Source organism: Solanum verrucosum, unplaced genomic scaffold (genome assembly GCF_900185275.1).
Source record: "Solanum verrucosum unplaced genomic scaffold, falcon-dt-bn FXZP01000102.1, whole genome shotgun sequence".
NCBI classification, from domain to species: domain Eukaryota; kingdom Viridiplantae; phylum Streptophyta; class Magnoliopsida; order Solanales; family Solanaceae; genus Solanum; species Solanum verrucosum.
Genome location: NW_026019930.1, coordinates 1823479 through 2040897, shown reverse-complemented (window position 1 = coordinate 2040897; position 217419 = coordinate 1823479). Strand labels below are relative to the sequence as shown.

At 32.3% G+C, this 217419-nt stretch overlaps 23 protein-coding genes and 3 non-coding genes across 30 annotated transcripts; 17 read left to right on the top strand and 9 right to left on the bottom strand.

The window, feature by feature from the left end:
* Window positions 1-8244: 8244 nt before the first annotated feature.
* Window positions 8245-11553, top strand: LOC125829155 (mitochondrial arginine transporter BAC2). The gene is made up of 2 exons (XM_049508409.1): window positions 8245-8645; window positions 10631-11553. Exons 1-2 carry the CDS (start codon window positions 8412-8414, stop codon window positions 11342-11344), a joined length of 948 nt encoding a protein of 315 aa, XP_049364366.1. The 5' UTR covers window positions 8245-8411; the 3' UTR covers window positions 11345-11553.
* A 436-nt stretch (window positions 11554-11989) lies between these two features.
* Window positions 11990-12740, bottom strand: LOC125829166 (uncharacterized). Its single transcript, XM_049508419.1, has one exon. The coding sequence runs from the start codon at window positions 12698-12700 to the stop codon at window positions 12152-12154; it is 549 nt and encodes a 182-aa protein (XP_049364376.1). The 5' UTR covers window positions 12701-12740; the 3' UTR covers window positions 11990-12151.
* Window positions 12741-13960: 1220 nt separating this feature from the next.
* On the bottom strand, window positions 13961-18761 carry LOC125829142 (uncharacterized). The gene is made up of 9 exons (XM_049508400.1): window positions 18576-18761; window positions 17621-18256; window positions 17406-17503; window positions 16562-16915; window positions 16118-16411; window positions 15778-16029; window positions 15466-15687; window positions 14665-15235; window positions 13961-14374 (listed from the first exon to the last, which is right to left on the bottom strand). The coding sequence occupies exons 1-9, from the start codon at window positions 18697-18699 to the stop codon at window positions 14157-14159; spliced, it is 2769 nt and encodes a 922-aa protein (XP_049364357.1). The 5' UTR covers window positions 18700-18761; the 3' UTR covers window positions 13961-14156.
* A 1007-nt stretch (window positions 18762-19768) lies between these two features.
* Window positions 19769-21918, top strand: LOC125830802 (60S ribosomal protein L37-2). The gene is made up of 4 exons (XM_049509979.1): window positions 19769-19986; window positions 20234-20369; window positions 20484-20585; window positions 21680-21918. Exons 1-4 carry the CDS (start codon window positions 19984-19986, stop codon window positions 21721-21723), a joined length of 285 nt encoding a protein of 94 aa, XP_049365936.1. The 5' UTR covers window positions 19769-19983; the 3' UTR covers window positions 21724-21918.
* A 1579-nt stretch (window positions 21919-23497) lies between these two features.
* Window positions 23498-26895, top strand: LOC125829177 (rop guanine nucleotide exchange factor 12-like). Its single transcript, XM_049508430.1, has 7 exons — window positions 23498-23936; window positions 24731-24847; window positions 24933-25087; window positions 25190-25264; window positions 25355-25624; window positions 25708-26028; window positions 26171-26895. The coding sequence occupies exons 1-7, from the start codon at window positions 23852-23854 to the stop codon at window positions 26555-26557; spliced, it is 1410 nt and encodes a 469-aa protein (XP_049364387.1). The 5' UTR covers window positions 23498-23851; the 3' UTR covers window positions 26558-26895.
* Window positions 26896-26995: 100 nt separating this feature from the next.
* Window positions 26996-28781, bottom strand: LOC125829188 (photosystem I reaction center subunit VI-2, chloroplastic). Its single transcript, XM_049508441.1, has 3 exons — window positions 28541-28781; window positions 27716-27842; window positions 26996-27359 (listed from the first exon to the last, which is right to left on the bottom strand). The coding sequence occupies exons 1-3, from the start codon at window positions 28669-28671 to the stop codon at window positions 27180-27182; spliced, it is 438 nt and encodes a 145-aa protein (XP_049364398.1). The 5' UTR covers window positions 28672-28781; the 3' UTR covers window positions 26996-27179.
* A 446-nt stretch (window positions 28782-29227) lies between these two features.
* Window positions 29228-29344, top strand: LOC125832880 (U5 spliceosomal RNA). The gene has a single exon (XR_007443276.1). It is a non-coding gene; the product is annotated as a U5 spliceosomal RNA (small nuclear RNA).
* A 5302-nt stretch (window positions 29345-34646) lies between these two features.
* Window positions 34647-35765, bottom strand: LOC125829673 (long-chain-alcohol O-fatty-acyltransferase-like). The gene has a single exon (XM_049508865.1). The coding sequence runs from the start codon at window positions 35713-35715 to the stop codon at window positions 34657-34659; it is 1059 nt and encodes a 352-aa protein (XP_049364822.1). The 5' UTR covers window positions 35716-35765; the 3' UTR covers window positions 34647-34656.
* Window positions 35766-40659: 4894 nt separating this feature from the next.
* On the top strand, window positions 40660-43400 carry LOC125829041 (protein CURVATURE THYLAKOID 1C, chloroplastic). Its single transcript, XM_049508319.1, has 6 exons — window positions 40660-40927; window positions 41721-41812; window positions 42174-42260; window positions 42624-42686; window positions 42855-42892; window positions 43190-43400. The coding sequence occupies exons 1-6, from the start codon at window positions 40822-40824 to the stop codon at window positions 43242-43244; spliced, it is 441 nt and encodes a 146-aa protein (XP_049364276.1). The 5' UTR covers window positions 40660-40821; the 3' UTR covers window positions 43245-43400.
* A 4073-nt stretch (window positions 43401-47473) lies between these two features.
* Window positions 47474-64591, top strand: LOC125828035 (golgin candidate 5). 2 transcript variants are annotated; one of them, XM_049507345.1, is made up of 20 exons: window positions 47474-47626; window positions 47821-48016; window positions 50044-51137; window positions 51912-51983; window positions 52868-52942; window positions 54959-55073; window positions 57531-57592; window positions 57678-57725; window positions 59464-59748; window positions 59827-59886; window positions 59969-60052; window positions 60156-60221; window positions 60293-60391; window positions 60469-60687; window positions 61419-61530; window positions 61854-62059; window positions 62298-62357; window positions 62478-62591; window positions 64118-64192; window positions 64277-64591. In XM_049507345.1, the coding sequence occupies exons 2-20, from the start codon at window positions 47869-47871 to the stop codon at window positions 64310-64312; spliced, it is 3030 nt and encodes a 1009-aa protein (XP_049363302.1). In that variant the 5' UTR covers window positions 47474-47626; window positions 47821-47868; the 3' UTR covers window positions 64313-64591. The 2 variants fall into 2 exon arrangements, with proteins under 2 accessions (XP_049363302.1, XP_049363297.1); XM_049507340.1 differs by having other exon boundaries at window positions 61848-62059.
* A 728-nt stretch (window positions 64592-65319) lies between these two features.
* Window positions 65320-72967, top strand: LOC125829587 (probable plastidic glucose transporter 3). Of its 2 annotated transcripts, none has more exons than XM_049508799.1 (14): window positions 65320-65596; window positions 65785-65953; window positions 66440-66551; window positions 66683-66750; window positions 67105-67237; window positions 67655-67754; window positions 67819-67931; window positions 68194-68287; window positions 69664-69817; window positions 69906-70049; window positions 70140-70213; window positions 70325-70413; window positions 70812-70926; window positions 72259-72967. In XM_049508799.1, the coding sequence occupies exons 2-14, from the start codon at window positions 65857-65859 to the stop codon at window positions 72439-72441; spliced, it is 1476 nt and encodes a 491-aa protein (XP_049364756.1). In that variant the 5' UTR covers window positions 65320-65596; window positions 65785-65856; the 3' UTR covers window positions 72442-72967. The 2 variants fall into 2 exon arrangements, with proteins under 2 accessions (XP_049364756.1, XP_049364752.1); XM_049508795.1 differs by having other exon boundaries at window positions 65449-65596; window positions 65802-65953.
* Window positions 72968-74399: 1432 nt separating this feature from the next.
* On the top strand, window positions 74400-75973 carry LOC125829596 (protein PLANT CADMIUM RESISTANCE 8-like). The gene is made up of 4 exons (XM_049508804.1): window positions 74400-74677; window positions 75153-75224; window positions 75372-75584; window positions 75714-75973. The coding sequence occupies exons 1-4, from the start codon at window positions 74494-74496 to the stop codon at window positions 75794-75796; spliced, it is 552 nt and encodes a 183-aa protein (XP_049364761.1). The 5' UTR covers window positions 74400-74493; the 3' UTR covers window positions 75797-75973.
* A 4107-nt stretch (window positions 75974-80080) lies between these two features.
* On the bottom strand, window positions 80081-85073 carry LOC125829100 (transcription factor bHLH68-like). Of its 2 annotated transcripts, XM_049508370.1 has the most exons (8): window positions 84700-84995; window positions 83782-84181; window positions 83417-83491; window positions 82948-83013; window positions 82307-82372; window positions 81550-81618; window positions 80775-80819; window positions 80081-80557 (listed from the first exon to the last, which is right to left on the bottom strand). In XM_049508370.1, the coding sequence occupies exons 1-8, from the start codon at window positions 84873-84875 to the stop codon at window positions 80429-80431; spliced, it is 1026 nt and encodes a 341-aa protein (XP_049364327.1). In that variant the 5' UTR covers window positions 84876-84995; the 3' UTR covers window positions 80081-80428. The 2 variants fall into 2 exon arrangements, with proteins under 2 accessions (XP_049364327.1, XP_049364334.1); XM_049508377.1 differs by lacking the exon at window positions 80775-80819 and having other exon boundaries at window positions 84700-85073.
* A 10850-nt stretch (window positions 85074-95923) lies between these two features.
* LOC125829684 (peroxisome biogenesis protein 2) lies at window positions 95924-104494 on the bottom strand. The gene is made up of 8 exons (XM_049508873.1): window positions 104171-104494; window positions 103259-103372; window positions 103000-103153; window positions 101899-102035; window positions 98354-98454; window positions 97454-97571; window positions 96944-97110; window positions 95924-96390 (listed from the first exon to the last, which is right to left on the bottom strand). The coding sequence occupies exons 1-8, from the start codon at window positions 104309-104311 to the stop codon at window positions 96261-96263; spliced, it is 1062 nt and encodes a 353-aa protein (XP_049364830.1). The 5' UTR covers window positions 104312-104494; the 3' UTR covers window positions 95924-96260.
* A 138-nt stretch (window positions 104495-104632) lies between these two features.
* On the bottom strand, window positions 104633-104714 carry TRNAS-CGA (transfer RNA serine (anticodon CGA)). The gene has a single exon. It is a non-coding gene; the product is annotated as a tRNA-Ser (tRNA).
* Window positions 104715-106221: 1507 nt separating this feature from the next.
* On the top strand, window positions 106222-106334 carry LOC125832876 (U5 spliceosomal RNA). The gene has a single exon (XR_007443274.1). It is a non-coding gene; the product is annotated as a U5 spliceosomal RNA (small nuclear RNA).
* A 2239-nt stretch (window positions 106335-108573) lies between these two features.
* On the top strand, window positions 108574-109635 carry LOC125831678 (uncharacterized). The gene has a single exon (XM_049510860.1). The coding sequence runs from the start codon at window positions 108574-108576 to the stop codon at window positions 109633-109635; it is 1062 nt and encodes a 353-aa protein (XP_049366817.1).
* A 2777-nt stretch (window positions 109636-112412) lies between these two features.
* On the top strand, window positions 112413-113672 carry LOC125829630 (aquaporin TIP2-1-like). The gene is made up of 3 exons (XM_049508826.1): window positions 112413-112701; window positions 112885-113135; window positions 113281-113672. The coding sequence occupies exons 1-3, from the start codon at window positions 112575-112577 to the stop codon at window positions 113650-113652; spliced, it is 750 nt and encodes a 249-aa protein (XP_049364783.1). The 5' UTR covers window positions 112413-112574; the 3' UTR covers window positions 113653-113672.
* Window positions 113673-114421: 749 nt separating this feature from the next.
* Window positions 114422-120920, bottom strand: LOC125829736 (uncharacterized). 2 transcript variants are annotated; one of them, XR_007443105.1, is made up of 14 exons: window positions 120767-120904; window positions 118748-119168; window positions 118466-118557; window positions 118054-118212; window positions 117567-117903; window positions 116796-116914; window positions 116632-116704; window positions 116342-116562; window positions 116202-116258; window positions 115988-116123; window positions 115655-115777; window positions 115404-115540; window positions 114905-114964; window positions 114422-114828 (listed from the first exon to the last, which is right to left on the bottom strand). XR_007443105.1 is itself a non-coding variant. In XM_049508930.1 (14 exons), exons 1-14 carry the CDS (start codon window positions 120808-120810, stop codon window positions 114709-114711), a joined length of 2133 nt encoding a protein of 710 aa, XP_049364887.1. In that variant the 5' UTR covers window positions 120811-120920; the 3' UTR covers window positions 114422-114708. The 2 variants fall into 2 exon arrangements, 1 of the variants encoding a protein (XP_049364887.1); XM_049508930.1 differs by having other exon boundaries at window positions 115404-115574; window positions 120767-120920.
* Window positions 120921-129080: 8160 nt separating this feature from the next.
* On the top strand, window positions 129081-129803 carry LOC125829641 (dehydration-responsive element-binding protein 3-like). The gene has a single exon (XM_049508837.1). The coding sequence runs from the start codon at window positions 129094-129096 to the stop codon at window positions 129670-129672; it is 579 nt and encodes a 192-aa protein (XP_049364794.1). The 5' UTR covers window positions 129081-129093; the 3' UTR covers window positions 129673-129803.
* Window positions 129804-144528: 14725 nt separating this feature from the next.
* On the bottom strand, window positions 144529-145497 carry LOC125829605 (uncharacterized). Its single transcript, XM_049508813.1, has one exon. The coding sequence runs from the start codon at window positions 145430-145432 to the stop codon at window positions 144857-144859; it is 576 nt and encodes a 191-aa protein (XP_049364770.1). The 5' UTR covers window positions 145433-145497; the 3' UTR covers window positions 144529-144856.
* An 8643-nt stretch (window positions 145498-154140) lies between these two features.
* Window positions 154141-154707, top strand: LOC125829807 (uncharacterized). Its single transcript, XM_049509005.1, has one exon. It carries the CDS (start codon window positions 154150-154152, stop codon window positions 154705-154707), a length of 558 nt encoding a protein of 185 aa, XP_049364962.1. The 5' UTR covers window positions 154141-154149.
* A 7525-nt stretch (window positions 154708-162232) lies between these two features.
* On the top strand, window positions 162233-162906 carry LOC125830083 (uncharacterized). Its single transcript, XM_049509306.1, has one exon. It carries the CDS (start codon window positions 162242-162244, stop codon window positions 162797-162799), a length of 558 nt encoding a protein of 185 aa, XP_049365263.1. The 5' UTR covers window positions 162233-162241; the 3' UTR covers window positions 162800-162906.
* Window positions 162907-174043: 11137 nt separating this feature from the next.
* LOC125830092 (uncharacterized) lies at window positions 174044-174826 on the top strand. Its single transcript, XM_049509312.1, has one exon. It carries the CDS (start codon window positions 174072-174074, stop codon window positions 174627-174629), a length of 558 nt encoding a protein of 185 aa, XP_049365269.1. The 5' UTR covers window positions 174044-174071; the 3' UTR covers window positions 174630-174826.
* Window positions 174827-195521: 20695 nt separating this feature from the next.
* LOC125829703 (uncharacterized) lies at window positions 195522-196328 on the top strand. The gene has a single exon (XM_049508897.1). The coding sequence runs from the start codon at window positions 195616-195618 to the stop codon at window positions 196174-196176; it is 561 nt and encodes a 186-aa protein (XP_049364854.1). The 5' UTR covers window positions 195522-195615; the 3' UTR covers window positions 196177-196328.
* Window positions 196329-199673: 3345 nt separating this feature from the next.
* Window positions 199674-200533, top strand: LOC125829693 (uncharacterized). The gene has a single exon (XM_049508886.1). It carries the CDS (start codon window positions 199803-199805, stop codon window positions 200370-200372), a length of 570 nt encoding a protein of 189 aa, XP_049364843.1. The 5' UTR covers window positions 199674-199802; the 3' UTR covers window positions 200373-200533.
* Window positions 200534-217419: the final 16886 nt, after the last annotated feature.

Below are 217419 nucleotides of genomic sequence, written 5' to 3'. Positions count from 1 at the left end.
TAGACAATAATTATTACTTATGAATGAAATTAAAATAAATCTTAAATCTTTCAAGTGATCTATTCAAATTATATATTTTTAAAATCTAAAATAAGTTGCACATATAAAATTAACTTAAATAATAAATTTATATTCCTCTTATAAATAATTTGTGATGATAAAGAAATATGTGAATGATAGACAATTATTATTACTTATGAATGTAACTAAAATAAATCTTAAATCTTTCCTTTGATCTATTCAAATTATATATTTTTAAAATCTATAATAAGTTGCGCATATAAAATTACCTTAAATAATAAATTTATATTCCTCTTATAAATAATTTGCGATGATAAAGAAATATGTGAATGATAGGAAAATATTATTACTTATGGATGTAAAATATAAATTAATTTTGTTTTAATTTTTTTTTAAGTATAAAAACTTTAAATTAATCAACTTTTTATCATGTTAACAACTTTAAGGGTATTTCAGACATTTTGATAAAAAAAAAGTGTGTACCAGCACTTATTTGCCAAACACATCAATAACTTTTTTTTCAACTGCAACACTTTTATCCAAACACATAACTACTTATTTTAAAAAATAAGTTCCAGCACTTTAAAATGTTACTTTTTTAAGCCAATCCAAACGGGCTCTTATAATACTCTTTTATAGCTTATAATTTATAAATATGTATATATATTTTTAACATGCATGTTATATTTCAAAGCAAAAACTTTAGTCCAGTAAAAAAAGAAATGACTTTTATTTTCTTTTAGTTTTTTTTTTTAATTTCAACTTTCCACATGATATGTATAAGATTACAAGATTAAAAGATATTTTGATACATTGTATATTTAATTAAAAACCACATAATTCAAATGTTTTATTTATTTTCTTAAACTTCATGTCAAGTTAAAACAGGTCAAACAAATTGAAAAGATAGTATATTCTTCTAGCTCTTTGAGATATAAAGTAAAGTTGTTAATAACTTTATTATAATCGGTTTCTTCTAATAGTTCTTATTCCTTGATAATATAACCAATTTATTTTAATCTTTCTTGATAAATAGTATTCCAAATATGTCATTTTTTCTACGAAAAGTTAACTTCTTTTTAAAACGGTATTCAATATATTATTTTTAAAATAACCTATATATGACCAAATACCAATTATTGCTAAAAACAAAATAAAATAAGACCCCTCAAATATGGGGCTCAAGACTTGACTTTTTTTTCAACTCTTTAGAGCCGACACTAACTCTCCTAAGATAGGAATAAGATTGTGTATACATCATTCTCTCTTGACCTTACTTGAATATGTTAAGTTGTTGTCCACGTAAGTTTCAACAAAGAACCATGTCACAGTCCATCTACCAATATGTTACAGTTTGAATTGTATCCTTGTACTTCGAATTTATCGAAGGAATTAATTTTGCTCTTTCTTACTTACTAATTACGTAAAAATTAAAAAATATGAGCCTGAGTCCGGCCTTTGAATTATGAAGGACCATAGAAGAGTCCTAAATAAGGGAATTTCCCATCCAAAGGGAATATGTAGAGTTGATATGATTTTAATTCTACACCAGAACTGAATATATCAAAAAAGATATACAAATCGGAAAAAGTTAAAAGAGATTTGAAATCAGTTAACTAAATAAAAAAAAAAGGGTAGTTCAATGTACAAAACATTCCTAATACAATCATTAATTACAACTTTTACCGCTCATGAAGACAACTTGATTATTGCTCTAACGCTCCCCGTCAGTTAATTAAGTGAAAATGAAACTACCAAAAACATCTCAAAAAGTGAATAAGAAAACGAAACAAGTAGTTTCCACTATCAACCAAGTCATTACGAACCAGCCTGTCCAAATTGAGGTTACGAGGGAGGCGATCGCTATAGTACAACAATGTTGTCAAGGTCGAAACCGGTTGGATCATAAATGCCCTTGTCGTTCTTGCTACGGATCCAAACATCATTGTCACGATAAGCTGCAGTTAATTACAACATTTTTTTAGTTACAAAAAAGCATATATATATATATAATTTATTAGAGCTTGAAAAACTAATAAGATTCAATTTATGTATAGACATTGATGCATATAAAAATACTTTTTACATTATAAGTGTATATTAGGAGCAGGGCCGACTCAACAAGATTGGGGGCCTAAAGCGAAACTTAAGAGAGGGGCCCTAATATTTTATTTTTTGTCATCATAAATACTTTAGTTTAAAATCTACTTTTCTAGCTTTTTTAGATGCGAAGTCATTAGTTACTATTTTATAATCGATTTGTTTTAATAATTCTTTTTCAATGGATGATATAGCTAATACATTCAATCTCTCTTGAGACATTGTTGATCTTAAATAAGATTTAATCAACTTTAGTTTCGAAAAACTTCTTTCGGCCGAGGCAAGTTACATGAACTATTAACACTATTCTTTAAGTAATGTGTGTATTTTGAAAAGAATCAAGTCTTTTTATTTGATTGAATACTTTCTTTAGATCAATATCTTCTACTTGAATTATTTCTATTAACACTTTTAATTCAAAAAATAAATCTAAACCATCAATATCAGGATAACTATTATGGGTTAGAGAAAGTTTAGGGTTAAGACAATATTTTTTTGAATTCTCATCATCTAGTGATCTCAAGTTACCACTAAATAAGAAATCATAAAAAAAAAAATCATATGCTTCAATTGGTTCAAATTTATTTTGAAGTGAAAAAATAGCTTTATCTACACTATATATTCAACTCATATGCAATTTCCTTAGTAGAAAATAGAAATCATAGCACCCATAGAACATATAATTTTTTTAAAAAAAAATAAGTAATTTTTTCCTAAAAAATAGGGGCCCCAAAAAATATGGGGCCCCAAGCGATGGCTTTAGTGGCCTAGGGGTTAAGACGGCCCTGAATTTAGGAGTAATTAACTTGTTATAGCGCGTAATCTGCATTTTCAAAAGTTGTTAAATCCCATTTATCTATAATTATTAGTTAAGTAGGAGTATTCCTATCATTACAAAACGAATGATAAAATGTCTAATTTTTTTAACAATTTAACTTTAAATTTTTCATTTTTAGTTTAATGACAAAGATTTCTTAGCTAGACAAATATGTTACTAAGATATGTTCAAAAACACAAATAATTCCAAAACTTTTTAATCATACACATACGTTATGCCATATTTAATTTATAAAACATAGATTTCAAATCTTCTCCTTCTTTCTTTTTCTTAAATTCTATCTTTATTCAATCTACATCACATAAATTAAAATTGGAGGTAATACAAGAGGTTCATCTAAATTCCTTTTGTGTATAGTACTTGTTTACATTTTGAATTTTCATGATAAAATCCTGACTCTGCCAAAATGGTGACTCTACAATAATTTTTCTTACACGTTCCTTACAAAAAAGTGAACTCAAAACTAAAACCAAAACAAACAATTCAGAAAATGGAAAAGTCTCATACATAAGGCTAATGTTGAAGCAGAAGAAGAAAAAGGAGAAGAATTAAGAGTGACATACATACCATTGAATCATGCAGCTTCTTTCTTGGTTTTGGAATACTAGAAAATTGAAACTCAGAGAAAGAAATGAGTAGTTGTTATGAAATTAAATGCCACTTTGATTAGGAGCAGAGGTTTTGATTGGGTTTAATACAAACAAATACACATGCAAGTCTTGATAAAAGTGTAATTGAACTAATATGAATACCTGCCAAAAAGTTATATCGAGAAAAACAAAGATCTAGGCTAGCAAAGTGGTTTTTCTAGTCATCATAAAAAACATAGGGCGGTTACTTTGGAGATATCGACATATATTAGAAGGCCTAACCTTTTTTTCTTTTTGGTAAGCAAAGCAAAGAGGGCTTAATTGCACTTGCAATTTACTTAAAGCTTATAAGAGTTGTGGAAAGGTTTCAGATTCGAGCTCTCGATATGGAGAAAGTCATTGGAAGTGTCATCCCCAAATGGACCATGCAATACGCAATCTGAATTTAATTGAAATCTAATGAAGACTGGAAAAAAAAACTTAAAGCCTAACTTATAATACGCACGCAGAAACTATATTTATTTATGTAGGTCGGGGTTGGGTATATTCTAATTAGCCAAGAATATTTCACAAGAAAGCGAGATCAAATTCCTGCCTTTGCCTTACTGCTCAAGCATATATATTCATATACTGTGAGCACATGAAATTAGACCAAAATATAAATTTACTTTACTTGTTCAAGAGACAATCTTTTGAACAAGATGAGAGTTGTACTTCATTATTCGTTCCATTCCTTTTTAGTTGTTGTATCCTAAATATAGTTATTCGTAAATACTTGCTTGTCAATTCTAAAAATCAAGCGAGAATTGATTTTTTCCAACTTTGATCTTATTATTCATTATTCTACAATTAAGAGGCACATAAATAGATACATATTAAGGAATTAATAAAGAATATTTTAGTCCAAACTAGAATACTCCTATTATTGGATTCTGATTGATTCATGCATGTTTGTCCATTACTCTCTCGGTTTCAATTCATTTGATGTAATTTGAGTGGACACAAAATTTAAGAAATATGAAAAAATATTGCAACGTTCCAAAATCACATACATTTTTTAAAAAGAAGAATATACTTTTGTAGACCTTTTTGTGAAATAAATAGGACTTAAACATGTGTAAAATGTGGATAATATAATTAAATATTTATTGAATAAAAAAAGTTGTTCATTAAAAAAAATCTTGTCATATAATTGGAATTTTGAACATAGCCAATCAAGCCATATTTGCATGATAAATTTGGGTTCTTAAGGCTAGCCTGGAGCCCAACCTGAGGTAGCCTTGTGGCCCAAATCAAAGCCTTGGTATAAGATCAATATTCAATAGTCTTAAAATGCACATCAAGTACCTATATATAGAGAAAGAAAAATAGTAGAGAGAACTCAGAAAAGGACGGACAAATTAATCAAATTCAAGTTTCAACTACTTAATTAGTCATGAAGGGTCCATCAATTTACAAGTATCGGTACTTGTATTAGAGTCCAACTATTTTGAATTCACGTCATATGGAGCTCCATTTCAAAGGAAGCGCTCCCACCAAGGAGCTCCATTTCAAGGGAAGCACTCCCTACCAAGAATTTTTTCATACCCAAAGCTTGAATTCGAGACCTTTAATTAAGAGAGAAACAACTTCATCCACTGTACCACATCCTTGATAATGATAATCTATATTCATTCAACGGTAGGTTATTTGGAAAAAAAAGAAGAAGAAAAAACAACTAGAGAAAATGTAAAGACTAATTGTACTATTTTGGGTTCCTTATCAGCTTATCCTATATCTGATCTTTACATAAAACCAGAAATTCTTTTGGGACGACCATAATATACTACTCCCTCTGATTCAATTTATGTGACTTACTTTTCTTTTTAGTCAGTCTAAAAAAGAATGACACATTTCTATATTAAGTAACAATTTGACTATTAAATATCTATTTTACCCGTAATGAAATGATTTATAGCCACACAAATTTCTATCATTCATTTTAGTCCACAAGTTTTAAAAGTCTTCATTTCTTTCTTAAACTTCGTGCCGAATCAAACTACCTCAAATAAAATGGGACGGAGGGAATAAGTATAATTTGCAGGTAAGACTTTTAGTCAAACAACGTGTGAACAATGAAATCATAATTCTAAAAATAGAGTACCAAGTCTATTTTTTCCTAAGACATAAAAAATAGTACTTCTTCTCTGCATACTTGTTCAATTTTCCTTTTTATTTGTCTCTTTTTACTTGTTTATTTTGACAAATCAAGAAAGAACAAACTTATTTTACATATTATACATTCAATTAATTAATTTTGAAAAAGTTATAACTTCCTGAAAATTTTAAATTTTTAATTCATTCACTTAATAATTAATAAGGATAAAATGATAAATTCACTATGTCAATCATTGTTTTCATAATAGACGTGTCTAGGGGTGTTCACGGGTTGGTTTGGATCGGTTATTGATCAAAACCAAAACCAAACCAACTTAATCGGTTTTAAAATTATCAAAACCAAATCAAACCAAATATAATATACATATATCGGTTTCGGTTTGGTTTGGTTCGATTATTCGGTTATTAGGTTATTAACCATACACAAAAATAAAAGAAACAATTCATTTAAAATGTGATAAAAGTGACAACAATCCATTCAAAACGAAAAATAGGTAGAATGACTTGAATTACTGAACTTTCGATCACTAAATTTACTGTCAATAAAGCTTTAAAATTCACTATATTGGTCTAGAAGGAAGAGAAAATAACAAAATAACATTTTCAGTCCCACAAAGAATTTTCATAGACACTCATATACATGAAATCAATAAGATAAATGTTTCATCTTGGAAATTTTTGCTTTCAATAAGTAAATTATAAAGAAATTTTAATGAAATTATGTATAAGATCTTTAAAATTGTTTATAAAAACAATATATTAAGTATGTATATTAATAAAATATATGTATATAATTCATCGGTTTGGTTCGGTTCGGTTCGGTTATTTCTTCGATTTTTTTCAAATAAAATCATAACCAAATCAAATACTATCGATTTTCAAAAATCTAAAGCCAAACCAAACCCAAATAAAATCGGTTTTATTTTATCGGTTTGGTTTTATTTTTGGGTTTGGATCGGTTTTTATCCAAATCGTGAACACCCCTAGACGTGTCAATTCAAAAATGAACAAGTAATTAGGGACAAAGAGAGTATGTAAATTTGGAAATAAAGTAATGTATATATTTTCAAGTTGAAAATGCTATTTGAAAATTAGAGTTATATTTGGATATTTATACAAATTGAATTGTTTTAGAATTTTAATGTGTAATTTGAAATGATAATTATAAAAATATATTTTTGGTGTTTCTGAAAATTATTCTGAAAAAAAGAAGTGAAAATGGTTTATTTATATCTTAAAATATAATCTATGTTCTTTGAGTATTTATTATATTAATATCACTTTTTACATAATTGGGATATCTATAATTTTTAAAAGGGAAAAGGATCAAATATGTCATCGAACTTTCAGAAAAGACTCATTTATGTCATCAGTTAAAAGTTTGGCTCATCTATGTCATTACCGTTTAAGAAAAGACTCATTCATGCCATTATTTTTTAATAGTGGTTTTGCAAAACCATTTTTACACGTGACCAATTATAATTCGGCCACGTTATTAATTTTTTTATAAAAAAAATTAAAATTCTGAACAAAATTGAATTAAAATAACCCGCCCAAGTAAAAATTCACCCAAATAAAAGATCTACCCAAATTTTAAAAAGTCCTTATAACTCATCAGTAACAAGTATTAAAATTTTATTACTAGTAGTTTCAAAATTAAATGGGTCCATTGTAATGGTTGGTCCGAATATCTATGCAGCTCCACTAGACCCGATTATAACTACTGAAAATTTACAGGTTCACGTAGCAATTAGCATCATATGTGGGGCTGTGCACAACGAAGAATTTGTTGGCCGTTTCCTCGGTGGACAGAAAAAAAAAAAATCAGTTGCAGATTTTCATGATTTAGGATACGGTGGATGAGATCGTTCTTTCCTTAATTAGATGTCTTAAATTTGAGTTTGGATATAGAAAAATTCTTGGTAGAGAACTTTTTTTTCAAATGAGGCTGTAAACATTAAAATTTTGTGGGACTAAACAAGTCATGTTCAAAATTACAATGTGTATTCGATTCCAGTTAGGATTTTTGGACAATACTCAACTCTAAAGTCTAAACTCTAGTTTATGTCTATATAAATGTACTAAATTCACTCGAATATTCTGCAAATTCATAAAATATTCATAAAGAAATAAAATTCAAATCATCCTAGTTTGAGAAATGGAATCAAGGATCAATTGATATGTATTCACAATCTTGATCAATAAAATCATGTTTTTTTTTAATATATTTTATTTGTGATTATAATTTATTTTCTACCACTTTAAAATTTATTGCAAATAGGAACCTTAGGCACAACAAAAATTTGAATTAATCGAATATCAATATGAATACTGAACTGAATCAGAAGCAAATCCGAAATTTGAATTAGTTGAATTTCGATATGAATATTGAAGTAACCGAATACCAAATAAAAAACAAAATTTATGGCACTGCAGTGCACAGTTGCTCCTCTATAAGAAGCAAACAAAAAGATGCAGACTATAATCATAAAGAGTCCCAATATCAAATTTAATTTATTACTTCATCATCGTCTGCTTTTAGAAAATACAAAAAAAAGGAGAAAAATTTAATCACGTCACATTTTAGCTAGTGTTAGATAAGAGTTAGGCGAAATTACAACTGGATAATCTAATTCAGTTTCAGAGAGAAGAAACGGTTATAAAATTGAAGATTTTTTATTGGGGGAATTATTATAAATAAAAATATGGATTTCTGGCCAGAGTTTCTAGCAAGTAGTTGGGGAAAAGAATTTGTGGCTGGCGGATTGGGAGGAATTGCAGGTATCGTATCTGGTTATCCTCTTGATACCATTAGAGTCCGTCAACAGAGTTGTACGCCTGGCTCTGCTTTCAACATTCTCCGCCATGTTGCCGCCACTGAAGGTCCCCTGGCTCTCTACAGAGGCATGGCTGCTCCTCTCGCTTCCGTCACATTTCAGGTCATTCTTTGCTTTTACTCCGCAGTAATTACGGGTTCATGTGCTTCACAAATTGTGTATAGTTATTTTTTGTATATTAAATTGGATTGGTGGTAGGAATTCATAAATTTAAAATCCACACATATATGGATGTTTATTCATATATGTTAATCGGAGTTTTTCTTAGTTAGGCCTGTCATCAGAGGTGGAGCAGGTGGGTTCGATCAAACTCAGTAGATTATATTCAAATCATGTTCAGAATCCATAAAATTGAAATTCTAGCTTGGTTGCGTATCACCTGCTCTGTTTCTCGCCGAAGATGAGGAGTCAAAAAATTTCTTGCAAAAAACTGTCACAGTCACAAAAGGCAAACATCGTAAAGGATTGAGATGGGTATTACGTGGAGATAAGTGCACATGTAATGGTTATATTTTGTATACCTACCAAAACAAAGAGAGATAGAGACTTTGGGGTCCTCAAATGGAATTTTTTACGTTCACGGAACTAATACCAAATTAAGCTTGCTTAACAATAATAATGATAATAATAAAAGTAATAAATATTAGAATTTAGAGACCACGAGTCTCCTACATAAATAAATAAATAAATAAATATAATCACTTGTTTCCTATTATTAATTTGTTAATGTTTTATAGTACTAATTGTTTGTTGACTTTCATTTGTGATGGAGTCTTAGTCATCAAATATTCATGCATTGGTGATTCATAGCCGTTTGTGGAACAAAATAAGGGAATTAACTAGTAATTAGTTATTCTAGAAGGAAAAGGATAGACATTCTCAAATGGTATGAGCACTGAAACTTTATTTTATTATAAACCATTTTCCCCACATCACCCATTCTGTTTAGATGGTTATTACGTAGTGTTAATAGTGTATCGTATCGTATTGTATTGTTTGGATAAATATAATGTATGTATAGATTATATTATTTCTTGTCGTTTCATAATGTCATGCACCAACAATATGAAGGATAAACTAATTATATAAAAAAAAAATACGGAGTAAAGTTAGAAAGAGTAGGATAAAAGGTAAAATAGGACCTACAAGCTCTATGGATTCAAGAAACAGACCTACAAATATTCAACAATACTCTATCAACAACCGGGCGCAGCTAAATGGATATTCATAATAACATTAGCTATACTGAACATGCTACATACCAAGGATAGGTTAATGAACTGGGTGTCATAGATAACCAACAGTGTGTCTTATGTAGTGGGGTATTGAGTCAAGTTATCTTTCGAATGAGCATTGCAGCTGCAGTTTACTACATCTGGATGGAAAGGAATAATCGGGTCTTCCAGGCTAAGTCCAGCAATCCACACATGGTAACCAAAAGAATAGTGCAAGAGATTTTCCAAAGAGTATCTTCGAACCATAAGCTTACAAACAAACTAGTAGGACTAGATCACTATACCTAGACTTTTTCGTAGAAATGTAGTCTTTGGAGAAACGATTGTTAGTTGTGTTCACTGTTTGGTACCCACACCAATACACATTTGTACTGAATGTTAACACTTTTGGTAATAAAATAAGTTTAATTGCCAAAAAAAAGAAGGTAAAATAGGACTACTAAACAAATAATAAGAGCAAGATGAGGAGAGAAAAAGGTAACATTCGATTGCACCAAAAATAAAGTTATAATCAAAACAAACATCGTATTAAGGTAAAAATATAATATATAAGTAAAGATGGGCTGTCAACTGGAGTATTATTCACTTCTCACGAGAACATACACTATTAGGCTTAAAATTGCATTTCATGCATAATTTGATAGTATTTTATTTTTTTTGCAACTTTAGCTAATTAGCTGCTACAGTTATAGATTGGTACAAATTCGCTACATATGAACCTGAGAAAATCTTCAACTTGAGACATGTCATTCATTGTTGTTCTTGTTTGTAAGACTAATCGATATAGAGTCTAATAATCCCTGAACTTAAGTAATTTCTACAATATGTAATATAGTTTCTTTGCTATTGCAGAATGCCATGGTATTTCAGATTTATGCAATGCTATCGCGGGCATTTGACAGGAATGTTCCAGCCAGTGATCCACCCTCCTACAAAGGAGTGGCCTTAGGTGGATTTGGAACAGGAGCATTACAAAGCCTAATGCTCACTCCTGTCGAACTTGTGAAAATTCGACTGCAGTTGCAACAGAGAAACATCCTGGATAACAAAAATCAAATGACTAGTTGTAAGGGTCCAACTGATGTGGCAAGAAACATATTCAGACAAGAAGGATGGAGGGGAATTTATCGCGGATTAACAATTACAGTTCTCAGAGATGCACCAGCTCACGGCTTATATTTCTGGACATACGAGTATGTAAGAGAGCAACTTCATCCAGGGTGTCGTAAGAATGGTCAAGAGAGCTTTAGAACAATGCTTATAGCAGGTGGTCTTGCAGGAGTAGCTAGCTGGATATGCTGCTATCCGCTGGATGTTATTAAAACTCGATTCCAAGCTCAGTCACAATCTACACCATTGAGATATACTGGCATTGTTGATTGCTTCAGGAGAAGTGTGAAACACGAGGGATACAACGTGCTCTGGCGAGGTTTGGGAACTGCAATTGCCAGAGCATTTGTAGTGAATGGGGCTATATTCACTGCCTATGAAACTGCCATAAGGTGCCTTTTCATCAACAACAACAATAAAGTTCACGCGAATATTCAAACTGAAAATGCATTATAATACAGGAGTAAGTAGTCATTGAGTTGTGTTGTCTCATTTTATATTATTCATTATAGCAATTGTATGGTTTATACCTCAAACTGAAATGTAATATCAGTCTTTTCTTATCAACTGCACTTCCTGTGGACATGGTTTAACATCCAAGATTATAATATTTTGTGTCACTTTCTGTGAAATGTAGCTTTCATTTATGTAGTATACTCCAAAGGTTCAACAAAATGCTCAATTCAGGCTTCAGCCATTATAGGTGTTGAGATAGCCTTCTTGATCTCTTCAATTAGACATACGTCCGCCATGGGCCTTATTTTCTTTCTTTTTATGAAATTTAAATGCTCTTAGATGTTTATTTAGCAGCATAAAGGACAGAAATGTGTTGCAATTTCTCTTTAGGTTTGCAGATGGTAAAGATCATTAATCGCTCTGCTGTATTGACACTTCTTGAAACAAATTACAGCCAAAATATTAAGGATGAATTATACTTATAGTGTCAAATAACTTACTTGACATTGTAAAGAAACCTGCTCAAGAAATACAGATCGAATAAGGTTGATTCCTCATATGGTCATTCAATTAATAGTTGCCAACTCAGAAAGTCACTTTTCTTCTTGATTCCAATTTTCTGAGATAATAACTACTAGTTGCGTGATTAACTCAGATCTAATAAGGTTTTCTGAAAATTTTCAATATAGAAGTCCATGGCATGGCAATTAACAGACATAAAGAAGTTAGCTAAGCTCGAAAACTTTCATTAATAAGCAGACATTTTCTCTGTAGTTTCTAGAGCTTAATAGGACCAAGACTTCACATTTAACTGTTGACATTGATGAATGTCTGTGGAAGTGATAACTCATTATACATGTCCATGAAATACCTGTCAACAATGTCAAGGTAAACTGGACATTTTAGGTAAGAGTAATAGTAGAGAACTTCTTTTATGTCCATCATTTGATCCAAATCTTCCTCATCCATCATCTCTAGTTCCTTCATCTTCTGTACTAATACCTCACCTTTACTTGTGTTTCGAAGGAATGCATCTTCCATTTTTTCTTTCTGTTCTTTCATTGTGTTGTTTACTGATTCTTCGCGAATACTCTTTCTCTGTGGAACTTCGTTTTGGTTACTACATTCCCATTGTTGAGGAAAGTCTCTGTAGAAATCATCCAATTCTTGAATAATGCTGTTTGGAATTCGGTTGCTACGAGAGAAGAAGGGATTGAAGTGACAAACTTTAGGTAACTTGTGATGACTTTTAAAGAGAAATAAATTGAGATTATGTAATGTTTTGAGGAAGAGGTTCTTGGTCTTTTGAAAGGTTTTCTTAAGGAGCATTTGTGGCTTTCTGTACAACATCCCCATGTGGCTTTTATCTTTCTCTATCTTCTTATCAAGAGATAATGCAACTTGTTTCCCTCCTTAAGTTTTAGATGTCCAAATAGTTTTCAACATGTACTGATGAAAGTGATGGGGACAAGGGCATTCTCTTCTTCTTTTTTCTCTTGACTTCCTTGCTTTAATTGTGTTCCCCAATATATCTTTCCCTTTTGATATTTTGGCCAACTTGTGTGCACTTCGACTAGTGTACTCTGAGTACATGCTATGATATTTTGGCCAACTTGTGTGCTTCGACTTATGTACTCCGAGTACATGCTACCTCTCACCAACAAGATTTCGAATAACTCTCTATCTACTAAGGTTTAGATAATTAAATTAGAAGAAATCACCTGATATTTTTTCGATTTAGAAATTCGGACCCTTTGTCTCCGAGGAGCGGCCTCATCCTAATATATCTTTTCTATTTGCGTGATATTCTTTTGACTATAATGCTGCTGAAAGTGTTGCAGCATTCATTATAAAGAAAAAGGGAAAGTTGATCAGTGAGTTGGAGGATGCTTAAAGTGATTATTACCTATAATTAAGCATACCTAAATTACATTCAGTACAGTTTGAGACAACTGGGCCCCAAGTAATACATGAAATAAGGCCATAATTTCCCTTTAATCGAGTAATAAGTACTGTCTGTATCAATTGTATCAAGTGCTTTTTTTTAAATTAAAGAGCAGTCTTTTGGGACCCAATCTATAAAAGGATTGGTATAATGTTGGTTGAGTAGGATAAGAGGCCAAAACTGACGGAAAAGAGATGAGCCTCGTCTTAATACCTCTGCTGAAGGAAACCTCCTTTTTATTAATAATTGTGGCGTCCGCATCAACTTGTATGCATCTCGACTAATTCCACAAAGTACCTACTACCTCCCACTAACTAGCACATGTATGATGTATGTTAATGTGTCCACCAAGACTTGTACAAATAGAAAGAACTCCCCTGATAGTTTTTGCTTCCGCTGGAATTTTTGACCTGAGGACTGGGACCTAGTGGTTAATGAAGTGGGTGAAGGAAACCTCTTCTTCTCTGTAATCTGTTTGAGGAAAACTACAGCAGTTTTGTAAGTCATGACTACAGCTGAATCACAAAATTGCAATAATTTTACTCTGTATCTTTTGTTACACTGATAATTAGAAGGTTCACGAGTTTGGCAGTAAAGCTGCGGATATCATACAACAACAATAAGCAAAGTGCAGACCAATTTTGATCAGTGCACACGGGAATTCAGTTAAACATATATAACAATCATGAAAATGATTTGGCAGATTAATTCAATATATAATTTATCATTGCTGTACATCCCAAAATTAGTGCATCAATTTTAGTTGATACAAAAGGTTCATCCCTGTTTAAACCCACAACCTATTAACATAAACAACCAGTGCCTCAATACATTCTTCATGAGGTCTGCAGATTTGGCCATGACCTCTTACTGGTTGTCCTCTTTGCCTTTGTGGAGCTTGAAGAATTGATGCAGCAGCCTCTGGAGTTCTCCATAATTCTTTGTTCCAGAAACAAGACGACCTTTAATCCACTGGGGGAGCTTGTTGGTTGAGTGTGAGGAGCTTCTTTCAGAAGGATCATATGTATAGCGTTTATCAACTAATAGGATGGCAGCATAGTCGTTAATATGCCGAATTGCTCTACCTACAGCAGATGATTGAAAAGCACTGGAATATGAAAATCCACATAAAGCATATGAATAAGCTAAAGGACTATTGAAAGTGGTTGTTCATTATATCAAAGATTAAGTTATATTTAAGGATCAAGATATCTATATTGCAGCTAGCTGGAGGGTTTCTAGGAGTAAAGGAAAGTCTCTGAGATCTTAGTTAACAGGGGGGGAAATAGTTGAAAGAGAACCTTTTCATAATTTTTTTTTGGTTCTAGTCCATGCATAAATGTTTATCCAAAGACAAGTTGGATACAGCACTCACCAATTGATTGATTCACAGCTTTCATGCAAAGATTCTCATAATACTGCTTCCCTCTATGCTTGCAGCTTTTTAGGATGTCAAGCCCAGCTTGAGCATCTCCATTATACCAGCTCCTTTCAGCCTGAAATTTGGTGTTCTTACCACTAGAAGTATCAAATCCTTCAATATGTTTAATCCTCTCCATCAACTCGATGTCAGCAGGACTAGGATAGGGCAATCCAACCATGACTATGCATCGACCCATTCCATCGCTGAAGTTGATACCTTCTGATACTTTCCCACCCACAATAGCAAGGAGAATTGCACCATTTCTTGATTCGGGATCCCGCTTAGAACTTCTATGGGACAGTTCATCAATTGTTTCCTTGTATTCCTTCAAAACAGTTTCCACATCTGTACTTCTTCTAGGTTCTCTAAATATGCGCTTCTTTTTCATAATTCTTCCAATGATGCCCGACTCCTTCCATGCATCATAGACCTGGCCTTCGTAGTCAAATGATGAGAAGAAAAGAACCATGCCTTCAGGAACTACGTTTACCAAATTGGAGACCAAAAGCCCTAGTTCTTGTATCTGCCAATATAGGTTCATGAGTATGTCAGATTCAGTAGTGTACTTTAGGGTAATATTCTAACTGAATGTCAAAGCAACAACTTCTAATTAAGTGAAACTGGAAATCTGGAATTTGCTGGGAAAACATAAATGAATGCAGTATTCATGTAGCACATTCACAGACAATAGGAGAATTCACTTGTGGAATTCTTTACTTAAAACAGGCATATATGATGGAAGACTTTGCATACCATGACTGATGAGCTTCTGGCGCTGTAACTAAAATCAAAGGAGCGGCCAGAAGGCCCCTGAGGAACAACAATTGGTAGAATGTTTGCAGATGGGATGATATGACCACAGGAAAAGAAATGCAACTGATCCGGTGGTAACCAAGGAAACAGGCGCTCTTTTGTTTCCTCTATAGGTTGCAAAGTCCCACCAGCCAATATGACAGCATGAGCTTGATTCAAGATCTGCAAGTAGTAGTGCAGAACCAAATGGTTTTCCATAAACGCCTTTGCAAGGGAACTTTGGAATGTAAAAAGATGAAGTTTCTAGCAAACCTCAGAAAATATCTTTTCTCCTGTGAGCATGACATATTTCAAATACCCTCCTTGTTGCATTGAGCATTTTGGCCTTGGCCTTGGCCTTGATATTATTATTCTTCCATCACCATCTTTATTTGTCAGTGACAATAACATGTTAACTAATGCTTGGAAACCAGATAATGCACTTTCATCATGACTGCTTTGATTGTCATTTTTCAATCCTGAAACTTCTACTGAGAGTGCTAATTTATGTCCATATCCACATACCTGAGAGCTCAAAGGTCTTCAAAACTAAACGATATTAAAGAGGGATAGAGATAGATGAACAACTAGTAAAGAGTCAGAAATTATATACCTTGTGCATAATATTGCTTTCTTCTATATACAACAAGAGCTTATACAGATTTATGTTGTCAATATTGAGGGCAAATAGAAACTCGTTTATCGCCGTGGATGACTCAAAGCCACTTTCACTTCCCTCAGCATTACAAAGGGGGTCAAAGGTGCTTTGACAATTCTCATTACGCAAAACTTGTAGAAAAGCCCGAGTAAGGACCATCATTATTTGAATATATCTTTGGTTGCCTGGCCCTAACAGATTGCGAAAGCGTATGAAGTAACTCTCCAAGTGCGAATGCACAAGTTCCAACTGAAAATGAAGCAGATCCATTAATTGGATGTTTCTTCAATGTGAAATACTAGGAAGTAAAACACAAAGAAAAGAATATTAAAGTGCTGGGTAGTGCCAGATGGGATGGTTGTGCGTGTCTGATGGCAATGATTAGAAAATTTTCTTTACCTGTGACAGTGTAATTTTTGCGTTGTACATGCTGATGAGAGAATCAGCTAAATTATGAGCTTCATCTATGACAAGAACACTATCTTTTAAACTTAAACCAAGTGATTCACGCGATGATTTTGAAAGAAGCGATTGATAAGGAAGAACCACAAGATCTGCTGTGTGGACCATGCTTCTTGAGCCATAGTAAGGGCAAGTTTTTAAGTCATTTCCAATCTGAACAAGATCCTCAATATCCAAGGGCCCTTGTTGAGAAACCTCGCTTCGGAATTCTTTTCCTCTTTTGTGATTCCTAAGCATTGGGCATCCTAGGGAAGTCTTGGACCTTCCCGCTCTGCCACAAGCTCTGATGTTCTGCATATAAGTTAGTAAATGAAGTTAAGAGGTTCTAATTTGGAGCATAAAACTATTTATCATAAGCTCAATCTAAACAAATACATAGTCTATGACTTCCATAAAATAATAAGTCACATATTCATATAAGGATTACATCACGCTGATTCTATTAGAACGTGTTTCTGAGCAGCATTGGCATCACAATTCCCAGTGAACATCCAATTGCAGCGTAAAATTATGTCATTTTTTAAAAAAGGTTTCTAACTTCATGTTATAATCTACTAAAATGGGAAAAGTATGAGAGGAATTACATTTTGATACTAGCAGAATAGATCTCTAGTTCAGGTTATGCCAGAGATGACGTGTAAGATGTCTTGCTTAGTATACAACAGCTACCTATCAACACATTTATACACTTAGTCGGGTAATGGTTCTTTTACCATCTATATGTTAACTAGAATACTTGCATATGCCAATAGAAACTGGTTGAGAGTCCAGCTAGGCATACCTTTGTCTTTGATATTTTAGAAATTTCCTTCTTCTTACTTTTTTGAAGTTCCAAACATTTCTCATTTATCTGAGTGGAGCTGCCTAACTTCAACACATCTGAAATGGAAACCAACGGATCCCAAGATATTAGCATTAGAAATGTTTTCTGAAAAATTTCAACAAGATTGCAATTTTTTACTTACAAAAGAACAAGCTCGAGTCTATCTTGAGTACCTTTATTAATGCAGAAATTCTTCCTAGATCCTAAGCATACAACCTTTACTTCATCCACAAATTTAGTCTTCCTTAACTCCTTTACAAACTGTGAAAGCTGTGAATGTGTCCGGCTACAGAAGTAAATCTTGGGTCTAGCCTCATCCTCTTCATCTTCCATGTTATCTTCATCTTTTTCTTCCTCACTCGAGGAATTAACCAGCACCCCACCACCCTTTCTTTTCAATCGCCCTCCATTTTCATCTTCACTCTCATACTCTTCAACCAAAAACTCCTCTTCATCCATTCCCTCAACCTCATGTTTTGTCAGTAAATTCTTTACCTTTTCAGTGTCAGTAGCTTCATCCTTCCCACCCCCGTTAGTAGTTAAATCTCTCACATTGTCCCTTTTTCCTTTCCTATCAATTTTTTTGTTGAACCCCATTTGCATCTTTTCCTTCGTCTTCTTCTCAGGGGATTTGGTATCTTTATTAATGACAAAGTCCCTCATCCAATCTGGTTCATCATCAACCCCCAACTGATCTTCCTGTTTCCCACTTAAATTCGAAGAAGAATCCATCTGGGTTTTCTGATGTTGCTTTTTATCTACAAGCCATTGAAGAGCACTGCAAATTATACTAAGCGTTTTACCAGTCCCTGAATAACGGTTCAAAAAACCCAATTGAGTGAATTTAAGAGAGGCAGAGTGGAAGTCTTCCACTGATTTTAACCCAAACCATACAAAAACAACTAATAAACTTTAATCCCAAACTAGATGTGGTCGACTATGTACCCTCTATACTCATGCTACAATAGGCCCTTTCTATGTGTGGAATGGAAAAAGTTAACTAAACAACCTCTATATATAATACTTAAACAGTAACTACTCTGAATAGGATTCTAAATTAGCATCAATGTGAGTTATATATAACCATAGTTTTTTACATTTCTATAAGAAAGTGGTGAAGATATATACCAGTGGGGCTTTCGAGCATGGCAACGCCGCCTTTATTGAGGGATTGGTAAAGGGCGTTCATGAAATCAAGCTGAATGGAATAGGGTTCGTACGGAAATGCCGGAAATTCCCTTCTCTCTTCCATCTCTGAAAACAAAATTGAAGTTCAAAGGGACTAGGGTTTTCTTCTTTCTTCTGTTTCTCGCACAACTTCATAAAAGTGTGCCGGTGTTTGCAGCAGTTGTCTTTCCCGCGCTTAGTTGTGCTCCGTATGTTCTTTCTTTTTTTTCCTTTTCTCTCTTGAGGGAGGTAATTATGTTTTCTTTAGTACTTATTATTACGTAAATAAGTTTATCGACTTAAAAGAAGTATATCACATCCTTTAGTTATACATTTTAATCTTCATAAGTTGTAAAATTTCATGCATTGTTCAATTGATGATGATGTGCATAATCAAAGGAGGAGACATATTTTAAATGATTAATTAACTTGGTTACGTAAGAACGCTTATGAACATGTGCACAAACTTTTTCAAAGTATGTTGAACTTTGCCATACACAAGAGAGGAAGTTTTAAGTATCATAGGTTCATAATTCAAAAAGACAGAGAGATTGATAAAGATGTCACACGTCATTGGAGCGGGGTGTATGAAATGGTGGCTCGTCTTTGGGGTACCATGTGGTAAGAATGTGTAAGTTTAAAATGTAAGTTCTACAAAGTGTTGTATGAGGCAAAGTGTTAACCGGTCAAAAACATCCACATTTAGAAGATGAAGCTAATAGAGATAAGGATGTTCAAATGAATGTGTGACAAGAGGGATATGATTAGAAACAAAATCATACCATGCCAAGATGGGAGTGACTTCTGTTGAGTACAAGACGAGGGAAGCAAAATTGAGATGGTTTAGACATGTGAAGAGGATATAGATGAGATGTATCATTTATAGTTATGATAAATTCTTTTCTTTAATTGAGAATGGAAGACCTCATAATCGTGATAAAAAAAAAAAAATTTAATCGAAATTGAATTGGTCTTCGATCTACCCTAATGAAACCTAAAATCTCACTCCCTAACTTTGAGATGTAAGTGGTTGACTATAGTAGGGGTGGGTTTAAAGAGGTACAGGTATACCGAAAAAAGAACCAGAGTGGTGATTAAGCCAGAATGAAATTTAAAATCCCACACAAAGAGGCTATTTTTCAAAGGCAAGACCAAAATGTTGCCAGTGAATGCTAATTCTACCGAAAAGGTTGAATATATTGATTTAGTCCAATTACTTTGGGCCCAATTTAAGCCCATTATCACTGCAGGCACAACCCTAAAAGCCTTCTTCCTTCACTACCAAACTATAAGCACTGCCTAGATCGCCGCAGTTCTCAGTTGAGAAAGCTCAGGAGGAGGTCGCTAGGGTTTCTGCAACTGTAGCGTAATGGTAAGTGAAGCTAACCCTTTCATCATCTTTCCTGTTAACGTATACGTTTTCGTTTTCCTCAGCGAATTGGGACAAATCACAAATCACGAAATGGTTCGAAAATTAAAATTGAAAAGAACTACACTGAACATTGAAGAATGACCTGCACATATCAAAAAGTGGTTCTTATTATTGAAAAGTGGTGCATATGTTTTTGTAAGTTTGCAAAAGGTGATCTATAAGTGAATGTGTGGATTTTACTATATAGGGTAAGGGAACAGGAAGCTTCGGTAAGAGGAGGAACAAGACCCACACACTATGTGTGAGGTGTGGAAGACGGAGCTTCCATCTCCAGAAGAGCCGTTGCTCTGCTTGTGCTTACCCTGCTGCCCGTAAAAGGACATGTAATACTTATAATCCTTTCACTTTTGATATTATACATTATATCAGAATATCAATCCTCTGATAGGAGTTGTACTCTCTTTTTTTACATGCTCTTCTGAATGAATGATTTACAGACAACTGGAGTGTGAAGGCTATTCGCAGAAAGACAACTGGAACTGGCCGCATGAGGTATCTTCGTAACGTCCCTCGCAGGTTCAAGACCAATTTCAGAGAAGGTATACATATTATAGCTTATCTTTATTTTTGGAAGTTCTTTTGTTTCTGCATTTTAAGATTTGCTAATTTACATTTTATTTAGGATTGAGTGTGCCTTTGGTATGGTGAAAATTGTTTATAGGATTTATGTAATCATTTTTCAGTGATTGTTTACTTCTAAAATGAGAGCTTACTTCCTCTAGTTATAGACAAAAGTCATTTTACTTTACAGATATCCATATACTTGCCTAGACCAATATTTATGTTAAGTTGTTTAATTGAGCACCAAGTTTAAGAAGTTTAAAGATAGAAAGTTGTCAATTTGTTTCCTTTATAGAAAGAAAAGAGTGTCACATAACCAGGGATTGATGAGAGTAATAAATGCTATTGTTGTACATTGTCTTCCACTTTGTATGAGTGAGGTACCCTGCATTATAGTACATGCTGTGACTACCCTTTTACCTTGAATGATGTTGCATATTGCATCCTTGTTCTATAGAAAACTAAGGGGAGGTTGGGTAGTTGGTTAGAGTTATGAAGGAATTTATGTGTTATTTTATATAGGTATTTAGTTATGTATTACTTATTACGCCTTCTATCTTCCATAATATAATACATAGATTCCTTCATAACTTGTGCATATATTTGTTATGTGGATTTATAAATTTGAAACTAAACATCATATTAGTTTTAAACATGAAAACCTTACCTACTAACCAGTTACCAAACGTACTATTACTTATGCAAGATTTAATATATGTATAACTAACCTCCAAACCAGCTATCAAACAACCCCAAGTGTCTATAATTAGTTCCAAGAAACCAAAACCAAATGCTTAAAATAGTTCTAGTAAGTTAATTTTCAAGATAAAACGGTTTTCACACAATATTTTTCCCGAAAATTGTTTTATGTCATACTTAGCCAATGCTTATTGGTGTTTTAGGTTGAGTATGCATTTAGTTGAGCTTGAAAGATGCACATCTATAATTCAGTGTGATTGTTCCTTTGTTTAGCTTGACTATGTTTGTTTAGACATTGCCAATTGATGATCAAGAATATCTGGTACTAACTAGTATGAGATAAATAATAAACTTTAAACTCTTGTTCTTCCAGGTACTGAAGCAGCTCCAAGGAAGAAGGGAGTAGCTTCTGCTTGAGGCCTTTAGACAGTTACTTGAGAGGCTATTAGTGGTAGCTTCATTTTGATATTTCAAGATTTAGAGCAAGTAAAATTTTGGGACCTTCTATCTTTAGGTTTTATTGCCCTTTGAAAGATTAATGTGCTTAAAATTTTCAAAGTATGTATTCCAACTTGGCATTTTTATAAAGAAGGGATCTTGAGACTTCCATAACTTATTGGATCTGATCTGCCTGTCTAGTTTTTATGTTACCTTGTGGTTGTTCAAATTGCTCATTTTGAATCTGTTGCTGTATGAAATGATTCCATTCATTTTAGTGTTACCTTGAGGTTGTTCAACTTGCTTATTTCAAATCTGTTGCTGTATGAATAATGACACCCAATGTGCCCGTTCTTTTATTCTAATTTAACCTGATTTGGGTCTTAGTATGGTGATCTTACCAGTTAAATGTTTGCATAGATGATTAGTTCAGCTTGTAGTATGAATTCAGATGTCTGCCTCTGAAGTCTTGCGTTTCTTGGTTACTGAAACAATGAAAAGAAAAACAGTCTGGCATATTGCGCGGAAGGGATCTACATTGAATACAAAGTAGTATTGGAAATTATTCTCATGATAAAAGAAATTTCTCTCTGATCTCGTCTCCTTTATTCTTGTAAGTTTTCTTGTTTTCCAGAAAATGAAGTTACAGCGATGTGTGTTTTTGGAGTTGTAGGTGAACTGAACTAACTTTAGGCTACAGTGTGATTTGAGTTATTCACTAATTACCTCTCATGACACTTGTTTTTTTCAAATGATTTTCAGTGAAAAATGTCTATATTTCCCTCATGGTGCGAGTAAATAATTTCTACATTTGATGTTAGAAATGCACACAATCTTGCTAGTTGGTGTTGAGTGCACCGAACTGGGTTGAAGAAGGGACCGGGGCTTCTTCATTGTAAGGCATCTAGAAGCTCAATAGTCTTGTAAAATTGTTAAATGAAAGAAGTCGCAGTAGCAAAGGGGTAACGGCCAGGCCATGACATTTACCTCTACCTTGTAAAAATGAAATATTCCTCAGGCCACCTTGAGAGATACAACTTACCAACTGAACCGCGTAAATTTAATGATAAATAACTCTTCTTTTTTCTATGTAATTTATCAAGTTTATAATAATTTTAATCTTTATATAGTCAACCACAAAACATGCTTATGTGAGTACGAATCCTCTTAATGAAAATAGATGATCCTCATTAGAAGTCATAAATCATAATCAATCTCAACTAGTTTAGGATCACACATAATTAATTGATTAACAAGTAAATAGAGAAATCATGACTGAATGGGATAAGTAATTCACATTATAGCAAAAGTTCTGAGTACGATTACCGGATATCATAGCCTAGAAAATAAAGAAATAACCTCCATAGCATTAGATGATTCGTTCCAATTTTCTCGTATTTGGTTGGCTAAGAAAACTAATTCCTTAATATGAATAAAATAATTTCTTCTAAGAAAAATAAATTTTATAAGTGACAATTCACACGGATCGTTTCCTTTTCACCCTTCAACACCATAACCCCATGTCCCCATCCCTACCACCCTGGAGTGATACTTTGCGTTCACTAAGCAAACATAAATAAATAAAATCATTTTTACTTAAGTCTCCTCCTAGCGACTAAGGAACATTTTAGGAGGAATTTTTGCACACGTTTGATTTGAACTTATCTTGATCACCTTTTAATTAAGTTGGGTGGCCTGACTTTAAAAGCAAAACAGACTTATTCATTGTCTTATAACAACCAGCTAATAGCAAGCAAACAAATGTACAAACGCAATTACACAAACACATAATTGCATTTGTATAATTAGTCAAAGCAAGAGGCCAGTGACATTACATCCTGTTTCTATCATTCTTCAAAACAAACATGCACACCACGTTCTTCCAACCATTCACTTAAACTAAGAATTAAACACCAAAACATCCTCCCCACAATTATCCATCACAAAACACTTTGCTTCTATCCCTTTCTCTCTGTACCTGCAGAAACACAACCTTTTTCTTCACAAATTTTCATTCTTTTTCACCTCACAAACAAACCCCCATTTCATTAACTTTCTTGTCATAAGTTCCATTTTCTAAGACACATTTTTATAGAATGTGTGAAACATGATTCTTGAAACGAACAATAATTCAATGGCTGGATGCAAGTCACGTTTGGCCAACGATTCAACGGTCACTAGCCCTCGTTCAGGTAAGTCATCTTCTTCCCTTTTTTAGAAAATTCACAAAAAAAATTGTGTGTGTGTGTGGATGGATTCTTGATTTTGTTCATTCTCCATGAAACACAAAACTTTAGTCAATTGTTAAAGCCCTGTTGTCTCTGATAATAACTAATTTTCATAAAGATCTATATTTTCAATATTTCCTTTCTGTCACCGTGTGACAATGTCAAGATTTTCACTAAGGGTATTCAAAATACAAAGAAATACATATATGAAGAAGCCAAACGGATTCAACATCTAATATATATATACATAAAAACTAATTATGTATAGAGTCTAATTTTCGATAAAAGAGGGGACCCTAGCTCCACCATTGCTGTCACCTTTAATGCTTTACTTTTGAAAAGAAAAATTGTGCTATGCTTGAGGGTCTTAAATGATTGAACATGTCTAAAGCATTAACTAAGGTTATCTGGCCAAAGCTAACAAAATGTTCCATTTCTCCTTTAGGGGTAATTATTCAGAAAATTTTCATCTTTTGGGTGAAAAGTACTTAGTAAATGAATTGATATATAGGATCTTGATATATTGTAGTCAAAAGATGTGGTTTGCATGTTTTATGCATTCATGGGCAGAAGCAGAGGGGCACAAGGGGTTCAAATTATATTGTAATATGTATATTAATAGGGCAAAAATGATTTTTTCCGCGTATATGTAAGTTGATGAATCCCCAACATAGGATGTTTTTTTTTTTGTGAATCCCTGGCTCCGCCACTGGCATTTACCACATTGCTGAAACACTGACTCTTTTGGTCCTATTTAGATATGGAGTTGATGAAGGAAAAGTTTTCAAAGTTGCTCCTTGGTGAGGATATGTCTGGTGGAGGAAAGGGTGTCTCGTCTGCGCTGGCTTTGTCAAATGCAATCACAAATCTAGCAGGTAATCATCAGTGTATAACTAAAATTTGTTGATCTGTTACTAATCGGAGAAGTCAACTTTTCTTATCAATGTATGATATGTGCAGCTTCTGTTTTCGGAGAGAGGAAAAGATTAGAGCCAATGCCAGCTGAGAGAAAAGCAAAATGGAGAAAAGAAATTGGTTGGCTTTTATCTGTCACAGATCACATTGTTGAATTTGTTCCTTGTAGACAAGTATCAAAAACTGGAACAAACATGGAGGTACCTCTACCTCTCTCTCCTTCAAACTCTTTGTTGCATATTTCATATATCTACCGTACAACAAGAGTGATCGATCATACGTTCATTTAATTTCTCTATCAGGTTATGGTAACAAAGCAGCGATCTGATCTTCAAATGAACATTCCAGCTCTACGGAAGCTAGATGCAATGCTTATTGTAAGAGATATGAAGTTTTTTTTGTTTTTGTTTTCCTAAGTGATCTCAATTGTCCTGATTGGTGTTTATGCCTGGATTAATGACCAACAGGATTGCTTAGATGGCCTTAACGATCAAAGTGAGTTCTCGTATGTATCAAAAGATGATGAATCACAGGAAGAAACAAACAGCAGGAAAGATGACAAATGGTGGATACCTACTCCTAAGGTTCCTCCTAACGGCTTGTCTGATCCAATGAGGAAATGGCTGCAATTTCAGAAGGATTCAGTAATCCAAGTTCATAAAGCGTCCATGGCGATAAATGCTCAAGTCTTGTCAGAAATGGAGATCCCAGAAAGTTATATAGAATCCCTACCTAAGGTCTAAAAAATCATGAATCTCACTTTTAACTTACTTCAAGCTTGTGATCTTGTGTGTTAACATTTCCCTTTTACTATGTTTAGAATGGGAGAGCAAGCCTAGGAGATTCGATCTACAAAAGCATCACCGATGAATACTTTGATCCAGATTACTTCTTCACAACTATGGACATGTCTTCAGAACATAAAATTTTAGACCTCAAGGACAGGATTGAGGCTTCTGTAGTTATCTGGAAAAGAAAGATGAATGCTAAAGATGGGAAATCATCCTGGGGTTCAACTATTAGCTTTGAGAAGAGAGAAATGTTTGAAGAAAGAGCAGAAGTCATCTTGTTAATTCTTAAGCAGCGGTTCCCTGGAATTCCTCAGTCAAAACTAGACATTAGTAAAATCCAATACAACAAAGTACGAAGCATGCACATTTTGATTTACTTCCAATTTCATATTCTAGAGAATATAGACTTGTTTTCTTTGCTTCTATTGGGTGATTCAACTTCTAGAGAATATGACATGAATTAATGGAACAAGATTTTACTTGATTTTGCAGGATGTGGGGCAAGCTATTTTAGAAAGCTATTCAAGAATAATAGAAAGCAGGGCATTCACAATCATGTCACGAATTGAAGATGTTCTCCAAGCAGATGCTATTGCCCAAAATCCTTCCAATGGAGAAGTAAAGAGACCATTATCAGATAAAGAAGAAGTAGGAAAGCTTAACTCTGCTGAGAATGGAACTTCATTGACACTTTTAGACTTCATCGGTTGGACACCTGATCAAGAAGACAACAACACAAAGAAATATTTGAAGGAGGACCCAACTTATAAAGATATTAACGCGAAGATTAAATGCAACCCTTCTAGCATAGTCACCAACAAGAGGTTTTCTTACCTAGAGAACTTAGGTATGTGTAGAAGTCCAACTGCACGTCACTAATTGATTGGCACTGCAGAATTTTAGTTTACCTCACGAGGACTGCCATCAGAATTCACGGAAGTCTGAAAGCTCGTCCTCAAATGTACATATTGAGATGGATCTCACCCATTTAGGATTCAACTAAGCCATTCCTTTTGTAAGTAGGGAAAATTTAGTAGACCTATTTGGTCTGTGGCACTTCTTTTGAAGTGATTTACTGTGTACAAGATGTCACCTTGTTGAAAAAACAAAGTGAATTTTTTATTTTTTGCAAATAGTACTATATATGTTAGTTTGTATGGCCTTTGGTCTTTAGATTTATTGGAAAGGAAGTATGTAAGAGAGATTTGGTGTCCATACAGTTAAACACTACTATTCCTTTATCAGTCTACCTTTCATGTTCTTTTCCAGAGTATTGTTTACAATATCACAAAGGCATGATGAACCAGCAAGAATACATCCGAGCGAAGATGATAAAATATCATAAGCTACAAACTTAGAAAGCAATGCTTCAAACTTTCCAGAAGATTTATCTTGTTGTAACAGAGGTCTGAGGTAAGCTTCAATGTACACTTACAGGCTGTTATATAGATGATACATCAATTACAAAATTAAGGTAAAGAAATTTTGGATTGGGAAGCAATTAGATCTTGCCACGTGGACCGAGCTTTGGTGGAAGTTGGGGGCCTTTCTTGATTGGTAGGATATCCCCTGATGCAGTTGAACTGAAGTAAGCAAGAGTTGAGCCACCTCCCAATATCAAGAACTTGAGCAACAGACCTCTCTTTGTGAAAGGAGCAGCAAATGTCTCAAAGAACTTGCTCTACCAAATACAAAATAATAGGAAAAAGACAGTTATAACTCCGTAATGTTCTGGCGAATAATCGATACTGCAACTAGCTAGTAAATGAGGAGCCAACATACACAAATACAACTATTTAACACAGGCATGGCAAGTAGACGAAAAAATGGGGAGCTCGGTGCACTAACGCTTTGCGCGGAGTTTGAGGAAGGGCTGGACCACTAGGGTCTACTGTTGAACCCGTGACCTCCTGGTCACATGACAACTACTTTACCAGTTAATTCAAGGCTACCATTCTGGCATGGCAAGTTAATATGAAGCATTTTTGCAATAAAGAAATGTGGGATGCTTTCTAAGGGGAGAGAGACAAATAATACCTGAAGGGAGTTGTAGGGTGAAGGTGCATCTGATCCATACAAGTCCCACTGACCAGTTGTGTTGCCCAAATCCTCCAAGTCAAAGTATACACTCTTGTCACCATATTTTGCAACCACAGCACCAGCCCTACACAAGTTTATCATAATCAGTCGAAGCAACAAAAATAATTCTTACAAGCCCATAACTCATCTTTAATTTCTATCTTCGAAAGCTCAGATGAATATAATAACATTTCTTAACACCCTCATATAAACCATGCTGATGGGAGGTAACAGCCAACAGGTGCTCGATGGAATAAATAGAGGTGCACATAAGCTGGATGGACACCACGGTTATTAAAAAAAACTAATTCAATCTTTAGACTTTACCACTAACCAAACTAATTAAGTGCGTGTTTGACAGACAAAAAACTACCCTGTTCATAAACATAGGCGAATTCATAATTTAGAGTCTGTGGCTTCAAAAATGAGTGTTATTTTATTATATGTGTGCTTCTTTTTTTATATACATGTGCATAGTTTGTAAAAAATGTGCTTTTGTCAGAGAATTGAGTTATTTGACCAAACTTTTAGAAAAAAATAAATACTTTTTGAGTAGTAGAAGTTATTTTTCAGAACAAAAAAATAGTTTTTTCCCCCAAAAGTCTTTTGAAACCTTTGTTAAATACTATTGTTGCTCTAATATTGACAAATTGCTTTGCAAGTTGATTCGTCAAACACAAATTGCTAATCTCTAAAAGAACTTTCTAAAATTAATAAGCAGATATTGAAAGCTTGATCAAAGAGACTACTAAAATCCGAGACATTGGCCATCCAGTACCTTACCTGGATTTAGATTGCTTCAAATTGAGGCGAGATGATCTAACATTTAGTTTAGTTCCAGCAATGGAGCTTCCGGCTAGGCCCTTGACACTACTGGTGGGCTGCACTGCAGTAAGAGTTGCCATAGACGCCATTATTGGGCTCTGTTTCAGACTAGGAAATTAGTTGTGGTTCAGAAAATGATGTGATTGTGAATATGTTATGGTTTTGTTTGAATCTTTTTTTGCATGGATTTGAACATGACACGTTGGAAACTGGATATATTTCTAGAGATTTGAAGTCCCATTCGAGTGGTGACACGTGTGTCCAGGATGGATTTATCATTATCCTATCCCTTCTAATTAAATTGTAAATTTTGTCCAACTTCTCAATCAGGCAAAGAACAAAAAAGATTTTAACTTGTCTGTTTATACAATGTGGTTTACATTGACAGTCCAAAATTTGACGATAAATTTCATTTAAACACTCAAGATATTAGTAGAGACACTCTATGTGATTAATTAAAATAAAATCAGCTAGCTTTCTGTATCATTTTTCCAATGGTGAAGAGCCTACACTTAGATGCCAACAAAGTTAATAAGACGGCTGAGGAAAAGTGTCAGGCGATTCCCACATCGTTAAGGGGAGAGTAAACCGTGACTTCTGTTAAAAATATAAAATGTCAGTACAAGGGCAGTGCAAAACTCACGCACCCACGCAGTGAGCACAAAGCGAACTATTCTTTCGCCTTTTACTAAAGAATACCGTGTGCGCTCTGACCATAGTGGCATACGCTCATTTTTGGAGGGGTTCTCTTCTTTGAGTGACCCCCTACAATTCAAGTCTGAAAGTTTTGTTTATTGAATTTAACTTTTATTATAACATCAGTTAATTTTAAGCTGTCTTTTGCTTTTAGTCCCTTGAAATCCTTATTATAAATTTAGTTTGAAAATTAACTTGTCCTAACAATTGCTCATGTTCAAAAAGACTCCTTATAATAAATTTAATCTGAAAATTAACTTGTTCTAACAACTGTTCATGCTTATTTCTCAAAAAACCTCCTTATTATAAATTTAATCTGAAAATTAACTTTGTTCCAACAATTGTTCATGCTTATTTCTCAAAAAACCTTCACATTCTTGAGAAAATGATCTATCTTTTATGGGCACTTCAATTTTTTCATTTATTTTTTTGATCTTTTCAGATTTTGTAGGTATAAAAATGAAGATTTTTTAGGTGTAAAAATGAAAATCATGTATATGATAACATAAACTAATAACAAGTTTGTAAAAGATTACAAGTAGAACTTTCATCATGTTTTTGTCTTTCTCAATCATATGTACATCGCCCATATAAATAAGAACATGGTGAAAATAGTCCTTAATGTACAAAGGATGAATTATTTTGGTCTTAAGATATCTACTCCTTAGATTAAAAATAATCTCTGATATCTATGAGAAGTGTATCGTTTTGGTCCTAAGCCTTAAAAATGATAGGTAAGAGTAAATTGTTTTTATCAAGAGAGAAGTATTAAATACACCGTTGAACTTAGCGTGAATTATTAGATTCATCCCGAATTATTGACAGTCTTAAAAATACCATTTACTTGATTGACTCAACTTAAAATATACATGTGATCTGCCACATGGCATAACAAGTGGTTTCAAACTCTTGTAGGAATATGTAACTCTTAATAAAATCCAAGAGAAGGGTTGAAAACACTACCGAACTTAATGAGAATTTAGAGGTCTTTTGGTTTGAAGACAAGTTATGATGAAATAAGTTATATTGAGATTATTTTGTATTGGTTTGTCAAATATGCATGACATAATTTCTAAGAAACGTTATTTGTTTATAAAAGAGGATACTTTTGTTATTTTACATGTTTATCTCGAGATTAGTATTCCCTCCATAAATAGGGATACCTTATCTCAGTCATAATTATTAATTTTGGGATAAGTTATCCCACACTTTGTAACTAGCCAAAGAATTGAGGAGTACTAAAAACTTATTCCAGAATTATTTTTCTTTATCTGTCACACCAAACGAATCCTAGGAATATATTTCACCCATGTGAAAAAATCAGAGTTATATTCAAGTTTAGTTAATCAAGTAGATGGGTATTTTAAAGTATGTCAATAGTTTGAAAATAAAACTAAAAAATAATAATTCACACCAATTTTGAAAGTGTTTTCAATCCTTTTCTCTTTTTGTCAAACTTAACCCCTTTTTAACACATGTGCAACTCACGATCCGATTCACATGACCCGCAAAAACACTAATCACGTAATTAAAATTTGCTTAATCACCAAACTAAGTAGGTGTTTGGCCATGCGATACCATATTACGATATGGAATTGTGAGATGAAATCAACGTTTGGACATGCAATTTTACGTTGATTCCATATCATGAGATGTGATTCCATATTCTCCAAAAATCATGATGTGGGAATTCTATATCATGATTTGAGATATTTTCAGCACAAAAAATGATCCGCAAGTTTATATTTTGTTAAAACAACCCCACATTTATATCTACTAACCATTTATTTCATATGTAAATAAAATTTATAATCACACCATTACTTTTTAAAACACATATGTAGACCCTTAAACTTGTCCCTAAATTTCATTTTGACACTCCAACTCAACCTTGTTCCATTTTAACCCTTCAACTCCAATTTTTATGTTCCATTTTGGCACTTCTTAAGTCATCACCAGCAACTCAAAGTTATCCACATAATTCACTTGGACACCTTAACTATGAGATGTACCTATTGAACACTTAGGACCCGTTTGGTAGGAGGTATTAATCAAAATAGTTCATGTATTAAAATTTAGTCCAACAAAAACATTGTTTGGTTACTTTATTTAACCTAATCAATGGATTAGTTATACCTCATACAAAGTCTTATTTTATCCCTAGAAAAGGGAAGGATAACTAATCTAAGGTTTAACAATCCTTGGATAAAGACCCCTAAATGACTAAAACTATCCCCAAATCTTTTTTCCTAATTTTTTTTTTTGTAATTTAATGCTCTTTTTTATTTATATGAGAATATTTATAAATATTCTTTTAAATTCTCCAAATTTGTTCCATGTAGTTTGATGATTTCACAAATTAATATTTTTTTTTCATGTTTGATTTGTTATATTGAGTTGGTTTTTTTAGTTTTTTTTTAAAATGTAGTTCGTCGATTGACCACTTGAACTATTTTTTTTTTAAAAAAAGCTTTGTGTATTTGAACAATTTAAGTATCCTTAAATCTATGTTAAGTTTAAGGTTAATATACCATGCTATCAAGGATTTCTATGGTGGCATATCATACCTCAAAATTTAATAATAATTTTTTAAATATATTTTAGTATTTAATTTGACATATTAAATGAAATATAAAATCTGATAATAACTCAAGGGTATAATAGAAAAAAAACTTTTTCTAGAATTTTAAATCAAACATAAGATAAAATGGGAAACATGAACCAAACACTTGAGAAAAACTAATTCCTGCATTACTAAACCCTGCATTACCAATTCATGCATTAGTAATCCCTGCATTATGCATCTTTGTACCAAACGACCCCTTAAGATATTCAAAATAAGTACATATTAAACACTTTTAGCTGACATGGCATGAAAAGTGCATTTCACACATATTCAACGTGTGACCAACAATTTTTAGCTATATTTTTTTTTCTCTTTCTTCTTCTTTCTTCTTTCACCATAACCCATTTCCACCGCGTCTGCCGGCACCACCACAACCATTTCCACTGCGCCCGCTGCCGTTAATACCACCACTATCCACCCTTCTCTTTCCTTCTTATATTCAGCCACTTCACATTCTCCCTCACCACTATCATATTCATGTGGAAAGCACTACTACCTTTACAAAAATTAAAATTTTCTTCTTCACCATCCAAAACATAAACAAGATAAAAAGGAATAAAAATGAGTAATTTCTTCTGGAAAAAAAAAAACCAAAATCAAAATTAACTATGGAAGAGAAAAGTTGAAAAGGGATATAAATGAAGAAATTAAAGAAGGGTTCAATTTAAAGCTGGAAATCTCTTCACAAACAGTTCATTAATGGTTGAATTTCCTTGAAATTTCTTCTTTAATCTGAGATGAGAAAAGGAAAAAAATAAAGAAATTAAAGAAGAATATACAGTTTACTATTTCATTTTTTTTCTTTAATAAACATAGTTTGATTGATTTTTAGTTGAATTAAAACTTAAGAGACAGTGAATGGAAGAAAAGCACTTTGAATAGAAAAGGTTGCAAGGTCGACGGTGGGAGGACAGCCGGACATGCCCTTTTCCTTTCTTTTTTTTCTTTATAAATTTTTAATTATTATTTTAGCTCAAAATGCCACATGTATATCATTGATTCGTCAATCTGCCACTTCATCGCGAGTGGGGTACACACATTTTATACTTTTAGCTGATTGTCAAAAAGTGTTTAAATGGTTAAATTCGAGTTTGTAGAAGTGTTCAATAGGTATAACGTTAGGTTGAGGTGTCCAAATGAATTATGCGGACAACTTTGAGTGGCTGTGGATGTCTTAAGCCTAAAAACACATACACAATTCCTCTAACTTGTCCTCATTTTTCATTGTCATGCTAACTTAGCATTGTTCCATTTAATCCTCCAACTCTAATTTTTATAGTATCATTTAAACACAAAATACTAAATTTATGATTTCTTTATTTTTATTTATGTTCTTCATTTCCACTTTTTCATTTTAAAAATCAACGTCATATTTTATTTTATTTTAAAATATTAATGGATGAACATCATTTTTAATTTTGTACATTATTGTGTGAAAAAATAATCGACGAAAGTGTGTTGGTTTTCTTTTTTAAACAATTAATTTAATTAAATAACACCACCTTTTTTTTTTCCATATCTAGTCTATTTGGACTAACGAAAATATCAGCTTTCAAATTTTTCATCAACTAAATACGAGTAAAAAAAACTCATGCTCATTGCTAATTAATAACACTACAAAAAAATGTTGAAACTCGATAAACTTCGTTGGGTTGTCATTGATTTTCAAAAGAAAATCGACGCACTTTCATCGGTTATTTTTTCACGCAAAAATATAGGAAAACTCTTAAAAAGAAATTGTTACTTTTTAAAAAAAAAATCAATGTCATCCATCAATTTTAATTTTTTACAATAACTAACGGATGAACGCCGATTTTTAAAATGCAAAATTGCAGTTGAATAACACATATAGAAATAAAGAAATCATAAAATTAGTATTTTATGTTAAATGATACATTAAAAAAATAGAGTTGAAGTGTGATGCACACACTCTGTCACTCTTTTACTATTTTTTTGGTCTTCACTATTCACTTTCTTAGAAAAAGTGTGATGCACACACTCTATCACATCACTTATAAGTGCCAAAATGGAACATAAAAATTGGACTTGAAGGGTTAAAATGGAACAAGGTTGAGTTGGAGTGTCAAATGAAATTTAGGAACAAGTTTAAGAGTCTGCATATGTGTTTGATTATTCTCACCAACATATAATCACTTTAACTCACACCAATCGATTGTTGAGTAATAAATTTATACTCTTCATTTACTCCAACGCCTAATTTATTACTTCTACCGTTTTGTATTTAATACAACTCAACGTAACAATGTTGGTTCATCTTCTCCGTCACATGATTGAGAAATGCAAGTTCAACGTAATGAAATTATTCGTACTATATGAGAGGATTATATTAAAGACTAGTACACTACAAGTTATGTTCAATATTTTTTTATTGAATTAAAGTTTGATGAATTGAAGTTAGATGAAACAATTACTTAAGTAAAGAACAAATAATTTTGTAATAACTTATTATGCGATTTTATAATTTTTTGTTTATTTCTTAAAATTGAATAAACAATTAGGACTATTTTAATAGTTTTACAACTTATGAGATTCTTATGTTTATGAGAAATTATACAACACAAAAATTTTATATCGCATGTCCAAACAAAACTTCAATTTCATATTATGATATTATATCATGATACCATATCGCATGTCAGCCCTAAAATAATGCCAAATTTTAAGAATTACTCTACAACAGTGTAGATCTAACTCCATCCCATTACGGGTACTTACCAAGCAACAACAAAATCTAAATTCCCAAAACTGGCAGCAACCTATCTTTGACCAAATCTACCATAACGTAGTACTCGTTAATGGCTTTCTGGTCTAACCCATTCCTAATAATCTGTGGGAAAAATAGCCAATCACCAGTCCAAGCCACAAACGCCACTGTGAGGACACCGGAAACCACTCTATTCATCTGCCAGCCGCCATGAAAAAATTTCTTCACAGTAACCTCAATGCATACACAAATCCCATGTAAGACGAAGAACCAAGTCACTTCCCATGTGGGTCTCACGCGGGAGAGGTAATAATAGATCAATTCATGCATTAGCCCAGAAACTAAAAATGTAGTGAAAATTGCTGGTAAACTGGCTAATTCCTTCCCTAAAGAACTAGTTAAAATAGCCCTGACAGGGAAATACACCGCCGGGCGTAAAATCCCCGGCACCATTAAGTTCCATCTACGGCCCCAAAAGTCTTGAAGTGAGGTGGCGAGGTATGGTTCGTTGAATTGGGGCTCAATTTCTAGCCCTAGAAGAGCTCGTACTGGGACAACTGTGATTGCAAGGATAAACTCCACTGCTAAATAAATGTGTAAGCAATAGAGAACCAAAATTACATTTGAATGTAAAAGTTCTCTGTAATTGTATACCCTAATAATAGCTGCCAAAAAAATTATTTTCCCCCAAAACAAACCGGGTACTCTTTCGGTACTCTGCACCGACTGAGTTGAAATTTTGAATCCGTCTCTGATAACGTATTTGGGTTTAACCGGGAGAAGGGCGATGGAGAGGAAATGAAGAAGAGGTAAAGAAGAGTAAGAGGATAAAGGCCCTCGATCGAAACAAAAGAGGAGGATCTTGAAATTAGCGAGCCAAACGAGGTAGAAAATTGTGGGGGCACCAAGATGGAAGGAAGAGAGATCGAGAGGGAGAATAAGAAAGAAATAGACAATAGGAAGGACAAAGAGAAGCCTTAGGACGCCGCTAGGAATGCGGGTTACGCAGTAATAGCAATAGCATAAAGCTCCAATAGCAGCAAACCATACTCGGATGAAATTCTGGAGCTCGACATTTACATCCATGGCGGCCGATAGCTACTCTGTTTTTGATCTGCTTTCTCTCTCTTAGTTTTAGCAGCCACAGTGTAGGAAAAGTGGATGCTCAAAGTCTGTCTAATCTTTGGTCTTTAGGTTAATATGAGTAAAAATGCAATCAGAAATCAAAAACATTTTTTAACTAAATATAAAGCCTATTACCAGTATATAGCACTCCTTATTCCAATGATGCACATGTGACAAAAAAATAAAATCCTGCACATGTGAATTCTGGAATATCTATTTACGTGCATTAACTATACATCCAATTTTTTACCAATTAAAGTTCCACCCTATGAAATTAATGAATAATTTTATAATTAATTTTTAATTTATTTTTATTATTAATTATAGCCATTTTTTTATTATCCTTTTCAAAATATTATATTTAGTATATTCAAAGGGTGATATAAAATTATTTTTTTATTTATAATTTTTTTAAAATGTGCAAAATTAATAATGAATAAGTATTGTTGGACATGGGGAGTAACAGACAATAAAAAACTCCAATCACTTTACTTTATAATAATATTAGTTATGCGTATTCTTAAATTACAAATCAAACATCTATTAAATGTGTTGAATTTTATACATAACAAAATAATATTTTTATCCAACATAAAATTATTTATATAACATTTAAAACATGAATAAGTTACACTTCATTTGATAGCTAGTTCATAGGTGAGTTATGAATTAATATCTCAAAAGATCATTAAACTATGAGAATTTATCTAGTAAAGCCATTGAATTTTGTTTTTAATCAATAAAATCACTTGACTTAAGGTTTTTATCTCAAAAAATCACTCAACTACATTTATCATAAAAATAAATTTGACATGGAATAATAAATTATTTTATATATCATATAATTATGAACCCACAAATAAACATAATTTTAAAAAAATCATTATAGTAATTCTTTTTCTTCTTAATTTAACATTAAATATTCTAACATAACAAATAAATTATTTTGTATGGTATAAATAGAAACTCAGCTCAACATCTGTATATTTTTATAATTTATTAATGTGTTAATATTCTAATCATTGCCACCGTTTTCTTTTAGTTTGATGAGCAAAAGATCACCGTAGAACAAATTTTGCGGGTTATCTTCCTTGATGTGAAACATCTTAGTCCAGTAAGTATACATTACGTTCAACATCAAAATCATGATGCCAAAATTTTGTTATTTTCATTTCAGAATATGAAATTGCATCTTTTATATACGAGCTAAGAAATGGACAATATTTAAAATTCAGATATATTTTGATGAAAGAACAGACATTGATGATTTATGAAGATGTACACTGATATTAAGCACTAATATTTAACATATAAAAGATATATAAATGTAGAGTCGAATTTATATAACATATAAATAATTTATTCGTCGTGTCAAATAATTTTAATGGTAAATTCAAAAGAAGAAGAATTATGATGAAACTTTTAAATTATGTTTAGTTGTGGGTCCATATTTACGTGGAATATAAAATAATTTATTTTATCATAACAAATTTATTTTAGGAATTTATGTAGTTGAATGATTTTTGTAGATAAAAACCTTAAATTGAGCAGAGGCGGATCTACGTAAGTTCAAGGGATGTCACGTGACATCTTCATCGGAAAAAAATAGTAAATATACATATATAATTAAGGGCCAAAGAAGAAAAATTGAATATATTATACACAGTGATACTCCTTGACACAAAGGTATAGGTTGCATGTTTGAATCTAGAACTTAATTAAACACAATTTATGAAACGTTTAATATTATTAATTTTAAAAATTTATTTTGAATACACTTTAAAATAAAATAAAAAAACTCATGAGTTTTTTTTATAATTTTTTTAAAATATTTATTTGTAGAAAATGTATAGTAGTGAGCCCGAATGGTATTTTATTCATATATTATTCTCTCTTTTTTTTCCAAAAGAATATGATGTCACATTATTTTTTTAATTATTTTTCATTTTAAAAGGTGACACCCCTTACAAAAATCCTGCATACGCCACTAAACTTAAGTGATTTTATTGATACAAAAGAAAATTCAATGACTTTACTAGATAATTTCTCATAGTTCAATGGACCTTGAGACATTGACTCGGTGAGTTATGCATGTATTAAATTCTGTATAAATAATTACATTTGATAATTGATTAGAAGATAAAATATTTATATTTAAAATTAATAACAGTGTTTGATTTGCATATAAATTCAAATATATATATATAAAGGAGAAGCATAGAGAAGGTGATGTGGCACCTCTCTATAGCCTCAATTTCAATTTTTCTTTTTTTGTGGTTTTGTTGAGATTTTTTTAATTTAAATTAATTATGTTATTATAAAAGTAAATCACTTAATTATTACAAATTAATAATTTTATTAATAAAGAAACACTTACAACTAAGACTCTTCACATGCCAAATTATAAAAACTTTTTAGCCAACAATAGTGTTTATCTTTTTTCTCAAATTTAAATATATTTTCTCCTTTAATTTATTTAATACAATTAATTAATAAATTAATTAACCCCACGTAGTTTATCAATTAATACAATTGATATGCTATATTTATATCTTCTTTACCTATGTTTTCCCATCATATTTGCTTATATATTTTTATACTATCATAACTCATAACTCATCTACTTAATTTCCCCTATTAATAATATTTATAATTCTCATAATTTCCAACTTTTCATATTCATAATCATTAAATATTTAATGTAAAACTTAAGACACCTTATGGTATTCCTTCATTTTTTTTCTATATAAATTAAAATTTTAATTTCTTAAGATTCAATTCAAAGTTATCATTTATTTTCACTATTATATTATATTCATGCTTTTGTTTGACTTGAATAACAAAAAGAAAACTCTTGAATAGTGATAGTCTTGTGAAGTGAATAGACAAGAGCTCACAATTATGTATTGATTTCATTTTCCTTCTATTTTTTATGATTAAAGTTGTAATGATATATGTATTTTATTTTTTCTTTCTTTCCTTTCTTATGTATTACTATGATGCCTCTTAAGTTTAATTTATATAGATTTATGATTGTTGTAAGTCTATAATTTCTTTTGATTCAAATTAGTATTTTAAAATGGAGTAGATCCTGAAGAGATATTACTTTCTTATGAATTTATCTCAATTATGATTGGAATTCGACTATAAGTACTAACCATGTTTAAATTTATAATTAATTTCCTTTTGCTCAAATCAGTAACTTAATTATGTTTTAAAGTCTGCTAACTACTAATCAAGTTTTAAATTTTATAACTGATTGCGTAAAAATAAATTTTAATGATTGAAATATATTTTTCATTTGATATTTATTATGTTCAAGTTCTTTGAACTATCAAGAATTATGGCATGACATGAAAATTGATAAATATAAAGTAACGGGAGGGAGGGAGAGTGAGGTAATTCTGAAGAAATTATATGTGCACAACAAATATTATTTATATTTATTTAGAATTGAAACATAAGTGCGTAGGAGTTTTCACGGCTAAATCATTATTCTTTATTTGATGGTAATTATTACTCATTTTATATTAAAAGTATAATAATTGTCATTAACAAACTCAAAAACGTTATCCATTCTTTAATTTTCTTTTTACTTTGACAAATAGTATATTTATGTGATTTATTTTTAATTTTTTTTATACATTGTAAGAATAAATATTGTATTCTTTCACTTTAAAAAAATAATAAATACATCACATGTAATTTTCTTACTTTTTTCTTTGTGGAATCAAATTGTATGTCTGTGCACATTTATTGAAAGATATTATTATTTTATTTTATATTTTTTTTTATATAAGGAGAAATTCTTGAAAAATATTCACAAAATCCCAACTTAGATTTATATATATTAAATATAATATTAGATAAATATATTATCATATTTATAAACACCTCTTTCATATAATAATAATATTTAATAAATTATCTATTTTATATGACCGCGCAAAGCGCGGATGAATTCACTAGTAATTAATATATACATAAATTTAAGGGATCGTTTGGTGTGAAGGATAAATACATATAGTTATGGAATAAATATTTAGTGGCACTTAATTTAGTGTTTGATTGAGAAATTTGGGATAACTTATCCTAGGATTAATAAACCAGGATAAGTTATCCCTCCAAAAGGGTGGTATAATAATCCCATCACATGGTGGATAAATTTATTAAATGACAAAACTACTCTACAAATCCTTTAATTGATAATCTTTCACAAGCGCAACTTATTTTAGGTTCGATTCGACGAGCTTTTGGATCATATGGCAAATTTTACTTATATGATTTTGTGCTCTTTGGTTTCAATTATTTTTATTATAAATGTCTATAATCGTCTGCGTCTTAGACATAGTTCTTGTGTTAACTTTCTTTCAATGCTTCCTGGTTTAAGAATTTTGGCTATGGAAAATCTATTTTTGTGTCTCTTTTGTTTTCCAAAGCTGAAAGTGAGTGTGACATTTAACCTGATTGGAAAAATATGGCTTCCATATATTCAAAAGGTGCAATTGTCTTCGTGCTTTATTTTTAAGCAATCAAGATTGAGTAGTTACTGGTGGATAGGTTGGATTTAGTTTTAAAATGGGTTACGGGTGGATTTTCTATGTTGGATGGATTGAGTAGTTAAATTTGATTTTAATTAAAACTCTACCAAAAAAATATATACAAAAAACTAAATAAAAGGGTATTTTTGTAATCAAACCACTTATTTTTAGAAAGTATGTAATGATTATTATTTTTAGTACAACAAACCAAACAATCAATAAGAAATAATGACAGAATAACTAATCCCGATATAAACTAATTCCAACATAACTTATTACAATATAACTTGTATTCAAACCAAACAACCCCTAAGTTACTCATACCCGTATAATTCTGACGGATTAATTTTTGTGAAGCAGAGCCGGCCTTCTGATTCCCACATTCGGCTTTTGCTCTTATTATTGTTGTGGCGTATGTGGCTGCGTGTTCTTCACTGCCCAATCTGCTTCGAATAGCTTCAACTTCTTCGTAGATTCTCCTTAATTGTTGTTTCCATTTGACAAAACACAAAGTTGAAATTCTCAGATGGCTTCAATAGTAGTAGCTAAGCTGCATCCTCCTCCGCCCGCCATCACTGGTAGACAAACCCTTTTCGGAACTGTTCACACATCTACTCTTTTCGTACCCACCAGTAAGTTTTCTTCTTCAACATCCCCAATTACAGTTTCATTCTGCAATTAGTCTTATTGAAGTATAATTTTGAGTTATTGTGTTGCAATTTGATAGGTGAAATTTGATCAGTAGTAAAACCCGGGATTGTAACATGGATGATGCTACTTTTCACTAGTTCTTTTTTTTTAAAATAACTGTAGTGTCTGGGCCTCCATTAAATCCACGGAATACCTGCCACTTACACAATTACTAGATAACTCTATCCATGACAGTTGGCAATAAATCACCTGTTGTTTTTGCTACATTTCACTAGATAGTTTAAAGACTAGTATGGATGTTTCTCGTTTGTGTAGTGTGTTTAGTCCATAGAGAAGACTTAACAAGAAGAGTTAGAGATGCTCAATGAACGTACATCATTTACTAGCAAAAGCAATATTGTTATTCCGTATTTACTATAGATAGAAGTAACTGAGCCTGTGACAAGAAGCTATCCTGAATTTGTTATTGACTTTTGGCTACTATGGAATGGAGGTGAATGAACCCGTAAATAGAACATTCATGAAGGTTCATTTGATATATGGTTACAGAACAATTGATACTGCTAAACTAGGTAAAATTGACTTTGAAAGCTTATTGAAGTTGCCAAGTCATATTCAGATTCTGGATTCTAATAAATCATCTTGACAGTTATGAAATTTCTCCTGCTCAATTTATGTCTCGTCTCCTCCTTGGTTTGTTTTCATGCTTTCATCATATATAATAAGGAGTACTGATATTTTACAGATATCTTCTAATTGTTACTGTTTCTGTAGAAAGACAAGGTCACCTGGCCATAACAGCAAAGGCTACCAGTGAATCTGAATCCTTATCCTCCCCAAGTGTAGTTAAATCAGTAAAGAATGTTGTGAGTTCCCCTTCTTTCCCTTTTCGGCGCTCATATCTTCATTCCAAGAGTTCATTGTAGTGACACTCATATGAGAAACAGAATTAACCCACTGCTCATTTTTCTTGGCAAAAGACACCAAATGGAGTTGTCGATTAATCTTCAGTCTGTTTCGTTCATTGTTTGCACTTTTGCATTGTTGCATTTTCTGTTGATTGTACAAGGGCAAAGATTCCATGCTACGCTCCTCTTTGGCCTTCACCCACCTCCCCCTAGAAAAAAAAAAGCATGGACATTGACACTGTAAAGCAACATAGATCTTCTGACCTTACTTTTTGTGATTAGATTGGTTGAATTGCATCTTGTTTGATTGTTGAAACAGTGGGACAACCCTGAAGACCGGATTGCTGTAATTGGGTTGGGAATTGCTGCTATTGTTGGTTTCTGGGCTTCTTCGAATTTTGTCGCGGTAATTTTTGTTGCTTTATTATACATAGATGCTGGAGTTATTATATGTCCATACCACATTGAGAAGTGTACAATATGGCCTCTTTGGTGGTTGACAATATCTTTGTGACAATATCAATTAACAATACCTATCCAAGAACATATTGAGCTCCAATAACCCCTGCTGGAAATACTACTAGTGCGACATATGACCTCATACTAGTAGTCTTACATCATTTGTAGGCCCATAATGACCGTTATTCTTTCCAGTGTATCCGCGACGAGGATGTAGTGTTGCTTTAAATTATACTGTTGAGAGATTCAAAGATTTTTGTCTTTTTTTTAAGAATTGTGAATGTACTGATGTTTTTTAAGTTTTGAATAGGCAATCGACAGCCTGCCTCTCATTCCAGGTGTATTTGAATTCATCGGGATATTGTTTTCTTCTGTAAGTATTGAAGCACACTTATTTCCTCCTGTATTTATTGAGGAACAATAGAAAGATTTCTGTCTCCTTTATTGTTTCAGGTGTCAAATAGTGAGTTTAATATGTTGTTATTCTGATATCCTCGGCAATCATTGACTTAACGCATTTCCTGTTCTTTCTCTTTTGCAGTGGTTCGTATACAGATACCTCTTATTCAAGCCCAACAGGTAAAAACTCTGTCAAAGGTTGCCTTCTCTTATCTAGTGTCTCCAATCTTACCCCCTCCCGCCCTCTGCTTCGTGTCTGTTAGCTGTTATATCTGTTTTGCACATATAATAAAGTGAAAAATACCACTAACTTGCGTTATTCGTATGTCCACATTTTGTTTTCAAGCTTCTACAAATTCTTCATGCAAATGTTTGTATTGTTGGTCCAACCATACACATTGAATTGTCTGCTTCACTTCAGTCATAGTTGATATCATTGCGCTCCACCTGACATGTTCTTTATTTTTCCAATGACAGGCAAGAATTGTTTCAAGGGATCAATAAATCAATATCAGATATCTTGGGGCAGTAATCTGAAAATAATAGGATGATACAATTCATGTTGTACTTCTGTATCCAAGCATTACCAAAATGCTGAATCATTTTACAGATGAAATGATATCTTCAGAAATGAGCAACATTTTTTTTTCCTCATATACCACTTCTTACATCTATAATTTGTTAATATGCCTTTTGCCAACTGGAAGTAGAGTGCTTTCACCACCTGTCACGACCCAACCCACCGGGCCACCCACTCTTAACACCTAAGTAGGAGAACCCTCATATCCCAATAGTTAAACATGCGGAAAATTTAAAGAAAATAGAGATAAATATAATAATATGATTTTAAAAAAATAATATCCTTAGACACACTTTTGGTTAAAACTTGTAAAGTAATTTAACAACTCCCAAGGATCTAGTCTAAACAGGTACAAGAGCTACTAAGAGTACAACTGGACAAGATAAATAAAAGACACAGCTCCCACCATGTGGAAGGAAGAATATAAGCTGTTGGAGAATTTTTTCGTCTTCACCTAATGAAACATCACCAACCTATATGCAGACTATGTCAAAAGACATAACAAGAGTAGTATCAGTACAAATACACGTACTGGTAGGCATCATCGGTCAACTCGACTTCCACCGCATAATATAAGAAACCAACTAGTAAGATCATGAATTAAACCACTCGCTTCTTCACCTTTACCCTCTCTTAAAATACCTCCAAATTACACTAGCACTCTAACTATTAACCACCTTCCAATCAACCTACTTACTAGGTACTTGATCATAGCCTAACGATTCTAACACGTAGAAAAACATTCCCAAATACGATTACATACATTCCAACTAACCGTTCACTTCATATCCTTACTTCCTCGTCACAACATATACCCAGTAAGTGCAACATATACAAGTCAATACAACCATATACTCACAAGCGCATATCGAGCATATACAACATCAACAACAGTTACAAACAACCTCACGTTTCTCAGTTCACACAATTATACCACATCATTGGTCCTCTCATGGAATCCAAACCCAAACAGTTAGTGTGTCGGAATGGCAACCAATCCAAGTTAATTATGCCGGAATGTGGCAACCGATCCCATAGTTATGCCGGAACGTGACAACCGATCCAAGTTAGTTATGCCGGAACGTGACAATCGATCCAAGTTAGTTATGCCGGAACGCGACAACCATTCCATTCAACACACCACAATCACAACCACAAGTACATCCTAAAGATCATACATTTAATTTATGAATTCATGAAAATCATAATTCGTTCATCTCATTTACAACAAGTGTGATCAACAATGCATCATTCATAAACATACATGTATCATAATGAAGCAAAAACAAACATACATCACACAATCATAGAATTCCAACCTTCACCTAAGAATTACTCATCAATCTCTATCATATATGCATTAGTTTGACCATACTTAGCCCTAGTTCATCATCTAAAGCCTCTTTCTAGGATCTAATCACAATTCATCATAAATCCTAAATTCAATCACTCCAATTTATGATCTAGTATACATTCATAATTCTAGTTCCATTTATGATTTCATATCCTTATTCTTGAAACAATTCTATCCGAGATAGCAATTCTAGAATCCCTAACAAGTCATCAATTCCTCTTCTCAAGACATAAACCCAATTGCTTGATTTCTAGAAATTGCCCATGGAATTCACTTGGTGCACGAAGGTCTACACATAAATCCTACCATTGATTTACATATATTACGTAGTAAGCACATATGTAAACTACTCAATTCATAAAACCTAGCCTACCTGGGCGCCAAGCAACTGCACAGAGTTATTGACTTCGATTCCTATTTTTCGGGCTTCGTGACGGTGATTTTGGCCAAGAATCCACAAGATATCACCATCCTCATGCTAGAAATCTCTCTCTCCCTTCTTCCCAAGCTTAGAGCAACTTTTCTGAGGTTTATAGGGTGTTTTACGACTTATTTAGGTATTTTAGAAAGATGGAGAAAATAAGATTTCTTGCAATTTACGTTCTGCCTCGCCTATCCTGCTCTGGCGCCAGCTTACCCCGCTCTGGTGCCGCCACCCTAGCGGCATCTGGCCCGCTATGGCGGGACAAAGACCCAGATTTTTCCCGGATTTTTCTTTTCCTAAATAACGACGGTTTCGGGTCGTAATTACATCACCCCTCTCTCAATTTCCTTTGGTTTTGTACTGTCTGCCATAGTCATTCTGATCCAACAAAAACTCTTTAACAAGTTTGAGTTCACGTATATAAACCAAAAGTGGAATCCTAATTTGTTTATGATTTGATATTTGGTATTTATTTAATTCCTGTCTAGTTAGATTTTGTTTATCCTAGTTCATATTGAAATATGTTTTTTCAGTTCTAGTTTAATTTGATTTTTTAATATTATATAAATATAGGTGTCAGTGTTACATATTTTCGTGTAGTAACATTGAGTTATTGGGTACCCTCAAGACAAGTTGCAAAATGTAGCAGTTAAAAATCAAAAGTACTTCAAAATTACATTTAGGTGTTGGATATCCTATATTCTAGGATTGATGTATTTTCACATGCAACTTGCAATATTTTCTTTTCCGGGGTAATACTTATAACGCAACACAAATATGTATGAAGTTCTTAACCAAGTATTATTTTAAGTAATAAAAATTGTATATGACAATGTATTTTTCATTCTTAATTAACATAAATAAAGTGAGCGCATCATATTTTCGTGCAGTGACATTGAGTTATTGGTACCCTCAAGACAAGTTGCAAAAAGTAGTAGTTAAAAATTGAAAGTACATCAAAAATACATTTAGGTGTTGGATATCCTATATTTGAGGATTGGTGATGCATGTGGATTTATATCAATCATAAACAAGGATGGTAATATAAACGGTGGGTTGGCAAATGGAAATTGTTTCACTCAAATGGGTGGGTAATACTTGTAACGCAACACACATATATATGAAGCTCTTAATCAAGTATTATTTTAAATAATAACAATGGGAAACTTACTTAAATATACTATAATAAAAAAATATTTACCATTTATAGTAATATCATTTTTTTCACTTGATCACTTTTAATGAATTTATAATACAGTTTTAATACATTACAAAGAACAATTTATTATTCACATATAATACAAGTTTTATTGATGTATAATACATTTATCACACATTTTAATACACTTATAATACAATGTGTCAATTTCTTACCAAACAAGCATAATATATTTTAAAAAAACAGTTATAATACATAAATATTGCATACATAATTCACTTTTAATACATATTGCAGATTTAACATAATATTGCTATAAACGGTAATAAATAAAAAGTATCGCTAAAATCAATAATTATTTATTAAAAGGTATCCATCCAAATAATTTTTCCAATAACAATTGTATATGACAATGTATTTTTCATTCTTAATTAACATAAATAAAGTGAGCGCATCATATTTTCGTGCAATGATATTGAGTTATTGATACCCTCAAGACAAGATGCAAAAAGTAGTAGTTAAAAGTAGGAATTCAAAATTTCATTTAGGTGTTGGATATTCTATATTTTAGGATTGATGTATGTTCACATGCAATTTGTAATATTTTCTTTTTCTACATGTGAATTTATATCAATCATAAACAAGGATGGTAAAATAAACGATGATTTAAAAATGGAAGTTGGTTCACTCAAATGGATGGGTAATACGTGTAACACAACACAAATATGTATGAAGCTCTTAATGAAGTATTATTTTAAGTAATAACAATTGTATACGACAATATATTTTTCATTTCTTAATAAGCATAAATAAAGTGAGCACAAATGATGCATATACACGATACAATTTCGTTTGAACTTAGAAATAATGTCTATTTATTATTGCTATACTAAAACTAGATCTTGCGTTGATTGTTTTTTTTTTATCAAAGCAAGATTTAGTACACATTTGGATGTAAATTTGATTGAAATTTTTAAAAAAAGAAGGAATTTTGAAGTTATAAAATAATATTTGAGAATTGAAGTTATGTTTGGATAAATCAATTTAAAAAGTTGAAGCGTAAAAAATCATCTTCTTAAATTAATAAAAAAGTCAATTCAATATATATTTAATTTTTTTTAAAAGAAAAACTATTTTTATGGTCTAATCTAGTAATAGTTGATTAATCATTACAAAAAATAACCATGTACGAATACAAAAAGTTACGTACATTATTTAACGGTGAAGAGATATCGCAAGTCAAGAGTTCTAATTTATACGCCGTTAACGTTTACGAAAAAACGGAAAAAAGGAAAGAAGAAAGACGGTGACGGTGGACGCTGAAGTTCACCGTTCCTGCAGATCGATTTCTTTTTCGCCCTTCCCAAATCTTTTCTTTTTATTGCTCCGCTTCCAAGGTGTGGTATTTCCAAACTTCAATCAATCCAATTTTCAATAATTTTTTGTAACTTTCTGAATCGGCAATTATTGAATGATGGGATCTGATTGACACAGAAACATTTTTTTTTTTGGAACAAATTGATGTTATATGGATGTTGTTTATTGAAATTGAAATTCCTAGGATTTTGACAATGTATGATTCACTTGATAGGATGAAGGAGCTTGCCATGTGATTTGAGCTTTGGATCGAGTCAAAAAGATGGCGTGGTTTGGTGGAAAACTTGATTTGGCGAACTTGGATCTTGCCGGTGCCGTGAATAAGCTCAGTGAGAGTGTCAAAAACATCGAAAAGAATTTCGACACAGCACTTGGTCTCGAGGAGAAATCTGAGTCTAGTAGCAATGAAGGTATCTTTTAGATCGTTATACTTTCTCGAAATTTTATCTCATACGTTTATGTTAATCCTCAACATTAGTTGGGTTCAGCATGTCCGGACCAGCTTTGTTACCTTGACTAATTCCACGAGATACGTGCCATCTCCCACTGGATACAGATGCATATTTATTCCACTCTATTTATGAAAATTAGGATTCTTTAAAACTACAGTTTGTTTAAATTTACTCGGTGAATACCTGGTCCTAATGTAAGTGTAACCTCAAGCCGATCATAGATCCTGGAAAGAATTTCATAGTACTTATTGCCTCTATAGCATTCTTGTATACGTTACCTAAGGTCTGTGTACAATGGCGTGCTTGATGATTTAGAAGCTGCCTAAGATCTCTCAGGCGTATTATGACTTTTCTAATACTGCCCTTAGTATTTGGTTACTGCCCTTGTGAAAGTTGAATCTGGTAAGGCCAAGAATGAAATGCATATTTTAGTAAGTTTGAACTTCTTATTGCCTGCGTGTTTGGGAATCAGTAGTCTTTAACTCCTAACAGATCTCGTGTCTGCTAGAAACACTGATTAATAAATGATGGTGAGATTACACAGTTCAAGTCTTGCAATATCCGAATATGTGAATGGTTCAGTGTAAAGTTGGTCCAATGCTTTCAACCCATATTTGACCCGCTAATTAACCATAACTGACTCATTTTTATACTGTTTTAAAATAGGTTCATATTTACCCATTTTTAGTATCACTCACCCAACCCATTCAAATAAGGGCTGGTTGGTGACAAATGGGTTCATTTTGCCAGCACTAATTAGGAGTAAGCTCTGATGTGAGAGTAACAACGTCATGTCAGAGTAGGTTTGGGTGCCAACCATAGATCTTGGATTGCAAGATTAAGATAAGAGGTAATTACTGGCCTCTCGGAGCTCCAACAACAAGAAATTTAGATATGAGCGAATGAGATTATATATGGGGACAATATGGAAGTATCAGGCCATTAGTTGTCTGGGGTGATCTCAATAATAAAGTGGTGATGTGAAATCTCAATACTATATTAACGATTGAATTGAGCTCCACAGTTTAGGAATTGTGGATGTCCTCAAAAAGTTGTGACAAACCTATTAATACATAGAGAAACTTTGGAAGACATTGGTTATCACATAGGGGTTATTTTGGTAGATTGTATAAGAACAATTTTGAATAGGGTGTATTAGTAATGTTGATATTAGTTATGTTGAGATTATTTCTATGCAGTGTTTGGTTTGGTGTTATAAAAATAACATGCATTGCATATTTCTAAAATAAATTATTTACTTACAAAAATATCCTGCACAAACACAATGGAAAGGATGTCGAAAAGGTTTGGAGGGGCAATTGTGTCTTTACCCATGCTAATGCATACATTAGAATCCCTTGCATTGCTAATACAATGGTTTCCTATGTATTAGTTATGCATTGCATAATACCAAATAGAGTATAATTAATGCATTAGTTATACATAAGTTGAAAAAGTGTACCAAATAAGGTATTAATAATACATTAAGCTAATTGCATGCATTGTTTTTTCTAATGCATCTTACCAAACGACCCTATAGAGTCATAGACAATCTCTTGCATGGTGGAGAGTGCAATAGCTTGGGAATGGAGCGACACTTTCTACCTTTGATGTTAGAAGGTTCCAAGTATATGTATGGCATAAACTGATGGCATCTGTTAGTTACTTACACACTCAGACACTTGCACATTGTCAAAAAAAAAAAAACACTCAGACCCTTGCGCATGTACACACACGTATATGTATTCATGTATATTTGTGTGTGTGTTCCAACACCTTCATAAACTGATTTGAATGTCCTCCAAAAATGTTAACCAAATGTTGAATTTCTTTGCTGCTTGTCTTGCCACGTTCCATGCATTCATTTAAGCCTACTTAAGTATATTAGGTTGATGCATTTCTTAGGAAAGTCAAATTTCAGAGCTGACTGATTTATTTCAATGCTTCTCTATTTTCTTGTGGGCAATGCTTCGATTGCACACCAGCTTCAGGATTATGGCCTTCAACCACGGATAGGAGGGCCTTATTTGATCCTGTCATGTCTTTTATGGGGCAAAAAAGTGAGGATACTGCTGAAGAATCTGTAGAGAAAGCTGAGTCGTCAAAGTCCACTTTGCCCACAAGGAAAGTAGGTGAAGATTCAGCTGAGACTACAACTCGACGTGATGTGGTTCCTAAAGAACCAAAAGAAGAAACAAGGGACATTATTGAAGAAACTAAAGCGGTTCAAGAACCTGTTGAAGAAGCAAAGGATGTTGATGCGAAACCAAATCAAATGATATCTGCTGAAGAAGAAACTGAGGAGGCAAGAGCTGTTGATGTCAAACTGGACTCTGCTATGGAAACAAATTTTGATCGGGAGGAACAAAGAAGTGTTACTGGACCAGATGAAAGAAAAGCTGAAATTAATTCACTGGCAGAAGCATCGAAGGTCAATGAGCATGGTCAGGAAACATCTCCAGGAATCCTCCAAAAGAATATTCCAGAGCGAGAATCATCTGAAAACCTCGAGTTGGTTGCTTCCCAATCATCAAATGCTTTATCTCAAACTGAAGTTGGTATCCCGCTGCTTGTTGATTCACAGGAAAATACCGGTAATGATGGGGAACAGAAGAAAGAAGTCACTGAGGAATCTCCTCCCGTTCAATCACAGGATGCATCAAATTACCCTGCAGACAGGGAACAGAAGAAAGAAGTCACCGTGGAATCTCCTTCAGCTGAATCACGGGATGCATCAAGTGACCGAGCAGATAGTGGAAGACCTTCTGTTTCAGATTCTGTAACTGCCAGTGAAGGTGAAAGTTCTGAAGAGCATTCTAACAGGAGCTTTCTTGGTGACCAGCACACAGATGAAGGTCTGAAGAGGCTATCTGATACGATTATGCCTGAAAATGAGTTGGTTAGTAGACCTGTTGAGGCTACCCAGCGAGGAAATGATCATGAGACTGGTGTGAAAGAACGGTTGAGCTCTGGAAGCAACTCTTCAGATGTTACCAATTCAGTGGTTGAACTGGAGAAGCTGAAAAAGGAAATGAAAATGATGGAAACTGCATTACAAGGAGCTGCTAGACAAGCTCAGGTATGTCCATATGCTATTTTAATGGAAATTTATTCACCTGCTCCTCAGCATCAGCGAAAACACAGGATAAAATGTTGAACCCAGCAGGGCAATATCAAGTTTCTGAATCTACTGACGTTACTTGAGAATATGAATCTTTTGTTGTATGCACCTAAAGTAGGCGAGTCCAATAATTCACGTTGTATTACCTAAGATTAGCTGAATCCCACTCATCTTCAACTATTTCTCCCAACTTGTGAGGTCATGGATAAAACTTGCTTCAATGAGTTGATTTTGACTAAAAGTAGCTTCAATTAAAAAAGTTTTGATTTGAACCTTGTGTGTGTGTCATCGACACATTCCATTGATATTTTCTTGTACTTGTCAAATGACATAGTTTACCTTCTTGAGGTCTCAAATGTCTGAACACATGGATATTTTTTCCGTAGTCCGTGGATCCTTTCTGAACTTGTGGAATCCATTGACAAGGATGTTGGTATACGCCTAAGATGAGGCTTAGAGGGAAGCTTAGACCGTGTAGCTTCATACGTTCAATTGCAATTATCCCTTTATTAGTATGCAGGAAAATTATTCCAAAGCTAATAAATATATTAATGATTTTGGGTGATTGGAACTAATTTCTCCCATTATGTATGAACTTCTCAATATCCAAACTTCCTGTTATGCCACATACTTGAAAAAAAATTCAGTTGGTGTGTTAGACCCCTGATTTTCAGTTCTTGTTTATAAAATGATGAACACTCAACAAGATGACATGCCATTGTTTTTCCTCAGGCTAAAGCTGATGAAATTGCGAAGTTGATGAATGAGAACGAGCAATTGAAGGCTGTTACTGAGGATCTAAGAGTAAGTTCTCATCATTTTAAAGTTCCTTTCGAGGCTATTAACTCAATTTGTTGCTGTCCGCTAGTTTTTCAAATGGCATGAGTCAAAGACATACTATAATTTCCATTGTTTAAGGATGAATTAACCATTTCATAAATTTGATTTCTATCATTTTTCTAGTGTTGTTTTTCTGCTTGTTATTGGACAATATTTCTTTCTCTTTTGCCCTTGCTTGCAATTTTCTTCTAGATAAGTTAATCTTGCATGTGAGCCAGGTATTGTGTAAGCTTCTGTGCTTACTGGTCGAGTCATGTTAACTACCAGCTAATTTGGTAAGCACTTTTTAATGAACATCATCAATAATCAGACTTCTCTAGACTGTTGCATAATGTCACATGACTCTCATCATTGATGATTTTGATTAAATTGCTTTCACATCAATACACGTTGCATTTTCTCTTAGACAAATTTGTTAGATGACTTGTGCTTCGTATGCTCTTCTATTCTCTCAAAACTGCTAGTTTCCTGTATCAATTTAAGTACAGAAAGTTTTGGCGACAATTATCCCTGCCAAGCAATTATTCTGTTGTTCATTTTATCTTCCTTTAGTATTAATATCATATGTGTAATTGGGTCTTTATTGCTGCTGGGTGGGATCAGCATAGCACGTGCCAATGGATGTGTGTTTTGTAATGGATAATGGATCGAAACTTTAATTAAATTTTTTGTTAATTTTATTTAAACTGGGTGAGTTCCAATGCAGTTTCTAAAACTTTTTTCTAATTCCCCATCCCCACAGCTTTCCTCTTATGTGTACGTTAGATTCATCTTTCATCCCTCAAAATTCCCTTCTATGTGAAACTCCACCAAAATTATATCTCTTGCTTACACACTAATTTTTACAGAAGAAGTCCAGTGATGCAGAAATTGAATCTCTGCGAGAAGAGTACCATCAAAAAGTTTCTGCTCTTGAGAGGAAGGTATGAATGTGTTCACATGAATGTTTCAGCTTTAACTTCCATTGCTAAGTGCTTGCTTTATGGCTTGATCATCAGCCTTTTCACATCACAGCAGTAACATGAATTCTTGAAAGACAGTTTGTTTGAACTTTCGCATTGTTGCGTAGTTTTTCTACTTCATTTAGGCATCACTAAAATGTGCAGCTTCATCTTTTATGCCTATAACTTCATATTTTATGCTTTCTGGTTCTGTATAGTGCTTGTGTGTTTCTTAGACTTTTAGTTTTTCAATGGTTCTAGTAGACTCTAAGGATGCAGGATTATCTTGCTGATCTGTAATGGATCGAACCCCTTTAGTGCCAATAAGACCTCATTAACTACATACATGAATTGGGACGGGGAGCTTGGACCCTCGAAAATCCGCATACTTCCACAGGAGAACATTCTTTGGAGAAACTCCATACCCTTCTTTTAGAGTTCTTGCTCTTGTAAAAAAAAAGTAGAAGCATCTTTTTTATGCTGCACAGACATGATATTGGAAGAAGAAGTGAAACATTCTGTGTTGGCTGGTAATATTCCATCTTTTCCAAGTTAATTGATAATTTTGAAGAAATTGCACCATCCTTCCGAATCTCTATTTACTGCTGAAACCTCATGTCTACTTTCTAGAATTGCAGTTCCTCAGTTATTTTTTAAAAGAAAATCCTCCTTTACTATCAAGTTTAATCTTTGTCCATGGCAAGCTTGATGGCATCATTGTTATTTGTTCTTTTAATATAACTCGAGGACTGATTAGCATTTCTGTTTGCTATTAGATAGTTCTTTTTTTGAATACTATGCACTGTTTTCCTTATCTTATTTTATTTTTGAGATAAGGGTAAGTGTGTGTTCACAAAAGTTTCATCATCAAATAATGATGAGCATAGGTCACTTACAATCTCATCAGAGCATAACAAAACCTACCCCTAGGGAGATTACAAGTTGCCTATGAAATTAACAAAAAGTTCTATATCCCCCTTCATATCTTGGTTACACCATAAGTATAAAAGACTAAGGCAATTCATCCTTATCTTCTCTATGTTGTTACTCTTGTCCTCAAAACATCTAGCATTCCTTTCTTTCCATAAAGTCCACCAAATGCAAGCTGGTATTAACTCCCACCTGTCTTCAGTAGAATGTCTTCTTCCTATTTCCTTCCAGCTGTCTAGTATACCCTTAGTGGTCTGTGGAGTTACCCAGCATACACCAAGGATGCAGAAAAACAAGTTCCATAGGTTGGTAGCTACCTTGCAGTGGAGGAAAAAATGTCCATTGACTTCAGCATCTTGATCACACATAAAGCATCTTGAACAAATCTGTCTTCCTTTTTTCTGAAGCACTTCATGTGTTAGACATGCCCTTCTACACACCAACCAAGCAAAACATGATACCTTTAGAGGCATTTTTATCTTCCAAATTAGTCTCCAAGGCCAGATTCTATTTCTTCTTTGACCAACATTGCTACTCCAGTAGCAAGACTTTCACTGTGAACACTCCTTTCCTCTGTAATTTCCATATAGGCTTGTCAGGCTCATTGGAGGTGCCTGGGAAGGTATTTAGGATCTGAAATAGAGCAGTGATTCTCTCTATCTCCCAATCATTGAGGGCTCTTCTAAACAAGAAATTTCATCCGTGAGGGCTCCACATCTGAGAAATTGTGTCCTTGTTCTGCTGGCTGAGTATAACCAAATCTGGAAATAGAGTTGCAAGGCATTCTTCTCCAATTAGTTGTTATGTCTCCTTCATTTCCTTATTTCCTTATTTCCTTTTTCAAACAACTTTGAAATGCTTTACTTGAGCCGAGGTCTATTAGAAACAAACTCTCTTATCTCCACGAGGGGTAAGGTCTGCGTACACCCCTCTCTAGATCCCACCTCCACTGGTGGGATTACATTCACTGGGTTTGTTGTTGTCGTATTAAAAGGGGAAAATGGAATGCATCTTAACATTTTACTAAATGTGTTGCTAATGATATTTTTTTATACTCATTTATTTCAGGTTTATGCTCTCACCAAAGAAAGGGATACACTTCGCAGGGAACATAATAAGAAGAGTGATGCTGCAGCTCTTCTCAAAGAGAAGGATGAGATAATTACTCAAGTAATGGTTGAAGGTACGACAAACTCAACTCTGGCCCTGAATGTGATTTTAATACATTACACGGTCATTTTGCCTTTGTTTCACGTGAAGCTTTCGTACTATATGTGGCATATAAGATAATTATACAGTTAAGAACAAGGTACATTTTCATTAATCTTAGGTGGTATCTTTGTTTCTAACTAGATGAAAACTTAGATATCATACTTGTGCTAGAGCGTCGGTCGTACTTGCTGATCAACCAAAAGAGGGGCAGGTCATACCTGTGGCAACTATGTATGTATAGGTGGCAAATGGGGGGGTTGGACTGAATTTGGGCGCGTCAAAATAGGCTGAGTTAATAAATAGTGGGTTATTGACCCGCTCAAAGTTACTTGGGCTGAAATGGGCAAAAATGCAGGTTATAACCCAACTTGCCCAACTCTTATTAAGTTTTTATTGCTTTATTTTTGTTCTTTTTAATTTTTTAATACCTTATAAAATTATTGTTTTTCTTTTTTATGACTATATTAATATAATATATCAAATAAAATAAAATGTCCTTTCAAAAATATTTTGACAAGATTTCCAATGGATCAATTTGGGCTAGACATCAGTCCAAACTTTGATGGGCTGAAATGAGCTGAGCTAATAAATGAGCGGGTCAATAAATTTGCCATCTCTATATGTATGTAGGGTCAAACAAAGGTTTGAAACAGGAAGAAGGCTCAATGGTGATGCTGTAAGAAGTTGATGCAGTGTATTAGGAATTAGGATTGAGAAATAATCATTTTACATAATCTTGCTACATTTGCACACTTACATGTAGTGAATGGGTTGATAGTTTTGTTAGTATTTGATTGCCTTTTGAATTCTATAGTGATGTCTGATGATGCAATTTAAGACTTCCCAATATTGAATCTATAAGTTCATTTGTGTGTTTTTGCATTTCTTTCTGAAAGTTATGATCTATAGATGCCTCTTGCAATTGTTGTTTTGTTTATTTAGGCTTGTAGGTCGGTGGCATCTTTAAAGAGCACAGGACTACAAGCCACCTTAGACATTGTTATGCCACATCGAATTATCTCATAAGGTAGTACTAGAGGTGTAAACTGATTTGGAACAGTTGAAGAGTGCAGGTAGAGAAAGAAAGAGATAGTAGGCAATGTATTTCTTGGCACTCTGGTTAACTAAATTAAGGTTACTTGGAGAGGGTAGGACACTGGGCCAATACTAGACCTCAGGGTTCACCAGTCCTTAGTTAACCATGACTGTTGAAGGTGCATGCTAAAAAAGGGATGTGTAAAGACCTAAAACCACATGGAAAGAAATTGTCTCAAAAGGTGTACAATCTCGTGGAGCTTATGCAAGTTTGGCGAAGAATAAAACCCAACACAGAAAAAGATCCATATGGGTGATACCAATTAGCCAAGATTGAGGCTTGGCCATGTTGGTAATTCTACATTAGGTTCTGCGTGTGATAGTCTTTTTAATCTTGTTAGAAGTTTGTATGTTGGTAGAAAGATTTCTAATGCTCGAGAACCTAACCTTGAATACTTGAATGAAACGGGCTCAAATTGATAGCCAGAATTCGTATTGCCAACAACAACTAGCTTGGGACTGAGTCATAGTAATAGTAGCTTAGTATTTTGTTTCCACTTACAGGCTTAAAGATTCTAATACATGTATTAGAAATATAAATTCCATGTCTTCATGTCATACTTGTATCTTACATGATACTGCTCGATGGTAGATATGATACATAGTAGCTTGCTTGACAGCTTAGATGTCTGGTGGTTGGAAATGACTGAATAATCACTTAATTAGGAAAAGGCCACTGCCTAATAAGTTCATTGTAGTTGATGGCACTACTTTTTTTTCTTTTTGATAAGGTAGGTGAACTGTGCTACATTAGCTATTTGGGTTTTTTGAGTCCCCCCTTTGTGTCCTGAATCTTATCAGCCATGAGCAGTGACCATTACATGGGTTTCAACTTTCAAGAATTTACACCTATAGCTGCATCAAGCATTATAAAGCTCTTTAACTACAGGGTTATGTAGGCTCAGAGGGATTCCATCAAACTCCAATGTTATTTCATTAGGAAAATAAATTCAAGATGGGTCGAAATGCCTATTTCGGTGTGGTCTGATGATTGGACAATCTGAAAAGTAGTCATGTCCTAAAGCATGAGTTCTATGGAAGAACTCAAGTTTGTGCATGCTGGAAGTTACATCATATCAGAACTTTTGTGAGGAACTTCTACTATTTTGTGCTGCTGTGACTGAACCTTTGGCTAGAGTGTCTTTTTCTTTTTATTGGTAACCTTTGACTTGAGTCTCTTAACACAGTTTAGTCCCTGGTTGACATGTATATCAGACTATTTGGAGAAATATCTGTATTCTCTTTAAGTTTGTATAAGCTCTATATTCAATAAGATACATATTTTGGGCTCTTTTTATGCCATTTCAATGTCTAAAACCTAGTGTTTCTCCAGGTGAGCAGCTTTCTAAAAAGCAGGCTGCCCAAGAAGCTCAGATGAGAAAGTTAAGGGCACAGGTGTGGAATCAGGCATACTCATTATTCCATTTCAGAAAGCTTATTTATAAGTTTTAACAAATCTTCCATTTGTTTTGAAAGTTAGATCAGAGAGCTTGAAGAAGAGAAGAAAGGATTACATACCAAGCTTGAGGTCAGTCATTTCTAATTGATGCAATAACCTGATTGTACATATTGTGAGGGGTGACAAGAGGTGCCTGGAATACTTTCAACTCTCTCCTATTATGGTTAATGTGGTTTTTTTTTATTTTTTATGTTAAAATGTCGACTTCCTTGTTTCCATTTTCACGAAAATATTATTCTCCGAGTTTTCAGCTATAAGTTGCCCTTGGTTTTAGCATGCCTACTATAATAATTTGGGAGTAGAAATTTTCTAAAACTAACCCTAGCTGCGGTTGAAGTTCATCTGAGAAGGGGAGAAGTGTTCAAAATCTGTTTGGTGTGAAGGAAAATATTCGTGGAAGATAAATCACTTTTTGGGGTTTTGTTGACAAATAATATTTTCCATCAAAAGTGGGAAACCGTCTTCTGTTACATATGTATGGAAGTTATTTTCGTAACAGTTACTACAACTTCTAACTTCATATCACTGCTCTGACAAATATTTAGACATTATAATAAATCTTTATACTTAAAAAATTTCATCAACATACTATCCAATTTGCTAACATTATTATTAACTCTTTGATAAATGTCTTTTTTTTTTTAGAAACTATATTCTACGCACCAATGAACCACCGGGAAGCATTTTTCATAGAAGATATTTATCAGAAAATGACTTTTTCTACATCATACCAAACACATTTAATATTTTTTGATAGTTCTGCTTGAATAACTTGAGTCCCCTTTAGAAAGATATTCTTTTCACCTGGTTTTTGATTTAAGTGAGGTATCCTTTTGTCTTGGAAGTTGCCTTTTTGCTGACCGCTTGAGTAGAATCAAGCAAGATGAGCACAACTTTTGAAGGAATACCCTTGAGGAAATTTGGGTAACTTGTAATTTTGCTGCAATGTTCCCTCATTGGGTTCTTGAGTTGTTAAAGGAACTTTAGAGTTTGTAAAGAAATGAATCTTGGGTAGTGTGGAAGGAGAGGAATAGTAGGAATTTTGAAGATATATCCAATTCCATTCACAAGGTTAAATGGAATTGCACTGTACCTCTATATTTTTGGTAAAGAGATATGATTAGAGGATTCAGATCAACTTTTACAATTCTTAGGATCCTTGTAAGTATTATGCTTTTTGTTCTTTTCTGATACTCTAAAGTCCCCAACATATCCTTAATGCTGAAGAATACAATGTTACCAATTCTCAAAAAAAAAAAAAAAAATGAATCTTGGGGCTAACTCAATCCCAAATATTAGCTTAAGAGGGACAGATTACCCAAGACCATATAAGGAGACAACCCATCCCTTTTTCATCCGAGGTGGGACTCGTCAACACCCCACCTCACGCCCAGGAGTGGACATCTGGATCATGGACAATTTAATAAGGGGCCGAATATCGGGAAACAAGAGTTGGGATGGTCTGATACCATGTAAGAAATGGATCTTGAGCTTAACTCAACCCCAAAAGCTAGCTCAAGTGGGGAGGGTTTCCCAAGACCAGATAAGGAGAGATTCTTCAAGAGAACTGTTTGTATTTTTACTTCAATGTACCCTCATTGGGTTCTTGAGTTGTTAAAAGAACTTTATAGCTCTTCTTAGACAGTTTGTAAAGTCTTGTTACTTCACACGTTTTTTTTATGAAGTAAAGGTTTGTCACTTAACAAGTGTTTAGTTGGAAGTTGATTACTTTATGTTTCTTATTTATTTTTTGTGGGATTATAGTATTAAGTTATGATTTCAACTTACATGCTTATGCCTTTCCTAGGTTGAAGAGAACAAAGTAGAGAGTATAAAGAGGGACAAGGCAGCAACAGAAAAGTTGCTTCATGAAACAGTAGAAAAACATCAAGCAGAACTTGCAACTCAAAAAGAATACTATACTAATGCTTTAAATGCCGCAAAAGAAGCAGAAGCTTTATCTGAGGCACGGGCTAACAATGAAGCTAGAACTCAACTAGAGGGTCGTCTCAGAGAGGCTGAAGACCGTCAAGCAATGCTTGTTCAGGCACTTGAAGAATTAAGGCAAACACTTACCAGAACGGAGCAGCAGGTTTATATTCTTGAATAGTGTCCTATCGTGGTTCGTCAATCTAATTTTCCAGGGCCTAACGTTTTTTTCCACCTGCAGGCAGTTTTTAAAGAAGATATGCTGCGCAGAGAAATTGAGGACCTCCAGAAAAGATACCAAGTATAACTTTCCTTTTTGCAACTTTTTCTGCTTGACTACTTAATTATGTTTCCTTTACATATACTTATTCTTCTGTGTTTAGGCCAGTGAACGTCGATGTGAGGAGTTGATAACACAAGTTCCCGAATCTACCAGACCTCTTCTCAGGCAGATAGAAGCCATGCAGGTTTTACTGCAGCTGAGATATTATTTTTCATATCCTATATATGGTCATGGTATACGGACCGCTCATTTAATGTCTATGTTTTATGCTTCTTCCTTGATTACAGGAAACAAACTCCAGAAAGGCTGAAGCTTGGGCTGCTGTTGAGAGAACTTTGAATTCACGTCTTCAGGTCTTAAGAGAAACATATAGAAACTTTATTTATAGTTGAAACTCGAAGGGTTTCTTAATTTTACTTCGCAGGAAGCCGAGGCAAAAGCTGCAACTTCAGAGGAAAAGGAGCGATCTATTAATGAACGCCTTTCTCAAACCTTGTCCCGAATCAATGTTCTTGAGGCTCAGGTTCTTTCACCTATTCCTTTGACGCTGCTTCCATAGCTCTTCTCCCCAGGAATTTGCTTACAAATTTAGTATTGCAGATATCTTGTCTTAGAGCTGAGCAGACACAGCTAACAAGGTCCCTTGACAAAGAGAGACAGCGTGCTGCAGAGAATAGGCAAGAATATCTTGCTCTAAAGGAGGAAGCTGAGACTAACGAAGGTCGTGTGAATCAGCTTGAAGAGGAAATTAAAGAACTCAGAAGGAAACACAAGCAGGAATTACAAGAAGCATTAACTCATCAGGAACTCCTGCGGCAGGTAACAATATTATGTTTTACTTTCCTATTAATTTGCTGTCTCAATGCCCTTTTAGCATCGATGATGCTTGTGGTTTTACATGCAGCATAATTTAAATATGGTCAAGATGCTTCAATTGAAGAATATGCAAATCTCCTTTTGTTGATTTACTCATTTTTTAATATATCAGCCAATGGTTGGCCTTCTTGGCTTTTGAATTAGTTTATTCTCTTTTAAGGTCTCAGATCTGCTGAAATGGTCTTTTAGCACATACCTAATCAGTGGCAGTAAAGTTCCTGTCACCTGTACTTTTCCCCTACAATTGTCATTGTTCTCCTTTAATCTTGTCTTCAATAGCATCAAAATATAGACAGATAAGGAAAATTGTTTTTATATAAGCAAGGAGACAAGTTAAAATTGTATCATTTAGTGTGCCGGTTTGATTAACAACAGTCAGAGCAGCAGGTGAAGCTATTAATCCATGTATGGTAACTTTTTATATGATTCGACTCTATTTTTCTCCTATTCTGAAGTCTCTGCTTCTCAATCTTGATGGTGAGAGAAGAGAAATGTTATGTAGGATGGCAGTAGACGGACCTTTACGGGCTTTATCACATAGGTATTGGTGGAATCTATCTAGACTGGATTAATACCTGGAGACAACATAGAGTTGCTTGCGACTTTGTTGTTAATGCTTTGATTTTATTAATGAGAAGTGCATGTCTGAGTCAGTTGTCCCCAATATTTTACAGGAGTTGGAAAGGGAGAAAACTGCTCGTTTGGATCAAGAAAGGGCCGCTCGTTCTACTAATTATGTGCCTGATCAAAGCCCAATAATGAAGCAGAAATCTGGGATAGAAAATGGTAGTTAATACCAAATTTAGTTTTCAATATGATGCTTCATACATTTATGTTGTTGCTACTGTTCTCTTCTCCATCATGTTTAACATTCTCTATTATGTTTAACATGGTTGCTTCACTACTGTATTCCCCTTCCCATACTTGATTTTTCTTATGCTTTACTTGAGCTGAGGGACTGTCGGAAACAACCTCTCTACCCTTACAAGGTAAGGTAGGGGTAAGGTTGCGTACACCACCCTCCTCAGACCCCACTTGTGGGATTACACCGAGTATGTTGTTGTTGTTGCTGCTGCTGCTGATGTTGTTTAACAATCACCTAGTTGCAGGAAGTTTGACACGCAGACTTTCAAGTGCTAGCAGCTTGAGTAGTATGGAGGAAAGCTATTTTCTGCAAGCATCTTTGGACTCGTCTGACAATTTATCTGAGCGTAGAAATGCATTAGAGGGTAATATGAGTCCATACTTTATGAAGAACATGACGCCTGCATTTCGCCAGAAAGATGGGGAACTTGCGTCTTATATGTCTCGACTGGTATGGACTCCCTGACTGATTCTGTTAAACCGCGTATCATCTGAACTCATTTTATAATTTTAAAGTATTAGTTGGCCTCTTTTCACTGTGTGGTGTTAAAGTTTATTCAGTGGTAGCTTTCTTAGTAACGAACCATAGGAGCTAAAGCTTACAGTGTTCTGTTTTCATGCAGAACTATTTTCCTTTCAACTAGTTTATTCCATTTGACCTCCTAAAACTAACTTATTGATTCTTCCAGGCATCTATGGAAGCCATCCGTGACTCCCTTGCTGAGGAGTTGGTTAAAATGACTGCAGAGGTAAACTCTTTTTTCCAGATACTAAGTTCTTTTTCTTTCTCCCTTAGAGCCTTCCCTTTGTGATGTCCCTTTTTGGATAAGGAAATCATTATTAATAGAATGTCTTTTTTATTTGTTTAGTGTGAAAAGCTACGTTCGGAAGCTTCCATGCTGCCTGGCATCCGAGCAGAGCTAGATGCACTTAGGAGGAGACACTCGGCAGCTCTTGAATTGATGGGTGAACGTGATGAGGAGGTACAAACTGAGTTTTTCATGATTTTTCTCTGCCACAGCTATGTTTCTTGATGATCTCAGTTTTGGGTTTATAAGGGAACTTATCTTTGCTTCAATATTACTCATCAAAAAGCAACACCTTTATTTGGGAAATCATTATATCAGGAAGTGGAAACTCTGGAATTTTTTGAAATCCCTCAAAATGTGATATGATGTGTAAATCACGTATATGAACTGTATCAATCACCTCAACATAGTAAATTGTACATTTTTGGCCGAGTAATTTGTGCACATTCACCTTTCTACGTTTTTGAAACAATTAGTCCCCTTGTGTTTTTTGAAAGGTCTGACTCCATTTTTAATTACTTCTCCTTTTATTTTGGATGATATGTGCAAATTGCCACCTAAAATATGACTTATGGTGAAAAGAAAAAGTTATACTTCCCTTACCTTTGCCTTTAAAGTTTTCTCTACTAGAGATCTCGTTTTGCTCCGATTCTCTGGTGTACTAAAAAGATGAAGACTCAGTTGATGTAGGATCTTGTTGTCCTTTTTCTGTATCTTACTCGGTTCTGTTCTTTTTGTTGCATACATGGGTAATTTCCTTTATAATAAAGGTGTTCTTCTTTTAGATTTATATTGAATTATACCTTATAGAAAAAAATGTATATTAAATATCAATTCTGCAACTTATTTCAGTTTTTTCAAGTGCATGTTAGTGTGCAAACACAAACAATTACCTGATTTCCTTATGGGCATTGTAACAATGAGTGAATTTACCTGTTGGAGATTATTCTTTCTTCATTCTAGTTAAATGTCTGTCATTTCAGTTTCATCATTCTTTGTGGAATTATTGTATCTTCTGAACCACGTTGTAAAGAATAGACATCTTTCTTTTTCACTCAATTTTTTATTTTTTATAAAATACCTTTTTGCACCACCAAACTCCTCGAAATGTTGAAGTGCCCCCTTCTCTACGATCCACTCGTAGCATCTACTGCCATATATGCTATTTTTACTCCATTATTGTTGAAAGTGTACCTCATACACTCTCCAGGTGTTATATATTCTAGAAGTTCCTTTTTCTACTCCCTAGTAGACACGTTTGTATCTCTTCCTTTTCGCTCTTTCTCTATTTCTTGACTTGTGTTCTTCCTCCTCTAGCTAAGTGCAGCCCTCCATTGACAAACCAACACACTTAAGATATTGATGAATTCTTTAAACAATGGAGTATGATACAGATTATGGGCTTGGCTGATGTCGACTTGATCATCTTAAGTTAGGTTAATTGAATCATAATTTCTAGTTGTTAGATGTTATTCCATCGTACTTGAATTTGACACAAGACTTTGCAATAGTTGTTTGGCTTTACTGCCACGTGCAGTTGTCCAATCATGTTGGGATGCAACTGGTCAAGTGTCACTTATTTTTTTTAATTTATAGATCAACTGTCCATTTGAAATCTAATCTATGTCCACAATGAAGTATTGATCTTTCCCCATAGTGCTCTTTGAATTTCTTATTCACTGGACGTGTACTTGTGATAGTTGGAAGAACTTCGTGCTGATATTATTGATATGAAGGAGATGTACAGAGAACAAGTAAATTTGCTCGTGAATAAGGTATATTATTGCTCAATTATTTAGTTAATTTCTTTCCTTTTGTGAGTCCTGGAAATCCATGTTTTACTCTCGATATGCTTGCAGATCCAGGTGCTTAGCTCAACACTGAGTGCCACCTGACAGCTGATTTGTTGATGAGTGTTTTTTTCTGGTCTGTTTCATCATGGAGGGTGCCGCAGTGTATTTGGTGTATCACTATGTCACTGGTTTTTATTATAAATCTATAGAGAAACTACCTTTTGCAGAGGTTTGTTATTGTAATTTTGAAGTGAATTGTTGTATAGTATATTCTTTATACAGTGGCGTATTATTGGCTTTAAGCTTTGTTCCCTAGTTCAATTATTGTTATTGAAATGGTTGGCTGTGCCTTTGCTGGTTGCAGCTAACATGTTTTGCTCATGTGCTAGGAATTTACTCACCCTGACTATGAACTTCTAATTTCCAGATTAATTTTGAATCTGAAAAGAAAAAAAAAACATTACGTATATGTTTTTTTAAATTTTTTACAGTGATCTTTTGCTATGAATTCAAAGAAGAGTATTCAAACAAGAAAAAGTTTCACTGTTTCACACCCAGAACAAGAAGGGAATACACTTTTTTTTTACAATTACAAAACATTGAAAATATTGGTAACTTCTTAAATTTGTCAATAAATTTTATTCAAACACTTAAATTATGATATGTTCTAAATAAATATTTTTGTACTATATGATAAATAAATGTTCCGATTACACACTTCAGTCCAAATTTGAAAATACTCGTGTGTTATCGAGAGTTCATTACATAGTCATTGAATTTTAAAATCATATATATATATATATTAATTAAAACATACTTAAGGTTTTATGGCTCCTTGAAATTAATGCGTGTAAAAAAATTGTCTTAAATAAGTAACTTATTTATGCAATGAATAATTTATATAGAAAAGTACATGATAATCAAAAATATTTTATTACTATGTGTTTTGGTGGTCAAGAACATATTACAATTTAGGGCTACAAATAAAATTTACAAATTGTGTGACATATAAAGTATAGGAGTACTAGATTGACAACGATGACGTGTCACATCATCATAGGAAGAGAAATGAAAAGCAGAAGAAAAAAAAAGAAAACGAAAAAGCAACAAGATTGGAGCAGGTGTCCGTCTCAGAGCTCTCGTAGTTTCTAGATGCTTTCGTGTCGTCATCACTGTGTTTCTCATTCCTTCCATGGAACCACTGCAAATGCACTTGTTTGTTTGCTTACAAGTGAAAACACGTTAGCACCTTTTCTAAGATTTCTCCCTGTCCCTTCCCTTTTGCATTAACACTTTTTCCTTTTCACTTTTTCTTAATTAATTAATTCCTTCTAAAACTTTACTACCAATATGCAATAGCTAGTGCCTCACAAACCATTTCAGGAGGTAATTAACAAGTACTCACTCTGTCTTATATGTTAATGATACATAATTAAAGAATGAAATGCAAAAGATTCTACTTCTGTTTTCCATTTTTGATTTGAAAGATTATATATTTTTTTTCATTGATTGATGGTAAGAGTATTGAATTGTCGGTTACGATTTTGAAATATGGAATTTTGCCTTGACATCAGATCTGGGATTTGGGCAGGTTGGCGTATATGATTGGTATTTTTCTTACATTACCATAGATCAGATCACACAATATGAGAGGTGGTGGTCTTGCAGATGCTTACTCCATGTACAAGCGTGCATCAACTAAAGACCAGTTCACAGATTATGAAGATAGAGAAGAAAATCTAGGTACCCCTTACACTCTTTTCTTCTTATTTGCAGGATGGATCCAAGATTTAGAAGCATTGTCTCCCAATGCAGTCTATTCTAGTACAATTTTCTCGATATGTATATATCGTACGAGCAGAAAGGAACGTGTTAATTTTGCTGTCTATTCATCTGGGGTTGAAGGGGTGTGCACGAGAATGGTGTTTTTTTAATTTTTAATTTTTTTTTTTGATAAAGTTAAAGAATGGTGTTTTTTAATTTTAAATCATGCCAAGATCTATTTCTCTCTGTTGTTCCAAATGATGAAATCATTAAGTTTCAATTTTTATAAGATTTTGCCAAGAAATAATTTTGCCAACTTGGTTGAATGATGTCATCCATTTTCCAATTAACAGTATCATACTCTTCTAATGTACCATCAGCTTAGAGACAACAATAGGACATAACATAAAAGGATATAATTTTGTGTAAATTAACTTTTGATTCTTCTTCCTTGTGTCTATTTAGATCGTACCGAAAATGGTGTGTGGAAAGAAATTGGAAACCCCTCATGGAAGCGGCCGTTGCCACATATACTGGTGGCAATTATTTCATCACTCTTGTTTGGCTACCATCTTGGGTATGACTGAACTCTCAAATTTAGTTTCTTGCATAAATCCTACCTTTTTAGTTGGTTAAACATTGACCTTGTCGTCCATTTTTATTTTTTATTTTAAAACTTGGCATTTTATTTTGGTTTGGTGTATTCAGGGTGGTTAATGACACTCTAGAAAGCATGTCTTTGGACCTTGACTTCAGTGGCAGCACTTTGGCTGAAGGTACTATACGCCATTTACCTTAAAGATTCCCCTGCGCCCCAGCTCCTGCCACCTGAACTTCTGTGTGTTCGCCTCTCTAGGAAGATTCTTAATTTTGAGTTGGTGGGGGGGAGGGGGGGAGATCCACTACTCATTTGTGACAGTGCATGCTAAATTTGAATAAATATAGATGTTATTTTTTATTTTATTTTGTTTTATATACAGAGATCGAGTCCAAGGCAGTGATGTCAATCAAACCTATTGTCTAATACTTGCATCTTCCCTTGCTTCTTCAAAGAAGATTATCTTCATCTAGTTGCTTAGTTCATTGCCTACTAGGTTCATCTGATATGATAATTCTATTTTCAACTGAAGGTCTAGTTGTGAGTACATGTTTGGGAGGTGCTCTTTTGGGCTCTATATTCAGTGGTTGGATAGCAGATGGGGTTGGTTGTCGGAGAGGCTTTCAACTGTGTGCTCTACCAATGATAATAGGTGCTTCTATGAGGTAAAACCTTAATAAACTTTTTACTAGCTATATTATGGCCTTTTCAACTTTGAATGCAACCATGAACATTTACTTTGTAATACCGTCCAAATATTGTGTAGTCTTGAATCCTCTTCTATTCATTGTATAACCTGACTTGGATGAATGGATGGTTTAAAAGAAAGTGTATAATCCCCTAGGGGATGTTTAGTCTTGCTATCTTTTGCATTGGCAAACTCTCCTGCAGACTTATTTTTAAGTCTTGTAAAGGTCACTTATATGGCCGGGGGTGTTTGAGTTTTCTTTTCATGTGTAAGTTATTGAAATATATAACCTGGAGCGAATACGAGAGGGTGAAATCAGAAACTTTTAATTCAATTTTATTTCAGTACGAGTTTCCGGAAATTAACTGAAGGTTCTTCAACTGCATAAATGTAGTGCTGCAACCAGTACTCTTGGAGTTATGCTTCTTGGAAGGTTATTTGTTGGAATAGGGATGGGCCTTGGCCCTGCTGTTGCTGCTCTCTATGTTGCAGAGGTATATGATGTTATCTTTTGCTCCTAATTCTATCTTTTTAGTTACATTTAATTTGTTTGACCAGGTTTCACCAGCTTTTGTTAGAGGCACTTATGGGAGTTTCACTCAGATCGCCACATGCCTTGGGCTCCTGGGATCTCTTCTTATTGGAATTCCTGCCAAGGATACTGCTGGTTGGTAAGGATTGTGTGACCTTAATCTTCCTTTTTATTATTAGTAAAATCAATTGATAAGCCTGGTCTGATAGGAATGAAAAAAATGTACTATTCCATTTTATCCAGTCACTGTTTGGAATAAACTGTCTTTCTTCAGTTTGAGACTGCTAAACTGTTTTTTATGGGAGCATATTAATAATAAGTCAATTATCCTACATGTTTATAGCATTCCGTTAATTAATTGAGTGATGTGAACTATAACTACTTCTAAAATGACGTCACAGGTGGCGAGTTTGCTTTTGGATATCCACCATTCCTGCTGCATTACTTGCTGTTTTGATGGAATTCTGCGCTGAGAGTCCTCACTGGCTTGTTAAGGTTGGTTATTAAGCTCTTAAATCATTGGGTGTCTTGCAGTGGATAGAAGTGGCGTTAGCAAATTCAGTTTTTTTTGTGAATCTTGCAAATAGTAAAATCTGTTGACAATTCACTAGGTCATCAATTGGAAGAAGCTCTTCTTTATTTCAGTTGACAAGTGAATACCTAAAATGCATATGCAGGCAGTCCGTTTATAAACTACTGCTTGGCTCCTGTCTTGAATATATATTTTCAAATCTGTTCTATGTACTCATACTCTAAATTTTAGTACAATCCATTGAATGTTGGGCATTTTAGTATCATTTTAACCATGTTCTCGTACAAGGCAACATAGTGAAATAACTGAAGGCGATATAATCTTTACAGATTCCGACAACATTAGCCTGATTGCTATCTCTATACATTGATGGGCTTGTGAGCTTCCTGTGCACATTAACTTAGCAGGTTTAAGTGCAACTCTACTATTGAGAGAAACATTATTGGTTCACTCCTGCCACAATTTGTCTACGGTCCCTGATACTTGATGTAATTCTAGATGCAAGAACAATTAATTGAACCACAATTAAACAAGCAAGAAAAGATACAAGGATATGATTAAGAAATAGAAATGAGGGGAATTGACTTCAGAAGAAAAGAAGGGATAATCTAACAATTAAAATACATTAATCATCAGATTCAATCTAAGAGGGAAGAGAAATGAACTCATACATGGAAATCCTTACTTAGAGTATCCAAGAAAGGTTCAGTGAAGAGATACCAAGGAAATCTCCCATATACTCAGAGTATTTCTCTATCTTCAAAACTTAGCTATCCCTAATATGAAGACTAAAAACTATTTATACTAGTCTTGCAAAATGCCTAAATTAAAAGAATAACCAAATTATTAAAATAGCTACTTGAGCATGTTAGTTGCCCTGAAGTCTTCCTTACATGCTTCCTTTTAAGTCCTCCAAACTCATGATGGTTGAAAGAATGCTCCAAAATCCTTGATGACCTATATGGTTGTCATCATTTCCCTCATAAATCTATTTGAGCATGTTATGAACTTTAAAAGCTCTTTTAATGAATCTTCCATGACACTTTGCTCCTCGTGAATGATTGAAAGCTTCCACATCCAAGATAGCCCACATCCTCGTTGTTGATATCAATCCTGCTACCTCAATTTGCATCTATACTACAGTCAAGACTACACCGTATTTATACCAAAATATAGTTAGCATGTTGTAGTTATCAAAATAAAAGCTGGTATATTATTATGGTGCTTCTATGCAGGGTATTCTTGATTTAATGTCAATTGTGTGTTCTATCATTTTCAAACACTCAGCAGCTCATAGTTCTCTAATCTAACTCACATTTTATTTCTGGACCTCTCTCAGAGAGGAAGAATTGATTTAGCTGAAGAAGAGCTTGAAAAGCTTATGGGAGCATCACATGTTAAATATGCCATTGCAGAAATGTCAAAGACAGACAAAGGAGATGAGGTGGATAATGTTAGGTTTGGAGAGCTACTGTATGGTCGTCATTTTAAAGGTATAATTATTGATGATGTGTTCCCATTCTGTCAATATTTTTCTGTGTGAAAAAGTTGATGAATTTATAACTTTTGCCGTTTGGACAGTGGTTTTCATTGGATCTGCCTTATTTGCTTTGCAACAACTATCTGGAATAAATGCTGTATTTTATTTCTCTTCAACTGTTTTTAAAAAGGCTGGAGTACCTACAGACACTGCAAATACATGCGTTGGGATTGTAAACTTAACAGGTAAACATATCCCCTCACCATACAAAACGGTATAACACTCTTGAAGCTGTTAGTGATTTCTCATTTTACTGTTGCCTATAACATCTACAGGGTCTATTATTGCAATGATGTTGATGGATAGGCTTGGGAGGAAGGTGCTTCTAATTGGGAGTTTCTTGGGCATGGTAACCTAATCTTGTTTGCTCAATCCTTTGTGCTTACCATGGCCGGTCTGAGAATCGTGTCACTATATTTTGCTTTCTCATGCTTAAACTTCTGAGTTGTTTTTGGTGCAGGCAGTCGCAACGGGTCTTCAAGTAGCAGCTGCGAGTTCATTTGTACCAAGCTTTGCAGTATTATACCTATCAGTTGGCGGGACCCTACTGTGAGTAATCCACTTCAAGATTGTCGTTGTAGTTGTTAGTGCATTAAATATATTGATAGAAAGGACTAGAAATGCTCGTTATGCTGTAATGATTAGATAACTATCTGAGGCTTATAATTCCTTCCTTCTGGGAAAGTTATTTCTTTGTCCAACAAAGAGAAGTCAGTAAAAGCTAAGAGATGAAGATAAGTAGTTTCGGTACTGCTTCTGTTGATAACAGCTTTCAATTGCATTCTAGTCATTATGTACTTGGTAACTGTTGACTATGGTTAAATCAATGAAAGATGAGACAATTTTATGCTATAGGTAGCTTTCCTGACTATTAAGAAGATAACTACAAATGCACAAACGCAATGGCCGGTTGTTTTCTTTCAATAATGGGAAACTATTTATGTTAGGTATGTGTTGGCATTTTCTTTGGGTGCTGGTCCAGTTCCCAGCCTCCTGCTGTCAGAGATATTTCCTGGCCGGATTAGGGCAAAGGCAATGGCTTTATGCATGGCTGCACATTGGGTACTTTCATCCTGCTCTTGATATTTTTGTTTTTTGCAAATTATTCTCTTTGCTTTGACCTTGGATGAAGAGTAGAAGGATCTTTAGAACTTTGTGTCTGACAACTATGATCATTATATGACACTACATATTGTTCTTATGCGAACCATTCAAGTCTTAATAACTTTTCATATCAGATTCTTTTCATTTGGTCATTCTTTTGCTTCGTCTTCTTTTTTTTTTTTTCTGTTTTTTTTTTGTTTGGGTAGGTTGGGGTGGAGTGTGTGTGCTGTGGTCCAAACAGAGTAAGATGGATGTTGGGGATTCATATGGCCAACTCTTAACTAGTTTGGAGGTTGATGCACAATACTGGTTGTCGAGAGAGGAGGTTTATTCCCTTATTATTTCTGGTGGTAGCTTGGAATTACACGTTTAATAGAAACACATCTCCCATTGGGTACTATATGTTCTAGACTCCCAGTCATTTGACACAATGAGTCGCTGCTGAGATGAAAGCATTAGCCACATCCTGCTATTGGGTGCAAGTCAAATAAGATGTGCAGGTAGATTCATCCATCATGAATCACAGGTTTGAGTACTGTGCAATATTGACCCTCGGATATATATTAAAAAAAAAGAACATTATCCATCACGAGGAAGAGAGCTGTTCTGTGTGCACAATCTACTTAAGTGGTAGTAATAATGATATCTTGCACATAGCATCACAAAAGGATCTCCTTGTTGTAGCACCCCCCCTCCCCCTCCCCCTCTACCCCCCTTTTTAACTGCCAATAACCAGAAAAATGAACCATTTAAAGTGATGGGGAAATCTAGGGGTATCCTAATTCATCCCAAAACTTCTAATGCAGTATTCATTTTGTATTCTTAACTTCAAATAAGAATCTAATCTTTGCACATGACCAACCCTTTGACTCTCTGATCCGGTGTTGGATGATCAAAGTGTTTTGTGCTTAAAATAAAGTTCTCCCTGGAAGACTTTTGAGTTTTGACATCATTTAAGAGAGATCTAAACTTAGCTGGTAAACTCTATATACTGTTCTAAATACAAATTGATATGAGATAATCTTTTACATCTCAAAATGGAAAAAAAAATGAGATCAGGTGTACTACTTATGTCCTCATTCACATTTTGGTTTATGTGTGGTTCAGCTACAGCAGTAATTTAAAATTATAAAGTGTTCTCAGCACTTTGCCTTTTATTTTAATTGTTGTTGTCATAGCTTTTGTTTTATCCGAAATCTCAAGAAAACATCATAGATTTTGTTAGACTGATGGCTTAATTTCATCTTTCTTTCCCACTGTATTCTTATCGCATATTTTGCTCTTCAACAGGTCATAAATTTTTTAGTCGGCCTTCTGTTTCTGCCGATGCTTGAGCATCTTGGACCACAAATAGTGTATGCGGTCTTTGCAGGTTTTTGCTTGTTTGCAGTGGCCTTTGTGAAAAAGAATGTGGTGGAAACAAAAGGAAAAACATTACAGGAGATTGAGTTTGCCCTTCTTCCGTCTCATTAGTTTGTGACTAGATCACACTCTATATTAAGTTCAGATTGGAAAATGTTAAGGTCCTAGTGATTGAACATCCAAATTCTTTGCTATAGCTATTTCTTGATTTGTACAATTTTGGAGTGTGTTCATAGGCAGGAAAGGCAGCAACGACAAACAATCAAGATAAAGATCGTCACAAAGCAAGTTTTCATAGGGAAATTGTCACTCTGCTTATTTTTGCTGCTTTTCTGCTCACTCCACTGGTCGGTGACTATTGCCTGAGGGAGCATGAAACTGCATCTGCCTCGGCCAGTAGTAGATCACATATATACTACAGAGTACCTATTGTTGTTATTTTTGTATACCCTTTCTTTTAATTTTTACCTTGATCTGATTTTTGTAACTAGCATGGCACAGAAAGGCTACTCTGAACATTCCTTACAGAACTAATGTAACAGATTTTGAATTAGAAAGATACTGGTAGCTGCTTTGCTGTAACAAGAAATATTGGTAGTATTGTAGTACACAATTGATTAATGTAGCTGAGATTTTTTCATATTTGTCTTCAGCATTGATTCTCTTAGCTGAGATTTTTCAATATTTGTCTTCTGTTTCAGCATTGATTTTTCTAATTGGGTGTGTTTGGTATTAAGGGAAATGCTTTCTTGGAGAACAAGTGGGCTTTTTGCTTATTTTCTAGTGTTTGGCAAGTAAAATATTATCCCAAGAGCATTGATATGTTATCTAGTAAAACGCTATGGAGGTGAGATGGATGGGGAGTGGTTGAGGGGGGGAGGGGAATAGTTTAGGGTTGGGGGATCGCGTTGGTGGAAGGAAACAATTAATTTGGAATGTCACTTATGCAATTTGTTATCCTTACTTCATCAAGGAAGTCATTTTTCTCGTAAGGAATTTGTTTTCTTTGAGAATATTTTTCAGACTTTTTGACCAATCAAACATAAGAAATTTAGAAAACATTTCTTTCGTACCAAACACACCATCTTTAAAGTGTGTTTAGTATGAAGGGAAATGATCTTTTAGTATATTTTTCGTGTTGGTAAGTAGGCAAAAATTATTGTGTCAAGTATTTATATATAATCTAGACAAACACCACGTGGGTACGTAGTGGGAGCTAGAGTTGAGCCAGAAGTTCACAGGAAATTTCTCAGAAATTTTAAAAAGAGAAGAAAAATGATCGTCTTGGTTGTATCATCATCTTGTATACAGTTTGAATCTTTGATGATCATGCCATAATGCAAAACATGTACAATCGTCAATCTAGTCATATGTTTAGTATGAGATATAAACGTGTCTTGTTATATGAAATAATGGCTAATTAGTATGAGAAATTATTTATTGAATCTTCTGTTTTAATGCACTACACGTCTCTACTATTGCAAGTTGACTTTGAATAACTACCTTTCAGAATATCATTTTCTTTTTGTTCATTTTCTAAATTAACAGCAAGTCTCCTTGGGCATTTTCCTAGCATAGAGATAAGTATCGACTCTGAAGAGAATACTTGAAGAGTGAAATCAAATACGAGGATAGTATAACTAACAATACAGTAAATTAAGCAGTGTAATTTCACGGTTGCTTTCGAAAGATAATCGGTTCAACTACAACAAATCAAAAGAGGATAGTATGAATATCTACGACGAATATGAAACAACTCAAATGCAAATCAAACAAATATTATTGAAAAGGGACGTTATACTAATCCTCCTCCCAAGATGTAACTAGCTATCAAACTTGCCTAGTGGCATATGAATACATAACCAACTAGGAATAAAATGGTGTAGGAAACTTCCAATAACTTGACTATTCTATTTTAGCCCCTTAATTTTGTCTTTTTCTGTGATATTGATGATACTCTTAAAAATCGTATAATGTGAAAAAGGACACTTTTGACCATAGTTAAGCTGAATAATCTCTCAGTGATTGTTTTTTCCAAGTCAAAGATGCCATCCCCTCTGTACATGTCACACAAGAAGTCCTTTCCTACTATATATATAAAAGAACTTATTGATATATCTTCATCCTATACTAAGGGATAATTGTAAAATTTTTGGATTAACAATGGGAAGAGTTGAAGCAAACAATGAAGAAGAAACCTCTCAGGCAGAGAGTGGTACTGAACCAGCTGCCTCACAACCTCAACAGTTCCAAGGAGTACAAGGTGTATATCAGTCACCATCACACTTAACAATTGGAGCTCCTTGGAGTACTGGCTTATTTGATTGTCATCTGGACCTAACTAATGGTAAATTAAGTTTTTCTTGCTAATAGTTTATTTTAGTATCAACTACTTATTGTGTTACTATCATTGTTAGAGTCTTATTGATGTGGGATGAGTTAGTTGGTCTCTTCTTAAATGTTTTAGGGCAATCCTCACCTATTGAGTTAGCTTTTGAGGTTGAGTGAAGCCGAATGTCCATTTATTTTTCATGGTATCAAAGATAGACTCATCCCAATTCTAGGTTTACTCGATGTTTGGCATTTATGTTATATTGTTCACACTTTAGATGTCCAGTCCTGGGCGTGTGGGGTATTGGACAATCATCACCTCTTGAGCTAGGCCCAAAATTCATTGTTTTATCTCGGTAGCAGAGTCAAGCTCATCTGAATTCTTGGTTTACCATGTTGTGTGGGGTATTGGAATCCCAACATCTTTACATTTACTGACTTAAAATTCTGGATCCACTTTCTAAAAATTACTTTCTTGTTTGTTTGTGCAGCTGTTATAACGGCGTTCTTACCCTGTGTAACATTTGGACAAATAGCAGAAGTCGTTGATGCAGGACAAATGAGTAAGTTTCCTAGTCGACCCATCTTACTTTTTATTATTTTCCGTATACAGAAGTTAAACTCTTTGAATAAAAACTGTGCATATTTGTTAGCTTGTGCTATGAACTAATACCAAAGTTTGATTTTTTGTGTTTTGGTGATTAATGCAGCATGCCCTTTAGGGACTTTCATATACATGCTGATGATGCCTGCTATTTGCTCTCAGTGGATCATGGGCTCAAAATATAGAACCCATTTGAGACAAAGATATAATCTCGTGGAAGCTCCTTATTCAGACATGATTTCCCATATGTTCTGTCCATGTTGCTCTCTTTGTCAAGAATTCAGAGAGCTTCGAAACAGGGGACTTGATCCCGCTCTAGGTATGTCACACTTGGTTACAATTAATATTGTACTGTGTGTCTCGTTCATCTAAAAGCTTAAACTAATAGATGATGATGAGACTCTTAAGTCACGAATATCTTAACATTGTTCCAATAAATGTTGTGCAGGGTGGAATGGTATAGTTGCTCAGCAGCACTATGGGAACCAACAAGTGAATCAAGCTCCTCAAGTACAATCCATGTCAAAGTAAATTTCAAGATTGTGTTTCTTTATTTGTTTGATTTGAGGTTGTAGTGTGCTAGTCATTTTTTTTTGCAACAACCAGATTCTGTTCATGTTTGAAGTTGTATCCTTAAAACTCAACCATATTGTTGGCTGTGTTAATTGTTTGAACTATGTTTTTAGAACCCCATTTCGAGTTAGATTACAGTTTTAATCGAAGCAATGTCTCTTGTCTATGTGCTTGCTATACATAACAGCATCAACCCCAAAGTAATTAAAATCGATAATAAGAATCCTGTAGGATCATTATGCTCTATGTGAACACATTTTATTCCAAATAATATGACTAACAAAACAAAATATGTGTTCACTACGTAGCATTAAAAACAATCCAACAAGAACAAAAAAAAAGAAAAAGAGTTTCATACTTCCATTGCAATGGACTAATGAAGATTTAGCATCTATTGGATGGGCCGGGTTAATTTCATGCCTAATCTTATCTTTAGACAAATAGCCGCACGTTTACCTTTTTTTAAAAGGTACTATTTCTTTTTAATTTATGCGTAGGTGGACGACTATTTAGATTAATTATTGGGCAAATTACAGAAATCACATACTTTTAAGGCAAAATTACAATCTATCCCTTAAAAGTTTATAATTACAGAAATCCCTCAAACGGATACAATAATATAAGCGCTGATACATTAATCTGATGCGCGAGATACATTAATTGTTAAGTAAGATACATTACATTTTATACATGATACACTAATCTGATGCGCGAGATACAATAATATAAGCGCTGATACATTAATCTGATGCGAAAATGAGAGATTTTGGAGATTTGTAAAACTTATAGGGGATAATGATAATATGTAAACTAAAAGGTAGGATTTCTGTAATTTTTCCATAATTCTTCAATCTTATTTGTTAAGAGTTGAATTACGGAAGTACTAAGTTATTGTGAATCAAGTTGGGCCCCTAACTTGGGCCGTCTTATTTTTCTTGTCGGCCTTCTTTTACTTTATTTTTGGACCTTTATTTTTCGTCTTCAACATTGTCATTTCCTAAAATTTGTTTGTTTATAATGGATGAAAAGAAAAAGGCAAAATTCCATAAGTAGCATTATTAGCATTCATTTTTACAATATATAGTGAGATTTTAGTTTACTTTTACATAAACAGATTTATGTATATTGTATATCAGCTATTAAAATATATAATATTGCTATGTTTTGTAATTTTCTTAAAGTACCATTATATAAGTGATAAAGGCCCGCAACTGCTACATCAAGTAATTTTCTCAAAGAAAAAAAAATATAGCTGGCTATTTAGAATTTAAACTATAAAAGAGTAACAAGGAGGCCGAAAACTGTATTCATATAAAGTTAGAGAAAATTATATGAAATAACAAACTATTAGTTCAAATTAAATGTTATAGTCATAGTTTTTTTTATTTGTAATTCGCAGCAAATATTCCATGTTTTTTGCCATCCCATTTGTATATTGTACCGAAATATACAAATGTAGGACCCATTTATATATCAAAATATACAAATAGACCCAAATACATATTTTTTATGTATAAGTATACCGAAATATACATATTAATAGTCATAGCAAACACTAAATTTGCTATGGAGCGCAATTATATATACAAACTATAACATACAAATATGACTTTTATGTTTGCTAAACCTAAAATTTACCCTATCAAACTTGAATCTCCACTATAGATGGTAGATTAGTAGTATAGTCAAACATATAATTAGTTATTAGTCGGATCATTTCTCTTAATTAGTCCAATCATGATTTAGATATGTTTCATTCACTTCATTTAACCTATCTTTAATTAGTGAAATTAACCTAACCACTTACTAGTGAAATTTTGCTCAATTTTTTTTGGATATTCTAAATCACGTTTTTTTCCTCCTAATCTTTTACGATATTTCTATAATTGGGTTTCCAGCTACTGACTGACAATAGACAGGTCCATTATCATCATTATACCCCAAACAAACAAACAAAATAAGGAATAAAGTTAGAATGAATGTATTTTGTTTGATATAGTACCATAAAAGGTAGAAAAAACTAGTAGTACTTGTCTCAATTCAATACTTGTTGGGGTCTATTACATATATATATATATATATGCTATTATTAAGAGAATATGTTATAGTTAGACTTTTCTTTTATTAAGTACAAAAATCTAATGACTTCCAGGTAAGTATAAAACCTTTTACTAGTAGAAAATCATTTTTTTCTTCTTCTTAGAATTATTAGTATTCTCGCTTCTAATATCTTATGCCTTCAAGTCATGTCACAAAAAACCTTCCGTGTGTGTATATATGTAGATGCATAATTCTTTTTTCACTAAAAACCTGTCTATGTAGATATAGAACTTCAAATCAACAACAATTTGAAAGTTACTTTTCCCGACCTAGTTTCTCACCATGGTAACTGAATATTTTCAGCATCAACAATAAAACCTAGCTATGTCTCTTTGTGATCTTGCTGTACATAAAGACGACGTTTTGTTCGTTATGAACTAAAAAGTGATTGGCTGATTAGTAAACGTTAGGCCGCCTAGCCACTTGCAAATAAAAGGTTGGGGAATGGACAGGGACAGGTATATAACTTGCTAAGGGAAATTGAAATTGGCCACAACAACAAGGGCGGATTCACAATGTGTTATATGTAACATGAATCAAGTAGTTTTTGTCAAAAAAAATTATATTAATTTTAAGAAGTTTATTAAATATTTATTAGTAAATTTAATTATTATTATTATTATTATTATTATACAATAACTTCATGAAAATTCTATAGAAATTCATAAATTTAAAATCATGAATCGAGATTCAACTACCGCGCGTCCATTCTAAACTGTCACTATCTAGCTTTGAAAACGAATTCAAATATATTGTTGGTCCTTTTTAAAAAGCACAAGTAGACAACATAATGCTACTGTTTTTATTAATTTAATATTTGATTTAATATGTTTTGGCTTGATCATGAATTGATGATTGTATTGAACCAACTTTAATCATATACATTTTTTTTCTTTTCATTGTTTAATTTGTTAATCATCTTAAATAATAATATTGTCAAAGCCTCAAATCTTTTAAGCACATTTCACTTTTTTGGATGTCCCAAGACACTATTGACATTAAATAATGAATGCATAATTGCTTCTTGACTTTCTTACATAGCAATTAACACACAAGTACATATATCCCAGCACGAATCTTAATTTATTGTCAACTTTTATAAAAGGATAAAATTAAGAATTAAATAATTTAACTTTTATAAAAGGATAAAATTAAGAATTAAATAATTTCCTATCATCGTGTCATATATGTATTTTATTGAAATTTCAAACAGAAATTATTGGATAGAGAGGAACTAATAATAGTTTCTTTATTTTAAAATTGTTTACCTTTTGTTAGTGGAAAACGAAAGTGGAATGACCTAGGCAATTACAAAGTTCATTAGTCGAGGATAGATCCTTAATTCCGCCGCCCCCACAATTTATAAATTATTTAAAAAAGAAATTACTGTTAATTTCGTGGCAATTAATAATTAGTGTGTGATTTAATTTAATTAGATGATTCTTTACTATACACTGATCTAATACAAATTTAACATTCATCATTCCATTTCAACTTGTAGCCGAAGGTAGACGTTTTTCAGTGGTAGAATCTTCTAGTTCTTTTGATCGGAGGGAAATGTTTCTCGGTAGAAAAAAGGAATAACAGCTATTCCTAATTTTTTTTAATGGAAAATCTAGTAACAAGAAGATTTAATAAAAAATATCAACAAATTCTTATGGAGTCCAAAAACATAAAATTGAGCCAAAACATTTAATTAAGTCAAATCGAACAAGAAAAAAATGGAAAATATTTTCCTCTATCGAACACAACCATAATCTCATCATTTTCATCAAACTATTATTCACTTGTGGTAATTTGAGCGATCATACGTGCAATTTTGACTCAAAAGTGAAATATAATCTTGACCTAAAGTCGGAAGCTTAATTATTTACTCTCTCCGTCCATTTTTAGTTGTCATGGTTTCCTTTTTTAGAGTCAAACTATAATAATTTTGACAAATATTTTACGGTGTATTTTTTCATCAAATTGATATGCCAAAATTGCAATTTATAGTACTTTTCATATAGTTTTTAAATACATACATTTTTTTGCTTAATACTTATCTTCCTAACGATAGTCCCAAATAAATTTCTCGATCATAAAAAAAACAACAACTAAGAGTAACGAATTTAAAGATATTGCAAGAAAGATAAAATTTCTGAAACGATATGTTGATTGTACCTATGGATTTCCAAGTTACATATACAACACTTATGAACTACCTAGTAAGGTAGTATGATTATTCATGAAATTCAAGAAAATAGGACCATATTGTACATTGGACAATACCACTTTATCTTTGACCCGATTTCAAATGCAAAATAGCATCACAAACAGTCAGCTCTGATGACTTCCATACTGAGAATGACTGCTTTGTGATGTTATATCATTCATTCCATGAGGACACAGAGGCTCCGATCCGTCTTATCATCAGTTTGTTGACTCCTCGGTATTTTTATATTGTCAGTGTATATAACTTAAATCCAATCAGAATAAACACTTGTAACATCAAAATCCTCCTCCGAGAGCCGGAGCCCAGTAATCGGCGCCGGTGTCACTTCCTATATTTGCCATGCAAGAAATAGGAACCAAGCACAACCCTCTACTCCTTAAATCCATCGCTTTGTGCTGAGAATCCTATAGAGAATGAAAATTAAAATCAGGTCACTTAGCTTAAAAGATAATTAGAGGCAACTCAATTTAGTACGTAGCATTGATTAGTAACGTCGTAGAACAAATGATAAGTAACCTGCTATAACATGTTAAATTATCCTGATGGTGTAAAATTTAATATATTTGCTAATTGTGACACTAGTAATGGGGCATGCATGCATTGAATAGAATTATACCGTACCTGCTTATTTGCTGGCCTCCTTTTCAGAAAATTACCATCCAAAAACTAGATGAAAAGGAATTAGAATTGAAATCAGTATCTACGGACAAGAAAGTTATAATGGATCCAAATTCAAAACTTTATTATCCCCTTTCTTGACTATTAAGCTACTCCTTCTGTTTCTTTCTAGTCTGTTTTTAAAACGAACGTCACATTTTTATATGTAGTAAACTTTTAGTGTTAACATTTTCATCTTTACACTTAACAACACTCCCTTATAGGCATGACATCATATTTAAACCACAATTTAAAGTCTACATTTTGTAAGTTACACTTTTAATTAATTAAAGAACACATGAATTAGACGTACTCTTTATATTCTTAAACTTTGTGCTCAGTCAAACTACGTAATAGAAAACAGATCATCAGAGTTTGTTTTTAACAAACTCATATATAGTTGAAGAAGTGCAATTATTGTTGAGAAGTTCATTTCACCTTTAGGCCGGTCACTTTTTATGAACATATCACTTTGATATAACTGTTGCTTTACAAATGTAAAGCCTCACATAACTAGCTTTTGGTGAACTGCTGAGGGATCCAATAAAGTAGGCATTTGTATATCAAGCTATTTTGGCAGTAAATAATAATTTTCTTGAAATCAAGAAAAAATAAAGGTTAATCTTGATAATTAACGAATTAATCAGATATGATTAGTCAGTCGCACGTGTATAAATATGAGAAACTGATGAGCAATCTTGGTCGTGCATTGGAAAATGTGAAAAGAATAAATTCTTACATTCAGTGATTGTTGGGGAATGTGACCCATGCTTCCTGATGCATTGCCCAGGTATGGTGAGCTTAATGCCTGCATATATACGTGCACCACAGGAAAAAAAATATACATAAAGAAGTTAAAATGATAAAAATTCATGTATAATATCAATGGATATATCTTAAATATAATATATATATTCATAGTAATATAAAAGATTTTTCACATATTTATAATAAGTTAGTAACATATATAGGACGATCGATTCGTAATAAGTAAGATAAGTAATCTGAAAGATAATAAGGTGAATAGTAATATTCCTTCGTTTCAAATAGAATGATCTAATTTGACTTGACACATACTTTAAGAAAATAATTTTTTTTTTTAATCTTAGGGTCTTAAATTAAAGTTGCGTGAAATATAGTACTCCCTCTATCCCAATTTATGTGACTTACTTTCCTTTTTAATCCGTCCGAAAAAGAATGACACATTTCTATACTAAGCAACAATTTAACTACTAAATGCCTATTTTATTGTGTCACACAAATTTCTATCATTCATTTTGGACCACAAGTTATAAAAGTCTTCCTTTATTTCTTAAACTCTGTACCGAGTCAAACTACCTCACATATAATGAGATGGAGGGGGTATATATATTGCAAACATGTCAAAATCAATGAATGTTTAGATAGTGTATATGGTGACGTATATAAGTTAAACTGATGTAGTTGTAAGTTTGAAAGTCACAGCATGCTTATGAATGAAAAAAAAAAAGGAAGACCTGAATTTGAGCCTGAAGGAATCTGATGTAGCCAATAGCTTCTGATAGGACGGAGGCTGTATCAGTCTGCAAAAGAGAAACATGACATGTCTGTCTCACACACCAACACAAATTAAAGCCATATATTCTTCTTTTTCTCTTTTCCTTTTTGTGTTGAAAAACTTTATTTAATTTAGACACACCTTCATGGGTAAGATCACTAAAGCAAAAAGGAATCTAAAATGTGTTATCTACTAATTAAATTCCTAAAAAATTAATTAGTACTATTTCAATCTTATTCTTTTCAGTGATCCAGTACTGCCACCAGCATGGGAAATAGGCTAATTAATACGCACCACAAGTTATGTTTTAATTTACATGCATTGACACCATTGTAAATAATTTTAACATGTAATTGTCTGTCAGTCATACGATGGTGAATTTATCTTCGAACCTTGCGTACACTACTTGTCTAATTGGGTAGTGTCTCAATTTTAGTGTGACTGATTGATCGATGAATTTTAACTTATTATATAAAATTATTAAGTTGATTGTTATATTACTTATAGATTAATCTATAGAAGTCAACTTAATCTAATGATATGAAAAAAATAATTACACATTCCAAGTGTGAAAAGTTGCAACCTAGCTAGTAACTTTACCTTTCCAAATGGAGAAACAAGTTGGTGGAGTGATGTTACTCTATCTCCTAGCTTCTCCTTTCTTACCTGCACAGAAATTGCAAGCAAAAAAAACTGTTAACTTAATTAAGGACTTTAGTTTGCTAGGTAATTCCATAGTTTTCAGTGAAATTATGGGTGTTTGACCATATTTTATTGTGAAATTTGAAAAAAAAAAGTTTTTATTTTCAAAGTGAAATTGTGTTTGGCTATGAACACAAATTAATTAACGTTGTTTTTTACTTTTTAAGAGTGAAAAAAGTGAAACACATTTTTGTTGTTTTTCAAACTCTTGAAAATTTTGTAATTCGAGTTGAAGTTTCAGAATTTTATGACTAAACATGTTTTTCGGAGTTGAACTCCAGGAAAAAATGAAAAAAGTTCATGATCAAACGCAAGTGTGTACAAAAATTAAATAGAGAAGGAAGAGAGATATAGTAATAACAATTGCCTTTAGAGATGGTTGAGCTGAAGATTGTTGAACCCTAGCCTTCTTACTAATCCCACCACTGCTTGTGCTGTTACACTTTTAATAGATGCATAAAAAAAAGTCAATAAAGTCAACAAAAAAAAGGTAAAAATTCAAAAACTTAATGCTTTAGCTAAAATTTTCATAATGAAAATCACTAAGCATCTCTACTTTTTTGTATTGATTAAATTCCTAATACTAATCATGAATTTATTTTGGCATTTATATATAAATCACTTTCCCCTTTTTGAAATTTTAATGATGAATCCATTGACTTATAATAAGTGTAAGATGAAATGGATAAATCAACTTTTTTAATTAATTACCCCTCTTTTTTTTTTTCTTACCTCAGTTGAATTATGATCTGGATGTTGATGCTTATGTTCCCCTTTGTTGTTAGAGAAATTCAAAAGGTTATGACTTAAACCTGTTGTAATACAAGAGCTAGCTGGTGAAGACAAATCTTGTTGAGACCAATTAGAAGCAATTAAAGGTCTGGTAAAATGATCAGTATCTAATTCGAGTTTTTGTTGCAGTGATGAGGATGTTTGAAATTCGTTGTGGACATGATGATGATGATGAAAGTCGTACAATTGGGCCAATTCTGGCTTTACATCAGCAACAGGAACCCTAAAATTAGTTGTTGATGATGTTGGATGGACGGAATTCAAACTTTGGTCTTCTGAATTCCCAGCCTCATGAAAAGGACTAATACCAAACTTTTCTTCATCACCAGAAAATCCACTCCTGCAGAGAGACAAATTTGGAGAATTACAAGGAAAAAAAGTCTCACCCAGTCATGACACAAAATACAAATCTTATAACCAGAAAAGGTGGATTCTGTATGTTTAATTGAACCTATTACTTTCTGCTCGAACTATATGTAAAAGTACAAAAAAAAAAAAAAAAAAAACTCTGAAAATATATATCTTTAATAAAATCACACTAATTTTGAACCTATAGAATTAATCTAGATCTTGTATCCGTTTTTTGCTCATAGGAACAAGACTTGAAGAAATCAAATGAAAATTATTAGCTCAACCAAAAGGGAAAGTTATCAAAATTTTCTAGGTAAGGAGCTAGCATGGAGAGTATATATGAGTTAGGTCGAATTCAGTAATTTTTAACATACCCTATAATATGTGCATATAATAAACTTCGAATTCTGAATATCTTTAAACATAGAATCAAACCAAGCTAGGTAATTTAACATGACAATTAATAAAAGAGAGAGAGAGAAAGAGACTAAAGATTTGTATATTTACATAAGAAGTTGGCTCAATGAACGAGGAAAATCTTGATTTGGATTATGAGCTCCATAAAAATGTGAAGAATTAGAATTAGAAGAAGAATTATGTTGATCATGATCATGAGATAATTGTGGATGCATGTTTCCATTCATGATCATGCTCCACCAATTAGTAGGGTTTCCAGCCATCATTTGCTACTAGTACTACTGATGATTATTTTTCACCTCCTCTCTCAACACAAATTTGTGATCTTTCTTTTTCTTCTTCTCCGGTATCTCTCACTACTTTTTGCTCTTGCACATCACTATTTTTTTCCTTTTTTTTTGTGCAATAAAAGGAGACTTTCTTGAAGGGCTTTCAAGGCTGTATTATATATATCATTGTCAAGTGAGTAAACATTACTTTGTAGTAGCACTCTCTCCGTCCCATTTTATGTGACACAATTTGATTTGACACCACGTTTAAGGGGGGAAGAAAAGAAGACTTTTAAAACTTGTGATCTAAAACAATCCTTAGATATTTGTATGGTTGTAAATCATTTCGGGAATTTTAAAGTTAAATTGTTTCTAGTTACAGTAAGATGACATTCTTTTGAAGACAGATTGAAAATGATAAGGTGTTACATAAAATGAGACGGAGAGAGTAGTAGTATTTCTTACTTGTGGGGTTGAGAACCTTTGTTATTGTATTTTGTTTTCCCCCTTATTGATACCTTCTTTTATTTTTTTAATTTCTTGCTTTAATTAGCTTTATTGTAAAGTGGAGGCAGCAAAAGGCTGGTGGGTCAGGCCCAAAAACAAATGCTCGTGGAGTTATTTTAAAAAAATTTATTTTCCAACTTCATTGACTTAAGAGTGGTAACTAAAGGATTGTTCTTTTCTGTTACTAGCTATACAGCTGCATTCTCTGATCTTATCATGTGAAAAACGGAGCACGCTCTTTTATCACATCAATATATATATATATATATAGAAAGTTAGATATTCTATCGGCCATGCTTTTGTATTTCGTTATAGAAAAGTTTAATTGTATTACATAACACATGTAATCTTTTTATATTAGATGTTCAAATTATATTATGGTTATCAAAAAGATAATTAAATTGGTTCAAATCATATTATGGTTATCAAAAAGATAGTTAAAAAAATTTAGATAAGTGAAAAATAAAATAAGTACTTATAACATGTTTTACATAGTCAACATGTTAAACTATAGTGACTATGTAAAACATGTTATGTCTACTTTTTAAGTTGTATTTCAGAGAAGGGCTCTTAGTTCCATTCTTTCGAGAAAAATTCAAAAGACATTTCTTACGTCATGGACCCTCAAGATGCTGTAGTTTGAAAAATACATCTAGGGGCAATCTAGTCTGTTGCTCAATCATAATTAGTTGTGTTAAAACTAGTCCATGAAAATATGACCTGCTAACCCGCTCAAGTATGGAATTAATTATCCCATTATTAACTTAGAATTCAGTTTAATTCAAATAACTTAATATTCGCTCATTTATCAACTCAGTTTACTTTCATATTTCGTTTATTTGACATCCCTAGTCACAAACACTTGATTGTCAAGAACAAATTATAACGATCAATAGTAGTCTACTTAAGGGCGACATGAAAAACGGTATATAGATGATCAATTTGTTACGGTAAATTCAAAGGCTTTGTTATTAGAAATGAGAGAGAAGGTGATATATTTTAAGTTTATATCTCATGTCAATGCTTTTTTGTTCTCTCTTCTTTTTCAATAACGTTAGTAATCATATCAAACTTGCCTACATGTCTAATACCCTCGATTTGTCTTCTTAATAAAGTTTGGACAATCCTCAAGAAGCTACGACTAATTGGGGGCAATTTTTTTCGAAGAAAGGGAGAATGATAATTCTCAAGAGTCATCGAAGCTCAAGGAGCTTTGGAAGATTAAGTTAAGGAGACTTGAAGTTATTCATAATTGGCTTAAGTGAATATTCTAATGGGGGATTTAGAAGCGAGCCACATTGCATGTTTTAGCTGACCTTAATCTCATTCTAGCCTTACGTTCAATTATATAAGGGCTATATTTGTAATTAATAGCTATCTCCGATAATTACAAGGGTATTTGGACATAATAACTGTGAAATTTGAAGAAAAAAATAGGACAATATTTGTTTTCAAGTTGAAATGACATTAGAAATTGAGATTAATTACTATCCACTAACGGTGGACAAGAAAATTACACAATCAACTTATTTTTAGAAATACTTATTTTTCTTCTTAGTTTAATTAATATATTCTCACATTTAATGATTAATGATCTTTTTTCTTTCTTTTATTAAAACACGTTGAGGTTTATCATCTTTCTCCCTCTCTTTCCTACCTTTCTCATCTATGTCTTTGGATCTTCTTCTATCAATAATTCAATATCAAAATATTATGCTAAATTGCAGAAATAGTGTGTCTATTTTTTCAAGTGTAAGATTACTACCTTTAATTTTGGGATTTGTCCAATTTACTGAAAAGTTCTAAAAAGCATTCTCTAAAAATCATTGTTACCACAAAACATAAAATTCTTCATACATTGGAACAAGAAAAAAAATTCTTTGAAATAACATTGAAATATTTTTTATACAATCGACTTTGAGTATTTACTAATTTAGATTCTGAAAAGAAAAATAATAATGAGTAAAAAATTATCATCTTTTTATCTCAAATTGCCTCAATTTTGTATGTCAATTGCTTTAATGGTGTTGATGGAGAATGAGCATGAAAATAATAAGGATAAAGAAAGCATGAAAGAATCCTTCTTACTTTTGACAAGTCAAGTAAGAATTCTTAACAAACTCATATAATTAATTTAGAGTCCAAGTTACCATATAACACTCTTTTATTATTATTTAATAATATTAATATTATGTGATTTAAAAAAAAAATTGATATGTATTTCTAAAAATGAGATGATGGTGTAATTTTCTTTTCCACCATCTGTGGATATAAGTTACTCTCCAAAATAGTTTTTAAGTCAAAAATAAAAAATCAAAATTAAATGACTTTTAAGTCAAAATAAAAAGTAGGGGATGCCTGCTTTTGATTTTTTAACTTATTTTAAGTTATTTTTATATTTGTCAAACACTTTCTGAAGTTAAAAATTAATTTAAAAGTAGATTTGACCAACTTTTAAGTCAATTCAAATACCCTCTTAGAGTGAAATTACGAAATGACTTTTTGGAATTCATCTTGAGAAACTTATAACAATTTTATGTCCAAATAGCTTTTCGAAATAAAATTCTAAAAAGAAAAAGAAAAGAGTGAAAACTGTATGCTCTTGCAAGCAATATATACAGTTGTAGTAAGTAGCTAATGGGTGAAACTCCTTTTATTGCCTATGAACTTTGCCTAAAGATTTGCAAGAGAAATACTTTTCCTCTAGAGGATTCTATGTAGTTCATATTGTATTCGTAAGACACTTAGAACAAAAACTTTGAAGAACTTGATAAGAATAACAAAGTTTAAAAAGTATTTTCAAAACTAGAAAATTAAATTAGTAGAGAAAATAAAACCAGAAATATATTAGAAACAATATACAAAATATTTTTCTTTAAGAAGAAAATCGAGCCCACTGAATGCACAGTGTCCCCTTAAGGAAATTATTCCCCTAAAGTACCCGAGGTTAATGGAATATATCCTCCCAGGATAGAACGATCTTACTCACCGGTGTATCGATACCTAAAACCACGGTGTCAGCGAACCACTCAACGACAGTAAAGTACACTTAGAATACTAGATTTAGTAGTAGTAGAAGAAGTCAAGAAAATTCTTTTTCTTAAAATGAGAGGAAATCTCTCAATTAATAGAAAACAAATGGTAGTGTGAAAAGGTTCTTATTGTGCCTTATCGGAAATGTCACAAACCTTTGGAAAAGTCACAGTCTTTCGGAAAGGTCACAACCTTTCATAAAAGTAACAACTTTTCATAAAAGTCACAACTCTTCATAAAAGTCGCAACTCTTCATAAAAATCACAACTTTTCATAAAAGTCGCAACGCTTCATAAAAGTCACAACTCTTCATAAAAGTCGCAACTCTTCATTTTCCATTCACACCTTTTAAAACCCAACAATCCCCCGCATGAATGGGGAATGACTCAAAGACAAAGAAACGGACAAGTATGTGTACTTTACAAGCAAGAATTAATTGCATCTTGATAAGTAGGTTTCCCCTTGGACTTTCCGTAGTGAACATATGTCAGATATACTCGGTCAATCGGTAGATGCGATATCTTTGAACCGTCGAGCTTTGGTGTATACCTAGACAACCATATGTCACACAATTAATCCTTTACTGTTTATGGTTCTTATGGTTGTGTTCGTTTCAGCCATGAACACCTCCTGGTTTCATGAGTGTATAGAGAGATGGGCTTTTGACAATCATCCTCTTTGAAACGGCTTACACTTCACACTCACATAGGTGATTTCTAAACGTGTTATTGCGTAGATACACTATTTGGTCAAATCTGCCAAACTTAGCAAATCATTAAAAACTTTAAGCTTTATTAACAAGCCTTAATGTTGTATCCTTGTTCCTGAGCATTGTCTTCATCATGGGAATGAATTGAGTTGGTTGACAATGCTGAACCGTCAGTCACAACTTTATTTTTCTCCTTGAATCTAGCTCTTGGGATCTCCAGTCTGCTAGATAGAGTTACCGCCATGATGACTTGTCCTAAGCCGTAAATCCATTCCGTTAGATGATCTTTCAACCTTTTCTTTAGTTAGGCCTTTTTTATAAGTGAATCCAATACATTATCCTTTGACTTTACAAAGTCAATTGTGATAATTCCACTAGAGAGTAGTTTTCTAACGGTATCATGTGTATGTCTTATATGACAAGACTTTCCGTTATATATCATGCTCCATGCCCTACCTATTTGATGTAGATCAAAGTGACACTACTTCAAGGAGGCCTTTCACAAGGAGTCAAGCTAAGGATCTTCAAGCATTGCAAGCTTTATGGATGAAGATGGAACCTTTGGAAGGCACCAACATGGAAGACTTGAAGATATTTAATATATTAAGTGCCCTACCATTTTAATTACCTTGTAATTTTAATGAAGGGCAATTGAGTCTTTCTTCACTATTTTAGTTTTAGTATAAATAGTAGATATTAGGGTTTCATAAGTAGTTTTGGACATGTTATGCCTCTTGTGAGAGTTTGGAAGCCCTTTGTTGAACTTCAACATTTTGTCCTAGAATTTGCAAGTAAGATTATTACTTTCTTGAGGATTCTAATAGATTAGGTGCTTTTATTTCCCAATTAAGTGGTGTTTTTGGTTAGTATCACCATTACATCTCTTAGTTGTTTGAATTTAATTGTGTCTATCTCTTTTATCTAGCTTTTTTTATTTCTATTTTATTTTTATCTTCTTGTTTCACATCACTATTACATCTTGACTATCTAAGTGTATGCATACTGATGCCAATGGTTTGGGCCAAAAATAATATCTATCAAGAAATTCCGAAGTCTTTCAACTTATTCACCGACCTTATCTAGAGCACCTAGCTCACAGATCATTGTAGAGCTAGCGATACATGTCTTTTTTTTTTGGAATAGTTCCAAGAGACTGCTCATCTACCAATAGTAAATACATATCCACTCGTGGATTTTACTTCATTTGTCCGGTGATCCAATTTGTATCACTATATCCTTTCAGTACTGCTGGATATTGTTAAAATACAAGATGTGGTTTTGAGTATTTCTTAAGTACTCCAAAACTCTTTTCCTTGTCATCCAATGAGTTCGATTGGGATCACTCATAAACCGACTAATTTCATTAATAGCACATGCTATATCTGATCGCGCACACTTTGTGATATACATCATACTTCCCAATACTCTAGCACAATCCAATTGTGAGTCACTTTCGCCTTCACTCTTTTAAAAGACAAAACTCACATTTATTGGAGACTTGACAGTATTGAAATATAAACATTTGAACTAGTCAAGTACCTTTTCAATATAATGAAACCGTGACAATGCTAAATATCTTGGAGTTCTAATGATTCTTATACCTAAGATCACATCAGCAACTCCACGATCTTTCATATCAAAGTTGCTTTCTATCATATGTTTAGTAGCATTTATGTCATTAGTCTCTCTACTGATGATCAACATATCACCAATATACAAAAAAACAATGACCTTGTGATTTTAATGTAAACACATTTATCACTTCCATCATTCTCAAATCCATTTACCAACATACTTTGGTTAAATTTCTTATGTCATTGTTTGGGTGCTTGTTTTAGTCCATAAAGTGACTTAACAAGTTCACACACTTTCTTTCTTTACCAGGAACCACAAAACCCTCGGGTTGTTCCATGTAAACTTCTTCCTCCAATTCTCTATTTATGAAAATTATTTTCACATTCATTTGATGAATTTGGAGGTCATATACCGCAACTAATGCAATTAACATCCGAATGAATGTAATTCTAGTTAATAGCGAGTATGTGTCGATAAAATCAAAACCTTATTTTTGTCTACAACCTTTGACACAAGGTCTTGCTTTATATTTGTCAATAGTTCCATCGACTTTCATTTTCCTTTTGAAGATTCACTTTGAACCCAAAAGTTTATTTTCTGGAAGAAAATCAATTAACTTCCAATATGATTTCTCAAGATTGAATCAATCTCACTATTGGCACCATCTTTCCAAAAGGATGAGTCTACAGAAGACACAAGAAATGTTACAAAATCATATTCGAAGGAAGTAGATGTCCTTCGACATTTACTATGCCTCTGAATCTCTTTATTAAGTACATTCTCCTCTTTTCTTTCCATGGTCTTTTAGACCTTCACTAGACTAATCAAGTCTAATTTTATAGTCCACAATCATAGGTCCTATTTTAATCCTTTTAGGAATAGGAACTTGGACTTCGGCTAGACACCCCCACACTTTGAAATATTTCAAGTTGGATTTCCTTCCTTTTCATTTCTCATATGGAATAGTGTGTCATGAACAAACAAAACTTTTTATTGCTTTCTTTCTGAAAAGACAACTTTTTGTTGTTCCCTTTTGCTGTAAGGATAGCTTCTCCACACAAGTTTTGTGGTAAACCTGAACTTATAAGTAATGTAGTCATCATTTCCTCCAAAGTTCCAAAAAAAAATTCATTCTGCAATTCCATTAGATTGAGGTGAATAGGGCAGTAGTTTGATGGATAAATTCACTTTTCAAACATATTTCTGCAAAAGGAGATATATATTCTTCATCCCTATCACTTCTTATCTTTTCCCAACTGATTTCAATTTCAATTTTATATTGCCTAGACGTTTCTATTGCTTCATCCTTACCATCAGCAAATATACATAACTGTTTCAAATGCAATTGTCAATAAAAGTTATGAGATACTTTTTCCCACCACGAGATGGTGTTGACTTCATATCACAAATGTCAGTGTAAACCAACTCTAAGGAATTAAAATTCCTTTCAACAGATTTATAAGAATGCTTAGCATACTTAGGTTTCACACAAACTTGACATTTTTATTTATTGCACTCAAAGTTAGACAAAACTTCTAAGTTGATCAGTTTTCCTTACAAGGTTTTGTAATTGACATGTCCCAAGTGTTCATGTCACAAACAGTTTGACTCAAGCAAGTAAGAACAAATAAAAATATTGAGTTCGAAAAGCTCTCCGTGAGGTAACTTTTCCTCACAAATATTTGTTCCTCTTTTTTACAATTTTGTGTGAATACAAACATTATTTAGAGTCATCACCTTGTCAAATGTTCTTTTTGGAAGGACCTTTCCATAACTTTCAATTTGATTGTTGTAGAACTGCCCATGAACAAAGTTTCATCGGATCCAATAAAGGCAATATAATCCAAATGTTTCTTTTACAAAACATGACAAATGACTATTCACCAATTTTCATGTCTATACAAATAGTTATATATAATAGACACGTCTTTTCATGAAAAATCACAACATTTTAAGTGACACTTTTTCATAAAAGAACTCAATCATTTTGAACAAGTATACATATAATTTGGTAGGTTCATACTAGTCATACCATATACTAGTAAAGGGGAACCTCAACGACCACAATATCAAATATACTCCAAGAATTTTGTGTGTCTAAAATAATACAAAAGTATCATCAAATTTCATATCTTGTGCTCCAAATTTAAATTAGACACTAAGTTTAATTTTATTTGTCAAAAGCAAAGAACCCCCCACATTTTAAATATGATCTCAAAAATATTTTTCAAGTATTTGAAAATAGTTTTTCCACATATTTTTTTTACATGCTATCAAAGTGTCATTGTGACATTGGTAACATGAAACCTCTTTTGAAAGTATTATTTTACAAAAGAATTATAGTGCTTCAATTCCATTTGACAATTTTTACACAATGTCAAAGTTCATTCCATAGAGGCACAAAATCACAAACTCTAAGTCACTGGTATTTTTCCTCTATCACAAATAGACATATCACTTGGTATTTAAAATAATAACAATAGAGACAAAAAAGTTTGTACAATTTATTTCTATATAACAGTGAAGTTTAAAGAAAATCAAAAGTACAACATTGACTTATTATGTGAAGTTTTCATATTCTTCAAATCAATTGCATAGTCTAATTTATCCAAAGTAGAAAACTACAAAAGTTTTTAGTCTACAAAAATCAGACACAATCAAATTTCACATGGAGTACGAAAATACAATTTTTTTTTCAATCTCCAAACATAATTGAACATATTCATAGATTATCACATAGATATGCTTTTCTTTTCAAATAGCCTTCCAACTATAACATTTTTGACATACTATTTTATCAAACAAAAATGTGCATCTCTCATTCTGCAACCTAAAGAATTTTAAAGGCAACACTTTTTTTCAAGGAAAATTCATTCAAAAAACCATATGGTTTGCAGATCTTTTTCAAATACATACATGATAAATATCAAAACTGTTAACTTTTAGAAACTATTTTCCTCCTTAGATAAATAATAAGAAGGTTACCTGGTGTACTCTTTAACCGAAATACCACCAATTCTTCTAGTACATTCTCACTTCGACCTTCCTAAACAAAGCACTGAATTCTGGAGAAGTAATGCATTAATCTTCTACTTCCATGATTTGTTTCTCTCAATCAGTAGAATACAAAAAATACCAACAGTATAATAATTTTCTTAAGATTGTTGTTCATCTTGTATTCCTAAGATACTTAGAACAAAAACTTTGAAGAACTTGATAAGAAACAACGACAAAGTTTAAAGAGTATTTTCAAAACTAGAAAATTAAACTAGTAGAGAAAATAGAACTAGAAATATATTAGAAACAATATACAAAATATTTTTCTTTAAGAAGAAAATCGAACCCACTAAATGCACGGTGTCCCTTTAAGAAAATTATTCCCCTCAAGTACCCGATGTTAATGGAATATATCCTCCCATGATAGAACGATCTTACTCACCAGTGTATCGGTACCTAAAATCACGATGTCAACGAACCACTAAACGACAGTAAAGTACAGTTAGAATACTAGATTTAGTAGTAGAAGAAGTAAAGAAAATTCTTTTTCTTAAAATGAGAGGAAATCTCTCAATTTATAGAAAACAAATGGTAGTATGAAAAGGTTCTTATTGTGCCTTACCAGAAATGTCACAAACCTTTGGAAACGTCACAGTCTTTCGGAAAGGTCACAACCTTTCATAAAAGTCACAACTCTTCATAAAAGTCGCAACTCTTCATAAAAGTCGCAACTCTTCATAAAAATCGCAACTTTTCATAAAAGTCGCAACGCTTCATAAAAGTCGCAACTCTTCATAAAAATCGCAACTCTTCATTTTCCATTCACACCTTTTAAAATCTAACATTCTATTAGTCTAGGTGCCTATAATCTATATTGATTGAATTAGGTGATGATTGGGATTTATTCTAGTTATTCCCTACATACTATATTTTATCAAAATTCGTATCTGTTTTTTATTCCATCGTCCAACAATAGTTATTCACTATACTACTCCAACAATATTTGTCCACTTTATGAAATTAATGAATAATTCTACGCTTAATTCCTCGTTAATAACATGTTCTTGAATTCGAAAATTATCAATCAGGAATCCCAAGGAAATTAAATATTATGATAGCTTCACAAGAGAATGTCACTGCAAAATATTCTTGGCCATTTCAAAAGTTAACTGACACAAACCTTTTTATCTTTAGCTAATTTGCAACTTGACAACCTTAAGGAAATGAAACATTGTGCTTATTTCTTCCTTCAATAAGTAGGCTTTTGGACATAGGACTTGGACCATAATTTGAAGTTTTGATTTGAAATTAATGTTTTTCTTTGTTAAAATTTGTACAAAATTTAATTTTAGTCTCAAGTTCTTATTCCAAATTCTCCAGAAGTAGGATTTCAAATTCCATATTGTGATTTCAATATTTTTTTAATGTAAACTTGACCAATAATTATATTTTGTAAAACGATAAAAATACTAATTATTTTAAATTTTGTAAAAAAAAAACTCATGTTCGATGTGATTAGATTTACGATATCACGTGAAAAGATTATATTAGAGAATAGTTAGTTATTATTATTATTGATTTTTTTCAACCGATAAAATCTTTATGAAATTATGTGTATTTAAAAATTTATAATAGCATGTGACTATAAACATCTATTTACAAAAGAACATGAAGATATACAATTTATTATTGTGACACTTTAGAATATCTCAATACATTAAATGAACTATGATTTGCTTATTTGAGAAGATTGCGTAAGAGTTGCGGAAGTTTTGATAGTTGTCAATTTTCATTAATTGAAATAAAAAAAATTAAAAAATTCAAATTACATATCTAAATAAAATTTCAACTTTAAATAAATCTGAAATCATATGTCGAAGGTTTACAATAGATTAAAGTTGATATTTCCAATAGAGGATTTGGAATAGGAGGCCAAATTGCATGCTTAGCGGACCTTAGTTGCATTCTAGGCTTAAGTTTTAATTATGTAAGGGCTATTTTTGTATTATTCATAACTAGCTCCTATAAATAACAGAGATAAGGTTTAGTTCCTTAATAAATACTTAGTAGTGACTACGATTTATACTATTTATTGGCTATATTTTATCAATATTTGTGTCTAAGCTTTCAATCTTTCAGGTCATTGTTATTTCCCATTTCAAAAGTTAAATGACACTTTTTTTCACCTTTGCTAATTTGCAAATTGACAACCTTAAGGAAATGAAACATTATGTTTATTTTTTCCCCTCAAAAGTTGCCGTAATCAAAGTTAAAAGTACAACTTTTAGAGTCATTTCATCAAAAATTGAATCAATCGCGTGTAGACTGATCCAACATTTGAGAAAATAATCTTTCAATTAAATAAACAAATGAGATGTAAAATACAGGAAAAGGGACAACCACACTATTAAAAAATTAAAGCACTCAATAAAGCAGAACAATATGCTTTATCAAGGAATCTAGATACCTAGTTTCATTGTCAAGTTGTCTTTTGAGCAACTTTTGATCTATAGTTTAACTTAGCTTCCCTTTTTTATCATTTCAATCACTTTGCAGAACAATCACTGTTTCTGAGGAATGTTGCTGACTAAACCACCATGCCGTTGCATAGCAGCAACTAGTTCACCACATCTGGGGCAACGAAATGATGAAGATGCAGAGCACCTTGTTTGAAGACAGTAGTAACAGTACCTATAACATTGAAATACAATCACCTGAAATTTCAGAATCATTTATGCAAAGTAAACTAAAGATAGGAATGACACTGAACAGTGAACACTGTCAAATAGAAAGCATGGCAAAAGACCAAAGGAAGATAGCATCTATGTGATTTCGAGAAGCTCAATAGCTCCTAATATGAATGCCATGGTTGGCTATAGAAACTGGACACAATCTTCTTTAAGTTGCAGACGAGGTGATACAAAAAATGTAATGAAAACTTATTTTGGATGTAACCCTGAAGTAAAAGTAGTTTTAACTCTGATGTTTTGTGCCGTCAGTAATATTAGAACCATACTCAGCACAATGGTTCAAACAATTTTCGCCTAGAAAGAGCATTAATAATAATGGCTACACTAACCTAGGATTGTCTAGCAGCAATTTCCACGAATCCACATTATTCTATGATAAGGATTTCTTCAGTTAAGAAACGTAAAAGTATGTTCTTAATAAAGGCATATAAGCATATATGAGAATACTGCATTACCATTCTATCGCATAAATGAAAGCATGTAAATGTATATACCTATGCTGACAAGGGATAGCTACAAATGGAATTGATGGGGTTCCCTGGCAGATGGGGCATAAAGATTCATCTACTGAAGAATCTGAAGATTTGTCCTTTGAGAATGGACGAAGGAAACTCTTGACAGATGCTGAATTGAGAAGGGGAAGAAGCAAGAGCAGCAGTTCCTGCATATTAGAAAATTGTTTAAAATCTAAGTCCCTTCACATTGTTTGTGTACTGAGAAACCAAACATGTCAACAAGATAAAGCCAGAAACAGAAGCTGCAAAGTTTGAACTGCAAAGAAAAAAAATTTACAGCCCACCAACAAAAAGGGAAAAAAAACATGCATATGCAAGATGAAAATAGGATTCTGTTACACTCCAGCATCATGTAAAACAGCTAAAAAATATGTAAGACTCTATTGTCAATGATTCAAACTATCTAGAAATTTCTTAGTGAGTTTTTTTTAATACTTTCTGAACGGGCATACAAATAGTGTGAGATAATGCCAATGGAAGGGCAATTACCGAGAATTCATTCCACACCAACTGACGATTCATGTACTCAAAGCTCACAGCTCTGTTCATATTTGGGCTCCCATAAACAAGTCTAGCTCTTAAAGCTCTTTCAATGAGATTCCTGAACCTGCATGTAGTTGATACATGTAGAAAACCATTAATGTAAGAAGTTGTAATGTGTTAATTTATTGGCCAGATCACATGCAAGGGACATTTATTACAATCAAATGATGTTCTGTTCACATTAGGGCTCCCATATATGTTTGTAGAATCAGTAGTATCAACCATCCTAATGCGCTAAAAAGTTTATCATGCCGCATGATTCTGCACTAAGTTGGGGACCTCAGTCCCTCATACGAGGAATCACTGTCTGATTGGATGGAGATGCATGTACAAATTGATGACAGATATTATGGCCATAGCTCACTACAGTTAAATAAAAACAAAGGAACAATGAAGCTTAGATGCCATTGCTTTCAGAAGAAAAAAAATGGGGTTTTTTTTTGCAAGTTCTCCCGTATGCCCTCAACTAAAAGTGTTATTCCACGCAATGATGGTTCCCAACTCAAAAAGTTTGTAATATATCCTTTGAAACAATAGGAACTTGGTCAGTTTCTACTCATCCTGATATGACCTCTTTAATAGAACATTCTCCACAAATTTAACCTTAGAAAGGTCCCTAATTTAACCTTTTCCCATTGAAAATTTGTCATAAAGCAATACAAGCTCATATGTGTGCCTCTGATACCCATGCACCAGTGTGTTAGTTCTTACAGCACAGATTCAGGCAGTATTACTTACAGAACTATTTTGTGATCTAGATTTCTGTCATCTTCTTCTTTTATCCGGTGGTCATGTCATGCATTGAAAAAGAAATAAAAAGTAAAGTCTTTGCAGTAAGAGATATACCTTCCTGTGTAAAGAAAGAGAAGTAAATTGCTAAAAGATGCTGCTTTATAGATCCCCTCCATCCGTTGCATTAACAACCACACTCCACGTGCCAAGGACCTCTGAAGCAAATACACAGTTAAAAAGTGACGAATAAATTATATGTTGACACTAAAAAAACAGTATTATACAAGTTAGTACTCTTCATTTAACTAACACTCCCCAATCCTATTTCAAAAGACTGTTCAACTGAACAGCGATATCAACATAAGACTTTAAATTGTACTATGCAAATGTACATGGCTTCCAAACTTGGACAAACTTGTACTTTTTCTATGACATTGAACTTTCAATACTTCCTCCATCTCAGGATTCCCATCTTCATATTCCAATTGTCCTCTTCTATTACGTCAGCTTTCCTTTATATTTTAACCTGATTGTCCACCTTACTTTTGAACTAACTTTTTTCTATTTCTTCATACTTGAGAAAATATCTTGTGATCTTACATACTTCCCCCATCTAATATAAAATCAATGAATTGTTTATCTCACATCTTGATAATCCAGACCCTGAATATATTGTTTATCTCAATAACCGTGGTACCTTAAAAGTAGCATGTAGCCCCTAAATGTGACCCCATCAATTCAACTCCTCTTTCCTTTTTTGTTTTGATAAGGTCAATTGCTACTCATATTGTAATAACATGGCCAAAAAGATTAGTTTATGGATAAAACAGAACTAACTGCTAGATAGAATATCAGTATAACATTGAGTGTACATGATACCCTTCTCTGGCACAAGTATTCATGTAATGTTGCAAGTATTTTCTTTTCAAGAAAATTAAACAATTTTGGATAGGCTGAAACAAAAGGCACAAGAATACATTTGGTCATTTGGAATATAAAATACAGATGTTAGAATATGAATAGGTTTATACAATCCTATTAGAATAGAAATAGGTTTATACAATCCTATAAGAATAGGAATAGGTTTATACAATCCTATTAGAATAGGAATAGGAATAGAAATAGAAATAGGAATACTAAATAGTATCCTACTTGGTTAAGGATTGTATTCTAGGGTCTATAAATAGGGTCTCAATGTAATAATGTAGACACAACAACAATTCAATAATATTCTTTTCCTATATTTCTCACATGGTATCAGAGCCTCTACAAACTTGGTAGAGAATTAAAGAGCTTCCGCTGCCGGCGGGTGGCACCCATATATGCTGCCCGTCTGGCCAATGATTATGTTAGCAAAAGTTGGGTCACCGTGTATCTATCTGGTGACTATTTTCTCACATCTAATTTGTGTAGCACCATGCCATCATTCCGGTGACTACTTTCTTATATCTAATTTGTGTAGCACCGTGCCATCATTCCGGTGACTACTTTTTCATACTTAATTTTTGTAGCACCGTGTCATCATTTTGGTGTCTACTTTTTTGTGTAGCACTGTGCCATCATTCCAGTGACTACTTTTTCATATATAATTTGTGTAGCACCGTGACATCCTTCCGGTGACTACCTTTTTTTTGCATATCTAATTTGCGTAGCACCGTGCATCTCTCCGGACTACTTTTCATATTTAATTTGTGTAGTACCGTGGATTTTTCCGAACTATTTTCTCATATCTGAGTTGCATAGCATCATGTGTCTTTTCAGTGACTTCTCAGATTTGATTTGCATAGTTCCATTCGTCTTTCCGGTGACTCCTCAAATCTGATTTGCGTAGGGTTGTGCCATCATTCCAACCCTACCCATATTATTTCTCTTTTTCAATAGGGTTGTTCCATCAATTCGAACTATCCTATATTATTTTTATTTTCTAGTTGGGTTGTAACATCATTCTGACCCTACCCATATAATTTTATTTCTTAGATTGTGACTACTTTTAGCCATCAAATCTAATACTCCGGCATATGAGCATGTTCTGGCCAGTTTTTTCGGTGACTTGTTTAATATCGACTGTCTATTGATTCCAACATGAACCATGTACTTTATACTAGATTTTGAGCACTTACAATGTTCGCTGCATTGTGAAGAAGTCTATATGGAGCAACCACCTAATGTTGTTGCTCAGGGGGAGTTTAGTAGCCTTGTATGCTGATTACGTAAGTCACTCTATGGTCTGAAACAGTCTTTGCAAGCTTGGTTTGGGAAGTTCCAACATTGTAATTTTATCACTCTGTGTTTTATCGGCATTATGCATCAAATTCAGTATTTCATGAGAAGATCAAGCACATTGAAATTTATTGTCAATTTTGTGAAGTCGAGTGATCAACTCGCAGATGTCTTACCAAGCCCCTCATCGGTCCTCGTGTTAATTACATTTGTAACAAGCTAGGTACATGAATTGTATGCACTAGCTTGAGGGGGAGTGTTAGAATATGAATAGGTTTATACAATCCTATTAGAATAGAAATAGGTTTATACAATCCTATAAGAATAGGAATAGGTTTATACAATCCTATTAGAATAGGAATAGGAATAGAAATAGAAATAGGAATACTAAATAGTATCCTACTTGGTTAAGGATTGTATTCTAGGGTCTATAAATAGGGTCTCAATGTAATAATGTAGACACAACAACAATTCAATAATATTCTTTTCCTATATTTCTCACAACAGACAAGCTCTGCTCTAGTATTTCAAATTAACATTTATTTTTGCTAGTTATCAAGAAAATGCTTTCAAAAGTTCTTCAAGTATTATACAGCTGAAGGAAAATTATTATTCATCTGAATTTTATTTATTTTTGATACTATCTGTATTTATATGAAGATTGGGGGGGGGGAATCAAACTGAAATACTTCTTTTCTATATGTAGAATATTGCCTGCTGTGGAGATTCCATGGCATAACAAAGTTTTGTTTGGACATGTTGTTACCACAAGAATCTTGTTGTTCTTGACTACATGAAATGTTATTTGTGATCTTCAGACTAAAAGATCCTATATGAAACAATTTTGTTAATATTCTACACTATGTTTATAATAATAGTGGTATCCGGACCAACTTGCACGTAGCTTAACTACTCCATCAGCACCTACTACCTCCTGACAACATATGCATCGGGTAACTACATCTATCAAAGTTAAGACATACATGAAGAAATCACCTAAATTAATTTTGAGCTGAAATTTGGCTACTAGTTTCTCATGGTCCATGGCAACATCTTTGGATGTTTGTTAGTATTCTACTCATATCAATGATCAAGGTTTATCAGTGATAGATGTTTTTACTCATCCTAATTTGAAGTTGCACATTTCAAAGTTTCAAATCATATAAAACCTTTCAGTTTTCCTTCTTAACATTTCATATGCCTAAGCCAAAACAAAATGAAAATCGAGGGATTCTTTTGCATGGTTAGAAGTTGTTACACAAAGTCAGAATATTGGAGGACTTTATAACTAATTATTTCTAATAACAATTGAAGTCAACAAAACTGAAGAGTATTATCTATAAGAGATCGAAGACTTCTCTTAGTGATAACATATTTGTCACCAGTAAAACAGGCATGCACGCAAACATGTCGAATATGTGAGGCAGAGAGAGCAGTACCTGCTCAGAGTCGCCCCATCTCCGAAAAGCAGAAAATGATTGTAGACGAGCCCATATATATTGACCACCAACTGTTGCAACACAGTACCATATCTTTTGAGCAACAGTAAGTCCTGGTCCCTCTAATCCAGTCCTCACTATAAAATACATGGAAAAGGAAAAAGAACTACAACTGAAATTATAGCAGTTGACGCAAGAAAGAAAAAATGAAACTGCATCAAGCTGTCAACCTTCGCACTTCAAACACAAAGTAAGACAAAGGAGATTTTCCAAGACAGATTGATTATACACCCTTGCTAATTTAGACTTACCAAACTATAAGACTACAACTGAAATTAATGCAGTTAATGCAAGAAACAAGAAATGTGATTACATCAAGCTGCCAACCTTAAGCACATTTACCATATCAAAAATAATAAAAAATCAAGCTGCCAACCTCTTCATTTCAAACACAAACACAAAGTAAGACCAACGAGATTTTACAAGTCAATTCCAATGGTCCCTCAATCACAAACTGATGTTATACACATGCCAATTTTAGACTTGCTATAGCATTTGAAACTTTACAGGCTCTAGTAGCTCAGCTGATCTATTAATAATTAAAAAGACTAAGACCAAAGAGGATCATATCACTCAGAGCCAGAGATCCTATCTACAAACATAAAAAATAAAAATAAAAAGGATAAAAGGATTACTAAACAGTAATTTCGAGATTAGTTGCCAACTACTTTCAGAAAAACAATGTATTGGAGCAGACAAAGGAAGATCAATTAAAAATATGTCAATGTGAGGAGGTGACATTATTAGCACAAAAATGGCTTACTAAAGAAAGGATAAGGAGAACGAGTACAAAGTACAACCATCTTAGCTTCAGCAAAAATGCAGCTTGACGCCACAAAGCCAAACATGAATACTTACGAAGGATATCCAAACTAGTATTTTTCACATCCCTAAAGTAGAACTTAGAACCATCTCATCTATCCATAGCTTGCAACACAATATGACAAATTTAATTTCTAACATCACTGAGATACAGAAAAGGTTGGTACAAGCTACTTACAGAAAAGGAGCAACAAGATTAAGCAAAGATGTTTTTCTAACCTTTTCCTCTAATCTCACTTGCACGCTCATCTCTGTATCTCAGATTCATGAGAGCATTACCAGGAGTAGGCTTATCAACCCAAATAGAAAATCGCCAGATTAGAAACTCAAGGAAAGCATCAAGTTCTGGTTCATATTGAAATAACATTCCTGGCTAATCCCAAACAAAAGAAACAGATATCAAAACTTCTGTCAGATAACAGAATCACTGAAGACTTGATGAATTTGATGATAGAACAAAAAGTTACATGATAGGTACCTTCATTAAAGAAAAGACCTTAACCAACTGCTCTTTTAGCATGGCTGACATTTCAATGTCCAGTCTTCCAGCATCTACCTGATTAACTCTGGATATTGATATTGGAATGGCTGACTGCCAAAAGAAGTTAACATGAAATTTCAGTGGTCGGGAGCAAAAAAATCAGCAAATAAAACCTCAAAACGCAAACTCTTTATTCACCTTTCTCTGAGCCCCAACAGTAAAAAGATCTGGCATTAAAGAACTTTACAACAGAAAAGGAAACAGAACAGCTTTTGGCGTGTTCCAATGAAGAAATAAGTAAATTCCCATGGGATAACACACTAAAACCATCAACGGTTTCCAGAGAATGGCTAGTCTTTTCTTTCCTTTCTCGTATTTCTAATCATCATCACTATGAAGCTCCACGTCTTGTATTTCCATTAACATCATTCCAGGTAGCATAAAACTTGAAGAAAATTTAAGCTAATCTGGGCCTGACTAGGGGAACTAAATTCATTTTTCTAGTATCCTACCCCCAATAAAAAAAAAAAGTAGAGTGCAAATGTCCGTATCAGAACTTTTTCTATGAATGTTCTAAGCTCCATCAAAGTTTCCATAGCTGAATAAACAGCCAAACCACAGCCTATTGTCATCAAAACTGAAACAATAACTTATAATACTTCCTTGGATTAACCCCAATAAAAAATACAATGTTTTGCGGGAAATACTGTAGTAAAATAACAAATATACATAATAAAATGGAACAGAAAAATGAAAATTTTCTCAAAGCTGATCCACAAGTTTAATTGAGCAGGTGTGGATACCAAAATAAATATCTATTTCAAAAAGTCTCTGCCCTAACTGGAAATCAGTTATCTCAAGTGTCATAATAAAAAATTGAGGCATAAAATGAATGGGCAGAGAGAGTACCTGGTGCGGTGGAGGAAGAAGAGACTGCCACTGAGGATGCAAATTCCGGTAGGTATTGATCCAAGCATCGTGTTGTGGGGGAGGATGGACAGTGGCACCACCACGGGGAGCGGACGATGAAGCTAGGTTTTGTCGGTCCATATCTCGGCCGTACTAGGTTATTCTACGAATTTTAACTATAGTGGGATATGCGATGAAGAAATTGGTGGTCGCCGGCGGCGATTGCGTACCGGAGCCCGGTGAGCAATCTTTTCAGTTCAGCACTGACTTGACCACGCAGACAAATTTGAGACACAACAGTTGAAGTCTTTGTTTATTTAAAATTAAAAATAAATAGAAAATAAAAGCGGTTAGGGATATTTGTGAAGGGTAGTTTCGTCTCCAAAAAGGGTGTGTCATGGAAGCACGCTTTTCAAGATTATTGGAAGACGCACTGTGCTGAAAATAATAAAAGAAGAAAAACGTCGACAGCAGGATTCGAACCTGCGCAGGCAAAGCCCAACAGATTTCGAGTCTGTCTCCTTAACCACTCGGACATATCGACGATTTGTCTCCCTAAGTTAAATGGTTTTAATAAGTATTAATTCAATATGTAAAAATGATCCACTAGGACCCAGTGTTTGTAGTCCACATTGGAGTCCCACTAAATTCAAATCGTGCACTGCTGGGCCCATTCTTGGGGGTGGCGCTCCCAACAAGATTTTCTCTATATTTAAGGCTTGAACCTGAGACATCTGACTAAGGGGGAAATAGTCTCAGCACTGCACCACAATCCATGTTGGTGATATACTGCCAGACTTAAGTCTTCAGTTACCTATCAATCAATTGATATTGTTATACTTCCTACATTTTGATTTGTTTGACATACTTTCTTTTTTAGATCGTTTTAAAAAGAATAGCTCTTCTTTTTAGTAATTCTTTAATTTCACTTTTCATATAACATGTTTAAGACTACAAAATTAAAGAATATTTTGGTACATTTGATATATCTTTAATTTAGACCACAAGATTCAAATATTTTCTTTATTTTCTTAAACTTTGTGTCAAATCAAAATAGGTTAAACAAATTGAAACGAAAGAGTAACTTATTTTTTTTTGGCCTTCAAATGTCTCCCGAAGACAGTCCAATCAAAACAACAGACAGAGAAGCTCTTGTGCTCAATGTGAATAGCATGCTAGAATACGTCAAACCAAAGGAGTCTCAGATAGGTAATTTCTAAAATTATATTAGTCTCTGTTTAACTTTGTCTTTTGATTAAAGCAGCATGTTCGCTTTTGTTTTCTAGTTGAACTTTTCACAAGTTGAGTTAATCAATTAACAAGCAAATGAAGATGTTCCCTTGTATATCCATTTCATTTGTTCAAGCACAAAATACATATTACTAGCCTGACGGTAATCGTACTTTTGCATGGATCACTTCCTTTGTTTTAGTTTGTTGAAATTGAACCAAAAAATGGCAAAAATAATTTAGACACACGTGACGTATTTTAGCCAATTTTTACATGTATGTCAATTTTAAAAATGTCTGAAGTTAGCTTTGACAAGTCATGTAAAATTCCAGTGAAAAAATAGAGAAATTCTGATCTTGTCAAATGTCAAATCCACAACTTCAATTTAAAAAAAAAAAGTCTCAAGTTGATCTTGATAAACTAAATCAAACTTCACCCAAAAATATCTCATGTATGGCCTTGTGAAGGCCACGTTTCAGATAAAAATGCCTGAAGTCGGACACAATTTTTTAATTTCAATTACGTATATCTGAAATTGTTTCCAAAATAGATACTTGCAAAAACAAGAAAAACAAAAATGACTATTGGTGCACTTATCCCCATCTTGAAGCAAGCTTTTGTTGCACATTTTTGGTTTTTAAGATGACCCAAAAATACAAGCCCAATATCTTCATCACATGGGAAAGAGTATAAAACCCATACTACCAGAGCCCATAGTGTTTAGTCACTGCAGAACATCCCACATCAGGAAGTTAGAGAAGAAGCGAGCGTCTCGAGGTAGTAGTATATAAGGGGCTCTGGCGCCTCATTACAACTTACGCAGCCACGCAATGAACACATAGCGAACTATTCTTTCGCCTTTTACTAAAGAATACCGTGTGTGCATTGCAAATAGTGGCATACGCCTATTTTTGGAGGGAGAAAATTTTTTGATTAACAGCTTAGGCATTGCTTAAATCTCTAAACAAAATCAAATATTACGATATCATCATAGCCATTGGTATTTAGATATTATCATTGAAGATTAAACTCTGCTAGACAAATTTAATGACAACGAGCATGCAAACCTTCGAGCTTTATGTTTTAAATAAACTTATTGATCCAAAAATAACGTAAAATGATTTACTGAAGGGAAAAGTAAGGAAATAATGCAGCTAGCAGAGAATATACAGATCTTTAACTTCCTGTTTGGAAGTGTTTCTAAGGGTGTCACTGCACCAAGATCTTTACCAACAATTGATTAATGATAATAACTTAATGTCACTAAATATATTTATTTTAGAGGCAATTACTAGTGACAATTATATTTTAACACTCTTTATAAATGTTCCTAAAGCCTATATAGCGATACTGAATCTAATGACAATTAATTAATATTTGTAAAGACTTTAACACTCTTTGTTAGTGAGCATAGTTATTATCACTTAAAATTATTTTTATTGTAGTGTATGTTTGGAATATATAAAGGCTATTTTGGAAGAGGCTCCTCTCCAGTACACTAATCTCTCAAGTTGGTCCAGTGCATATTTAATTTAATGACATTTGTCAATTTTAAAATCTAATGGTTCATATTTATTTAAATAAAACAACCTTTAAATCATGGTCAAATATCATTAACCATGGTTACTACTATCTCTCTTTCTCTCTCCTCTCTCATCTCTTTCTTTCTCACTTAATTCTGTAACAAACCTTTTCTCAATCAGCAAAGAATTTGCTTTGTTAAACAACAAATTGTTTTTTCTTTCCATTATTTTCACATCGTGATAAAAAGAAGACAAAATTCAAAGGATGAACTTGGGTTATAAAATTTAAAAAATCCAACCCATGAGACTACTTCTTTGAAGCTTGGTTCAGTCACGAATGGTGATCCACAAAACTCTGTCGTCTTCTTCGTAACATCAATTTTTTCAATTTGGAATTTCTGCAAAAGTCAACTAAAGGATCTGGAAAGGGCACGAAAAATGGGTAGGAAAATATTTTTGCATATACTTTTTTTTCTAGTGAAATTCTCCATTTATTTTTTTGGTCTTCTTTTCTTGTGGTATTTATAACTGTAATCTTTAATTGAGGCTAATCACTCCATTTCAGTCTTTCTCTTTTGAGACTCTCCCTAGTTGTTCATATGTAAATGTAAAAACATTAAAATATTGATGTAATTTTAATTTTCAATTGTTTGATTGCTCTGTTTTTCGAAGAGTTTTGGAGGGGGAAGAAGTGTTTCTTTACTGATTGAGAAAGGAATGAGAGGAGAGAGAATTACTAATAATCATGGTTATGTTATAAATACATTAATGTGGATGTCATCTGTAACTCTCTTCAAAGATCATCCGTAACTCTCTTTGAAGTTCATGTATGAAATAAATGAACACTATTTAATTCATGTAACTTTGAAGAGACATTTTGTAATATAAATAGGCGATGATTATTTTATAAAAGAGATAATTGAAAAGTACAGAAGAAAGAAATAAGAAAGCATTATTCCCATATATCTTGTCTATATATTTATTGTCTGATATTATTTTATATTGCTAATATTTCACAACATGTTATCAGCACAAATCTCTAACCAACTGAGACCTACTTAATTCGAAATTAATTCCTAAAAGTTAATCAACTTTCTTTTAGAGTCAGGTATACATTTATATGTTTATAACACCTCTAATAGGACTTGCATAAATCTTTGGTCGATAATTTAATTACTGCATATATAACTTGATTTAGCTATTATTATGATACTTTACTAGGCATAATAATCAATACGTTTCAAGTTTATATTGTTATGTTATTTATATGCTACTAACTTATAACTCTAAATTAATTACTAAGTAATATGATAGCATGCTAGTTAAAATAACTCGTAAGTATTTTCATACATTATGATAAGTATATTGGTGTGTCATAAAGAAGAATATTATTGTATTAAATATGACTTGAAACTCTTACAAAAATTTGGCGTTAATATCTATTGAAATTAATAATAAATATTATAGAACAATTAAAATTACATATTAAAACTATGGTTTCAATACATTATTAGTTTATATGTTTTTGAGACATTCAATGTGCATGCATATAACATATAATATATTTTATAATCATATTATACTTTATCATTTATTATAAAGAAACCAACATCATAATATTAACTCAATTATTTTATGATAGTTTTCATCATGTCGAATTTGTCAAAGCTTGAATTTGTGGCACTTGACATTTCTGGAAAGAACTATTTGTCATGGGTACTTGATGCTGAAATTCACCTTACCACTAAGGGTCTTGGTGATTGTATAATCAAAGGAAATAAGGCATCAAGTCAGGATAAAGCGAAAGCTATGATTTTCCTTCGTCATCATCTTGATGAAAGCCTGAAGGTTGAATACTTAACAGTGAAAGATCCACTTGAATTGTGGATAGGTTTAAAAGGGAGGTATGACCACCTCAAGGAAACTGTATTGCCAAGGGCTCGTTATGAGTGGATGCACTTACGGTTTCAAGATTATAAAACTGTAATTGAGTATAACTCTGTTGTATTTAGAATCACTCCCCAATTAAAATTATGTGGGGAAGTTATAAAAGATGAGGACATGTTGGAAAATACACTAACTACTTTCCATGCCTCCAATATGATATTACAACAGCAATATCGTGAAAAGGGTTTTAAAAAATACTCTGAATTAATCTCATGCCTTCTGGTGGCTGAGCAGCATAATGACCTTTTAATGAAAAATCATGAAGCCCATCCCACTGAAAGTGCTCCATTACCGGAGGCCCACGGGGTAGAAACACACGGCCAGTCTGAAATAAGACAAAATAATCGGGACCATGATAATGTGTGTGGACGTGGCAAAGGCAAAAGACGATATAATAATCGTCGAGGTGGTGGTCATAACAAAAGGGAGAACAATATGGGTTCTCAAAATAATCCTTCAAAAGGCAAGGATGATCACTGTCATCGTTGTGGCCTTAAAGGTCACTGGAAAAATGAATGTCGGGCACCTGAGCATTTTGTCAGGCTGTATCAAAATTCCTTTAAAAGGAAAGGGAATAGAGGTGGTGCCTCCTCTTCTACCCGAGTGGAGTCACATTTGACTCTAAAAAATGATGCTCAGGCAGGGTCTTCTCAAAAATATGATGAAAATATTAAGGCAAATTTAGCATTGAAAGATGATGCTTTTGATGGGCTCGATGATATTACTCATCTAGAAGTTGAGGACTTCTTTGGGGATCGCAATTGAAGATTGATAATTAAATTGGGAAATGAATAATATTATGTGTTTTTAATGTCTTACTTAAAGTTCATGTACTTAAATTTTCTTTTGTTAAGTTTCATACTTCTTATTATGTATTTTTATTTTTATGAAGATAAATAAAATTTCCTAGTCTTCAGTTGGATCCAAGATGAGTAATGGAGATATGTGTCTTCTGGACAATGCCACAACTCATACGATACTAAGAGAAAAGAAATATTTCTCTTATTTGGTAATGAAAAATGCATATGTTAATACAATATCTGGTAGTACAAAATTGATTGAGGGCTCTGGAAGAGAAGCCGCATTACTACCTGGAGGAACAATTGATATGAGATTGTTGTATTCTAATGCATCCAAGTCAGAATTGATCGGTTATGCAGATGCTGGCTATTTGTCTGATCCACATAAAGCCCGATCTCAGACGGGCTATTTATTCACATATGGAGATACGACTATATTATAGCGTTCGATGAAGCAAACAATAGTTGCTACTTCTTCAAATCATGCAGAGATAATAGTCATTCATGAAGCCAGTCGAGAGTGTGTATGGTCAAGATCAATGACTCAACACATTTTGCAATTATGCGGTCTTTCTGTGCAAACAAAGATTCCAACAATATTGTATGAAGATAATGCTGCTTGCATAGCACAATTAAAGGGAGGATATATCAAAGGAGACCGAACAAAGCATATTTCACCTAAGTACTTTTTCACACATGATTTCAACAAAATGGTGAGATAAATGTTCAACAGATTTGTTCGAGTGATAATTTTGCTTTATTCACTAGGGCATTGCCAACATCAACATTTGAGAAGTTAAGATATAAGATTGGAATGCGTCGTCTCCAGGATATCAAATAAAGTTTTCATCAGAGTAAAATACGTGTTGTACTCTTTTTCCCTTAACCAAAGTTTTGTCCCATTGGGTTTTCCTAGTAAGGTTTTTAATGAGGCAACACTCAAGGCGTATTACAAGATATGTGTACTCTTTTTCCTTCACTAGGATTTTTCCCACTGGGTTTTTCCTAGTAAGGTTTTAACGAGGCACATTATCTATGGACATCCAAGGGGGAGTGTTATAAATACATTAATGTGGATGTGATCCGTAACTCTCTTCAAAGATCATCCGTAACTCTCTTTGAAGTTCATGTATGAAATAAATGAACACTATTTAATTCATGTAACTTTGAAGAGACATTTTGTATTATAAATAGGCGATGATTATTTTATAAAAGAGACAATTGAAAAGTACAGAAGAAAGAAATAAGAAAGCATTATCTCTAATATATCTTGTCTATATATTTATTGTCTGATATTATTTTATATTGCTAATATTTCACAACAGGTTAATAATATTTGATCAAAAAAATTAATCTGATCTATTAAAAATTAAATTGACACGTGTCAACTCTATGAAATAGTACTGGGGGAAAACTGGAGAGATCCTCTTCCTATTCTTTAGTCTTCCCCGTGTTTGATTGACCGGTCAAAATATTTTTTCTAATAAAACAAATTCTTCTTGTTTTTTGAAAAAGAATCTTTAATTTATTTATTTATATAACAACTACGTTGCAAGTACATGCTAGTTAGTTAGAACCACCTCCTGAGTTACTAATGGTGGGATCATTACATACGGGGCAAATTTATTATGCATTTTATGGTGACCATGAATTTATAATTTTTTCATAAAATCATGTATTTTAGCGATTATATTATATATAAATATATTTATAATAATATTTTTTATTCACGATATACCAAACCAAAAATATATAAATAATTAAAAGAATAATTGTTTTATATATAAAAAAAAAAGAGCATCTTTTTACCTACCAAACATATTCTAAATAACTCTAGAGAAACTCCAGCAAATTCCATCACAAGCACTCCATTCTCCATTTTGATGGTCGGTGGATGCACATTGTAGACCAGATTAAACCCGCCATTATATAGTCACGCAGATATCACAAAATCTTTTTCTTAATCATTATTTTGTTCACAAGGGTCACCACCCAAAATGTCTTAATAAATTATAACGATTGGTTCACATGATGATCATTAATATTTTGATCGATCAACTTCGAGACATTTCCAAAAAACGACATGTTAGTGACAGCTAAGTTTTGTAATAAAACACCTGATTGGATATACACCTAATACTCAGTTCATCTAAATCTAATACTTTTAGAGGTCGGAGATTATGAGTTTGACTGAATTCAATAATTTTTTAACTTAAATAAGCTATTTGTATCAAGAAGTTTATTGATTATATATGCAATATTAGATTTTTAGAACCCAGCTATAATCTCTTAGTCTTCATTTTTAAATAATTTAGAATCTATAATATTAAAATTTTGGCTCTGTTTTTGAATACTTTTGAAATATGAGCATAAATTTATAAGTAAAAATTCAATAATAGTAGTAGATATAAACTCATAATTTGAAACTTATAAGTTAGAAATCCTAAATCCGTCTTGAACAAGGAAAATAAGTATATTGGGACTAGAGAGTGATACTTCGTCCGTCCACTTTAATTTTAACTGTCGTGGTTTTCTTTTATAGAGTCTAACAATAAAAATTTTGACTAATATTTTATAATGTACTATTTTTTAATCACATTGATATGCAAAAAATTGTAATGTATAATACTTTTTGTATAAATTTTGAATATCTAAATTTTTTGTTTAAAATATTGAAAAATTAGTCAAATTAACTTTTAAAAATCGTAACATGACAATTAATTGTGGACACACAGAAAATATACAATATAGTGCAAAAACTCATGATGTGCATTGATTGACATGCAACATATTTTATTGTTATATTTGCAGTATATATAGGTACAAACAAGGGACTCTTGGGGTAATCCAAAAGCAATATTCTTCTCTCTGTCAATTGCAGCGTTTAATTAATTTGGTCTCAAAATGCCTTGTATAGCTTTTGGACGTTTTGACGATTCATTCAGTGGTGGGTCTATTAAGGCCTATGTTGCTGAATTTATCTCCACCTTGCTTTTCGTCTTCGCCGGTGTTGGATCTGCCATTGCCTACAGTACTTTCTAATAACTCTTCCTCCTCCTTAAAGAGAAAATTACTCATATAACGAAAACAAAAACATTAAATATTTATAATGTAGCCATTGATCATTCCATGCAACGTAACGCTATTTTTGGATCTAAGTACGTAATTTGGGAAATTTTGAATTAGATAATTAATTATTCTAAATATTTTGCAGATAAATTGACAGCAGATGCAGCTCTTGATCCTGCGGGACTAGTTGCGGTCGCAGTTTGCCATGGATTTGCTCTCTTCGTGGCCGTTTCTATTGGTGCTAACATCTCCGGTGGTCACGTTAACCCCGCTGTTACTTTTGGTTTAGCTCTTGGCGGCCAAATCACCCTTCTTACCGGCTTGTTTTACTGGGTCGCACAGCTTTTGGGTGCCATTGTTGCTTGCTGCCTCCTCAAATTTGTCACTGGAGGATTGGTAATTAGTTTTCAAATTATGATTTAGTGAGAATTCTGATACCGATTCCAACTTGTTTGAAACTGAAGCTGTAATTATAATTTAAGATTGAATTGTAAATTGATTATCTCAAAAATATCTAAATCTTTTTTTTTTCTCTCTGCAGGCTGTTCCAATCCACGGTGTGTCAGCTGGTGTAGGAGCTACTGAAGGAGTTGTAATGGAAATTATCATCACATTTGCATTGGTGTACACTGTGTACGCCACAGCAGCTGACCCCAAGAAGGGATCATTGGGTACAATTGCACCCATTGCCATTGGTTTCATTGTTGGTGCCAACATTTTGGCTGCGGGCCCATTCTCCGGAGGTTCAATGAACCCAGCCCGTTCTTTTGGGCCCGCAGTTGCTAGTGGCAACTTTGCTGGTAACTGGATTTATTGGGTTGGACCACTCATTGGTGGTGGCTTGGCCGGTTTAATCTATAGCAATGTCTTCATGAACTACGGCGACCATGTTCCACTCTCTAGCGATTTCTAAAAGAAATGTTTGAATTTGATTGTGTTTGGTACCTAATTAATTAGCCTTTTGTAATAAAAAGGAATAAGAAAAGCGACATTTTGCTGTTTTTTTCCTTTTTGGTTGTTTAACATTTGGCCAGGTTATCTTGCTCAACTTCTAGCTTTTGTTGTGCATAAAATTTGGATACAACTTCGATGAAATGTTCGAAATGGTGTACGAATTTGATGAGATTTTATCCATTCATTGATCATAATGGTTGTATTTTACAAAATAGACTAAATAAAATTCTCTCATCTCCCACAACACCCAATAAATGGAAAATAAAGATAAAAAATCTTTTTGGTTCCATCTCTCTTTGTTTTTACAGGTTCAAAAATAAAATTGTAGTGCCTGGAAATCGAACGTGGAACTTCAAGTGATTTTGAACACCCTAAATCACTAATCTAACTTCCAGTCTTGTGTTCAAAGGATTCAAGATCTATATATTCATACATAAACAATAAAGAAAATTACCTTAAATATTCAACAGTGTAATTTTTTACTGAAAAAAGATTAAGATGAACACGCTCACCCCTCTTAGATCCGCCTCTGTTTACAGTTATGCTATCTATCTAGGGAAAAAAACTCGACTCAAGAGTAGCTAAAATATTTTCTTTTTGTGTCCCACGTCTGCTTATATTTTAAAAACATTCACCTAGTCCTCAGTAAAAAGAAAATGCTACTAAGAGCTCATAAGCATACACTGTACAAATATGAACAATTGTCAGATGATTGCAACGATTAGAAATTTAGAAACTCGAAAGCTTCATTTTAAACCATGGATATATATGAACAATTGTCAGATGATGCCTAGAGAAAATACAGTTGATCAAAAACAAAGTTGCTTTCTCTAGAACTAAATTTAGCAGGATCTGTGTGTACATGTGCTTGTGAAAAAGTGTTGTTTCTGTTTCCTCTTACTGATAGTTTCTTGCATTGGCTGTAATAAGGTATATGTGCAACGCCTCTTGCCACTCTACAGAAGTTAAGCTGCACCAACACCATGATAATGAGGTTGTTTCCCGCAGCTTGCATTCACTCTACAACTTTAGAAGAAGGGTTGTCTATGCTGCTTCGAGCTTGGACTTCTTTCTTCTTCGTTCTCTTTAATTGTTTCATTAGATCAAGCCTTTCAGAAGAAAACGGAGAAGGAATCTGGGCCATAAAGACTAACTTATAAGCAAATGACAGAAAGGAATAATGTATAGAATGATAGATTACAGTTAATTACCAAACTTGGGACATATTTCTTGATTGCCGCTAGCATTGCTGCATGACCCACTGCGGAAACCTGATAAATTTAACACAGTGAATCTTTGAGAAGCTCTTTTATTTGTGAGAACAATAGGAAAAAAATATTTTTCACATTGACATTGTGAAACTAGATGAAGGTTGTTCATCTTAGAAGTATATTGTACAACAACTATGAGAATCAATCCGCTACCATTAATACAATTTCGTGGAAATGAACTTTAATTTTTTAATTCTTTTTTGGTAATCTTGAGAACCAGGATAGACATGGCACATTTTCCGGATCATTTCCTTTTAAAAAAGACTTTAGCATGCTTACTTTCTAGTTCTTTTAACCTCGGCATATAAGTTCTATAGGCGCTAAAACATTTCTAGCATAGAGAGCATGAAGTTGACCAGAAGACAAGTTCATTCAGCAGAGAATATAAGCTTTGAGCAGAAGGAACAAAAATCTGTTGTTTGATATAGTTGATCCTTACAGGGATTAGCATTAAGATGGTTATGGGAACAAGGGTAGCTATATCACCCAGCGTTCTCTTCATTTTCTTTCTCTCCCTTTTGGTGAGTTGACGGCCTTTCAACTGCTTTATAAGTAGCTCTAAAGCATCCGATACGTCTGTAAAGAGCAATTCAGTACCCATCCAGAAATCCTATAGCATAATGCAATAAAAAATTAACTACTATAGAGCATACTCTTTTGATATGATTGAATAACTGGATAATAACTTACAACACTTGCAGATATCAGCTTGGTCATAGATTTTCTTAGTAAATTTTCATGCATTGGTTTGGGTGCAGTAGAGCATTCCGATTCCACCAGTGTCACAGGGTCCATCACAGCAGAGCTGGTGGTCTGTCATTTGATAAAAGAAATTATCAGTCTATAAAGGGCTTCAGAAACTGATTACCGAGTTAAGAGGTTGTGAACAAATATTAGATGACTAGAGATGCATTTTCTTGATGGACAGTCTATTTAGTAATCGAGAAATTTTGAACCAAGAGTGATTCACTAGAGAATAAACTCAGTATAGCAGTCCCTATTTATTAAATCTGGTGCTTGTACCTGATTCAATCTAGATCTATATTGATGTATTGGCTTCTCTTTCACGTCCAATATGATGGATGAACCCATTCCACCTTTACTAAACAAAGATGCTGCCGGATCAGATGCACTTCTATCAGCAAATTTTTGCACTTCTCTGTTTAAGAGGATAGGCAACTCATCATTGGAATGTGCAGCAACAGAAGATTAAACTTTGTCATTAAATCCAACATACCCTGTTCTATCATAAGCTGCCCAGTAGTCCTCCAGACATACAGACAGCAGACTCTGACTAAAGAGATTGACAGAAATCAGCTTAAGAGTGAGCTACATTTATGTTGAGACTTCCAATACATACTCAGAATGATTTGATACCTCTGAAGCAAGAAGTCCAGTAACTTTGCATCTAATGGCTGCTGCGCAGAATTGTTATAGTGGGCGAATCCAGCTATAACATCATAGCATACAGTTAAAACAGTGTACAAAATTATTTCTTTTTCCGCTTGAATTGGATGTTGTTTGGATCTTCTTTTGACACAAAACTTGCTAGCAGATTCAGCATAAAAGTCGAGCCATCCAATTTCATTGGCTACTACCTGCGAGAGTTGTTTTCAGCAGCAATCGTTTATTTCTTTCATATTTTCCAAGTTATTTTAAATACTTACCTCCATGAAGAGCTGATACTCAGAGAGAGTGGAGAATTCTGGATGCAAAAGAAGGCTACCACATTCTAAGTAACTGCAAGGAGAAAGCGCAAAATTGTCCAATATCAATCAAATGTACAGGCCATACTGACTAGAGTAAGGAAAGTAGGCTCTCTTTTAAATACCTCAGAAAATCTCTAGTTTGCTCATCAAGATCCTTTACACCCATTTCCGAGAGGAACAATCTTGTCTCTCTTCCCAGATATGCAAAAAGTCCCAGGGTAGCTAAACTATTTTCTTGAACCTGTCAGATCTTGAAACTACAATCAGTTCAATATATAACCTTTTTTTTGTCACAATTACAAGTAACTGATGCATCCAAATTACAGAACAACCTTCATTGTCTTTTTAGCCAGGGCAAACCTTTAATTCCGCCAACTAACTACTCCCTAATATTGTTACTGTCAATCTTACTTTTTTTCATAATTGTAGTGTCCTGACCAACTTGCGCACGTCTCTACTAATTCCACGGGTTACCCTCTACCTCCCACCAGCATAGGTACAGGATAACTTTGTCCATAAAGGTTTTATGAGAAGAATCACCTATATTTTTGCCTCCGGTGGTATTTGAACTTGAGACCTCATGGTATTCAATCAATTATCAATCTTTTTATCAAACTTATAGAAATAGGAAGAAAAAGGCGTTTATCAACTCAAAATCAGTCCCATAATGGAATTTCTTTAACATTAAAAGACAGAATTGACAAAATACAGAGAGAGAAAAATTGCATGTAGATGTAACCTTCTCTCTCTGAATTCAAGACCTAAACACAGTTCAATGACAGAGTTACGTCGAGATATCATATGTTTGGACGTATTCCACAGGTTTTGTGCAACAGTAAAAAAGAGATCATTAACAGAATTAATCGGCTACAAACCAATTAGTAAATACTAACCTTGTCGTGAAAATTATGCTTGTCTGCAATTACATTTTCTCTGTGAAATGCATTACTGAGTTTTCGTTGAACCAATCCTATCCAAAATTCTACATCTTCAATATTGTTACTTGGTAGAACCTTTCTACCAAAATGGATCAAGAAGTCTTCTTCGAATCCAGCCTCAGTAGCTAAATAGTGCAATTTATCAATTGAAACAAGTCTATGTGACAAGTTCATGAGCTCTACTAGTGCATCTTCAACTGAAGCTGAAAACAAAGGACAAGAAACTCGTCCTGAACCTAATTTCCGCACTGCTGTGCAACAACTTATTGCCAAGATATTTCCTGCAACACCACTGAATAGTTCTGTATTAGATGTTTTATCAACTGAGATATGACGAATATGAGCAATATCAATCAGAAGATTACTGTTCAAGAGCATTCAGTTGCATCATGAAAACAGCTAATATAACCTGATAACAAAGCAGTGGTCTTTAAGGACATACCTTCCTGCATAGTCCACAGACCATTTCTTGAATAGGGGAATGAACATTCCTGCAATCCGTGGCAGCTCCAGTGTTCTAAACCATTGCACCAGCTTTGGATGCCTCAAATTCAACTGACTTTCAATGCGCTCTCCAAGAAAGTCGGTGATTGGGGATAAACTGATGTAAAACAAGGAGGAGAAAATGAAAACAAGAAAAAGGAAAAAATTGTCAAATCGTGACATGTAGTTTCCTTCTCCATATATAGAAGACACACAAACACATAGGAGTTCATGATGTGGGTTCCACAACGAATATTATCGGAGGAGAAGTAAAAACTGAGTGAGCCAGAAATTGATAAGCTTAACACTTAAAACTACATGACAATACACGAATGTCCATTTGTGGAAAAGTTCAAGATAGTCAAACTTACATTTCATGAACAGAAGAAACATTGTTGCTGCGTTTGCGAGAAAGAAACACTTCCACTTCTATTGCTGCTTTGAACAAAGCATAAATTGCTACCTGTGAAGCAGCACATGTTTTTATTTGTTGCATAGGTTACAAAGTTCACGAACTTGACAATTTTTATAGTTATGAGCTAGGTGTTTAATATGGAAGCACGATTGATATTAACCTTCACAGTTTAAAACTGAACCACAAAATGCAGTGTCAGAAATCTATACTAGCAGAAATGCAGGTTGTACTTCCATACCTGATATGCGATGCTTTTATGCCAGGCATGCACATCCACCCCAACCCATGCCATTGCAAGCTCGGGCCTATTTTTAGCCAATTCAAGGGTCTGTACTGCAACTGAAAAGCTTCTTGCAGACTCATGCAGTACCCACACAAGACAATTGACTCGGCTGAATTCCATCTCATCCCTGTGACTACTGACTATAGAAGAGTCCACCATAATAATGTTTTGGTCAGGGTTGCCTGTAGCTGCCACTGATCCTAGTGCTTCTGAAGGAATGCATTTCACTGGAATCTTTTGGGACAATGATCCAGAAAGATGTCCTTGCAGAACGACATATTTTACACAGCCAAAACTCTGCTCATTCACATTTATGTTAGATGAACACAGTTTCTTAGTACCAGATTTTGCTAAGTTCCATGATCTGACAATTTCTCTGCAGCACAGAAGATCCATCAGGGAATTCTATTTAATGGCTGAAATATGAAGAATTCAAACGTCTCAAGGACATTGTAAGCTACCTTTGTATACTGACAAATATCTATGATTTAGAGATTCTGATGGTGATTTCAATTTAAGATCCCCAAACCTAGTAGACTTGCTTGGACCTTTTCTGCAGATGGTGTTTATAGTCTACTGACTAAACTCATCTAAGGTTAGCAGTTAATTTGTTAGTGGGATGATTTGCACTCCCCTCACACACAATTTTAGACAACTAAACTGAACTGGTTAAGTGGAACTTATCACTGGATGAAGGACAACCATCTAAGAAGCATCAAATCTAGCATTTGTCGTTTGTATGATAGTAAAACCTTTTCCTTCCTTTCTTGAATTGTATACACTTGAAAACTTATTCACATTGCACTTATTATTTAAAATCAATCAATAATACTCCACACCAAGCTAGTTGACAGTTGTGGTTGACATATGAGTTCTCAATATCCACGCCATTCTAATTTGGACATATTTCATGTGAATATTAGTAAATAAATTATCTTTCAAGGTAAATAAAGAGTTCTCTAAAAGTAGATTTTCTCAAAATCTCACACTTGTCTCTACACTGATACAAGTCTCTAACACAAACAAGAATACCTTGCCAAACTAGATTGAAGTGTAAAACAACTTAACTTTGATACCCACTAGTTGATACTATATTGACCATTTGTTTTCACTGTGTTATGTTCTTGAGCGATCTTCCTCAGTCTATTTTCTACATGTACTTCTCCCATTTATCAAAGGTGATCATTTCTAATTTGTCCAATCTAGTATGATCACACATCCATCTTAACATCCATATCTTGCAGATATATCGATCTTAGAAGCCCAACATTCCTTCCCACATAATATAAATGGTTCACAATCATTTGATAGAACTTGACATTCACTTTATTAGAAACCTCTTAAGTCACTCCTCCATTTCAGCCAATCTCTTTTAATTGTACCAATACATTTTCATGATTTCATCTATTGTACCATACTCTGAATAAATTGATTTACACAATTAACAAAACAAAAAGGAAAAAGAAATATTGATGCTTTATAAATCAAGTTTCCTTTTACATTTCCATTTTAGTTATATCATCGATTCCCAAAATTATTATTAGACAAGATAGTGTAAAGAAATGATTCCTGGGTCTAACTAACTCCAAAAACTAGCTCAAGAGGGGGAGGATTTCCCAATTTATTGATTTCGGTATCTCAACTTAAAATTTCCATTCCTTTAACTCACGGAACAAGAAGAAATCCACAAATATACTCCACCATTAACCAATGCTTATTAATTCCCCAAACACAGACTGGCTCCCCCCCAAACATTTCCATCTCAGAAATGAATCTGATGTACTAAAAGGCAAAAGCTTCAGGGATTGAACTGATAACAACAAATATTTATACTAAGCACATTACTCGATTAAGAAATACAAAGGTGCAAATCGTTCGCGTTGACTCTTCCATTTAACTGACAGATTTCAGGATTCAACAATTCGATAAAACGATGAGTAAACATAAAAGAGAAAATTTGGGGAGAGAACTTACTGATTGTGTAAACTGGAAATTCGGAGAGCGAAAAGGGAAGCCATTGAAAAGGCGACGAAAAAGGAAAGAAGAAAATGGATAGGGGTGAAAAGGGTGTATATTTAAAAGCGAAGCCATCGAGGTAGAGAGAGAAATAAATCTGGAATTTGATATTTGGCAGTTGAATACCTAAATCCAACTTGGGATTTAGCTCCAACCAGCTACCCCCTAACCCCGATGTTCAATTTAGTTTGTTACGAGGAAAATCGACGGTATCACTAATAAAGAAGTGGCACAAATTTTATTGGTGTCGTGTCCAATAAATATTGAGGCTGGTTAAATTTAAAGGTACGTCATAAATTTTTATATTAAGGGGTAAATTATTTGAATCAAAGAGCAAATTTAAATTTATACCAAAAAGTCTTATATAATTAAAGTGTAGAAACGTGGGAGACTCGAGAAAGGAATAGTATCATAACCTTTGTTGGTGGGACAACTTCTAATTATTGCTATATTGTTGTCCTAATTTATGTAATATGCTTTAATAAGGCATTGAATATTATTTTTAAAAAGTTAAAATTTATGACCTAAGAGAAATTAAAAATGCGTGTGGTTACAAATATCATATTAAAAGTTTTTTTAAAAAAAGAAGGTGCATCACATCACAAAGAGTATGGTTTTAAATAAATTTGTGATTATAGTAAATTTCATGTAATTCTTACATGTGTAAATTTTATTTTAAGATGTTAAAACTTGAGTTTGTTTTTGCTTATTAATAATTGAAATATAATGATATTATTTATGTTACGAATGTAATAATTTTAAAGAAAGGTGCACGCACCTTTTATGAAGAAAAGAAAGAGAGAAAAGTGTTTTTTTCATTATAAATGAAGAGAAAATGTAGATGAGGAGTAGCAATTATATGAAATAGCATACCTAATTTTGATAAAGTTTTGATGATTCTTTATTATATAATTCATCTATTTATAATTATTTGTGATAGTTGATATGAAGAAGGCTTTCAATATGGTTTTATGTAACATATTTTAGATGGAATCATTTTGTTGCTAGAAAAGAGTTATATTTGGATATTTTTCATACTAGTTATTATGGTCTAAGGAAATTAATATTGTTGCACCTCAACTTAGGTGACTTTTAGCTAGCGTTTGACAATATATTTTTAAATATTTTTGACAAATATTATTTGGGTGAAATTTCACCATGTGTTTGCCATAGTATTTGAGAAACATATTTCACTTTTTTAGAGAAAATATGATTTATACCCATAAGTTTTTAAAAACTATCAAAACTAACCATAAGTTTGTATTACAAGTCGATTGGATCTTCGTTGCAACAAATAACAAGTAGTGTTCATAACACTGGAGCAATGTGGTAGTTTGGGGTGAGTGCAATAAGCATCATTTCATACATCGTGAAATAGACAAAGCACATAACTTTGTTACCCTGAGCCGATTGTTCAACATTTTCATCAACAATCATATCATCACTTTCATATTCACTGAATATTTCATCACTACTTTGGTGTTCACGTAAAAAATTATGTAACAGTAATACAGCGCAAACAACTAGTATAGATGATGTTTTTGTAAAAGTTAAAAGTTTGGTGTAAATTTAATTTTTTAAAAGATCCTGAATAATGAGATTTGACTCAAATAAAATTGTGCATAATGACAAACTATTAATTGAAAATAAATAATATAGCTATTGTTTCATTTATTTCCTTTGAGTAGCTACAGTTTCACATATCTTGCTACTGACCGGTCCCACAAATTAAAAAAAAATGGAAGTAATTTCCTTTATACAATTCACTTCATCTCTTCCTCTCTCCCATACCCTTCAATTTCTCCTAAATTCTCTCCACAAAATCAGTTTTGAATTTCAAATCTTCATTACTACGCTCTCAATTGCGATTTCAAAAATTTCAAGTACCGCCAAAACCTATAAATCAATTTTTTTTTCAATTTTTCCCTTATTTCTTTAACTTTCATATGAAATCATAAACCATACAGATTTTTCACATATACAATGGATGAACATTTTTCTTGGGTCTAGCTTAGGATTTTGGAGAGATTGCAGGTTCAATAGCCAAATCCAAAGAAATTAAAGACATTAGATTCAAATTTAAGAATGACCCAATCAGATTAGGTGAAATTAGTGCAAAATCGAAGCAATCTGAAATTGTTGAGGGAGGTGACAAAGATCAGTACGATGCTAGTTCAAGTAAGAAGATTAAAGGAAAAGCAATTGTATATTAGCCCTTAGGTTAATATACAAACTTATTGTATAAAGCAATTGTATATTAGAATTGTTTCTAGCTCATTGGAGCAAGATGAACATGAAGAAGTTCATGTATTTGTATAATCATTAATTTGTATATGTTACGATTGTATATTAGTCTTATATTTTCTCTGTAATTTTTTTACCTATATTTGTTTGTTTATAAAGATATGTACATCCATTAGGTTTAATATACAAACCTATTGTATAAATAGCAGTAGTTATTATAACAATTTTACCATATATACAATATTAACAATTATACAATTGAAATATTTTATATAATTGAAATGTTTTGTATAATATATAACATCCATATAAAACATGTTTATGTTATATTCAGATAAAATTAGTGTTATACATAATGACTATATGTACGTTTTTATATGTTTATTTATACAGAGCTATATTGTTTTTGCCATTAGGTTTAATATACAAACTTTCTCCATTAATAGAAGTACAATAATCTCACTATATATACAATATAAACGATTATACAATTGAAAGGTGTTGTATAATGTATAATCTTATTTATAAAACTTGTATAGGATAAATTGAATTAAATCTTATTTTATACAATTCGCTAACTATATTTGTGTCATATTTATACACAGTAAGTCATAGTTATGTATATATGTATATTTGAGTAAAACTGTATATGTATTATTTTTCAGGGTGTTAAATTTCTAGGCAAACGTGTACCCAGTTACAATGGAGTCACTACTGATGAAGAAGTCGTAGAAGGAAAGAGATGTTTTTGCGTGAGTTTAGTGATTGTCTTCCTTTTTTGTAACAGAATTTACAGTCTTTTATTAAATTTATAGAAAATAAAATTTTATATAGCTTCGAATAAATCCTGAAATATACAGATTAATAGCTCCATAGCAAACATAAAATTTGCTATGGAGCGCAATTATGCAAATTATACCTATAAGATACAAATATGAGTTTTATGTTTATTATATATGAAAGTTGCTCTTAATTTTTTCTAGTAAAATTGGGTTATTTCACAAAAATATTTGCCAAATAATGGCAAATCATATGGACAAACACTATTTGTTAAATTTTTTCCCCAATTTTTACTTGGAAAATCTAGATGTCTACTGAAAATTAGTTGCACAATATACAAAATTAACATTTCACAAAACTAATTCGTAAGATAACCAAGTAAGTGAAAAAGTCCAAATACTTTCATGCTCAAAATTTAAATGAACAAGAAGACTCACAAGTCACAATGTCAAAACTCCCCTTGATTTAAGTTTCCTAGTGTTAATGGTGCACATGACAAGTAATATAGAAGAAGTAGAAGAAACATATCGTGAATCATGATCATTAATATTATAGAAGTAACACAATTATTGGATCAGGCTTGTGACAATTGACAAATCAAGATAAAGGGGTGATTCGAGACGAAGGAAAATATTTTTTTGGAAAATAAGTATTGATTTTCTTACTTGTTTTTAGTGTTTGATACTATTTAGAAATATTTATGTGTTATTTAAGAAAACATAATATATATATATATATATATATATATATATATATATATATATATATATATATATATATATAAAACCCAATCTATACAAACGGCATTAAAGCCCCTTGATTAGGTTGGAGCTATAAAGCTTACCTTATTTATTATTATTATTAAAAACGGAAAGGGCCTTTTCTGCTGGTGCGCATGAGCGCACTTTCATTTTCCCTTTACTAATAGAGGGTTCCGCAGTTCCTATGCCGCCGAGTTTTCCGATTCTTTTCTTTTAGTGCTTCGACCCGAAGCGATAACTTCTAGCTAGTTCAGTGGATATGATGAATGCGCTCCAGCTCACTCAAGAATGAGACGGCAGTGGTCCGCTGGCAAGCTCGTTCTGATTTTAGACGCAATACATCGGAATTCTGAAGCACCACCACAAATGTCACCGCGCGTCCGCCTGCAGTGTGGTAAGGCACCACCCTGTTGTGCCAACGGCCAACTCTGGCGTATCACATTAGTTATCATCATCAAACCACTTACTTGATGTCTAGCTTCCCAACTGGTAGATAGTTCCCTTTCCCCCAAATCAATGAAGAAGTTAGACGTAAGTTGATTATTCCGAATAACCGAAAGTGAAGCGTTATGCCGGGGCGGGGGGACGGAAAAAGAATTGGCTCCAAAGAATGAAAATTAATATATATGCGCGTGTGTGTGTGTGTGTGTGAAGGTGCGGGATGGGGTGGGTGGGGTATCCATGTAGGAAAAATTACATGGTTAAGCAAACATATACTAGTTAATTAGTCATCATAGTTATAGTTTTAGTTAATTACTACTCGCGATCAGCATTCAATGAAAATTACATGGGCTGGGGTTTCGAGTTTGTATTATTCACACGTTTGTATAATTTGGAATTTGTATAATATGATTTGTATAACTTTTGTATAATGTAATTTTGTATAATATAATGTGTATAACTGTTTAAAGTTCAGATGTTTATGTTTGTATAAATTCGCTATTTTGAGTTTATATAAAAATAGCTTAATTGTGCAAACGTACCCGCAAATTATACAAATCCACAAATTATATAAACGAGACAACTTAAACTGTAGCTATAACCAGTAAATATGTAAATAGTAAATTATAGCTATGAAGCATAATTAAATTTATTATAGTGACTATTTGCAAAAACTCCCCCATCAATGTATAAAAAATGTATAATAACTAAGAAAGTAAGCAGTGAATTCGGTGGGCTATTCATGCTAAGATCCTATAGGATTTCAAACTATTCTCTTTGGGCCTTTTAAGTTAAAAGCTCTCTATAAATCTTCAAGAGTCTACTTGGGTGCAGCATCTAATCTAAAGGCCTTTTGTAGTAGCCCAAATACCCATGAATTCTTTGCTACCTCATTCTTTTATAAGTAACTTTCACATATAGCAAACATAAAAATTATATTTGTATGTTATAACTATAGTTTGCATAATTACGCTCCATATCAAATTTTATGCTTGCTATGAAGCTTTTGATTTGTATAATTCGCTAGATACATCCAATTTTATACAAATTGTTCAGTTTTGTATAAATTCATTTATACATTGTAATTTGTGTAATAAGATCTGTATAATTATAAGTCTATAGAACGAAAATATATGTATTTGTATTTGTATATACACTTTTCTCTTGCTTTATACAAACACAAAGACATTTTATACATTTGTATATCGAATGGGTAATTGTATACCGAACTAGATGACAAAGAAATGGGATGTTTGCTGCGAATTACAAATAAATAAACTATGACTATAACATTTAATTTAAATTAATAATTTGCTATTTCATACAATTTATTTCAAGACTACTCTCCCGTCTATTTTTATTTGTCATGTTGTACCTTTTGAAAGTCAATTTGACTAATTTTTAAAATTAAATTAGATTAACTTAATTCGATATTTTAAAAAAAATATTAGATATTCAAAAACTATATGAAAAGTACTATAAATTATAATTTTTTTGCATATCAATATGATGAAAAAATTTATCATAAAATGTTAATCAAAATTTTATAGTTTGACTCTAAAAAAAAGACAATTAAAAGTGGACGAAGGTAGTAGCTCCTGCTCTTTCTTTTTACTTTGCCGGCCCCTTAGCTCATTAATTGTTAACAAAATGATAGTGACTTAAGGGGCATATAAGTAAAATGCCTGTAATTGGTTGGTGTACGGCAGATTGGCCTAATACGTTCAAGACAAGTGTCACTTTTATCGAAGTATATTGTTGCTGAAAAAATAAACTAGTTTTTATGCTGTGACTGACTATCACAAGAATGCCATAAGTAGAATAGGAAAAAAGAGAGAATTGTTGCAGAATGACTTCCATTTTTGCTTTTTCCTACCTTGGGATAATGATGAACTTGGTGGTCCAAAATAAGTATTTTTGAACTGTACTGCAGCACTTGAAGTTAAGTTTAAAAAGATTATTTGAACGTTGAAGTTGTGTTTGAATTTATATTTAATTTGAAAAAATGAAAAATAATTTCGAAAAACCGGTCAAAATTATTGTTAAAACTCGAAACTCATCTTCCATTTATCTTTTGAAAGAATTAGTACAATTTATGCACACGCAATTTTGCCAAACGGCTACTTATTAGGTTTATTAATCAGAAGTCAACTAAACATTCATCCGTCACGAACTGTGACGTGCTATTTAATTTTTAAACAAATCAAAGATATATATTTATACGGAGAAGTGCCGAACTATTAGCAACTTTGATATAACTGATCTACTTATTCTTATGTCACTGAGAGGTTATAGATTCAAACTGTGAAAATAACCTTTTATAAAATACTGGTTAATATTGCATACAATCGATTCCCCCTATGTTTTAACTCTTTTCCCTGGACTTAATGTCTTTTAAATGTTATTAAAGAAAATAGTCTTTTCATCCTCACAAAATAAGAAAAATATATGCATGCTTATATTCTATCCTCTCAAATTCTGTTGTTGAATTAATATATGAGGCTTATTTATTTTTAGTTTAGATTAGAAGTAGGAGGTCGCCTTTCACCAAAATAAGAAGATGGGTCATGTTTTGATTTTAAAGTTAAGCACGTGTAAGGGACAAAGATATAAGGGGTCGTTTGGTTGGGAATTAGTTATTCTATGATTAACTATCATGGGTTAATTATTTTGGGATAACTTATCCCACCATGTATATGAGATAACTTATTACATCACTATGCTATAAATGGTGGGATAAGTTATCCCAAACATATCAACCAAACAAGACATCTAAATTTTATCTCAGGACTATTTTTTTATCCCAGGACTATTTATGTTTATCCCTCACACCAAACGAAGATGTACAAATGAAAGAAGAGTACGTGGATGATTTCAAGCTATAAAAAACTACATTTAAAGAACATAGACTTTTGTTGAGCTTTTTGGGACCCTTTTAGCATGATGGTGACTAAACCTTCTTGTTGGTTAGTTTTCTAAAATAGTGCTTTGGGTAGTTTGGACTTTGGAATGTTAATCTTCACTAATGGAAGAAATAATGCAGTATGAAAAAAATAAAAAATATTCCATCAATTTCATTATTTTTAAATGAAAACAAAAAACCAACGCTAGTTTCATGTTTTATTTTTAATGACGATTTTTATAGGCGCAAAAATTCATATATCATGTTTGAAATTACAAAATCTGGAGGCACTTTTGGCATGTACCAACTTTTTATTTATTTCTCTTAAACTCTTTGTCCAGTCAAATTTTGGTATTTAAAATGAAATATATGGAGTATATTATTAGGTTAAACTAAATGTAGTTATGATAATCAATTATTCATAAAAAGTGAGATTAACCAGACAAAAAAACATGATATGTTGCCTATTAAAATACACTAATAATTTAAAAGTACTTTAAGTTTACACCATCAATGTGTGTATATTTTAATACTAATATATATAAATGCTAAATCATTTTTGTTATTAAGGATACATTGGTAGTTGGTTGGTTAATCGTCAAATCGTCATCAGTATTTTTAATAGAAATAAAGTGTTATTTTAACGTTTAAAGTAAACCGTACAACGAATTTAATAACCTAAACCTAATATTTTACGTATTGTTTGTCTATATTACGTACGTTCTTGTAAATTGACAAGCAATAATTCTCTACACTTGACATTTATAAATATACATATTAAGCTCGTTCAGAATGTATGATAATGAAGTCCATTTCTCTCTAAGAAAAACACACTCCGATTCGGGGTCTCTCACCCCTCCAAAAATACTTCAATTTTTGTCCTTTTTTTCATATTCCATTCCCATTCTTCTCTAACGTAGAAATCGACACATTTGATTTTTTTCTCCCCTGTTTTCATAAAGCATCCCTTCGATACGAGTATAGTATGTCAGAATCCAATTGGTCATAGACATCATAAGTTGCTCCTTTTTGCAAACATTTCTCGCTCTCCTTTGATCTTTTTTTTCTCTTTCATCTTTTGGTAATTCGTATCTATAATTGTAAGATTACAAGTGAAAATTAAGATGTTTATTATTTAAGCAACTCATAATAATTGAATGTCGAAGCGAATAAGAGAGAGTGTTGAAAAAGGGAGTAAACACCCAATTTATAGAGGAGTTCGTATGCGAAGTTGGGGAAAATGGGTGTCTGAAATCCGGGAACCGCGTAAAAAGTCACGCATTTGGCTCGGGACTTATCCAACTGCAGAAATGGCCGCCAGAGCACACGACGTCGCTGCATTGAGTATAAAAAAGGACTCATCGATTTTAAATTTCCCTCATCTAATTGACTCATTGCCTCGCCCAATTTCACTCTCACCGAGAGATGTTCAAGCTGCTGCAGCTGAAGCAGCAGCAATGGAGGATCCAAATTTAGTATCTTCTTCCTCCTCTGTTAGTTCAATTGACAAAATCACGTCGGCATCGGAGGAGCTGTGTGAAATTATTGAGCTTCCAAGCTTGGACGGAAGTTTTGAGTCGGACGAATCGAAGAACGAGTTGAAGATGAGTGATTCAGTTGACGGGTGGCTGTACCCACCGTGGTGGGCATCAGATGGCGACTTTGATGGGTATCTTTTTGAGCAAGATGCTTTTGGAGACAGTTTAATTCTTAGCAACTTTGAAATGATGAAATAAGAAAAATTGGTGTGAGTTTTTTAATTTTAATTTTAATATTAATATTTTTTTAGACATTTGAATTTTCATGAACTAGTCATGTGTGTTTATGTATATATATAAATGAAAATAAAAATATTTATAAGTTAGTATATTATTATGTGTACTTTTTATAGCATATCCAAGAACATATGAGCACCACATACTTTATCCAGTATTTCATCATGAGTTCAGAATCAGATTCAAAATTTTATCTTCAAATATTTATTTGATCATAAGTTTTTATTTCAAGTAATTTTAAGTGCGATTAGTTTTTGAGATAAATTTGTTCTCATACTCACAAAATACATGTCTAACATAATTTCAAAATTCAAAAATCACAATTTCAAAATATTAAATTTTTAAGTTTCAAATTTCAATTTCAAAATAATTGAGCAAGTTAACAAGTGTACCCAATAGCTTTGAACAAGTCTCAACTGCTTGCTTACTTCATCAATCTCTACCTTCATTACGCAAATGAATTTTTTTTAAAGGACACATAAAGTAAGAGTAAATAACGTTGAAATTAATTACAATCGTTTTTGGTGTGTCAAATAAAGCTATTAAATTGTTAAAGAGGACGTAATGCCGTATAAATTTAAGTTATTTATGCTAAAATTACAGAGAAAAGACATAAAATCACCATTAAAGTTGTTTTGAATTTTAAAAAAGACACCTTAATTTTGCGGGTGTCCTATTACCCCATTGAACAGCTTCACAATAGTATGTATACCCCATTTTTCACCCAGTACCACTTATACAAAAATATTTGTAAGTCACGCACTAATAGTCACTTGACACGTGTCAAAAGTAATTTTTAATTATTTTTATTAGATTTCTTTGCTTTTCTTTTTCTTTTTCTTTTTTTTCTGTTTTTCTTTCTTCTTGGCCTCAATCTCTGTTCTTAGCGTCTGCCATTCCTTTCATTGTGAAGAACAATCGCCAAATTCGTTGTGACGGGACGGAATTTCCCGGTAGCATTACTAATTATTTATCAAATTATCACCAATTAATTTATTTATGAAAATAAATATCGTCAAATAATCAAAATCTAAATACTCAAAATATCACCAAGTCAAAATCTGACATTTAAATCAACTCCCTCCAACTTCTTACTCCCAAATTGAGTTTTTCATAGTTTCACTATTCCCAAATCCCAAACTTGATTTGTAGGAGGAATAAAATCACTAAACTAATTTGTTTTTTTTTTAAAAAATAAATAGAATATGAATGAACACAATAACATTAGTTTAAAAAAAAATAATGAAGGAAGACATAGATGCCCAAGAAATATGGGTAAGCTAATGATGGTAGGGAAGATGACAAAAAAGATTTGAAAATTAAAAACTATTTCAAATAAAGCTTAAAAAAAATTAATACATGGATTTTTATATTTTTTCAAAATAAGTCAAATTGAGAGTGTCAAATGGCAATTTTACGTTGGTCTGAAGCTGTATGAACAGTCCTTCACGCGCCCAAATTTTGTGACAATACGAGTGGTGTTAAAATTAGTCAAAAGGGTATATTTATTGTGGATTTAAATTGTTTCATGGGATAATAGGACACCCGCAAAGTTAAGGTGTCTTTTGAAAATTCGAAACAACTTCAATGGTGACTTTATGTCTTTTCTCAAAATTATAATATAACATGTTATTTATCATCTAATTGAGGTAATATGATTATGTCACGTTTTTTGCTGTTACAGAATCCCGTGCTACGGAATGAATCTAGTCACCATCCGATTTAGCTCTTTTAGTATGGACATGACTTAAGGAAGCGAATGACTCGAGTTCAAGTGATTCGACTAAGCCGGCAAGAGAGATGGTTATTCGGAAATAAAGTCTAACTTGTGAAATGCATTGATATATTGTTATTATTGATGTTATCGTCTTGAAAGACCCCCGTCCCATCGAATTTGCACTCAAAAGTCAGAACTTGTGGATGTAAAGGGGTAGGGGCCGGGTCGGGGTTGATCGAAAATTAAAAATAACGAGTACTATAGTAAATGGTAGGTATTTTCTCAATTTGAAAGGTTGACATGTCATTTTCGTATATCTTAATAGCTTTACTATCCAATTTGTAGGAAAAGGTTTAGCATTTTATAAATAGAGACTTGTTCACTTTAATTTAATCAATATTCACAATGTAGTCTTTAGGGTTTTGAGAGTTTTGATTTTGGGAGAAAATTTTGTGATCCTTGTATTCCGAGTAAATTGGTTGAGGTGTTCTCTCTATATATTTTGTACTATCATATTTATAGTGATTGTTCATCTCCTTTGTGGATGTAGGTCGATTGACAAAATCACGCTAAATTTTATGTCTTTTGATATATTTATCATTTATCTTCTTACTCATGGTCTTTCGAAGTTTGCTTTACCAGCTTCCGCATTACACCTAGTTATTTAGGTCCTACCATTATATATGTTCTCTCTATTCCTTCTATTAAAGACATTTTCTTTTATTTTAGTCTCCTATGGTGAACTCTTTAAATAACTTGGCTCTTCTTGTTTTTGTATTAAAGAAGAACTGTAATTTTATTTTAAGAACTATTCGTTGGTTTTGTTAAATGAAAAACTTTTTTAACAGATACAAAATGTACTGATCATTTTATTCAAATGTTCCTTTTAATTTGTGACTATTCAGATTTTGCCCCTATTTTTAAAAGTTCCTTCGGGGACATATGATTTTTTTTAAAAAAAATTTATAGTCTTTAGGATTAATAACAAAACATTATACTATCGACTAACTTTTAGATTATGCTCTAAAATGTTTATAAATTACAATAAGTTATTTATTAAATAGTAATTATTTTAAAAGGGATAAGTGGTGAAATTTTGTGTACAAAAATGGTCTTAACTGGCAATCATTGATTCAATGTGCACCTTTCATTTATCTATTAATGCAGCCACGTTTTGCATTCATCCATTTGGTTCGTTTTCAATATGTTTTAACTCTACTATTTAGTCGCTGTTTATATGCCTCCTTCTTGTGAAACATATTCCCCTATTTATGGTCTATCTTTCATGTCTGATCATCATCTCCGATCCATGGCTTTCTCTATCTCAATTACTCCAATAGTGTGTATCTTCCACATGAATTTTTTTGCTTTTTTTTATGGTGATTCATTTTAGTGTTTTCAAAAGTTTACAAGTGATCTTTAAAACAATACTTCGAAGAGGAGCCTTATAGTAATGGTGAAGATTGTCTTATCGTGTGGGATTATGGGTCCAAGATGTGGAAGCAGTTATTAATGGTTGTATGGTTTCACTCTGCAAACACTCTAAATCAATCTCTTAATCTCATCCTCTTCATCATAATGATATTCTTGCCATGAAAGGAATATTGAAAGAATTTATAGTAAATTATGAGATTTGAAAAAAAAGAAGAAGGAGATATTAATCATAGAGAAAACAAAATTTCCACAATAAATACAAATCTTTCCTATATATCACATTCTTTGCCATATGGCTCTTCTACAACACTGTTAATGCGAATGTTTTGTGCATTATTTTATTTTAGGTCAACTCACTACGCCAAAAATGATCTTTAGCAGCATTTAATTAATGACAATAGATTAATTGTTATTAAATATGTATTTTAGCGACAATTAACACTCTTTGTAAATGTCTCTAAAGTCTATAACTGTAAACTTATGGAGTAATCACCATCTAGAAGATGCAAAAGGATCAGGAAGAAGAAGATACAGAGAGAATTATAGAAGAAAGAGAACTCATTCTTATTAAGCTGAAAGCATCTTGAAAATATCTTTACAATGCTATGTCTATATAAAGGAAAGTTACTGTGCTAACTAACTCTAACAACTTTCTAACCTTCTAACTGATTCTAGAATAATTATCTTGTGAACTGCTCTAATCCTAGCTGTCATAAATCTAACCAACACCCCTCCTCAAGCTGATGGTTGAAACAGGTTCTTCAATCCCAGCTTGGAAACTAAGTATTCATGTGGCAGTCTTCCCAAGCCCTTAGTGAGCAGATCAGCTAGTTGTTCTTTTGTCGATACATGCAGTGTTTGAACCAGCCCTTGAACAATTTTTTCTCTTACAAAATGACAATCAATATCAATGTGTTTGGTTCTTTCATGAAATATTGGATTAGCAGCAATTTGGATTGCAGCTTTGCTATCACAAAACAAATGTACAGGCTGCTTAATGTTAACTCCTAGCTCTTTGTATAACCCTTCCAGCCAGGTTATTTCAGCAACTGTAGATGCCATGGCTCTGAACTCAGCCTCTGCAGAGCTCCTTGCTACTGTCTCCTGTTTCTTGGACTTCCAGGATACTAAGGCATCACCAAACTTCACAGTGTACCCTGTAACTGATCTCCTGGACTCAAGACATCCACCCCAGTCAGAGTCACAATAGGCTACTAGTTTTCTTGAGCTTTCTGAAGGCATTAACAGTCCAAGACCTGGTTCAGCTTTGATATATCTGACCACCCTTAAAGCTGCCTCCATATGAGATTGCTTAGGCTTGTGCATAAACTGACTCAACACCTGCACAACATAGGATATGTCCACTCTAGTCATTGTTAGATACAAGAGTCTTCCAATTAGTCTCTGATATGGACCAGCATCATCTAATAACTGATCACTAGATTCCATTGTTTTCTCCTTTACATGACTGTTATACTCAAACGAGGTCAGCTTGACATTGGCTTCTAGAGGTGTGCTAGCAGGTTTAGCACCTCCAAGCCCCATTTCTGATATCAACTCTAGTGTATACTTCCTTTGGCTTATATGGATCCCCTCTTGTGATCTAGCAAACTCCAAGCCCAAAAAGAATTTCAACTGGCCCAAGTCTTTCATTTTAAACTTCAACTTGAGATCATTCCTTGTCTGTAGAATCAATTCAGGACAGCTACCAGTTACCAAGAGATCATCTACATACACTAAGACCACAACTAGATGAATTTCAGTCTTTTTGGTAAATAAGGAATAGTCAAAATGACTTTGTTTAAAACCAAGTTGTAGTAAAGCCTCAGTAAGTTTCTTGTTCCACTGCCTAGGTGCTTGTTTCAGGCCATAAAGGGAGTGAGTTAAACTTCTTCTTTGAGTTTAGTCTAAAATCTGGAGGATATCCATGCAGCTGGTAGCATCGATCGCTAGTATGACCAGTGTAGTGACAGTAATCACACTGTAGATGACTATTTTTTCTGTTTTTAGAGCCAGAGCTTGAGGCATTGCCTGAGTTGCCTGATCCAGAGTTAGAGCTTGAACCTGTATAGTAACCAGACCTAGTGTTCCCAGTATGACCTTGACTAGAAGTTGGCCTAAATTGGACTCCTCCTCCTCCGGGATTAGGCTTAAAATTTCCTTTGCTCGTATAGAAAGCAGCTCCTTCATTAATATCAAGGTTTTGGACTGATTTTCCAAGAGACCTTTGGCTCTCCTCTGAGATCACCATAGAATAAGCTTGATTGATAGAGGGAGTAGGAGTCATCATAAGAATTTGACTCCTACTGGGGGCATATGACTCATTTAGACCAGTGAGAAACTGAAGTAAACGTTGATAATCAAAATGTTGCATGTAATTCCTAGATTCAGGGCAGTTACAGCCTGGGCAGGGCATTATGGCATCGAATTCATCCCAGTATTCACGCAATCTAGAGAAGTAATTGGAAACAGTGAGTGTACCTTGTGACATAGAGTGAATCTCCTTGTGCAGAAAATGAATTCGAGATCCATCAACCTTATCGAACCTTTCCTTTAGGTCACTCCAAACTTTTGATGCATTTGATGCATAAATCACACTGCTCAAGAGCTCTTTCCTGATTGAATTGATGATCCATGAGAGAACAATGGCATTACACTTTTCCCATAGATCATGAAGAGAAGAAGGAAATGTGTCTCTGGTATGCTTCCCATCAACAAAACCAAGCTTACTTTTTCCCAGTAAAGCAAGGCGCATAGATCTACTCCAGATGGCATAGTTTTCAGGACCAGTGAGCTGAATTGAAACCAAAGAGCTTCCTGAGGTATCTGATGGATGCAGATACAGGGGATGATAATGATCAATCTCGATTGAATGAGGTGGGACAACTGCTGCATCATTGGACTCATCAATCGCCATGGATTATAGATCGAAGCTCTAAAAAGAACCGTAATAATCGAATCAACAAAAAATCACTACAAAGATGAACAACTACACGTTGAAAAAACCACAAATTGATGATGAACTCCTGCTCGAACACTCAGGCTCTGATACCATGTAAACTTATGGAGTAATCACCATCTAGAAGATGCAAAAGGATCAGGAAGAAGAAGATACAGAGAGAATTATAGAAGAAAGAGAACTCATTCTTATTAAGCTGAAAGCATCTTGAAAATATCTTTACAATGCTATGTCTATATAAAGGAAAGTTACTGTGCTAACTAACTCTAACAACTTTCTAACCTTCTAACTGATTCTAGAATAATTATCTTGTGAACTGCTCTAATCCTAGCTGTCATAAATCTAACCAACAATAACAATATTGGATTCAATGACAATAAACTAGTACTGGTAAAAGCTTTAACAATCTTTGTTAATATGTATATTTATTGTTGTTAAAAGTTATTTTTTTTGTTGCGGTGACTTCGCCTCTTTTTTCTACATAACAACTAACTAACTTGGCTTAAAGTTGTAGTACTAGACCATAGGAGGAATAATTTATATAGAGGGATAATTAAACAAAAGCTCAGAAGGAGAGAATTAATGCTGCGAAACTAATGGCATTGCTCCACCAAAAATGATTCCTCGTTATAAGTATATTTTTTCTTTGTTTGAAGATATCATCACCTTAATTGGGATACCCTACTCCTCCAATAGGGCATGGACTATTTGCATATATGAATTATGGACCATATATAATATTATTTACATATATGGTTAAACAATAAACTAATTTAGTCCTTAGTTTAAACAATATACTTACAATTTTGTTTTTCTCTATGTACCTAGCTCTCAATTCATTAGCCAGGTAAAGTGATAGTTAATTAAGATCTCTTTCTCTCGATACTTATCTATTCCATGATGTACGTCCATGTGATGAGGTTATTTTATTTTTCAGATCAGTCATATCAATTATGTACGAATTAGAACAATTAATTTTTGATTAATCATCATATATACTTGAACTAAGAAGATTTATATATATAGTATACTTTGTATCACGGGTTGTGATGTGATGCAGTGGTGGAATTGTTTCACCTTTAGTCAATATATCTCGAGTTTAAGCTATGGTTATTGAGAAAATGTAGCCCCGGTAATGAACGATCCAAATTTAGTCAGACCTCTTATGCGAACTCCGATCAATAAGTGGGAAACCAAAAAAATATAGTATATTTTAGCAATTAGATCAAATCTTCAAGAACCTGATAATATCATTTAACACAACAATCAGGTGGAAAACCAAAAATAAAATATAGTGTACTCTTTAGCAGTTTGATCAAATCTTCAATCTTCAAGAACCGGACAATCGTTTAACCCAAGAAATGTCCCAATGTATCATCGACTTATTTCAACATTTATAATATTGCTCCACGTCGGAGATGAGTGGATTTCTGATAATCTTCCCTTTGAAACTAACGTTACAATCACACCAAAATTGTGAGTTAAGTACATGAATCATGATGGTACGTTATAGTAATTGTTCATTACAATCCAATATTAAAAGAGCAGAAAGTCAAGAGAATACATATAATATATTTGGTTTTAGTTCTCCATCGTAATCAACTTAAAGAGATTAATTTATACCTACAAAAAAGGGCAAACAATTATCACGATATTAACATGATCAGCCAATTGTATTTAAGTGTTGAGGTTGATTACGAATGACTGATCGTTGCTTACAAGAACCTATACAATTTCGAAAAAGATATATTAATGAAGCGGAGCTCAATAAAGTAGGTGAAAATTTTAGAGATCAAGTTTAAATCCCACTTTAAAAAAAAATTAAGGAGAACTGATAATGAAATGAACCACCTTTAATGATGACATTTTTTTTTATATACACTTGTATTATCTATTTTGAATCCAAGAAATCGATAGTTGTGTGATGTACGATTTTATGAATTTTATTTCACTATATATTATTCTCTGTATATTTACGAAATAATTTCTTTTTCGCTTGACGTTTGACCACCATTTGACATAATTCTATCATGTCTGATAAAGTAACAATAGTCTCGCTTTTATTCTTGTTAGCCTTGTTGGAAAAAATACTATAATATTGAGATTGAATTCGAATTATAAAGTAGTAATTAAATAGCTTATCACAAATACTGTGTCATGGCAAGCCACTGCCTTGAAAGCGATTTCGGCCCAACTCCGGTGCAAATTGTAGTTGCCGATCGCTTCCCAAGGTTCCACAGTCACTCTCAAACACGTGCACTCATGGCTGAAAGTTTGGAGATTGCCCAAAACCAATTGCACAAAAAAATTCCAAGAATAAGCTTAAGAAAAGAAAGAAGGAAAAACTTTTTCTCTTCTTTTTTGATTTTTGTTGTATATTTCTTATGCTCACAAAAGGTCATGCTTTCAAAAGGAGGAGTTTCAAATAGAAGAGTTAATTTTTCATTTTGAGAAACCGATTGTCAAGGTTAATGGCATTAAAGGGCATTACTTCACTTTTACAGAAACCCCCTTGTTTGTCTTTTGGAACGGATATGTTTTCTCCTTTGAAACGTATTGTTGTTATATCTTTGCATTAGACTTAATTAGCATAGTTAGAATTTACTCAACAAGCCAATCGTGTCAGCATTATTTTTCTAATCATTAAAGTATGGCAAATTTATGAGATAAACTCCAATTATTTGAACGCTAATCTGGATTATGACTACCATTAAGAGAAACAAAAAAGTGCTAATAATAATAACAAAAACAAAATTACTAACGAGCTGGATATCACATCTTCCCAAATTGCAATTCCAGCTCATCGGTCCCTTTAAAAGTTACTCCTAGCTAGATTTATTGGGCTTAATCCATACAAAATATTTCAACTCATACTATACTCCAAAATACTATTTGCTTTAGGTGGGTCTCAAATTACATGATTAATGATTTTCATGTACTAATCCACAGTTCCAGCTATCTAATCTTATTTTTATTTTTATAGATTCTAATGAGCACTGACAGGACTTAACTGAATTATTAATTTGCTTTCACTACGCCAAAAATGAATTTTAGCTACAATCCACTACAAAAGGAACCCCAATTACCAACAAAAAAATTCGTTGGTAAATTGATCAAATTGGTTGACAAATTGAGTTACCAACCAAATGCCAACTTATATTAATCTGTTGCTAAAAGGCTTGTCGGTAAATATTACCAACCGATTTTAATTTGTTGGTAAACTTACCAACCAAAAATCGGTTGGTAAACACCCAAAGATGTTGTTACAAAATTTTGAAACATGACCCTGAAATTTCTATTGGTAAATTCACCAACTAATTTTTGGTTAGTATATCGTTAGTACCTTTACTAATGAATTGAAAAGGAGTTAGTAAATTTTTTTCTTCATTATTCGATTCCGTTGGTAATACGTTGGTAACTATAGTAAATTTTTGTTGGTAATTTACCAATAAATTTTAAATACTTTTATTTTTTTTGGTTTTCCATCCGGTGTCCGGTACCCCACACCGGAGCCCGACTAAATCCGGATTCACGCCGGGAAGTCCCACATTGGGGAGTAAAGCCCTCCCTAACAAAGGCGACTCCGTACCCGAGGGAAATCGAACCTGAGACATCTAGATTAAGGATGATGCAGTACTTACCACTCGATCACAACCCTTGTTGGTAATAAATTTTAAATACGTTAGTATGATTATTTGTTTTTCTAATAAATTTACTAATTGATTGTTAGTTTGTTGGTAATATATCATTCAAGGCGACTCCGTATCCAGGGGAATCGAACCTGAGACCTCTTGGTTAAGGATGTAGGAGTACTTACCACTCCACCACAACCCTTGTTGGTAATAAATTTTAAATATGTTAGTATGATTATTTGTTTTTCTAATAAATTTACTAATTAATTGTTAGTTTGTTGGTAATATATCATTCTAAGTTCAATGTTAGGTTTGTAATTGATAGACAATATGTTCAAAATATTATTAACTGAATGATTGTCCAATAGTAAAAATATTTATTAATTTATTGCATTTAAAAATCTAAGAGCACGAATATAAATCCAAAAATATTAATATCAATTTTATAAATCATATTTGAATGAAACAATGCAAAATCTATGACAAGAAGTTAAATTAATCTCAATATGACACATCATTATATCAAAAAATTTAATTTGAGCACGTTTACCAAAAATATTGACCAAATCTAAATTTTGGCCAAAATTTAAAAGTTAAGCCTAACAACACAAACTGAAAATGGAAGCCTCAAAACCTGAACCAACCATCCTATTAGATATAAAAATGACCTTCCAAAGCTAATCGCGCTGACGTAATTCTTATCAGAGCACGTTTAAAAAAAATGTTAAGCAAAGTCAAATTTTGGCCAAAAGTTAAAAGTTAAAACGCCTAACGGTACAAATTGAATATGAAAACTTCAAAATCCAAATCAACCATCCTATAAGACGAAAAATGACCTTCCAGAGCTAACTGCGCTGATGAAATTTAAATTTGAGCATGTTTCCCAAAAATATTGACCTAATTCAAATTTTTGCAAAAAGTTAAAAGTTAAAACGCTTAATGACACAAACTGAAAATAAAAGTCTCAAAACCCGAACCAACCATCATATGAGACAAAAACTGAACTTATATGGCTAACCGTGATGACAAAATTTCAATTCGAGCACGATTACCAAAAATATTGACTAAAGTGAAATTTTGGCCAAAACTTAAAAGTTAAAATACCTAACGGCACAAACTAAAAATGGAAGCCTCAAAACCCGAACCCTCTATCTTATTACATCAAAAATGACCTTCCGCATCTAACTGCACTGACGAAATTCTCATTTGAGCACGTTTATCAAATAAATTGACCGAAGTTAAATTTTGGCCAAAATTTATAAGTTAAAACACCTAACGGCACACACTAAAAATGAAAGTCTCAAAACCCGAACCAACCATCCTATTAGATAAAAAATGGCCTTTGGAGTTAATTACGCTGACGGAATTCTCATTTGAGCACGTTCACAAAAATATTGACCAAAGTCAATTTTTGGCCAAAACATAAGATTTAAAACACCTAACGGCACAAACAAAAAACGGAAGCCTCAAAACTTGAACCAACCTTCCTGTTAGATCAAAAATGACCTTTCGAATCTAATGACACTGACAGAGTTCTAATCTGAGCACGTTTACCAAAAATATAGACCAAAGTCAAGTTTTGGCTAAAATTTAAAAGTTAAAACTCCTAACGACACAAACTGAATAAGAAAGCCTCAACACTAGACGTTGATTTACCAAAAAGTTTAACTTCAATTGATAAATTTACCAACTATTCAAATATAAGTTAGGAATTAATAATTTACCAATAAATTTTATCACAGTTGGTAAAAGTTACTATTCAACTAAACATTCATATGTAATATTACCAACTACTCCCTCCGTCCCTTTTTAGTTGTCCACTTTAGAAATGGCACACAAATTAAGGCAACAATGATTAGCACAGTAAAGTTACAATTTTACCCTTATGACAACTTTTCACTTCAAAATTACAACCACTTATTTGAATTAAAGTGAAATAAATTGGAGGGAAACAACATACACTTTTACAATTTTCAAGAAGTGTAAATAAGGGTATAATAAGAAAAAATTTGTTGTCCTTTCTTGATTTGTCAAAATGGACAACTAAATAGGGACAACTAAAAAAGGAAATATGGACAAGTAAATAGGGACGGAGGGAGTAATAATTAATATGTTGATAAATTTTACCGATGGATTAATGATCGGTTGATATATTACCAACTATTTTGATGATGTTAGTAATTTACTAACTACAATCTTTATTCGTCGGCAAAATCTTCAACTAATTGGATATTGATTGGCAAGTTTACCAACAAATTACATTTCGTTACTAATTTACCAACACATTTATATTTGGTTGGTAAATTTAGTAACACAATCTTGCCGTTGGTAAATGTTTGGTTAGTAATTCATTGGTAATATGTTAATAAATTATATAAACAATTTTTTGTCATATTTACCAACCGATATATACTTCATTGGTAATATTACCAACAAAAGGTGTGCGTTAGTAATATTTCAGTTGGTAATCCATTGATAAAATGTTGCTAAATTTGGCGCCATTTTTTCCCGCCGTATTTACCAACTAAAATACTTAGTTAGTAAGATTTTGGTTGGTAATCTGTTAGAATTTCGTTGTTAAGTTTTAAAATATAATTCAGTTAGAAATATGTTGGTAATTTGTTAGTAGAATACTAACCAACTTAAGTTATTAGTAAAATCTGTTGGCAATTTAGGGATTTTTTTAGTGAATTAATTAACAACAAAAAATAGAGGCATTTACCACTCTTTGTAAATATTTCTAAAGTCTATAACGGCATTAGATTCAACGACAATTAATAAAGATTTAACCGTCTTTTTTACTGTGCATATTTATTGCCGTTAAAAGTTGTTTTGTTTTACAGGATCTGATATTAGTTGTTCTAATTAACGTAACTTCCATCTACTAGAGTTTTAATTTGCACCTACTTTATTGAAATAATCAATCTTAATGTAATAAAGATCACGAATTTATAGCTTTATCTTAAATAAACGTATGCAGGTATTTGATGCAACAACTAATTAGGGCCCAGTTATCATGCATCACATTCGCGAGTAGAATAAGGTGACGGACCTACTTGCTAAGGAAGAAGCGAAATGAAAATATCTTGATGATCACTTTTAAATTTTTTATTTTATAGTACTTCCTCTTTTGACAATGAAGCAATATGGGCGGACAATTTAAATATATTTCTGGAAATATAAACATAAACAAATCTGACCAAACTATGCGTAAATAAAACACTTTATTTTCTCTATAGTATTAATATTAGATAGATTTCACATAAAAGGCCTAGTTGTATCTGGTAAACTGTCGTGATCACAATGAAGCTTTCTTGTTTCCTTGTATTTAATTTATGTCCTTTAGAGAAGGCCTAGTTGTCAGATTAATTATTAAGTATTACACCACATAACAATTTGTTAGTTACAACTTAGACATCCATAATTTTTTTTCTAACTGTACATTAATCAAGAATTAAGGAGGTAGTTAATTTCCTACAATGATTTCTAGAAAACCCTCTTTAGCATGCATGCCATAAAGTTTTTTTTTTCTTTAATTAATGTAAGTAATATTTTAGTGGTTTTTATAAGTAATCACCTTAACATAGTCCATGGAAACTGTCTAATAGGGACATGTTTTGATTGGTTGAAAACCTTAATAAATTGATAATTAAGAGGTAGTACATTGATATGTGTTAAGGAATAATTAATCCCCTAAACAACAATTTAAATAAAACTTTATTAGTCTTGCCTAAATTAATCCGTCAGTGGAACAGAAGGAAGCAATAATAGTGACTTGTTTACTTCGATGAGAGCCAAAGTTTAATTGCATAATAGAAATTTGAGTAGTCATCTCACTTGTCAAGCCAAATAATTCTATGACCAATAAACATTTGATTACTTGAGAGTATAATTAATCTGAATGCAAGATCAATCTATATACAAGAATTGGAAAAAGATGATGGTACTTTCAACCTAAGATAATTTTTACTGGATACTTATAATATATTTGTAATACAATTTTAATACATAATACAATTTACAAAGAAAAATCTATAAAACAAGTTTTGTTTATAAATAATATGTTTAACACACACTTTAATACATTTACTATAAATTATGTCAATTTCTTACCAAACAAGCATAATGTATTTTAAAACACTTATAATACATCTATATTGCATTCATAATTCATTTTAAATACATTGTGCAGATTTATCATAGTAGTACTATGTATAGTAATAAATAGAAAGTATCACTAAAATTAAAATTAGTAAAGATTTATTAATTAAAAATTACTCATCTAATAATTTTTCCTTGAAATAATTTGTAGATGTTTAGCTATAATGGGCTTTGTTTCCTCGGGCCTCTCCAAAAATGTGTCCGGTCCATCCGCCTCATTCTAAAGAGGTACTCTCTAGTATCCCATTAGTAGGATTAGTTATATGAAAACATTACCTAGTTAGACAATCATTAATACTATACTATACTATATCTATTAGATATCGATCACTATGCTTCAAAACAATTACATAATCTCTCACTCTTTGCCCTCTCTTTTTTCTCGCTCTTGCCTCTTTCTCTCTCTCCGCTTTCTACTATGTATGATATTAGATAGTCATTGAAGGCCACTAGTTACTGGATACATTAGACACATCACAAATATATTGGATATATAAGTGTCCACGCAGAAGCAATTGTAACATTGCACATATACACTAGATAAAATAATACTTTTTTATGTTGGATACATGAAAACCAGTATTGAATACTTATACACCAGATGAATTAGAGGGATGAAAAAGAAACAAAGAAATAGAGGAGAGTAAGAGCAGAAAAAATGCAAGATACATTAGCTAGAAACAATGTATTTAGAAGCAAATATATTATATCAAGAGATAACTCGAATAAGATGAGTAATTATTCAAATCATTGATGTGTTAAGTGATAGCACATATACTGGTGTGCTCTATGAAAATGCTCAACTAAAATAATGGGTCGGCCCAGAATGTTGATAATAATTTAGTTAAAATACACTAAACATGCATCCCGCTAATATGACTTATCATCAATCCCAAATACATCTTTTATACTTTAAAATCAAGACTTACAGCAATTATATTATTTAAAATCTTACTCAAATAGATCGTATTAATTTGAATAAAATATAATACATCATAGACCAACATTAAACATCCTGAGATGATGGATATAAATTTGGTCAGTCACATTTGAGTTACAAACGTGACCATAAAACCCCTCATAACATGAGAGAACAAAAAAGGTTAAAAACCTGAACTAATTAACCCCAAAAAACTCGAAGAGTAACTAACACAATAGTTTAATTAGTCCAAATCTTGTTATTAAACATTATTAATTCCACAACATATTAGACCAGTAAATCAAATTATCTAGGTTAATTAATTAATTAAGCTCATTGATCTCTTTAGTAATTGCAGGAATGCAACTAGTACTTCTTGCAATCCCAGTAGTACCCTTCTTTATGACATTTTTATCCCTTGGACTTATAGATTTTGCTCTAAGAATTCCCCTTCCATCTCTACTACTTTTCTTCAACATTTCTCTCATTGCTTCAGCTTGATAAAGAACAGGATAAGCCCTACCAAATTTATTAAACTTGCTATGAGAACTCATATGACTACTTAATGCTTCTTCATTTTTTCCTCCATTTTTTTCCGCTTCTTCCTTTACTGCTTCTGCACATAGGCCGCATATCCATTTGCCTGAATATTTTTTTCGAACGCGATCGATATATTCATGTGTGAATTCATCGCTCATACCACAACACTCACACTTGGCATTTTCTACTTCGGAAATTGGTGGTAGATTTGAAGAATCAACGGGACATATTGCGTTCCATTCGAACGAAATATCGGACATTGTACGTTGTAAATTATCGTTGGAGAGTCTAGGGGGCTTGGTAACGTTTTTTGTTCGAACGTAGGATGATTTGGTAATTGTCTCTCCATGGGGTGCCATTGTTTTTTTTTTTTTTTTTGGTACCAATTAGTGATTGTTTTTTTTTTTGAAGCAAATGATGATATATTGATGAATGAGTAAGGGTAACAAGGTTGCTATTTATAGTTGTTGGTTTACAAGTTGTAAGACAAAAAGTAGTAGTTGTGTGGAGTATGGAGATTAAGATGTCACTATTGTATGCCAATAAGCATGAATTGTGTAGTAATCATGAAAGTGCTAGATTTTTCATGAGGAGCAAGTTCAAGTCTTAACATAAAGGCAAAACTTTTGCATGCTTCTTCATGTGCGTAATGTGATGCTTTTGTGTGTGTGTATTTGTGGATATATATTTCTAGTACTGTTGCTAATTTACTACTTTTGTAGGGGAAAACAATTTCTGTTTTTTTAATGGACTCTACTTCAGGGCGGACGATTTGCGGGTATCGGGTGTCGAGATATTAGTAATTTTTTAGTAGATCATGTAATTAATTATATTGAGAAATTTATTAAATATAAAAAACTATTTGATGGAATCTAGTAACAAAGTAAGCTCTTGATCCAGCCATATAAATAATGGAACTTGATTAATCTTTGTTACCCTCCTCAAATTTCAAATCTTGGATCCACGTTAGGATAGAAAAACAAAAATAAATGATGGAAAATTAGAAAAATAAAATAAACGATGGGCAAATTCTGTAGTTAAACAATAAAATTTCGTTGATATACCCTATGCGAAAATGAATTGGTTATTTCCAGCAAAGCAACTAACGTCTAAAGGGCATATATGGGTGAAAAGTTGAACGGCGAGAGCACAGATGAGCCAAACTCTAAACGGAGGGTATATCTAGACATTTTCGCATAGTTTAGGGACATATTTGACCCTTTTCCCTTAAAAAAATCTGTTAGCAACGAAGTTCTAAGCAATTTTTTTTTTCCATTTCCCTTTACTTGGCATATTTCCTACCTCGACCATGTTCTGATAAACTTTTTATTTTTTATTTTAAATTGTGACATTTTAATTTTATTTTATTTTCTTGTAACTTCTGGAGCTTGACACTAAAAATTACTACTACTCAGAAAAGGAGGTTGTAGTTATGTCCAGTAACAAAAAGGAGATCAACTTTCTAGCTAGCAGTCACAAGTTGTCGTCGTTCGACCATTCAAATATATAAGTTGTTTTTTTACAAAGTAAATTCAACTCGATGGAGTATTAATCAATCAAATCAGGAGATATATATATATACACATTACAACATCATTGTAGAACTCCCTGTTCCCGTGACAATGTAGCTATCAATTATCATGTGGTATACATAGTGCTAGTTATTAATTATTAATAGATCAAGGTTATAACAAGCTAAGGTCCCCATCAATCACATGTTTTAAATTAAAGAATACAAAATAGGAAGATAAATCACGACCATATATAACTTGCTATGTATTCAATTCATGTCAATATTGGTCTATACCGAATCAGTGTCGAAATTAAGATTTTCGTTAATCTAATTCAAAAATATAAAGATTACATATACAACAACAAAAAAAATCAAGTGAATTCAATATCTACTATATATTCATAACAAATAATTAATCTTATATTGTACCGTATAAGGAGATTTTGGATGAACTCTTTTGTCCTGACTCTGCCCACCCCTATAGTAAATTATATAATACTTTTCAGTAGTTTCGGCGACGACTTTAGTTGTGGCTTAAATTCGATGACAACTTAACGGTCGTCATTTCTCACGAGAGTGATATCGACTACAGCTTTCATAAATAAAATATCTCCATTACGTATGAATAAAAATGATCATTATAAACATTTATGAAATTGTACTGTTTATATGTATGACAACAAGATAAGCTAAATAATATGTTGTTGGCTAATATCCCGCTCTTTCATCTTGCAACTTGACTTATTTGCAATTTCAGTCATGTTAATTTTTTCCAATTGCTAATATACGTGCTACAAAAGAACTTTTAATTGTTTTTCTTCAATAATATATATAAAATTCATGTATAATATGTATATCAACTAGAGAAAAAGTAAGAAGTGAAGCTTGTGGTTATTTGCATAAGATACCAAAAAATAAAGAAACTAATAAATGGGAAAATTATGCACAATAACAAACATTTAGCCTATACTAGGTATTATAGCTAAAGTTTAAGAAAATTGTAATTTGCGGCTACAAGTTTTCCCAATTATTGTTATTCGCCTAATTTGTATAATTCAGTTCCTGATTGTATAAATTCAAAATTTTGTATATGTTTATCCTAGCTATTTGTATACGATATATGAAAACTTCATAATAATTACCATGTTTGTATATTGGCAAGCGAAATATATAAACGGAGTTCTGAAAAATTTATAAATGTATAAATACAGAATTTGTATATACTTATCCAGTTAAACGGGCAAAAATATACAAATCGCAACCTCCATAACAAACAGAACTATAAATATGAAGCACAATTATCTAAACTATAGCTATAGATTCTTATTATATCTATTATGTTTGCTATTTTATTTAAATTTTCTCCAAATAAACTCGGGAATTGGAACATCCAATGGTGAAAGCCCAGACTTTATCGGACATAATTTTCCAAGAATTGGGTCGCCCAACTTATCATCAGCCCACCACTATTCTTACATGGACCATAAGAAATCGTGCCTCCTTGGACTACTTCCCTTAGGCCTTGTTTGGTTGGAGAACAAGTTATTTCAGAATTAATTAGTATGAATTAGTTATTTCAAAATTGTTATTTCGTCCTTAGTGTGGGATAAAATATCAGTATAATCTCAAAATAAGTTATTCCGCGATTTTGTCTCAATCTAAGTAGAATAAACTTATCCTAAAATTAATCTCAAAATTAATCACACCTTATCCCATTACCAAACGATTCCTAAGTTCCCCGTAACAAAGAATTTCCGATATATGGCACCATTAAAGTTGCAAAAGTGATATTTTAAATTTTTTTATCCGTTTATGAGAGCTTCCACCATTTTTTGGTACTTGGTGATTTGAACAGTGACTCCAACAGTGATTTGAACCCACAATCTTTAAGTTGCAGGTGCTTATCATATGAGCAAATACCTCTTATTCTTTTGTGCATCATCGTATACGAGTTAAACTTTTATTTTAATAGAGTTAAAAGGAACACGAACGACCTAACAAAATATTAGTGGCCTAAAAAATGAACTCATGTAGTCCAAGTTGAATTGCATTTTTTAGCTACTAAATAGGCTTTTTGGAAACGCTTTAATAAAGCTTAATATTTTTGGAATGCTGCCAAAACACCTTTTTAATAGGAAAACATGTGAAATTAACAATTGTGATTAACTATAAGGCAAATCTTAGAAAGTGGAATATGGGCTTCTTTTTGATAACCAATCCCAAACCTGGCTATAGACTACAGAAGTACAGTCCAAATGCTTAGTACATCTAATTTAGGTAAAACTTAATCTATTGGGCCCAAAGCTATTGCAAATCTTTTTCCTTTTCAACCCAATATGGCCTAAACAATGGGTATAAAACCATGTTTTGGTTTGGTTAAGCACTTTAAAAGCATTCAGAGCTTCAAAAAGCACAAACAATACAAAAGCAAGAGAAGGAAACTACCACTAAATATAAACAATTAACACACTTGCGTAGCTTTAAGACCCAAGCGTGGAGTTTCAACAGCCCCTTTTTGACTATATAATATAATAATGTCATTTGTTTTATTTTCGATTGCAAACAGCTGTGTGGGAACAAACAAGAAGACAATATTGTTCTAATTAATTTGCGCATTACCATGAAAAACTTAATCGCCTAATAAAAAACTTCAAACTGTTAAGAATCGATAACCGATAATTAAAAAGAATCAAAACAGTTATCAAAACCGCTAAATCAATAATTCATTATTGATAAAGCAAATAATTTTTTTTCAATTTGAGTTATCAATTTCGATTCGATTTTAAACAGCCTACTTTTAAGTCACTTTCAAAGATTTTTCTCCCTCTCCTTTCACATGAATTAATTGCAAATTTGACTATATTATTTTCTTAATAGCAAACATACTTTAATTAAATTAACTCTTATAATATAAAATATGAAAGTGATTAAAGAAAGTATCATCTGATCAAACAAATCCTACTAGAATTCCACAAGTTCATAAGAGAGATGAGTGTGCTACCTTGGCTCAATTAATTTCATTAGGGCCTAGTAATTGTAATTACACCTCTATTATTTACATGTCAATCACCTAAAATGAGGCAAATGATTAAAATTCATTCTAATAATCATTAGAGCTTATGATTGATTGTTCTTTTGAGTTTATCCAATTTCACACGGACATTCTAACGCAAAACTTAATTAGTGATTTTAAGCAGGTGCTTAAGAAACTTAATTGATCAAATTGATTGACTATAGAGGCTCCTAGTGATTATATCCTTCACTAAATACATTAATACGTAGAATTTTATATTTACATGTTTAGACTCTGGCTTTTAGGTTTTATTACAATTTGAAAAAATAAATTTATTTTTAGTATCAAACTTAACTAGAAAAAAAAAATATTAAAGAAATCATGCAGGGCGGGTTCATGTGGGGCGAGATGGAATGGATTGAAAATGAAAAAAGTTATTGTGCGGAACGGATTGAAAATGAAAATGTTGCTAAGGAAATGTGTTGTCATAGCCTACACAATTTGGGTGGACGAAAGGTGAATGAAATTGGAGAAGACTTCATCATTAACATATGTAAATAGATTTTTCATCATCAATTATAACGATTAAATCTACTGAATTAGTGATGATAAAAATATATACATCAGTTATTTGCTGGGAAAACAAATGGTGATGACTCAAAAAAAAAAGATAGTAAAGTCTTTGTTTCAAGTCTCAAAAAATTAGGAGCACCAAATAATTTATAAGGTGGATTTATGATTTTATTTTTGTTAAAAAATAAAATACTGAAGTTTGAAGTTTGCTAAGAAAAAAAGGTACAAAATCTTTATTAAAAAAATAAGGCAAGAAAGATTTTTATTTTTAACAATAGAAACATTTTGGTCTTTAAATTAAACAAGTCAAATCTTTATATTGTTAAATAATATTTTTTATCATAAAATCCAAAGTAATTTATTACTAACACATAACTGAAATCTTATTAATTTGAAATATTCCCAACAATACTATCTCAAAGAAGATGAAGATATAAAAGGATAAAGGAAAATCTGGATAGGAGAATTAACTAAACTATTGAAGAAAACTTCATGAATTTGGTTGAATTGCTTTGAATTGAAATGATTACAAATGTACAAAGATCATCTTTGTTTATATTTGTTTATGGATAATTCTAAATGTGAAAGAACAATATTGACACCACAATTCAAAAGACTAGCTAAATTACCAATGTTTCAATATCTTCCCTAACAATTTTTTAAGAAAAATACATATTCTATAGTAGTTGTGTATCCATAAGATTTAGGAATCTTGCGCTCTATTAATTGAGCTAGTCGACGCTTTAGCAACTAGACTAGACGACTTCGTTCAATTATTTATCTCTTATTGCTTCTTGTAATTAGTTGCATATCATAAAGCAAGATCATCAGATCTTGTAAGTTTTATAAACATGTAAAATATTTTTATTAAAAGCTGATATTCGACTTCCGCCTATTATTCTAATATTTTCCTTTTATAAATAAAGAGAACAACAAAACTACTAAAAGTTACATTTTTTTTTTTCAATAAATTGTTTTAGATTAACTAAGTAAAAATATATTTTATTTTTTATAAATTGGTAGTTTTCTTTTTAAGGTATGTCTAAGCTAAAAACACCACTTATTTTTTCAACCAAAAAAATAACAAGTAACAACACACATACAAATCAAATTTGGAAAAACTTGATTTGATAAATTGTTATTCACGCGCACGCCTAGGGATGACAATGGGGCGATGCTGGACGGTTGCGGGGAAAACCCACTTAAACCCATTAAGATTTTGATCCCCCCCCCCCCCCCCCCGCTCTCCCCACTCCATATAGTATGATTAGTTGTTTTCAACCCGCTCTGCATAAACTCGCCCCGTCCCATCCCACATAATTAGTAAAAAGAAAACTAAATGATAGACGTACAAGTTAACTTATAAAAAGTTTAAGTTTTGTTAACTGTTTACAGCTAAATTAACATGTTAGTGTTGCATTAAAATGCAATTTTATAACACTCATCTTTTAAAAATGTCAATAACATATTTTTTGATAGCTTTGAATTGGGTACATTTGATATAGTAAACAAAAAATGCAAATAGTGACATACTTTTTTCTTCTTTCTAGTTTTTTGGCCATTCAATTTTTTTTAATAAATATTCAATCAGTTCCGTTGAAAAGCGAATTTAAGAATTTTTCATCCCTAATCCGCAACCTCCCCACCCGTGTAAATTTTGGAAAAATATATTTAAACCCGCTCCGCTCCCACAAAAGATTTAACCCGTCCTGCCCCACATACATTGTAACCTGCCCCGCTTTGCTCCCGCCTTGCCCCATTGTCATCCCTATGCACGCCTCATCCTTTTTCTTATTTAATGCTTTCCACTAAAGTCAACTAATACACAAAAACAAAACATTATCTAAAGAATTGTACCGTGATTATTAGTTACTCATTAGATTTCTTCAGGACATTTTCCACTAAACGATTTATATGAATCATTAATTTTCCTTTCATGAAGTAAAGGTACTCCATTTTTAGGCGGGTTGTGGGCGAGGAGGGATTTGAACCCCTGACATTGTGGTGTTTTCATCAAGTACTCAATTACTACTCAACTTATATGAGGCGAATTCACATTTAAGTTTATGAGTTTGTGGCCTTAAGTTAATAATGCAATAATAGCTTAATTTACTGTTAAACATTTTTTTCAATATTAACCAGTTTTTCTCAATATATATAAAAAGAAGGTATGCGACAAAGCAACTAAATTCACATGAATTTATAACTTAAAACTATAAATTCGTCTATGCCCCGGATATTAATTAGTCATCCGGTACATCAAAACTTAAGTAGATAGGAGGAAATTACATGCGCATTTTATCGTTATTAGAATTTAAACCCTGACCATTCATGATTTTCGCTCATATAATTAATTCACTAATCTCAAGTGCTCCATAACCCAAAAACTTAACAAATAATACTCCTTCCATTTTAAATAAATAGTGTTTTCCACTAATTGGGCACACACTTTAAAATGGGTGAAATTTGAAGAGAAAAGTAAACATTTTCTTGATTTTATAAAACACCGCTTAATTATAAAATAAAATAAAAAGATAAAAACATCACTTATATTTTGAATGGGAGATAGTAGTGATTAGTAAGGGAGGAGTTTTAGCACACGGTGCAAGTGAATTTGCTAGGATATATTGATGAATGAGTTATAATTGAATGAAAATAATTAAAGATGTCTAGTGTCTGTTAAATTATTTTTGTTTAGTCATAATTTAACAAAAAAAGAGCAGCGTTACGTTCTTGACTTATTTCTGATGATTATTTTGTTGCCCACTGTTAACTTATTAATTTCCACAAAAGAAGGGTTTCCTTGGTAGGGTAATATTTCATTCCTTTCTTTGTTTAGAAGAGACAGCTTGTTAAAGTCTTTTGAGAAACCTCCCTTCCTAAGTTTACTTTTTTTCAACGGCTTAAGTAAACAATTTCAATATTAATTAATGAACAACTACGATACGTTTTGTATCATGTTCCTCTTTTTCTTCTAATTAAAATAAAAAAATGATTATACGGCTTCCCTTTTAATTTTGTTGATTAGTACTTCTAACGTCACGGTACCAAACATGAAAAAAAGCTTAATTAATGTCAGATTAGTTATTAAAGTCACAGAGGCGGATCAAGCTTTGTGTCAAGCTACGAGTTCGACTTTGCCCAAACCATGTATTACATATTAAGAAATTTATTAAATATTGATAAGTATTTATTATTAACTCAATAAGGTAGTAAACTCATAATAAAAGTTAATACACTTAAAATTGTGGATCTCCCTGTCTTAAAAATATATTATATGAAATACTCTATTATGTATTATCTTCCCAATCAGCTCCTACTATATTTAAGGTGATTTTTGCGATTTAAAAAAAAAGCAGAAAAAAGTACTTAATTAATGTTTCAATGTTGAAAAATCGTGGTATTACACAGTGATGAAATTAAACAGGAACAGCCGTCCTCGACGTATTTTTTCGTCTCTAGCAAAATATCATAATCAAATAGTATTTAGCATAAGACATTTGGAAACTATGTTAAAATGATATTTTTGTAAAATTGGAATTGGACTTACATTTGCAATTTATCCATGTGAAAGAAGAGGAAAATATGGAAAATTAACTTGTGGGTATTGGGTAACAATGATTTTGATAAAAGACTTTCCTAAAGCTAGATCCAGAAAATCACCAACTCCTTGTATAATAATTGGAAGTCTTAATAAAATATTGAATAAACTCAAACTATACGTGGTCCAACTTATTAAAAAGTAGACATATTGAATACTTCATTACATCCTTTTCCTCTGTATGGAAACCCCCCTATATATACCACTCACTCAATTCTTCTCATAAACCACAAAAACAAACTCTCCTCTAAAATTTTCATCAATATTTGTCTCTCCTTCTTAAGTGAACAAACAAATATTCAATTCAAAAGAAAAACTGCTCGTGAATATATATATATATATATAGAGAGAGAGAGTACTTAATTAGAGAGAAAAAATGGATCAAAAATTGCCAGTGATAGCGAAAAAGTTCTGGAAGATAGTCCGCGTGGCTTATTTCATGTTGAGGAAAGGATTATCATCAAAGAGGAAACTAATGTTCGATCTCAACTTATTAATGAAACGTGGTAAGATTGCTGGCAAAGCCGCCTTCCAAAATTTGATGTTCCAGGGCCATAATAATAATATTAATGAATCAACTTCGAAAGAGTATTACGAGTTCAGCTGCAGTAACAGCCCTGCTTTCCATCTCCCCTTCCACCTCAACAAGCGCATTAATAAGCATAATCAGACTGAACACGACGATGTTTCAATGATGAACGCTGCTGTTTTGAAGGCATTAGAAATGCTACAGAGCGAAACAGCATCACCTGCTTTGCCTGGATTTGGAAGGACTCCAACGGTGAGGCAATTGAGGATCACTGACTCGCCTTTCCCACTAAGAGAAGCTGATGATAATGGTGACATGATTAGCCATGTTGATGAGAAAGCTGATGAATTCATTTCTCGATTCTACAGAGATTTGAGAAGAGAGGCTGCATCTGCTTTTGCTTAATGTTTTCCTTAGCGAATTAATTTGGGAGCTCTGAATACTGTAAATTAATTTTTGGTATCCATGATTTTCTTTCTCATAATTTTCTCTAAATTATTAATGTGACGATACCCGTTTGTTTCTTGTTTCTTGTTTGCTCGAAAAAGTAAAAGTTAACATGGAGTAGCTTAGCAACTTACAAATCATTTCTTTCTTTCCGCCCAAGAAGTAGATTCTCTGAGTACATAATACTATTTCTGCTGTGCATTTTGGATTCTGCATGCCTTTAAAAACCATGGCTGAAGGGAGTATTTTACCAAAATACTCTACATTTTACTTTACCCTCGCTCTACTTCCAATTTTCACATTTTACTTGTTTAAAGCTAATATTTTTTAAAAAGATAGAACATTTTTAATGAGTAAATTGATTTTTGAAATTCTATCAATTAATAGGAGGAGTAAAATGGTAAACTCATTGTATCAATTATTAGTTTCTTAATAGATATGTCAAGTAAAAAATGGGCAAGTAAATAGGAACTGAGGGAGTATTATATAATTATCTTTTTTTTGATACGTCAAAAGTGACAAATAAAAATGAAAATTCTATTTTTAAAATAATGGACAAAGTATTTATTATCCAAGGTTGGAAATGAAAACTTGCTAATTAAAGTTAATTTCATGTAAAATAGGAAATTAGTTAACTTGGAAATTCATTTACTAACACGACCGTCCACCCTTGTTTGTTATTTTGTCAAAATACTCCAAACTCTAATTGTTGCCAGGACTATAGTACTATGTCAAAAGAGAAATTAATGGCCCAATTAACTAATCAAGGCACTAATGAATCAATATGATAATTCCACCAATTTTCCTAAAGCAAAATTGTCTTATGTTCATAAGTGTGGGCTTTCTCTTTTTTATTACTTTACTAATATCTGTTTATAATTATTTTTGTTATATTTAGTGGGTTGTAAAGCAACTCCTTTACTTTTTACGTTGGTCGTCTACTTGAACCTCTATTGGAAGAAACATCACACTTGCAATATTTTACTGATGCACTTGATTGCTTATCAAAATTTTATTTTATTGAGGAATTGTGGTACTGTCTAATTACTGTTACATCTGTTTCATATTATTATAAATCATTATTAAAAAAATAGTGATCTTAATTATTTATTATTTATAAATAATTAGTTTTTTTTATATTGTTTTACTCTAATAATTAATTCCTTCTTTTTCTTTTTGAAAGTGTAAACACATTTGTAATGTTTAATTTAAAAACTACAATCAGAAAGTAAAGCATACCTTAGGGCTATTTGGTTTTGAAATCAAAGCTACGATAAAAATGGAATAATTAATTCTTATCGTTTGATTCTAAAAAAAAAAAACAATACCAACTAAAAAGAAACATAAGGGAGTAATTAATTGATGAGATTGGGATTGTTCAAGTCATCACATTTCCTCTCCCAGGTCACTTAACATGACTAATTAAAAGTTGGACATATTCAAAATCAGAAATCCAATATGTATTCAGCTAGAAATAATTTAAGAACATGTAATTATATGCAACAATTATATTAACGAAACATCAATCTCGGATAAAGAGAGAAGTGATTATTATCAATTTAAAAATAAAATAAAATTATGATCTCTTGTAGACAGGGGCTTTTGACAGCTCTAGGACAAGATATTTACAGCTCCTCTTCCAGAATGGGTTTGAAATGTAAATAAATAAAACAGAGAAAAAGCAACAAAAAATAAAAATAAAAAGTGCATATTCAATATGATTATGGTGGGTATAATTATGTGCCTCCTAATCCATTCTATATATGGTTCAACAATAATATGCATGCCAGATGTTATTTGTATATATTCACATTTAGGAGATTGTTTGGATAAGTGTAGTCACTTCATGTCTTTAACTAAAAGGATACTCTCATCTGTATTTTAATTTATTGGATAGATCTAGGGTAATTAATTATTATTTAAAAAGGTTAAAAAGAAGTAGAAAAAAACGTGTATTTCTTGTATTCGTTCAGATTGTGCCAAGTTTAATTCACAAATAATTGCATGGTACATGATCAGTGTGTTTGTATGGCTTTATATGTATTGCTTTTTTCTTCCTTCATTTTTCACGAATAAAAAAATACAAGCCTTGATTCTTACAACGCATTAAAGAGCTTCAAATTTCATAAGTTATACTCAAGAACTTTATCTGCTAGGTTGAAGAAATAATTCTAAAAAAACATAACTTATACTTCTTGTTGTTTTTCTTTTAGATTGTGCCACGTTTCAGAAATTGAATGGTACATCGTCACATCTGTATTGAGTGAGTTTATTAACTTCGTATTGTTTTTCTTAGGATCCAATATTTTTTTTAGTAGTATATAATTAAACCACGTAATTTTTAAAATATTAAAGAAAAAGAAAATAGGAAAAAGGTGTATTTATTTTGTGAAAAAAATCTAAGAGTTCAATAATTGAGCACTACTCTGTAAACCCCTAACCCCACCCAAAAAATAACCTCAACTCTCTATCTTTATTGCAATTTGCTTTTGGTGTTCATACCAAAACTTTGCAGGCCACGATGTTTACACCTTTATATACGTGCGACAATAATTATAAAAAATAAATAAAACAACCATTATGTACAAGTACACTTTTTTTAATTCATTTTTAATATTATAAGGATAGATGTCCAAAATTCTCGTGTAATGTTTGAAATTGCTTAATTTTTTTAAACATAAATTAGAGTTTAGTTTATTTATACACTTATTTTTAGCAATTCAACTCATATTTGCCCTTTGCATTAATATACAATTCCAACAATTCTTTCACATATCTGATTTTTTTCATAGATAAGATGTATTTTTATTAATTTCTAAAAAAATGTGGCTTTTTAGTAATTTTTGGTTCTCAAGAATATAAAATTGAAATATTTTTATTAGTGTTTTATTGATTATCTAAAATACTACATATTTTGAAACAAAATGAAAAAATAACGCCACTTATTTTGAAACAAAGAAAATAAAAATATATATATATTTATATAACAAAATCAGTTACAACTAAAAGTTAGTGTTGGATGTCAGTTTTAATATAATTTTTTCGCATGTCTAAGCAAATTTCTACATATACTCTCAATCTTTATGGTTTGTGAGCAACAAAGAGGAAAAAAAAACGAAGATACACATAAAAGTATGTCCTAATAAAGTTAGTATTTTTTTTACTTGTATTAAAATTAATGATTGTAATTTAATTATATTGTATTACATAAAGTATACTTATTTTTAAATATTTTAAATGAGACTTAAATATTGAGTATTTTCTAATTTTATTTTGAAACTTCTCTTGATTAATATTATTGAAGCAACTGGTTCTTGTGTTTGTGATAAAAGTTGATGAAATAATTTTATCAATTAGTTAACCATACACTATCAATTCTTAAAGAGTAGTTACAATATATAAATATTTTACCCACAAAGATTTTATCAGCAAATCTTCTTATTAGGAAAATTGACGGATAACATAATTTAATTTGTCGCCGATTTTCTTATATAATTTCCAGATATATACAATTGGTGATTTTGTTGTAATGCTTCTAACTCAGTTGATAAATAAAGCTCACACTAGACACCATTACTGAGTTTTGCAACAAAATTATTAGGGAAGATATTGAAACATTGGTAATTTGGCAAGTTTATTGAACCGTGTTATCAATATTTTTCTTTTACAAATTTAAAATTATACATAGACAATATTAATAGGATGTTCTTGTACATTTGAAATCATTCCAATTTCAAATCAAATTCATTCGACAAAATTCAATAATTCTTCTTCATTAGTCTAGTTAGTTCTTCTATCCAAAATTTTCTTTTTATATAACTTCCTCTTCTTTCAGAGTATTGTTATTAGTAACATTTAAAATTAATAATAGGTTAGCCATGTGTTTATAATATATTACTTTGGATCTTATGATAAAAATATTATTTAATAACATGAAAATTTGAATAGTTTAATTTAAAGTCTAAAATATTTCTATTGTTAAAAATACTAAATATATTTTCTTATTGAAGTAATAAAATTGTATTCCAATTTCTATTGGTAATTAGACCTAACAAAGTTTAGATTTTGACATCTGCATGGAGAATTTTTTTTTTGAATGGGTCAGAAGAGAGAAGCCTATGTTGGTTTTAATTGTGGGAAAGGAACAACTTTATTCGCAATTATTATAAATGAATAGGCAAATAATTTGACATGAAATAAATAAAAAGACGAACAACAGTAAGTTTGACAAATAAAAAAGGTCGTTGACTTTGCCTACCTTTAGCAGCCTTCTAAAGGACGGTTCTAATTATAACATGCATATGTTTGAAGGACCTGTTTTACTCATTTTACTAATTATAACATGCATATGTTTGAACGAGCTTAACCTCAACAGACGTTATTTTTTCTTGCTAGTTAAAATTCTGAAATTCAAATATTTTGGATGTAAAAGTTGAATACTCTAATAAATTTAATCTTAACAAGAATTAAAACCTTACACATCTTGTTTTCTTTTAGATTGTGCCAAGTTTAATTAATAGTGTGGTACATAGTCATGTATTGAGTGGGTTTGAATAACTTTATATTATTTTCTCAAATTTATTTGCATTTATAGAACTTTTGGGGTGCCTGAATATTCAAAACTTAATTGAACTTTTGGGAGCCAAGTGAATCCAAGAGAGTCTTAGATTTTCTATTTTATAATGTATGTCGTTATCGACATTAGCAAATTAATTAAGAAAAAAAAAAAGTAAAGAGATTAGATTTGTGGAATTAATAATGACCACTTCTCTGTATCCCTCTTTCCCCGGGCGAAAAGAAGCTGAATTTTCTTTGTGTTGGGTATGACTTTTACTTCTGGAATTGCTCTCTTTTTGAGTTTATTTATTAGTTTTACAATTTGCCATATTTATTTCTCTTATGTGGGATATAATCATAAATAGAACTGCCTAATTTTATGCATGCACACTTTTTTTTAAAAAAAAATTCTTAAGGCATTCAAGATTTAAATTATATAGGTTCAATTGTTACCGAATGCACATTCTATATTACAAGTTAAAATTTTAAAACTAAAACGTTTAGCCGTTTTTCTAATCCTAAATCCTTGTAGGGTAAGTTGAGTACTTGTGTATTTGATCAGGTTACAATGAACTAGTAATTTTGTGACATTTCATTGATATGTAGCTATTTAATTATTAATGCAATCTACAAGGAAGGAGGAAAATGGCGAACTTATTTGATGAGTGAAAATGACTTCAAAGACTCTAATTGGACCATTAAAATATTGAATAAACTCGTTATAAAGACTCAAACGTGTCAACTTTAAAAACATATAGAATACTTCACTGCCTCTGCATAAAAAGGCCCTTATACATACCATTCATTGCTTCTCATAAAACCTGGAAATTCATTGTCAAAATACTCCAAACTACTATTGTTGCCAGGACAATTGTACTATGTCAAAGAAAAAATTAATGGCCCGATTAACCAATAAAGTCACTAATGGGTCAATGTTATTTCACTAATTTTCCTAAAGCAAAATTGTCTTATGTTCATAAGTGGAAAAATGTATACTCCATTTAATCTGTGGGATTTCTCTTTTCTTACTTTACTAATATCTATTTATAATTATTATTTAGTTATCGTGGTTAGTAAAGCAACTCCTTTGCTTTTCACATTAATCATCCACCTGCACCTCCTTTGGAAGAAACATAGCACATATACTATTTTATTGATGAACTTGATTGCTTTATAAATTTTGTTTTTTGAGAGGAATTGTGGTGCTTAATTACTATAGTAAACCATACTTAATTAGGGCTAGCAGCTGGTTTTGAAATCAAAACCACAATTAAAAAATGAACTTTTGAACTAATTCAATTTAAAAATTAGCACATCAAAGATGAGAGTAATAACAACCTGTTTCAACATGATATCTCAATATTTATTGTGTAATAAACCAAGAATAAGAATGAGAATATGACTCGAATGAACCTTTGACTAAGTTAACTTTAAAAACTAGCTATGGTAAAACAAAAATTGTTCAAACTAACTTGGATATAAATAGTCAAAATAAAAAATCCAATATCTACTCAACTTGAAATAATTTTAGAACGCATAATTAAAGACAACAATAAAATTAATGAAACATCATCTCGGATGAAGAGAGAAGTGATTATCATATATTTAAGAAAAAAATTGTGGTTTCTTGTGGATAAGGTCATTTTGACAGTTCCAGGACAAGAATGAGTAGTGGATAATATTATGTGTCTCCTAATCCATTGTATGGTACAACAATAATTGTGTAAAAAAAGATGAGGATGAATGCTTGATGTATATATATATTCACACTAATTAGGAGATTGTATTTTGGATAAGTGAAGTCACTTCAAATCTTTAACTTAAAAAGGGTACTCTAAATGATACTCCTAGCTACTAACTATAGTAAATATTCAAAAGTTGAATTCCGCTCCTAATAGTCTAACTCTTTTTTCCCTACACTTGTGTATAGCATACATGTCTGTTTCAATAGAAAATTGCAGCACAAAAAAAGAAGAAAGAAAAAAAAAAGTGGAAGGGAAATTTGATTTGTGTATTTTTTTTTTATGTAAATAAACTCTAAAACAGAAAAATGGAAAAACTTTTTTTCTTTCTTATTGGAGAGTAATTTTCACTTTTGTAGTCTTATAATAATTGTAAAATAGAAAGTGTATGTACTATACTTTCCAGGTCACTTAATTTCTAAAAGGGAGTGGGTAAGTAAGGTCAAGTCTTGGCAGGAAAGAGATGAACAGTGGTATAACAGCCACTCTACTTTTAAATTTTTATGTTGAAAAATACTACTGCTTCTTTGATGGGTGAAAATGACATAAGAATATTTAAGAGTTTGCTTAATGTTTAAGAGTTTTTTTCCTTGTTAAGGTATTCGGTAAACTTTTAGAAGAGAAGATCGAAAAAGAAAATAATGTTAAGAGTTTATAAAGCTAATCGATGATATCCTCCCTTAAGCGAATTTGAAGTTTCATCCTTTAACTAATACAAATAGCGGAGCAAGGCTGGGGTTCACGGATTTGGACGAATCCAGTAGCTTTCCTTAGACCCTATATACTTATACTACAGAATTAATTAAATTTATATGTATATTAATTTATAGATCCTAACAAAATTGATTGACCTAGAAAATCACCAACTCCTTCTATAATAATTGGAAGTCTTAATAAAATATTGAATAAACTCAAACTATACGTGGTCCGAATCCAAACGTGTCAACTTATTAAAAAGTAAACATATTGAATACTTCATTACATCCTTTTCCTCTGTATATGAAAACCCCCCTATATATACCACTCACTCAATTCTTCTCATAAACCACAAAAACAAACTCTCCTCTAAAATTTTCATCAATATTTGTCTCTCCTTCTTAAGTGAACAAACAAATATTCAATTCAAAAGAAAAAACTGCTCGTGAATATATATATATATATATAGAGAGAGAGTACTTAATTAGAGAGAAAAAATGGATCAAAAATTGCCAGTGATAGCGAAAAAGTTCTGGAAGATAGTCCGCGTGGCTTATTTCATGTTGAGGAAAGGATTATCATCAAAGAGGAAACTAATGTTCGATCTCAACTTATTAATGAAACGTGGTAAGATTGCTGGCAAAGCCGCCTTCCAAAATTTGATGTTCCAGGGCCATAATAATAATATTAATGAATCAACTTCGAAAGAGTATTACGAGTTCAGCTGCAGTAACAGCCCTGCTTTCCATCTCCCCTTCCACCTCAACAAGCGCATTAATAAGCATAATCAGACTGAACACGACGATGTTTCAATGATGAACGCTGCTGTTTTGAAGGCATTAGAAATGCTTCAGAGCGAAACGGCATCACCTGCTTTGCCTGGATTCGGGAGGACTCCAACGGTGAGGCAATTGAGGATCACTGATTCGCCTTTTCCATTAAGAGAAGCTGATGATAATGGTGACATGATTAGCCACGTTGATGAGAAAGCTGATGAATTCATTTCTCGATTCTACAGAGATTTGAGAAGAGAGGCTGCATCTGCTTTTGCTTAATGCTTTCCTTTTTTTTTAATTAGCTCATGGCAGTAATTATATATAGAAAGAGCTTATAATACATGCAGATTGGGAGCTTTGAGTACTGCAAATTAATTTTTGGTTTCCATTCTGTCCCGGGATTTTCTTTCTCTTAATTTTCTCTTTTTATGTAATTATGAAAATTATTAATGTGATGATACCCGTTTGTTTCTTGATTACGGTATACAATTTTCAAGTGGTTCCACAATTTTTCTCTCTTAATTTGATTGTCGGCTACTTGTTACAACCTTCTCTCATACTCCCTCTGTTTTACAAAGAATGATCTAGTTTGACTTGACACATAGTTTAAGAAAATAAAGAAGACTTTTGAATTTTGTGGTCCTAAATTAAAGTTACGTTAAATGTACAAAATTGTTATTTAATTTTGTGGTCTTAAACATGTCACATGGAAAGTTAAAATTAAAATGTTATTAGAAAAAGAAAGAAATTATTCCTTTTTAAACAGATTAAAAAGCAAAGAAGATCATTCTTTTTGAAATAGAGGGAGTAGTTATTTTCTCAAGAATAAGAAGAGCAAAAGGTAAAAGGTAACATGGAGTAGGTTAGCAAGTTAAAAATCATTCCTTTCTTTCGGCCAAAGAAGTAGGTATTCCGAGGAAAACTTACATAAACATACTATATTAAAAATATATTTATCATTTATAGTAATAATATTTTTTTTCACTTGATCACTTTTAATATATTTATAATAGAGTTTTAATATATAACAATTTATTATTCATATATAATACCATTTTTATTGATAGATAATACATTTATCACACATTTAATACACTTATAATACAATGTGTCAATTTCTTACAAAAAAAAACATAATATATTTTTAAAAAAAACAGTTATAATACATATATATTGCATACATTATCCACTTTTAATACATATTGCAGATTTAACATATAGTTTTTATGTATTGCTATAAATGGTAATAAATAAAAAGTATCGCTAAAATAAGTAATTATTTATTAAAAGGTATCCATCCAAGTAATTTTTCCATTATCTGAGTACAGTGGTGGAGCCAGAATTTTCAATAAGGGGATTCAAAATCTAAAAAAATAGACACACAAAGTTGCCGATGGAGGTTCGACATCTACTATATATACCCAAAAAAATATTTTAACCATGTATAAATCATATAATTTCCTCCGAAGGGGATTCGGATGAACCCCTCATTGTAAGATGGCTCCTCCACTGCCTGAGTACATAATATTCTTCGAATTCATTTTTACTTGTTCATTTCGGATCATGCATGCCTTTTAAAACCATGATTGAAGGGGATATTTTACTATAATATACATTTTTACTTGGCCGTCTGTCCCTTTTTACTTATCTAATATTGACATTTTTTTTGTTATTTTTGACAAATCAAGATTTTTTTTTAGCTATTATACTCTTAATTTATTTAGAGAGTTAATATTTTTGAAAAAGGTAGAACATTTTGAATGAGTAAATTGATTTTGGAATTGTATCAATTAATAGGAGTAAAATGGTAAACTCATTGTATCAATTATTATTTTCTTAATAGGTATGTCAAGTAAAATAAATGGACAAGTAAATAGAAACTGAGGGAGTATTACATTTTGAGAAATGATTATTAAATATGCAATTAATGCTAAGGATAAAATATGAAAGTAAATAATTATCCTTTTTTGATATGTTAAAAGTGAGAAATAAAAATGAAAATTCTATTTTAAAAATAATGAACAAATAAAAAATAATTGGAGAGTATTTACTATCCAAGGTTGAAAATGAAAACTTGCTAATTAAAGTTAATTTCATGTAGAATGGGAAAATTAGTTAACTTGGAAATTCATTTACACAGTCTAATTAACATATCCACCCTGATTTGTTATTGTAACGATCCTCTTTGTCGTTTTGGGTACTAGAGCTTTTTATTTCATAAAATATTTTTTGGTAGATTCTAAATGGGTATTTTTGACTATTCGTAATTATAATTATTAAATTAGTGGGGTAGTTTTAATAATTTATTAGTTGGTGGTTAAAGAAAAGAACAGTAAAATAAATAGTGGGTCACTTTTAACACTTTTATGGTTGAACTTATATAATAATTAGGGAGTAATATTCTGTAGAAAAAAATAAATAAGGGTTTGAGACAAGAGAAACTCACCTGTGGACGAACAACGTAGAAAATTTCTTTATGCGGCATCAGGTAAGCAAATTTTCAATTGAACTTTATTCCTTGCCAATGTTGATGAATTGCATGGATATAGTGATAATATTATTGATATTAAATTGTGGGTAGAAGAGATGAAATTGTAAACTTAATTGCCAAGGTCGGTTGCTGCACTGTAACGCCGTTATTGTTAGGATTATTACTTACCTGGTGAGTGACATTGAGGGCCAAATTTAGGACAATGGTGGATAGTTAATGGTTGGGGTAGGGAATTTATATTATTTTAATGTTATCGTTAGAATTAGATTATTATAATGTTAATTGGAAAGAGGCGAACTAAAAATTTCTCTCTGTACTCGTGATTGCCAATTTGAAAATTGAAACATTATGACCAATAAGAAATTAAAGAAGTTAATGACTAATTAATGATTTTCTGGTGATCAATTAAGAGCTAATTAGAATTGTAAAATGAATTTGGAATTTCGGTCAAGGCTTTAGGCGTTATTTCAGTGTTGAAGTTACGGGTTATGCCTTTGGTTTTAGGTATGGAATTTTCTTATGGTTATCACGTTATGACTCAAGTATTCATATGTTGGTATAGATAATTAAATATTACGTGTACTATATTATATGAATGTCATTATATTAATTTATTTGGAGGAACCAAGACTTAACCTTAAGCTTGAATATAAGAAATAGAAGACTTGATATACCAATTGACCTCAAGATTAGAAACTTGAATATAGATTTGTGCTTGATGATTTTTGCGGATCTAGGCTAGAAGTATAGCATGATGGATGTCCATGAACTTGTTTGTTTACGAATATTATATACTTGATAGATACAATATTATTGGATCGGAGTGTCACGTTCCGACACGGTATTTTTGGATCGGAGTGTCACGTTTCGACACGGTATTTTTGGATCGGAGTGTCACGTTTCGACACGGTATTTTTGGATCGGAGTGTCACGTTCCGACACGGTATTTTTGGATCGGAGTGTCACGTTCCGACACGGTATTTTTGGATCGGGGTGTCACGTTCCGACACGGTATTATTGGATCGGAGTGTCACGTTCCGACACGGTATAATTGGATCGTAGTGTCACGTTCCGACACGGTAACATTAAAGGAAAAATATATTGAATTAACTTAATGTACTCAATCTCAATGAACGTATTTCCCAAACGAGTGTGATGTGGAGGCATGAGTCCTCGTGTGTGTGCTTGATATTGTGATTGATTACGTACTTGCTTTAACTGTCACTTGTTCATGTTGTTGTTTCTTATCACCTGCTAAGTGCTATAGTTGACTTTATACTATTATTCATTGTATATTAGTTTCTATTTTGGGTTGGCCGATGATACCTACTCAGTACATGTTGCCCCGTACTGATCCCTACTTGTATTTTTCTTTGTTTTCCTTTTATGGAGTGCAGCGAGTGTACCAGCAAATTTGACTAGCCCTCAGCTCTAGCCAGTCTCAACATATCAGGTTTAAGGGTGAGCTATGCATTCGAGCTTGTGTTGGATTCTCTCGGTCATGACTTGATGTCCATAGTTTTCGGACACAAATTGCTTTATTTCATTTATTTCGGTGTCTTTGTTACTCTTAGACTTAGTATTTAGAGATTAGATATCCTTGATGTGATGACTTTCAGATTTTGGGGATAATATGTAATAGACTTTAGAGGTTTATTTGATTGGTTACTTTAATAAGTTTTGGAGCTTCCGCGTTATTGTTGTTATTCGTAGTTGAATTATTGGTATGTGTTGGGGTTTAGATTCCTTGGTCCGCCCACTTAGGAGGATAAGTGTGGGTGCCACTCATGACTCAATTTGGGTCGTGACAGTTATTTTGTCAAAATACTCCAAACTCTAATTGTTGCCAGGACTATAGTACTATGTCAGAGAAATTAATGTCCCGATTAATTAATCAAGACAATAATGAATCAATATGATAATTCCACCAATTTTCCTAAAGCAAAATGGTCTTTATGTTCATAAGTGGAACCATGTTATAGTGTTTAATCTGTGGGCTTTCTCTTTTTTATTACTTTACTAATATCTGTTTATAATTATTTTTGTTACATTTAGTGGGTTGTAAAGCAACTCCTTTACTTTTTACGTTGGTCGTCTACTTGAACCTCTATTGGAAGAAACATCACACTTACAATATTTTACTGATGCACTTGATTGCTTATTAAAATTTTATTTTATTGAAGAATTGTGGTACTATTTAATTACTGTTATATCTGTATCATATTATTATAAATTATTATTAAAAAAATAGTGATCTTAAATTATTTAATCATTTATAAATACAAGATAGAATTAGTTTTTTTTTTTTTTATCATTTTACTCTAATAATTAATCTTTTTAAAAAAAAAGTGTAAATACATTTGTAATGTTCGATTTAAAACTACAATCAGAAAGTAAAGCATACCTTAGGGCTATTTGGTTTTGAAATTAAAGCTACGTTCACAAGGAAGTAATTAATTCTTATCGTTTGATTCTAAAAAAGAAAATAATAACTACTAAAAAGAAACAGAAGAGAGTATTAACTTAAATGATGAAATTGAGATTGTTCAAGCCATATTAGAATTTAGGAAATAACATCACATTTCCTCTCCCAGGTCACTTAACATGACTAATTAAAAGTTGGACATATTCAAAATCAGAAATCCAATATGTATTCAGCTAGAAATAATATAAGAACATGTAATTATATGCAAAATTATATTAATGAAACATCAATCTCGGATAAAGAAAGATGTGATTATTATCAATTTAAAAATAAAATAAAATTGTGATTTCTAGTAAAGAAGGGTTTTTGATGGCTCTAGGACAAGATATTTACAGCTCATCTTCCAGAAGGGGTTTGAAATGTAAATAAATAAAACAGAGAAAAAGCAACAAAAAATTAAAATAAAAAGTGCATATTCAATATGATTATAGTGGGTATAATTATGTGCCTCCTAATCCATTCTATATATAGTTCAACAATAATATGCATGCCAGATGTTATTTGTATATATTCACATTTAGGAGATTGTTTGGATAGGTGTAGTCACTCTATATCTTTAACTAAAAGGATACTCTAAATGATACTCATTACTCTCATCTTTATTTTATAGGATAGATCCAGCTTTACTTAACAATTTTTATGAATATCTTCTAGACAAAGAAATTGTGAAATTCAAATATATGTTATCTGAAATTAAAGTTGAAGAAGTAGTTTTTATTTTAAAAAGTATAAAGAAGTAGAAAAAACGTGTACTACTTGTTTTCGTTGAGATTATGCCAAGTTTAATTCACAAATAATTGCATGGTACATGATCAGCGTGTTTGTATGGCTTTATAAATTATATGTATTGCTTTTTCTTCCTTCATTTTCACGTATAAAAAAAATACAAGCCTTGATTCTTACAACTCACTAAAGAGCTTCAATTTTCATAGATTAAATTCAAGTACTTTATCTGCTAGGTTGAAGAAATAATTCTAAAATAACATAACTTATACTTCCTGTTTTTCTTTCAGATTGTGCTACGTTTCAGAAATTGAATGGTACATCGTCACATATATATTGAGTGAGTTTATTGACTTTGTATTGTTTTTCTTAGGGTCCAACATTTTTTAGTAGTATATAATTAAACTACATAATTTAAAAAATATTAAAGAAAAAGAAAATAGGAAAAAGGTGTATTTATTTTGTGAAAAAATCTAAGAGTTCAATAATTGAGCACTACTCTGTGAACCCCTAACCCCACCCAAAAAATAACCTCAATTCTCTATCTTTATTGCAATTTGCTTTTGGTGTTCATACCAAGACTTTGCAGGCCACGATGTTTACACCTTTAGGTCAAATACCAAGTTTAGTTTACTTATACACTTATTTTTAGCAATTCAACTCATATTTGCCCTTGCATAAATATACAATTCCAACAATTCTTTCGCATATCTGATTTTTTTCATAGATAAGATGTATTTTTATTAATTTCTTCTTAATAAGTTTCTGAAAAAATGTGACTTTTTAGTAATTTCTTGGTTCTCATTATTTAAAAAAAGAGAGGCTAAAATTGAAATATTATTAGTGTTTTCTTGATTATTTAAATCACTACATTGTATTTCGAAACAAAATGAAAAATTAATTCCACTTAATTTGAAACAAGGGAAAAGGTCATGATTTATCCTTAAACTTTATGATTTGGAGCTGATATACCATCCGTTTAAAAAATGACTCATATATGCCCTTACCGTTACAAAACTGACTCATAGATGCCCTTTTAATTAATAGATTAATATTATTTAATAAAACAAAATTTCATTTTTTTTAACCACCTGACCCAATTGGAAACAAAAAAATAATCCACCCACTCAAATTAACTTCACCCATTTCATTTCATAAAAGTTAGTGTTGATGTCAGTTTTTAATAAGAATTTTTCGCATGTCTAAGCAAATTTAATATATACTCTCCATTTTTAGGGTTTGCGAGCAACAAAGAGAAAAAAAGAAAAAGAAAAAAGATATCGCCAAGTATATGGACCGTGTCAGTCTAAGCTTAATTGGTAGAGCGCCGTACGAAAACATTTATGGTAAAACATGTGTCCTAATAAAGTTAATATTTTATTTTACAATGTATTAAAATTAATGATTGTAATTTAATTATATTATATTGCATGAAGTATACTTATTTTTAAATATTATAACTGAGACTTAAATATTGAGTATCTTCTAATTTTATTTTGAAACTTCTCTTCCTTAATATTATTGAAGCAAGTGGTTCTTGTGTTCGTGATAGAAATTGAAGAAATAATTTTATCAATTAGTTAACCATATACTATCAATTTTTTAAGAACTGTTACAATATACAAAGATTTTACCAACAAAGAATTTATCGTCAGATTTTTTTAGCTGGAAAATTGAAAAATAACATAATTTGTTGTCGATTTTCTTATAGAATTTCCAGATAAATTTCTGTATAATTGGTAATTTTTTTTGTAATGCTTCTAACTCAGTTGATAGAGCATAGAGCAAGATTCTTAATCTTCTCCCACTAGACACAATTACTAGTTATTCCGAGTTTTTGCAACAAAATTATTAGGAAAGATATTGAGACATTGATAATTTGGCAAGTTTATTAAACCGGGTTATTGATTTTTGTTTTTAGAAATCTAAAATTTTTCATAGACAAATATTAATAGGATGATCTTGCACATTTGAACTCATTCCAATTCCAAATCAAATTCATTCAACAAAATTCAACAATTCTTCTTTATTAGTCTAGTTAGTTCTTCTATCCAAAATCTTCTTTTTATATAGCTTCCTCTTCTTTCAATAGTATCGTTATTAGTGATATTTAAAATTAATAATAGGCCATGTGTTTATAATATATTACTTTGAATCTTATGATAAAAATATTATTTAATAACATGAAAATTTGAATAGTTTAATTTAAAGTCTAAGATATTTCTATTGTTAAAAATAATAATTTTTCTTTATTGAAGTATTAAAATTGTATTCCAATTTATATTGGTAATTAGACCTAACAAAGTTTAGATTTTTATTGAAGTATTAAAATTGTATTCCAATTTATATTGGTAATTAGACCTAACAAAGTTTAGATTTTGACATATATACGCAATTTTTTTGGATTTTCCATTCGGTGTTCGAATCTCATACTAGAGCTCCGATTAAATTCGAATTGCAGCTCTGCAGGACTCCTTCGAGGGTGGCGCTGCCAACAAAATTTTCTCCATACCCAAAACTCGAACCCGAGACCTTTGATTAAGGGTGAAACACTTCCACCAGTGCACCACATTGTTGGGGCAATTATTATAAATGACTAGGCAAATAATTTGACATGAAATAAATAAAAAACACGAACGACAGTAAGTTTAACAAATAAAAAAGGTCGTTGACTTTGCCTACCTTTAGCAGCCTTCAAAATGACGGTTCTAATTATAACATGCATAGTTTGAAGGACCTGTTTTACTCATTTTACAAAAACAAGCTTAGCTCAACGGACGTTATTTTTTCCTGCTAGTTAAGAAATTCTGAAATTCAAATATTTTAGATGTAAAAGTTGAATAATCTAATAAATAGCGTGGTACATGGTCATGTATTGAGTGGGTTTGAATAACTATATATTATTTTCTCAAATTTTATTTGCATTTATAGAACTTTTGGGGTGCCTGAATATTCAAAACTTAATTAAACTTTTGGGAGCCAGGTGAATCCAAGAGAGTATATATAGATTTTCTATTTTATAATGGAGTATGTCTTTATCGACGTTAGCAAATTAATTAAGAAAAAAATAAGTAAAGAGAGATTAGATTTAATTGTGGAATTTAATGATGACCACTTCTCTGTATCCCTCTTTCCCAGGCCAAAAGAAGCTGAATTTTCTTTTGTGTTGGGTATAGCGTTTACTTCTGGAATTGCTTTCTCTTTTTGAGTTTATTTCATTAGTCTTACAATTTGCCATATTTATTTCTCGTATGTGGGAAATAATCATAAATAAAGCTGCCTAATTTTATGCATGGACACTATTTTTAAAAGAAAAAAATTCTTAAGGTATTCAAGATTTATATTTTATTTTTTATATTAAATTGTTACCGAATGCACATTCTATATTACAAGTTAAAATTTTAAAACTAAAACGTTTAGCCGTTTTTCTAATCCTAAATCCTTGTAGGGTAAGTTGAGTACTTGTGTATTTGATCAGGTTACAATGAACTAGTAATTTTGTGACATTTCATTGATATGTAGCTATTTAATTATTAATGCAATCTACAAGGAAGGAGGAAAATGGCGAACTTATTTGATGAGTGAAAATGACTTCAAAGACTCTAATTGGACCATTAAAATATTGAATAAACTCGTTATAAAGACTCAAACGTGTCAACTTTAAAAACATATAGAATACTTCACTGCCTCTGCATAAAAAGGCCCTTATACATACCATTCATTGCTTCTCATAAAACCTGGAAATTCATTGTCAAAATACTCCAAACTACTATTGTTGCCAGGACAATTGTACTATGTCAAAGAAAAAATTAATGGCCCGATTAACCAATAAAGTCACTAATGGGTCAATGTTATTTCACTAATTTTCCTAAAGCAAAATTGTCTTATGTTCATAAGTGGAAAAATGTTATACTCCATTTAATCTGTGGGATTTCTCTTTTCTTACTTTACTAATATCTATTTATAATTATTATTTAGTTATCGTGGTTAGTAAAGCAACTCCTTTGCTTTTCACATTAATCATCCACCTGCACCTCCTTTGGAAGAAACATAGCACATATACTATTTTATTGATGAACTTGATTGCTTTATAAATTTTGTTTTTTGAGAGGAATTGTGGTGCTTAATTACTATAGTAAACCATACTTAATTAGGGCTAGCAGCTGGTTTTGAAATCAAAACCACAATTAAAAAATGAACTTTTGAACTAATTCAATTTAAAAATTAGCACATCAAAGATGAGAGTAATAACAACCTGTTTCAACATGATATCTCAATATTTATTGTGTAATAAACCAAGAATAAGAATGAGAATATGACTCGAATGAACCTTTGACTAAGTTAACTTTAAAAACTAGCTATGGTAAAACAAAAATTGTTCAAACTAACTTGGATATAAATAGTCAAAATAAAAAATCCAATATCTACTCAACTTGAAATAATTTTAGAACGCATAATTAAAGACAACAATAAAATTAATGAAACATCATCTCGGATGAAGAGAGAAGTGATTATCATATATTTAAGAAAAAAATTGTGGTTTCTTGTGGATAAGGTCATTTTGACAGTTCCAGGACAAGAATGAGTAGTGGATAATATTATGTGTCTCCTAATCCATTGTATGGTACAACAATAATTGTGTAAAAAAAGATGAGGATGAATGCTTGATGTATATATATATTCACACTAATTAGGAGATTGTATTTTGGATAAGTGAAGTCACTTCAAATCTTTAACTTAAAAAGGGTACTCTAAATGATACTCCTAGCTACTAACTATAGTAAATATTCAAAAGTTGAATTCCGCTCCTAATAGTCTAACTCTTTTTTCCCTACACTTGTGTATAGCATACATGTCTGTTTCAATAGAAAATTGCAGCACAAAAAAAGAAGAAAGAAAAAAAAAAGTGGAAGGGAAATTTGATTTGTGTATTTTTTTTTTATGTAAATAAACTCTAAAACAGAAAAATGGAAAAACTTTTTTTTCTTTCTTATTGGAGAGTAATTTTCACTTTTGTAGTCTTATAATAATTGTAAAATAGAAAGTGTATGTACTATACTTTCCAGGTCACTTAATTTCTAAAAGGGAGTGGGTAAGTAAGGTCAAGTCTTGGCAGGAAAGAGATGAACAGTGGTATAACAGCCACTCTACTTTTAAATTTTTATGTTGAAAAATACTACTGCTTCTTTGATGGGTGAAAATGACATAAGAATATTTAAGAGTTTGCTTAATGTTTAAGAGTTTTTTTCCTTGTTAAGGTATTCGGTAAACTTTTAGAAGAGAAGATCGAAAAAGAAAATAATGTTAAGAGTTTATAAAGCTAATCGATGATATCCTCCCTTAAGCGAATTTGAAGTTTCATCCTTTAACTAATACAAATAGCGGAGCAAGGCTGGGGTTCACGGATTTGGACGAATCCAGTAGCTTTCCTTAGACCCTATATACTTATACTACAGAATTAATTAAATTTATATGTATATTAATTTATAGATCCTAACAAAATTGATTGACCTAGAAAATCACCAACTCCTTCTATAATAATTGGAAGTCTTAATAAAATATTGAATAAACTCAAACTATACGTGGTCCGAATCCAAACGTGTCAACTTATTAAAAAGTAAACATATTGAATACTTCATTACATCCTTTTCCTCTGTATATGAAAACCCCCCTATATATACCACTCACTCAATTCTTCTCATAAACCACAAAAACAAACTCTCCTCTAAAATTTTCATCAATATTTGTCTCTCCTTCTTAAGTGAACAAACAAATATTCAATTCAAAAGAAAAACTGCTCGTGAATATATATATATATATATAGAGAGAGAGTACTTAATTAGAGAGAAAAAATGGATCAAAAATTGCCAGTGATAGCGAAAAAGTTCTGGAAGATAGTCCGCGTGGCTTATTTCATGTTGAGGAAAGGATTATCATCAAAGAGGAAACTAATGTTCGATCTCAACTTATTAATGAAACGTGGTAAGATTGCTGGCAAAGCCGCCTTCCAAAATTTGATGTTCCAGGGCCATAATAATAATATTAATGAATCAACTTCGAAAGAGTATTACGAGTTCAGCTGCAGTAACAGCCCTGCTTTCCATCTCCCCTTCCACCTCAACAAGCGCATTAATAAGCATAATCAGACTGAACACGACGATGTTTCAATGATGAACGCTGCTGTTTTGAAGGCATTAGAAATGCTTCAGAGCGAAACGGCATCACCTGCTTTGCCTGGATTCGGGAGGACTCCAACGGTGAGGCAATTGAGGATCACTGATTCGCCTTTTCCATTAAGAGAAGCTGATGATAATGGTGACATGATTAGCCACGTTGATGAGAAAGCTGATGAATTCATTTCTCGATTCTACAGAGATTTGAGAAGAGAGGCTGCATCTGCTTTTGCTTAATGCTTTCCTTTTTTTTTAATTAGCTCATGGCAGTAATTATATATAGAAAGAGCTTATAATACATGCAGATTGGGAGCTTTGAGTACTGCAAATTAATTTTTGGTTTCCATTCTGTCCCGGGATTTTCTTTCTCTTAATTTTCTCTTTTTATGTAATTATGAAAATTATTAATGTGATGATACCCGTTTGTTTCTTGATTACGGTATACAATTTTCAAGTGGTTCCACAATTTTTCTCTCTTAATTTGATTGTCGGCTACTTGTTACAACCTTCTCTCATACTCCCTCTGTTTTACAAAGAATGATCTAGTTTGACTTGACACATAGTTTAAGAAAATAAAGAAGACTTTTGAATTTTGTGGTCCTAAATTAAAGTTACGTTAAATGTACAAAATTGTTATTTAATTTTGTGGTCTTAAACATGTCACATGGAAAGTTAAAATTAAAATGTTATTAGAAAAAGAAAGAAATTATTCCTTTTTAAACAGATTAAAAAGCAAAGAAGATCATTCTTTTTGAAATAGAGGGAGTAGTTATTTTCTCAAGAATAAGAAGAGCAAAAGGTAAAAGGTAACATGGAGTAGGTTAGCAAGTTAAAAATCATTCCTTTCTTTCGGCCAAAGAAGTAGGTATTCCGAGGAAAACTTACATAAACATACTATATTAAAAATATATTTATCATTTATAGTAATAATATTTTTTTTCACTTGATCACTTTTAATATATTTATAATAGAGTTTTAATATATAACAATTTATTATTCATATATAATACCATTTTTATTGATAGATAATACATTTATCACACATTTAATACACTTATAATACAATGTGTCAATTTCTTACAAAAAAAAACATAATATATTTTTAAAAAAACAGTTATAATACATATATATTGCATACATTATCCACTTTTAATACATATTGCAGATTTAACATATAGTTTTTATGTATTGCTATAAATGGTAATAAATAAAAAGTATCGCTAAAATAAGTAATTATTTATTAAAAGGTATCCATCCAAGTAATTTTTCCATTATCTGAGTACAGTGGTGGAGCCAGAATTTTCAATAAGGGGATTCAAAATCTAAAAAAATAGACACACAAAGTTGCCGATGGAGGTTCGACATCTACTATATATACCTAAAAAAATATTTTAACCATGTATAAATCATATAATTTTCCTCCGAAGGGGATTCGGATGAACCCCTCATTGTAAGATGGCTCCTCCACTGCCTGAGTACATAATATTCTTCGAATTCATTTTTACTTGTTCATTTCGGATCATGCATGCCTTTTAAAACCATGATTGAAGGGGATATTTTACTATAATATACATTTTTACTTGGCCGTCTGTCCCTTTTTACTTATCTAATATTGACATTTTTTTTGTTATTTTTGACAAATCAAGATTTTTTTTTAGCTATTATACTCTTAATTTATTTAGAGAGTTAATATTTTTGAAAAAGGTAGAACATTTTGAATGAGTAAATTGATTTTGGAATTGTATCAATTAATAGGAGTAAAATGGTAAACTCATTGTATCAATTATTATTTTCTTAATAGGTATGTCAAGTAAAATAAATGGACAAGTAAATAGAAACTGAGGGAGTATTACATTTTGAGAAATGATTATTAAATATGCAATTAATGCGAAGGGTAAAATATGAAAGTTAATAATTATCCTTTTTTGATATGTTAAAAGTGAGAAATAAAAATGAAAATTCTATTTTAAAAATAATGAACAAATAAAAAATAATTGGAGAGTATTTACTATCCAAGGTTGAAAATGAAAACTTGCTAATTAAAGTTAATTTCATGTAGAATGGGAAAATTAGTTAACTTGGAAATTCATTTACACAGTCTAATTAACATATCCACCCTGATTTGTTATTTTGTCAAAATACTCCAAACTCTAATTGTTGCCAGGACTATAGTACTATGTCAGAGAAATTAATGGCCCGATTAATTAATCAAGACAATAATGAATCAATATGATAATTCCACCAATTTTCCTAAAGCAAAATGGTCTTTATGTTCATAAGTGGAACCATGTTATAGTGTTTAATCTGTGGGCTTTCTCTTTTTTATTACTTTACTAATATCTGTTTATAATTATTTTTGTTACATTTAGTGGGTTGTAAAGCAACTCCTTTACTTTTTACGTTGGTCGTCTACTTGAGCCTCTATTGGAAGAAACATCACACTTACAATATTTTACTGATGCACTTGATTGCTTATTAAAATTTTATTTTATTGAAGAATTGTGGTACTATTTAATTACTGTTATATCTGTATCATATTATTATAAATTATTATTAAAAAAATAGTGATCTTAAATTATTTAATCATTTATAAATACAAGATAGAATTCGTTTTTTTTTTTTTTTTATCATTTTACTCTAATAATTAATTTCTTTTTAAAAAAAAGTGTAAACACATTTGTAATGTTCGATTTAAAAACTACAATCAGAAAGTAAAGCATACCTTAGGGCTATTTGGTTTTGAAATCAAAGCTACGTTCACAAGACGTAATTAATTCTTATCGTTTGATTCTAAAAAAGAAAATAATAACTACTAAAAAGAAATAGAAGAGAGTATTAACTTAAATGATGAAATTGAGATTGTTCGAGTCATATTAGGATTTAGGAAATAACATCACATTTCCTCTCCCAGGTCACTTAACATGACTAATTAAAAGTTGGACATATTCAAAATCAGAAATCCAATATGTATTCAGCTAGAAATAATTTAAGAACATGTAATTATATGCAACAATTATATTAATGAAACATCAATCTCGGATAAAGAGAGATGTGATTATTATCAATTTAAAAATAAAATAAAATTGTGATTTCTAGTAGAGAATGGCTTTTGTCGGCTCTAGGACAAGATATTTACAGCTCATCTTCCAGAAGGGGTTTGAAATGTAAATAAATAAAACAGAGAAAAAGCAACAAAAAATTAAAATAAAAAGTGCATATTCAATATGATTATAGTGGGTATAATTATGTGCCTCCTAATCCATTCTATATATAGTTCAACAATAATATGCATGCCAGATGTTATTTGTATATATTCACATTTAGGAGATTGTTTGGATAGGTGTAGTCACTCTATATCTTTAACTAAAAGGATACTCTAAATGATACTCATTACTCTCATCTTTATTTTATAGGATAGATCCAGCTTTACTTAACAATTTTTATGAATATCTTCTAGACAAAGAAATTGTGAAATTCAAATATATGTTATCTGAAATTAAAGTTGAAGAAGTAGTTTTTTATTTTAAAAAGTATAAAGAAGTAGAAAAAACGTGTACTACTTGTTTTCGTTGAGATTATGCCAAGTTTAATTCACAAATAATTGCATGGTACATGATCAGCGTGTTTGTATGGCTTTATAATTATATGTATTGCTTTTTCTTCCTTCATTTTCACGAATAAAAAAAATACAAGCTTTGATTCTTACAACGCATTAATGAGCTTCAATTTTCATAGATTAAATTCAAGTACTTTATCTGCTTGGTTGAAGAAATAATTCTAAAATAACATAACTTATACTTCTTCTGTTTTTCTTTCAGATTGTGCTACGTTTCAGAAATTGAATGGTACATCGTCATATATTTATTGAGTGAGTTTATTGACTTTGTATTGTTTTTCTTAGGGTCCAATATTTTTTAGCAGTATATAATTAAACTACATAATTTAAAAAAGGTTAAAGAAAAAGAAAATAGGAAAAAGGCGTATTTATTTTGTGAAAAAATCTAGAGTTCAATAATTGAGCATTACTCTGTGAACCCCTAACCCCACCAAAAAATAACCTCAATTCTCTATCTTTATTGCAATTTGCTTTTGGTGTTCATACCAAGACTTTGCAGGCCACGATGTTTACACCTTTAGGTCAAATACCAAGTTTAGTTTACTTATACACTTATTTTTAGCAATTCAACTCATATTTGCCCTTGCATAAATATACAATTCCAACAATTCTTTCGCATATCTGATTTTTTCATAGATAAGATGTATTTTTATTAATTTCTTCTTAATAAGTTTCTGAAAAAATGTGACTTTTTAGTAATTTCTTGGTTCTCATTATTTTAAAAAAGAGAGGATAAAATTGAAATATTATTAGTGTTTTCTTGATTATCAAAAACTCTACACTGTATTTCGAAACAAAATGAAAAATTAACTCCACTTATTTTGAAACAAGGGAAAAGGTCGTGATTTATCCTTAAACTTTATGATTTGGAGCTAATATACCATCTGTTTAAAAAATGGCTCATATATGTCCTTACCGTTACAAAACTGACTCATATATGCCCCTTTTAATTAACAGATTAATATTTAATAAAACAAAAAATCATTTTTTTTAACCACCAGACGCAATTGGAAACAAAAAAAAATCCACCCACTCAAATTAACTTCACCAATTTCATTTCATAAAAGTTAGTGTTGATGTCAGTTTTTAATATGAATTTTTCGCATGTCTAAGCAAATTTAATATATACTCTCGATTTTTAGGGTTTGCGAGCAACAAAGAGAAAAAAAAGAAAAAGAAAAAAGATATCGCCAAGTATATGGACGTGTCAGTCTAAGCTTAATTGGTAGAGCGCCGTACGAAAACATTTATGGTAAAACATATGTCCTAATAAAGTTAATATTTTATTTTACAATGTATTAAAATTAATGATTGTAATTTAATTATATTATATTGCATGAAGTATACTTATTTTTAAATACGGAGAAGGGTCTAAAATACCCCTCAAGTATTTGAATTGGTACAAAATTACCCTTCAACCACCTATCAGCCCTAAAATACCCTTGACGTCTACCTTTCGGCTCAAAAATACCCTTGATGTTAATCCTTTGACTCATATTTACCCTTATTTTTAATAGCTCTCTTAAAGTAAAATTATTAAATATTTCTTTATTATATATCTTAATGTGACTGGCTCAAATTTAAACCCTTCTCAAATAAATAATAAAAATGATATTTTCAAAAATTCTAATTTTCTATAAAACCACTTATGATTTATATTTTGACCCGATACACTTGAAAATGATATTGAAAAAATAATTTATTTCATTATTTCATCATACTGGCCTATTTTAAATCGACCCCAATTTATTATAACGTAACCCAACTCATAAATGAGAATCCAACTAAAATCCATACTTACCCCGACTTATTGTCCATGTAAAAAAATTATTATTTTCATTGATATAAAATTCTCTCAATTATCAAAATGTCTTGTTCATTTTCTCTTTTATTCCTTTTTGTAATCTCTTATTCTTAATTAGGATATCCGAGACTCAAACTTGAGCACAGAGGTCCAAATTATTTAATCGAAGACTACAATCAAAATAAACACTCACTTATCCTCAGATTGAACCACATCATAGTCTGTGTTCATGTCCTTGGAATTATCAACCTGTTGTTGCTCCTGAATAGAAAGTTGCTGGTTTTTCTGATTAGTATTCCCCTGTCCTTGGAATTATCAACCTGTTGATGTTGCTCTTAAATTTGTTTCCCCTTACTTTTCATGCTGCAGGCCTGGACCATTTGGTTGTTTGTGTTATCAGAAGTTATAGGCTGATTACTTTTATCAATGACAACCCTCCGCAACTAATCATTACCCCTTTTCTGAGAATTGCCCTGTGTTTGCTGATGTTTCTGCCTGGCTGTATCTTGTATTGAGGTAGCAGTGGCTCTAAAGTCCAATCTATGGTCAGTGGTCAGTGTGTACCCCCTAATGCAGAACATGAGTCAAATGCCCCCCTTTGGTTACCCCTTCCTACAGATTAGTAGGTTTCTCCTGACAACCCCCATCCATCTCTTCTTCAACTTCCACAGAAAGAGGCAACAATCTATCAACAATGGGGGTTTGGGGAATTGGGAGCATTGAGTCAATACCTGTCATCTTGGAAGTTTTGGTTCATTCTCTGTATACTAGCTACTGATTAATTAACTACCTAAGCTAAACATTTCACCAACTAATAGAGTCAATCAACTAACGACCTAACTAACGACAAAATTTATCAATCAATTAACCAGTAGAGTCAATCAACACAACTATCTCACTATCAAATATGAACAGCCAACACCATATCCCTTACCAACTAATAAGAAACAACCCATCCCATATCCCTTACCAACTGATAAGGAACAACCCATCCTATCAAAACATGGAAAAGCTTACCACAAGAGTGCACTTATATTTTTCACACTCTGCTTATATTGGCATTGATCATATCCAGGATTACGTTACCTCGCATTAGAAGGTCATCCAAGGATTTTCCATACGTATATACTGGTCTGCTCTACAAAATAAAACTGAACATTACCTTGGACCTTACGATTTTGTGGGTACACTCTGAAGATGAAAGACTCACAGTTAACAAGCTTTATAAAAAGGAAATGGGAACTCAACAAGGCCTCAGATTGGCTAGATGGATATATGTATGGACAAGCCAAGCACCAATCAAGATAAAATGTTTTGTATGGTTGGTGGTTAAGAGGGCGTGTCTGAAACAGGAGGTACTGCAGAGGAAAGGTGTACAACTAGTACCAAGGTGTTTTCTATGCAATGAGGTCAACACTTATAAACAAGTACTCCTATCGCTGAGATACGAATGAATCAATGTTTCGAGTGTATTTTCTCACAGTTACACATAATTCAGAGGAAACAAAAGGCAACAGTAACGAAAAGATTGTCATCCACCAAGATATCTAAATTGGGCATTACCTCACCAGTGATACGAAAGTATACACTAGCAGCCTCCTTATACCGATCTCTGTCCTTCAACATTTCTGCCCACCAAAGACTACAACGTGTAGCATTTCTCTGACCTGATGATCCAATTTTTTGCAAAAAAAAAAAGATAATGTTACATCCATACATATAAGGCCAAAGAATCACATTTAAAATTTGAACACAACAATAACATCAAACCAATAGCCTCAAATTTGAACACAACAATAACATCAAACCCCAAAATTTGAAGACAACAGTAACATCAAACCAAGGAACATAACTATTTTTGTGATTAGTTTGGGTTCACCGATATTACAAATAAATGACCTTTACAACAAAATCTGACCAAGGTCATTCACGACTATATTCGATCTACAGTTGGTGAGGTAGCAACCCTATCAATTACAAAACAACAAAAACTGACCAAGCAACCCTATCAATTACAAAACAACAAAAACTGACCAATAAATGTCGGTCTAAAGTTAGGGAGTTAGGGTACATTTACAAAACAACAAAAACTAAATTCAATTAACAAACAATAATTCCAGTTTCAAACTGGAAGGACTTCGTCTTCTTCCATCTCAACTTCCCTGTCGGCGTTGGCGGCGGCATTGACGGCGTTTGAGAGCCTGATAGAGAACTTCATACACCAAAATGACGCGCATAGGACAAAACCAAAAATAAATCCTAGGTAAGACAGAAGGAGGAGAGTACACAAATCCATTAACCCTGTCGAACAAGAAAAAAAAGAAATATAAGTTTTGTTAATAAAAGAGATATAAGTATTTTTTTGAAATAACCAAATATTTCAAAGTCACACAAAGTGAATCAATTTAGATGTAAGAGACTACATAGAGAGGGCAAGTCTAGCTTTGAAATGTTATGATTTTCCTGCTGATTTTATCAATATTGTAATGACTTTTGTAACTTCCTTTTATTTCACTGTAAAGGTGAATGGGGAGGGCCATGGGTATTTTACAGTTTGTTAATAGAATCATGGAAGCTATTCAAATACGTTATGGTACGAGATTATTTGGACTACAAGATCAAACCAGATTATAGAACAAGATTTTATAAGTAATAGTCAACAAATTGGAATTTATTTATCAACAAATTTTTTTCTCGCATTTGAACTTATTTCCATAATCCTTTTAGTTGCTTTAATAGGTGCAATTGTTGTAGCTCGTCAATAAAAAATTTCTATTAAAACTTGGAATTCAAATAAAATTTTGTTATGTCTTATCACATTCATTTTCCTTGAATTCTATTTGAATTCTAGCTGGATAAATAGAAAGACTTTAGGTCAATCTAGTACCAATCTATTTCTTTGTTTCATACTTGTTATATACTAGTCAATTAAATTAGTTGAATTGTTGTTCATAGTGAAAGGAGTCGAGATTGATAAGGAGTTGTTTAATGATTCTCGAACATGTACTTTTTTGAGTGCCTATTTGTTATCTATCGGTATCTATGGATTGATCACAAGTCGAAATATGGTTAGAGCCCTTATGTGTCTTGAACTTATATTGAATGCGGTTAATATAAATTTAGCCCTTATGTGTCTTGAACTTATATTGAATGCGGTTAATATAAATTTTGTAACATTTTCTGATTTTTTTGATAATCGTCAATTAAAGGGAGACATTTTCTCAATTTTTGTTATAGCTATTGCAGCCGCTGAAGCAGCCATTGGCCTGGCTATTGTTTCATCAATTTACCGTAACAGAAAAACAACTTGTATCAACCAATCAAATTTGTTGAATGATTAATATTAATCATCTAGATTCTAATATTGAGAAATCAAGCAAATCAAAGAAGAGTTGATGGGAACCGACGATAACTAGTTTAAACAATAAAAATCATTGAAATGAAAGATTGTACAAAAACAAAAAAATCAAAGAGAAAAAAACTAGCAAATCAAAGAAAACTTGATGGGGAGACTAATGATAACTCGTTTAAATAAGAAAAATCAAAGAAATGAAAGATTGCACAAATTAAAACAAAACCCACAAAAAGAGGATAAGCCGAAAGAAGCATGCTCCGGCGATGGCAAGGGCGATGGAGCTCTGGCGATGGCAAGAGTGTGGACTATGGAGTTGAGAGGGTAAGGGCGATGGTGCTTCGGCGATGACAAGAGTGTGGAATATGGAGTTGAGAGGCTATTAAATGTTTATTTAGATTATTATTATTTTCTTTTTTATGTTTTTAATTAGATTGTTGTTTTTCTTTTTATATTTAAGATTATTCGGTCTTACACAATTCAATGCACATATTTCAAAAAAATTATTAGTTGAATTATATTTTACACAATTCAAATTTTCTACTAAATAGAAAATTAAGCTAAATGGGTATAAAATATAATTTTTAAAATTTAAATAATCTTTTTTTAAAAAAAATTCAAATATAATTAGATTATTTATTTTCAATACAAAACCAAGTCATTTATTAGTCGATCTTTTTTGTTCGACTCGATTTGCGATTTGATTCGATTGTCGGTTTGGTTTGTTGTACACCTTAGCCGACGTGTTTGGAATGAGACCCAATGCACATATCCCAAAATTTCATGAGCCGAATTATATTTCACCCAATTCATATCTTTTCATTATTAGAAAATTAAGTTAAATGGGTATAAAATGTACTCCCTTCATATTAATTTACTTTTTGAGGTGTTTCACACCCTTTAAGCGATTTTGATATGTTTTATATAAATTTTATTCAAATATTTCCAATAGAATTTACGCTTATATCAATCTTCCAATTCAATTATTTTTTATAATAAAATTAATTTATATATTCTTGTATGATTTTCTATCACTTAGAAAGAAAATTAATATTAAATAGATGGAGTAATTTTTAAAAATTTAAGTAATCTTTTATAAAATAATTAAACCCAAAATTCAAAATTTTATGGATTGTTCATCTATCCATCGGATATATTAAAAAAAACTCCAAATTCAAAATATTAAAAATACAAACAGTTTGTTGATCCATCGGATAAATACTTAGAAATTACATCAAAGTAAATACTTTTATATATAAAATAAATTTTTAAAATTATATATATAATGTCGGGTTGGATTGGTCTCGGGTTGACTTTTTTTAGTTAAAACCAAATCAATCCAAGTATAGTCTGTGTTTTCTTAATATGAAACCAAGTCAAACCAAACCATCTTTTTTGGGTTTGACTCGATTTGCGGTTTGATTCGATTTTTTGTTTGATTTTGTACACCCCTATCCGACAGTTCGAAACTGAGACCTCGTACATATATCCCGAAAATTCATGGTCAATGAGTATAAAATGTGATTATTAAAAATTGTAGTAATCTTTTATAAAATAATAAAAACTCAAAATTCAAAATTTTAAATATATCTGTTGTTCATTTATCCATCGGATATAGTCAATATAAAGTGTAAATTTTAAAAATTTAAGTTATCTTTATTAAAAAAAAACCCAAAATTCAAAATATTAAATATATTGATTGTTCCTCTATCCATCAGATATATTTAAAAAAAACCCCAAAGTTAGAATATTAAATGTATCGACAGTTCGTCCCTCCATCGAATATATTCAAAATTCTCTGCTGCCGTTCACCTCCATGCCGCCAACCAGGGGCGGCTCTAATAAATCGGTGGCCTAAAGCAAAATCCGAATGGAGGCCTTAAATTCGAATATATATTTTTTATGAAGTTTATTATAGCCAATTATTTAATCTTTCTTGAGACATAGTATTCATAATTTATCAAACTTCTATTATTTCCTTGCTCTTTTATGAAAAAATTATATTTTCTACAAATTATACACAATATTTTTTTTAAAAAATATGTATAACCTATTGTATTTTAAAAAAATGAGGCCCCTCAAATTTTGGGGCCTAAGGCTGTTGCCTTTTTTTCAAAGCTGTAGAGCCGGCACTGCCGCCAACTTGCCGCCGTTCACCTCCCATATTTCCACACTTACCCTACCTTGTGATCGCCGGAGCTTCTTTTGGTTTGTCCTCTTTTTTGTGGTTTTTTTTGTGCAATCTTCCAATTCCGTGCCCTCCATGTATGGTAGATCATTTCCCCCAGCCCATTGCATCATAACTTTCTTTATTGCATTTAGGTTAGGTCTTTGTGTTCTGTTTTTGATTGTGGTAGTGAGTGTTTTTATGTTTGGAAAGTGGTATGTTTGGAAAAAGTAGAGGAAAGTAGTGATCTTGGACTTGGAGCATTGGTTAGTAGCTTATTTTGTCTTTAGGGATTTCTGGCATCTATTTTCCTTTTTGCTAGTGTTCTTTTGTGTGGTTACCGAAATTTGTGTGCCAATTGCTAACACCCTTCCTCTGCTAAACGGACAGCTCGAGTTGAGTTTCTAACACCTTGTGTTAATCTGTGGCTGGGAAAATCATGACTACTGGTTAGCGGCTTATTTTGTCTTCAGGGATTTCTGGCATATATTTTCCTTTTTGCTAGTGTTCTTTTGTGTGATTGCTGACATTTGTGTAAAGTGTGGTTACTGAAATTTGTGTGCCAATTTCTAACACCCTTCTTCTGCTAAACGGACAACTCGAGTTGAGCTTCTAACACATTGTGTTAATCCTCAGCTGGGAAGATCACGACTATAACATTAACATCGTGTCCAAGAATAATTCCATAAATTGATGGCATAGGACTAAATAAGTTCATATGTTTTGTACTAACCCAATGTCACTGAGCTCCATAGTTAGGTCACTGATCTCCATATCAGAGAGTCGAACTACAGCCATAGTGTCAGTCTAATGTCGCTGAGCTCCATAGTTAGGTCATTGATCTCCATATCAGAGAGTCGAACTGCAGCCATAGTGTCAGTAAGCTCCTCTCTAGTAATATCCACTAGCTTCTCTAGTGACTGCAGGAGCTTCTCTAGTTGATATTCCATCAAAGCATCTTCCATCATTAGTTGATTAACTCTATTGGTTAATTGATTGATAAATTCTGTCTTAGTTAGGTCGTTAGTTGATTGACTATATTAGTTGGTGAAATGGTTAGCTTAGGTGGTTAATTAGTCAGTAGTTGCACTAGTAATAGTATGGTTTATCTAGAACTGCAATATTATTAGAGTGGTCCCGATACTTTCTGATATTTGGAAGTATACAAAGAATGAACCAAAACAGATGGAAAATACGCATTTCCATGTTTTGATAGGATGGGTTGTTCCTTTTCAGTTGGTAAGGGATATGGTGCTGGCTGTTCATATTTGATATTGAGATGGTTGTGTTGATTGACTCTATTGGTTAATTGATTGATAAATTTTGTCGTTAATTAGGTCGTTAGTTGATTGACTCTATTAGTTAGTGAAATGGTTAGCTTAAGTGGTTAATTACTCAGTAGCTAATACACAGAGACTGAACCAAAACAAATGGAAAGTACTCAAAAGAATTCTGGTAAGGTAATACATGATTTTCAGGATCACACAAGTAACCACAATACCAATATTCCAAGATGACAAGTATTGACTCAATGCTCCCAATTCCCCAAACCCCCATTGTTGATAGATTGTTGCCTCTTTCTGTGGAAGTTAAAGGAGGGATGGATAAGGGTTGTCAGGAGAAACTTACTAATCTGTAGGAAAGGGTAACCAAATGAGGGCATTTGACTCATGTTCTGCATAAGGGGGTTCACACTGACCATAGATTGGACTTTAGAGCCACTGCTACCTCAATACAGGATACAGCTAGGCAAAAACATTAGCAAACACATGGCAGTTCTCAGAAAATGGGTAATGATCAGTTGCAGGGGGTTGTCATTGATAAAAACAATCAGCCTATAGCTTTTGATAGCACAAAGGACAGGGGAATACTAATTAGGAAAACCAATAACTTACTAATCTCGTGATCAAGCTTGGTTGGATTGTACTTTTTCATCTAGTCATTCCCCAAAACAAGGTCACATCCATCTAGAAGAATAATAAGCAGATTCTTTTGGAAGGACCTCTCTTGCATTTTCCACTTAAACCCTTGGCAATGAGATGTGCACATGATATAGTTACCATCAACTACTGTGACTCTTACTGACACACAATAGCTAGCTTTATAACCTGCTTTGATGATTGTGTGTTGATAAATGAAATTGTGAGTGCTTCCTGAATCAATTAGCAGGGTGAGACTCATATACCACTCACCAGTATAGTATTAACCCGGGGTCCTCCAGCTCCGCAGATACTACAGGAAAGCTACAGGTCTTCATATGTGTTCCATTTGTAGTTTTACGAGTGTTTATTTTGATTGTAGTCTTCGATTAAACAATTTTGCGCATGGCGCAAGTAGATAATGAAGATATTGCACATGAGCTCGGGTATAATCAGGTGCACTTTCATGTTTTAGCTTTTTTCAACTTTTAAATTTTGGAGTAATGATTGGAGTAATAACCGACTAAATTTGTTTAATTTGTAGGAACATATTGATTCTACCTTGGTAGACTTCTCCATATTCCCTTTAACAACAACATTCGACCTCATGGATTACTTTAATGCAACATATAACATTTCAGCAAATTAGAAAATTGTTGAAACCATTAAAAAAATAAAGAAGTGCGCGAACTATTTATGGAAACTTGTTTTGCCTCTTTTCTAGAAGTAAATGACCAAAATTGGAAGAAAAAAAGTTTGAGCCAAATCCTTCACTATATTCTACCGCGAAGAATTTCTTACGGCAAAAAAAAAGAGATTTGGTTCCTGATTAGGGGTAAGCCAATTCGATTTGGCATGAAGGAGTTTGCTCTGATTATGGGTTTGAACTGTGGAGAAATTCCATCTAGTGAGGGTTTATATGATAAAAAGAAGGCAAAGAAGTTTTCAAGATTGTTGAGCAAGAAAGGTAATGTACAGGGCTTAAAATTAGAGGGTTTATTTGAATCTAAAAGATTTGATCCATAAACGAAGTTTAAGATTGTCTTGGTTTGGTTTGCTAGTTGTTTCTTATGTGCTGGTGACCGTAAGAGAATTGTTGATTCAAATTATATTAATACGGTGACAAATTGGCTCAATTCAATGAATATCCTTGGGGTAGGATTTCATTTGAGATTACAATAAACTCTCTGCACAGTGTTTGCTCAAGTATGGATGCTAAGTCCAAAAAATTGAAGCTAAGCATCAAGTTGCAAGTGTTCTCTTGGTTTTTATGGTGAGATATTGAATTTCATGACAGTATGTATCGAACTTAATTTTATGCTAATATTATTTAATACTATTTTTGTTTTCAATACAGGTATGGGCTTTTGAAGCAATTCATATACTAGGAGAGACTTTTGGAGAACCATCAACACAATCTCCCTTGCCACACTTCCTAGATTGCTCCGACGGTTTGCTAAAAAACCGTTAATTCTAGATTATGAGAAAGTGGCATTAGTATTGGAAAAAAACAAGGTGAATACTTAAGTGTTTTTTGGTGCAATCTTTCATTTCTATGAATTTTCTTGTTTAAACTAGTTATCGTCAGTCTCCCCATCAACTCTTCTTTAATTTGCTTGATGACCCTCTCTGTATGTACATATTTTTCTTTGAACAACTTCCAATTCCATGCCCTCCTTGTATGGTAGATCATTGCCCCCAAGCCCATTGCATGGGGGCTCCATATTTTCCATGATTTTTTCCCATAATAACCCAGCAACATCAATCTTTTCTTTTCTCCCTAGGATAGCCATATAGCTCTGCGAGATGGAGTACTTTCCTGTCGGATTTAAGATGTATCTCTCCTGCGTATACCAACCTCTCATGATATCCTTAAGAGAACTAAAGTGTTGAATATCTTCCATGATTCTATTAACAGACTGCAAGTACCATGGCCCTTCCCATTCACATTTACAGTGAAATAAGGGGAAGTTACACAAGTCATTACAATATTGATAAAATCAGCAGGAAAACCATAACCTACAAGTACTTCCTGTAAGAAACCCCAATCTAGCATGTCATCTGCCTTTCTCAAATCAATCTTCATCAAACATCTTGGAGATGTCTTCCTATTATAGTGTCTTAGAAGGTCATGCCGAATAAGCACATAATGGACAAGAGACCTTCCTTGTACAAATGCAACTTGGTTCTCTGCTACAATGAAATTAACAGACTCCTTCAGTCTAACACATATCATCTTAGTAATAGTCTTATACAAAACATTACAATAAGAGATTAGGTGATATGACATAATAAAAATATCTATTATTGTCATCTCCAAGTTTAATCCATGTTGCCTTTGTCCTTGATCAATCTTTCATTTTAGAAGTTTTTATTATTGTGGTTTTGTTGAACAAATTATTTTCGTATAGGTTGTAATGCATCCTACTTTGATTCCTACTACTGTGGAGTCAGAAAAATCGTATTTGATTAATTGGAAGGATTTGAAAGATAAGGTGGATCTGAAAATGGATGAGTTGATCAAAAAATTTGATGGAAGACCTATGGTTGATACAGATCATAACATGCATGAAACTGTTAGTAGTAGACAACCACCGGAGGGAGTTGGTGAATATGCAAATTTGAGTGACAAACTTTCAGACATTATTGAATTATGTAAAGAGATGTCTAGTAGGATGAACGTGATAAATAAAAGATTTGATGTTTTAGATGCCAAAGTGAACAAGTTGAGTGACACAGTGAGTGATTTGCGTGTCATTGTAGAGGAATCAATAAAAATTGATAACGTGGGTGATGGTCAACCAGATATGTTGGCGAAGAAGAAAATGGTTGATCACCCAAGTATTATCGATCAGTTCTCTTTAGAAATTTGCTTTGTCAAGATGATCCAATCAGATAAGAATAAAAAAAATGTCACTGCTGCTTGGAAGATATTGAAGGAATTGGATAGGTAATTGCAAAAATGCCATATTTTAGTTTGAAATTTTAGAAATGTCTTCTGGGATCATGTTCACATATCTTATTCTCTCTTATTGACTTCTTTTTCTAGGGTGAAAAAATTGATATATGTTCCGGGATCATGTCATTTAACTGATCCGCAAGAGGTGATAAATTACTGCATAAATTACAATAGGTTGAGCTTAAGTTGTTTTCATTAACATAATAATGACATTTTGTCTCTTCTGTTGCACTAATGGTAGAGTATTAAAAAAATGTATTCTGGTAAAACTGTGGAAGCTGAAATAAAGAAGGTACTTTTGTTTAAGCTGCAAAAATATTCTGATACAAACTTATGGCTCAGCACTGAGGTAATTGTGTCCTCTTTAGATAGTTAATTTGCTTGCTTTAGAGATGTACTATTTAGATAGCTAATTTGTTTGCTTAAGAGATGGAATAACGTTTATTAAATTCATATTTAATGCAGTTAATAATTTTATTGCAGGTGCTTGAAAGTTTCTTTGATATTTTGAATCGCAAATTCAAAGATTCTTATTTCTACAGCGTCTTGCATGCCGTATGTTAAATCTAACTGTCATCATGTATTTCCGTGGTAATGTACATAGTCCATGTAAAGTAACTTCATTTCTTTGGTTCTAGATGTGTAGTATCGACAATTTTCCTTCATAGGAGATAGATTTTCAAAAATTACACAAACATAAGGAAAACCACAGAAAGGTAAGGAAAATAGACAAAATCTATGACACCAATGCTAAAGCATGAGTATAACTTCAGTTGTTTTTGTTTCATTAAGATTTTTCTTCCAATGCTAGTTGAGAATCACTTCTTTGGAGCATGTGTTGACCTGGAAAAGAAGAGTATTCACATTTTTATTCCATGTTTACATGCGTGGAAGATTATAAGCCATTGATTTTTTTGTTGGTGTGTATTCAATTATCTATTCAAGTACGAATTATTTGAAATACTCAAACTAACATTATATTTTCAGATTCAATTATTGGATAACTCTATTAATGCTTTCCAATTCAAAATAATCACGATTGGAAATAATCCATGCCAGTCTGATACTTCAAGTTGTGGAGTTTTTCTTTGCAAGTACTTTGAGTTTTATGCAAGGGGAGAAAAAATTTCTTTTGATCAGGTTAGTAGTGAAATCTCATTTATATTCTTCAAGAAGTATCTTTGTGGACACTTTCTTAGTAGTAATTTCTTTAAATTGGGTTTTCTTTTCCAGAGTAATGTTCAAATAGCACGATTCATCTTGTTATTTGAAGTGCAGAAGGAACAAATACTCACAAGTGTAGATGTGCTGGGGATAAACACAGGTAAAAAAAGCTTCTTATTTTGGATTTGAATGGTATTATGGCTGAAGTAATTACAGTTAATGATAAATCACCAATAATAGGTAACAAATATTTTCTTTTTAATTATTAAGATGTCGTTCCCTCTTCTCCGGATCATGGCATTTGCAGCTCTCCTGCGGATGTCGATAGAACTGTTGTTGCTGCCTCCTCTCAAGATATATCTTCTCCTTTGGGTAATCGTACTTGCGACTCCCAAGTGGATGCTTGCAAAGATGCCTCTCCTACGGGTGTTGGTGTTCCCTTTTCTCCGGATCATGGCATTTGCGCCTCTCCTGCGGATGTAGATAGAATTGTTGTTGCTGCCTCCTTTCAAGATACATCTTCTCCTTTGGATAATCGTACTTGCGACTCCCAAGTGGATGCCTCTCCTGCGGATGTCGATAGAAGTTGTTGCCTCCTCTCAGGATACATTTTCTTCTTTAGATAATCATACTTGCGACTCCCAAGTGGATGCTTGCAAAGATGCCTCTCCTACGGGTGTCGGTGTTCCCTCTTCTCCGAATCATGGCATTTGCGCCTCTCCTGCGGATGTAGATAGAACTGTTGTTGTTGCCTCCTTTCAAGATACATCTTCTCCTTTTGATAAGCGTACTTGCGACTCCCAAGTGAATGCTTGCAAAGATGCCTCTCCTACGGGTGCCGGTGCCGTACCCTCTTCTTTGGATCGTGGCATTGTTGTTTCCTCTTCTCTGGATCATGGCATTTGCGCCTCTCCTACTATGGATAACCACAAACGTGGAAGCTCTTCTCCTCGGGATGATTGACTTGCGAAGATGGTGCCACTGAACAACCTAGGCACTCAAAACGAACTAGAAGGTTACCAACATTCTATCATGATTTTTTATTGTAGAAGAAACCGCAAAGAGGCCCTAAGAAAAATTGAAGCAATTGGATTTCCCTGGAACTCTTATTATATTTTAATATAATTTATAAATGTTATTAAAATTTATAGTAATATTGAATTTAATAGCGATTAACTAATGTCAATAAAGACTTTAACATTTTTTTGTTAACTATGTGCATATTTTTTGGTACTAAAAATGGTTTTGTTGTAATGAAACCAACTTTACTCATTTTATTAGATCAAGCTTAGCTTAACAGATGTGCTTTCCAGCTAGCTATGAAACTATGAAATTAAAAAAAATTAGATATAATAATTGAATAATAAATTTAATTTCAACAACAATTAAAACCTTACACTTCTTGTTATCTTTTAGATTGTCCCATGTTTAGTTAATAGCATGGTACATGGTCACGTTTTGAGTGGGTTTGAACGACTTTATAATATTTTCTCATACTTTATATTTGCAAGTAAAGAAATTTTGGGGTGCCTGAATAGTCAAAATTTAATTGAACTTTTGGGTGCCAACTGAATCAAAGTGAGTCTTTAATAATAATGTATGTCTTTATTGTTAGCAAATTAATTAAGAAAAAAAAAGTAAAGAGAAATTAGATTTGTGCAATTTAATAAGGGGGAATTGTATGAAATAGCAAACTATTAATTCAAACTAAATGATATAGCCATAGTTTATTTTAATTGTAATTCGCAGCAAACATACACTTTTTTTGTCATCTGATTCGGTATACAATTAGCCATTTTCTATTTACAATTAGTTATTTTATACATTTCGGTATAAAATGTATAAAATGAGTTTGTGTTTGTATAAAGCGAGAGAAAAGTGTATATACAAATATAAATACATATATTTTCATCTTATACACTTATAATTATACAAATAGATATCTTATTATACAAATTACAATGTATAAATGAATTTATACAAAACTAAACAATTTGTATAAAATTGGATGTTTGTAGCGAATTATACAAATCAAAAACTACATAGCAAATATAAAATTTGTTATGGAGCGCAATGATGCAAACTATAGCTACAACATACAAATATAATTTTTATATTTGCTATATCTGAAAGTTGCTCAATTTAATAATGACCACTTTTCTGTATCCCTCTTTCCCGAGGCCAAAAGAAGCTGAATTTTCTTTTGTGTTGGGTATGGCTTTTGCTTCTAGAGTGGCTTTCTCTTCTGAGTTTATTTATAGAAGTCTTACAATTTGTAGTACTTTTTTTTTACGTAAGTGGGCAATAATAATCATAAATAAAGCTGCCTAATTTTATGCATGCACACTTTTTATAAAAGAAAAGTAATTCTTGGGGTATTCGAGATTCAAATTAAATAGGTTCAATTGTTATCAAATGTACTTCTATATTATAAGTTCAAATTTAAAAATTGAAACATTTATTAGTGATTTTTTAATTCTAAATTATTGAAGAGTAAATTGAGTTGTATTTGATCAGGTTAAAATGGACCTAGTTATTTTTGGACCTCTGATGTAAATAACCATTGTACATTCAAATTATAAAACCTATAAAAGCCAAAGTCTAAACTTGTAATTATAAAATTATATTATTGTATTTAGTGAAGGATGTAATTACAAGGAGCTTTCTATTGTCAATCAATTTGATCGATTAAATTTCTTAAGCACCTGTTTAAAATCATTAATTAAGTTCTTCGTTAGAATGTCCGGGTGAAATTGGATAAACTTGAAAAGAACAATCGATCATAGCTCTAATGATTATTAGAATAAATTTTAATCATTGGCCTCATTTTAGGTGATTGACATGTAAATAATAGAGGTGTAAATGAAATTACTAGGCCATAATGAAGCCACGTCGATTTTTCTCATATGAAGGGTTACTTGCCCATGATTAATTCCACACTCGTACGCTATTGAAATTAATTGAGCCAAGGCAGCACACTCATCTCTCTTATGAAACTTGTGGAATTCTTGTAGGATTTGTTTAATCAGATAATACTTTCTTTAATGACTTTTCATATTTAATATTATAAGAATTAATTTGATTAAATTAAATTTTAAATATTCAAAATTAACTATACGAAGAATACTAAAAATAAGGGATAAGGGTTTGAAAAATACCCAATTTTGGTCGGATTTGCTGTTGCGATACTAAGCTTTCATAAGGACCTATTACCTCCCTAGACTATTTAATACCGTATTTTTTACCCCCTGAACTATTTAATAGTGTATTTTAAAGGTATATATGTGTCACGTGGACACATTACTATTTATATTTTTGCATTATTTTTTATGTCCACGTGGGCAAATATATATGTTTAAAATACGGTATTAAATAGTCTAGAGAGGTAATAGGTCCTCATGAAAGTTTAGTATCGCAACAGTAAATCTGATCAAAATTGAGATATTTTTCAGACCCTTCTTCCTAAAATTAACGATCATTGATCTCAATTTAAAATCGTGAAGTACAATACTGCCATATACAATCTCAGAAAATGTGTTAATTAATGTAAAAGCTGGAGACCTTTAAATTTGGCCTATTCATCCTCATCTTTCTCACAATTATTATTGTACCATAGAATGGATTAGGATTTAGGACACACATAATTATTATATCCACTACTCAATACTAAAGATGCAATTTCTCTTTTTAAAATTGTTTGATGTGTTTTGTTTAACTTACATTTCAAACTCCTTCCTCTATGATTGAGTACCTCAAGCCCTTTTTTTTCCACTTACCTTCTTTAGTCTCTCTCTTCCTTTTCCTTTCACCATAAAGTATGTTTGCTATTAAGAAAATAATATAGTAAAATTTGCAATTAATTCATGTGAAAGGAGAGGGAGAAAAATCTTTGAAAGTGACTTAAAAGGACTCTGGATCTAGAAAATCAGCTCCTCTAATAATTGAAGCAATATAATATTGAATCTCAAGTCGTCGTAATATACGTGGTCTATTCCGTGCCTAAATGTACGTATCAATTATAAAAATTTAAGAATATACTAATTAGAATACTTCACTGCGTCCTCTTCCTCTTTAGGAAAAGCCCCCTATATATATATACCACTCACTCATTGCTTCTCATAAAACCACACCAACTCCATCTCCTCTCTTTTAGCTTTCATCAATAATTGTCTCTCCTTCTTGTGAACCAACAAAAACTCACAATCACTAAATAAAAAAAGTCCTGAATTTTTAGACAGAGAAATGGATCAAAAATTGCCCGTTGTAGCTAAAAAGTTCTACAAGATAGTCCGTGTGGCTTACTTCATGCTAAGAAATGGATTATCATCAAAGAGAAAACTAATGTTCGATCTCAATTTACTAATGAAACGTGGTAAGATTGCTGGCAAAGCCGTCTTCCAAAATCTGATGTTCCAGGGCCATAATAATATTAATCATGGCCATCAATCATCGTCAAAAGAGTATTACGAGTTCAGCTGCAGTAACAGTCCAGCTTTCCATCTCCCCTTCCACATCAACAAGCGCATTAATAAGCATAATCAGACTGAACACGACGACGTTTCAATGATGAACGCTGCTGTTTTGAAGGCATTAGAAATGCTTCAGAGCGAAACAGCATCACCTGCTTTGCCTGGATTTGGAAGGACTCCAACGGTGAGGCAATTAAGAATCACTGACTCGCCTTTTCCTCTAACATCAGATACTGATAACGGTGAAATGATCAACCACGTAAACGAAAAAGCTGATGAATTCATTTCTCGATTCTACAGAGATTTGAGAAGAGAAGCTTCCACCTTTGCTTAGTTTTTTTGTTGTTGTGATATTCCAGAATTTCTTAGAGGAGAAACTCGAAAAAATAAAATAAATTTTGAGTTTATAAAGGTGATGATAATTTGTAATTTCATCCCATAATTAATACATTCAAGGCTGTGAGTAGTCCTGAAATTTTGCATTCACATTAATTCACTCTCAATTTAAGAGGAGTAAAATGCTAAATTAGAATTCCTTTAAAAGTTAAAATAAAGCCTATTATATTAAACGCGGTTAGCACAAATTAGAAAGTTAAGTTTATTCCTTCTCCAAGATAAAATCTAATCTAAAATTCTTAATTGAATCGGAGTTAATTAAACGTTACCCGCCTATCAAACCTACCTTAATGGGAGTTTGGATTATTTTTTCGTTTCATGTAAAACAAAATTTTCTTTTTTTGGAATTTCACAGTATCAAACCCTCAATTTTAGCTTAAGTTGTTAATTTGGTCTAAATACATATTTGGATTCTTGCACCATGTCAAAGAGAAAATTTTTAAAATATCCCACTTTTGACCATATAGGTAAAAAATGACACTGGGAAGTTTCAGATTTCACTTATGATTTTCATGGCAATATTTGCAAAAATTATTCTAGCCAGAGAATTGCCGCAATTGGCTAATGACAGAAGCAAAACCATCCGTACATCGTATATAAGAGAAAACGTTTATATAATGTTTAACAGAAAGCTCATCAAAAAATTTCGTTGACGAAATCTGTCCAAGACTAACGAAATCGAATGAGCAAAATTCTTGACTCATCTCAATAGATTCAGAATCCATATGTTTCTCTGAATAATCATAATTTATTTTAATGAACCGTGAAGCATATATTTGTTTTAATGATTGTGATATTGAAAACCTACTTAATAGTTGATTTCTTTTAAATTTTGATAATAATTTGTTTCATATTCAATATTCAAGTAAAAAATTTGCAATACTTTTTAGAGTTAGAACTTAAAACTGATTCTAAAATATTCAAAACTATCGAGGTAAATATAATGTCATCTAATTTGAACAAACGCCAAAATAAGAAACAATAATACACTGTCTCAATGCAAGTTACAAGTTGATACTCTTGCTTGCATTTTTTCTAAGGTGCTCTTGTGGATTTTTGGATGTTAGCTTTTAGTGTAAATTTTTGTTATGCATGTTTAAATTTTATGTATTATTATTTTAATAAAATTAGTGATCTAAAATCAAATTTTAGTATAGTAGGTATATAGACATATATATATATATATATATATATATATATATATATATATATATATAAAATAAAATTGGTATTACCTTTTCGTGGTTTTCCATAGTTATGATTTTTAGTGTAGTATTAATCTATGATAATATTTTACATGGTAAAATTATTACTTATAAAATAAAGAATAATTTAATTAATAACACGATATTAGTCATGTGTTCTCAATATAATACTTGAATATTATTATAAAAACATTATTTATTATTATGAAAATTTGAGTAATTTAATTTAAAATTTTAAAATATTTCGATATACATAGTTTTCCTTTTTTTAATTTAGATTTTGTACTTGTTATTTTACAATCATTAATATTATCAAAGAAAAATTAACTTCACAAACTTAACTATTAAATTTTTTAAAGCTCTCAAAATGTAGATGTCCTAAAGAAAAGTTTCCCTTATATTTGTCTAGTATGTTTTTTTTATCTCTTATAAAAAACTATTATTTGCATTTTAGATGGTTGATTTTTGTTGTTTCAACTCATCAAACTCTATTGCATATTTATCTACGTATTTGCTGGAAAATGTTTTGTTGAAACTATGTGGGTTAGAATACTCGTAGTTGAAAAAGTGAGGGACTTAATAACACATTGTTATTATTTTCTCAAACTTTATTTGCAAGTATATAGAACTCATGGGTTGCTTGAATATTCAAAACTTAATTGAAATTTTGGGAGCCAATAGTGAATCAAAGAAATTCTTAAGAGTATAATATATGTTTTATCATTAGAAAATTAATTAAGAAAAATAATTGTAAAGACAAATTTAATTTGCGGAATTTAGGTAAGATTATAATAATTGACCACTTCTTTTGTATCCCTCTTTCTTCCAGCAAAAGTAGCTGAATTTTCTTTTGTGTTGGGTATGGCTTTTGCTTTTGCTTTTGGAGTTGCTTTCTATTTTTTGTTTATTTATAAGTTCTATAATTTGCTCCATGCCCAAATGTGTCAAACTTTAAAACTTTCACATAAAGAATACATTAAAAGCTGTGAGCTAGTAGCTAGTAGTCCTGAAATACAAAAAATTTCTCTTAGTTTGATTGTTGTGTTCTTGTTACGTTTTTTTTTGAATTGAAAATAAGAAAAGCAAAAAAGAGAAATTAGAAATAATTATAAGTTGAAGTAAAGCATAGTGTATTTCCATCGAGTCCAAGAGCAAATGTGATTATAAGAGTAGTTCAACGTTATGGTCACATGACAAATTATATGCATTCTAGAAAAATATCATATCAAATATTCAAATTATTGGACTAATTTGCTTTGATCAATTAAGTTACGTAAGCACTTGCTTAATATCATTAATTAAGTTTCGTGTTGCGCTTAAGGTGACTGCTCGGATGCAAAAAGAACAAATCAGTCATAGCTTAATGATTTATAGAAGGAATTTTAATTATTGGCCCCATTTTAGTAGATTGACATGTAAATAATAGAGGTGTAATTAGAATTATTATATGAAGACACGTGGGTTTTCCTCCGGGATGGGTGACTTGCTTCATCTCTCTTAATGTACATTTGTATGATATTTTGTCGTTTATTTTTATTTGTTATATTTCACTTAATGAGAATTAATATAATTAATTTTGAAGTTAAATTAAATTATATTAATACAATATTTTGAATGTTCGAAAACTACAAGAAATGATAAAAATGAACCGAGGAGTTTTCAAACTGTTAATTAATGTAAAAGCTAGAGACCTTTTAATATGTAACATCTTGCATATTCATCCTCATCTTTCTTTAACAATTATTGTTGTACCATAGAATGGATTTGAAGACACATAATTATATCCTCTGCTCACACTGAATATGCAGTTATTTTTAGAAATTGTTTGTTACATTTCAAACGCCTTCTTCAATGATTTGAATGTCACATTTGGAGAACTGTACCTTCAAGCCCCACCACCCCCTTTTTTTCCTTTACCCCTTTTTCCTTGCAGACCATAAAAACTTAAAAGAGTGTGTTTGGTATTAAGAAAATAATATAGTGGTTACTTGCTATTGGCCTCAAATTTGCAATTAATTCACGTGAAAAGCATGGGTGACAGTGACTTTAAAGACTACTTCCTCCTCTAATAATTGAAGCAATAGTATATTGAATCTCAACAAGTAATATACGTGGTCTATTCCGTGCCCAAAGGTGTCTACTTAAAAATATATAGAATACTTCACTGCGTCCTTTTCCTCTGTATGAAAATCCCCCTATATATACCATTCAATCAATGCTTCTCATAATCCACAATAACAAACAACTCTCCTCTAAAGTTCTCTCTTGGCTTTCATCAATATTTGTCTCTCCTTCTCAAGTTAACCAACACAAACTCACAATTCAAAAAAAAAAAAAAAAAGTTCTCCCGAACGTGAAAATGGATCAAAAAATATTGCCAGTTATAGGGAAAAAGTTCTGGAAAATAGTTCGTGTGGCTTATTTCATGTTGAGAAAAGGATTATCATCAAAGAGGAAACTAATGTTCGATCTTAACTTATTAATGAAACGTGGTAAGATTGCTGGAAAGGCCGCGTTCCAAAATCTGATGTTTCAGGGCCATAATAATAATAATATTCATCAATCGATTTCAAAAGAGTATTACGAGTTCAGCTGCAGTAACAGCCCAGCTTTTCACCTCCCCTTCAACATGAACAAGCGCATTAGTAAGCATAGTCAGCCTGAGCATGGCATTGAATACGACGACGTTTCAATGATGAACGCTGCCGTTTTGAAGGCATTAGAAATGCTTCAGAGCGAAACAGCATCACCTGCTTTGCCTGGATTCGGAAGGACTCCAACGGTGAGGCAATTAAGGATCACTGATTCGCCTTTTCCATTAAGAGAAGTTGATAACGGTGACATGATTAGCCACGTTGATGAGAAAGCTGATGAATTCATTTCTCGATTCTACAGAGATTTGAGAAGAGAAGCTTCTGCTTTTGCTTAGTGTTTAACTTTTTTTTTTCCTTGTTGGGGTATTCCGGAAATTTTTAGAAAAAGTTGAATGTTATGAGTTTATAAATGTGATGATACCCTCCTTTAGTTAATTTGTTTCATCCTATAATTAATACATTCAAGGGCTCTGAGTAGCCTGAAATTTTGCATCCACAAAAATTCTCTTAATTTGATTGTCAACTATTAGTTACTACACGTAGCTTCTTTTTTTCTTCTTCTTCGGAATAGAAAAGCAAAAAGTAATTATTACAAGTTAAAGTTAAGAATATTATATTGAACAAGGTTAGCAAGCTAAGTTAAACTTTATTCCTTCCTTCGAGTCAAAGAGAAATGTTATTGCATGACTATGGTAGAAACTGAAATTTTATTGATAAATATATGAGTATTAATTTTTGGATTAATTCATTCATGATATGTTGATCAAGTCAAATTATTGATTAATAAAGTTAGATTAATATTTAAGTAAAAGTATAGCATGACTTAAATAAAGTTTCAGTTACATTTTCGTCAGTCCATTAAGTTGACAATACGATCCCAACTTATGCTCTTCAAGCCCAAGGTCCTAGAAAATTATTTGAAGATCGAAATACCCCAAAAACCATAGCTCACAACTATATAAAAGGGTCTTCATAAGACCAAAAAGGGAGGAACAAGAAGACATAAATACATAGAGAATCATTGCTCTTCAGTGGTGATTTGCAAGTTTTCTGCATACGAAGAAGCCTTCGCTCCAAGTGTTGACCCGCAAGTATTCCATCAATCAAGAACAATCGTGAAGAGAAGAATAAGGGAATTACGTATCTTTTCTTAAAGAATTCATAAAGATTGTAGCCTTCAGATAAATTCAAAATAAATATTGTTGTTTGATTGCTATGTTGATGTATTTTAGGATTGAAACTTTAGACACATACCTAAATCAATTGACTACATAGATTCACCTAGCTAACTAAAGTTAAGTTCCATTTAAAACGAATAATTTCTTCAAACTTCAATTAGATAGTATCACACATTTCCTTTTCACAATTTTATGACCTTTTAGATCATGATCTAAAGATTCTTTTTAAATAAACTGGATTTTTTATAGAGGTTAAATGACAATCTAATAGATTTTCAACCCCAAATGCTAGATTTATATAACTATGAAAGTGGGGATAAAATATAACTAATAATGATCTAAAGATAAACATTTTCGTAAAGCATTCAAAATAAATAAACAATGTTGTAATTCGATCTTCTTATGTTTTAGAAAAATATCCATATCGTGAAAAAATTGAATTTCAGATAGTGACTATTTTTCAATTCTGCTGAAATGTGGTTTTGAATGAATTTTGGCTAAAGCAATTCTGTCAATTTCCCTAAAGCATTACCGTCTTATGTTCATAATGAAATATGTTACATTACTTTCCCTATTACTCCTCCTCCGTTTCAACTTTTTAATTGACATATTTAAACGACCAAAAAATATTTGATTATATTTGACATATTTTAAATTTAAAAACACAAAATTTTCAACTTTCTAATTGGCATATTTAAACCACAAGACTAAAAAATGTTTTAGTATATTTAATATATTTTAAATTTAAAATCATAAATTTCAACAATCTTTTTCATTTTCTAAAACTTTGTGTCAAATCAAAATATATAGAACAAAACTATGAAACGGTGGGAGTAACTTTTACTATTATTTATTGTAGTGCTTTGTAAAGGAAATCTTTTGCTTTTTAGGTTGGTCATTTACCTGGAAACCTCCCCAGGCAGATACATATACACTACTTTATTGATTTCTTTATATATTTTGAGAGGAATTGATGAATTGTGGTGCTTAATACTAAAGTAAAGCTGTCAATTTATGCCTTTTGAGACCTTATTTTGAAATATTCAAAACCTTCTAGTGGCAAATGTGCCATCTAACTTGGACAAATACCAAAAACATAAACCCGATTAATGCTATTTAAATGTATGGTAATCAAATTTGAACGAAACATTGATCAAAGATATTATCATATTTTAGAGAAAGTGAATTTAAGAAACTTACAAAGTATTGTGGTTTCTTGCGGACAAGATCTATTAATATCTTTAAAACAAGATTTTTTTACAGATCCAAAGGTGCTAAATGAACTAATTGGACTGAGTGTGAACAAATCATGATGGATTGAGTTAATAAATAGACGAGTTATTGACTCATTCAAAAGTACTCTAAGAGAATAATGAATCAAAATTCAACTATCTCAATTCTTACTAAATTTTAATTTCATTAATATTTAACAAGTATCAATTTGAAAAGTTAAAATAAAATAAAATATTAAGAACATTAAATATTAAGTCCCTCGATATATAATCTCGAATCCGCATTTGCCGACAAATTATTGTAGGGAAAATTAGCAAACTAGTCACAATCCCTAATATAATTAGTAAAAACATCTACACTTTAAAAATAATTATTAAAAATGTCAAAATATCCATATTTTAGAAAATGATTGTATCATAATATAACTATTTTCCTTTCCTTTTATTTCTCAAAACAGTCCCACATTGGATCATTTTTTACACCACTAACCGGTAAAAAAAAATATATATCTTTATTAACCATTACCCTTCTTTCTAGGTTTTAACTCAAGTCAATATTCTCTCTCTCTTTACGTTTTCCCAATTTTTCTCTCATTCATTGTTCAAGAAAAATTAACTCTTCCTTTTTCTCCCAATTTGTTCAATAAATCTATCAATTATTTCAAGAAATCTCTCAATTGATAAAGGTAATTTCGAAGTCACCAAATATTTTGTGAGTTTTCTTCTGATTTTGTTTTCATATTCACCAAATATTTTTGATTTCGGATTTTATGTATTTCTGATTTTCTGTCCTCTTTTCGGTTTTTTGTGAGTTTGTTTACATATTTGAGATTCAGTAGATTGTAGTAATATACATTAGCATTCATACATCATATATTGTTTGATTTTTTATACATTCATATTTAATAATTTCAATTTTTTCTTATAGGGTTACCAATGCACAATTGAATACGGATTCGAATTTAGATTTGGTGAAAACAAAATCGGAAAAAAAGGAACATAGCAGAAGAAGAAAGAGAGAGTCAAGTTGCAAAATTGTATTCACAACAGAATTGTATTCATATTAATTTTTGTTTGTTAATTGTTTTTTTTTTACTAAACATTTGTAAGAAATACATTTTTTGTCATGAAATACAATATTTTTTGAAATACAAATTTTGATTGTTACTAAAATTGTAAATTTGTATGTTTTGATGATTGGAATACAAATTTGTTAGAATTTTAAGAAAGAATATACGTTTTTGAAAAATATACAAAACCAATGTTGTATTTTTTCTGAATGAACACATATTACATAAGTATATATGAATACAAATATTTTATTTATATTTTTATTTGTGGATATAAATATCATTCTAAATAACTACAAATCCATTTGGTATACCTATTAGAATGAATACAAACTAATAAAGAAATACAAATGTCATTATACAAATTCAAACATGAAAACCATAATGAATACAAATACACATATCATCATATTGGAATGAATACAATCAATTACTTTTGAAATTGTAACTGATGAGAACTTTAAGTGATATGTTTCTTTTTAAAAAATATTTTCTCTCATGATTTTCTCCTTTCTGTTATTAAATAATTATATTCTTTCAACTCAAACAAATAAGAAAAATACATAAATAAAAAAAATAACAAATTAAAATATTGACATTTTTAATAAATATTAAAAATATTAATAAGAGGTTCCATTAAATACTAAAATATTGACATTTTAAAAATTTTCCTATTATTGTATCGTAAAAGATGTTAGTACTAAGTACTAACATTTTCTTTTTTCCCATACACGTAAAGCAGTCAAACTTTATTAAAAGCAAATAAAACGACGTCCCTTTTAATAAACACTTGTCAAACTTTGAACTGCTTTTCAAACCTCTGAAAACGCTTCAACGTTGTCATTTAAATTCATCATAATTTCCTTCTATATCTTAGGGTTTTTTTTTCTGAAATAGACTAATTTAAAACTTGGGTTGATACAATCCAAATTAATCAACAAGAATTAAAAAAATTATTATGTATTTAAACAAATTATAAAAAATGAAATGAAGAATTTAAAACTTAATAAGAGTTGGGGAAGGATGAGTAGTGAACCAAGTTTTAGCTTATTTCAACTCAAAGTCATTTATTAACCCAATTCATTTGAATTCGTATAAATTCAACCCAACCTCACTTACAGATTGTTTGGATGGTTGTTAGCCTTTGTATTATATTGTATTGTTAGTTTAACTATCACGTTTCTTTTGATTGTTACTTAAATTTCATTGTATCATATTGTATCGTTTAAATCATCGTTAGGTAACGACAAAAAGACTTACAGAACGATCAATTTGGTGTGATCGCGTCGTTACCTTAATATTTTCTTTTCATTTTGTCCTTCATTTATTATTTCATAATCATATTTCACCTTTTATCCTATATTTTCATAGTTACCCAACTTTTTTATAGGTTTATCATTTAAATTATGAATGTGTGATATTATGTAACGATGAGAATGATACAATCTATCCAAATATTGTATTTATTAAAACAATACAGTAAGATACAATATAACACAATATGATACATTATAAAACAATACGTAATAAATTTAACATCGCTAGTATCCGCTGAAGGAGGCATTTACCAACAAGGACTTAGGACCATATTAAGATATGAAAAGATATATTATACGAAAGGAAAAACATACATGTTTCCAGATAGTGCAGTAGAATAGATATTTTAAAAGTTGTTAATTATCCTAAAACAAGTGCCCACAGAAAAATAATAATAATAGTACGTACCTCTTGGCTTTTATTCGTGGTCCATTTCTGGCCACAGTACGTAGGTGCATTATGGACTTTATATTGCACAAAATTTTCTTAAAACCATGAGTAGGGAAGGTACAATATCAAAGTGTTCATCTCTTTCTTGCCAAGACTTGCCCATACGTAAACTCCCTTTTTGAAAAATAATAAAGTAGCCTACTATTACTTTTTTATTTTGGAAGGTTTGCAATAAAAATTATCACAAGACTTATGAAAACTTTAAACAGAAAGTAATTCCAATACCTAAAGCTACCCTCCATATACAACAAAGAAAAATGATTTCTTGTTTTTTTTTTTAATATTTTATTATTTTGTGATCTTTCCTCCACACCCACCCACCCTGCGAGACATATATACACCACTACAATAATAATAATAATAGCTTTCGGTGGTAATAAATATGCATATTAACAAAGAGTGCTAAAATCTTTATCGATATTAGTTAATTGTAATTGGATCCAATGCATAAATTTTCTGAACTCTACAAAGCAGTAAAAACATAAAACTTCATTGATTGAAATTGTAGGAGCTCCATTACAATATAGCTCTAGAATCTGAGCTTTTTCTACTACCCTATATAATACACTTTTATCTCTTTATATAGATGACACTTGTGCTGACTCAGACTCTAACTAACTTCACATTAATCACGTGTTATATCCTTTACTGCATCAATAGCCTCTAACCAACTTTATAACAAACTAACTGATTCTAGAAGATTCTTAGTTGGCTTCTATTAGTAATTCAATACACCCCCTCAAACTGCAGGGTGAAAGATATCTATCACACCAAGTTTGCTCAAAAGATGATGATGTTGTCTAACCCCCAGATCATTAGTAAGGATGTCAGCAGGTTGCATAGTGGTGCAAAGATACGTGGGGCTAATGAAATTGGACTTCACCTTTTCTCGAATGAAGTGGCAATCAATATCTATGTGCTTCGTGCGTTCATGAAAAACTGGATTCTCAGCTATTTGTATAGTTGATTTGCTGTCTGTAAACACCTTAATTGGATCAGTGACTGGAAAATTCAGTTCAACAAGTAACCCTGCCAACCATACCAATTCAGCTACAAGGGCTGCTAGACTTCTGTACTCTGCTTCAGCAAAGCTTCTACTAACAGTTTGCTATTTTTTAGACTTCCAGGAGATCAAAGAATCACCAAGTTTTACTATATATCCTGTCACTGATCTACGTGTATTGGGACATGAGGCCCAGTCTGAATCACAATATCCAGTGAGCTCAAGAGAACCTGTTTCCCTTTTAAGCAAAACTCCAAGGCCTGGGGACTTTTTAACATATTTCACAATCCTCAGTGCAGCCTCCCAATGTGAGGTTTTTGGATGTTGCATAAACTGACTCAACACTTGTACACTAAAGCAAATATCAGGTCTAGTAATCGTCAAATACAGTAACTTCCCAATCAACCTCTGGTATGTTGTGATGTCTTCTAGCTCTGTATCAGCAGAATTAGTAGTGTTCCCAATGTGTTGATCATATTCTACACTAGTTAGCTTTTGATTGAACTTTAAAGGGGTACTTGCAACATTTGCTCCACTTAATCCAACTTCTGAAATAAGTTGCAAGGCATACTTCCTTTGATTCAATAATATCCCTTCCTTTGACTTCAATTTTTGTGCAGTGTTGCTTTTGCCTCTTGAGTCATTTGAGAGCTACTTCCTGTGATTAAGAGATCATCAACATACACCAGAATCACAACCATGTCATCTCTTTCCCTTTTTATGAACAAGGAGTGGTCATGGGCACTTTGAGAATATCCTGCCGACAATGGAACATCAATATTTGAGAATATCCTGCCGACAATAGTGCATCAGTAAACTTGATGTTCCATTGTCTTGATGCCTGCTTAAGACCATAGAGTGACTTTCTTAGCTTACATATTTTATTCTCTCCCTTCTTCTGGAAGCCAAGAGGAAGTTCCATGTAGATGTCTTCAACTAAATCACCTTGTAAAAAAGCATTATTGACATCCATTTGAGAAAGATCCCAGCCATGTGAAGCTGCCAGACTTAGAATGGTTCTGATGGTAACCATCTTTGCAACTGGAGAGAAGGTGTCATGGTAATCAAGGCCTTCTCTTTGAGTGAATCCTTTTGCAACTAGTCGAGCTTTGTATCTGTCCACTTCACCATTTGACTTGTATTTGATCTTGTAAACCCACTTTGAACCAATTGACTTTTCACCTGGTGGCAACTCAACAATGGTCCAAGTGTCATTGTCTTCTAAAGCTAGGATTTCCTGCTGCATGGCATCCATCCATAGCTTATCTTGAGAGGTTTCATTGAAAGAATGAGGCTTTATAGTTGCTGAAAAAGCATGTAAGTAAGCTTGATAACCTGGGGATACATTGTCATAACAAACATAATTAGTAATAAAGTGGGAATTAGCTTCTTGGGCACAAAAAAATCTTTGAGCCACACAGGTTGTTTGCATGATCTGTGTGTCTTCCTTGGACCAACATTGGCTAGTGGCACTCTTGTATGGGAGCAACTGGAATCACATCTTCTTCTTGCAGTGAATCTACATGAGTTTGTGGAGAAATTTCTTCTACAGCAAGGTCTGAACCTGATGTTGTGACATGTGCAGGAGATTCAATAGGAGAAACTTCTGGTGTTTGCAAGTCAGCATTCAAATATAAATCCCGAGTTGGAGCTTCATCTGCATGATCTGAGAAGGGTAAAAACAAAGGATAGGGACCTTCATTGTCAGACTGCAAATCTTTAAAAGGAAATACCCTCTCCTTGAAGACAACATCCCTACTGACAAACACACTCTGTTGATCTAAGTCATACAACTTGTATCCCTTTTGTGTGGTAGAGAATCCCAGTAGTACTGATTTCTTTGCTCTGGCCTCAAACTTTCCTCCTCTAGGCAACACACTAGCATAACATAAATAACCAAACACTCTAATGTGATCTAGGCTAGGTGATTTCCCAAACAACACTTCATAAGGAGAACACCATTTTAATACATCAGTGGGCAGTCTGTTGATTAAATAGACTGTTGTTTGTACACAATCACCCCAGAACCTGCTAGGCACATGAGATTGCAACTTCAAGGCTCTGCCAACTTCCAAAATATGTCTAGGTTTCCTTTCAACAACACCATTATGTTGTGGTGTATAAGGACAACTACTTTGATGTATAATGCCTAATGAAGATAGTAAATCAGAGATTTGCTTGTTAAAAAACTCAGTACCATTGTCAGACCTCAGAATTTTTATTGATCAATCAAACTGATTACAAATAATGGCTATAAAACTTTTCAACACAACTACTATATCCTTCTTGGATTGTAACAGAGTAATCCATGTGAATCTGCTAAAATCATCTACAATAGTCAGAAAATAATGTTTTCTATCATAAGTGGGATCTTTATGAGGTCCCCAGACATCTAAGTGAACAAGCTGGAACATCTTAGTAGTGTGAGTGATACTAGAAGGGAATTTAAGCCTACATTGCTTTGCTAGGGGACAAACCATACAATCAGTCTGCACATTTTCATCAATTGTATTCTTCAACATTGAGAGTTGCTTCATTACTTTTATTGAAGGATGGCCCAATCTAAGATGCCACAGTCTATGCTTTGTTAAATTCTTCTCTTTTAGAACAACTCCAATTATAGGTGTAACTTCATGTCTATGCCTCAGGATATACAGACATTCCTCTTCTTTACCAATCCCAATCACCTCTCCAGTACATAGAGCTTGTATTACACAGAAGTCAGGATAAAAAGACACCATGCACTTCAAATCCCTGGTCAGTTTAGATACTGATAGTAAATTGAATCTGAAGTCTGGTACATGTAGAACATTTTTAATCTTACAATCTCCCAAAATCACTGCATCTCCAACATGATCAACATGTATTCTATTTCCTGTTGGTACCTGCACCTTGTTGTGATGTGAGTCTGATAATTTTCTACATTCACTTAGCAGACTCTTACAATATGTTATATGATGTGTAGTCCCTGAATCAATTATTCATCTAACATTAGCATTAACATTGCCAGATAGAGCATGCTTACCTGCTAGAGCATTAGCCTTGCAAGTTCCTGTTGGTGGATCCACCATGCTAAGGAGTTGATCATAATGGTCTCTAGTAAAGTATCCTCCTGGAAAATAGAACTTAGAACCAGATCCTTCATTCTTCTCTGAATCTGATGAAGTGACTGTTGAGGCATTGGCATGAGGCATAGTATCCTCATTTGCTGATGACCTTCTCTTGCTTTTAAAATCAGTTGGAAAACCTACAATCCTATAGCAGGTGTCTTTTGTGTGACCTTTAAATCCACAGTGTTCACAGATCAGCCCCGACCTCTTTCCATGTGAGTTTTGACCTTGAGGTTTCCTAGCTTGGAAAGTGTGATTTTGTGTTTGAAAATTGTGTGATTGTGTAGCTCTACCTGCCATCATTGTTAAAGGATCCTTACCACCTTCAGCTTGTCCTAGTCACCTTTGACTCTCCTCTTGAATTGTCATTGCATAAGCTTGATTAACGCTCGGAACAGTTGCACTAAGTAGAATAGAACTTCTAACTTGTAAGGATATGATTTCTTCTTCTTCTTAGTTTTGCCCTTGATCAGAGTTCTGATACCATATAAATTTTCTGAACTCTACAAAGCAGTAAAAACATAAAACTTCATTGATTGAAATTGTAGGAGCTCCATTACAATATAGCTCTAGAATCTGAGCTTTTTCTACTACCCTATCTAATACACTTTTATCTCTTTATATAGATGACACTTGTGCTGACTCAGACTCTAACTAACTTCACATTAATCACGTGTTATATCCTTTACTGCATCAATAGCCTCTAACCAACTTTATAACAAACTAACTGATTCTAGAAGATTCTTAGTTGGCTTCTATTAGTAATTCAATACAATGTCACTATAAGTATTAGGGACATTTACTAAGAATGTTAGCTAATTGCCACTAAGAAAATATATTTAGCGGTAACTTAGTTACCGCTAAAGATTATTTTTGGTGTAGTGATACTAGACGGTATAGGAATATATTTTTAATTAATCACTTGGCTAGCTCCCAAAAGTTCCCTGAAATTTGAATATTCAGGTACTCATCCAGTTCTCTTCTGTTCCTATATATAGAGCTGTCAATATGGGCTAGCCCACCTCATCCGGGCTAATCCATACATGCTTTGACATTTTACGGGTCATGCCAGGCTAGCCCAGTTTTGGTGTGGGCCAGAAAACGGTCGGCCCAACCCACAAGTACGTGGGCTACAGGCTTGCCTGGCCAACCCACTTTTTTAAAAGTTATATATTTTTTTTATAATTATTAAATTAAATTATAAATTATAATTTAAAAATATTATCATAAATATCGATAAAACAATATTACATGGTGTTAATGTTACTACTTGTTAATCAAATCCACAAATAAAATTATCTTTATAATATTTATTAAGTTTTTTTCAAGTAAAAGTATAAATATCTAAATAGAAATATTAACCTAACTGTTTTGCTATGATCACAATAAAACACAAAAATTATGACAATATTCCAACCATAAAAATGTAAAAAATAAACTCCTTAAAAAATCATGAAACTTATGGCGTATCTAACACTTCATGAAACCTATGGCGTATCTAACACTTCATGATCATCTTCATCAAGCATATCTGAATCAACTTGTGGGAAGGTTGTCTTAACATCTTCATTTTCATATGCAATTTATATGCGGTTTCAATTAGTTAAATATTAAAAAATAACTAAATTGAGAATTATAATATTTAAATGTACACAAAAATATATTACCAGTTTGAGAAAAACCATGTAACCAGTTTCGAGTAGCAACAAGTGTTTGGACATTTTCATGGTGGTTGCAACTTCTATACTTAGTGATTTCCTAAAAAACTTTAAATTGATTTTGAGATTGGATCTCTTTAATTTTAAATTTTAATATTATATTATATTTTTAAATTAATTTGTATTAGCCCACAGGCCGGTCCTACCTATATTTCTCAAGTCCCACAAATCAGCAGACTTATTCAGGCCGGGCTAAAAAGCTTTTTTTTAAAATGGGTTTCAAAATTTTTAGCCCAGTCCTATTAAATTTCGAGTTAGGCCAGACCGACCCAACAGGCCTAGCCCATATTGACGGCTCTACCTATAGATAAAGGGAGAGAAAAACAATAAATAGCCATTAAAATTTCTGAATTAAATTAATGTAACCAGGAATAGTCTGACAAAACAAGAAGTGCAAGTGTGATCCTTTTCTACTTGTTTGAAATTAAAATTATTCTTCAAATTTCAGATAAGATACTTGAATTTCACAATTTCTTCGTCTACTAGATTTACATTAAAAAAATAAATAATTTTTTTTTTTAGCAAATCTTGATCCAGTAAGATGAATCACAAGTACTTATCCAACAGTACGCTGCCGTATCCAATTTCCTTATGTGATAATGTTTTAATTAATGTAAAAGGTTGACACATAATACTCATATCCACTACGTACATTACTTGTTTTTTGTGTTGTTTGATTAACATACGTTACAAACTCTTTCCTCTATAATTGAACGACACTTTCGGAGAGCTGTACCCTTTAATTAGGCTCTAGGCCCCCCACCCCCACCCACCCACCCCCAAAAAAAAAAAAAACTTTACGGCACTTTGGTTTTTGTCCAAGTTAGTGTGAAGCTGATCATCCAAGTTTGAATCCAGACGTATCAAACAAGCTCTTGCGTCGGCTAACTCTTGCGAGGCATAGGCTAAGGCCCTTTGACTTTCATACTCTCGATGCTGGAACTCCTGTTCCCTACGCAGGTATTCTTGCTCCCTACGTTGAAACTCTTGTTCTTTTCGATCCCATTCTTGCTGAAAGTGGTAGGCTTGGATTTGAAGCCTTACTTGGACATCTTCAATCTGTCTGCCCGAGCGTGGCGTCGGGTTAAGTGTACCACGTAGATCATCTTGCAACAATTTTTTGTATTCGTCAACATACCCAGCTTCATATCTATTTTCGGCCATGCTTTCCTTTAGGTTGACCCGCCCAGCCCATTCTTGGAGAATATTCTTGGCGTAAGGTATCTTGTTGCAACCGTCGTAGTCAAAGACGTAGCGACTTGTGTCTCCTTTGAAAGGTATAATTTGCCTTCTGCCGAATTGCCGCATCACCCTGCTAGGGTTGCAGGGTCGTACCCCTCTAATGCCAGGAAGGATTAGGAAAGGACATTTAGCCCCCTGAACAATTATTTTTTCTGACATGAAATCTTGGAACATCCATTGTACATTTTCCTCTTTGATGTCATGGAAGACCTTAGCCCATGCTTCCCTCGTGCTGTGGATATTGAACCTGTTGATGCTCAAATGAAACTCGTAGTGATCGAGGTGGCTTTCCTTCTTCGGCTCAGCCAATTTTTGCTTCTGAGTCTCACATGTTTTCACTAAATGTTTAGACATCCACCATTGCAACAAAATATTACACCCTTGAAAAAATGGAAACCCATTTTTGCATTTATCCAAAGATCGATAGATGTCGGCCAAAATGATCGGGGCCAGGTTGAAGTATTTCTTGACTTGGCCCTTTTTACCAACTCCCTCAAAGATGGCGTGTGTAACCATGACAACCCGAGTATCAATTTCATTCCCTTCGCCTTGAGGAAATACCATCGTCCCTAAGAGGCATACAACAAATGCTAAAGTTTGAGTTTGACTCCAACTACTGCGACTGAGAAACTCATTTGGAAAATTCTTATAATAGTTCTCGTGTCCCCACCGTTCGTAGAATTTCAGAAATGGAATACTCGGGGTGTCTAGCCAGTCTGCATTTACTAGTAACAACATATTCTTCAGTTCTGTGCTGGTTGGCTTATCTGGCAGCAAAATGTGGTGATCTGGATGATTTTTCCTTTTCTGGCGCATTCCGACATTGTCTAGGCAATCTCTGATTTCTTCAACAGTTGGTGTCATTTCAACATCTCCGAAGCGAAACACCATCCTCTCATCGTCCCAAAATCGAGTGACCACCTCAATGAACTTAGGCCAGACTCTGAGATTCATTATTGACGGGAGGTGACCTAAGTGAATGGAGAGTTCTCTTTTCTGATATGCATTGAGATTGTACCACCATACACGGAGGAGGTTTGGCGTCTCAGTGACCATTTTGAAACTCAAGTGTTGCTTAGCCATCTACAAAAACATACAAATAATTAGATACCCCCCAAACCCAAGATACAACACTTTGTCAAATAGCGCATACATCCTTCAAACACGTAAGTATGAGCGTCCGTTCGGGTCGTGGGCCCTTTGGACTCAAGGTGGTCTTTCTAATGGACCCGACACGCCTTGGGTATTAGGTCATCTTAGGCCAATGCGCTAAATTTCAGGGATTTGGTCTTGCTCTATCCTAGTATGACTAAGAGTGAGGTTTATTTGAAGTGGATTGGTGACCCAAGCGGACTACTTGGGCTGGGACAATTAACGACTGTTGACTATCCAGTAGCCAACTACATTCGTCAGGGTGTCCCGAGAACAATTTGGTTAACGAACGACTGCGGCCCGCATAATCGTCCTTTAAGTGAAAAGAAAAAAAATGTCATTTGACGGAATAAATGATATGCATGCAATGACAGTTGATATCACAATTTAAACAAATAAGGCACATTTGAGGTAAAACAATTCAACAAATATTAGCAAATAGTCAAAGAGAGTCAAGTCATTATGGTTAGAACCTAATTGAATCCCCAGCGGAAGTCGCCATTTCTGTCGCGCCGTAATTTTCCTATATGTAGAAAAAATTACCTTTTGAAATGTTCTAAGTATAAAACAATTTAAGAAAAATACTTAAAAAAGAGTCGCCACTTAATTTTTTAAAGAAATTAAGAAAACTTATAATTTTCAAAGATTTAAACAGAAAAAATCATTTGAAAACACCAAAGAGGGTTCGGGGTTCAATTTACACTTCGAGAAGGGTTTAGGCATTCGAAATGTCCGCTAACACGCGGTTGACCTGCGACTTGACTAAAATTATTTTGACTAATTGTTTAACATAAAATAACAATTCATAATAGTCTATCAACTTAAAAAAAATAAAAGACACGTTATTTTATTTTACTTTTAAGAAAATGGACCTAAATATGAAATAATTGAAAAATGCATATGAATAAAATTTTAATAAAACTAGATAATTAAAATTCATATGATTCATTTTTGAAACGATACATTAAGCCAATTTAATAAATTAAACATGGAAATCAATTTTAATTAATTAATTAACCCTTTTTATGAAAAATGACTAAGTGGGCGTGTATATATATATATTTGTGTGTATATATATATATATATATATATATATATATTTAATTGAAAATGTTTTGACTAGCACTTTTAGAGTTTATTTGAGGAAATACGTTAAATCACAACAATTTTAAAATGAAATAAAAAGGTGATTAAATGAAAAAGCTTTAAAAATATTATTTTTAATAACAAAAGGTTTAACTTAATTAAAATGTATAATTTGACCGACATATTTGATTGATATGATGAGTGAACTTTAAAACATGAAATATTAAAATTAAACCAATACAAAGAACTAACTCCTCTTTTGGGGAATTTAATTAAGTTAATTAATAATTCTAAAATTAGAGTTAAGAGACAAACAATAAATAATCGCAAATAAATAATTAAAGAGTAAGAGGGAAATTAAATTTGGGCCTTTTGGGCCTATTTCGTCGGGATTTTTGGACTTTTGCCCAATCCCGTTTTTGGTATACACTGGCTGTATATCAGTGTATACGAGCATGTATATCGGCTTTTTTACGCATTTTTCGCTCCCGAACACCTGTACTTCGCCCCTGCACAGTATTTTTCACGTTTTTGGCCACATATCTGTTGCCTTGATCCCGTATATTGACGTATAATGCTGTATACAGTGTGTATACTGCCTGTTTTCGGACTTTTCATACACCTGTTTCAAATTTCAGTTCATACAAAATGATTTCCAACTCGATAAATGATTTGAGCCTTTATGGCCCTCTCGAGATGCAAGGAGGAAGGTAGGAGTTCGTAGTGAACTCAGATGGATTTCACATGCAATGAAAAGGAGAAGCAAAAAATTAGTAGACAATAGTAATATTTCTCAAAGTGAATAATTAAGATAGAATAAAATAAAATAAAATATTTTTAGTGGATGATAAAGACTAGTCAATTGCGACACCATAAACATAAATGTAACTTTACCATCTTAAACCAAAGTAACCCAGACTGATTGAATTATAACATAGACAACACGAGTATTAATAGGTCAAAATCAAGTAGTAATTGCAGCTCACAAACCCAAATAATTACTGCTCAAGTCTAGTAACTCTTATATACTATATGCCAATGAATGACTTAGAAAAGTTGATAATTCAATATTGAAACAAATATAAATAAGAGAATCGACCTCACATTGATACAATGGATATTCCTACACGAGCCACAACCACATAAAGCCAAAGACAAAATACATCAATGCCAACATTATACAACTTACTATGCTAAAATTCATCCAAGGTTAGTTAAATATTTAAACCTACAAAGCAAGAAACAATGAACATATTCTAAGGAAGGCATACTAAACCTGAAGCAAATCAAACTATTATTTTTATCATTATTAATCAAATAAGTGACTATATGCTGTCAATATGATACTTGAAACAAACTTTCATTCTTTAGACCAAAAGGAGTAGTAAAAAAAAAATCATCGGCGACACAATCTAATACGAAAATCCGTATGAAATCACATTTTCCGACTTGCATTGATAGAAAGTAACTAAACATGGGCTAATTTTCTTTGTTCCAAACAGAGCCCACAAATATGACATAACAAAGCAACGGGAGATTAGCAAAAAAGGATAAATAATCAGTGAACCACACGATGAGAGATTAACACAAAAAAAAAAAAAAATCATCTCGAATGATCTTAAGGTTCAAACTTCCAACAGAAAAAATAAGACAAGAAAACTAAGATTTTGCACCGACTCCACCTTAAGAATGTAATGGTTCCGACTAAAATTTAAATAGAATGAAGATGTAAAATTGATTTAAACAAGTCATTTTAAGCAGTAAGACAATAAAGACATTTAAGAAATAGATAAACTAAGCAACCAGAATGCACCTACGCCATGTATACCTAAACATATCAGTTGGTCTTTAAAACTCAGCCCAATAAGAAAGTCTACCTTGGGCAGTAACTTCTCATGACTGCAACACTTAGATGCTTAACAACGATATAAATTAGTAGAGCTTTAAATCGATATCACGACTGACCCAGGGAAACGACTAAGAACATGTACTTCACGCCAAAACAATATCAATCCAATGATAACTAATCAGTGAACTACCAACAAAATAGCGATTTCCCAATATTAACAAAAAATAAATAACAAAAGAGATGAAGAGAAAGTTATCGGAGTAAACGTTACCTTTTCCGGGCAGCGAAACAGGGACGAGAGTTAAGAGCAAGGATCTTTGCACCACGAAATCTCGATACGAACAACAAACCCAGAATTCCTAGTCAGAATTAAATCATCGAACTTCTCGAAACTTAGGTCTAGAGAGTTATTCTAACTTTCTTAACTATCAATTAATTATTAAATGGAAAAATCCAAACTCCCTCCAAATCCCCTTTCACTGGAGGAGAAGAGACACATATATAAGGGGAAATTCGGAAAGGCCAAGGGTAGAATTGAGATTTAAATTTTTCGATTTGAAAATCTTACCCAAGGGATGGGAAAGACTGTCAATTGCTCAATATTCAAACGAAATCCCTCCAAATCCGGATGCAATATCAAATCGGACTGATGGGGGCTGCTGGAACGGTCTCTTCCTCGCGTGAAGGAGAAGAAATTATGGGCAGTGGGGTCGCGTTTGGCGCTGCTCTGCGCTGAAGTTGTTGGACTGTGTATTGTCGTTGATTTTCGGGGTCTCGCAGGGCTGAAGGCTGCAGGAAGCAGGTGAGGAAGAGTAAGACGCAGGGGTGGGGGGTCGTTTGGAATCGTATGGGATTGGGGTCATTTGGATTGGGTTTGGGTTTCTTCACATTTTGGAGAAGAAGAACGTACAGGGGCAGTGGGTTTTGGAGTTGCTGTTGTATGTATTGTATGTGTGGGAATGTTGAAGGGATTGT

Coding starts and splice junctions, on each gene's coding strand:
- LOC125829673 (XM_049508865.1), bottom strand. CDS start 35,715: ATGGATGTAAATGTCGAGCTCCAGAATTTCATCCGAGTATGGTTTGCT.
- LOC125829100 (XM_049508370.1), bottom strand. CDS start 84,875: ATGATGGCTGGAAACCCTACTAATTGGTGGAGCATGATCATGAATGGA. Junction 84,182..84,699: donor TCATTGAGCCAACTTCTTAT/GTAAATATACAA, acceptor GTCTCTCTGCAG/GAGTGGATTTTCTGGTGATG. Junction 83,492..83,781: donor CAGATCATAATTCAACTGAG/GTAAGAAAAAAA, acceptor ATCTATTAAAAG/TGTAACAGCACAAGCAGTGG.
- LOC125829041 (XM_049508319.1), top strand. CDS start 40,822: ATGGCTTCAATAGTAGTAGCTAAGCTGCATCCTCCTCCGCCCGCCATC. Junction 41,813..42,173: donor TTAAATCAGTAAAGAATGTT/GTGAGTTCCCCT, acceptor TTGTTGAAACAG/TGGGACAACCCTGAAGACCG. Junction 42,893..43,189: donor CTCTTATTCAAGCCCAACAG/GTAAAAACTCTG, acceptor TTCCAATGACAG/GCAAGAATTGTTTCAAGGGA.
- LOC125830802 (XM_049509979.1), top strand. Junction 20,370..20,483: donor TGCTGCCCGTAAAAGGACAT/GTAATACTTATA, acceptor AATGATTTACAG/ACAACTGGAGTGTGAAGGCT. Junction 20,586..21,679: donor CAAGACCAATTTCAGAGAAG/GTATACATATTA, acceptor TTGTTCTTCCAG/GTACTGAAGCAGCTCCAAGG.
- LOC125829684 (XM_049508873.1), bottom strand. CDS start 104,311: ATGGACCGACAAAACCTAGCTTCATCGTCCGCTCCCCGTGGTGGTGCC. Junction 103,154..103,258: donor AGGTCTTTTCTTTAATGAAG/GTACCTATCATG, acceptor GTTTGGGATTAG/CCAGGAATGTTATTTCAATA. Junction 98,455..101,898: donor GATGGGGCGACTCTGAGCAG/GTACTGCTCTCT, acceptor TATTTGCTTCAG/AGGTCCTTGGCACGTGGAGT.
- LOC125829188 (XM_049508441.1), bottom strand. CDS start 28,671: ATGGCGTCTATGGCAACTCTTACTGCAGTGCAGCCCACCAGTAGTGTC. Junction 27,843..28,540: donor TTGAAGCAATCTAAATCCAG/GTAAGGTACTGG, acceptor AAACTTGTGTAG/GGCTGGTGCTGTGGTTGCAA. Junction 27,360..27,715: donor CACCCTACAACTCCCTTCAG/GTATTATTTGTC, acceptor TGTATTTGGTAG/AGCAAGTTCTTTGAGACATT.
- LOC125828035 (XM_049507340.1), top strand. CDS start 47,869: ATGGCGTGGTTTGGTGGAAAACTTGATTTGGCGAACTTGGATCTTGCC. Junction 52,943..54,958: donor TTTCTGCTCTTGAGAGGAAG/GTATGAATGTGT, acceptor CATTTATTTCAG/GTTTATGCTCTCACCAAAGA. Junction 64,193..64,276: donor TAAATTTGCTCGTGAATAAG/GTATATTATTGC, acceptor ATATGCTTGCAG/ATCCAGGTGCTTAGCTCAAC.
- LOC125830092 (XM_049509312.1), top strand. CDS start 174,072: ATGGATCAAAAATTGCCAGTGATAGCGAAAAAGTTCTGGAAGATAGTC.
- LOC125830083 (XM_049509306.1), top strand. CDS start 162,242: ATGGATCAAAAATTGCCAGTGATAGCGAAAAAGTTCTGGAAGATAGTC.
- LOC125829703 (XM_049508897.1), top strand. CDS start 195,616: ATGGATCAAAAATTGCCCGTTGTAGCTAAAAAGTTCTACAAGATAGTC.
- LOC125829641 (XM_049508837.1), top strand. CDS start 129,094: ATGTCGAAGCGAATAAGAGAGAGTGTTGAAAAAGGGAGTAAACACCCA.
- LOC125829605 (XM_049508813.1), bottom strand. CDS start 145,432: ATGGCACCCCATGGAGAGACAATTACCAAATCATCCTACGTTCGAACA.
- LOC125829596 (XM_049508804.1), top strand. CDS start 74,494: ATGGGAAGAGTTGAAGCAAACAATGAAGAAGAAACCTCTCAGGCAGAG. Junction 74,678..75,152: donor TCATCTGGACCTAACTAATG/GTAAATTAAGTT, acceptor TTGTTTGTGCAG/CTGTTATAACGGCGTTCTTA. Junction 75,585..75,713: donor GGGACTTGATCCCGCTCTAG/GTATGTCACACT, acceptor AATGTTGTGCAG/GGTGGAATGGTATAGTTGCT.
- LOC125829693 (XM_049508886.1), top strand. CDS start 199,803: ATGGATCAAAAAATATTGCCAGTTATAGGGAAAAAGTTCTGGAAAATA.
- LOC125829807 (XM_049509005.1), top strand. CDS start 154,150: ATGGATCAAAAATTGCCAGTGATAGCGAAAAAGTTCTGGAAGATAGTC.
- LOC125829155 (XM_049508409.1), top strand. CDS start 8,412: ATGGATTTCTGGCCAGAGTTTCTAGCAAGTAGTTGGGGAAAAGAATTT. Junction 8,646..10,630: donor TCGCTTCCGTCACATTTCAG/GTCATTCTTTGC, acceptor TTGCTATTGCAG/AATGCCATGGTATTTCAGAT.
- LOC125829177 (XM_049508430.1), top strand. CDS start 23,852: ATGATTCTTGAAACGAACAATAATTCAATGGCTGGATGCAAGTCACGT. Junction 23,937..24,730: donor GGTCACTAGCCCTCGTTCAG/GTAAGTCATCTT, acceptor GGTCCTATTTAG/ATATGGAGTTGATGAAGGAA. Junction 24,848..24,932: donor TGCAATCACAAATCTAGCAG/GTAATCATCAGT, acceptor TGATATGTGCAG/CTTCTGTTTTCGGAGAGAGG.
- LOC125829142 (XM_049508400.1), bottom strand. CDS start 18,699: ATGGAAGAGAGAAGGGAATTTCCGGCATTTCCGTACGAACCCTATTCC. Junction 15,688..15,777: donor GAGAAAAGATATTTTCTGAG/GTTTGCTAGAAA, acceptor TACTACTTGCAG/ATCTTGAATCAAGCTCATGC. Junction 14,375..14,664: donor AGCTGTGAATCAATCAATTG/GTGAGTGCTGTA, acceptor CATCTGCTGTAG/GTAGAGCAATTCGGCATATT.
- LOC125829630 (XM_049508826.1), top strand. CDS start 112,575: ATGCCTTGTATAGCTTTTGGACGTTTTGACGATTCATTCAGTGGTGGG. Junction 112,702..112,884: donor TGGATCTGCCATTGCCTACA/GTACTTTCTAAT, acceptor AATATTTTGCAG/ATAAATTGACAGCAGATGCA. Junction 113,136..113,280: donor AATTTGTCACTGGAGGATTG/GTAATTAGTTTT, acceptor TTCTCTCTGCAG/GCTGTTCCAATCCACGGTGT.
- LOC125829736 (XM_049508930.1), bottom strand. CDS start 120,810: ATGGCTTCCCTTTTCGCTCTCCGAATTTCCAGTTTACACAATCA. Junction 116,563..116,631: donor AGTATCAGCTCTTCATGGAG/GTAAGTATTTAA, acceptor CAACTCTCGCAG/GTAGTAGCCAATGAAATTGG. Junction 115,575..115,654: donor AGCTGATATCTGCAAGTGTT/GTAAGTTATTAT, acceptor ATTATGCTATAG/GATTTCTGGATGGGTACTGA.
- LOC125831678 (XM_049510860.1), top strand. CDS start 108,574: ATGTCGAATTTGTCAAAGCTTGAATTTGTGGCACTTGACATTTCTGGA.
- LOC125829166 (XM_049508419.1), bottom strand. CDS start 12,700: ATGGGGATGTTGTACAGAAAGCCACAAATGCTCCTTAAGAAAACCTTT.
- LOC125829587 (XM_049508799.1), top strand. CDS start 65,857: ATGAGAGGTGGTGGTCTTGCAGATGCTTACTCCATGTACAAGCGTGCA. Junction 67,755..67,818: donor CTGCTCTCTATGTTGCAGAG/GTATATGATGTT, acceptor TTGTTTGACCAG/GTTTCACCAGCTTTTGTTAG. Junction 70,214..70,324: donor TTGGGAGTTTCTTGGGCATG/GTAACCTAATCT, acceptor TTTTTGGTGCAG/GCAGTCGCAACGGGTCTTCA.